At 49.8% G+C, this 251,644-nt stretch overlaps 10 protein-coding genes, 1 long non-coding RNA gene, 6 other non-coding genes and 1 pseudogene across 28 annotated transcripts; 6 read left to right on the forward strand and 12 right to left on the reverse strand.

Annotated features, from left to right (window-relative positions):
• Positions 1–2,601: 2,601 nt before the first annotated feature.
• MLLT6 (MLLT6, PHD finger containing) lies at positions 2,602–24,748 on the forward strand. Of its 2 annotated transcripts, XM_045889024.3 has the most exons (20): positions 2,602–3,047; positions 4,262–4,341; positions 4,811–4,865; positions 5,098–5,207; positions 6,115–6,218; positions 6,403–6,496; positions 8,727–8,888; positions 9,773–9,871; positions 12,206–12,425; positions 12,941–13,555; positions 14,014–14,201; positions 14,434–14,542; positions 15,729–15,795; positions 15,996–16,141; positions 16,670–16,867; positions 16,974–17,062; positions 18,168–18,517; positions 18,957–19,047; positions 19,997–20,347; positions 20,908–24,748. In XM_045889024.3, the coding sequence occupies exons 1-20, from the start codon at positions 2,939–2,941 to the stop codon at positions 20,947–20,949; spliced, it is 3,279 nt and encodes a 1,092-aa protein (XP_045744980.2). In that variant the 5' UTR covers positions 2,602–2,938; the 3' UTR covers positions 20,950–24,748. The 2 variants fall into 2 exon arrangements, with proteins under 2 accessions (XP_045744980.2, XP_064438185.1); XM_064582115.1 differs by lacking the exon at positions 18,168–18,517.
• Positions 24,749–25,302: 554 nt separating this feature from the next.
• Positions 25,303–28,371, forward strand: CISD3 (CDGSH iron sulfur domain 3). The gene is made up of 4 exons (XM_045889023.3): positions 25,303–25,437; positions 25,712–25,768; positions 26,320–26,439; positions 27,969–28,371. The coding sequence occupies exons 1-4, from the start codon at positions 25,396–25,398 to the stop codon at positions 28,146–28,148; spliced, it is 399 nt and encodes a 132-aa protein (XP_045744979.1). The 5' UTR covers positions 25,303–25,395; the 3' UTR covers positions 28,149–28,371.
• Positions 28,372–28,594: 223 nt separating this feature from the next.
• On the reverse strand, positions 28,595–40,395 carry PCGF2 (polycomb group ring finger 2). Of its 4 annotated transcripts, XM_045889021.3 has the most exons (11): positions 40,222–40,350; positions 38,405–38,527; positions 33,766–33,917; positions 33,108–33,204; positions 32,753–32,808; positions 32,620–32,670; positions 32,286–32,394; positions 32,054–32,108; positions 31,867–31,962; positions 30,777–30,857; positions 28,595–30,294 (listed from the first exon to the last, which is right to left on the reverse strand). In XM_045889021.3, exons 2-11 carry the CDS (start codon positions 38,443–38,445, stop codon positions 29,917–29,919), a joined length of 1,116 nt encoding a protein of 371 aa, XP_045744977.1. In that variant the 5' UTR covers positions 38,446–38,527; positions 40,222–40,350; the 3' UTR covers positions 28,595–29,916. The 4 variants fall into 4 exon arrangements, with proteins under 4 accessions (XP_045744977.1, XP_045744978.1, XP_064438186.1 ...); XM_045889022.3 differs by lacking the exon at positions 38,405–38,527 and having other exon boundaries at positions 40,222–40,395; XM_064582116.1 differs by lacking the exons at positions 38,405–38,527; positions 40,222–40,350 and adding an exon at positions 39,902–40,146.
• A 3,489-nt stretch (positions 40,396–43,884) lies between these two features.
• TRNAN-GUU (transfer RNA asparagine (anticodon GUU)) lies at positions 43,885–43,958 on the reverse strand. The gene has a single exon. It is a non-coding gene; the product is annotated as a tRNA-Asn (tRNA).
• A 796-nt stretch (positions 43,959–44,754) lies between these two features.
• PSMB3 (proteasome 20S subunit beta 3) lies at positions 44,755–53,617 on the forward strand. The gene is made up of 6 exons (XM_045889018.2): positions 44,755–44,913; positions 45,230–45,414; positions 48,265–48,372; positions 51,902–52,079; positions 52,497–52,591; positions 53,511–53,617. The coding sequence occupies exons 1-6, from the start codon at positions 44,911–44,913 to the stop codon at positions 53,557–53,559; spliced, it is 618 nt and encodes a 205-aa protein (XP_045744974.1). The 5' UTR covers positions 44,755–44,910; the 3' UTR covers positions 53,560–53,617.
• Positions 53,618–54,866: 1,249 nt separating this feature from the next.
• PIP4K2B (phosphatidylinositol-5-phosphate 4-kinase type 2 beta) lies at positions 54,867–79,966 on the reverse strand. Of its 4 annotated transcripts, XM_045889017.3 has the most exons (11): positions 79,652–79,788; positions 79,003–79,102; positions 70,848–70,945; positions 67,936–68,032; positions 65,430–65,582; positions 64,427–64,573; positions 63,465–63,503; positions 62,864–62,977; positions 59,953–60,211; positions 59,427–59,530; positions 54,867–58,951 (listed from the first exon to the last, which is right to left on the reverse strand). In XM_045889017.3, the coding sequence occupies exons 3-11, from the start codon at positions 70,910–70,912 to the stop codon at positions 58,871–58,873; spliced, it is 1,059 nt and encodes a 352-aa protein (XP_045744973.1). In that variant the 5' UTR covers positions 70,913–70,945; positions 79,003–79,102; positions 79,652–79,788; the 3' UTR covers positions 54,867–58,870. The 4 variants fall into 4 exon arrangements, with proteins under 4 accessions (XP_045744973.1, XP_045744970.1, XP_045744971.2 ...); XM_045889014.3 differs by lacking the exon at positions 79,003–79,102 and having other exon boundaries at positions 79,652–79,966; XM_045889015.2 differs by lacking the exons at positions 79,003–79,102; positions 79,652–79,788 and adding an exon at positions 72,657–72,763.
• A 903-nt stretch (positions 79,967–80,869) lies between these two features.
• Positions 80,870–103,938, reverse strand: CWC25 (CWC25 spliceosome associated protein homolog). The gene is made up of 10 exons (XM_045889013.3): positions 103,580–103,938; positions 101,005–101,177; positions 93,866–94,102; positions 90,441–90,510; positions 89,683–89,810; positions 88,943–89,006; positions 88,064–88,275; positions 87,629–87,727; positions 82,802–82,963; positions 80,870–82,300 (listed from the first exon to the last, which is right to left on the reverse strand). The coding sequence occupies exons 1-10, from the start codon at positions 103,595–103,597 to the stop codon at positions 82,186–82,188; spliced, it is 1,278 nt and encodes a 425-aa protein (XP_045744969.2). The 5' UTR covers positions 103,598–103,938; the 3' UTR covers positions 80,870–82,185.
• Positions 103,939–116,365: 12,427 nt separating this feature from the next.
• Positions 116,366–116,437, reverse strand: TRNAC-GCA (transfer RNA cysteine (anticodon GCA)). The gene has a single exon. It is a non-coding gene; the product is annotated as a tRNA-Cys (tRNA).
• A 712-nt stretch (positions 116,438–117,149) lies between these two features.
• SPMAP1 (sperm microtubule associated protein 1) lies at positions 117,150–120,498 on the reverse strand. The gene is made up of 3 exons (XM_045889012.3): positions 120,292–120,498; positions 118,283–118,382; positions 117,150–117,412 (listed from the first exon to the last, which is right to left on the reverse strand). The coding sequence occupies exons 1-3, from the start codon at positions 120,496–120,498 to the stop codon at positions 117,255–117,257; spliced, it is 465 nt and encodes a 154-aa protein (XP_045744968.1). The 3' UTR covers positions 117,150–117,254.
• A 2,701-nt stretch (positions 120,499–123,199) lies between these two features.
• Positions 123,200–128,596, reverse strand: RPL23 (ribosomal protein L23). Its single transcript, XM_045889011.3, has 5 exons — positions 128,466–128,596; positions 127,805–127,888; positions 127,386–127,514; positions 123,425–123,538; positions 123,200–123,322 (listed from the first exon to the last, which is right to left on the reverse strand). Exons 1-5 carry the CDS (start codon positions 128,476–128,478, stop codon positions 123,240–123,242), a joined length of 423 nt encoding a protein of 140 aa, XP_045744967.1. The 5' UTR covers positions 128,479–128,596; the 3' UTR covers positions 123,200–123,239.
• Positions 127,640–127,774, reverse strand: LOC123854815 (small nucleolar RNA SNORA21). Its single transcript, XR_006793373.1, has one exon. It is a non-coding gene; the product is annotated as a small nucleolar RNA SNORA21 (small nucleolar RNA).
• Positions 128,597–133,176: 4,580 nt separating the features above from the next.
• On the reverse strand, positions 133,177–133,248 carry TRNAC-GCA (transfer RNA cysteine (anticodon GCA)). Its single transcript has one exon. It is a non-coding gene; the product is annotated as a tRNA-Cys (tRNA).
• A 3,865-nt stretch (positions 133,249–137,113) lies between these two features.
• Positions 137,114–137,185, forward strand: TRNAC-GCA (transfer RNA cysteine (anticodon GCA)). The gene has a single exon. It is a non-coding gene; the product is annotated as a tRNA-Cys (tRNA).
• A 1,705-nt stretch (positions 137,186–138,890) lies between these two features.
• TRNAC-GCA (transfer RNA cysteine (anticodon GCA)) lies at positions 138,891–138,962 on the reverse strand. The gene has a single exon. It is a non-coding gene; the product is annotated as a tRNA-Cys (tRNA).
• Positions 138,963–139,314: 352 nt separating this feature from the next.
• On the forward strand, positions 139,315–179,736 carry LASP1 (LIM and SH3 protein 1). Its single transcript, XM_045889009.3, has 7 exons — positions 139,315–139,899; positions 147,000–147,094; positions 156,658–156,742; positions 164,262–164,369; positions 173,621–173,747; positions 174,157–174,260; positions 176,753–179,736. The coding sequence occupies exons 1-7, from the start codon at positions 139,831–139,833 to the stop codon at positions 176,924–176,926; spliced, it is 762 nt and encodes a 253-aa protein (XP_045744965.1). The 5' UTR covers positions 139,315–139,830; the 3' UTR covers positions 176,927–179,736.
• Positions 179,737–182,204: 2,468 nt separating this feature from the next.
• LOC135362912 (uncharacterized) lies at positions 182,205–234,613 on the forward strand. 5 transcript variants are annotated; one of them, XR_010408353.1, is made up of 10 exons: positions 182,205–182,524; positions 183,097–183,396; positions 186,900–187,077; positions 189,293–189,447; positions 198,451–198,577; positions 200,182–200,566; positions 204,693–204,906; positions 217,024–217,897; positions 225,555–225,742; positions 233,991–234,613. It is a non-coding gene; the product is annotated as an uncharacterized LOC135362912 (long non-coding RNA). The 5 variants fall into 5 exon arrangements; XR_010408351.1 differs by lacking the exon at positions 198,451–198,577; XR_010408354.1 differs by lacking the exons at positions 186,900–187,077; positions 189,293–189,447.
• Positions 189,442–209,781, reverse strand: FBXO47 (F-box protein 47). Its single transcript, XM_045888084.2, has 11 exons — positions 209,624–209,781; positions 206,780–206,989; positions 206,182–206,352; positions 203,424–203,500; positions 201,581–201,658; positions 200,402–200,510; positions 196,743–196,919; positions 195,478–195,624; positions 194,679–194,821; positions 191,582–191,741; positions 189,442–190,908 (listed from the first exon to the last, which is right to left on the reverse strand). The coding sequence occupies exons 2-11, from the start codon at positions 206,961–206,963 to the stop codon at positions 190,796–190,798; spliced, it is 1,359 nt and encodes a 452-aa protein (XP_045744040.1). The 5' UTR covers positions 206,964–206,989; positions 209,624–209,781; the 3' UTR covers positions 189,442–190,795.
• Positions 227,259–227,603, reverse strand: LOC123854735 (large ribosomal subunit protein eL36-like; annotated as a pseudogene).
• Positions 234,614–251,644: the final 17,031 nt, after the last annotated feature.

Consider the following 251,644-nt stretch of genomic DNA (forward strand, 5'->3'; position numbering starts at 1 on the left):
GCGTGACACCCCAAATCAGTGCTCAGTTACGCCGAGAAGAGCAAGACGAACTTGAAACCACTTGTTGGCTGAGTCCCGCTCTTGCTTTTTTTTTTTTTTTTTTTTTGTGGATAAGCACATAGTAGGTTCTCAGGAAAATATTGGAAGACCAGGAATAAGCTTTACAGCTCAGCCCTCGGAGTACCCGCCGCGAACCCAGCCCACCCAACCCGCGCAGCACCGGGTTTCCCCAAACCTCGGAAGGGAGCGTTTACTTTGGGCGGACATCCCAGTTAAACACAGGCATTTGACCAACACGTGGTGGCGGAGCCCCAGCCCTAGCGGAGGACAGACTGGGTTCAAGTCCCCGCTCTGCTGCTTTCAGGCTGTGTGACTTTGGGCAAGTCACTTCATCCTTCAGAGCCTCAGCTAATCTATTTATAAAATGGGATATTAACACCCATCCCAAAGGGTTATGGGAAGGATTAAACGAAACAGTGTTCCTAATACACTTACTAAACGCACAAGTATCATCGCGCGTTCACCTCACAATCTTGAGGCAGTACACCCGCACCGGCTGAGAACCGGAGACAAAGCCTCCGCCGCCCCAGTCCCACGTCGCCCACCCCTGGATGTAGGGACCGATGGGCCTTCGAGTGACCCTCGTCCGGCGAAACCCAAAACTTCGGCCACTTCGGCCGCGGTCGGTCCCAAAACCAAATACTCAAATATTCCGAAACTGGTGCATGGGTAGGGCTGACATTTTTGCGTTTAATTTTCTTGAAGTTTTATTCTTGTCAGGAAAAGTAATTCGTTCGAAACTCCTAAGTGAGACTTCTCGTCTGTTTCTTAACTTTTCGTATGAGCGAAGTTCACAAAGCAGACCAAGATACGGGCACTTGGCAGTCCTCGCAGGGATCCCGGTCCTCTGGCCGGCACCGACAATCCTCGGGCTCTCGGCCCCCTCCCCCAGGCACGGAAGCCGCAGAGACAGGCCTCCTCCCCGCCGCGCCCGTTTAGACAGAGCTTCTACGTCCTGGCAGCCCTCCGGGATTCTCTGGTCCCTTGCCGGAGTGAGGGGAGCTGGAGGGCTGCAGTCCAGAGCTCAGCTTCCCCGACCTCCCCAAACGCCAGTGTCGCTGGGATTAGGGAGTAAATCCCTGACGCCAAAGACCAGGTCAAGGACAAGTTCTCCCCCGTCCTACTCCCCCCCCCCATCCTGGGCGGGAATTCATCCCCCCCCCCCCTTCCCGGATGAAAGGTACTAAATAGACGCGAAGGGAGGGGTGGCGGCGGGTCCCGGCCCCTTGATGTTCCGGTTGAACAGGTGCTGGTGAAAAGGAGGCGGTCCCGGCGGAAGAGTCGGCCAGGGGGGCAGTGCGCCGAAGTGGGGGCAGCCTCCTCCCACCCTCACAGTCCCCTTGCCGGTCTTCCCCTCTCCTCTCCCTCTGCCCCTCCCCCGCAGGAAGCGTTCCCGGGCGCGAGGTCTTTGAAGTGTCGCTGAAGCCCTCAGGGCTGCCTTCTCCCCTCCGCCACCCCACCTCCCGCTGAGGGAGTGTGACCTTTGGTCCCTGAGGGCGTCCGCCCCGCTATAGGAAGGGGGGGTCAGATTGCGTCCCAGTGGCCCACTCCGGTCTTGGGATAAAGCCATCGGGCTGACGCCCCTCACTTCTTCCCAGACCCAATTTCAGGGTCTTTAGTCCTTTGGGGGTGCTGTGTGTGAGTTTATGTTCTGTGTTTGTGTGCGTGCCTAGAGGTCAAGTGTAACTGTGCTGTTTGCGGGCACTTCCGTAATCGTGGGTCTCTAACTGGCGTGGTTCTCTAAGCGTGCCTGTGGGGCCGGACCTGGGGTTTGTGTCTCTCTGGAAGAGTCAGGTGGTGTGGCCGGATGAGGCTGGGGGTGCCTCGGTGTGCCTCTAAGGGGTGCGAGTCCCTGTGCGCGCGCGTCTGAGTCTATAAGCTGGATCGGAAGCTCCCTGAGGGCAGGAATCAATACCTGTTTTGTTCACTGCTCTATCCCAGCGGCTGCACATAGTAAGCATTCAATAAATATTTGTGTAATGAACAAATGTCTGCATGTGAAAGTGTCTACCCTCCAGAGGGGCCTCCAAGGAAAGACCCCACGAGCGGCCACCCAAAGTGCACCCCCCCCCGCCCCAGACACGGAAGGGCGAGCGGCCCACGTAGCTCCCGTTCGTTCTAGCGCCCCTTCCTCTGATCTCCACCTCGGAGTTTCCTTGGAGTTGAAGAGCAGAGACGAAGCCCTGGGCGGAGGGGCTTGGAGAATTGGAGAACCGGGGCCGAGACGGAAGGGCAGGCGGAGCGAGAGCTCAGGAGCAACCACCGAGAGCCACCGAAAGAAAAAGAAAGAGGGAAAATACGCGCGGAGCGAGCGAGCGAAAAGCTCCCTACCAAGCCAGGCTTTGTTCCCTGAACCTAAGACTTTACCCGGCGGCGGGCGGCGGGCGGGCCGGGAGCGAGCGGAGGCGCGCGGCCATGGCTGCCGCGGCGGGGCAGGGGGGCCGGGGGGGCGGCGCGTGAGCGGGCGGCGCGGGGCGGGCGCGGGGCGGGCGCGGGGCGGGCGAGCGCCCGCGATGTGCCACTCGGCGCCTCCCCCGCCGGGCCCGGGCTGTGCGGCGGCCGGGCGGCCCTGGTAGCTGGGCGCGCGGCGCGGAGGGGGCGAGCCCGGCGCGCGGGTCTTATTGTTGGGGGGGGGGCCCGTCGGGGCATGAGGGCGAGAGCACGGCGGGGGGGGCGGCCAGACAGAGCGAGCGAGGAGGAGGAGGAGGAGGACGCCGAGGAGGAGGAAGGAGGAGGCAAAGAAAAGAAGCGGCGGCGGCGGAGGAGGAGGAGGAGGGAGCGAGGAGGCGCGCGGCCCCCCGCTCCCTCCCTCCCCCCCTGACCCCCGACCCCCGCCGGCCGGCCCCCCGCCCCAGCCCCGGAGGGAGCTCATGGGAGTATGAAGGAGATGGTAGGAGGCTGCTGCGTATGTTCGGACGAGAGGGGCTGGGCCGAGAACCCGCTGGTCTACTGTGATGGGCACGCGTGCAGCGTGGCTGTCCACCAAGGTACGGGGGTGGCCCGCGGGGGGCGGCGGGACCCCGGGGGCGGCGCGCGCGGGGAGCCCCGGGCCGCGCCCTCCGGAGACCTCCCGGGGCCCGGGCGCCCCTCCCCCACCCCACCTGAAGGGAAGGGAGGCGTCGGGGGGCACCCCCCGCCCGGTCCTGGAGGACCGGGTCAGGCATTGTTTTCTTGCCTATTGTTCCAGTCCCGCGCCCCCCACCCCAAGTTGAGGGAGTTTGGGGACAGACTAGGGGGCAGTGAGTGCACTCTCCGCGCCCCACACCGCCAGTGTCGGGGCTGCTGGGGGAATGTTTACCTGCGAGGTGTCCCCTCCCGCCCGGTTATTTTGGTCCCGGCTCCCGGAGGGAGAGGTCAAGGGGGGGTCATCCCCCCCTCCCGCTTCCGGATACTGGGAGGAGCGGAATTGGGAAGGGAGGAGAAGGGTCCCAGGGGAGAGGGGACTCCTAAAATCCTCCGGGAAGAGCTGCGGATAGGAGAGAGGTTGTGAAGGGGGCCGGGAATTGAGAAGAGGGAGGTTTGGAGTTTCCCCCAACAGCACATGGTTCGGGAGTTAACTCCTTGAGGAGTCTTGCCGAGGGCGCAGGCTGGCATCTCCCGCCTGTCTGGCACAGCCAGCTACCCCCCTCTCCCCCCGCCACTTCCTGGGACAACCCTTAATGCTGTCTCTGTCCGGGCTTCCCGCCGCTCTCCTATTGGTTACCTGCACTGCACCTGCCCTTGGCCTTGACTTTTGACCTGTACCTATTATAATTAGAGGCTTAAGATGAGGTCCCTGGACCCCCTACTTCCCCACCTCTTCTTCCCTTACTGGCCCTTTAAGAAATGCCCCCCCCCCCATAACAACAAAACGTGTTTGACTATCGTAAATGTAGTCCCTCTGGTTTTCTCTATTCCTGATGATGAAGACTGTTCCCAGGCAGGAGTTGAGAAACCCATCCAGTGTCTGGATCATGGGGTGGCGGTGGGGGTCTTCTAGAAGTTTAAGGTCAAGGACTCAGACTTCTCATCCCTGGAGTGCTTGGTTGTGTGGTTGAAGGCTGGCCATGTGCGGTTAGGCATTCCTTGTGATCCAGCTGTCTAGTGAGTGACTCCAGACAGGGGAGCAGCCCCACCTCCTTTAGAGTCACCCCCTTCCCCCAGTTGCTCTGAGAAAAGCCACTGCCGACAGATTTACTTGGTGATTCTTCCCAACCCCCAGCTTGCTATGGCATCGTCCAGGTGCCAACGGGACCCTGGTTCTGCCGGAAATGTGAATCTCAGGAGCGAGCAGCCAGGGTGGTGAGTTTGAGACTCCCTCCCCGCTTCTGTACACCTGAGCATCTCCTCCCAGTTAAACTAGGGGACTCAGCCTCAGGCTGAGGCTAGGGCGGGACTGTCACACAGGACTTCCTGTTTCCTGCACATCTCTCACCAACCCATCTCTCCCTCAGCTTATCCTTTACTCTGCCCCACCCCCAGCACTGGGTCTTTTATTTTTGTTAGTTGTTTGAACTTTTTATTATGGAAAGTTTCCAACATGTATAGAAGTAGAAGGAATACTATAATGAATTTCACGTCCCCATCGCTCATCTCCGACAATCACCACTCATAGCCAACCCGGTTTCTTCCATATCCCCGCCCATCCCCCATAGACCGCTCATTTCATCCTGGGGCCCTGTGAATGCGTTCAGGAAGGGCCCAGCTCAGCAGATCCCCCCACCCCCTTTTGGAAAGCCCCCCAAAATCCCTGTGCCCCTTGCATTGGCAGAGGTGTGAGCTGTGCCCACACAAAGACGGGGCATTGAAGAGGACTGATAATGGAGGTGAGGGGGGCCCTGAGCCCCAGAGCTCATCGGTCAAGGTCAGCAAGGCCCCCTGAGCGGGGTCTGGGAAGGCAGGAATGGACTATTTTGGGGTGGCCAGGGTGGGGCTGGAGACTGGGTTTGCCTTCCCTTGCTGGCAATGGAATCTGATGGGCAGGCTGTGGAGGGGGAGCCGTGTGCAGCTTGGGGCGGTGAGGGGCCAGGGTCTCAGGCCATCCCCCCACCGCCCCAGGCTGGGCCCACGTGGTGTGCGCCCTCTACATCCCGGAGGTACAGTTCGCCAACGTGCTCACCATGGAACCCATCGTGCTGCAGTACGTGCCTCACGACCGCTTCAACAAGGTCAGTGGGCCCTGTCCGGCCCCATACTCAAGCTCTCTCTCCATCCAGTGGAATCTGATTCTGTCCAGCCAAAGGGGGACTCAGGAGGTGGGTAAGCGCCTTCCCCTGCCAGACACCTGCCTGTGCTCTGGAACTCCTGGGGACGAGTAGCCTCCGTGGCAGTAGTAACGCTGGGTCGTGGACCTGAGCAAGCGCGTCACTTATTCATTCACTGAACACGTTGTACAGAATGCCTACTATGTGCCAGACCTGGGCCGAGGTACCAGGCGCAGGGGGTCACTTATCAAAACAGATGTGTTCTCTGCCCCGTGGAACGCACGCTTTTGTGTGGGAAGACTAAATATCAATAAACAGGCAACTAAAATAAATGCAGTTTGTGGTCAGTGCTGTGAAGAAACAGAAACAAGGTACAAAAATAAAGACTACCTCGTAGGGGGTCTGACGTTAGATAAAGTGGTCAAGGAAAGAGACATGTGGGCTGAGGCCAGCCTTGAGGAGGGTGGGGCTCCGGATCCAGGCATAAGGAACAGCATGAGCAAAGGCCCAGAGGTGCAATAAGCTGACTGTAAGCAAGGCAGACATAGTCCCTGGCCTTACAGGCCTCACCCTCCAAGGACTGCTGCCCAATACAGTAGCTACCAGCTACATGCGGCTACGTAAATTAGTTAAAATGAAATGCGATTTAAAGTCCCAATTCCTCAGTCGCACTAGCCACGTTTCGGGCGTTCAGTAGCCTGCGTGCTTTATGGCTATTGTACTGGACAGCGCGGTATGGAAAATTCCCATCATCGCAGAAACTTCAATTGGATAGCACTGGCCTAGGATCCCACGGAGAGGATAGAGCTGAGAAGGCCAAGGGATCCCTCGGGTAGAAGGGAGAAGGGGATGATTGTACCGTGTCCTGCAGACCTGCTACATCTGTGAGGAGCAGGGCCGGGAGAGCAAGGCGGCCTCAGGAGCCTGCATGACCTGTAACCGCCACGGATGTCGGCAAGCTTTCCATGTCACCTGGTGAGACCCCTGCCTGTGCCACTCCCCCTCCGGGGTTCTCTGGAGTCCCTGGGCAGCTGGCCCAGCCCCCTCCGAGGCTTGCCACGGCCAGCTGTCTTTTTGGTGGCGATAGCAGTGACGGTGGGAAGAAGTGGCTGGTCTGGTCTGCGGCCACACGCTTCTCAGGCTACCCTGTTTCGCTTAGTGCCCAAATGGCCGGCCTGCTGTGTGAGGAAGAAGTGCTAGAGGTGGACAACGTCAAGTACTGCGGCTACTGCAAATACCACTTCAGCAAAATGGTGAGTCTTGTCCGCCAGGTGGTGAGTGGGTCAGTCAGTCCTGCTTTCGAGGGTATGGGTTCCAGGCCAGGCTGGAGCCAGGTGCTGGGAGGATGGAGATGGAGGGAGCCCAGGCCCTGCTGTGAGGAGCTGTGCCACTGGATAAGGGAGGGGTTGAGGTACAGCCCGTGGGAGGTGAGTGAGGGCTGAGCCAGGCGGTCAGTCCCAGAAGACAGCTCAGACCCTGCCTGTCAGGGTGGGGCCAACATCTGTGGGAGTGACTGTGCTCTGGCCTCTGTGCAAAGCTCTTTACATGTGTCATTTTACGTGGTCCTCCCCGCAACCCTAAGAACTGGGTGTACAGTATTCTCCATGTTACAGATTAGTAAACTAAGACCCACCAAGGTCGTGTAACTTATCCCACAGCTGGTGTGCGGGATTCGGAGCGCACAGTTTGATCTGAAAGCTCCTTGGGGACCTGCCAAAGCAGAGACAGAAAGAAATGAGTCCTAGGTGGTGCCACTGGCATGGGCCAAGTCCTGAGGTGATAAAGAGAACTTGGGGACAGAACAGGGTGCTTGGGGAGAGTGAGGCAGGAGATGACCACAACACTCAGGCAGGGCCAGAGCAGGGCTGGCTTCTGCCCTGGGCTTCTGGGGCCCAAGAAGAGGCTGGAGGAGGGCTTCTGTTCCATGGTTGTGGAGGGGCCTGCATGCTCCAGAAACTCTGGCGGTGTCCTAGAGAGGGAGGCTGCAGCCTGAAATGGGAATTCAGCTTGGTCCTTACAGCTCCCCCCTCGCGCCGCCCCAGGGCCACAGGCTTCTAAGCGGGAGGGTAACATGATCAGATTTGTTTTTTAGGAAGATTACCCTGGCAGCCACTGTGAGGCTGGATCCCAAGGGCTGAGGCTGGAGGCTGGGAGACAGCTGCGAGAAGGGGGGGCTGGAGGGATAAGGCTGGACTCTAGAACTGTTTCTAGGTAGACAGGCCTACATGTGGGGGTGGCTGAGAAGGAGGATTTGAGGGTGGGACAGAGGACCCAGGCTCTCAGTGCTTGGGCACCTGGGCCTGCTATGAACAGGGGGATGCGGTGGGCTTCTGTAGGGTTGGCCTATGTCCTATTCCGCCCTGGATAGTTCCAGTTTGTGCCTGTCACCCTGGTGTAATTAATAGTTCCCCCTTTTGTTTTCAGAAGTGTCCTGGTTTGGATCATAAATTATATGGTCACCTTGGTTTCAGGGTTTGATGACAACTTAGGACAAGCTCTGTGGGGCTAACAGGAGGGGCCACAGGGGGATGTTCAGGTGTGGTGGCTGTCACCCCCCGCCCCCCAGCAGGGTGGTGGTGGCAGCCCCAAGGAGAGAAGTCTGGACTGGAATCCTCAGGTGCCCACCAGGATACGGTGGGGCAAGGTGTGAGGGGGACCGAGAAGGGGAGAATCTTGTGTTTGGCAAGGTAGGAGCAGTACCCACCACTGGGGAGCAACTGGGTTGGATGGGGCTTGAAATCAGTCCTTGGATTTGGCAATTGAGAGGTAGTGGGTGACCTTAGAGGGGACACCTGTAAGTCTGGGACAGGTGAAGCTGTCAGGCAGGGGCAGTCCTCAGCTGTAAAGGGAAGGAGGGGGCAGACACTGGCTGGATGGAGAGGCAGAACGAGGATCATTTGGGTTTTTGCTGTTGGGCATGTTTACTTCCCCCTTCTTAAGGGCATCAGGTCCTTTGGGACAGAAGGACCCCCTGTGGGTTTGATGGAGGGGGAGGGCCAGGACCAAGAGAGGAAAGGGCTGATGGCTGGAGCGAAGTACCAGGGGGCATGGGGCGGAGTGCAGGGGAGCAGGGACTGCCCAGGACTGCCCATGCAGCCTCTACCCCAGCGAAAGAGGTGGAACTGGGCTGTGGCTCAGGCTGCCTGAGATGGGCCAAGAGGCACCATGGAAAGATGTGGGCAGAAAATAAGAGACTCAGGCCCTTGTCCTACCTCCAGTGGTTCCTTGCTAGGGCCAAGACGCCTCTCGCTCTTCTGGGCCTCAGTTGCTGAATCTGTGCATTGCATAAGCCAACTGGGGAAGCTCTAGCATTTAAGACTAGAGAATGCCTTCTGCTGAGCAAAGTATCATTGAAGACACAAGGTCCTTTTAGTGACAAGCAGGGTGGGAGGGACTGGCCACCCGGGATCGTTGGACTTCCAGGAATCTTGTCCTAACCTAGCGAAAGGAGGGTTTGGCAATTCCTCTCTCTTCTTTCCCCAGAAGACATCCCGGCATACTAGCGGGGGAGGCGGAGGGGCCGGAGGAGGAAGTGGCACAGGGGCAGGTGGCAGTGGCTTTATCACTGGCCGGAGAAGCCGGTCAGCCTCTCCATCCACCCAGCAGGACAAGCACCCTTCCCACCATGAAAGGGGCCAGAAGAAGGTAAACGTCTTCTCCCTTTCCTTCTCCCGCCCACACCCACAAACACATAACCCTTCCTTCCTTCCTTCTGTTCCTTCTGTTCCTTCTCTTTCTTTCTTTTTCTTTCTCTTTCTCTTTCTTTCTTTCTTTTTCTTTTCTTCCTTTCTTTCTTTTCTTTTCTTTCATATTTTACTTATTTATTTGAGAGAGAGCACGAGCGGGGGGGGGGGGAGAGAAGGAGAAGCGGCTCATGACCTGAGCCAAAGGCAGACACTCAACCGACTTGAGCCCCCCAGGCGCCCCAACACATAACTCAGGAAACCACCACAAGGTGCCCCTGAGGCCTTGGGGCCTGCCCCCATCCTTCCCCTGAGGCCACTAAAAGCCAGCAGGGGACTGAGGCAGTGACACACGAGGGTCAGGGAGGGTAAGGTGAGGGCCTGGCTTCCCTGGAGCTCTCTCTGTGGTTGCTCCACATCCTCCTCATGACATGACAGTCTCCAAAGCCCTCAACACACGGCCCTGCACGTTTGCAGACACCTCCACAGTCTAGCCATGGGGCAGCCCACTTGTCTCTGTCCCCTCGTGCTGCACATCCCAGTGTCCCAGGTGGACACCCTCACAGGTGCGGGCTCCTGTGTGTGGTACTCTGTGTCCCTGATGTGCTAATGGGACAGGCTATTTTTAGCAAGCAGTCAGGAGGAGGGGGAGGGGCCTTTGGCTCCCAGGGCAACCTGCCTGAGCCATTCTTGTCCAGCCTAAGTCTCCCAGTCTCTCCGTAGGGGGAGATGATGCCCACAAAGCCCATCCCTGAGAGGGGACTATTCCCCCCATGCACATGGCATGTGTATCCTCAACCATACTGTCCCCCCACAACCCAGATCTGGTCACTTCTCCCTCCCCAGAGTCGAAAGGACAAAGAACGCCTTAAACAGAAGCACAAGAAGCGGCCTGAGTCACCCCCCAGCATCCTCACCCCGCCTGTGGTCCCCACTGCTGACAAGGTACTGCTGCCCACATGCAGGGGAGCGGCTGAGGTAGGGGAGGGAGACAAGTTGCAAGGGGTGGGGGTGAGCCAGGGACTCTGGGCAGCCCCCAGCAGCTTCAGGTTACTGTGCCTCTGTTCCCCACCCCACCCCTCTCCACTCCCCCCTTCTACCCTATGCTCCTCAGCCCCACCAGTCGCTGACCAACCAGGAGGGTCGGGGTGGGGTGGGGGGTGCTGCCCTGCCTGCTGGCTGCCAGATGTTTACATCTGCCTCTGTCCAGACAGAGAGCGTCAGCACTGGGCTCTTGTCTGCGGGTTCAGTACTCAGGTTGGTTCTTCACGTTCTGGGGCCTATTTCCCCAGAGATAGGCAGAGAGGACCCCTTTGCTCTTACCCCTCCCCCACGTCAGGACACTGCCCAGAGCCTGTCTCCCAACCAAAATCCCATGGTGGCATGGGCAGGCCCACGGACAGCACCCCGAAACTCCCATTCATCCCACCCTTCCCAGGCTTGGTATGTCGGGCCTGTCTCCAGAAATGGGCAACATCTGGAGGAACAGCCAGCAGGCCCTCCCCGGAGCTACAGAGTCGCTAATCCAAGCCAGAGCACCCCCTCCTTCCCCCCACCCCCCACACCGAAGGAGCACAGGGGCCTGGAGAAACTGCTTCTTCCTGTCCCCGTTACTACCCCACTCACCTCCACCCACCTTAGGTTGGCAGAGCTCTGGGCATCTTAGCAGGAGGCTTGGGTATCGGGTTTCCAGGGTGATGTTGTGGCAACTGTCCCAGTAACCCTCTCCCCGCCTGCTTCCCAGGGCTCACCTGGAAAAGCTTGTCATTCATGCCCTCTGACCTTTCCCTGGGGCCTGCAGGGCCAGAGATACGGGAATTCCCAGCGGCCAGGTATTCTCTGGATATGTAGGAGACTTCTGCCCATCCCCCTCCACCCACCCCAGCATTTCAGCTACCCCTCCCCCTTGCCCCTCTCCTCCCTTGCTCTCAACCACATCTGGCTCCCTTCAGAACTCCAGCTGTTGAAAAGAACAAAGAGGAAGACAGAGACCAGGACTCCGCCCAGGGAAGGGCAGCGCAGGGTGGCTATCGTCCCCTGATCCATCCTTCCTCTAGCATTTGTTGCGTTACTGAATACCTGGTCTCCACCAGGAGGAAAAGCACCATCCCTGGCAGTAATACGAAGCCCTAACTCACTCACGCATCACGTGCCAGGGTCCCTTCTCGAACAGGAGGATGGAAGGGGTCTGTGGGGATTAGCTCATTTAATCCTCAAAATAATCCAATGAATTAGGTATTTTTATTAACCCAGTCTAATAAATGAAGAAGCCGAGGCATAGAGAGGTTAAGTAATTTACCTTAAAAGCACACAGCTAGTGAGTGGGGGAGTGGAGATTTGAACACAGGCAGTCTGGCTTGAAGGCCCATACTTTTCCACGGGCCTCTGTCTGTCTCTGCGGTACATTCATCGCGGCTACCGGCGTCTGCCATTGCTGACCCCATGCTATGGATCTGGCTCTGTGCTCCTCGTGTCAGTTCCAAAGAGACCTCGCTGGCCCTGTCAGGACCCTGAAGCTCAGCAAGGTTGAGAGGCCACGCCACATACCACAGCAGGAGATGGCAGAGCCCACCAGGCCCACAGCCTGCCCTGCCTGACCCCAGAGCCCATGCTGCCCTCCGGGGCGTGCTGGAGGCCTCCGATGTGGGGACTGGATATTCCAGTGCAGTGTGGCAACTGTTGACAAGGCTGATGTGAGGACACGGTGCCCTAGAACTAAGAGGACAGAGTGACCCGGTCCACCCCAGGGATCTAGGTGGCCTCATGGATCGAGGCCTCATGGACTTCCAGGCATGAGAAGTTTCCCAGGCAGAGTAAGGAGAGGCCGTGCTGGCAGAGGCATGGCACTACAAGCTCAACTTGTCTAGGAAGGGCCCAGGGTGGCCAGGGGAGGGAGTGTCCGCCAGGTGGAAGGGCGGTGACTGGCGGGCTCAAGGATGGGGCCTGGGCAGTGCTCCCTCTGCCCTGCGCACGTCACGGCCAGCACAAGTCCAGCCTTCTGGGACCCACTAAGCATTTCTTCAGTGGATGACTGAACCGATGGGCACCTCTGGACAGGCTCAGGGACTGTTGTCACTCTCCTCTGCCTCAGGTGAAGGACAGACTCCCCTCTCCTCACACCCACCTCCCGGATCTGGGCTCCCCGCCCACAAGTCCTTCCCGAAGCCAACCTGGACTCTCCCCCTAGCGCCCGGGGCCCTGTGTCCTCCTGTCGCACTGCCAGGTCCGGGTGAGCCCGGGCAGCTGGCCTTGAGCCTTGCCCTCTCCTCCTTCCCTCAGGTCCCCTCCTCAGCTTCGTCCTCCTCCCATCATGAGGCCAGCACTCAGGAGACCTCTGAGAGCAGCAGGGACTCGAAGGGCAAAAAGCCTTCCAGCCATAGCCTGAGTCACAAGGGGAAGAAACTGAGCAGTGGGAAAGGTGTGAGCAGTTTCACCTCCGCCTCCTCCTCCTCCTCCTCCTCCTCTTCCTCCTCCTCTGGGGGGCCCTTCCAGCCTGCAGGTGAGTGTGGGCATCCTGGAGGAAGCTGGGGGCGGGACAGCCTTCGGCCCAGAGCTTCTCTAGCCAGGGCCTCTGCGCACTGCTTTGCGTCTCATTTGCTTCTTAAATTGGTTAAAGATGGGGGCTCCCCACCAAGTGACTCCTCTCCGGACCCTCCCCTCAGCCCCTCCTTCTCAGCCCCCCCCCCCCAACAGCCGGGACAATATTCATTATCCCCTGCACTTGGGCCATGAGGTGCCATTTTTAAAGTACCAACACTAATGATATCTTCTGTAATCTCTCCAGCCCAGTGAGGTCAGCTGGGCAGGAGTTCTCTCTCCCCTTTATGGCACGTGGGAAAGCTGGGGTGGGGGTGGGGGTGGGGGATACTCATGCCAAGACATAGAGACAGAGGCAGAGCTGGGACAGGAACCCAGGCTTCCCCCGCCCCCCGACCGGAGCTCTCTCCAGCTAGTGCAGTTGGGTGGGGGGTGGGATCTGGGGCGCAGCTGTAATTCTGTTTTCCCTCTGTGCAGTCTCATCCCTGCAGAGCTCCCCTGACTTCTCGGCATTCCCCAAGCTGGAGCAGCCAGAGGAGGACAAGTACTCCAAGCCTGCAGCCCCTACCCCCTCAGCCCCCCCCTCTCCCTCAGCCCCCGAGCCCCCCAAAGCTGACCTCTTTGAGCAGAAGGTGGTCTTCTCTGGCTTCGGGCCCATCATGCGCTTCTCCACCACCACCTCCAGCTCGGGCCGGGCCCGGGCCCCGTCCCCTGGAGACTACAAGTCTCCTCACGTCTCGGGGTCCGGGGCCTCAGCAGGCACCCACAAGCGAATGCCCACACTGAGTGCCGCCCCTGCGCCTACGGAGGAGACCCCTGAGACAGGCCTGAAGGAGAAGAAGCACAAAGCTAGCAAGAGGAGCCGACATGGACCAGGTCGTCCCAAGGGCAGCCGCAACAAGGACGGGGCTGGGGGCGCAGCTGCTCCCTCCCTGCCCAGTGCCCAGCTGGCCGGCTTTACCGCCACTGCCGCCTCGCCCTTCTCCGGAGGTTCCCTGGTCAGCTCTGGCCTGGGTGGTCTGGCCTCCCGCACCTTTGGGCCTTCAGGGAGCCTTCCCAGCCTGAGCCTGGAGTCCCCCCTGCTAGGGGCAGGTTAGTGACCCTTGGGCATCTCAGGGCCCAGCCAGTCTAGTGAGGGAACAGAGGCAAAGGCATACAGTCAGAGGGAAATGGGATAGATGCTCCGAAGGACAGAGATAAAGGATGGAAGAGCCAGTCAACTCTAAGACGCTCCCCAGTTCCTGTCTTCTGCTGGGTCGTGGTGGGAGAGATTGGAGTAGACTGCCAGTAGGACTTACCTATTAGAAAAGCCTGGAATCCCCCTGGCCTGGGCAGGGCAGTCTAATAAGCAGGCATGTCAAGCAGATGTCCCATAGGCAAGAAGTGACATCTTTGCAGCAAGAGGGTTAGACTGATGTGATACTCCCCAGATCCAGGGGAGTATTATCCCTGGGGAGGGGCTGCCCCAGCCACCTGACTGAGGAGGGGCCTGGGGCCTGGCGGGGAGTGGTGACCCGAAGCTTCCCTCTGTGTCCTTCTTGTGCCTGTAGGCATCTACACCAGTAATAAGGACCCCATCTCCCATGGTGGCAGTGGCGGAATGCTGCGCGCTGTCTGCAGCACCCCCCTCTCCTCCAGCCTGCTGGGGCCCCCAGGGACCTCGGCCCTGCCCCGCCTCAGCCGCTCCCCATTCACCAGCACCCTCCCCTCCTCCTCTGCTTCTATCTCCACCACTCAGGTGAGGCCTTACCCCTGGGCTCCTCCATCCCTGGGCAGGTGGGGGACAGACAGGCTGCCTGGGACACCAGCTCTCCATGGGAGAGATTGAGAGATTGGGCTTGGTCGCCACCAGAATGTCTCCCTCTCTGGTCTTCTCCCCAGCACACCTGATCCCCTCCCCCTCTACACACACAGTTGTGCCCTAGATCCAAGAATAACCACCAGGCTGGGCTCTACCTCCTTTCCCTCAGGTGTTTTCTCTGGCTGGCTCTACCTTTAGCCTCCCTTCTACCCACATCTTTGGAACCCCCATGGGTGCCGTTAACCCCCTCCTCACCCAAGCCGAGAGCAGCCACACAGGTATGTGTCTCTGACCCCATTCCCTGTTCTTCCCAAAGACCTGAGGGGCACCCATCACCTGCATGTCACCCCAGACAGATGGGAGGACTTTCCGGCTGCCCCCTCCCTCTGGCCATTGCCCGCCCTGAAAAAAAAAAAAAATTCACACACAACAAACCAGGGTACACTTAAGCACGTTAAAAAAACAAAACAAAACCGTGGAGGGACGGGACAGGACAGGACCGGCAGAATTACTACTGCTCACAGAAGAAAAAGGCTTAATGGTTTGCTCAAAGCAGTTGAAGTAGAGAAAGGCGGAGCCAGAGCTCACATTCTGGCCCTGACTCCAAGCCCAGTTCCCTGCTGGCCTTAGTCCTCGGGATGGGACCTTTCGAGTCCACCAGCTGGGCAACCTGCGCTCCGGGTATTTCGGAGTTAAGGGGGAGGATCACAAGCGCCCCTCCCCCTCCCTGGAGAGTCAACCCAGCCCCAGAGAGCTGATTGGTGCAGACACACCACCTGGCCGGTTAGGGGGCGGGGCTCACCTCCCGGCCGCCCGTTCAGGTAAACCTTCTTAAAGGGGCCGAATCCGATTCCAGAATTAATGATCTGACAGCGCAGGGTGACCACCTTTTCCAAAACCCAAATTGGAATTCTGTGGCCCAGCAAAAGGTTTTGCAGTCTAACTTACGAGTTTATGAATATGAGAAGTCGCACAAGACTAATTACAATAGCTGCAGTTTTTAAGGGCTTGCTGTAGGACAGCTGACACTTCACATTTATTACCTTGTTTTTAATCCTCCTAACAGTCATTTTAGTGAGATTAGTTTCAAGCCCAAGGTCACATAGCAAGTATCAGGTCCAAGTTCAACCGAGGACTGTCTAGACCCTGAATTTCTATAACCCTGAGTCTACCAGGAAAGAAATTGAGAGGTGGTTCTGAAAGAAGCCAGGCAGTGTCCGCTTTTCTGCCTAGAGAAGGGGAAAGAGGACCAGATCCCATGGCTGTGCCTCCCAAGGGGCCAGGTTTCCAAGCCCGGGCTCCCAGCGCCTTACGAGCTAGAACTGCCAGTCTGGGGTTGGGGGAGATCCTGGGGGAAAGGGGTCTGCGGTAAAGTCCCAGATCCCGCACCCACTTCCCAGGCGGGGACCGTGAGGCCGACGGCACCTCTTCCCCGCTGATCCCTGCTCCCCTTCTCCTTCCAAGAGCCAGACCTGGAGGACTGCAGCTTCCGGTGTCGGGGGACCTCCCCCCAGGAGAGTCTGTCTTCCATGTGAGGGAGGGGGCGGCGGCTTGGGGGAGGGGCTGGGAGCGGGGCTGGAGGGACACTAGAGGGAGGAGGGGACGGAGAGACGGGCGCCAGGAGAGGGTGGGGTCCAAGAGGGGACGACTGGAACCCCTGAGGGGGGGAGGAGGGAGACAGGAGTGGGGACGTGAGGTAAGCCTGAGTCCGGTTTTCTCTTCCGACCCCAGGTCCCCCATCAGCAGCCTCCCGGCACTCTTTGACCAGACAGCGTCTGCACCCTGCGGGGGTGGCCAGTTAGACCCAGCGGCCCCCGGAACGACTAACATGGAGCAGCTGTTGGAGAAGCAGGGCGACGGCGAGGCCGGTGTCAACAGTGAGGAGGGGTGGGGCCGGGCTGGGAGACCTGCCCTAGGACCCCCAGACTCGGTCACCTTTCTCTCCGAGGTCCCCAAACTTCTTTAAAGTTCCCCCCCTTGGCCCCGCCCCAGCCTTAACTCTTGGCTACCCCGAGCCTTACCTCTAACCTTTGCTAGGCCCGGCTGCTGGACCCGCCACCTGTGCACCAAGCCTTCGGCCTCCGCGGCCTCCTGGCCCTTACGTTACTAGGCTCCAACTTCCAATTTCCACCCGCCTCTAACGCTCCCAGTCAGGGCCTCGACCCCCAGCCTCAGGCCCCGCCCCCAGTCCTCACACCTCTGGCTCCCCCCGGGTCCCGCCTCTCCGAGCTCACCTGAGTCTCTTGCTATTGCCAGCGGGCGCCTTCTCCTTTGGGTCTGAGTCTGAATTCCTCCGCCAGGCCCCGCCCTCCAAGCCCCGCCTCCGGTTCTCTCGCCCCGCCCCCCGCCCTCGCCCCGCCTCTCCAGGCCTGCAGGGCTCAGGCGCTTTCGCCCTCTCTCTGCAGTCGTGGAGATGCTGAAGGCACTGCACGCGCTGCAGAAGGAAAACCAGCGGCTTCAGGAACAGATCCTGAGCCTGACGGCCAAGAAGGAGCGGCTGCAGATTCTCAATGTGCAGCTTTCTGTGCCCTTCCCCGCCCTGCCTGCCTCCCTGCCTGCTGCCAACGGCCCAGTCCCTGGGCCCTATGGCCTGCCTCCCCAAGGTAAGGGGATTCCCACCGAGTCCGGGAGTGGGAGCCTCTGCCGGGCAGTGGGACGATCCGGCCCCGACTCCAGCCCTTGACCTCCTTCCCTGATTCCCTCTTTCAGCTGGCAGCAGCGATTCCTTAAGCACCAGCAAGAGCCCCCCGGGGAAGAACAGTCTTGGCCTGGACAACTCTCTGTCCACGTCTTCCGAGGTGGGCGCTGCAGGGGGGAGGCGGGGGGGGGGCAGGAGGGGAAGCACCAGGGCCTTCGGGTTTCGTCTTCACCCTGCAGCTATTGGAGCCTGGGCAGTGAAGTGATTGGCTGAGCAATTGGTTGACTGATCCATTCCTTCCTTCATTAAATAATAATTATAGGTGCTTACTTAATGCCAGGCACTGGTCAAGCAATCAATGAGCAAAACGGTCAAAGCCCTGCTCCTGAAGATAGACTAGCGATCCAAGAAAATAATCATTACAAACCAGGAAAAGTGCGAAAATGGAAATATCTTAAGGGCTGTGAGGCAGAATCAGGGTGGGATTCTTCTGGAGTTAGGAGGTGGTTAGGGAAGGCCTCTTTGAGAAGTATTTGGGAAAGGTTTATTACAGCAACTGGCACCCAGTAATCCCCCTGTGATCGGCGGTGTTGGGGGGAGCAGTCTATCCTTAGGTTGTGGTTACTGTTGAAATCAAACAAACGGGGTGGTGTATACCTGAGCAACAATAATCATAGCGCTAACGAGTATTGATTGCACACTTGCCCTCTGAAATCATGTCCTGTGCTGAGACTTTCAAAGCATTGGTTTGTTTAGTCTTCCAATAACCTTATGGAACAGTACTACTATTCCCCCCATGTTATGAGTGAGTAAACTAAGACAGAGAAGCCAGTGAACTGTGGACACAGAATTTGAACCTGAGTCTTTCCCCTCCAGCTGCTGTTCTCTTGCCTGCAGAGTTACTTAGCCTGCTTAAGAATCAATGGCTTCACCCATATATTGGAATAAGGAGATAGTTCGGGGCAAGCAGTGAACCCTGGGTCTAGTTCACTAGATGGCCACCACCAACGTCCCTGTTCATGATTAACAAGGAGTGCGAGGGGTGCTGGGCCCCCAGGAAGTGATCTGTAAACGCGATTTGTGAAGACTATTTGGATTCTTAGCTTTTATCCCTGGGTCTTGCTTCTTCGTCCTGGGTGGCTCTGCCTGGGTGCGGTGGGGGTGGCTGTGCTCTGTGAGAATGCTGGTGGGTGCTGGGCCGGGGGCCAGAAAGGTCACGCTGGCCCCCCGCCCCTCTGACCCCTCCCTTCCCCCTCCCTCCCCAGGACCCACACTCAGGCTGCCCCAGCCGCAGCAGCTCGTCGCTGTCCTTCCACAGCACGCCCCCACCGCTGCCCCTGCTCCAGCAGAGCCCCGCTACTCTGCCCCTGGCCCTGCCCGGGGCCCCTGCCCCGCTCCCGCCCCAGCCACAGAACGGGCTGGGCCGGGCACAGGGTGCAGCAGGGCTGGGGGCCATGCCCATGGCTGAGGGGCTGTTGGGAGGGCTGGCGGGCAGCGGGGCCCTGCCCCTCAATGGGCTCCTGGGGGGGTTGAATGGGGCTGCCGCCCCCAACCCTGCGGGCTTGAGCCAGGCTGGCGGGGCCCCCACGCTGCAGCTGCCAGGTTGTCTTAACAGGTGAGGGAGAGCTCAGGCTGGGGAAGGGAACGGGGAGGCTGGCTCTGGGAGGGACTCCCCCCAACACCCACAGCCCCCCCAAAAGGAAGAATGTTCTCCAGTCTTACAGAGCATAGAATCTAGTCACCTCTTGGCCCCAGGTACTCCCGAGATGTTAGATGTGGGTGCCCTCTGGATGTGCTCTCCAGGGACGAAAGCATCGGTTTCTGTCTTGCACCCCCAGGCTTCCTTTCCCTTCCGGGAAAGGTCTTCCATCGAACTTGGCTCCCTCCCAGTGGTCTCTGAGCTTGCTCTGTTTCTCTGTAGTCCTCCTCAAAAACCGCACATCCCTGCCTTTCTCCACCTGGGCCTGAGGGAGTCTGGGAGCTTGGAGGGGCCGGGGTGGGGGAGGAGTGTCTCCCTGCCCCTTCCCACGGCCTGTGTTTGTCTCCTGCCTCAGCCTATCGGAGCAGCAGAGGCATGTCCTGCAGCAGCAAGAACAGCAACTGCAGCAGCTCCAGCAGCTCCTGGCCTCCCCGCAGCTGAGCCCGGTAATGCCCTCCCTTCGCAGGCAGCTGCGGCCTGCAGCTCCTTGGGGAGGGCCCGTGTCGGGGGCTGTGCAGGCACGGAACGGAGCGAGGGCCGCCCCAGGCTGGACCCCTGCGGGGTAGAGGGGATAAGGTTGCTCTCAGGCCCTGGGCATTGCGGAAGGGGTGCTCACACCCTAGAGGGTGGTGAGCCCCCAGTTACTGAGCATTTCCAAATCTCAGCCCCAGGGATCTTCAAGGGGGAGCTGCAGGGTCTGTGGCTGAGCAGGTGGGCGCCCTCTCAACCAGAGCAGCCCCTTTTGGGTTTTGCGAAGGTTTCCTTTGGAGAAAAGGGAGTTCTGCCTTTTAAAAAGGAGGGAATTGAAAAAACAGAAAACATAATCATTTTCCTAGAAAGAAACACAAGAAATCCAATTCAGCTGGTTACCTATAGTGGCCAGATGGGAACAGGGGTAGGAGCAGGATTTCTTAAGGTAAACGTTGATATTGTTTGGTGTTTGGAACACTGACAACGCCTTGCCTGTTCAGAGCAAAAATAGATGAATCTTAAAAGGAACAAAACAAAACAAAAAGAGGGGGAGTTGAATACTATTGAGCTAGCCTAGTTGTTTCTCAACTTGGGGTCATACCACCCCTGGGGGCATTTGTGGTTGTCATAGCGACTGAGGAACTGATGCAGCGAGGAGGTGGGGCCAGGGCTGCCAGACATCCTCCAGCTCTCAGCCAGGGATGCCCCGGGGAGGGGTGCCCCGGGTCGACAGTCAGGGCCCCAACCGCTTTCTTATCCAGATGGGGAGACGGAGGCCCCGAGTGGGGAGTTCGAGACAGGACCTTGACCGTCCCCCAGGTCTCCTTCCTCATGGCTCCAGTGAGGTGGGATGGGGCCCCGGGCCAAGCAGGGCAAGCTGGCTCCGGGGACCACTGGCCCCTGAGCCGTCTGGCCCCCTTGCAGGAACACCAGACTGTCGTCTACCAGATGATCCAGCAGATCCAGCAGAAGCGGGAGCTGCAGCGGCTGCAGATGGCCGGGGGCTCCCAGCTGCCCATGGCCAGCCTGCTGGCAGGAAGCTCCACCCCGCTGCTGTCCGCGGGCACCCCCGGCCTGCTGCCCGCCGCGTCCGCCCCCGCCCTGCTGCCCGCCGGGGCCCTGGTGGCTCCCTCGCTCGGCAACAACCCGAGTCTCATGGCCGCGGCGGCCGCGGCCGCAGCGGTGGCAGCAGCAGGCGGCCCTCCGGTCCTCACGGCCCAGACCAACCCCTTCCTCAGCCTGGCGGGGGCAGACGGCAGTGGCCCCAAAGGAGGGGTGAGTAGGGGGCCCCCGGGCCGGCCTGGCCGCCCTCACCTTCTCCGGGATGGGCAGAGGTGGAGCATGAGAAGGAGGACGGAAGCCACCCCTAGGTCAGCAAGGCGGCCCGCTCCAGGCCCCAGGGCCTCTGCTGGCTCCGCCGCGGGCGGACTCCGAGCGTGGGCTTATAGCAAAAGGACCAGTTAGAAAATGGCGTTCCTCCGGGGAGACCAATTAGAAAAGTCCGTTTCCTCTCTGAGTGGACCAGTTAGAAAAAGAGGATGCTCCAGGTGGGCCCTTTGGAGAAAGGCCCTCCCTCCTTCCTCTGAGGGCATATTGTCAGAGCCCAGGGTGCTGGCCTTGCTCAGCTGGGTGCCCTTGTGCAGGGCACCTTGCCCTCCCCTCCCCCCAACACCCCCACACAAACACTCGCCTTAGCCCAAGAGCCCAGGGCAGGGGCTTCAGCCGGGCTCCCTCACTGTGTCCTACAGCAGTGGCCTTACCCAGGCGCCTGTTCTCCACCGGGTGTTAGAACCAGACACCTCCTAAACCCCCAGCCTCCCTTCCTCTCTTTCCAGACCGCTGACAAAGGAACCTCAGCCAACCAGGAAAAAGGCTAAATCCACCCAGCCCCTCCTGACCCCCAGATGGAGGGGGCAGATCTTGGCCTGAGGGGTCCTACCTAGCCTGGAGCAGGCACCTGCACCCAGACACTGGAGAGCCCCAGCCCAGATGGTGTGCTGAGGCCCAGGGAGTGTGGGTGCTCCTGGTGCCGAGGACTGAGCCGGAGAGGGATGCCCCTTCCACTGGCCCCTCTCCCTCCGCACTGACCCCTTTGTGAGGGGCTCAGAGGGAGGACAGGCTTCAAGCCCACCTAGGAGCCCGACTCTCAGCAGTGTTTTGAGGTCCTCCAAGAGCTACGTGGGCCATGGCATAAGTGGGGGGTTGGTTGGACCCCCCACATAAAATGGATCAGCACTTGAGTGGGGAGAGGTGGGGGGACAGGCCCTGGGCCTGCCCGTGCGCGGAAATCTCTTACGAAAGAAGGGGTGGCCCTGCTTTACCTGCGGTTTCTTCCCAACTTGGGCAGATGGCAGAAGAGATCCCTTGGACTGTGTCTCCCCGGTCCCCTGCCCCCTAATGAGGGTTACAAGCTGAGCTTGTAAAAGCCCACAGATGAGAGAGCTGAGGAAGGGGCAGGACGGCACCAAACTAAGCCCATGCCTCCCCACCTCTCGGGAGTCCCCCCTCCCCCCCGTGACGGTGATGGGATGGGGGAGGGCAGGGGGGCGAGGCCCAACCCTCTTGGTGCCCTGCCCCTTGTTTGCACTATTGGATTTAGGAGTGCGGAGGGTGGGAAGATGGAGCTGCCTGACTCAGAGAGCGTGTGTGCCTGTGTGCGTGTGCGTCTATGTGTGTGTGTGTGTGTGTATGTCTGTCTGTCTGTCTGTCTGACTCCCCCTGGACCTGGGGCAGCCGAGGGCAGGGATAGGAGCAGTGCTCAGATGAGGCAGCAGCAGAAGAGGGCTCCCAGCTTTTGTTTGCACCCTCCCCACCTCACCAACTTTGGTCCCTTTCTGGGGCGTGAATGGTTAACAAAAACCAGAACAGTACTCCAATATTGGAGAGTAACTGGGGGCTGGGGGCTTTGAATCAGGGTAATGTCCTGCCTTCCCTCCCCCAGGCCCCCACATGGTCTCACTGCCCCCTCGGAGCCCCCCTTCCCCCACTGACAGTTGGTCCTGCTTCCCTGGCCCAGGGGGAGCCCCAGGGATCTGGGGGATGGGGCAAAGAGGGGGAGTAAAGTGCCACTTCCTTTGGTGAAAACCTCCCAGAATTAGCCAGCTTGCTTCCCCCCCCCCCCGCACCCCCCCCCCCCACCAACCAGGGGAGCCTTCAGCTCAAGCTGACCTGACAACTGTCCCTTCACCCACCAGCTATTTCCCCGGGGTGTAGGGGGCAATTCTCACCTTAAGGAGCCCCCACCTGCCCAGAGCCTTTGGTGGCAAAGGCTGCGGGGCCGGTCGGGCAGCCGGGAGCGGGGCGAGGGTGAAGCCTGTGTCTCTGTTTCAGTTGCACTGGGGTTGGAGCCGGGAGAAGGCGTTTCCAGCTTTCCCTGATGCTCGTGTCTCATCAGTCTTTGCATGTGTGGATTTTTTGTGTGTGTTTCTGTTTGGGTTTTTGTTATTGTTGGTTTTTTTTTAAATAAAGAAAAGAAGATGTGTATATTTTTGGCAACGACAGAAACGTAGTGCAGATATATTTTTGCCTGTGCTGCTCAACTGGTTTTTTTCTGATACTGAAAATAATATTAATATTCCTGTTGATAAGACTTTGTAAGATGTTAGGGAGCTGATAAAGGAGGGGGTGGGTGGGAATCCTTCAGAGGCAATTTCTTAGGCACTTGCAAGGGCTTGGGGGTGGGGGGAAGGCAGTTGTGATGACCTCAGAAATACTCACTTTTTATTAATGCTAAATATCAATTAGAAAGAAACGATAGGATTCAGCGTTTTATTCATCTTCATCTATTAAGCTCTCTAATTCCCTGCCCCCAAACCACTGAAAAGAAGAATAACCTTTAGAGGTTCTTAGAAGAGTTGCTCATTCACACTCACACCCTTGCCCAAGGCCAGCCCACTAAGAGCCTAAGTCAACTTCTGTTCTGGATGCTGAGGGAAGCCAATCCTCTCTGAAGCCGCTGTGGCAGAGAGTGAGAGGTCCCTAGGATTTAGTGCACTGGAACCAAGACCTCCCCGCTCCCTCCCAGCACCCATGAGCCTGGGCTTCTCATCTCCAAGAGCCTATGTTTTTCCAGCTTTCCCCAGGCTGGGGTGCAGCCGTAGGTAGGTTAGGTTGGAAGAAGGGACCCAGGCTGAGTATGGATTGCTGCTGTCCCTCAATTTGGGGCGGGGGGGGGGGGCATGTGAGAGGTCGTGCATTTCCTTCTTCAGAGGGAGCTTTATAATAGGAAAGTTCTGGAGATCTTCAGGATCCCAGTGCAGGGGGAGTGGCTTTAGTGACCTCACCCTCCTTTTCCAGCCTCTGTCCATTTTTCCAGGATGAATTTGGATGGGGAGTGGGAAAAGACACAGATTTGTGGATCTCTCTGCCTAGCAGAGAGAAGGGATTTGGTTTGCAGGGCGGAAATGGAGTCTGAAAATGCATGAGAGGTGCTTCGTGTGTGATCACGCTCAGCGTGGAGGTGTGAGGGGGTGTGCATGCTGAACCCCTGTCCGGCTTTGAGGTCACGACTGGTGCATGAGTGTCAGAGTTGGAAGGGACCTATCTTTAGGGGTGGTTGGAGTCAGTTCCTTGCTTCACAGGTGATAGCTCCAAGCCAAGGAGGGGCAGGGGCTTGGGGCAGAGCCAGGACCAGCCCTCAGGACCCTGGCCTCCTGGTCCTGGGCTCTCTCGCCCCCCACTGCACCACCTCCAAGTGGCTGTCTGTCTGTCCCTGTGTGTGTGAGTGCTGGGCTGGGCCCCGGGGTGGGAGGGTATCTATGTAGCACTGATTGTCTTAGCTCAGAGCTGATGGATCCTCTCCATAGACAATGACACTTTAAAGATTGCTTTTTTTTTTTTTTTAAGTTTTTCCTATTTGTGTGTGTCTTTCCCCTCAGGCTCCTGGGTCTACCGCTGCCTCCTGGTGCCCTAACCTTGAGGCTGAGTGCGCCCCACCCATTCCTGTACTGAGTTCTAGGGAAGGGCCTAGACAAGTGAGGGGAGCCAGAGCCAGGGGCCAGCTCTGAGAAAGGGGGACCTCACGTTTCCCTTTCCCGGAACTGGAAATGCAGACAACTGTTCAAAGGCACGGGCTCCCCTTGCCAACCTCCAGCATCTTCCTTGGTGTGTGGTGGGCCCAAGTTAGGAGTAGGTGGCTTGCTCCCAATTCTTATCTCAATGGGGAGAGGTGCCCAGACGGATTAAGGTCACTTCAGTGGGGAATCTGGAGGAAGTGGGGCACAACATCCTGGCTCCTTCCAGTCACATCAATCCGGATTCAAAGTGTGTCCAGCTCCCGACCACTTTGACTTGATCTACTGAAAAGTTGGGGCCTGGGGGGGTGCCTTCATTGCCCTTTGTTCCCTTCCTCCAGCCCAACTTGGGACTCAGGTGGCAGGACTGGAGACCCAAACCCTGACTCCCAGCCCCGTTTTCCCCCTATCCATCCCAGCCTGTCTCAATGTAGCAGAACCTTCCTAGGGGAGCAGGGAGGGGAAGCCAGAGTTGCAAACCCAGGGGCCCCTTTTACATTCTTTCTAGAACCTCCTTTATAGCCTCAGCCCAAAAGGCAATGCCCCCCTCCTCTCACTTCCAAGCCTGGAATTGTGCATAACCCGGATCTTGTATCTTTGTATAACGGATGTTATTTGTACGAAGGGCAGTTCATAAACAGCACTTGTTCTTTTAATAAAAGAATGTTTTACAAAAAAAAAAAAAAAAAAAAAATCCAAAGACCCCTGCTTTGTCTGGCTTTACTGAAGGGAAAGGGAGGGGAGTGCCAACGGTGGGAGCCTTGGGAGGGGGTGGGGGGAGGGGTGGTCTGTTACATTTCTTTAGGTTCACAGACCAGTACGCGCAGGACCCCCAGGTTCCTGCTGGGGACTCAGATACCTGCGCCCACCCACAAGGCGCTAATGCGTACGCCCGGGCCGGGCGGGAACCGGCGGCAAAAGCGAGCTCCCTGGGCCGAGCGGGAGCCGCGCCGCACTCCTGGAGACGCGGCCTTAGCCTCCGCCTGAGCCGCCGGCTCCCGGGAGCTCCCCGCCCACACCGGGAGGCGCGGGCCGCGAGCGCCGAGGCGATGCTCCCGGAGCGGGCGCCCCCTCCGCACCCCTCCGCCGGGGGCCCCGAGGAGGGGGCGGGGGCCGGCCGGGCTTCCGGCGGCGGCGCGGGGAGGGGGGCACCCCGGACGGCGCAGGCCCCGGGCCCCACCCGCGCGGAGCCCCGCGGCGTCTTCCGGGCCGCGGCGGGCTGGGCCGGCCGGCCGGGCGGGGGCGGGAGGTGACCCGGGCGCGGGGCGGAGCCGGCGCAGCGCGGCGGCGGGGACCGGCGTGGGCGGCGGCATGGGCGGCGGCGTGGGGGCGCCCCTGCGGCCTGCGGCCTGGGTGAGCGCCCCGACCCCGCTGCCTCCCTGCTGAGCGTCCCCAACTCCCATTTCGCCTGGTGCCTTGCAGCCCTCCCTCTCTGAGCGCCGGCCGAGTGCAGCCAGCGGCGCCCAGCACCTCCACTTCCTGTCTTGTGACCCCTTTTTCGTACCCTCTTGTTTCTCCTACGCCCCAGTCCCTGGCGTCTCGTCCCTTCTGGATGACTTCCCTCTGGAAATCCAACGCTTTCCACTGACTTTTTCTCCCCCATCCCTGCTTCCAAACCACCGTCTAGTCCTGCCTGCGTACCTTTCAGAAGCTGAACCAGAGGCGGGACATCTCCTCCTGGCTGGTGAGTACCCCATTTCCCCTTCCCTCCGCCCAAGTCCCCCAGGCCCAGAGACGCCAAAGGTAGAAACCAGAGAACCAACCAGAAGGGGTCAGCCCTACTTCCCAGCCTCCAATGTCAGAAGACCCCTGCCTGTCCCCTTCATGATGGCTCGGGGGAGGTGGGGTGACCAGAGGGCCCAGGGCAGGAAGCCAGGCTTCTCCGCTGGGAAGAGCAGCGCCCTCCGGCCTGATAAACACAGCGCCAGGGACAGGTGACCCCACTTAGGCTGGCAGGATCCTGGCCCTCCCCTTCCTGGCCCCCAGGTGGGAGTTTGAAAGGGAGGCCGCTGGGCGCAGAAACTGGAGTGCCTGCGTGGGCTTGAAATCTCTTCCCTGTCTGAAGCTCAGGGTCCTTATGGTGTCCTGGGGAATGCCCTTGTGGGGTGGCATCCTGCCTCCTGCAGAGGAAGATTGCCCTAGGCCGGGGCCACTGGGAACCTGGACAAGGCCATAGGCAGGAAAGTGCTTCCAGGGCATGGGCTGACCCAAGCCCTTCGTCTCCCCATGCCACAGATCCGATGGTTCCCTAAAACCCCAGCCAAGTCCGTGGTGGCCCTGAAAACGCCCATCAAGGTGGAGTTGGTAGCCGGGAAAACCTACAGATGGTGTGTGTGTGGCCGCAGCAAGAAGCAGGTGAGAGCCCCCTACCCACGTCTCATTAACACAGGACACCCTGGTTGGGACAGTAGGTCTCTCCTGGGAGCTCCTGCCCGAGACCCTCCTCTTTTCCCACACATACCTGAAGGACAACAAAGGGAGGTTGGGGGTGAAGGAACGCTCTCAGGCCAGTGCCACCCACAGCCCTGAGCTCCCTGTTCCCTGTATCCACCCTTTGAGATGAGGCCAGGGAGACAGAAGGTCAGTCTCATGGCCAGGCCGCTGGAGCCCAGGGTCATGTCCCCCGCTTCCGGTGCGCCCTCCTTGGAGCCTCGGCCTGGACTCCCTGCTCTAAGCACCCAGGCGCCGGGTTGGCTCTCTCCCCTCCTCTCCCTCCTTCCAGGAAGCACCTGAGCCAGAGGTTCCCAGGCCTTGGACCCCAACACTGGGACGACCGCGGGCGCTCCTGCTCCCAAGAGCCCCTCTCCACTGTCTCCTGCAGCGCGTCTCTCTCTCTCTCTCTCTCTCTCTCTCTCTCTCTCTCTCTTTCTCTCGGCTGCGGGTGGTTCCCTGGTTCCCTGCTGCTACCTGCTCTCACCTCCCTCTCCCTTCCGCCCCAGGAGCCTTCCTTCCAGCCCGAACCTGACCCATATGCCCAGCCTCCTGGGCCCCTTTCCTTCCTGAGCTGGGCTCTGAACTGTGTGCCTCGAAGCCGTGTGAAGCCCAGGTCCCAAGTCCTGCTTTGCCCCGGACTTGGCTGTGGACTTGGCTGGGCGCAGTCCGGCCCCAGGGCGTGGCAGCACGAGAGGAGTGCCCTCGGCCCTGTGGCCTAGTGCAGGCTGGCCCTCTGCCTTCCTGCCTTCTGCCCTCTGGGGCAGGTTACTGGGTTTTATTTGCGGCCTTCTCTCATCTCTCCTCCCACCCTACCCTGACCTCAAGGGTCAGCAAGTCAAAGCCAGTTTCCATGACCCAGTCTCTGCTGGAACAGCTTCCAGGGAGGATGGGGAATGTTCTCCTGCACCAGACAGCCGGTTTACCCTTCCTCCCTGCCACATCCAGTCCCCGTAACATGCCCCCTTGTTTCCCCGGAGCCAAACAAAATGGATACCCCAGTCGCAAAGCATTGTGAGGCATGTAGGTTCTCTCCCACGCAGAGAAGTTTTTACCCTGAGAAAATGTGGAAGGAAATGAATTTATGAGCTAGTGGAGACTCAGAGACATTGAGAAAGAACAAAACAAAACTATCAGTGTAAACATTGCTGATACCAAAAGTCCCGCTTCACCTTGAAAATTCTGTCCCCGTATCCCAGTCTTCTGGGGCCCCCAGAGACAAATATTGTAAAGCCTCCTACTTAAGTGGGCAAAGTGCCTAAGAACCACCATTTATTCCATTTCCTTGGCACGGCTCTCCTCTCACCCCTCAAATGAGAGAGGTCAATGAGGACACCCCGGCGGTCGCACTCGGGAGTCCGAGCCCTAGACACAGCGTGCCCGTGCCCTTCCTTCCAGACCTGCGCCACCCCAGCAGGTGGGGTTGGGTCTCTAACGTCTCTTTCCCTCACCAGCCCTTCTGTGACGGCTCCCACTTCTTCCAACGCACTGGCCTGTCCCCACTCAAGTTCAAGGCCCAGGAGACCCGCACAGTGGCCCTCTGCACCTGCAAGGCCACCCAGAAGGCCCCATACTGTGATGGCACCCACCGGAGTGAGCGGGTGCAGAAGGCAGAAGTGGGCTCCCCACCCTGAGGGCCTGGCTGCTGCCTAGCCCCAGGCCTCTGGCAGGCACCCCATTTGTGGGGAAGGAAACGGAGTGCTGAGCCCAAGAAGGGACCACCCAGGGACCCCAGTCCTCAGTGCTGGCTTGTGAAGGGCTTGCTCCCAATACCTGAGGTCTCTCGGGCAGTCAGGGAACACACCCCTGGCTCATCACCTGCTGGTGAAGGTGGTATTAAACACTGTGCCCACCCAGTGCGGTGCTCTTGTGGTCATTGGTGGGGGGCACACGGCCTACCCCCACTCGGGGTCCTAACCTGGGATGGGGCATCTGACTGGCCGCAGGGAGGGGGCAGTTCACATTCACTCCATATGGGGCCTCGCAAGGCAGGCCAAGCCCAGAGACGAGAGACATGAGGAGGAGGTGGCCAAAGGCCTCACCCACCCGTTCCCTGTCCCCTAAAGAACTACAGCTTCCGGAGAGTATGCAGCATTTATTACAAAGCCAGGAGATACAAATGTCCCAGGGCAGGAGGAGGGTACAGTCACGGCACCTCAGACACGGGACAAGGTGCAAACACAGACAAACCTGATGGGGGGGCTCCCGACCCCAAACACCTAGGTTGCAAGGGAATCTTGCCTCCTCACCTCCTCCCCGATCTGATCTATGTACATTGGAGGAAAAACAGGTGGGCAGGGATCTGCTGGGGTCCGCCCTTCGGGGGGCCATCCACTGACCTCTCGGGACGGAGCCAAGGTCAGAGCTTAAAGGTCTCCTCCACCTTCTTGTGCTTTTCGATGCCTCTGCGGCTCTGTCCTGACTCAGCCTCAGCTGGGGGTGGGGAGGGGACTGGAGGACTGTTGGCCTTTGGCACAATCTGGGATCTGTGCTTGTCTGAGATGAACCCCACTCCACCTTTTCACTGCACTCCGGGCCCCCAGGTGGGACTTCGCCAAAACCAGCCTTGCCTGTCGGGGCTCCCGGGTCGGGGCAGGGGCAGAACCGGGCCAAGCGTTTACCCTGCTAAAGCCACAGTGTAATTTCAAGGGCTGAGGCCTCCCGTGGCCTGAATCTTTTCTTCCGCAAGATAAATGATGCAAAGGCCACATACACGGGGGTGGGGGGTGTGGGGGGGGGCAGAACTATCTATTCTTTGCACAAAGTTTCCACTGCAAGAGGAGGAGGTGAGGGAGATGCATCTTTACCACCCACTCAATCCTCAGAACCAGGGGATAAACTGCATTTGTAAAAGGCACTGTCTTAGCGATTCTCTGGACATTCAACAATGGGGGCGGGGGGCACTGGCAGGGGCAGGACAGCAGCCGAGATGGGGGCAGAGAGGGCAGACCCCATACACAGCCGGCTGGAGTTGTGCCTAAAGCTTTGGGGGCTGGTAGGACTCCTGGAACACCCCATCTGCCTTGGGAAACGGAAGGAGGATGGAGCGGAGCTTTACTGAGCCTCAGGTGGCCCCTCCAGTCCACCTCCAGGCACCCCCAAAATGAGAGCAGGGCAAATTACACAAGACCTCCTAAAAATGAACACTCCACCCCCCACACATACACACACACATAAAGTTTGTTTCCTGTGGCATTTAAATTAATCTGGTTGGTCCATAGAAAATAAGTATGTATATTTGGTTTTTCCTATGTACATATATATATAGATTTATTTATAAAACCCGCCCCCCACCCCTAAGGCGGGAGGAGCTGGGGAAAGTAGAAGAGGTGGAAAAGGGGCCCAGAAAAAGTGGAGGGGTGGAGAGGCATGGCTGGAAAAGGAGGGAGAGGGTCCCTTTCCTCAAGTTAAGGGGGGCACAGGAGCTCCGTTGACAGTCATCTTGCGCCCCCTGCTGGTGGAAGATGGTGTCTGCAGGCAGTTCGAGGTACCCCCGTTGGCAGCTGTGGTGGTCCCACCGGCTGTCGCAGGGGGAGTGGGGGAGGTAGGGTGGGTGGCTGGGGGCCCGTGGGAGCTGGGAGAGCCATGGCAGGGGGTGGCTGGGCTGGGCAGGGAGGAGGAGGTGGCCGGCAGGGTGGCAGGGCTGGGAGCCTTGTCGCTGACTGACTCACACTCAGACGCCCCGCTGGTGTTGGTGCCCTCCGAGGGGGTGGGCGCTGTAGGCAAGGTGAGCCGCTTGCAGGCCGGCTGGACCCGATACTTGAGGGGGAGAGGGCCATTCTGCCGGGAGACGGGGCAGAGAGAGGCAGGGAAGGGGAGGATGTCAGGAGAAAGAGGCTAACCAGGCAGCTACCCAACCCTCACCCCACGTGCCCAAACAGGAAGAAAGGGCTCCAGGCCTTGGAGAGAAGGGGACAGGCAAAGCACGACTGACCGAAGCAAGGCCAGAGGCTGCAGAGACAGGGAGGCTGAAAAGCAGGCAGCAACATTTACTCCCCAACAGCCACCCGGCCCTCCTCTCTGACCCAAATCAGGGCACATCATCTGCCAAAGAATCCTCTTCGAGTGTGGCAGGTCATCATCGAAAGATGGCCCAGACGCTGGCCTGGTGTGGCAGGCCACCCTGGACACGCCCAGCTCATGGGACGAGGCGCGAACGGGGACTACCGGTCACTGGTCACTGTGGCCACAGACCGACGCCAGACCCTGCCTGGCTCCCCTCCCAGCCCTGTCCTCGCCCGGCTCCGCCCTGCTCAGCTCACCCGCCGCCACGGATAGATGTAGGCGATATCCATGAGAGTGTAGTATTCCTTCAGCGGTTCATCCTCGTAGAGAACCTCCACCTGGAGGAGGAGACGGAGGACACCATGACCCCGGTCAGGTTCAAGGCTCTAGCCATTTGGCAATGAGGCTCTAAGCTAGGGGTGGGCGGTGGGACACTGGGGAGGAGGGACTAGCAGGTGTTCCCTTATTTCTCTGGGGTCTCATGGTGGGTTTGACTTCCCTCCCGGACCTGTCCCAACAGAACTCCTGACCACCAGACGGGAAAGGATCCAGAGAAAGCACCCAGATCATTAACAACCCCTGCCCGCAGCCATCCACACAGCTGTCTGGGTCCCCTTATATCTCTGGCAGGTCCTCCAGGGCGCAAAGAAAAAGCCCAGGTGGGAAAGATCTCGCAGAGCACTAACTCTCACCCAGGCTGCAGTGGAACGACCCAGGGAGCTTTAAAAGAAATACCAATGCTTGCATCTCACCAGAGATTCTGATTTAATCGGTAGGACGTAAATCGGGTTTTAAAGCTCCCTGCGTGATTCTGATCTGCAGCAAAGTTCGGGATCTACTGTCCTAGAGCCTTGTTGATACCCAAAGTGTGGTTCACAGACTAGCAGCATTGCCAGCACCTGGGAGCTTGCTAGAACAGCAGAACCTACTGATCAGAATCTGCGCTTTAACAAGAGCTTCAGAGACTCACCGACACATTCAAATTTGAGAAGCAACGTCCCGACAGCGCCGCTGGAATTTCAGACTGGCCTTCCTTCAGCCAGCTGGCCCCAGATAAGACCCAGTATTTTTGCACACATGCCTCTGCCACAGTTCTGAGCGTGTAAGCATGAGCGTGTGCACACGCGCGCACACACACCCCCTCCATCTTGGTCCCATACACCTCTGCACACTGGTTTCAATGGATGAAGACTACCCCACCCTGACCTTGGTTTCAACTCGAGCTCAATCACACAACCATGCAGGCCCTCAAGGACACCGAGCTAGCTCAGAGCAATGGCTGGGACGCACAGATTGTCAGATAGCCACACACAGACACTTAGTTTCTGAAAGGGCCCGGGGACTCGCCTTGTACTTGCTGGGCACATCCATCTTGTTGCGAAGAAACTTGGCGAGATGCATGACGGTCATGGCCGCTGGGCATTGCAGGAATCGCACCCCTGTCTGCCGGGGGAGAGGCACCCAAGGGCTGGGGTCCATCCAGGCACTCTTTCCCAGCCCACATCCCACTCCTAAGCAGGTCCCCAGCACTCACCTTCTCCTTGTCCCCATCCCCATTCTCCAGAGGACCCTTCTTTTCCTCCCGGTCCCTGGTGGAGGACAAAGAACGAAGCTAGGGAGACCCTGGAACAGGGGGGATCCCCTAATGCACACATCCAGAAGACCCTCCCGGAGGTACCTTCTCTTCCTAGGGGAAGGGGGCCAGGGTGGGAAAAAGGGGCGACCCAACCTAGGACCCCAAAAGACCAGGTGTGGGTCAGACTTGCCTGACGCCTTCGTAGAACTCGATGGAGAGGCTGACAATCTCGTTGTCGCTCAGAGCCCCCTTCTCCTGCTCCAGGACCTCGCCGCGGTCCTCATTGGAGCCGTTGGGGACTGCGGAAGGAGAGGGCTCTGAGAGGTTGGCCCAGGACGGGGGAATGAGGCCCGCCAAGGACCCCGGGATCTCGCAGCTCGGTGGGGTGAGCCCAGCCATCCTGTGGGCCGGGGCAGCGGCGAGCTGGTATGTCATGTGCAAGACGGACAGCCTGGTGCGTCCAGCCCGAGTGCCCAGGGCAGCACTGCGAGCGCTCGTGCGGACAGACAGGTAAACACACTCACCTTCAGTCAGGGGGTACGCTGCATAGAAATCCCGCCGTCGTTTCATCTCATCTGGAAGAGGGAGGCAGAGTGAGGATGGAGCGCCAGGCAGGGCAGTGGGGGGCGGGGGTCAGGATGAAGGGTGTGTGGGTACCTTTAAAAAGCCCAGGGACCAATTTATAGACGATGTCTTGGAGAGTTTTGTCAGACCTGGAAAAAAACATAAAGAGTCCTATCCACGACCACCTCACCCTGATCTCCCCGGCCAGGAACCCCCATTCCCACCTCCCTTCCTTGATCCAGGGCCCAGGCATCAGGGTCCCTAGAGGTGTGGTCTTTACCCCTCTGGTATTTCTCAGCCTGGACAAGCTGGATACAAGACAGAGGGAGAGGAAGGGCCCTGGGCTGACACCCTGTGCCTCTCCCCAACCTGCCCCCGCGGCAATGGGAAGCAAGGAGGGCTGAGGGACAGAGGACCAGCATGGCAGGACGGGCAGCGCCAGGCCCACCTGATGCTCAGCAGCGGCCTGGTTTTATGGACCTGCACGTCACACATGGGGCAGTATTTGTTGGTCTCCAGGTAGCGCACGATGCAGGTTTTGCAGACTTGTGGGGGAGGGTGAGAAAGAAAGCAGAGTCAGAGCCCCCTTCGTAATCCAGGACCAGCACGCCCCCACGGCCTCTGCTCACATCCAGGTTGCCCCTCCTCTCCACGTTGTCCCCACAGCTCAGCCCCTTCAGAGGCTCAACATGGTCCTGCTTTCCACAGATGGCAATCGCCCCTGATCTGGCCCTGAGGGCATGTGTGCGTGTCTGGGTCGGACCAGCGCCGTGCACCAGGCAGAAAGTGAGCCCCAAGTCTGAGGGAGCGCAGCCCAGCAGCCAGCCTGCTGGACGCCTCCCAGAGTCCCCGACCCCCTTGCCGCCAAGCCCGGAGTGCATGCCAGGGGCACCTGTGTCTTCCGGGGTGGCCAGGGACTCTGGGAGACACCTGAGCATTCAGGTGAAACTCTGGGCTGCCCCCTCGAGTCTCCCCCACCCCGGACAGTCTTTCTGCGACCAGGGACCGCCACCAGATACATGGACACAAGCCCTCCCCGCAGCAGTGCCCCTCCAACCTGGGCAGAGACTGCCCACCCCGAGAAGCGGCCCCTCCACCCAGCTCACAGGAATGCAGGCACTCCACGATGGTGGTAGCGTCGATGAAGTACCCTCCACAGAGGGCACACATAAGGTGAGGATTCAGCTCCGTGATTTTGATACGTGTGGTCCGATGCATGATGCCGGGGTGGGGGGTAGGGGGCCTAGGGAGCGTCACCCTGAGAACGGAAAGTGGAATCAGAAACCCAGAGATCCGACGGCCCCTCCCACAGTCCCCTCCACACCACCCGGTATCTGTCCCCGAGCCCGAGGCCCTTGCTCTCTCTGCCTCTGAGGCCGGACTGGCGACACACACGGGGCCGCCTCTACCGGGCCCCCCTGAGTGTTCACTGGGCGTGGGGGCTCTGGAGATTCATGTGACCTTGACTGACAAGGTCAGGCTCCATCTCAAGAGCAGGAGCAAAGACTGAAGTGAGACCAACTCTCCAGAGGATATAGGGAGGCGGGAAAATGCGAGAGAACAGAGTTTTTAAAAACTTCCCTGATCCCCATCCACATTCTCTCAAATGAGTGCTAGGAGGTGAGGAACGTCGATCCCCCTCTACCCAGGTGCAAGCCCCCGCCTCGGTGTTTCTACTCCATCCGACCCTCCTTCCATCCCATCACTCTTCCCCCAGGAAGGCAGCCCTGGAAACACCGTGGGCACAGGCTGCCCTAAGTTTAGAGGAAGCACCCCATCGCCTGTCCTAGCTCTGCATCCAGCCTGGCCCCGGGGCAGCTTCCCAGAAATCCACCGCACACTGGCCATGCAGGTGCTATAGGACTGGTGCTCAGGCAGGAAATACTAAGGATGGTTCTTCGATGCCCACAGCGGGGAACACGCAGCCCCAGTCAGACCCCGGCCCCGGCAGGTCATGGCCAAGAGCCTGGGCAAAAAAGACTTAGCCACCTTTCCCGGCCGGACAGCCCCCTGCACAGGTCCCCTGGACCCCACACACATTCCAGGACCCCTATCCCACGCACACACAGGGAATGCCCCACGTGGGCATCGTCTCCATGGGCTGCGACCTGTCCACAGGCTGTCCAGTGACAGACCCCCAAGCTCTCAGAGATGCCTGCCAAGGCTGGGCAGAAAGTTCTCTCCGCAGCAGCCCCGAGCACCCAGCCAGGCCTTGGCAGGGTCTGCGGAGGTCAATCAAGGCCCAGCTCTGGGTTGGCTGATGTGCTTAACTTCTTGGTATAGAAATCAAACCTGCACCTAGAAAGGAAGCCCCCCCGCCCCAACTCTTTCCCAGAAGAAAAGCCCAAGGGGTGGGGCTCGGGAGGGTGGCCAAGCCCCAAGGACTCCTTCACAACACACACCCTTCTCTCCTTTCCAGAAAGATTTCTAAAGCCACCACATCGGGTTTTCTAGGACCAGAAATTCACAGCCAGGATCAACAGTTTCTATAGAGACCCCAGGATGAGTTTGGCCAGGACCCAAACAGCCAACAGAGGCTGGCCAGAGACCGAAAGAGATGGAGAGACACAAAGGCCACATGTGGGAGAGACACCAAGTCTGCAGGGCAGACAGAGGGAAACAAGTGAGCCCAGAGAGGCAGCGAGACGCCGCGGCCGGGAAGTGCAGGCCTGGCCTAAGGAAGGAGAGGGGTGCCTGTCCCACAGAGGGCGGCCCCCAGCCCTCCCTGCAAGGGCTCCCCCTTCACAACCCCGGCTACTCCACTGTTTGCTCGTTTCCATGGTAACCCCCTCCCTGGCAAGATGCCCAAATATTATTACAACCATCCAGAGGAGAGAGCAAACTCCAAGTGGCTGTCTCGCTGAGTGTGTGTAATATCCATGGGCTGTGGACGTGACGTCTGGGACCCCGTGTTCGGGTCCAGCTGAATCTGTGTGCGCATGCACGGCCAGAAACGGCACATTCTGGGTGATGCTGGGTGTCACGCCACCGTCTCTCCCGCTCACACGCACGCACATGGGTACACACACACACACACACACACGTGCTTCCCCTGCCTAAGTCACCTCATTCACACACTGGCTGTGTTTTCGAAACAAGACACTTTCTCTTAAGAACTCTCATCCAGTTCCTGACTGTGCCCCCCCCCCACACACAGGAGTTCCCAGGCAAGTGGCCATGACCTTTACCCTTTCACTTCCCTTAGCATGCGTGAGAACTCAGACAGAGATTATCCCTTCTAGATGCAGGGGTCAAGGAAGGAGCTGTGGTGCTTAGTGAATGAAATATTCCTCCTTCTCTAGTGTAAGAACCGGCCCCACTGCAGCACTCCCTCTCCCCCCACCTCATCCCCAGGGGCCTCACACTGCTACCTCTGGGGCTGGGTGCGGGGAGAAGTACTGATTGGCTCCTCACCTGATTGCCATGGCTACCTGCAGGTCCCTACCAGCAGGTGCCAAGAACAACTGTAAACAGGAGCTCAGTTCCCCCACCTCGCACCCCCCCCCACCCCAGGCCTCAGGGCCCTACACCTGACACCCAATTCCTCCCCAGCTGCAACTGGCCGGTGTGTTGTGGGAAGGAGAGGGGAGAGGGGAGAGGGGTGCCAGTGGCTGGACCTCCAGCTGTCATCACTCTAAGGAAGAGGTTGGTAGATGGGAAACAGCCCCAGCGAGAAAGAGAGACAAAAATCCGTGAAGAGGCCATGGGCCATTTGGAAGTGGCTTCTGTGGAGTCCTGGGGCTTTACCAGGTCACTCCCAAGGATATCACCACAGGGACCTGAGCACTGTCCCCCTCCCCCCCCAACTGCAGCCAAGTCCTTTAACACCTTTTGTCCCCAAACCACTGTCTTTGCAAGAGCATGATCACTGGGCAGCCCATGTTCCTGGCCCCTGGGGATCCAGGTCTGGCCTACAGTGGCAGCAAAGGACCTTGGGTCAGCACCCAGCACCCAATCCCAGCTCCTCCTGGCCTTTCAAGCCTGGCACTTGTCTTTGCCCTTCCTCAAAGCCCCTACTAATTAGAGACCACCCCCCATCTCTCTGTTCTAGCCGGTCTTTTTGGGACGCTACCTGCAATTTAAGCCTCTCCCACTGTCAGGTTTTGTTTTGTTTGTCTTGTTTTTCATTTTCCTCTGCTGAAATAGCCTGTCTCTGATACCCCAGAGACCCCTGCTCCTTCAGATGCCCCCAGACAGCATTCTCTGCTCTGCCTTTCCTCCACATGAAATCAGCCCCACTCCCCCACTAGAAAATCACCAGGCCTTGGGAAAAGTCACTCAAGGTCACATCCGGACACCTAGAATTGCAGAAGTAGAACAGATCTTAGAAAGCCCCTTGTCCAGGGGCTCCTGGGTGGCTCAGTGGGTTGAGTGTCCAAATCCTGATTTCAGCTCAGGTCATGATCTTGGGGTGGTGAGATGGAGCCCCACATTAGGCTCCATGCTCAGCTTGGAGTCTGCTTGAGAGTCTCTCTTCCTTTCCCTCTGCTCCTCCCCCTACACCCACCCCGCTCTCTCTCTCTCTAAAATAATGAATACATAAATCTTAAAAAAGAAGAAAGGAAGGAAGGAAGAGAAAGAAAGAAAGAAAGAAAGAAAGAAAGAAAGAAAGAAAGAGAAAAAGAAAGAAAGAAGGAAAGAAAGAAAGGTAGGTAGGTACTTGGGTGGCTCAGCTGACTTCACAACTTAAGCATCTGCCTTCGGCTCAGGTCATGATCTCAGGGTCCTGGGCTCAAGCCCTGCAGGGAGCTCCCTGCTCAGCAGGGAGTCTGCTTGTCCCTCTCCCTCTGTCCCTTCCCCTGCTTGTGCTGTCTCTCACTCAAATAAATAAAATCTTAAAAAAAAAGAAAGGATCTTGTCCAACCCTTTCATTCTCCAGATGAAGAAATTCACCTAAGGTCACCCAGTAACAAAGTGGCAGTCCTAGAATAGAAACTGCCTGACTCCCATTCCAGTGCTCTTTACACACTGGCACCCAGGCCAGGCTCCCCACTCATTTAAGAAATCAATAAGCCTGGCCCAACTCCATCCAGGCAGGTAGAAGGTAGGACTCCAGGCTCCCTAAAAGACCACTCAGTGAGCCTTCTGGGAGGGGTGAGAGTCTGGCCCAAACATGACCTTCAGAACACATTCTCACCTTGAAGTAGATAGAGGGGCAGAAACTAATCCCCTCACCCCACTTCCACGGAACAGGTAGGAAAACTGAGGCTCCGTGGAATATACTAGGTCCATTCCTCTCCTAGCTGTGTGGGTCCAACTGCACGAGCTCTGTGTATTTGCATGTGGAGGGGGAGTATAGGAGTCTGCCTGCGGACAATGTCAACCTCTCTGTGTTCCCTGACCCTTGACCCTGGGACCTGCCCCTCCCTCCAGCAGCATCGGAACATCCTCTAGTCTCCTGAAACTGGGCTTAATGTGCCCTGCCTTTCCCCCTCTCAGCTTCCTAAGACCAAACAAAGACAAAAACCCAAAATATACACACAGAGCTACACACCGCCGAATACACACAGATGCACACAAAGCCAGACACACCCCCTCCATCTCTCTCACACAACACCCAAGGCCAGACAGACACTTGGCCAGACACACGCACGTATACGTACCAGGCCAGACACACCCCATCACACATACAGCCAGACCAGAGCCAGGCCCACACTTGCCAGATGCACAAGCCACCCCCACCCACCCCAGAAGTACACAGTCTGACATGCCCGCCTGAAACCAGACCTGCAAATACACACTAACCTTTTGTGCATCCCTGGTCCACCCAGCGTAAATTGTAACATAAGTCTTCCAGCAACAAAGGCAGTGCAGCTCCCAACTCCACTCTGGGGGCCAGAGGCTGGAGGAGCAGGGTGGGCATCTGACCTGCACAAAGATGTAGCCTCTTCCTGCTCAGGCTCTCTCCATTCCCATGGCAACAGCTCCATCAACCAATATCTCTCCCGCAAGGCCAGGGGCAGCAGAGAGCACCCCCCCTTCCTGCCCACCCCCAAAGACTTCAACTTGAACCCCACTCAAGCTACACAGGGTCCCGATCCTGCGTCCAAGGTCTCACCCTGGGTCTGTTTCCCGGCCTCCTTCCAGAGACAGCTCTAAGACCTCAACCCCCAACTCCAAACCAGGGAACCCCTGGGAAAACCTCCCTACCCAAAAGCTGCAACAGAGCTGGCTTTATGCTCCTTCTCCCAAGTACTAACACCTTGGAACAGAGTGGAGACGGGAGGAAGAGAAATTAGAGTTTCAGGAACAGATACAAACTGCAAGAGGCCCAGAGAAGGAGGCATCAGAACAGAGCGGGAGACAACCGGAGACCAACCCCCCCTTCCCCCTCAAGCCACAGGGAGTCCGGGAGAGACTGAGGCATATATATGTATGCGGAGAGGGGTTACTCCAAGAGACAAAGACCAGGGAGAAGCGCGGAATAACACTTCCACAATATTTACAGGCAAATTCCCCACCCCCAGGCCTCTTCCTTCCCCACCTCAAGCCATCCGGAGCAATTCTGGGCAGATGGGGGCAGTGGGGGAGGGGGAGAGGCATGCCTGGGCCCACTGTGGAGACTGGAGGGGCAGTGGTGTCTGCTGGCCGACAGGTCCCACCCCCTCAGAGCTAGAGGCAGGAAGGCCAGGGCAGGGAGGGGGCGGCCCGGCTCTCCAGGAAAAGAGGGGGCCGTTCGGTCAGACCCCTCCTGCCTCCGCTGGCGATAGGAAATATCGCGATAACCCCCCCCCCCATCTCCATTCTACTCCCTCCTCCCGGGCTTCCCCCGGAGCCTGGGTCAGAGGATCAGGGATCCCAGTTACCCGGTGGCCGCTCCTACCTTCCCTAGAGTCAAACTTTCGGCGGGGCCCAAGGAGGGGGTGTTCCAGAGAAAGAGGCTCTGCCGAGGTGGTTCGGGGAGGGGGCGGGGCGCCCGGTCCTGGGGCGGGGGGGGGGGGAAAGACCCGCTGGGGGGAGGTGCCCGGGAGGCCGGGGACCCGGGCAAGGAGGAGCGCCCTCCCCCGGCCCCGCAGCAATCAGAAAGGCATGTCGCCTGGCTCCCGGCCTCAAGTCCTTGCGCGTCCACGACGCCCCAGTGCCCACGGCAGAAGCAGAGAGCGACCCCTCCCCAAACCGAAGGGGGTAGTTGGGGAGGGCCAGGGGCTGCTCTGGCTCGTGGGGCGGGCGAAGGGGTTAGAGATCCGGCCCGGCGCGTAGCCCACAGCCCCTGGGGCTGCCTCGGACCCTCCCCCTCGCTACCTCGGGAGCAGGTCTGCGAGGGGGCTGCGGCACAAAGAGGTGGTGGTCGAGGGAGACGCCAAATCGCTAAAAGGGGGAATCCATTTCGGCCATCTTGGAAGGGAGGAAAGGGAAAAGGGGAGAGAAAAGGGAGAAAGAAAGGCGGACGGGGCGAGCTAGGATAGGGGCTGGCGGGGTGGGGCGGGGACGCAAGAAGCAGGCCCGGCTCCGAGTCTCCCCCTCCCACAGGGGTGTGTAGAGAGGGATGGACCGGCCCCCCCCATCCCCATTCTGGTTGCGTGGTAGGAGAAGGAAAGGACCGGGAGTCTGCCTCCACTTACCTGGGTTCGGGGTCCGGTGGGTCTCGGGGAGGGGGGGATGGGAGGGAGGGAGGGAAGGGAGGGGAGGGGGGCCGCAGCCGTGTCGCTCGCTCCGGCGGCGGGAGGGGAGAAACCTACGGTAAGAAAGGAGTTTGTGAAAGCGGCTTGGGGTGGGAGGGAGAGAGGGGAGGGGAGGGGACGGAGGGGGGAGGGGAGGGACCGGGGCTGGGGGGGGTACAAAATGGCTTTTTTCCTCCAGACAAGAGTAGGTCCCGCCCACTACTCACCCACGTGACCTCATTCCTTCAGGGTGTTCGCGGAGAGGGGAAGAGGAGGAGGGGGAGAGGCTAACGCGGCTGCCCCCACGCTGGGTGCCGGGCCCCCTAAACTGGGACACGACCTCACTCTTCCCAAACAGCCCCTGGCCCTGGAAGATGTATCCTCTTCTCTGTTAACCTCCTTAATTAACCCTCCCCCCAGAAAAAATGTGTGTGCGCCCCCCACCCCCTGACCCTGCGATCCCCGCCAATAAGCTGGGGCGCCTGGAAAATGGTGAAATGAGGACTGGGCTGAAATGTGTGGTTCGTTCTGCCGTCCTACCCGCCACGGCCTGGGCCGAAGGGCGATGGGCTCGGGCCGGGGATGGGCTCGGGCCGCGACGCCTCCGGCCACGCGTCCAGGGTATTTTCATTCACTCTAAGTGACACTCCCTTAAAATCAATAACTGCAATCGTGGGGGAGAGCGTGTCCTCCCCATCCCCCTGGCCCCGCTCAGCGGCCCGATCACCGGCTCTAAAAGGCAGACCCCCGGATCCAGCGGAGGCGCCTCGGAGGAGAGGCCTGGGGGTAGCCTGAGGGCGGGGGTCGGTTTGCTGGGGTGGAGGCTGGCGCCCCCCGCGTGCTCGCGCGGAGAAGAATGGAACGCAACCTGGGCCGGGGGACAGGCTGAAGACGCGGACTCAGGCTCCGGGTCTGGGACACAATAACCCGGTCGCATACGAGAGGCCCGACTGGACTAGAAAACCAGGCGCCGGGGCTCGAAAGTGGGCCCGCGCTTTTTCTCCTGCCTTGAGCTGCTTCCCGCATTTTTCTCCGGCCGCCGATCGCGCTTGGAGCTCTGCGCGGTTGGTGCGCCTCCCTCGCCCCGGCGGCGGGAGGAGCCCGGCGAGCGCAAAGGCGGCTGCTGCCAGTCCGCCTCCGACCGTCGCTCCCGGCTCCTCCCAGCGCTCGGGCTCCCGTCCCCAGTGGCTCCCGCCGGGAGGGGAAAACGAGGAGGGAGGCTTGGAAAGGCGGGGAGGAGCGGCCGAGGCTGGCGCCGGGGAAGCCAATCGATACCACGTTACGGCGACGACCCGGGCCCTGCCTCATTAGGACGGTCGATTCGCTTATTCGTTATTCAAGATTTATTAGAGATGGTCACTGGGTTTGTCCCTCCAGAGAGCTCGATTATCTGGCCAGACGGGCCATTAAGCGCACTGGCGGTGGGTGGCTCGAGTTAGGAAATTAGGAGACAAATCTCCCGCAAGGTTCGGAGTGCCTGCCTCCTCCTCTTGCCTCCGCGCTCGCAGCTCAGGCAGAGCCGAAGCTGGGCCCCCCGGACTGAATGCTTTCACCCTTTTTGGCCAGCGACCAGGAGACCTGCGGACGCTGGCCGCCAAGTGACCCCAGCTTCAGCCTTCAGCCCGCACCGGCCGAATGGGGGCGGGGAGGAAGAGGATGGGCGGGAGAGATTTCCTCCCAGAGGGGATGGTCTGAGAACCCGCGGGAGAAGGTCCGGGAGAGGACCCGGTCACCTACTCCCCTGTCCTTGCACGCGAAGACTGGGATTTCACCACCCCTCTTGGAAAGGAGGCTTTTGGGGTGGACACACCCTCTGTCCCTAGGGCAAGTGTGTCGTCAGCATCCCCAAGTCTGCCAGGGAAGACTCGTGCATCCTCCACTGTCTCCCAGTTGCCCTGCGGGGAGGGCAGCGCATCAGGGACTCCTGGTCTGTCGCTCCTGTCCAGCTAGACGATCCCGGGGCAAGGCAAACCTGTAGGGGCTTCCTATAGATCTCTGTCACACACGATTCACATGGGCACCCAGGGTGTGTGGGGGGGGGGGGCGGGTATCAGCTACCTGGAAGAGCGCTGATGAGTCCCCACTTCGGTCCTTTATCCTGGAGTGTTGCAGTGAGGAGGCCCACCGTGCTGACTGGGCATCCATTCACTTGTTCCTCAGTTATTAGCGCCAGTCACTAGCAAACTACAAGACAGAGGGATGAAGACCCCACTACCCACTAAAACTTCATTTTAATCATTTCCATCCTGGGCCACCGGTCCCCACATCCCTGGCCTTTCTGCCTTATCAGAACCTTCTGAGACCCAACCTCTCTCACATCTGAAGTTCTTTGGTTTCCCTGCAAAAAAGCACCTGTCCTGTACCAATGTCAAATACTGCACTAGGCACCAGGGACCTAACACTGATGAGCCGGATTTTTGCCTACAAGGAGCTCACAGGCCAGTGGGGCTACCTAGCCTGTCCTGTTAGTTTCCATGGCGCTGTGTATCCCTCTGGTTTGTCCCCACCAGCCCCGTGAGCGCCTGGTAAGGGGCGGGGGGGGGGGGGGGCGGTGAGCCCTGGGGAAGGTTTTCAGAAGAGGCGTCCTTTGAGCCCAATCTTTAGGAGAAGCCAGATATTGAAGGGAACTGCCTGAGAGTCCTTTGCTTAGCTCCTGGTCCTGGGATGTGCCCCTGGCTGCATTAGATACAAATGCTTCCCCTGCATTCTCTGCTAGTTGTAGTATCTCACAGGGTCCTCTAGCTGAAGAATCACTGTGTCTGTCACAGACTAGAGGCTTCCAGAGGGCAGGAACCCAGGAAATCTAATCAACTATTTCTGGCACATGCCAAGAGCTACTGCGAAGGTAAGATCCCCTTGACTTTTCACTTTGATGATGACAATGGTAGGAGCGGGCAGTTCCTATACTGTTTTTTTTTTTTTTTTACAGTCTTTACCTGTGTCCTTCACTCCTCTCTCCCCACGACAATGTCCTTTGTCAGTTTCTGTTTCTATTTCTCCATCCTCTGCCCCGCTTCTCTGTGTGTACATCTAGAATAGTTTTGTTTTTGTTTTCCTTTTTCAGAAGCTTCTCATATTAACTGCATCTTTTTTTCCCTCCATTTTCTTGGAGTCTTTCTTCCACTCACCCCGCCTATTTCTCTGTAGTGTCCCTTTTCCGTCTCTGTATATCACAGCTATGTTTTCCCTTTTTCACCTTTTGCTTCATCCCACAGTTTCTCCCCGCCTTTGTCTCTTGCGCTACTTTCTTCCCTTCCAAACGTAGCATTTCGAGACTGTAACATCGATTGAAGCAGACAATGGAAAACTGTCCAACCTCCACTGTAAATTCATTCTTAATCCTACGAAAAATGCAACCTGAAACGTATTGCACAGAGACAAAAACCTCTGTCTTCGCCGTTCCTGAAATCCAACCTGGGGGTGGGGTAGGAGGTAGGCGGTGGAGGAAAGTGCTGGAGAAATTATCCCATCATTGACTGAACAACAACGAATTTTCAATTACAATGATCCTCTGATTTGCTATAGAAAAAGTATCTCTGCCATTTCAAAACGAAATTTGGCATTTTAGGGGTTGAGAAAATAACGCTTAGGTTTTCCTTTTAACAGAAAAGGAGAAAAGGACTGCGTCCCTGGGTGGGCTCGAACCACCAACCTTTCGGTTAACAGCCGAACGCGCTAACCGATTGCGCCACAGAGACTCCGACAGCTGCCAGCGTCGCGGCGAGCCGAGTCAATGGGAGCGAGCCTACGACGGCGCAAGACTGCAACGGAAACCCTGCAGTCAGGCGAAAGAAGTCAGACTCTGGGGAGAAAGCAAAGGGTCCCGGTCGAGGGAGGGGAGGAGGAGGGACCTTCACGTCTTATGCACTGGTTCTGGGAGAGGTAGTCGCCGGCTTCCTCCGGATCTCTCTTAGAGGAAGATAAGATGGGGAAACCCGAAACGTCCTTTTTTAGGGTGACCTGAGTCTTGGGGATACATGAAGTCGACCTCCTGAGAGTCCCCAAAAGCATAACAACCTTTGGTCTCCAAACGTCCCCTTTGCAGCTGAACCCCTGCCGCTCCGCAGTACACCCGCGACGCCCTCCCCTGCTCCTCCTCCTCGAAACATTAAATATGTCTGAATGCGCACCTCCTAAATACCAGGCACCGTTCTAGGCCCGTGAATGTCCAGAGCCTAGTATAGTACCTGGCACATAAGACATGTAAGGATTTCTGGAGTGACTAAATGAAACAAGCTAGCATGAGTAATACGCCCGACGCACACGTTCATAAGCAACACCATGGCCCTTTAGCTGGGGACCGCGTCCCCTATTTCGGGCTTCCCCAGCCCACGTGCACACAGGTCCCGGCCCCGGGATCTGGCGTCTGGAGTCCGGGTCCGCCGCGATCCCAGCTTGCACCGCGGCGCCAGGCCCTTCCGCACTCACGGTGACTTTTCACTTTCCGCCGTCCCATTCTCGGTTTTGGCTTCTCAACCAAACTCCCGTGCTGATGACTGACAGAGAGGCACAGCCAATAGGAAGTCAAAGTGTCCCGGAAGGATCGGCCTTTCGGCGCGCACCGAGAAGGCAGCAAGAGTGGCTGCGCTGGGAGGGCCATAGCCGGTTGTCTGGAATTGTGGTGGTTGGAGGTCTCGCAACACCGCCGTCATGGTGAGATGGGGGGCGAGGAGGAGGGACGCGGGGTAGGGACTGAGGAACGGGGAGGGCGGCATGGGAGGTTTGGGAAGCAGAGAGGGCCTGGTGGTCGTTTGAAGTTTGAAGGGAAGCTGACCACCGTGAGGACCAAGGGCTTGAAGGCGGCTTCCCGCAGCTGCACAGCGCTCATGTCAGCGCTGGAGTTCGCGGTGTGCAGCCGCCTCCAGAGTGGAGGGCGGTGCGTACGGGAGCCTCGGGATCAGGGGCCGCGCCGGGGGCTCTGGCCGCGGTCGGCCCCTGGCGCTGAGCCCCTCCGCTCTGTCTGCCGCAGTCTATAATGTCCTATAACGGAGGGGCCGTCATGGCCATGAAGGGGAAGAACTGTGTGGCCATCGCTGCCGACAGGCGCTTCGGGATCCAGGCCCAGATGGTGACCACGGACTTCCAGAAGATCTTTCCCATGGGCGATCGGCTGTACATAGGCCTGGCCGGGCTCGCCACCGATGTCCAGACTGTGTAAGTGTCCGGGGTCCCCGCCCACACGCAGGCCTCTTCTTGGGCTAGCCTGGCCTGGCGTCTCGAGTGGCCCACGTATCAGCCATCTACCAAACAGCACCAGTGAATCAGAGACTTTGCCGGACCCAGTAAGCCGTACAGAATTGTATCCTAACCAGCTGGCACCGGCATTTACTCAGTGCTAGACTCTGCGCAGAGCACCTTAGATGCATGGCCTTACTTAATCCTCTTAACTACATGACCAAGTTGCTGTCCCATTATGCAGATGAGGAAACTGTGAGTCTTAGAGTTTCTTGCCCAGTGTGCAAGCTTACGAATGCCATCCAGGATCCCAGTGCAGGTCTCTCTCGGGCCTGTGCTCAGTCCCTAAATAAATCCAGTTTTAGTTGGGAAACGCTATACAGAAAGATAACTAACGCATGATGAGCTGGTGCATATTAGCTGCTAGATTTGTCATCTAGTGGACAGAGGCTCTGTGATTTGAGAGGAGGGGGGAGTCTGAGAGATGACATAGTTAGCTGTTGTGTTGGTCCAGGTATGAGGGTTATTGTCTGGATGGGTGGAAGCGGTGGGAAAAGGAAGGAAGGCACTTCTAAGAGTTGTTGCTGACCAGCCTTAGTGGCCACTTGGATATCGTGAGACTACATTTAGAGTCATTCATTGAGGGGAGTCTGTGTCTTTTTTATCTGTTACTAGTATCTAGATCCGTAGGTGGCATGTAGGTAATCCAGAAATGTTTTAAAGATGATTTCTGTTTTGAGCATGTCGCCTGAAATACAGAAACTGGGAGGGCTAGTTTTAGGGGAAAGGTGATGGCTGATTTTGACACTATTTTTGAAGGGACAAGGCAAGCCAAGGAGAAACATCTTTCAAGCATTCGGGATCTTGACATTATCTATCTCAGGGCTGGCGAAGCACTGGTGATGTTTTAAACCTATGGGAGAGACAAACTATGGAGAGGAGAAAAATGAGCTGCTGTTCGAGAGCTGAACTGAATATTTAGCAGTGCGGGGAAGTAGAGAGGCCAGAGGGAAAGAATCAGGATAGGGTTTATAAGAGGGAAGATGTCACAGGTAGGTCCTGCAGGAAGCTGGTGGCCCAACAAACAGCAGTTCCTGGACTTAGTTCTTAGAAGACCAAGAGAATAGTTCACTAAGGTGAGTGAAACCTTGTCAGAGAATTTTTTCTCTCATTTCCCTCGAAGCTCCCTCAGTCTCAAGAACACACGACTTGGAAATTCTTCCTAGATCTAAGCCAGCCACATCCTGGTGGAATCAAGGTGACAGCTTTGATTTCCCATCCCTGTAAAGGCCCCCATCAGCCTTCCTCTCCCCAGTCATGGCCCGTCTCCTCACACCATTTCCTTTTCTTCAGGAGGCTTTCTCACCAAGTTTGTGTGCTTGGGGGCAGTAATAGCTAATTTTGCTAGGCCTCAGTTTCCTCACCTGTCAGAGGAAACTCAGGTTGTATCTGAGGCTTTGTTCTGTGTCCTTTGATGACTGCTTTGCCTCTGGCAGCGCTGGCATTGGTCTGCCCCCTGCAGGGGCCTGTCCTGGGCTCTGGGCTGTGGCACTGGAGGAGGTGTGTGGCCTTTTTGCTTCGGCACCTTCCAGACCGTTAGTACAGCAGCTGCTGCTTTTTTTTTTTAAGATTTTATTTATTTAACAGAGAGAGACACAGCAAGAGGGGAAACACAAGCAGGGGGAGTGGAAGAGAGAGAAGCAGGCTTCCTGCCAAGCGGGGAGCCCGATGTGGGGCTCGATCCCAGGACCCTGGGATCATGACTGGAGCTGAAGGCAGACGCCCAACGACTGAGCCACCCAGGCGCCCCCAGCTGCTGCTTCTTAACACACAGAAGACTTTGTAGTTTTCCAAGCACCTGGTCGTCCCCCCATACATTGTCTCACCGCTCTGTGATTTGTTGTGTCCTCATCGTACGGATGGAAAAATTAAGTGGGAGGATGAAGGCTTAGGTCAGCTCTTGCAGTCCATTGCTCTTTCTTTTCTTTCCTTCTTTTCCTTTTTTTTTTTTTTCCACTGCTCTTTCTGCTGTTCGCTCCTGTCACTGTGTGTGCAGGTGGACTCCTGTGAGGAGTGTAGAGGAGCTGTGCGTTTTATATAAATTGTTCCTCAAGAAAGAGAGGCAAAATCCACTTCTTTTTTTTTTTTTAAGATTTTATTTATTTATTTGATAGAGAGACGCACAGGCGAGAGCAGGAACACAAGCAGGGGGAGGTGGAGAGGGAGAAGCAGGCTTCCCGCAGAGCGGGGAGCCTGATGCGGGGCTCGATCCCAGGACCCTGGGATCATGACCTGAGCTGAAGGCAGACGCTTAACGACTGAGCCACCCAGGTGCCCCGCAGAATCTACTTCTTTTTTTTTTTTTTAAAGATTTTATTTATTTATTTGAGAGAGAGAGAATGAGAGAGAGCACATGAGAGGGGGGAAGGTCAGAGGGAGAAGCAGACTCCCTGCCAAGTAGGGAGCCCGATGCGGGACTCGATCCAGGGACTCCAGGATCATGACCTGAGCTGAAGGCAGTCGCTTAACCAACTGAGCCACCAAGGCACCCCAGAATCTACTTCTTAGTTCCCCTTTCCTCACCTCAAAAAAAAACTGGGAAAAGCAGTGTTAGCAGAGTGGCATGTTTACAGGTGGTAAGTGTCAGACAGTCTGAAACATGGACGTGAGGCTGGACTTCCAGTGAGAAAATCACTGGGAGGGGAAGAGAGGGGCCTTGTCAGGGGTGGGGATTGTGTGTCTCCCTCCGTACCTCCTGACCTCTGCAGGGTGGACACCAGGGAACATTCAGTAGTGACTTACTACCTCACTTTTCTTTTCCTATCACAGTGCCCAGCGCCTCAAGTTCCGGCTGAACCTGTATGAGCTGAAGGAAGGTCGGCAGATCAAGCCCTACACCCTCATGAGCATGGTGGCCAACCTCTTGTATGAGAAACGGTGAGTGGAAGTGTAGCCTGGGACTTGGGGCATGCAGAGACCTTTGGCCAAGTAGGTATGTAGTATGGAGGGATGCCCAGGAAGATTCCTCCTCCTTCTCCCATTGCTTATTTGCAGGGTGATAGTCTTACTTTTTGGGTCTGTTTTCTGTGGGTCTGACAACCAAATAGGAAAGAAAAGGGTTACTTGAGAAGAAGGCAGGGAATGCAAATAGCAGACAAATGTGCTTCCAGGCAACAGAATTAACCCCTCCAAAGAGTGCCTGGTTAGTCTCCCAGCCAGGAGCCACCTGTACTCCAGAGCTACTTCTTTTTTTTTTTAAAGATTTTATTTATTTATATGAGAGAGAGAGAGAGCATAAGAGGGGGAGGGTCAGAGGGAGAAGCAGACTCCTAGCTGAGCAAGGAGCCCGATGCGGGACTCAATCCCGGGACTCCAGGATCATGACCTGAGCCGAAGGCAGTCGCTTAACCAACTGAACCACCCAGGCACCCCCAGAGCTACTTCTTAGGCACTAGATTCTCAGACCTAGGAATTGGGTATCTGAATTTTTGTCCATTTTCTTTGAAGACTTCATGACGAGGAAAGCAGAGGCCTAGCTGCAGAATCCAGTGCAGAAGCTGGGATCGAAGGAGAGCCCCACAGGGACTTTTCCACTCAGCTCTGGGCTAAACTGGGTGGCAGACAAGGGAGTTCTTTTTTTCCTTTTTTTCTTTTTAAACTTTTTCTTTTTTTTTTTTTTTTAAAGATTTTATTTATTTATTTGAGAGAGAGAGAATGAGAGAGAGCACATGAGAGGGAGGAGGGTCAGAGGGAGAAGCAGACTCCCTGCCGAGCAGGGAGCCCAATGCGGGACTCGATCCTGGGACTCCAGGATCATGACCTGAGCCGAAGGCAGTCGCTTAACCAACTGAGCCACCCAGGCGCCCTAAACTTTTTATTTTGAAATAATTTCAAACTTTGTGGAAAAGTTACAGACGTACTCTTTAGCTTTCAAAACTAAGTCTTTGCCATTTCCATACCTGGAGCAATACTGTTGCCTTTTTAGTCTCACAATCTAAAAACCATAAAAGGGTTGCCTTTTTCTAGGTGTATGTTGATATCCTCAGATACAAACTGTCTGCATGTGTGGTAACCATGTTTATCAAAATCCCGAATTGAGAAAGGCTTAAATAATTTTTTAAACTGATCTATAGAGGGGGGAAAATGTCTTATACATTTGTGAAAATTAACTCACATTACACATTTATTTGTGTAATGGCTCATGTTTTTGTTTTAAGTAAACTCTACACCCAGCATGGGGCGTGAGCTCACAAGTTGGGTGCAGAGATTACTTTAAATAAATAAATAAACTTAAAAAAAAAAAAAAAAAACAGTCGCATGCTCTACTGACTGAGCCAGCACCCCACCGTGTTTATAGAAAATAAGAAAAATACACAATGGGGCGCCTCGGTGGCTCAGTCAGTTAAATGTCTGCCTTTGGTTCAGGTCATGATCCCAGGGTCCTGGGATCAATCCCCGCGTCGGGCTCCCTGCTCAGCTGGGAGTCTGCTTCTCCCCCTCCTTCCCATTCGTGCTTTATCTCTGTCTCTCTGAAATAAACAAATAAAATATTTTAAGAAAAGAAAAGAAAAATATAGAACATTGAGGCTGACCTGGAAAATTCTAGGTTCTTAGTTAGTCAGCAGCTTTCTCTACAAGCCCAATTGAAGTCAGTGATTTTCCAGCAGAATAGGCTAATGCTGTGATTTGCAAACTTGAGCAATGTACGGACTTTTTTTTTTTAAGATTTTATTTATTTATTATTTGAGAGAGAGAGACTGAGCAGGGAGAGGGACAGAGGAAGAGGCAGAAGCAGGTTCCCCCTGAGCAGGGAGTCCGACATGGGGCTCGATCCCAGGACCCCGGGATCATGACCTGAGCCGAAGGCAGATGCTTAACCGACTGAGCCACTCAGGCGCCCTTATTTTTTATTTTTTTTAAAGATTTTATTTATTTGACAGAGAGAGACACAGCGAGAGAGGGAACACAAGCAGGGGGAGTTGGGGAGGGAGAAGCAGGCTTCCCGCTGAGCAGGGAGCCCGATGCGGGGCTCGATCCCAGGACCCTGGGATCATGACCTGAGCCGAAGGCAGATGCTTAAGACTGAGCCACCCAGGTGCCCCAAATTTTAAATTTTTTTATAAAAGTTGATACAGGGATCTGTTCAAGAAACACGGGATCAAAGCACACTATCTCAACCCCTTCCTTTACTTTAGAATTAAGTAGGTTTTTTTTTAGAATTATTTTTTACAGAGCTATAATTTAAGGTCATACTCTTAGACATTACTGAGAGCTGATAGAAGACGTGGGTAAGTAAAGACCAGACATCTTATATATATATATTTCTTAAAGATTTTATTTTTTTATTTGTTTGAGAGAGAGCGAGCACAGTGGGGGGGGGGTGACAAAGGGAGAGGGAGAAGCAGACTCCCCACTGAGCAGGGAGCCTGATAGAGGGCTCGTTCCCAGGACCCCAGGATCATGACCTGAGGCGAAGGCAGGTACTTAACCAACTGAGCCACCCAGGCGCCCCACATCTTAACTTACTGTTTCTATTGAGAATAGTGGTCATTAGTTTTTATATAGAGTGTTTTATGTAGAGAGATTCCTGAGATTAATTCTTCTCAGAGCTCAGGGTCTAGAACAGGTTGGAAAGTCTCCCATTTCCTGTAGGCAGGCAATGAAAATAACCCAGCTCACTGAATGTCCTTTGCCTTGCCTGCCGGGAGACTCACAACAAAACTTTGTGTTCGGTCTGAGTGTCTTGTATTGTTTTAATGGTTTCGTTTTATTTTTCAGTATTTTTCTTTTTTTTTTTTTAAGATTTTATTTTTATTTATTTGACAGAGAGAGACACAGCAAGAGAGGGAACACAAGCAGGGGTAGTGTGAGAGCAAGAAGCAGGCTTCCCGCTGAGCAGGGAGCCCGATGTAGGGCTCGATCCCAGGACCCTGGGATCATGACCTGAGCCGAAGGCAGACGCTTAACGACTGAGCCACCCAGGTGCCCCTTTTCAGTATTTTTCTTAGAAATTGCTTCAAAGCTGTTTTCAAAAGGAGTGGAGGTATAGATAGATGTATGAATAGAGAATTGAATGGTGGTAGGACTTTGGTTAGGATAGGGAAGATTAGAAGAAATCAGAATTCCCAAAAAGAAGTGGAAGAGAAGGTCAGGGTGAGGAGGATAGGAAGGCAAGTGTCAGGGAAGAGAAGAAGTCTTTGAGCATTGTCAGATGCCAGGAGGTGGGGAAGGGTGAACCAAAGCTGGCTCATTTGTAGAGCATGTGACTCTTAATCCTGCGGTCGTTGAGGTTGAGCCGTCTGTTGGGCGTAGGGTTTAAAGAAAAGCTGGCCTTGGGGAAGTGGGTCTTCCCAAAGAGGCCCTCTGTGCTCCTTCCCGGTCTGAGCCAGGGCCTCGTCTGAGTAGGCCTGAGCAGGAAAGTGGATGTGCTTGAGCTGTGGTTTCTTTCTGCTCCTGGCCTGCACAGGTTTGGCCCCTACTACACAGAGCCCGTCATCGCTGGGTTGGACCCGAAGACCTTTAAGCCCTTCATTTGCTCTCTAGACCTCATCGGCTGCCCCATGGTGACTGACGACTTTGTGGTCAGCGGCACCTGCTCAGAACAGATGTACGGGATGTGCGAGTCCCTCTGGGAGCCCAACATGGTGAGTCGGCGGCACGGAGTGGGACTGGGCTCTGAGGTGTCCACCCCTTGGCCATCATGTGTTTACGTGGTGTGTGATGTCCTCACATCAGGAGGAGGTGCAGGTAGGAGAGAAAGCCCAGCTGCTGGGCCTTGGGAGGGTGTCCAGAAACTCCATCTGCCAGGCCTTGGTGCCCGCGTTGGTGTCGCTGCTGGTTAGTGGAGGAAGTTCAGAGCTTGAATTCCCCTTCACTTGCCCTTCCATACCCTGCTTCCTTTTGAGGAGCTGAGGGGGCTTCCCACAGCCAGGGAACCATCCCTCCCTTCAGGCACGGGGATAGCCAGAGTTGGGGGCCTTGAGCCTAGGAAAAAGAGAGTTAAGGGGTCAACCCAGGTAGGGTCCAAGGCTCTGGGTCTGAGGCTTCGGCTCCGTTGGCAGGAGCCAGAACACCTATTTGAAACCATCTCGCAAGCCATGCTGAATGCTGTGGATCGGGATGCAGTGTCAGGCATGGGAGTCATCGTCCATATCATGTGAGTATGAGTGGGCAAAGCCCAGCAGCTTTGCAGACACCTGCCTTTCCCCTCCCGGACAAACACCTCCTTTCCCATCCCCCCGAGCCGGTGTGAGGGAGGAAAGGCACTTGGGGCAGGCTTGGGGTAGCAGAAACCCAGCCTGGTGTCCCTGGCCTCGGTCAGGTGAGGCGCCGTGACCCTGAGTCCGCCCCCGACCCCCGCTTGCTCACAGTGGACATTGCTTTCTCAAGTATGCCCAAGTCTCAGGGGTCTGTGTGGGGATGCGCCACAGCAGAACGACTGCAGATTGATCAGAACTCCAGGCGACTCCCTCCTCTCCCAGCTCCTGCTTCTGGGTGACGTTCTGAGCCCCCACAGGGTGATAGTCTGAGCTCTGGGAACAGATTTTCCAACCCCAGCCAGTTCCCTACCTGCCACCCCGTTTCCCCTTACGTGTCTGGAGCTATCACCAGGAACCTGATTGGATGAAGTAGGTGTCCTCCCAACAGCTTTCCTTGGGTACATCCCAAAATAAGCATTTGGACCCTTTTTTTAATGGGAGAGCTTGCTTAATTATGAAAACAGACTGGGGCTGATATAGAGAATTGACCGTTCGGGTCTTTTATGTTCCTTGGGATGAAACACAATACTTCCCCTTCCTGACTTGGTTCTCTGGGCCGGGGGGTGGGGGGAGGCGCTCTGCCCTTCTCTGGAGGGCTGCCCAGCCAAGCCCTGAATCACCTGGACTCTTGGTGGGTCCAGCTTTGGAGATTCTTCACTAGTCTCCCTGTTCCGCCTTTCTCCCCTTCCTCCTCCCAGACTGAGCAGACAAACTGTTGATGTAAAACAAGCAAAACAGTTAAACCTCAGAGCTGGCAGCATAGCTGTTCTGCATTCTAGAATGGTGTAGATGTTTTGTGACTTTCTTCCCCTGCAGCGAGAAGGACAAAATCACCACCAGGACACTGAAGGCCCGCATGGACTAACCCTCTCTTCCCAGAGCCTTTTTTTTTTTTTTTTTTTTAATAAATAGTTTTTCTTTCACTTCTGCTTCTTTGTCTTTGGGTCTTTTACCAGAGATCTTTGTCCCCAGCTTGGTAGTTACAAAGAGCTCCTCTGGGTATAGCGCAGCCCTTGGGTTTCTTCTTGCCTTAGAGCATCTTCTACTGGTGCACCGGTGGGGTAACAGCTACAGATGACTTGCTGGGCGCCTGCTGGGTGCTGGGCCTGGCACAAAGTGCTTCACACGTTCTAAAATGTAGTCATCATGGCGACTTAAGGCAGTTAATTTGCTCAAGGCCACTTTAATAAGTGGTGGAGCAACAAGGGAAACCCATATTCCATTTGACCCCAAAGTCTAGAATCCTTTTCACTCAGTTCTGCTGGAAAACTCTTAAATCTTTCATTGTTTCAGGTAGAAATTGGGCCACGTAGCCACAGGTAATACCCTTGTGGTTCAGCGTTTCTTAACCTTGGCTGCACATTAGTCACACAGATACTTTGGTCCCATCCCTCAAGATTCCGACTTAACTGGCTTTTAAAGGCCTGGCACCTGTCTTTCCTAAAAGCTTCCCAAATGATTCCAGCTTGCAACCTGTGGCGGTGGTTCCCTCACTTGAGCCTCCATCAGAATCACCTGGAGGGCCTGTTAAAACCGTTCCTGCTTCGGATCTGCAGAGGGACCTGGGAATTTCTGGGTTTTTTTTTTTAAGATTTTATTTATTTGCGAGAGAGACAACGAGAGACAGAGAGCATGAGAGGGGGGGGTCAGAGGGAGAAGCAGGCTCCCTGCCGAGCAGGGAGCCCGACGCGGGACTCGATCCCGGGACTCCAGGATCATGACCTGAGCCGAAGGCAGTCGCTCAACCAACTGAGCCACCCAGGCGCCCCGGAATTTCTGTTTCTGACTTGCAGCTGCTGCTGACACAGCTGGTCGAGGACCACACGGGGAGAACCCCTAGATTTTAAGCTGAGAGTCTACATGGAGAACATGAGATACACGAGGTGACCACGTAGCTAGTTACGGGAGCGCAGGGACAGGTGTGGTAGGTGTCTGCCCCGCCCCCCGCCGGTGTTGGTCTTACACAGCTGGAGAAGTGAGGGCCGGTGGTTTGTCCATTTCTCGGTGTGCGCAGAAGGAAAGTCGGCGGCCAAAGTCCTAGCCTGTATTCTTTCTCCAAACTCAAGTCACACTGGGATTTTGTCCAAGCAACCTTTGAAACTGGGACCCAAACCTTTTAATTCTGGAAAAAATAAAGGCTCATTTCCAAAGGACTCATACATGACAGATGTGTACACAAAGCTTTTTGAGTTTTATTTGTTCCTTGGGTTGGAGATTCATCTTAACATGCATGCATTTTAAAACAGTAACAGGGTCTCGAACTGTTCTGAGCAGACATTAGACAAGCACAAGGGGTTGAAAATTCCTATTTAAAAAAACGGAGGTCGCAGCGAGAAACCGAGAAGTCACGTCCGTATGGCGGGTGCCAGTGTGTCCCACTACCCCCCGAGGTGAATCTAAGCTTCATTCACATTTTTTGATGACCATGATCTGACCTGATGTCCGGGTGTGCCAAGCAGCTCGGGCCCCCCCCAAGGCTGCTGGTTCACAACTCACAAAACAGCTCTGAGCAGGGGAGGGGGCCCCTGCAAGTTTCCTCCCCGGCCTCCCAAGGATCTCAGCACAACACGCTGGGGACAGCTGAGTCTCCTCTTTCCGTTAGAGGTGCTCGTCGTACGTGGCACGTGTCCGAGGGAAGGTGGGCCATGTCCCTGCCCCTTGCAGATGGCTGGTAGATTTGGGGGCAGTTGTTCAACTGGGTTTTCCCTGGGATTCCTGTGCTCAGGCTGGACCCTCCCACCGCCATTTCTGCCAGAAAGAAGTGAGGTCCCTAGACTTGGGGGAGCCACAGTTCTAAGGCCGGAGCTGTAAGTTCTAAAGTCAGAGCTGTTAAACACACAGTCCCTTCTGGCCCCCGACACTTGAGTAGCTCAAATGCCAGGGAGTGCCAAAATTTCTTCCCTCCCCACTTGAACTGGTAAGACAACTGGGGGGGGCGGGGACTGGCTGCTGAGAAAAGTCCCGGGTCTTCGGTCCACCTCCCCAGGGCAGGTCCTGGCGGACGTTAGGGCAGGAGTCTGTAGTCCCCAGCCCTGAGCACGACCAGGGGACCTGTTTGAGGCCTAAAGCACAGGCAAGAGAAACGAGGAAGAGGGAGGGAGAGGAGAAGAGCTGCCTGTGGTGGGAACTTAGGGGGTGCCACTGAGACCAGCCACAGGGGCGACTCGCGGCACCTGCCCCAGACCAGTAACCCCTGAGCTAGGTAAGGAGAGGGGGAGCACCGGCTCAGTCCGCTCCCGGAACTGCTGGCTTCTGCGGGGGGGCCCCCACACCGCAGGGCACGGGGAAGGAGCCCGCACTGGGGGGCACACTCCGTAGTTTGTTCAAAGGAACAAGGGCCAGAGGCCTTCCTCTAGTGGTCTCAGTGGCGTTCTCGGAGAACCCTCGCTTGGGCTGCGGGGCCCGGGAGACTGGATTCTCAGCCACAGGCTTCAGGGCGGGAGAAGCTGCGACTGGCGAGGCGGCTGAGGCGGGCAAGGGCGAGGAATCTTGCACAGGCTTCCCCCTCCAGGCTTCACCCCGTCAGTCATGTCCTATTCTTACTTACACCCTCGTTCTTGGGAGACCCCAAATTATTCTGGGATGCTGTGAGATTGTTGGAGGTTTTCTCCCTGGCTCCAGAGAGGGAGGCTGAGGCTAGTCCCTTGCCCTTGGACGCCTTCTACAACCCAGAGAGGGAACGGTGGGGCTCGGAGAAAGGAATGGGGGCAGACATGAGCTGGGGGGTCAGTTCACTTTCTCCACATTCAGACCACAAACCAAATATACCTGCATCATTACAAAAAGAGAAAGAAAACTGGTATAAACCAAGATAAACAGCTTTTGAACATTCGAATGCCAAAGGAATTAGAGGGCTAAACCCAAGGTTTTGAAGATAGCACAGAGAAGGACCTTTTAAAAAAAAAATCTAAAATCCATCCAACCACAGTTCAAATGTTTTGACCCAAACAATACTGTCAGAAAAACAAAAAGAGCATTTGAAACAGAATGCTACTCTCAAAATGTAAACAATATACCAAAAAAAAAAAAAAAAAGAAAAACCCATAAAAACACAAAAACTCAATGTTAAAGAAGTTAGATACCTGGTAGCTCCTCTTTAACTGATGGGTTATGTGACACTTTTCATACACACGATGGCAACATGATCAGCGGACCAAATGCAGGAAGCCGGCGGGAGCCCAAGGCTCGGGCGGCGGCGGGAGCACAGCCCGCCAAGCTCGGAAGATGCTGGGCCTCTCGAGGGGCAGATCTAAATTTTCATTCTTGATTAGGAGGTGGGGAAATCAAGTCCAAACATTATTCCTACGTAATCCCTTCCTAAGTCAGATCGATTTCCTCCATGAGCCGCTTGGTTCCAAGTTCTTCCCCAAGTCACTTGGTGGTCTTGCCGCTGCGGTTCGGAGCTACCTGCGACCCCTTTCCGGAGCCAGGGCGGTCGTTTGACCTGTTTGCCTCTTCCAGAACGGTTCCAGCAGCCCCCGCGGGGTCCAAGAATGCTGCCTCCATTCCTCTCTGACCTAAAAGCTGCGGGTAGGGCCCGGAGATGGTGCTGGTTCCTGCTTCAGGAGCTGAGCTCGGCCAGGCTTGGAGGGAGCCACAGGAAACCAATCCATTCGTTCCAATGTTTCTACAAACTTCCTTCGCATCTGTGGGGTTATCTACAAGTTTTACCATATCTCATCCTAAATCCCCAGTTCCTGGTGAGGGGGTGAGAAGATGCAGGAATGAACCTCCCCCGACACAGGGCTGTCTCCTTCCTAGCCAGACCAGACTGCTCTGATGGTGTCACAGGAGGGCACGGGGCTCAGTTCCGAGAACTGGGTCGCTCAGCAGCTGGGCGGAGGCCCTGAAGAAAGCTGCAGGATGCCACTCCTGGGGAAGCCCGGGGCTGGCAGGTCTGCTAAAGGTCGAGACGGGGGCATCAAGGAAAACAGTCCCAAAGGCGGGGCCAGGTCGATCCCCCACACCAAGCCTCCAAGTTGCATTTCCTGGGTCCCCTCCTCAAGTGTCTCTGAAGCAACCTCAGGCTTGGGTGCCACCCTCCAAGGTGGGGGGGGGGGCGCACACCCTGCTGGCCACGACCGTCCAGGGGACAGACCGCAGGCACAGGGCATCAGATCATCTACACGGTGGCCCTGGCGCTTGAAGACCTATCTCTGCAAGGAGCGCCCCAGGCGTGTGGAGATGGGCCCCAGCAAAAAGCTCCAGTACAAGGGCGGCCACCTGGGCCAAGGTCAGAGGAAGTAAATGGATGGAGGGCACAAGGCCTCATTTGACACCCCGCAGCGTCTGGGGGTCCTGCTATCCGTAAAGATGCTTCCTAGTTCCTCTTCACCCAGCGGGAGGCAGGCTTTATAGACAGGACGTGACAAGGCCAGGGGCCAGGGGCATGGGTGATGTCCAGGGGGTTCTGTGAGGACCAGCTGTCCGAGTGCCCAGCCACGACCCCCACCCCCAACCATCCCATGAGGATCAACTCACGCCCCTGGGAGATCTCTCCTCATCCAAGATGCCTGATGTTGATCTGGAGCGTTCCTTCGGGAGGACAGCATTTACATGGAGGAATCCGGTAACGTTTCACTTGGATCCGAGGCGAAAAGGTGGAGGAAGTTGTACACAGTACTCCATAAAATTAAAAAGTTAATCCAGACAAGACCCAGTGCAGCAGGGCTGAGGTGTCTGACTTCCTCTCCTCTGGTGTCAGAGTGCTTGGACCCTCGGCCGGGTCCATGGGGGGCCTCTTTAAAGGGAGCTCAGAGCAGGGCAGGGATGGGGAGGGTGATGGGGTGATGACATACTTCATTATAAATAGCAAACCTGGAGCGATGAGATTGCAGAAACGAAACCCACATAAACCTACAAAGTCCTCTCTAGCCCCAAGGTATTGTAAAAAGTTACAAGGAAACCCCTTTTCAACCTGGGTCAAATGGGGGGCAAATCCAGGGTGAGCGGAAGGTGAGGTGCACCCTGTGAGTACGTGAGCACGCAGCACCTCCCCTCCCCCCCAGCTAGTCTCTCCATCCTGGGCTGCCGGCTCCTCACCAGAGCCCTCCCCTCTGCGCCCCACCCTCCCCACTCTGCTCCCCACCCTCCCATCCAGCCCAAATACACCCTCTCCCTTTTCCGACCCCGACCCCACATCCGGCTCTCTGGCTCTGGCTGAAGGTAGCAGGTAACTACGTCAGGATGTTGGACATGAACTCGTTGAAGCGTTTGGAGTACTGCTCAGGGTTCACAGTCGAGATCTCGGCCCCTGCCTGGAACACACACAGGCCACGGCTCAGGTCAAGCTCCTGGCCCTAACGGGGTGGCTCCTGGGAGGCTCCAGCTGGGAGGAGCCTGGGGATTGAGGAGCCTCCGGCTCGGCGCGGGAGAGCAAGGCTACACCTCAGGCTGGCCAGGCCGCCTGGAGGAGCGGTTCCGTCTCAGAGTGGCCCTGGCCTCACTCCTGGGATTCCCAACCCCGAGCCTGCGCCCCCTGAAGGAGCAGCAAGGTGGTGGGGAGGCGGGAGAGAGACGCAGGATCTCTGGGCGGGGTCCCTGTGTGGAGACAGGAGCTTCAAGTCCAAGGGGAAGAGGGCTCTCTGGGGAGGAGCATGGGCAGGTAAACCAAGCTGTCACCTGTAGTCACACCCAGGGGCCCTGGGGAAAGGAGCCAGCAAAGCAGGGGGAAATTGCCCGGCAGGGAGAGCGGGGGGGCGGGGGCGTCTGGGAGCGGCAGGGAGGACTCACCCCGTGCTTCACCGTCTTGGCAGCATGGGCAGCTTTCTTCTTCGTGTCGTACGGTGTGAGGATATCGATGATGGCCATGAAATAGACCTCCTTCTTGGGGGCACCTGGGGGGGGCAGGGGAGGAGGAGGGCAGGAGCCCTGCAGACCTGAGGCCCGGACCCACCCCTGGCGTCGTGGCCCTGAGGAAAGGAATGCTAATGGGCCCTTCTCAGAAGCCTCCAGAGCTCTTCTCTTGTTTGTGGACAGTCTTTCTCAGGGTTTAGAACCATGAACCGGGGCCGAGCCAAGCCTCCGGCTTCCAGGACAAGCAGAGAGGGGAAGGACAGCCTGACAGAGAAGGACCGCAGGGCCCCAGAAGCCAGAGTTCCTGCCGGCAGATCGGGAGGAGAGCCCGCAGGCAGGAGAAGGCCAAAGTCAGCAGTGAATGAGGTGGGGGTCCAGACACCCAGAGGGGCACCTAAACATGGGCCTGAGAAGGTCGCACGGGGGCCAGGGGTGGGCAGGGCAGACGCGGGCTCCTACTTACTTTCATGGCTTTTCATGGCATAGACATCAACAGAGGGGTCGAACTCCCCGGGGCCAAAGAAGCGGGGGAAGCTGAGGAGGTTGCCCGGGCTGTCGGGAGGCGTGCCGTAGGAGCAGAGCAGGTTGCCCCCCAGCCCGTCGTTCTCGCACTCCTCGTCCTCCGCCCGCTCCTCCACCTCCATCTCCTCCTGCTCCGCCCGGTCCACGTCGTGGATGCCCACCAGCAGACTGTAGTCCATGATCTTCAGCTGGGCCAGGAACTAGGGCAGGTGGGGAAGGAGAGATGGAGGAAGAGGTTACACGGGGCATCCCCGGGGGCATCTGGAAAGGGGAGAAAAGGCACTCCCTTCAAGGCCATTCTCCAATTCTCAAACGCTGGCGAGAACAAGCCATCGAGGCTCTGCCTTCAGTGAGCTCAGTGTCCCGCGGGGAGGACAGCCATTCCCGAGGGCAGGGAGCCGTGGGAGCCCAGGGCGGCGGGGCGGGGGCCTCCCTGGGGACAGCGGTTGAGGCAGCCTGTGGATGAGGGGCGGTCAGGCAGGCAGAAGCTGTGGGAGGAAAGGCAGAAGGAGCCCCGAGGGAAGAGGCCCTTCGGTCTGGGATCAAGAGAGGCTGCAGCGAGTCGGGGGGAGGAGCGGGACTCCGCCGGGCGCTGAGGCGCGTCCTTCCGGCCACAGATCTCACCCATCAGGGGCCCGAGGCCTTGTCAGTAGGCTGGGGCCAGGATTTTTTTAATTACGAAATACTATGAAATAGAACAGAAAACGTGAGAGGTGTTAGAGGAAGTAGGCGGTGGGTCCGTCGTGTGTGTGTGTGCGCGCTCACGTGCTGGGCTGCGAGCTAAAACGTGCTTCTCACCGACGGCCGCAGGCGCGCCCGGAACACCACGTGACTCGGCTTCTGCACCGGGCAGGATAAGAACGGGGAGACGAAGGGAAAGAAAAGGGAAGAGCCCCTAAGACAGAGGCAAGCGCCACTCGAGCATCCTCCCGGAGGTCCGACGCGGCTGCGGCGCGGGCCTGGCACCTGCACGAGCGTCGCGCGCGGGACGGTGGCTCAGGTCTCCTGGGCTCGGACTCCGTGACTTGAAGGATGACAGGAAGGGGCTGGCACAGATGGAGCCGGCCAGCCAGAACGCCAGCGCCGCGACCGCCGAGGCCGCCGTCGCCGGCGCAAACCCTGAGTGAAGCGGCCGCGTGGCACGTGCCGGGCTCTGCCGTGGTCACCGGGAAACCGCCCGACGGAGCGCCGTGACCACAGCGGCCCACGCACAGGCTCCTGGGCTTCTAAAAGCACAAGCAGCCCTGATGACAGACGATCAGCAGCCTCTCCTCTAGAGAGAAAGGTGGGGGGCACCACACCAAGCCCCTCTGGACGAGCCCTTCCCAAGGTCCAAGGGGAGGGGGCCGAGGTCCCAGAAGAGAGAGTCCACGACCCACACCCACTGCTATCCACCCGAGAACACTGAGAGAGCAACAGGCAAATGAAAACAAACGAAATGTGCAAACTGCCTTAACTTCCTCTCAGGAGAGTAGGGAGAAAGGGAGGACAGGAAGGAGAAGGGCTCTGGGCAAACTGAGGCAGAATGAAGGCACAGACGGAGCAGGTGGTGATGAAGGAAAAGCTTCCTAGGAAAGAAAGCCGTTCGTAAAACCCACGCACATAGCCACATTATTCACAGTGAATTGATCCAAGTGCGATGGTTAATTTTTGGTGCCCGGACATTTGGTCAGATATTATTCTGGGTGCATCTGTGAAGGTGTTTGTAGATAAGATTAACATGCGAATTAGCAAAATGAGTAAAGCAGACTGCCCTCCCTAATGTGGGTGGGCCTCATCCAAACAGTTGAAGGCTTGCACAGAACAAAAAGGGTGACCCTCCTGTGAGTAGAAGGGACTCCTCCTGCCCAGTCCCTCTGAGCTGGAACATCAGTTTCTTTCTTTTTTTTTTTAAAGATTTTATTTATTTATTTGACAGAGAGAGAGACAGCGAGAGAGGGAACACAAGCAGGGGGAGTGGGAGAGGGAGAAGCAGGCTTCCCGCCAAGCAGGGAGCCCGATGCGGGGCCCGATCCCAGGACCCTGGGATCATGACCTGAGCTGAAGGCAGACGCTCAATGACTGGGCCACCCAGGCGCCCCGGAACATCAGTTTCTTCCTGCCTTCAGACATGGACTAAACACTGGCCCTTCCTAGGTCTTGAGCCCACTGGCCTCCAGACTGAAACTATATCATCTGCTCTCCTGGGTCTCTCTAGCACGCCGACTGCAGCTCTTGGGAACATCAGCCTCCATAACTGTGGAGGCCAATTCCTTATACTAAACACCTGACTGTCTGTCTAACTACTGACCCATCCATCCATCCGTCCATCCATCCATTGGCACCATCTATTGGTTCTGTTTCTTTCTTTTTTTTTTTTCTAAAGATTTTATTTATCTATTTGACAGAGAGAGACAGCAAGAAAGGGAACATAAGCACTGGGAGCTGGAGAGGGAGAAGCAGACTCCCCATTGAGCAGGGAGCCCGATGCGGGGCTCGATCCCAGGACCCCGGGACCATGACCTGAGCCGAAGGCAGACACCCAATGACTGAGCCAGCCAGGAGCCCAGTGAATTCAATTTTTCCTAAGGTTAAAGAGGCTCCTGGGGCGCCTGGGTGGCTCAGTCGTTAAGCATCTGCCTTCGGCTCAGGTCATGATCCCAGGGTTCTGGGATCGAGCCCCGCATCGGGCTCCCTGCTCGGTGGGAAGCCTACTTCTCCCTCTCCCACTCCCCCTGCTTGTGTTCCCTCTCTCACTGTGTCTCTCACTGTCAAATAAATAAATAAAATCTTAAAAAAAAAAAAGAGGCTCCTGCTCTGAGGACAAGAGGGGGCCCTCCTCAACCAAGGTGAAAATGAGGGTCAGTAAGTACCTCTACGTCCCGCTTCAGTTTTTCCAGGAAGTTCTTTTTACTCTCCTCTCCCACATGCAGCTTCTGCCCTTCATTGAGGAAGTCGTTGTCTTTGAATGTTGGCAAGTCCTTGGCCTGGGAGAGCAACAGCAGCGTTAGGCTGGGTGGCCCAATACATTCACCCCAAGAGGTGACGGCACAAAAAGGGGAAGGGTCCCTAGAGCACAGAGGGTCGACCTGTCAAATCACCAGGCTCAGCGCAGGAGGCTGCAGTCCCAGCCTCGGGAGGCAGGGATGGTGACTGTGTGGCTTACGTCAGCCAGGGAGGACAGACCAAAGCGTGTCTTCCTGCCGAGCCTGGACTACCTCGGGGCTCAGGAAGCCACGGCCCAACAGAGGCTGGCCCATGGACAGAAGTCGCCAGCCCTGCAGGACTGTGGGCAGCCGGCAAGGCGGAGAGCGCGGCCGAGGCCGAGGCCAGGCGGGTGCTCAGTGACACAGCCCGACAGAGGCGTAAGTGGGAACCAGGTAGGGGCTGTGGCGGAGGAAGGGCCAGGCCGACCGACAGAAGTTGATTCCAAGCGGCCGAGGCCACACTCCATCAGTCCGGGTCCCCGCATACCTTCTCCTTATCACTGGCTTCTCTGGCGACAGTAGAGCCCTGCAAGGATAGGAGCCGTCAGGGGAGGTCCAGCTGAGGCAAAGTCCGCTGAGCGAGAAAACATGCACCCGTCTCTGGGGAGAGGCAGCAGGTGAACTGAGGGAGGCTGTTTAGAACCCTCGAGGGGCCGGGAGGCAGCAACCTGCTCACGCCCTCTGTCACGGACACTGACAGAGCTCTGGGTAGACACGAGGCTCGCGCTCAGCCAACAGGGCTGTACCAAGACTCAGTCCCTGCCCTGAGGGGACTTGCCTCCCAAGATGGGAGACAGGCTCTAACAAGCGGTTACGTGATTAGCTAATCCGTTAATTACACCAGTGCCAGGTGGGACATGGGAGGAGGACACGCCGAGAGCAGGTGGCACAGGGGCAGCAGTCCAGGCCGGCTTCCTGCAGGAAGTGACATCCGAGCCGGGCAGGAAGTAACGGGGTGACGGAAGGCGAAGATGGACAAAAGAGCAGGGAGGGGAGAGGCCGGGCGGCCAAGAGAGGTGCTGGGGACCGGGCGGGAATGGAAAGGGCAGCACTGCGGCTGCAGCGGGGACAGACAGGGCTGTGAGGTGTCAGGAAGCCGGCTTCGAGAACAGCGGAGCACTGTGGCTCCCAGGCACAAGCGTGCTCCTTTCTGGGTCTAGAAATGTGTGTGTCCTGGACAGATGGCAGGGTGCGTGCGTCAGACAGCCGCCCCTGGAGCGCACATGCCCCCAGCAGGAGCTGAAGAACACCTGACGGTGACACAAATACGGCACATTAAGTAACCTCTCGTCCCTGTCACCTGGACTTCCAACAGCCTCTGACCCAGAGGAATTAGGCACGTCAACTCCAGAGTCCTGACTGTGCCGAAACCTACGGCCCGGGGGCTTCCCGTCGTGTGGGAGCCTGAGGGAGGGCAGCCCCCGAACTGCGGGCCGCAGAGCCCTTTACCTTGAGGTCGTACTTGCGGTGGACAGTGAGCCGGTGGCTGAACACATTCCTGGTGACCACCATGTAGGTCTCGACGCCGTCCACGGTCAAGCGGTACATGCCCAGGAACTGCGGCAAAAGGGTGCTGCCGTGACACTCCACTATGAACTAGAGCCAAGGGAGGAAGGACGGGCGGCTGAGGAACGAATGAAGACGCCGGGACGGCCGGGGGAGCCCCCCCACCCCAGGCTCAAACGCTCCCGGGGAGTCGAGCCTCCAGGTCAGATGGGTCCTGTGAAGTCATGGGGCTTCCTTGGACTTAGAGAGGCCATGGCCCCCCCCAACCCCCAGCCGGCCGGGCAGAGGGAGAGGCCGGGCGGGCCGGGCAGGGCCCCGTTGGTCTCGTGTTACTGGGCCGCCCCTGAAACTGCCGTCTGAAGCAGAATCACTGAGGCAGGCCTGCGAGCGGGTTGTAGGGAAAGAGAGCGGCTCCCTCCTTGCCAGGAGTTCTTAGCCATGCGGCACCCGGGGGGATTCCGCTGTAGCCCCAGAGACAGGAAGTCCCTTTCACCACCTCCCGGTGCCCCAGAGAGAAGGCAGCGTTCCCTGAAGGCCCAGGCACTAGGCCCGGCGCTCGGACGCCGCCACCGCACTCCCTGCTTCCCTCCAGGACGGCGTCCCGGGGCGCGGAGAGCCCGGACAGGAAAGGAAGCGACCCTGCCCAGACCACGGGACCTCTTCTGGAAGAAATGCGGCAGGTGCCAGAGGGGGCAACTTCCCGACTCTGACAAGAAACAGCTGTTCCACGGGGACTGAGTGGGCAACAGGCCTTCATTTCTCCTTTTTCCCTTTTTGCAACAGGCATTTGAGCTCTGCACCCGGCCCCGGGGAAGGCCAAGTGCTCGGCTCTCGGGAGGCGGGGGCTGCTGCGACAGGACCCATCCCTCCCCAGGAAGCCGCCCAGGGGCTCTCTCCTCCCTCCGGCCACTCGTCCTCTACCGCCCAGGCTCGGGACTCACCATACCTGGTGGTATTTCTTTAAGATGTTGTGCATCTCAGCCACATCCTCACTTGACACGGTCTTGATGACAAAGCGCCGGTCGTAGGTGGTGAGGAAGCGCGTGCCACAGCGGCCCTGGCTGTCACTGTTGATGGGGGCGCTGCGCGTCACTGAGTTCTGAGGGACCAACACAAAAGCAGGCTGGTCTTGGGAGAGGAACAAGGGCTCTGACCTTTACTTGGGCCAACCACGCTGGGACAGGCGGGACCTGACCCACCCCTGGTGTCACGGGAAGTTCACTTCTCTCCCGCAGGTCTTCCTGGAGAGTGACGAGAGTTGCTACTGACCACCTGCTCCTAATCCCTGACCGGACGGGCAGCGGGCCAGCTGCACAACGTTTCCTCTCCTTCTGACCCCTGAGAACTACCCTGTCCACGAAATCCCTGCCTCGGACGTTAGGGCTGGGCCCTGACCTGACGCCCACAGGTAACCTGACCTTGGGTGAGCCATTTCACTTCTCCACTCCTGAATTTCCTGACCTGGAACACAGGGAGGCAGTCCAAGATGCTTTTCCCAGTTTCCTGGGGTGACAAAGACAAAGCCTAGGGAATATTCAAGAAGTCCAGCATAAAGCAGCAATGGACAATCATCTCTTTTCCCTGGACATACCCCGGTGCTGGAAAACCCTTCCCACAGCAGGCAGGGGTTCCTCGCCTCTCTGCCCAGCCCCTCTCCCCTCACCTCAAACTCCTGCTTGTCTGTGCAGAGCTATGAGGCAGTTCTGGGGAGCTTTTCTGGCTCTGCCACTGCTCCTCCTCGAGGCCCCATTCCCATTAGGATCAGAGAGCAGTAGAAGCCTCTAGAGGGGGTGGAGGGGGAGGTGTGAGTCAACCAAAGGGATGTGTTCACCAAGCAGACACCGGGAGAAGACCTTTGAAAGGCAAGGCAGAGAGGAGGCCCCAGCTGTCCCTGTCCCCAAGCAGACACATGTGGGGGTCTGCTCGCAGAAATGCCTCCTCTCCAAGCCCCTTCCTCGGCTGCTATCTAGGATTCGATGCTCTGCCCTCACCCAGTGCCTCCTCACGAGACCCTGGGGGAAGGAGAGAGCGCCACCTTCACGGGGAAGACTCAAGTCTGAAGTGGTGAGTGCTCTCTAAATTAAAAGGGCACCCCCAAAACAAGGTGCCCCCGATCCAGAAATGTTGAGTAGGCTCCACAGCGGAGGGCCTCACTCCCCCAGCCTGGTTCTCCTTCCGGGAAGACGAGCAGGCCCCACGCTCCCATCCCTGCCTCGTTTCCAGGCAGTGTGCTCTGACCCTCTACACGGTTAGTCCCCTCCCTGAACACCACGCATCGTGAGCACAATCACTTGCCCACAAGGTTATGAGAGAAAAAATGCAGACACGGAGAGGATGTGGTTAGAGCGCCGAGGGGAAGGGAAGGAGCCACAGCGGAAGGAAGGTGTCCGAGCAATCTGGGGCTGCAACAGCGGCAAGTTCTTAGAAAACCTCCAGCTCCAATCAGATCCTGATTTAGCTCAGGGTTTGGTCCTAACAGAGGGGGCTGGAGGCACCTCCCAGTACCTCTCAGGCACAGCCGTTCTGGAGCCTTCCGTCCCTGGCATCTCCTCCTCCGGCATCCCTGCGCCCTCCTCTTGGGGATGGCATCTTTGCAGGCCGCCCTCCAGAGTGGACAGGAGAGGAGAGGGGCCTCACCCAGGTGCATCCTGCTCCTCAGGAACTACTCCATGAAAGGCTTACTAGGACCCGGCCTGGAGGGGTTACGGTATTTTAAAAGATTTGGACATCCATTTTAGATTTCACCAGGCTGTACGCTCCTTTTTCCCCCCCAGACAAACGCAAATCAGCTGTATTTCTTCCTGCTAGCAAACTGAAGTGGAAAATTCTCCCACCGTCACCAGCAGGCTGTCTGTCAGGGGCAGAAGGTCCACGGAAGGGGCTAGGTGGAGCAGTAACAGAAACCACAGACTAGGAGTCAGACTGTGATGTCCCTGAGACTGGGCCACAGGCGGCATTACCAGCCCTGGGAGGGGGCAGTCGCCGGCCATGCCGGCCCCCTTCCCGCAGCAGGCTGGACCATGGAGGCGGCGGCACGCATACCTGCCAAGGTTACACTATCCTCCAAGTCTTCCTTTTCTACTCTGTCTTACCTGCTTTAAGAGGCCTCATCACCCGCTGGCAACAACTCGCTCTTTTAAGTCAAACTACGGAGGAGACGAGTTCTTGGGCCTAGACTGGGAATGTCAGACTGAGATGAAGCAGCTTCGGCAGCCCCTCTCCCTCCCAGGGAGAGGAGCCTGAGTCTGCCTGTGGCTTCAGAAGCACTTAGCACTTCTAGGGCCCCGAGCTCCAGGAGCCTGCTGGCACCCTGGGAGAGACCACCCGGCTGGAGCGGGACAGGACAGGAAGACAGAGCTCGAGAACGGGAGACCTCCCTCTCCATGTCTCCTGTGGCCTCCTAACCCCACTCCACTCCCTGACCCCTCCTACTCTGCAAAGACACCCCGTACCTGGTAATCCTGATCATCAATCCCAAACCTCTCCCGGAGATTCCGGAACACCATGGGGCAGTACTCCTTAAACTTGAAGCGGCTGGGGAGGTTCTCCCTAGGGCAAAGCAGAGAAATGTCTTCGTGAGCCCTTCCTTGCCCATCTGTCTAATTCTTCATCAGAACTTCCCTGGGTTTGTGCCACAGGTCACCGGGACCTGAACAATCTGTGGCGCTCAGAATGTAGGTTTCTAGGCCCCAGGAATTCTGGAGAGGAGTCTGGAGTATTTAACAAACAGTCCTGGTGATGCTGAGCGTGTAAGAGTTTTAAAACTTTACATCGCCGTGTTCACCTTGTAAAAATGAGTCGAGCTGTATCCTTATGATTTGTGTACTTTTTCTGAGTGTATGTTCTCTTTTGACAAAATTTACACGAAAGGGGAGAGCCTCACGTGCCGAGAAGCGAGCCGGAGCGTCGGCCACACTGCTCAAGGGCTGTGCTTGCACACGGGAGTGACTGCGTGTGCATGGCTGGTGTGAGGCGGCCGGCAGGCTGACGTTTGCTAAAAGGAGCGGCCTTTCTCAACCAAGGCACCCTCTCCTCTGAGGACGCTTCTACCAACACGTCCTGAAGATGGCCACATGCGGGAAGCCCTGGGCTTCCCCGGGGATGGAGGATGAGGGCGCTTTGGATTGAAGAGGTCCTCCGTCAGCTGACCGGATCCCATCTTTTCGGGAAGCCTTGTCTGGGGGCTGCTAGTACCAATCTCCACCCTCCCCACTCCCTGGTCAATAAGCCACAGACTCCCAGGAGGGGACAGAGTCGCCGTGAAGGGAGGCCATCTCCACATCCTCCATCTTTACAATGGTCCCCTTGCTTGGGAACTCCCTTTGAGAAATCCGTGCCCCTGCCTACACTCCAGGATGACACACTTTGAGGAAATAAACAGCAGTGGCTTCTCCTGCAGGCAGGGGCCTCCTCTGCCTCCTGTCCCCTTCTTCTAGTAAAAGGCACCACAGCACATCAACAGTTACTGAAAGGACAAAAGGAATAAAGAGAGATAAAAGAAGAGATTGGATGCTCTGCTTTAGGCCAAGATGTCAAGGTGGTGGAACTTCACCAGAGGCCATGGACCCTGAAATAGGCGGTGGTGCGATGCCCCCTTCCAGAGCCCTGAGCCCTGGGACAGAGCCACCTCCTTGCCTGCCACAGGGCCAAGGGCTGCTTCTCCCTCCTTAGGGGGTGTGATACTGTGACATATTTGGTCTTTGTTCCTGTTTCAGGCACAGAGCAACTAAAACCCTTGGAATTTCTGAAATCATAAGAGCAATAAATAGGTCTTTTTTTAAAATTCATAACAAGCCCCTTTCAACCACATCTGAGTTTATGTTAATAAGGTGACTTTTGGAAGGGTGGGGGGGCGCCTGGGTGGCTCAGTCGGTTAAGCATCCACCTCTTGATCTCAGCTCAGGTCTTGATCTCAGAGGTCGTAAGTCCAAGCCCCACGCTGGACTTCACACTGGGCATGGAGCCTACTTTAAAAAAAAAAAAAAAAGTGACTTTTGGAAAGCCTCAAAGGATGGGTTGCTGGTTGCCAGGGGAACCAACCAGGATAAGAGGGTTGGAACGTTCAGTCCCACTCCCCTGACCTGCAGGGAGGGGAGAGGGGCTGGAGATTGAACCCATCACCAATTGCCAATGATTCATCAATCATGCCTTTGCAATGAAGGTGGGACTCAGGAGCTTCCAGGCTGTTGAACAGGTGCAGGTGTGGGGAGGGTGGTGCACCCGTACAGGTCGTTCCTGAGTTGTATCCTTTATAATAAACCAGTAAGCAAGTAAATAAACTGTTTTCCCAAGTTCTGTGAGCCGCTCTAGCAAATTAACCAAACCCAAGGGGGAGGGTCGTGGGAATGTGGGACCCACAGCAGGCTGGTCATGAACACAGGTGACGACCTAGACTTGCGACTGGCACCTGAAGGCAGGGGGGCAGCTTCGTGGGACGGAACCTGCGGGGCCCGATGCTACGTCCAGGCAGACAGTGTCAGCTGCGTTGGCAGGACACCCCGCTGTCCCACGGAACTGCCCCACGTGTGGAAAACCCAGGGAAGTGCAATGTGGTAGTGGTGTGAGAGCAGAGCAGAAACACAGGAGTTTTTCTTCTACACGGTGGCTGCTTAGCTCTGAAGACAGATGGCTTCTCGAATAAAGTGTTGTTATTACATACTGTGGCTGAGAGAGGCCACTAAGGGGTATTTTCAAACCAAGCTTCCCCTCCAGCTAACAGTCTGGTAATGGTGGGGCGACAGAGGCCAGCTGGAGGAGGGGTGCCAGGGACCGTGGGGCCCCGGGATGCGAGCGCAGAAAGGAGGATGTGGGCAGCAAGCGCTTCCCGGGGCGGCCCACAGTTGGCTGAAAAAGCAAGGCCCCCCAAGGGCTTAGGGCAGGCCCCACCCTGCACCTGGCAAAACGGCTGCTTCTTCGCTGCTCCAACCCTTCAGACGCCAGCGTTCGTCCCAGAAGCCACAATGAACAAAAGGGGGAGCAATTACTTCGGATGGCGCCCTTGGGCACCATGCTCAGCCTGTGGCTCACACGCCCGTCGGGAGACAGAAGAGCTGCATCCCGGGCCAGGAACATGTCTGGCAGCTTCTCTGCTACCTAACCTGGCCCCAGATGAATCACCCTGGGCCGGGCCACACGCCCCGAGGGACCCTGGAGGTAGGCAGATAAAGGAGATGACAGAATGACACAAAGGGGAGAGGCACCTAATGAATGCATTTTCCCCGGCCAGTCTGTCAGCTGGGAGATCCAGGTGTCACTGTCACACCCTGCCAGGTGCGACCACTGCCATGCGCGAGTTTTCTGAAGCTCTCCACCTTGAGGGAAAGGACTGCCCACAAAACCTGAGCCCACTCAGGAGGCCACTTACTTATTGAAGAGATGATTGTCCACCTTGATCTTGCTGTATGCTTTGAAGTCATCTGGCATTAGCATGACAGGCACAGGGACATTGCTCAGCTCATTGATCTGCAAAGCAAGGGGAAAGTAAGGTTCTCGGCCGGTAGGCCACCAGCCTCAGAGACACAAGACGCTACAACATGAATGCCACCATCTCACCAAAAAAAGCATGTCCGCGGATTCCCTCCTTGTCTTTCTGCTCTTCTCTTCCAAGAAGTTCCCAACCTCATCTCCACCTATTGAAATTCTCCCAACCTGATAAATTCCAGCTCAAAAAGCACCTACTCCATGAAGCTTTCCATGATTCTCTAGGCCATAAATGTTCTCTCTCACTCTGGAATTTCTGAAGTAGTGTTTGTATCCATCCTTTGGCCATCACACAACCTCCCTCACATTGTAGTTAATGCTTATCAACCTCACAAGCTTGCTAGACTATAAGTGAGGCAAGATCGTATTACTGATCCTTGTAAGCAAAGGTCATCTAACTGATCTCTGGAGGCTCCACAGTGCTTGGCCCCATGATTTGCATATGGCAGGTACTATATAAATATTTGTCAAATGTAGCAATAGGTGGATCAATGAATAAACATCACACAACCTATGTGGGTCCTGAGGCCTTTAACGTTTTCATACAAATTGATGGGTCACTCAAGATGTTGGGTTGGGGTAGGAAAAAAAGCTGGATGAGTTTGTGTGGGTGTATAACTCATCTCCAAAGTAAATAATTAAATTTAAAGCAAGAAGAAGAGGTAGGCATCTGGCCACTGGCTCACTCTTCCCCTCCTGATTAAAACAGGGTCAGCTTCTCAAGCCATGTCCTGCCTTAGGCTGAACTGGACGAGATGGGGTAGGGTGCCTTGCCCCCACTGCAAACAAACCTTCCCATTGGCTTTCATCTCCCTTCAGGGAGCTGGAGGCTGACGGGCTGGCTTCCCATTGGCACCAAGCTGAGAGCGAGCATCCTGCCCTTCCCTGTCCCCAGCTTAGCCAATTAGTGGTCTAATTAGCCACAGATGTCCTCTCCCTTCACAGTGGAGTATTTGACATTTGACCCTCAACCCAGTGGCCACTAATGCATTCAGGATTTACAGAGGAAACCCTAGGTTCTGCCTTAATGGATAGGGGGGAGGGGATGCACAGCCTTCTGTCTCCCAGAGACTTTCTTTGCAAATCCTATTATCTCAATGAGGCCCATGTGGTAGTGAGGGAATAACCGAGACTCATTAGGAGCATAAATGGGGGGAAACAGCATTCAATTTGCCGCCCCTTTCATGCTCCAAACCTTTTTTATGTAGAAATGTCAGAGGGTGGAATAAGTTCGAGTTAATGCAGTATCTGGGCTGGGGAACCACACTTTTCCTAGAATTGGTGAAAAAACTAATTTGCTCCCATGGAGATGAAGGCAGATACAGGCGCGTATATGTCTGGGGAGGGGGGCAGCAGGGTATCAGCAAAGTTGGCAGTGTGGCAGGGACTCAACAAACTGCTGGCAGAAACTGACGGGCATAGACACCAGAGTATATCCTGCATGAGTCCATTTATATGAAATCCTAGAACAGGAATCTACGGTGAGAGCAATCCAGTAAGAAGCTGCCTGGGTTGGCTGAGGGAAGTTGATTGTAAAGGGACACGAGAGGCATGAGTCTGGGGTGACAGAAGTGTTCTATGTATTGTCTGGGGTGATAATTACGTGACCAAATATACATTTGTTGAAACTCATCAAACTGGACACTGAAAATCCCCAGCACCCAGGTCTGGGATACCCCCCACACTGGCTTACCAGCCACATGACAAAAGCCACACCAACTCCCATCCAGGGGGTGCTCACAGGGAACCTGATTGTGAAGTGCGTGCCTATGGAGGAAACCATTCCACTTCCTGGTCTTCCTGCCAACAGAAACAATTCATGGGAGCTGTCCCACTTCCTTTTTCCTGGCATGTATTGCTTGGCTCGGACAGTTGAAGAAGTTAAGACGTTCACGGTTCTTGTGTCATCCCACCTTGCCTAGTTCACACCTCCACACCAGAAAGAACACACTGCACTGGCTCAGAGAGCATGGTTTTATACCAGAATGTTCTAGGACGTACTACTCATTGATTCTGCGTTAGTCTCAAATCCAGATTTGGTGCCAAGACCAAGGCACCAAATGCTGGGATGACTAGGAAAGACTGAAACCCTTGCCTGACAGGGTCAGCTATGCTGGGCCAGGGTGAATTTTTCTAACGGCAGCTATTCAAGAATGCGCTATTTGTTAATTCTCTGTAACTTCTGGTTCAGCCTACTTCGAATGGTTATAAGTTGGCAGGTTTTTAGTTCTCCCTTCATCTCTCTTCTTGACTACACAACCCAATAGCAGGAAATTTCTGAGAGAATCCATATATATGAACTCTGTAGGCTCACCCCTTATTTCCACTGGGCCCCATGCAGATGATTCACTCTAGGGATTAGCTGTACTAATTTTTTAGTTGTGCTAAATTTTATAGCCCCAGAGAGTTCTATTCAATTTCAATTGAACAAGCACTTACTAAGATATCTACTACACGCCGTACTTCATGTTAGGGAGGAGGGGGTGCACGAGGGGGGGGGGGATGTGCACACTGTGCACACAAGAGGAGGAGGCTTATTCTCTTATCAGGGAGATGAGACAAACCCATGACACAGAGAAACTCAAAGTCAAGTGGTATACACGTAGTGCGAACACAGGGACAGAGACATCAAGAACAGCAGAGGCTCGAAGGGTGCGGTTAATACGGTCACAAAGACTCCTGGCCCTCACACATCAGGCCAGAAACAGGGCACCTCATGCCTCTCCTGGTATTGCCAAGAGCACTTGACACTGGAAGAATCTACAACAAGATCATGTTACACCTCCACTTAAGATGAACCTCAGGGTAAAGTTTTACCTCCTTAGCCTGGAATTGAAGGCCTTTCCTGACCTGGCTCAGGCGCTGCCAAACTCCTAATCAGTTTACTTCTACCCAGTGTATTGAGGGCCTTACTGTTAAGCCAGGACGGTGCCAGAGCTGGGGATGCAAAAATGAGAAGACATGGGCTCTGTCCAGCTGGGAAAACAGCAAAGAATACAATTTGATGAGTGCTATGGAGTTATAAATAAAAGGGAGGGGGGACAGATGAAGAAACTGGTGCTGCCTGGGGGTGGGAGTCAGAGAGCTGCTTGCCAGAGGAAGCTGAAGAGAAATAAATACATGTCAGAAAGGCCTAGGATCGGGGTGCGGTGGCTCAGTCATTAAGCGTCTGCCTTCGGCTCAGGTCATGATCCCAGGTCCTGGGATCGAGTCCCGCATCGGGCTCCCTGCTCAGTGGGGAGCCTGCTTCTCCCCCTGCCTGCTGCTCCCCCTGCTTGTGCTCTCTCTCGCTCTGACAAACAAGTAAGATCTTTAAAAAAAAAAAAAGTTTTGAAGCATGAAAGGTCATGACTAAAGCAATGTTCTAGGAAGATGTGCCTGTACTCGACTATCTAGCACAATCCTGGGCCGACCCCTCTTCCCTTCAGCACAAGTGCACTTGTGGAATGCATATTCAGTCAAGTATCACACTAAATACAACATATTCGTATGGGAAATCTGTTGTATCTCACGTCACGTAAATGGTTTTTGGATTAACCACACGATTAACTCCAGGAGCCATCAGCATAAATAATAAGGAGGCTATACAAGCTGAGTGAGAAATTTAGGAGCAGAGAATTCACTCTGTGCTGATCCTACTGGAGATGAAAATTCAGCCACTAGTTCTAGTCTGCTGAACTCTGATTCCAGAAGCCTCTACTTCCCTGTGTGACCTTCCTAGGAACCCAGGAGGCGTGGGCAGGGCATGCAGGTTTCCTGACTTGTCCTGCGGTTCTGTGGGTGGCACAGCAGTCGATGGCCAGCACTGACAACCAGGTGGTACCTGCCGCCATCAGAAAACATGGTGTTGAAAAACCCCAAGACCGAGGAAGTCCAAGTAAGACCTCACCTCAGACTAGGGAGGAAAAGGGCAAGAACAGAGCCACAGGTGCCAACAAATTCACTCCTACGTTTATCCCTCCTTTTTCATACCATCGTTTTTCTTCTCTTCCTGTTCTCCGTGAGGTGGAAAGGCCTGGCCAAGGGCAAATTTATCCAAAGGCCCCACTAGACCAAGAATACTTACTAAAGAGTTGTAAAGTCACAGAGCAAGAGAAAAAGGCAGGTAAAAGAGGTTCTGGGTCTGCATTAAGCAAAGAAAATGCATGGACAGCATGGGGGTGGAGTGTGGGAGAGAACTGAGCAGACTTAAGAATGAATCTGTTCTTTATACCATACACAAAAATTAATTCAAAATGGATTACAGACCTAAATGTAAGAGCTAAAACTATAAGAGTTTGGGGACACCTGGGTGGCTCAGTCAGTTAAGCATCTGCCTTTGGCTCAGGTCATGATCTCAGGGTCCTGGGATCGAGCCCCAGGTCAGGCTCCCTGCCTTGCAGGGAGTGTGCTTCTCCCTTTCCCTCTGCCCCTCCCCCCCTCGTTCTCTCGCTCTCTCTCCATAAATAAATAAAATCTTAAAAAAAAAAAAAACAACTATGACAGTTTTTCTTAGGATAAAAAATAGGAGTAAATTTTCATGACCTTGTGTGAGGCAAAGCCTTCTTAGAAATGACACCAAAAGTGCAAGCAAACAAAGAAAATACATAAATTGTACTTTATCAAAATTAAAAACCTGAGCTTCAAAAGATACCATGAAGAAAGTGTAAATGATAATCCAAAGAATGGAGAAAATACTTGCAAATCATATATCTGATAAGGGACTTGTACCTAAAATATATAAAGAACTCTTGGGTGGCTGGGTGGCTCAGATGGTTAAGCGTCTGCCTTGGGCTCAGGTCATGATCCCAGGGTCCTGGAATCGAGTCCTGCATCAGGCTCCCCACTCAGTGGGGAGCCTGCTTCTCCCTCTGCCTCTCTATCTCTGTCTCTTATGAATAAATAAATAAAATCTTAAAAAAAAAAAAAAGAACTCTCATAATTCAAGGGGTACCTGGGTGGCTCAGTCTGTTAAGTGTCTGCCTTCAGCTCAGGTCATGTCTCAGGGTCCCGGGATCAAGCTCCCTGTCTCCCTGCTCAGCAAGGAGTCTGCTTCTCCCTCTCCTTCTCCCTCTCTTTCTCCCTGTGCCCTCCACCCCCCCATCTCATGCTCACACGCTCTCTCTCTCTCTCTCTCGAAAAAAAAGAACTCTTATAACTCAATAATGAACAGACAACCCAATTAAAAATGGACAAAAATGTTTTTTAAAAATGGACGAAGATCTTAACAGACATTTCTCTGATGAAAATATATAAATGGCCCAGGCGCCTGGGTGGCTCAGTCAGTTGAGCATCTGCCTTCAGCTCAGGTTATGATCCCAGAGTGCTGGGATTGAGCCCCATGTCCGGCTCCCTATTCAGCAGGAAGCCTGCTTCTCCTTCTCCCTCTGCCCTTCCTTCTGCTTATGCTCTTGCTCTCTCTGTCAAATAAATAAACAAATAAAATCTTAAAAAAAAGAAAATATATAAATAGCCAATAAGCACATGAAAAGATACTTATCACCATTAGCTATCAAGGAAGCACAAATCATAATCACAATGACATAACACTTCGTACCCACCACAGTGGCAATGATAAAAAAGATGGATAATTGCAAGTGTTGACAAGGATGTGGAAAAATTGGAACCCCCCACACCCTGCTGGTGAAATGTACAATGGTGTAGTCACTTTGAAGAGCAGTCTAGCAGGTTCCTATGTGGTTAAATATAGTTACCGCCAACTGCTCCTAATCTTTGTGATCACCTGAGTGAGGCTTCACGCATACCTGGTTCCTAAAATGGCCAACAGGTCATCAAGCCAGGTCTGCCTCCTCTGGTCTCCACGCCCCTCTCCAAGGCAATCTTCTCTACCTCCAAACTGTATTTCATCCACGAAAATACTGGTGTTCTCTCTTTACTAGTTTTCCCCTGACAGATCTGAAGTCTTCTTCTTTTTTTTTTTTTAAAGTTTTATTTGTTTAAGTACGCTCTACACCCAACGTGGGACTCAAACTCACGACCCCGAGATCAAGAGTCACATGCTCCACCGACTGAGCCAGCCGGGTGCCCCAGATCCAAAGTCTTCTGTCTTTTTTCCCTGCAGTCTCTCTCCAAAGTCCATGGGCTGCATCTCCTGTCCCCAAGAGGAGCTCCTGTGACAACACCAAGCTCAAAAACCTCTCTTTTTCCAACTGGAAGTAAATCAACCACCTCAGGAGAGAGTCACTGACTTCTGCTCTCCATAAAGGCATATCCACCCACCATCAGCCATAGACTATCATGCCCTAAATGCCTAAATGGGTGAGAAACTAAAGATTCAAAGAAATGTGATCTCTGAAGCCTCACATCGCCAAAGCTGGCACAAGTGGGCTTCTGAAGGAAGGCAACCTCCCAGAAAGGCTAGCAATCCACCAAGAACTATGTGGTCCTGACCCCCTAGAGAACTGCAAGATTTTATACCACTCTTCTTCTGGGGAGATGCCTCCATTTCCCAGATGGGGGATCCTAAAGGACCAGACCTTACCGCAGGCCCCGATGAAGCACGAACCCTTGGGGCCAACTGAGCTGCGCCGCTTGCCCTGTCCAGGGACCAGTGCCAGTGCCTGTCCCCTGAGGCACCTGCTCATTACGCCCAGAACTGTGGGTCTTGCTTAACGTCAACGCCTTTCCAGCTAGCCCTCAAACTTTTCTTCAAGTTAGCAAAGAAAGAGGGTGACTGCCTAGTCCAAGAAAGTAAGACTCACAGATGCCTATCCATCTACCATGCATAGGCCCACATCTGGGCAGACTCACTGCCCGCCTACCAGAACACCCAACATCACACACACTCCCGGGAGCTGGCACGCACGGGCACACACCTGAGCGTGCATTCAGGTTCTCTAACAAGACCATCATCCCCACCTATCCTGGCCCTTGGCTGAGAAACGGACTAAGGAAGAGGAGGCACAGAAAGCAAGACCTGCCATTCGAGACCACCAATGAATAACACAGCCCGTGTTGCCTGACAATGAGCTGCATCTTCTGCTGTGGCCATGGGTGAGCTAATCCTCCAGCTGGGCCTCCATGTCTTTGTGTATAAAATAAGGGACCCAAGGTAGTTAGCAGCAATATTCCAAGTAGGAGCTCTAAGAACCTCCACCAATGCTCTATATAGACAGGATGCTTTCTAGTGAGAAGCAGGCTGTAGGACAAAATCAAGGACTGACTTCCAGGCAGGGACACAAGGTCCACATTTTGATGACCCAGTTTCCCTTGCAATGTTGTCAGATGACCCCTGAGACAGCGGAACAGGAGAAGCAAAGTCTGCTGGACTACAGGCCCCAAGCAGCTTCCAGGGGTCTGGGCATTAAACCAGAGCTACTCCCTACCCTGGCCAGGACCGTCACCTGAGGGAGGTTACTGAAAACAGTAACCTGCCCAAGACCAAAACACCAACAAAGACCTCACCATACTCATGCACTTTTCTGTATCAGATGTAAAGATCCAGAACCCTGGCTCAGACTATGGTTCATCAATCTCCAGCCAAAGGTTCCTCTACCAAAGCAAAGCAAAAAGTCTTGCTGGCCCCAGGCCCCGTTGTCATCATTTGATTTTGTGGGCAATTTCAAATGCTCTGAAAAGTAAGGGTGCCTAAAGAACTGAAATTCACAGGAAACCCAAGCCAATAGTTTCATCTTCCTCATTCCAAACTTGTAGTTGGTGAGGTTGGGTGTTTCAGGTCCTTTTACTTCCTCTGCTCCTTCCTGGTGTAGGGACTCACAGTGCAAATGGTCAGAAGGCAAGGAGCAAGTGGTTGGAAAAGAAAAAAGAAAGACCCTAAACAAACAGGGCGCAACCAAAGTCCTCCAGCTCAAGCACGAATCCTGGGCTCCAACTTCCTGATAGGACAATCTCAAAGCACCCCAAGTGTCCAGGGGACTGCCCGCTCATCCTAACCACCCACCACTATCACACCCTTCATGACGGTACAACAGAAAGCCCAATAAAAGAGAAGTCAATGTCTTTGACATGAACACCATAGGAGAATGCAGGAAGACACATTACTTCTACTACGAACAGTCTTCCTTATAACCAGGCCTCACCTTCTCTCAAATGGTTACATTCTCTCTTCTCCCTAACCCAGGAAGACCCTGGTAAAGTGTCTGTGGTTCAAGGAAGCCTGTGCTTCTCCAGTTGATACATCTTGTTCAAGGAGAAAAAAAGGAAACCCAGGGAGAATTTCCATAGTCAGGGGTGAGGAGGTCTGGAGGATGGGAAACTTTAAGCAGTCGCACCAACCAAATAAACAGAAATAGAGGAATATTCAGGCAGGCCAATGCCACTTGCCCTGTCAACTGGACAGGGAGCTGGCAGCCGGCTGAAGGAACAAGGGGGTAAACACATGCAACAAACAGGGTGAGGGGATGAAAGCGATTCCGCGGCACCCGGGCCTTCCCCCTGCCCTCCAGGGACTGCCCTAAGCGAGCAAGCCAGACACTGGAAGCTAGAGGGGCTGGAGGGGAGGGAGGGGGCGACGGCATACCACCGTCGGAGACACCAGGCCTCGCGTGGCGCGCGGGGAGTGCACACCCGGCCGGGACTGCGTGCAAGGGTGGGGTGGGCGTGCAAGTGGCTTGGCGAGGGGCTGCGGGCGTCCCCGGCAGGGCCCGCGGGGCGAGGGCCGGGCCTGCGGGGGGGCGTGGGAGCGCACGGGGCGGCGCTCGGAGGGCCGCGCGCGGGGGAGCTGGTTACCGTGTGGTTCACCCCCCACATCAGGACGCTGAGGATCGGCTCGCTGGCCCGGAATAGCTTCACTTTCTGGCACACGAAATGCTTCTTCTTGGTCTTGGTCTTGCTGGCGCTGAGCGGCGCCACCGCCACCGCCGTGGTGCTGGTGCAGTTGGACGACATGCCCGGGGCGGCGGCGGCGGCGGCGGCGGCGGCGAAAGCGGGGGCGGCCGAGACGGCGCACAAGCCAGCGGCCCCAGGCCTCCCCGGGACCGATCCCCACCCCCGCTCCCTCACCGCGCCATGGTCGCGCCCGTCCCGTTACCTCCCCACCCCGCCCCGGTGGTTCCGTCCGCCCCACGCCCCGCCCCCCCACGCCACGCCCCGCCCCGCCCCGCCCCGCCCCGCTCCAGGGAGCCGGCCGGCTCGCTCCGCACCCCTCCGGCACCAGGCGCTCTTCTCCCCGCCCGGGTGGTAGCGCCCGTCCCGGGGAGGCAGCGGCTGCCCCGCACGCCCCTCCTCCCCGGGCCTGACAGGAACCGGGTTGGCCTTGGGGCGCCTCAGAGCCCCGCACCGGAACGGAGAGGGGAGGAGGGCTGGGGGTAGGGCTCGCCGTCTACCGCGGGAGGGTCCCCCTGTCTGGGCCCCCCGCCCCCCGCCAACCCAGGGTTTGGCTCTTTCCCTCAACCTGATGTGCCAAGATGGCGGCGGCGCCCAGTCTCCGGAGGGGAGGAGGGGCGGGAATGCGAGGAGGGTGGGACGTACCATCCCACCCCGGGGGAGAGAGGAGGAACCCAGCAAAGGGAAAAGGAAGTCCTGCCGGGAAAACCAAGGAACGCCCCCTCGCTCCACCCAAGCGTGGATCTTCCCGCTCCCCTGGGCCTGGAGAGCGCTCCACCCGCGGGTCACGCCCCTTTTCCCCGGGGCCAATGAGAGCAGCGGGCCGGGAGCCCTGGGTTTTATGAATGGGTCCCGCACCCACCCACCAGCCGCTTGGCCTCCTCCCTCCAAAGGGTCGAGTTAAGAGACCGGCGGCACCTTTAGACATCTATCCTACAGCAGAGAATCCTAATCGTCTTATTCTCTGGCTCACTTCATGACATCTTTGAGTAAACTGCCCACGCTTTGTTATATAATTCCTCTCGAAGGATCTCCAAACATTTGACACAAATTACGGGTCAGTATTGTTCTGTATGGGAATTCGTAAATTCGGTACTCAGCGCATGGTTGCTCTTTAAGCAGTTACAAAAATAAATGTAGCCTTTATTACCAAGTAATAAAATAAAAGACATAATTAGCATAGAGAAGCAGGATGTCGTGATTAAATGAATAACAAGGGTGTGTTATTTTCTTTATGGGGAAAGACTGGGTTTTAAGTATTATAGTGCCTGGCATCATAAATGCACAAAAATATAAATCCAAATTCGTTTTAAGCAGAATTAGGGATTAGCAGAACAAGGAACTAGCCCGGCTAATGTGTGGGTCAAGAGGGCCTAAGGAGTTCATGGGTCAAATGAGGGCTTCTGGTAAAAGAAAAGGGAAAAGAGTAAAGGAAAGAGACTGGTCCCAAGTCTTTGGGGTTTTTAATACCTGACTAAAAAATAGTAGCAAACTCCTGAAAATCTACAATTGTAATAAGATTACTACATGATTAAAAGGAAGCCATGAAATAAAACAGCTTCCATTTTATTTTCTTTTAAGAGCCAGGGTGGGAGCACACTAGTAATTTGGTCCTGACTCCTAAAATCATTTGACTTCACCGCTGCACTGCCCACAGGGGAGCCTGTAAGCAGTGTAAAAGGACAGATACCCTGGATCCTATCTACAAACCCAGGCTCCTCCTAAACTAGCCGGATTCAGAGGGGGAAAAAAAGCTGACCTGCCTTACTGTATTACTCAGTAACATATAGTACAGTCACTTACCAAACAAGATGTTCTCACAAAGCTAACTTTTTAAAAAGCATGTAAAAATTATACATTTATACACATACGCACTATACTTTTACAGTTCAAAAGATAGTCAACAGCTCATCTAGTGCTTTTCTGGATTGTTTCCCCTTCCAGATTCTTTGTCACCCCCTTGGCTCTGCCCTAAGCTGACATCATTCTGTCATATTATCTACTAAATCAAGTAGATGTTCATTTACCCTACTAAGCACAATCTATCTGGGTGACTCGAGAGAGAGGTTTCTGCAAGGTCCGGTCTACACTGAGGCACACTGTTCTCACAGCCGGGAAGAAAGTGGCATAGTGTAAGTATCATGACCGCAGGAAACAGCCTTCCAGAGCAGGATGAGTGCTCACACCTAGAGTGTCCAGGGCCCACTCACTAAAACCTACAAGGCACTCAGCAAAAGTTACTGAGGGTCCCACAAAGTGCGCCACACTGGTTCCCCAAGGAAGTAAGCTGTCTCAGGAATCGCTGGAGGAGAGTCATCTGAACAGCAGTGCTCTGACAACTGTACAAGAAGTCACTTGAACTCTTATAAAGAGAATGTTTAAGGGATCAGCAGCCTCCCTGGAAAATTCAGGAAAACCAGCAAGAGAGGGGATGGCTTTCATCTTTTCATAAAGTTCTTCTCCAGAGCTACTGAGGTTCTCTGTAGAGAGTAGATGTTCCGTTTCACCCTATCCTCCAGGGAGGAGGTAGATGCGCTCTCTAGCTTCATGCGGCTAAGAAGAGAAGACAAGAGAATAACGTGAGTAACAAGTATTTGTCAACTGGTCAACTATCTGGCAGAAATAGAAGAAACAGGTTGCCAGCCATAAAGCAGATGGAGAAACCCAAGCTCTTTTAAGCCCATGCAGGTAACCTTGGAGTGGACTCCATCTGGAACTCAATTTGTTAAAACAACTTCCATCAAGGAAAAGTTATCTGTTTTGGAAACCAAGTAAAGCCTCATTGGAAAAAGGCCTCCTGAGCCATGAATTCTTATTTAAATGGAAGGCAAGGAGATTCAGTGAAAATACCAATTCACTCCTCCTTCCTTCAAATAAAAAATATCCCACTGTCTAGCTAGATGCTGGGAGTAGTAACAAAGGTGGCTTGGAGGCTGACCTCCCTGTTCTTGCTGCAGACACAGAAACACCAGGAACACAATGAATGAATCAGCTACCCAGCTGCCTCCTTGGGACCACAGCCATGAAAGCCCTTAGGCAGCAAGATGCACTCACTGGATAAACTTCCCATCCCGGGCACCCAGCTTCTCCAGCCTCTGTTCCCGTTCGTCATCCTTAGCGTGCCTCTTGAGGACATTCAGCCTCTCTTCCTCCCGCCACTTGGCATTTTCCATCATCTCTTGACGTTTTCGCTCTAGTTCCTCTGATGAGAGCTTTCTGTTGAACACAAAACCCATCCTATCAGGTCTACTTCTCTCCCAGCAAAAAAAAAAAACAAACACTACAGGGAGAACAGAAATCAGGTAGGATCCCCCACCCTGCTCTCTCTATGGAAATGCTCAACCCAGGGCCACCCTCAGCATGAGTTTCCTTCCTTCCTAATATCTTGGGCAGGTGGCTTCATCCAAATTTCAAAGACTTGTAGTGACAGATTCCATACTCTCTCTCAGTAATCTCTGGAGTGATTCATTATTCTAAACATTAAATACAAAATATTCTAATTGTTTGCTCAATGACTTATTGAAGAACACAGGACTAAGTTAGCCATGTGACTGCTGACATCTACCATCTACCCACTGGAAATGCTTAGAAATTCATGGACATAGCCCAGGAGTACACCGCTTTAGGAATAAGCTAGAAGCCAGATGCCTGAAGAATTCAAGTCAATTCAACTTAATCTCAGAGAGTAATAGGTAGGTCTTCTTCCCTGGCACTCACTGCAAATGAAGTCAGACCAAGAAGAGGTAATAAACCAGGTCAATCACTATTTAACAATGTCAGAAATCCAAATCCATTGCTTCTCAAATGGGTGTGATAAGCCCATTTAAAAGATCCCCCTTTAAGGGGAAAAATAATTCGTGGAGTCCCATTAGGGAGTGGAATTCAATTTTGAGACAGAAACTTAAAACACTAAAACTTGACATTTAGTTGTCTATAGTGAAATGACAATGCTCCGTTTCAAAAAACCCACTAAATAAAATATATAAAACCACAAAGAGAATAGGAGAGGAGATGACATTGGATAAGAGATGTCTAAAAATTATTGGAAGATGGAAGTGGATGAAGGGGTGGTAACTACTTTTTACAGATTAGAGAAAACTCAATCCCTTTAAGTGCCCAATAGTAATCAGAAGCAAAATCCAGGAAAGGCTCAGAGACTGCAGGCACCAAGTAGAGGATGGTGGTAAAGCTCAGTCTTTAAGTCTGTATGAGGAGGGGCGCCTGAGTGGTTCAGTCGTTGGGCGTCTGCCTACGGCTCAGGTCATGATCCCAGAGTCCTGGGATCGAGCCCCGCATCAGGCTCCCTGCTCTGCAGAAAGCCTGTTTCTCCCTCTCCCACTCCTCCTGCTTGTCTTCCCTCTCTCGCTATGTCTCTGTCAAATAAATAAATAAAATCTTTAAAAAAAAAAATGAAGTCTGTATGAGGAGCAATTAAGACACCCTGGGTCCTCATGCCTAACTTGGGGAAGCCAGTGATTGTTCTCCCAAGCATCAACAGGAGACCCTCCAGAAGGGAGACCCTTCTAGGAGTTTCTGAAGAACTAAGCTAGACAGGAAATCAGAAGTTGCAGGCTAATCAGGCACAGCAAAAGGAAGCTGGCAGGGCCACCAGGGGTGGAAATAATTTCTCCCAAAATGCCAGCAGCCAGAGTTAGAGCCATTGGTCACACAGCCAGAGGGCTTTTTCCTTCTATAGAAAAAAAAAATTTTAAGATTTATTTATTTATTTGAGAGAGAATGCAAGCAGGGGGAGGGAAGAGGGAGAGGGAGAGAATCTCCAGCAGGCCCTCCACTGAGTGTGAAGCCCAACACAGGGCTCAATCCCATGACCCCATGATCATGACCTGAGTGGAAACCAAAAGTCAGGCGCTCAACCGACTGAGCCACTCAGGCACCCTCTTCTACAGAAATTTAATGGTTCCTGGGGGCCTGGGTGGCTCAGTCGGTTAAGCGTCTGCCTTCGGCTCGGGTCATGATCTCAGGGTCCCGGGATCGAGTCCCGCAGCGGGCTCCCTGCATGGCGGGGAGCCTGCTTCTCCCTCTCCCTCTGCTGCTCTCCCTGCTTGTGCTCTCTCTCTGTGTCAAATAAATAAATAAATTTTTTTTTGAAAAGAAGAAATATAATGGTTCCTGACAAGAAAACCAAAGATACTGACATAAAAGTGTCCCCAGCTAAAAACTAGTTCAAACCCAATCTCCCACTAGTAGATAAGTCCTGCCCATACACAATACAGTGATCTCAGCTTTAATTCCTTACTCTTACATATGAATAGACAGTAAAATATCAAACATTTCAGGAAAGCCTCTCACATGAAAGAGACCAAAGGAAAAGGGAACAGACGAAGATGAGGCACAAAACTTATTAAAAGTTTACAATTAAAAATTTCACTCAGAGGGCGCCTGGGTGGCTCAGTTGGTTAAGCGACTGCCTTCGGCTCAGGTCATGATCCTGGAGTCCCGGGATCGAGTCCCGCATCGGGCTCCCTGCTCAGCAGGGGGTCTGCTTCTCCCTCTGACCCTCCTCCCTCTCATGTGCTCTCTCTCTCTCATTCTCTCTGTCTCAAATAACTAAATAAAATCTTAAAAAAAAAAAAAATTTCAAAAAAAAAAAAAATTTCACTCAGATAATGAAAGATATTACATCGATAAAATGAAAAAGGTTTTTTGGTTTTTTTTTAATTTTTTTTTTTTAAGATTTTATTTATTTATTTGAGAGAGAGAGAATGAGAGAGAGCAAGAGAGGAAAGAGGGTCAGAGGGAGAAGCAGACCCCCCGCCGAGCAGGGAGCCCGATGCGGGACTCGATCCCGGGACTCCAGGATCATGACCTGAGCCGAAGGCAGTCGCTCAACCAACTGAGCCACCCAGGCGCCCTGGAAAAGGTTTTTAAAATGAAACATTAGGGAGGGGGCACCTGGGTGGCTTTGTCCATTGAGTGCCTGACTCTTGGTTTCGAGGGATGGAGCCCTGTTGCTCTGTGCTCAGCAGGGAGTCTGCTTGAGATTCTCTCCCTCTGACCCGCCCCCACTCTCTCTCTCTCTCTAAAATAAATAAATCTCTCTAAAATAAGTAAATAAAATCTTTTAAAAAAATTATAAAAGTGCTGTGTTGCCTGTAAGAAATTTTGTAATTTCAAAAGCAATGGAAAATATTAATTAAATGGGAGTCCCACAAGACCCCAAAAAATTTTTACAAGAAAAAAATAGCCTTATTCCATAAAAGTTGTTTTTAAGAAGATTTTATTTATTTATTTTGACAGAGAGAGCTCACAAGCGGGGAGTAGGGCAGAGGGAGAGAGAGAGAAAATCTCAAGCAGACTGCCCACTGAGCATGAAGCCCTACATGGGGCTCGATCGCAGGACCGTGAGACTATGACCTGAGATGAAATCAAGAGTCGGATGCTTAACCAACTGAGCCACCCCCCAAATTTTGGTGCCCCCAAAATTGCTTTAAATTGAGCATCTTACTACAAAAGAGAAGCTTCATCTTTTCAGCTGTTAAAATCATTTTAGATCACCAATTAAAACATACAGACAAAAGAAAATGCACACATTTAAAAATTCTCAATTATAGCCATAATTTTTCTTTTTATCTTGATTCACTGTCATCTTAATTACATAAAACCACCTCCACCACCTGGAACACCAAACCAAAACACATAATGAGATCACAAAATCTATGCATGGAAGTTTCTGTGCTTTTACTCCTGGGAGAGAGAGGTCTTAAGGGCTCTAACCCATTTAAATCACAAAATTCAACACAAATATTCTAAGGGTTAGGATAAGAAAGGCTGATAAAGTAAGACAAACTAAAGTGATGGCAGATGGCAAGAGAGACAGAAAAACAAAGTAGGATCTGAAAAAGCATAGTCACACACTGACCAAGAGCCTTAAAACACAAAAACAAATACATACGCTCATGAGCATTGACCCAAAGAGCAGTGTAACTTCCAGCCCAGCTGAAAAACTGTCACCAATAAAAGATTAAATTCTACATAACATACTCTGTCTGGCAGGCAGGGAAACATATAACATATTTTAGAAAGTTGTCAGTCAAGATTAAAACTTTTTAAAAAGTTTCTGTTCCTTAGAAACTTAGGGAATCAGGCAATCAAGAGTTAAAAGGGACCTGTAGGGTCTGCCTCTTTTTTAACATAGTGAATACAAGAGGTGGTGTAGACTCCCAGTGGTTCTCAATGTTGACTGCCTGTTGAAATCACTGGGAAGCTTTAAAAATACTGATGTCTGGGCCCACCCATAGAATTTATGATGTAATAGGGCTGGGGTGCAGCCGGGTAATGGAATTTTTTTTAAGCTTCCCAGATGATTCTACTGTGCAACCCATTTGTTTAGGCAGTAAAAGGAAGTTCACAAAAGTTGCCCGGCTCCTCTCAACTTCTACAAAGAGTAAGCGAGACCCCCCAGAAACAGCCTTTTGTGGGCACAGCCAACTCCCCTCAGGTCCCAGGGCTGAATGCCCCTGTTCCGTCTAACTCACTCCATACCCAACTCCAACACAGAGTCCATCTTAGGGCGTCTGCCTTCAAGGAGAGCACCCTGCTTCCCCTTCAGCTGATGCCTCAAGAAAGGAACACTCTCTCGAGAAAAGCTTCTCTATGGAAATCTCTATGAGAATTAGTATGTTTACAGATGTCCAGAGACAGTCACTTAAGCAATTGTTCATTAAGTTAAAACTATTACTTTGTCCTTTCAATGTGCCTCGCAGGGAAGGGAGGCGGGCCAGACTGTTAAAAGCTGACAGGAAGAATAAAAGCTGGTTTGGTAAAAAAAGGTGATGTAGATTATCCACTTGCCCTGGTTTGAGCCACTCCTAGACTCAGGCCTGCAGAGTCTGCAGTTCACATCCGGGGCTCCTGACTCACCTGGTGTATCCAGGAGCATGCCGCCTTTGGTAGATCTCCTTTTTAGGTGATGGGCTTTTAGTTCGGCCTCTATCTCTCCTGTTGACCTTTGAGTTGTGCCTGTGACAGACACAGAGTGGGCAAAGAGGAGAAAAGCCTTTTCAATACAGGGGCTTTTATCATGTCCCTCAAATAATGGGAGAAAAGCTAACAGTCTTAGAATTATAATCCAAACTGAAGAGAACAGAGGGCAGAAGTGGAATAAAAGCAAACACATAAAGATATATAAGATTTGATATTCAACTCATTCCAAAGATTCCACATATATAAATATGTAGTTCTAGGGGCCTGAGCTTTACATTGAGGTGGCCGGGGGTGGGTAACGACAGGGAAATATACCTGCTGTGACCAGCCCCCACATTTACAAGCCATTTCCCAGTGAATTCCTACACTCACGATTTGCTTGGCCTCGGGGACCGTGACCTTCTGCCTGGGGATCGAGAATTCCTGTCCCGGGACCCCGCTTCTCGGGTGCTCTTCTTGTTGGCATGTCTGGGAGGTGAGTGGGAGGAGCTTCTGGACCTGGAATAATTCTTCAACCCGTGCATTCCCTTTTGCTTGGCCATCAGAGAACTCTGCACTCCATGGCTATGGTAGGAGTCCCTGATCTGTAACATCAAGGAAAGGAAGAGAAGATATTCATAGAAGAATCTGCAGCTCAGGAGAGAACTCACCAACCAGCACCCGCTGGATGTTTCACTGTTTCACAAAGCAGTGAAACAAGGAAATGAATGAGCACTGAGGTTCTGTAGGAAGCCAACCGGGCGTACCCAGCCCATCACACAGTTACCACAGAGAAGCACTCAAACTTAGCAAAGTTCTCTGCAGAATCCCCTCAGAGAATGGACCCTGCCAGCCACCTGCACTGCCTTCACTTCACCACAGCCTGAGTAGGAGCAAGAGGCAGGACATGGAGACCAGGACCTAAGGTTAAACCTACTAAGGAAAAAAGGAATCTAGAGGGATGGTGGTCAAAAGCCATCAACCTGGAAGCTAAAAATGCCTGCATTTCATGGAAATTATGTGCAGAGGGAGAGGCAGAATGCCTGCAGGCCCCACTAGTGGTTTAGGCTCTCCGCTCAGAGGGCCCTCAGCCCCGGTTGGAGGCTCAGGGGTAAGGAATGGGCCAGCTCCCCAGCAGCCCTGACCCTGGTGGCCCAAACTCCTTCCTTCCCTCATGATGTCCAATTGGCTGCAAGAAATGTTCTCTGTCCAAACAGGCTCTCAAGTCAACACATTCCAAAGTCACTCCCTCTGAGATGCTCACATCCTTACCTGTAAGCCATATCCCGGGGCTCTGGACAGCACAGGGGAAGAATCTGCCATCTTCTTTTGAGATCTAAGCGATTAAAACACACATTCATTGAAAAAGAAAATGCATAAAGGTCCAGTTTAAATCCTTTGTGCTGAAGCAAGCTTCCTGCTTCAAATGTGACCTTTCCCACTTGTGCTACACTCGGCAGTGGGGCTGCCTATTTGGACTCTCTCTGCTGGAGAATGCATCAGCAGAGTCATGTTTTCCCTGTGAAAACCCGCGGGCCTAGCTTTTCAGCCCCAACGCCTGAACACATTCTCCTCTCACCTCGTGCTGCTATTCTAGGGACTAAGAGTGAGTCAGCAATGCCAATGCTCACTGCTCCCACAGACAAGACACACAGAATGGGCCCAGATGGGCCCATTAATGCATTAAAAAAAAAAAAAGAAAGAAAAAAAAAGAAGGCTACATAAAATCCACTTCCGTCTTGGAGGAGTCACGAGCAGAGACGGAAGTCACATCTAGGATGTCTGCGCTGAGACCTACAAGGCTACGGTCAGCTCCGTGAGGGGCCGCGCCGAGACCGCCAACGAACGCGGGTGCTGGATGGTGAGTTCTGTGGGCATGGGGCCCACGTGCGAGGGCTCACCCCTGAAACCCCGGTGCCTGGCAGGTCCTAACACAAAGCAGGCGTCCGTGACTATCTGGAGAATGAACGAGTCAATGAGTCAACGAGGGAGGCCCGCCTCCACATGCTCACCTCCCCCGGCCGCGCTCCTCCTCGCTACTGCAACCATCACTACTTGAGCTTCTGTGCTTATGTTTCTTGTGCTTCTTTTTCTTCTCCTTCTTCTTCTTCTTCTCCTTTTTTTCCAGACTCATTTGCAACTAGGAAACAGCCAGAACATAGCCACGTAAGATCAGGGAGAGCCCTGAGGGGCCTGGTTCATGCACAAACTACCTGACTCTGTGCCTCTGGGTCGACAGGGGTCCAGGATGCTCACAGAGCTTCCCTGTCAACAGGAGGAGGCAAGTGTTAACCCTGGCAATGCGCACACACCTCCCTGGACTACTGAACGGACACTCTGGTGGGTGGAGCTAGGACTCGGTATTTGTAAACCATCCCCAGAACCAATGCCTTGGAATTCCCAATCTGTCCAAAGAACTCCAACTCCATTGAAAGTAATCGGGGACTGCAAGATCAATTTTTACATTTTCCTTACCAACTAATCCAAAACACAATCACATGGTATGTCAAGTGAATGATAAATGGGCCCTAGAGGCTCGACACGTGATCTCCTGAATACACTGTATGATCAGGACTTCCACAGGCATGTCCCATACTCCTAATTTCTAAAAAAAACTGACATCACATAGTGCTTTTCCAACCAAACAACATGAAAGAGGAAATCATTCTGCTTTCCCGCTCATAAGGTAAGAGTGAAATGAGAGTTCTCATGTTAAGTAGCTACAAGATCCTCTTAGTGTTTATTTGATAAACTACAATAAACTACTTACCAATTCTTTGATTTTCTTCATTTTCACAGGATTATTCAACACCTCTCTTTTTTTCTCCTCCTCCTTCTTCCTAAAAAAAAAAAAAAAAAAAAAAGAGGAAATAATAAAAATCATGACTATCTCTTTTGGCCAGGGGATTAAGTCATTCATTCTACTCTCCACAAGTCTACACAGCAATCTTTTTTCCAAATGCACGCAGACAGCGTTTGTGTGAAAAGCTGTATGGTGGTGTGGAAGCCTTCGGGCTTCTTCCTCAAACCTACAGAAGGGACTGAATTGGAGGGCAAGGTTACACTGCTTTCCTGTGGTACAGAAGAGTGCGTGTGGGGGCGCCTGGGTGGCTCAGCCATTAAGCGTCTGCCTTCGGCTCAGGTCATGATCCCGGCGTCCTGGGATCGAGCCCCGCATCGGGCTCCCTGCTCCGCGGGAAGCCTGCTTCTCCCTCTCCCACTCCCCCTGCTTGTGTTCCCTCTCTCACTGTGTCTCTCTCTGTCAAATAAATAAATAAAATTAAAAAAAAAAAAGAAGAAGAGTGCGTGTGGGCTGTTCCTCATTAGGCTTTATGCTCAGGGCTTCCCGGCTGGTCAAGTAAATGGGTGTCATCCTGTGTATCAACCGGTTGCTGCTTAGCACGAAAACCAGCTGGGAAATAAAGAGAATGAATTCCTCTTTCAAGAAGTCTTCCTCTCGGGGCGACTGGGTGGCTCCGTCGGTTGAGCGTCTGACTCTTGATTTCGGCTCAGGTTGTGATCTCAGGGTCATGAGATACAGCCTTGTATCAGGCTCTGCGCTCAGTGGGGAATCTGCTTAGATTCTCTCTCTCCCTCTTCCTCTGCCCCTTCCCCATCTCTCTAAAATAAATAAAATAAATCTTTAAAAAAGAAAAAAAAAAGTCAGGGCGCCTGGGTGGCTCAGTTGGTTAAGGGTCTGCCTTCGGCTCAGGTCATGATCCCAAGTCCTGGGATCGAGCCCCACATCGGGCTCCCAGCTCAGTGAGGGGCCTGCTTCTCCCTCTGCCTGCCACTCCCCCTGCTTGTGCTTTCTCTCTCTCTCTGTCAAATAAGTAAATAAAATCCTAAAAAAAAAGTCTTACTCTCATTTATTGCTCATGACAGTAAACCGGTCGGCCTTCATGGAAGACAATTTGGCAGCACTTATCACAGCCCGCATAATCTTTAATCTTATAAATTCTTCCTTAAGAATTTGTTACTGTAAGGATATAATCCAGGAAGGTCCCTACAAAGCTGTCCATATTATAACAATGAAAATTTGGAAACAAGTTAGGGCCCAATAAGAGAATATTAATAAATAAATTATGGTATATCCACACAATGTAGACATAAAAAACAGTATTATAGGAGCACAGTTAGTGACATAGAAAGATGTTTGCTATATATAACTAGGTGAAAAAAAGGAGTTTATAAAATAATACGCATAATATTTGTACATCAATGTTCAGAGCAACATTATTCACAATAGCCAAAAGGTGGAATTAACCCAAATGTCCACTGATAGATGAAGAGACAAATAGAATGTATACAGTGGAGTATTATTCAGGCTTAAAAAGGAAGGAGGGGACGCCTCGGTGGCTCAGTGGGCTGAGTGACTGACTCTTGATTTCGACTCGGGTCGCAGGATAGAGCTCCTCGTTGGGCTCCCCACTCAACAGGGAGTCTGCTTGAGGTTCTCTCTCTCCCTCTGTCCCTGACCCTGCTTGCACACGCTCCCTAAAATAAAGTAAGTCTCAAAAAAAAAAAAAAGGGAAGGAAATTCTGACACATGCTACAACACAGATGAACCTGTGAAGACCTTATGCTGAGTAGAATAAGCCAGCCCCACAAAAACATAATTACTGTGTAATTTCACTTATGTGAGGCTCCTAGAGTAGTCAAACTCACAGACACAGAAAGTAGAATGGTGGTTCCCAGGGGCTGGGGGAGGGGGAAACGTGGACTTCTTGTTTCACGGGTAAAGAGTTTCAGTTTTGCAAGGTGAAAAACTCCTAAAGATGGGTGGTGCTGATGCCTGCCCAACAGGGTGAATGTACTTAATGCCACTGGGCTGTACACTTACAAAGGGTTACGACTGTAAATTTTATGTTATGTTTTACTTACCACAATTTAACTAATTAAGAAGCTAACAAAATGGAAGAAAATATTTGCACATACATACACAGTATCTTTACATACACCTAGGCAATACCTTTACTATGTAAATAACTTCAGAATTTTTTCAAGGGGCGCCTGGGTGGCTCAGGTGGTTAAGCGTCTGCCTTTGGCTCAGGTCATGATCCCAGGGTCCTGGGATCGAGCCCCACATCGGGCTCCTGGCTCAGCGAGGAGCCTGCTTCTTCCTCTCCCTCTGCCTCTCTCCCTGCTCATGCTCCCTCTCTCTCTCTCTCTGTATCTGTGTGTCTCAAATGAATAAATAAAATCTTTAAAAAAAAAAAAATTTTTTTTCCAAAATTAGAAATATAAATGACAAATGTTTTTCGATGTTCAACCTTATACACTTGAAATAAAATGCTGCAAATTAAACCAAAAAAATTAATATGCACAGCATGAGTTGGCACCCAAAATGCAACTCGACTTTGATATGTTACATATTAGGATTTCACGGAAGATTCTAACGTTTCTTTTTAAAGGCTTCTGCTGTACAAAAAAAAAAGAGGAGGGCGCCTGGGCAGCTCAGTTGGTCAAGCAACTGCCTTCAGCTCAAGTCATGATCCTGGAGTCCCGGGATCGAGTCCCACATCAGGCTCCCTGCTTAGCGGGGAGTCTGCTTCTCCCTCGACCCTCCCCCATCTCATGCTCTCTCTCTCTATCTCATTCTCTCTCTCAAATAAATAAAATCTTAAAAAATAAACAAACAAACAAAAAGAGGGGTTGGGCGGGGTAGAAGGCCTGCTCTCCCACCTATCCCGCTCTATACATAGTCCCAAATTTCCAAGAAGCTGCCAGCCTTTCTCACCTTGCTTCTAACTCCTATTTTTGTTCAAGAGCCAAAGGTAAATGAATAATCTGGTCCGGTCTGGTCCACTGGCCATCACTTATCACATGGCCTAGATAAGACACCCACAATAGATCCTCCTTCCCAACATCAGGGAAACCAAATAGAGACAGATCCTTTTACAGGGCAGACAGAAGCCAAGAGGAAACCAACTGTGAAGCTAAGCAACTCCGAAAAAACAAAACAAAACGGGCGCCTGGGTGGCTCAGTTGGTTAAGCGACTGCCTTCGGTTCAGGTCATGATCCTGGAGTCCCGGGATCGAGTCCCACATCGGGCTCCTTGCTCAGCAGGGGGTCTGCTTCTCCCTCTGACCCTCCCCCCTCTCATGTGCTCTCTCTCTCATTCTCTCTCTCAAATAAATAAATAAAACAAAACAAAACAAAACAAAACTCTTCCCAGCTGGCCACCAGTATACCTGATGATGAAGAGTGGGTCCTCCCGGATTTTGCTGGCCATATCAAGAAGGGAATTGGCACCGGAAGGGGCAAAAATAGAGCCTGGGAGCAGTCCTGTCTCGGAAGAACAGCCTGCCTCCTTCTCCTCCATCTTCTCGAAAACGTACTTGTCAATGGGGCGCCCCAGCAAGTACTCATCGCGGTTCACCATCCCACCAGGACCCTGATACATCCAGTCCAATTTTTCTTCTTTTTTCCTAGTTCAAGACAAAAAAAACACAATCAAAGGAAACGTAGACTCTTGCAGACCTACACATGCAACCCGAACACGAGGGCTAGAGGACTCCAGCTGGTCGGAGCAGGACTCATTCTCCAGGCACCTGGCAGAGCTAAACCCTGTGCTCCATGTGGCACATGAGAACACATGGTGCTTGTCAGCATGGAGCTCACCATTCAGGGGAGAGATCGTTTCCCCACTCTTAACGCCATTTATGTGGAGAAAGTATCCCTCAACCTGAGGCGTGGACATTTGCTCAGGGCTTCTCAAGCCTCCTTTACCAAGCCTTTACATTCTGCTTTCATTTTGAGGAGAATCGGAAACAAGCAGCAGATTCTGGATCATCTCACCACCAAGAACAATCTCAGGGACCGCATATGCAGTTCCGTGAAGTGTGTTTGGGTGTGGCTTGTCACATGGGCACCAGCAGCAATTCTCCACTTGGGAAGATAATGAGAAAAGACCAGGGATAACTGAATAAGCAAATTATGCTTTCAAGCCAAAAGAGAGGGGCCAAGTCATGTCCAATATTTGCCAAACAATACTGCCGTGTGGTTCGGAGAGAAAAAAGTGGTGGGAAAATCGCACCTCACACAACAGACAGAAACGGCATGCTGAACTCACAAAGGCCTGTGTGGAAGAGCCAACACCACGCTCACGCTGCAAGCGGCAAAGCAGTTTCATCAGAACAGTATGATCCGTAATGTTAAATTCAACGTTTATTGAATATGGCTTCTTAACATTTGTGTATTTATTTTTGCTTAAGATTATGTAACAACTATGAGCATAAAGGATGTCTTCCTAAGTTATATGTCTTTGGACAATTTTTTAAAAGATTTTATTTATTTAGGGGCGCCTGGGTGGCTCAGTCGGTTAAGCATCTGCCTTCGGTTCAGGTCATGATCCTGGAGTCCCGGGATCGAGCCCCGCATCGGGCTCCCTGCTCGGTGGGAAGCCTGCTTCTCCCTCTCCCACTCCCCCTGCTTGTGTTCCCTCTCTCACTGTGTCTCTCTCTGTCAAATAAATAAATAAAATCTTTAAAAATATATATATATTTTATTTATTTATTTGAAAGAAAAAGAGTGTGTGCAAGAGCGGGGAGATGGGGGAGGAACAGAGGGAGGAGAAGCAGACTCCCCACTGAGCAGGGAGCACAACACAGGGTTTGATCCCGGGACTCTGAGATCATGACCTGAGCCAAAGGCAGACACTTAACCGACTAAGTCACCCAGGTGCCCTGGTTTAAAATATTCTGATTAAAACCGTCCAGAGGTGCCTCAGTGGCTCAGTCGGTTAAGTGTCTGACTCGATTTTGGCTCAGGTCATGATCTCAGGGTTGTGGGATCAAGCCCTACATCAGCCTCTGCACTCAGCGCAGAGTCTGCTGGAGATTCTCTCTCTCCCTCCATGCTCACGCTCTCTAAGTAAGTAAATAAATAAACAAACAAACAAATAAAATCTTTAAAAAATAATATTTTAAACCAATGATGGAGGGGCATAACCCTTAGTTTTAGTTTAGTTTGGGTTTTTTTCCTATTAAAAGGATGGGTTTAAAAAAAAAAAAAAAGGATGGATTTGAGAAACATTATAGTCTAGAATTAAGAACTGATTGTGGACCACTGGGGTCGGGCCCCACCCAGCTTGCCTGGCCTCACTCACACCACTGGAGTCAAGATGGAGGAGTATAGTGAGGACCATGCCCTGTGGGGGGTCTTTATGATGAGTACCATAGGTACTGATATCTTTCAAGCAATTAAAGGGTCTCACCATTCTCCAGCTGGAATAAACCAAAAACTTCAAGGGAGTTTGACAGCTATTAAAATCAGGCCTCGGGTGCCTGGGTGGCTCAGTTGGTTAAGCCACTGCCTTTGGCTCAGGTCATGATCCTGGAGTCCCGGGATCGAGTCCCGCATCAGGCTCCCTGCTCAGCAGGGAGTCTGCTTCTCCCTCTGACCCTCCCCCTTCTCATGCTCTCTCTCTCTCTCTCTCTCTCTCTCATTCTCTCTCTCAAATAAATAAATAAAATCTTTAAAAAAAAAAATCTTTAAAAAAAAAAAAATCAGGCCTCCACAGTTGGGAGGTAGCTTTATAGTTTAGGGAGGCCTGTTTTCCAGATTGACTGTTGAATGGTTCAAGCTAGAGGGAAAGAAGATCTCTGGAACTCCACAAGTGCTGCCTTACTAGGAGCCACAATGGCAGCAAGAAATGGACCAGTGGCCATGGTTGTTGGGTCAGCTAGGATGGGTGATCCAAGGTTTAACTGGAGGAGCTGGTACCCGGTGGACAAAACTTGCCTTTGTGCAGTTTCTCAATTGTCCTTAGTTTGCTGAAGACCCCTCCCAGTTGCCTTCAACCCAGTTACCACCCTCACCATTGGAGACTATGGACAATGCCAATAGGACTTCTCTCCCTGGATTTCTTTTTTTTTTTAATCTATTTTTTTTTTAAGATTTTATTTATTTATTTGACAGAGAGAGAGAGACAGCGAGAGAGGGAACAAAAGCAGGGGGTGTGGGAGAGGGAGAAGCAGGCTTCCCGCGGAGCAGGGAGCCCGATGTGGGGATCGATCCCAGAACCCCAGGATCATAACCTGAGCCGAAGGCAGATGACTAACGACTGAGCCACCCAGGCTCCCCATCTCCCAGGATTTCTTTAACAGAATAAGTTGTAGTTCAAGAAGGATTTGGGAAGACCAAGGCATTCAGAAGAGTGCACGGCACAAAGTAAGTACTAAATAAACACTAGCTGGCCCTTTTATTAGCTATGTATACGCTTCTCTCTCCCACCAGGTTTACTCACCTGTGAATCCCAGACAACTGCCTAATGATCACGTGTTCAGTGTTTGCCATTTTATGGTCAATGGATCTTGAGCAAGACAGTACTTTTTGAAAGAAAAGCATGTCTTGGTGATTGGGTCAGGGGAACTTTCAAAGGACATATCAAAGACGACTGGAGGGATCATGCCTATGCATGCCTGCCACTAACAGGGATGGGGAAGCTGAGAAAAAAGATTCATTTATCCATTTGTAAACATTTACTCTGCTACTTCCTAGAGCCAGACAGATGAGGAAGGCCAGAGGATGAAAAAGATTCAGGCAGCCAGGTCGCTCATAAGCTACTGGATGAGGCACAGAGGTCCACACATTACCAAGCAGTGCTGAGGGGACTAAGGGAGTCATCAGCATGAAGGTGACAAGCGGCCCTGCAGGAATGAAGTAAATCTGACAGAGAGAGAATAAAGGGAGAAGAACAGCTAGGAGATGAGGGAGAAGCTAAGTAAGTGAAGGAAAGAGAAGACAGGATATAGGAAGAGGTAGGAGGACAAGCAACCTGTAGGCCAAGAAGCAAAAACGTCTCTGGGCAAGGGCAACTGGGTCAAATATAGAAGAATGGATATAAAAAATGAAGGCAGGGGCGCCTGGGTGGCTCAGTAGGTTGAACATCTGACTCTTGATTTTGGCTCAGATCCTGATCTCCGGCCAGGGGATCGAGCCCCATGTCAGGCTTCGCACTGGAGTCGGCTTGAGATTCTCTCCTTCTGCCCCTCCCTTCACTTGTGCGCGTGCTCTCTCTCCCTCAAATAAATAAATAAATAAATAAAATCTTACAAACAACCAACCAAAACCAAAAAACAACAGCAGATACTCCTATAAAGTAGTATTTTCACGGCTCTGTTGAGTCTTGACGGGACTCAACAAGTATCAGTCCTATTCAGTCAGGCCCTCTAGTAAGAGAACACACTGAATTGCCAAGATCCAGGGCTTGGCCTGGTTCCACCACTACCCAGTTGCATAGTTACTTCTGTGCATGCAAGTTACTTCCATATCCCTGTGTCTAAAACAGAGCTAGTAACCACCATCTCTCACTGTTAACTCTGAGTTTTTAGATGAGAAGATACTTGGGAGAAAAGCCATGTAAAATCAAAATGATCTTGGGGTGTCTGGGTGGCACAGATAGTTGAGTGACTGACTCTTGGTTTCGGCTCAGGTCATGATCTCCGGATCCTGGGACCAAGCCCCACATTGGCTCCACGCTCAGCGTGGAAATTGCTTGAGAGTCTCTCTCTCTCCCTCTGCCCCTCCCACTCATGCTGTCTCTCTCTCTAAAATAAAGAAATCAAATCTTTAAAAAAATTAAAAAGGCAAGATGATCTACAGATTTTTTGTTGTTGCTATCATTAAATATATAGACCACGTTCTCAATCAAGCTGCCCGTTAGGATCACCAAGAGCTCTTAAAAGATACAGATGCCCTTGCTCTACACACCCCCTGCTATTCTTAGGGAACCACTCCCATCTTTAATCTTCTAAGAATACTCTAAAGTGCAAAGGCTGAGAAACACTGGTATGGACCACCATCTAGAACACGTAATTTTCTAGCATTATCAGTAAATACTAAAGCAACACTATTGCAAAGAGGGATGTGGACATCCAGGATAATACGTGTATTAAGTTTTCTATTTGTTCTGAGAGATGCATTATAAATTTAGAAAAGATTATCTGACCCATGGAAGTGAATCATTACATGGTAAAAGGATTCTACGGGCATTTTATAGGATAAATTAAAAGCATGTCACTGTGCAAAGAGCTATACAAAGCAGTGAGATGGACAAGCAGATGATTAAATACAGCTGCAAGTAAAGACCAAAAAAAGGACATACATGCTGACCTTTGTGTTTTATAATGTTCGAGGATACGTGAGGGGGCAAAAAAAAAAAAAAAAAAAAAATCAAAAGAATATAAAATCAACTTCCTCCTACTCACAACAGGTAAGCAGGCATGAGAGTCAGCAAAGGATAAACGTTTAACTCCTAGCTCTGAAGCTGTTCATCTACACTCCCATCTCATTAACTAGACTCTGCAAAGCCCAGATTTCTGATACAACAGGCGTATGATGTGTAATGCTTTGCTGAATAAGAATTTCAAGGGGTGCCTGGCTGGTTCAGTCAGAAGAGCATGTGACTCTTGATCTCAGGATTGTGAGTCTGAGCCCCACGTTGGGTGTAGAGATTACTTTAAAATAAAATCTTAAAAAAATTTTTTTTTCGGGCGCCTGGGTGGCTCAGTCATTAAGTGTCTGCCTCCGGCTCAGGTCATGATCCTGGGGTCCTGGGATCGAGCCCTGCATCAGGCTCCCTGCTTAGCAAGAAGCCTGCTTTTCCCTCTCCCACTCCCCCTACTTGTGTTCTATCTGTCAAATAAATAAAATTTTTTAAAAATCTTAAAAAAAAAATTTTTTTTCAAAAATAATTTTTTTACTTTTGGTTAGTGGAAAAGCAAAATCTTATGACTAATAAGTACTGAATCTAAAATTGGTATCTGTTTTAAAATCAAGGGTTCATAAAATCTAGTTTCACATAGAACAATGTGTGTTCACCTTATAAACTGCCCAGGAATTAATCTGAATGTGTGAAATTTACTGACATTAAATTATAATGTAGGCACCTGGCTAGAGCATGCAATTCCTGATCTCGGAGTTGTGAGTTTGAGCCCCACATTGGGGACAGAGTTTACTTAAAAAAAAATAACAACACATTTTTAAAAATGTAAAGTATATAATTTACATAAAGCATATAAAGTAAAATAATTTAACGTACGTCTATGGTACTAAAAAACATAAAATTTCATTCCCTTATCTCATTTGATGTATTAATGTCATAACTATATTTTGTTCTATTTAAAAATTCTAGGGCGCCTGGGTGGCTCAGTTGGTTAAGCGACTGCTTTCGGCTCAGGTCATGATCCTGGAATCCCTGGATCGAGTTCCGCATCGGGCTCCCTGCTCGGCAGGGAGCCTGCTTCTCCCTCTGACCCTCCCCCCTCTCATGTGCTCTCTCTCTTTCATTCTCTCTGTCTCAAATAAATAAATAAAATCTTAAAAAAAAAAAAAATTATCTTTAAAAAAAATAAAAATAAAAAAAATAAAAATTCTAAAAAACTCTATTTTAAAACATTCCAAGTTTCACACTTGAGTCAGAATGGCCTTCCCCCCAATCCAGTATCCTGAAAGAATGTGACTGTCACCATGCCTAAGTTCCATAATGCCATTTCCATGTGTATGTTTCACATACACACACCACCCTGAATGTCACAGATCCTCTTGTCATGAAGTATGAAGGAAAAGCCCTAGATACCCAATGGGGAGAGTATGCCACCCTCCACCCCAGAGACATGAACGAGGAGAATGACAGTACAGATTACTCCGATTTTAGTCTATATGTTGTTTTCACTAAACTTAAGAATGCGCCGTACGTTTTATGCTTCTTATTTTTCTCAGAATACATTTGCTCCCACCTCATTTTATGAGATGAACAGGTTAATGATCATCTGCTGCTCCTATCCTGTATCACACATGAGGAAACTGAAGTAGGGTGAAATGGAGTGGGACTGTCCACAGTCACACAATTTTTACTGACAGACACCACCCACCTGCTTCCATGAGACCTCACTGCCCCCCTAACATGAGTCTGCAGTACATAAACAAACAAAAGCAGGACTGAGGCCCGGACACACTCTGAGAGGTGGGGAGGAGGCAATCATCCTCAGGCATGCTTATTAATCACCAACCATGAGCGAGGCCTACACTAAGCCCTTTACACGCTATCTCATCTGATCCTCCACAAACCTTGGGAATTGGGTACTCTCATTCCCCTGGTTCTACTGAGGTAACTGAGGCCCCCACACTTGCTCCCAGTGACACAGTTAGGCTGTTACACGCAAAGTCAGCCTGAGAGCCCAGGCCGGATTGACTCCAAAACCCATGCTCGCAGCCAGCAGTTCTATGACAAGTTGATGATGCAGCTGCAGGCCAGCCCCGCAGTGCCCCAGGCCACCGGGACAGCCCTAGCCCCACTGCCCCACTGCGGCCTCAGCCTCTCACTCACTTGACAGCCCCAACATCCTCAGCGTAGCGCTGCATCTCTTCCCGGGCCCTCTCCTCCCGCAGCTCCCGCTGCAGCTCCTCGATCTTCTTCCGCTCAGCCTCATGCTTCTGCTCAGCCTTCCACACCTTCTCCACATTGCGGAGGGTCTGTGGGTGCCAGCTCTTCTTCAGATTCTGTGGTGAATGAAAGAAGGGAGAAAACAATGCAGGGGGTGGGTATTGGCCCCTCCATTCCCTGTTCATGCCCAAGCAAACATCTAAGGGCAAGACGTTCTTCACAATGGTGAGGTTGGCACCCAATAATCTCTCACACATCTGGGGGTTTTGTTCAAGTATGTAAAGCTTCAGCATAGAACAGGCCTTTTCTGGATTCCCTTTGAACACTGTTAGCTTGAAATGTTTATGGATCAGACTTCCACTGACCATGCCTGAACTAAGGTACGGTGGTGACAGGACAGGGGGGATGGGCAGAGAGGTGGGAAGGTAAACTCTGAAAGGCAACAGAACTCTAGTGCGTTTGGCAGGGGACATTCATTTTTATGAACACAATCTTCTTCTCCTTGAGTCCAGTTAACCTGCCTTAACCTTATGTGGTTTATAACCCCACCAAGTACCTCTTTCAACCTTCCTTCTTGGGAATCTCCCCTCGGTTCTGATCTCCCCTTCATGCTGCACCCTGAAGTACCTCAAGAATGCTTCTCATCTCCCTCCTCCCCATCAGCCACTGCTTTGGTTCAGCTGCCAACCAGGGAAGGTTTCCTGGAAGAAGTGACATCTAATGACAATTACAATTTAGCCCAGTGATGTAGGAAGCAGGGAGGAACAGGGGTAGATTTCCAGAGGGAACAGCACACACAACTGCAGGCCCAGTGGTGAGAAAGAACATAGCACAAGAGATTCTGTGGGGCTAAAGAAGGCATGCAAGCTGATGAGGAGGGGGGTCTAAGATGAAGCCAAACAAGCCAACTAAGAAAGGAATAGAGTAAGGGCCTTATAAACCATGTTAAGGGGGTGGGCTTTATCCTGTGGACAGTAGGAAACACTAAACAGTCATATGCAGGTGACAGGCATGACTAGCTATCATGTTTAGAATGCACTGGAGATGGCAGAGATTGAGGACCAGGAGACCAGTGAAGAAGCCTAAATGAGAAAACCTACAAGAGGTACCTGGCATATAGAAGGTATTCAGTCAATGAGGGCTCTCTTTTCTTTCTTTTCTCTTTTCTGCCTTGTCCTTTTCCCTTCATCAGGCTGCTCAGTCCCCTACCCCACCCGTTCCCAGCCTTGTCCTACTGGTCCTTCTCCCCTTCCTTCAACATGGGTGATTCTGCCCCCTAGGGAACATTTGGCAATGCCCAGAGACATTTCTGGTTGTCCCAACTGGAGGAGAAAAGTGGTACTGGCATCCAGTGGCTAGAGGCCAAGGATGCTGCTAAACATCCTACAATGCATAGGACCACCCCCCCACACACACACACAAAAAGCAAAACAAAGAATTATCCAACCCAAAATGTCAATAGCACTAAGAAACCCTGAATTAGAGCTTTCCTGTCCCTAAATGCAGTTACCTGAAGAACATGCTAAATTGGGGCGCCTGGGTGGCTCAGGCGGTTAATCGTCTGCCTTCGGCTCACCTCATGATCTCAGGGTCCTGGGATGGCGTCGTCAGGCTCCCTGCTCAGCGGGAAGTCTGCTTCTCCCTCTCCCTTTGCCCCCCACCCCCACCGGGCTCGCTCACTCACTCTCTCATAAATAAATATTCTTTAAAAAGAATACACTAAATTGTATGAATCTTAGAGTCTTGGAAAGCATTCTAATCAACAACACCTGACAAACTCTAATACAGATACTGGACAGGTGGCAAAAACGATCTATTTGCTGATTCAATCAGCTACACTTTAAAGAGGTTAGCATCTTTCTGATCTTGTACCATGTTCTTGTGGGTCCTCTGCCCTATCAGGAGCTCAGCACACTACAAATGAACTATACAGTTTAAGAGAAATTGCCACATAACTTATATTAAGTGCTATAAACTCAGAAGAAAGCTGTCACTACAGATCAGAATGCAGCATTGAAGGAGGAGGGGAAGTCAGAAAGGTGGACGTGAAGAAGATAATTTCGGGTTTAAAATAGATATGGCTCAGGGGTGAAGAGAATGGGGCACGACCACCCCTACTACAGCCCCAAACATGACTGAACTCCCAGCTGAGGAAGAGAGAAGTGTCCCACGACAAGATATACAAAATCAAGCCTGCGTGACTTGGTATCTGCCTCCTTTCGTAGGCATGATTCCACCACCACCACCCCCTCCCGGACCTTCCCAGAATTTCCAGCCGGGAGGGCCCCCAGTAACAAACACACAAACACCAGCCGCCACAGCTTCGCACACCTTCCCAGATCTCTGCCTGGTCCCTCCGTAGCCCCAGAGATCGGTCCCCTCTCCAAGACTACGCTCCCTTCTTGCGAAAGCACGGCTGTGTAGCCGTGCTCACCCACTCCCACACCCTCCAATTTCCGTCCCCAGCCGGGGTCGGTCTCCCGCTCCGTCCTCCCCCGCCCAGGCCTCCCTCACTTACCAGATCTCCGCCCCCCATGACAGCTGAGAAGTTTCCTTTCTGCGCGGACCTGGAGGACGCGGGAGGGATCGAGAGGAAACGCAGAAAAATAGTTCAGCGGCGACCTGCCTGCCACTTTTACTGCCCGATCTAGAGCCCACTTCCGGGAGGGCGCCCTATTACTGACGTCGGCGTCGCGGCACGATGACGTTTAGTACTCTGTCGCGCAGTGCGGTGTTAGCGTCACGGGCGGTCTCACGGCTTGCGGCCCAGATCTCGCGGCGCCTGCGGTCCGGTTTTGGACACCTCTGTTGGCACCTCACCCGGTTTCGGGAACGCTGTGTTGAGACGGCGCGGCTCGGTCCTCTTACGGTCGGCCGGAAGCCCCGCCCCGACCCCGCCCCCGACCCCGCCCCGCCGGCCTGTCACCATGGCAGCGCGCCACGACGTTCCCCCCGCCGCGCACAGGCTCCACCCGGCTTCTCCGAGCCCGGCTCCAGTGCCAGTTCGCCCAGTTCGCCTCCACCGCGCACACCCCCCTCACGGCCTTTCAGAAAGGTTTTTCAAAGCCGCACTCCTCTCCAACCTCCACGCAGGGTCCACTCTTACTCCAGGCCTAGTTTATCGAGGGAAGCAGAAAGCATCCCACCGAAATCCCATCGGCTTCCCTAAACCAAACCTTTATTATTTTTTTATTGGATGAGGCCCACCCACATAAGGCTCTCTACCCAAAAGGTGGGGCTCGAACTCACGACCCTGAGATCCCAAGAGCCTGCTCTACCCACTGAGACCGCCAGGCGCTCCCTCCTGCACCAAACCTTTAGAATCTGCCTGCTTCTGCATTTCCTTTCCCTTCATTTATGTCGGAAGAGGCGTCCTTCCCGTCTTAAGTCCTCACGGTTCATCAACTCTGCATCCGACCCCTCACATCTGGTATTACAGATACCTTCCTCCATCCTGTAGCGCCCTCAGTACTGGCCCTTTGTCATCAGCATTTTTTTTTTAAGATTTTATTTATTTGGGGGCGCCTGGGTGGCTCAGATGGTTGAGCGTCTGCCTTCGGCTCAGGTCATTGATCTCCAGGTCATGGGATCGAGCCCCACGTCAGGGTCTCAGCTCAGAGGGGGGGAGGGCTCTGCTTCTCCCTCTTCCTCTGCTTCTTCCTCTCCCTCTCCCTCTGCCTCTTCCCCCGCTTGTGCTCTCTCTCTCTCTCAAATGAATAAAATCTTTTAAAAAGATAAGATTTTATTTATTTTTTAGAGCTACAGAGTGAACTCGAGCAGTGGGAGGAGCAGAGGGAGAGAGGGACACGCAGACCCTGCACTGCCCACCGTGGGGCTCGATCTGAGGACTCTGAGACCTGAGCTGAAACCAAGAGTGAGATGCTCAACCCGCTGAGCCACCCAGGAGTCCCTGTTTTCAGCATTTTAGATGCGCTCAACTGACCCTTTAAAAAACAAAAAAACAAAACGGGAAAATAACCATGTCTTTCCCCTAGCTGCTCCACTTTACTTCTTAACCAGACTGTAAATGGGCTGTCTCCACTCAGGAGACAAGATGACTCCACTTCATCTTCTGCTTAACCTCAATCCTCCACTTAGCTATTCTTCACCCATAATCTTCAGCAATCCCCCCATACTTAAATCAAAAGTCACATCCCATCCTCATTTGACCTCCCCTAGCCTTTAAAGGTATTTCCCCTCTCGAAACACTACATATGACTTCTCTGCACCACTCTCCAGATTATTGTTTTATTCTCTAGTCTCTTCTCAGGGAACATTTTGTTTCTACTTCATTTTGCCTCTTCATCTTGCTCTAGGTTCTGTCTTGGGTCTTTTCACACTAAATGCTCTCCCTGGGTGATCTCATTTACTCAAGGGCTTCAGTTCCATCTATATACTGATGGATCCCAAATTCATTATCTCCAGTCGTATTTCTCTCTCAAGCTCCAGGGTTTTAAGCCTGGCTCTTAGACGTTTCCAGTTGGACATCTGGGAGGCACGGAAACTGAACTCATTATCTAACCTATCCTTATTCCCACTATCCGCTCTTTTCTCCGTTACCAGTGCTTCTCCATCTTGACATCATCCAGGACCTCTCCCTCACCTCCAACATCCAATCAGTCAACAAGATCCTTGCTGCTAAACATCTCTCACACCTATCCACCTCTCTGTCACCATTCACCACCAGCCTGGTTCAGACCCCATCATCTGTCCTCTGGGAAGTCTCATTTCCTCACTTTCAGTTGTATCCCCTACCCATCTATGCACTCCTTTAGCACTAAGAGTGATCTCTCTAAAATGCACATCTGAGGGCGCCTGGGTGGCTCAGTTGGTTAAGCGACTGCCTTCGGCTCAGGTCATGATCCTCGAGTCCCGTATCGGGCTCCCTGCTCAGCAGGGAGTCTGCTTCTCCCTCTGACCCTCCCCTCTCTCATGTACTCCCTCTCTCTCATTCTCTCTCTCAAATAAAAATAAATAAAATTTAAATAAATAAATAAATAAATAAAATGCACATCTGATGTATCAATCCCCATGTTCTAAAACCCTTAATAATTCTCCATTATTCATACTATAAAGACCACATTTTTAACATATCTAGGCCCTTCATGACCTGATCCTTCTTACCTCTCCAGCCTCATAAGACTCCCTACATGTCCCTACCTGTCCAGGCAAACTTTTATTTCCCTGGCCAAACCCTCTTAACATTTTTTAAATAGGTTAAACATTGTAAATATGTTTTAAAAGATGCAAAAGGCAATGCAGTAAAAAAGTCACCCACCATCCTTATACCCTCGTCAGAGTTCGTTTATCTCATGTGTCCTTTATAATTTTATATTAAATATTTATATTTGAAATTTTGATCCATGTGGAATTTATTTTTGCATATTATCTTTCCAGTTGGCTACACATTTGCCTCAATGCTTTACAGAATAATCTTATTCTGGTGTGAAATATCCCTCTGTTATGTAGTGTATTCCCATTTGTATCTGAGTTTGTTTCTGGATCCTCCCTTCCATTTCATTAGTCCATCTATTCATATGCTCTTACCAAACTGTCCTCATTATTGTAACTTTCTTTTAATGACTGGTAAGCCTACCTCTCCCTCACTACTACTCTTTTTCTAGAATTTCCTGGCTCTCCTTACACTTTTATTTTTCCAAGTGAACTTTAAAGTCAGTGTGTCCATTCCAGAAATAGTCCTGTTTGTGGTTTTATTGAAGGACATATCAAATTTTTAGATTAATTTGGAGAATTATATTATAGCACCTATCACTGTTTTATAAATTGCTTGTGTACTTGTCTGTATCCATATGAGTTCCATAATGCTAGAGACTGTAGTTCACCTTTGCGTCCTTTATGCTGGGCACAGATTCTGGTGCACAATAGTTGCTCAATTAAATGTGGTTAAATGAATGAGTGACTGGATTACTGATTCCTTAAAGGCCCTATGTCCCGGAGTCAAAGTTGACCAAGATATTTCTTTAGGGTATGGCCTCATAGAAATAATAGTTATATTAATATATTAATATCTTGGTTATTAATAATTACACAATAATAAAGGGGGTTATATATTTGAAAAACCAATGGCTTTGATTTGAGTTTGACTCTCAAGTCGGCTATATATGTTACTGTGACTTTGGACAAGTTTTATAACCTCTCTGAGGGTCTTTCCCCATCTGTAAAATAAATATCCTACCACCTACTGTGAAAAGTTGTCATATGACATGAAATAGCATTTGTAAAGCATTTCACGTAGTGCCTGGCAGATAGCAGCTGTTCAATAAATGATAATTCTACCTACCATGTGACTAGTACCCATACTAACCGCTTTTCTAGGACTCCATCTGATTGACACCAAAGGTTAGGAGGACAAGGGGATGGTCCTAAAAGTCAATGGTGCCATAGTTTTGTGGTGGAAAATGTTTGAAAACAGAACAGGGCTATATTTGAGGGAAAGAGAACTGGAAATCATCAATTTCTTTTCACCAGTGTTTTTCACATTGTGATCTGGGGACTACCCATAATGGATTTCCCTGAGGATCTTATTAAACCCTACAGAATCCTGGGCCCTACCCCTGACCACTCAATCAGACTTCCCAGAGGGTGAAATCCCCAGATTCTATCAAGATCCTAACTAACTTTAGAATAAAGTTAGTTTTTCCAAAGTAGAAAAACTAAAAAATAAAATAATAAATAAAAAGCACCAAGTTCCAAAGTAAAAAAATAAAAATAAAAAGCACCAAGTTCCAAAGTAAAAAGAAAATAAATAAATAAATAAATAAATAAAAGGCACCAAGTAAAAATAAATAAATAAATAAATAAAATAAATGAAAAGCACCAAGTTCCAAAGTAAAAAATAAATAAATAAAAGCACCAAGTTGCAAAGTAAAAAAAAAAAAAAATAGAATAAAGTTAGTTTTCAGGAAAAATAAATAAAGTAGCCTTGTCTGAAGCCTAGAAGCATGAAGGTTGTCTACAAACACTGTAACCCAGAGCGGTCTCCCCAATGAGGAGAGGTGAGACATCACTGTTGATCAAAGAATTAATCACCATGGCTGACTTGTGTTGCCTTTTCATCCAGCTCTACTTCATTCATTCATCCATTCAATAGATGTCAGACACTGGACAAATTGTACTGTAGCCATAATCTGCAAACGGATCAATGCTCTTCCCCAGGTAAAGTCAGGTCTTTGCTAGTCCTCAGCTATTCCAAAGACAGATGCTCCAACTTCTGTTTCTTTGGGGCTCGTAGCAACCAGCCCTGTCAAGTAACCATAAATAAACAGCCCCACAGTCGTTGAGCCAGGTGAACAAGGACAGGCTCTGATCAAATGGTCTGCTGAGGCGTGGATCTTTGCAGAAAGTGGTGGGAGAGGAAGCTTTGGAGGTGGGTTAAGCCACAACATTATGAAAGTTAGGAAGTCTTCCTCCCTCCTTTCCTTCCTTCCTTCTTTCCTTCCTTCCTTTTCTTCATCCATCAGCACCTTAAGGGAAAGATGATTATAGGCTAGTTAGCACTATATTAAGCATGGAAGCGACAAAGATGGAAACTGTTTCTGCCCTCAAGGCGCTCATGGTATGAAGGAGGTGACAAACACCTAAGGACCTGACGTCACTATAGTATAACAAAGGCTATAATTGAGAAATGTACAAAGTAATGTATTAATACAGAGAAATACTTTTTTGCACAAGCAGCAAAGCATAATGAGCTCTGGAGTCAAAACATCCTTGGGCTGGGATCCTGGCATGCCACATTGCAAGATGGGAAATCCTTCTGAGCCTCAGTTTCCCCATTATTAAAACAAAGATTTTATTAGTACCTAACCTACCTCATAAGGTTGCTGTGTGGATTAAATGAAGTAACGCCCTGCTAACCCACTTCAGTCATTCAAATACCACTGTCACGAGTTTGTCATGTTCATATAGCAATGATATTTAATGCTCTTGCTTATATTGATTCAACTTTTTTAAAAAGTCTCCAACATTATGAAAAATTTCAAACATTCAACATAGGTGAAAGAATTTTATGTGGAACACCTATAAACCCACCACGTAGATTCTACAGTTTTACTATATTTACTATACTCACTTTATCATATTTCTCTCTCTCTCTCTCTCTCTATATATATATATATATATATTCCTTTCTCCATCCATTAGCCATCTGATTTTCAGTGCATTTCAAAATAAGTTGCAGACAACAATGCACTTCCTCCTAAGTACTTCAGCATGCTATCATTTTTAGAGAGAAAAGCTTACACGTGCACGTGCGCCTGCACGGTGGGAAAGGGGAAGAGGGCGAGGGAGAGAGAGAATCTTTTTTTTTAAGATTTTATTTTATTTATTTATTTATCAGAGACAGAGAGCACAAGCAGGGGGGGTGGCAGCTGCAGGCAGAGGGAGAAACAGGCTCCCCGCTGATGCGGGGCTCCATCCCAGGACCCTGGGATCATGACCTGGGCACAAGGCAGATGCTTAACTGACTGAGCCACCCAGGCATCCCAAGAGAGAGAATCTTAAGCAGGTTCCATGCTCAGCACAGAGGCCAAGGCAGGGCTTGGTCTCATGACCCTGGGATCACGACCTGAGCCAAAATCAAAAGGTGGATGCTTAACCAACTGAGCCACCCAACCATCCCTCACCATGCATATCATTAACTGGAGTTCATATTTGTTTATAGTGTTTTTCATTTTATGTTAAAGTTACATAAAATGAAATGTATAAATCTTAAGTGTCCATTCACTAATTCTGACACATGCATACACCAATGTAATCCAAGCCCCCATCAAGAAATGGAACATTAGCATCATCCCCATAAAATTCCCTCATTCCCCTTCCTGGCTAATCTTTGTCCCATCCCCACCCCAGGGGTAACCACTCTTGTGATTTTTTTTTTTTACCATAGATTAGTTTTGCCTTGTTCTAGAATTTCATGTAACTGGAATAGTATGATATACACTCTTTTCTTTCTTTTTTTTTTAGATTTTATTTATTTATTTGATAAAGAGAGAGAAACCACAAGCAGGGGAAGCAGCAGACAAAGGGAGAGGGAGAAGCAAGCTCCCTGCGGGCTCGATCCTAGGACCCTGAGATCATGACCTGAGCTGAAGGCAGACATTCAACTGACTGAACCACCCAGCCACCCCTACACTCTTTTCTATAAGGTTTTTATCAGCTTAATGTTTGTGAGATTCATCTATCTTGTATCAGTAATTCATTCCTTGTTATGGGTGAGTAGTATTTCATTGTATGAATAAACCACAGATTTAAAAAATCATTTTCCTATTGGTGGGCCCTAGTCTGTTTCTGGTTTTGCCTATTATGAATAAAGTCTCTATGAACATTTCTATATACGTCTTTTTATAAGCATGTGTTTTCATTTATTCTGAGTAAAATCCTAAGAATGGAATTGCTGGGCCAGAAGGTCAGTCTACTCTAGTTTTGTACAAACTGCCAGATCTTTTCCCAAAATGGTATACTATTTTACATTCACACCAATTAAGAGTTGGTGTCTGGTGTTGTCAGTCTTTATAATTTTAGGCATTCTGATGTGTGTATGGTGTAACAATGTGATTTCAGTTTGCATTCCTCTGATGACTAACGATGTCAAATACTTTTTCATGGGTTTACCCACCATTTGTATCTCTTCCTTTATAAAATGCCTCCTCAAATCTTTACTCCATTACCCTTGTCTTTCTTTCTTTTCTTTTCTTTCTTTCTTTCTCTTTCTTTTCTTTCTTTCTTTCTTTCTTTTCTTTCTTTCTTTCTTTCTTTCTTTCTTTCTTTCTTTCTTTCTCCCTCTCTCTTTCTTTCTTTCTTGTTGGTTGCTTGGAGTTTATTTTCCACTTGGTGCAAGTCTCCCAGTTACAGGGTGTCAGGAAGGCTCGCATGTGGAGCTTGGATAGTAAAGGGGGGGTTCTGCAGGGGAGACCAGGAAAGGCCGCTCCACCACCTCGGTGCACCTGGCCTTCACCCCATTTCTTAATTGGGTTGTTTACAAGTCTTTTTACTTTTGAGTTGCAAGAGTTCTTTATATATTCTGAACACCAGTTCTCTATCAGATCTGTATTTTGCAAATCATTTCTCCTAGTCTGTGGCTGCCTGTTCTCAGCAGGGTCTTTTGACAAGCAGACATGGTGAAGTCTCATCCGTTAATATTTTCTTTTATGCTCTTTGTATCCTCTTGTTAAAGAAAAAACTACATATAACACTGGTTAAAGAACAAGGGTAAGGAAGACTTTATTTAAGGGGGACCTTGCAGTGGGGGAGAGAGAGGGACCTCAACTCTGAGAACAGCATGGCAATTTCTAGCCAAGCAGCAGGGCGGGGGCCGGGGCGGGGTGCTGCGGGGGTGGATGGAAAATTACTCAGAGGAAACATCAGGGGCAAGGGGGGATTTCTGGCTAAACTGACTTTACAGGATAGTGACCGACGGCAGGCCAGGATGATCAGACTTCGCCTACAGGGCGGTGGGGGATGAGGAAGCTGATCAGATATTGAGGGTGATCAGATCAGATTCTGATCCTGGCTAAACTGGCTTAACAGGATTCTTGCGAAAATTGAACAAGGCAGCTCTCGGCCTTAGCACCATCTTTTTGGAAACCTCTGCGCAAAGACAGCCAAGTGGAGGAAGAAGTGAATGCCCTGAAGTATAAGAGAAGATGAGGCAGAGGCCCAGTAAACTGCTAGCTTACGCACTCATGGAGTCATAGGAGCAGAAATAAGGAAAGCCAGAGGCCAGGGACGATGGTATCAATGGTTGGACTGCATGCCTACCTTCTAGAGCTTGATTCAATGGATATAGGACATCCATCACCATCTGATCTCAACGCCCACCTTTGAGAGACCCGCATTGCTCATACCAAAACAGTCCCTTTTGTGCTGGCTTCCACAGCACATATACTAAAATTGGAACCAGAACAGTCCCTTTTGGTCCTTTGCCTTGGAACTATGACTTTCGGGACTAACTGTTTCCATTTGTGGCTGAATGTAACACATGTACAATAAATCATCTCTTCTGCTGTCTTCGCTGAAGGAAAAAAAAAAATGGACAAGGCAGACAAGAACTCAGAAATCCCAAAGTCAGGGCCTAGTTGAAAAAGAGCTCAGAAGAGTCCATCCAAAGTTTTGATTGTGGCGAGAATCTCCTGGTCACTCACTAAGAAACCTTTGCCAACCCTCAAGACAGAAAGCCATTTTCCCATGTTTTCCTTTAACAGTTTGTCCATGATCCTTCTTGAATTTTTTTGAGACAATCATTTAAGTATTGGACAGGGCAAGGTCATTTAAAAAGGGGAAACCTGGGGCGCCTGGGTGGTTCAGTCATTAAGCGTCTGTCTTCGGCTCAGGTCATGATTCCAGGTCCTGGGATCGAGCCCCGCATCGGGCTCCCTGCTCGGCGGGAAGCCTGCTTCTCCTTCCTCACTCCCCCTGCTTGTGTTCCCTCTCTCGCTGTGTCTCTCTCTGTCAAATAAAAAAAAAGGGGGGAAACCTATCTGTAGAAATGTGTGTAGCTTGGTGTCACAGGCATCAATACTCACAACTCTAGTCCAGGTCATGTACAACCAGGAAGAGGTGGTCATGCACAACCAGGAAGAGGTGGTCATGCCAATCAAAATACTTAAGAAACAATGAGGGAGTTACAGAGCAATGATAGTCTCTGATTCACTGATCTGCATGTTCTGCAGTTGGGCCATTAGCCCAGAGCATCTGGCTGGTTCCCTGGTTACTAAGAAATGAGTCTCCCGGTATTCTAAAGAGCCTTAAATAGTGCACACTTCAGGATGTCACTGAAATCATAGTCTCCTGCAGGCTTAACCGTAGTTATCTGCTGTGTAACGAAAGCTTCTGTAATGAGACCACCTTGTGTTCACTGTCACAATACGTACTTTAAATGGTGGCCTTTTAATTACTAGGGTGAGAAGGTGGAGGGGGCTAGGCGTGATGAAAGCAACTTCAAATATTGTCCGGCATGTGTCTGTCAAAACAGAGACACCATAAAAAGGGCAAGAAACTGAAGACATTTGACCAAATATGTGTATTGGTAGAATTATGTTTACTGGGTCGCTGACAACTGCCATCCTTTTTTTTTAATTAATTAATTTATTATTTGAGAGAGAGAAAGTGCTAGGGAGGGACAGAGGGAGAGAATCTCCAGCAGATTCCCCACTGAGCATGGAGCTCAATGCCGGGCTTGATCTCAAGACCCTGAGATCATGACCTGAGCCGAAATCAAGAGTGAGATGCTTGGGGCGCCTGGGTGGCTCAGTTGGTTAAAGCGACTGCCTTCGGCTCAGGTCATGATCCTGGAGTCCCGGGATCGAGTCCTACATCGGGCTCCCTGCTCGGCGGGGAGTCTGCTTCTCCCTCTGACCCTCCTCCCTCTCATGCTCTCTGTCTCTCATTCTCTCTCTCTCAAATAAATAAATAAAAATCTTAAAAAAAAAAAAAAGAGTGAGATGCTTAATTTAACTCACTGAGCCACCCGGGTGTCCCAGACAACTGCCATCCTATATGGAGCACCCGGTGTCTGTCTAGCACATAGTAGTCATCCTGTATTTTGGCTACTATGGACAAATGAGTGAATGAATACAAGAATGCCAGAAAACTCTTTCCCGGCCACTGTAAAGAGAGAGCAAACATGCCAAAGTGCTCGCTCCTCAGAAATTTCAACCCAAGAGGTAGGCCACATGTATATACATTTGAAAATTCATATATAGGGCGCCTGGGTGGCTCAGTTGGTTAAGCGACTGCCTTCGGCTCAGGTCATGATCCCAGGGTCCTGGGATCGAGTCCCGCTTCGGGCTCCCTGCTCTGCGGGGAGCCTGCTTCTCCCTCTCCCACTCCCCCGCTTGTGTTCCCTCTCTCGCTGTGTCTCTCTCTGTCAAATAAATAAATAAAAAATCTTTAAAAACAAATGAAAATTCATATATAGATACTTCTCATAGAGCAACAAGTTTCTATGGATCATTATGTACTTATCCCCACTCCCTCTCCAAACTCTTAAAGTGTATAACTCTTAAAGGACAAAGAGAAGACTGGACAGGGAACAGAAGAACCATGCCAAACAGTTTTCAAAGATGGAAAGGAGGGGTGGGGGTGACTTTAGCACAGCAGAGGAAGCTGAAACCCAAGTGCTAGCTGAGCCCAGTGGTCCCCAATCTTGGGCTCACATTAATGCCACCTGGGAGAGAAACAAATCGGAAGGCCTAGGTTCCACTGGGCATCAGTAGTTTAAAAATCTCTCTAGGTGTTTCAGCTCAGGTCATGATCTCCAGGGTCCTGGAATCAAGCCCCGTGTCGGGCTCACTGCTCAGCACGTGCTTGAGGATTTCTCTCCCTCTCCCCCTCCCCCCCCTAAATAAATAAATAAATAAATCTTTTAAAAAAAATCTCTCTGGGTATATGGCAGTCGTCAAAAACTTAAACATGGAGTTACCATATGATTCAACAATTCTACTTCTGGGTATATACCCCAAAGAATTTAAAGTAGACACAAACAGTTATGTGTGTATCTGTCTTCCTAGCAGCATTATTCAGAATAGCCAAAAGGTGGAAGCAACCCAAGAGTCCATCAGTGAATGGATAAACAAAATGGGATATATCCATACAACGGAACATTATTCAGCCTTAACAAGGAAGGAAATTCTGACATGCTTCCCCACTGGGGAACTTGGAAAACTTTATGCTAAGTAAAATAAGCCAGACATAAAAACCAGATATCGTAGGATTCCACTTACATGAGGTACCTAGAGTAGTCAAATTCATAGAAAGTGGAATGGTGGTTTTCAACAATGAGAGCTGTGGAGAGGGACACAGAAGAGAACTGATTAATGTGTGAGGAAACCTGGGAAAGTGGACTTCCTGAGAAGAAAATTTGGAATCACCAGGAAGGGCTGAGGAGTGGAGCAAATAGGGAATTTGGGTGAAAGTCTGTATATGGAACGGCTAAGATCCTTAATCTCTATCTCCAGTCCCACAGGTGAAAGATTTGTTGGAGAAACTGGATCTGTGAGGCCCCTCCAATTCCAACTGGGTGGCCAAGGGCTTTCAGAATAGCAGTGGGGATTAAACAAAAGTCTGCATGTTGAAAAGTGGGGTCACCAATACCCTTCCTCCTTCTTCTCCTGCTCCCGATGCCAGCATCGAGGAGATATCCCAGGCACTTCAGAAACAACAATTATTTTAAAGAAACAAGAGAAAAAATGGTATCCATAAAACTAGAACAGGCTGTAATGACAAAAAAAGCAATTGGGGCACATGAGAAAACTGAAATCCAAAAGCCAACAAAAAAGTGGAAAGACGGGGCACCTGGGTGGCTCAGTTGGTTGGGTGTCTGCCTTTGGCTTGGCTCATGGTCCCAGGGTCCTGAGATCGAGCCCTGCATCGGGCTCCTTGCTCAGTGGGGAGTCTGCTTCTCCCCGCCCCCCAAATAAATAAAATCTTTAAAAATAATAATTTAAAAAAACGAAGAAAAAAAAAAAAACTACTAAGAGGAAAGTGCCCCTAACCTTTCAGAGAGGGAATTGCACAGTGTCAGAAATAATAAACTCTTCAGATCAGGCAGACATGTCCCTTCAAATTGTAGGAAAGCCTCCGTTAGAAGTTAGTCTAGAAAAGGTGGGTAGGTATTTTTAAAAGATGTCTCTTCCTTGAGCCACAAACAAGTGTCTCCCCGTGATCGCTGTGTGTGAACATGTTGACTTCCAGCAGACACAAAACTCCCTGAGGACAGGGGCCCTATTTCATGTTTTCGTTCACAGCTGTCTTGCATGTACTATACTAAGCTCTCTCAAAAGAACCTCTTTGTTGTATGAACCTCTTTGTCTGTACTCTCATACATCAGATTGCTAAACTTGTGTTCATAGCTCTCACACCTAATTATTTTATTTTATTTCTTTATTAAAGAGATTTATTTGAGAGAGCACAAGCAGGGACGAGGGGCAGAGGGAGAGGGAGAAGCAGACTCCTGGCTGAGTAGGGAGCCCGAGGTGGAACTCGATCCCAGGACTCCAGGATCATGACCTGAGCCGAAGGCACAGGCTTAATGGACTGAGCCACCTGGGCACCCCTCTCATACCTAATTTTAGATTTAGAATTTCCTTAGGGACTTTGATTTAATTGAAGCCCAACGGGGTCCTCCAGGGGTCTCAGCTAAGTGTCATTGGAATGTAGGGGAAACTAGTGGTGTTTCAGTACAAGAATGAGTTGAGTTCCTTGTCTACTCTATTAACTCTGGCTGGGAGTTGAGAGGTACAGTGCATTTCCTTGCTTCCATGTAATGGAAGTAAAAAAGGGAGGAGGAAGGGGGCACCCGGATTTGAACCAGGGACCTCTTGATCTGCAGTCAAATGCTCTACCCCTGAGCTATACCCCCATGCCCTAGTATCCTTCTCTTCCTTGTCCACTGAAGGTGACTCAGTACCATCAGGTTCCACCCACACTGGAGCTCTGGCGAGCTTTGTGTTCTAAAGCTCCACCTTCTTTTGTATCCATCATCTGCTTTGCCTTTTCTCTTGGCCACCAATAAACCGGGTGGGGACACGTGAAAAATGACATCCTGGAAACTAGCTGAAAAGGAAACTGACAGAGCACCAGCGGAGAAAATGTCCACAAGCACTGTGTCAGAATTACCATGGTAGAATCCAGAGGCTAAAAAGCAACCCTAGATATCCCCTTGTTCACTGCCCTGACTCTTGATGGACTGAGGGTGGAAAGGAGAAGGAAGATGTCAGTTAGTCTGGCTGGGATGACTCTCAGGAAAATCAGGAAATCCTTCTCAGGGCAACCAAGGACAATCTCTTTGGACAAACCGCCTGCTCCTTTCTTGATGGGCAAACAGCCAGCTTCCAGCCTGGGGCACTGCTGCTCCCTGAGCTTTGTGGAGGCTGAGGTGCGCAGCGTCGTTCCTTCTTCTGACATGGGCCCGGGAGAACGGAGGCCTCCTTTCAAGCCTGGCACTCGTGGGCATGGAGTGTAGGGGAGCAGGTCTGAGGACGCCCTCTCTCCTCCCACCTCCTCTCCAAAGGCTAGAGAAGCTGAGGGTGGAGACACTAGCCCCCCCCCCCCCCAGGAAAGAAACAGCACACTTGGAAACACAAATAACATCACTGTTTATATAAAAATAGCATTAAGAATTCATCTAAACATCTGTCTTCTATTCAGGTCAAGGGGTGGGAAGGGAAGAGATGCTGTTAGAAGAGAGGGAATTGGGTGACCTCTCCAAAGACAGACGGGCGCTGGCGGAGGGCTGGGGTGTTCCGGCGATAGCCAAACCGACCATTGAACCCCTTGATTGTTTTCAGTTCAGCATTGTAGTGATCATGCCCGGTCACCTGCTGGAGGGAATGCCCTTGGGGGCAGAGAGAGAGGCCTGAGCCCCCATTCAGCCCCCTCTTGCTTTGCCCCTGCTCCCACGGGGCTGGTATAGAATGTGCTCCCCATGTCCCAGCTGAACCCTCCATCCTCAAACGTCTCAAGCCTCTTGATTAAAAGCCAAGGGTTGATGAAGTCCAGGAGACAGACAGCTTTCTAGAAACCAACCCGCACACCAGGAGTAGTACACAGGAAGAGCGTGAATGCTGTGTGCTAAGATAGGAGGGGACAGAAACTTTTGGGCTTGGCTGAACTCGCCTTGCTGCCAGGAAGACTGCAAATATTTCACCCTTGCTTCTGACCCATGTGGAGAAAATGGATGAGCTCAATTTGGCCAAATGGTGCAAAGGGTCATGTGACTAGGGTGTGACCAAAGGGCGCTGGGGTTGGGGTGGGAGGAGGGTTCACACTGTCGGAAAAACCTCTCAACCCTTCCTTTCCTGTTGCTCAGTTGGGCCTGGAAAAGGAGCAGGACACAGCCTGTTCAGGGAGCAGGGAGGGGAACATGGGGTTTCGAGTTGGAAGGAGTGGAATTCCGATCCCAGCTACCCTCCTCAGCCAGTCACCTCACCTCCCTACACTTGTTTGCCCCGCTGGAGCGCGGGGAGAGCATGAGCGTAAAACCCACCTGACCTACGGCAGGTGCTTAGTCCCTAAACAGAAGGAGCATGGTGACACCATCAGCTCACGTCTGAGAAGAAAAGGTGGGGACACAGTCCCAAGGCCTCTCCCCCACCCCCCCCAAACCAGGGCTCTCTGTGGCCTGATTTCTCTCTCTGAACTGGGGACCTCACACCACTCTTCCAGGGGGATCCATGTCGAGGCTGAAAAGCCAGGTGGCACTTGCCTGCCCCTGCCCAGTTTCTCCTGTTCAGGTATCTCTGTCCTTCCCCAAAAATGTGGAAATAATCCACTATCCAGCCGTCTCTTCCTGTGCCACCGTGATCCTGAGGGTGAGGGAGAAAACACAAGACTGTCAGCCACCATGCTGAGAGGGGCACACGCAAAACTCCCTTTGGGCTTGTTGCAGGGGGAGAGCGCCGAGGTCCCAGCCAGGGGTCGCCAGGCCAGACAGATTAAATATGAATACACGTAGTGACCTATTGCCTCTCAGGGAGAGGCAGCCTAGGTGCGCAGTTAAAGGCTCAGGGTCTGCTGCCAGACAGACTGGTTACTATCCCAGCTCTGCCACTAACAAGCTGTGTGACCCTGGGCCAATGACACGGCTTCTCTGGACCTCAATTTCCTCCTCAGTAAAAGGAGGGTTGCTGTCAGATTGAAGTGAGATAATTCAAATAAAGGGCCTGGCATAGTAAAGGTTCCTTTTTTTTTTTTTTTTAAGATTTTATTTATTTGAGAGAGGGAGAAAATGAGCAGGGGGAGGGGGAGCAGGGGGAGAAGCAGACTCCCTGCTGAGCAGGGCGCCCCAGGTGGGGCTGGATCCCAGGACCCCAGGATCGTGACCTGAAGGCAGACGCTTAACCGACTGAGCAATCCAGGTGCCCCTAATTTACTTTAAAAATAAGCAATATCATGGGGCTCCTGGCTGGCTCAGTCCGCAGAGCATGCCACTCTTGATCTTGGGGTTCTGAGCTCAAGCACCACGTTGGCAGCAGAGTTTACTTAAAAACAAAACAAAAACCCCATTATCTTTATGTAAATAATAAATGTAAAAATGACAGTTGTGATGATTAAACCCTTATAAAATGGAACATAGGGGCACCTGGGTGGCTCAGTCATTAAGCGTCTGTCTTCGGCTCAGGTCATGATTCCAGGTCCTGGGATCGAGTCCCACCCACATTGGGCTTCCTCCTGGGCGGGAGGCCTGCTTCTCCCTCTCCCACTCCCCCTGCTTGTGTTCCTGCTCTTGCTATCTCTGTCTCTGTCAAATAAATAAATAAAATCTTAAAAAATAAAATAAAATAAAATGGAACATAGAAAGTTTCCAAATTGTGCACACCATATTATTTTCAAGCTTTTAAATACTCAAGTTTTTCTCTTTTCTCCTCCCAGACTCTGGTTCCTCTGGTCATAAAAATTAGGCAAGTAGAGAGCCCGTACACCCTCCAGCATGGGACATACAGACAGGTCCATACACATACAACGCACACACCCAAACACCAAGACCACACACACACATCCCCCAAGATTTGTTCACAGAATAACCCCCATTAACCCGCCTGTCCCCTCCCCATACCACTGTGACATATGTACACAAATACTGAAGGCCAAAGTGTTGGGGAAAGTAGCAGCCATCAGCAAATCTTTGATCCGGGTAGGACTCTGCTGAGCAGAGGCAACACCCACGAGGGAAAAGGCCGGGGGAGAAGCAAGGTCCGCAGAGGTTTGGGAAGTTTCCTTCCCACCTGCTCACAGAAAGTCCCATCGAGCGAGCCCCCCCACCCCCCCACCCCCCGGCCCCGGTCATTGTGACATCACTAAAGGAGGGCGCCCCGCCTGGAGGGTCTAGGCGTTGCTTTGTCTCGTTCGCTGAAGTCACAAGGATTTTCGCGCTTTTAGAGAATCTGCGGGTCCGCAACGTCAAAAAGGACAATGAAACCGATTGGTTTGGCCGAGGCGGGCTTCAAGCCCCGTCCCCCAAGGTTTGCAGAAACCCCAAATGAGATCGCTCTCAAAGTCGGGGGTGGGAAGGGATTCCGCGAGCTCAGTGAGCTCAATCCGGCTCCGCGGCCTGCGCTGGTTCCCTTTCATGGCGAAAGCCGAGGGGGCGGGGGCGGGAACGGGGGAGCCCTCCCGAGCGGTGAGATGCCCGGATTTGGGAAGTCGCGCCCCTCCACCAGGGTCAATCTCCGCGGGGACAGCCGGTGGGATCGTCCGGGGCGCTCTTCTAATAACCTGTTGGGTTTTCCGCAGAATGGGCGGAACCACGCGGCTCTGGAAGTACCGGCGGGCGTGGTGGTCCTGCTGGGCGTTGTAGGGCGGAATCGCCGACCAGAGCTTGGGCCTCAGGAGCTCAGAGGCGCGGGCCTTGGTGCTCACCGCCACGCCGTCCAAGACGAAGCTCTTCTCCAGCCGCAGAGGACACTCGCACAAGTGCGACATCCCAACCACTGCAGCCTCCCAGGGCCCTTCTGGTGGGAGTGGAGGGCCCTAGCTAGGCAGGGGCTCCCCTGCGCGTTGGTCGCATTGTTACGTGGTGCGGTGTCAGACTCCCGTGACACACAGACCGTCCCGTCCCACCCGACAGGGTAGGCTCTCAGGGCTGCGCGGCCGAGTTACTCGCAAGGCCCTGAGGCGAAGGGGGACTAAGAGCAGACCATGCAGGAGGCACTGGATTTTGGAGAGGGTATTACTGAACTCTGGTGGTGCGAACGCAGGCCCACTCCTCCTCCTCCCCCCTCCCCACCTTACTGCATACATTTACCAAACTCAGTTCCGGGGAAGAGCTCGTACCCAGAATGGGTCAGAAAGAGTTCAGATACCACCTACTTCCAACTCTCATTTTTCGTAATTCTAAATTGAAGCTCAGAAACATTGCGATATTCCCTAAATCCATTTAGTGGCAGATCCAGAACCAGGATTCGGGTCTCGGGACTTCCACTAAGTCCACTTAAAGCACTTCTCCCCATCTAATTATTTTCATCAGCCGGTACTCCTCTTCCTCCTGTTTAAAACTTTTTTAAAAACCAGGAGAGCCCAAATGGGGCTCCCTGCCCAGGGAAAGTCTGCTTCTCCCTCTGCCCCTCCTACAGCCTGTGCTCTAATAAATAAAATCTTTTAAATCTTTTAAAAAACCCAGCAGGTTAACACATTACCCTATTTTTTCCTCTAATTTTGTGGATGTGACAGGATACAGCAAATCATGAACGAGTTCCTCTAGTTGCCGTGATTGCAGGCAACTTTTTATTTCCAAAATTTCCCCCTTGAATAATAAACCCTTACATAGATGCTTTACACAGCAAGGTGCCTTACTCAGTGCCCCTCACACCACCTCTACAAGGTGCTATTATCCTAACACGAGACAGAACATGAGACAAAAGGATCAGGGAAATCTTTTATATTCACTATTCTATGAAGGCACATTATTTTTTTAAGATTTGAGAGACTGTGAGAGAAGTGCGGCATCAGAGGGGAGAGGGAGCAGACTCTGGGCGAACAGAGCGGGGCTCGATCCCAGGACCCTGAGATCATAACCTGGACAACTGAGCCACCCGGATGCCCCAAAGACACATGTACTCCCATCTATACACAAACCCCACTAATCCTAGCAACTTAATGCTCAGCATACTTCATGTTTCTATACTATGACCGGTAAATTCCCAGAAATCTGAAATTACAGGAAGTCTATAGTTTGAGTCCATTCTATTAGAATTTGGAAAGAACCTGGAAGACAGAAAAGGCAGGGAAGGAGGCCCAGCCCTCACACCTCTTATTTGAAGCAGGAAGGTGAGACATTTCATACAGAGCTCACACAAGGGGATAAAAAGCATTAATTTTATTAATTTTTTAGATTATTGAGAGCAAGCAAGCACAAGCGTTGGGGGGGCGGGGGGAGCCTGATGCTGGGCTCGACCCAGGGCCCTGGGATCATGATCTGAGCTTAAGGCAGACACTTAACCCACTGAACCACCCACGTACCCCAGAAGAATTTTAAATGGAGGACCTGGGGACTTCACATCACATCAAAGACTTCAAATTCACCAGGGTGGAGGATAGGGTAGGAAGACCGGTCTGTTTTAAGACTTCTGGATTTAATATTCCTAAAACCAAGATAGGCTCAGTCTAGACAGCCCTGGTTCTCAATCTTGGCTGCAACTTGGAATCTCCTGGGGATCTTCAAAAAGTACTGACGCCTGGGTCCTACCTCCACAATGACTTAATTAGGTCTGGGACATTGCCTGGACACGTTTCTTAACTCCTCTGGTTGAGAACCACTGATTAGGTCTAATACATTCCATTCTGGATCTTGGTAGGACAAAAGGGTAGTCATCTTACCAAGTGAGTATGTGCTAGGGTCTAGGCATACTCTAATCTTCGGCCTTACAAAGAACACCTAAGGCTGAGTATTTTCAGATACTAGATGTGTGAACACAAATTTTGGTCTAAAAAGCCTATTCCAACATCCAACATCTTTAGGCCAGACTATTGACCCAAACCTGCTGAATGCTCATTTTTCCCCCTCAGGCCCCAAATGTCACATAAAGGGCTTAGGAAGAAAAGCACAATGTCCGATGCTTTCAAGCAGAATTTGCCAAGGTTTACGCCCACTGTTGGTTAATTACATCACCTTTTATTCATGAATTAGGGTTTGGCAGGTACATTATACAGCTATCCTGTCAAAACGTTTTGATAGCAAAAACAATGCAGGTACTTTTAGTAACTTATCTTCCACAAGAGCAAATTTACATGGCAACTGTGTGTTAGGTTTTACAAATACAGTCCTTTAGGTGCTGGTTTACCCAAAGAAAACCTGTAACTGCAAGTGTGCACATATACACACACCTGGTCCTCCCTCACATCACTCTGTGAACTCCGTGTGTGTCCACCATCTGACCACTCACTCCACCTTATCTCAAATTAAGCACACTGCAGATACTTGGGGTAACCTCTCATCAAACAAACACTATCTACTATCTGCAATTTACTTTTGTAAGGACTCCAAACACAAGTAAGTTTTTACAGCAGAAATCGGGAAGTCTGAAAGTTTCGTAGAGTCACCAAGCACAAGTACTGCATTGAGCAATTTCATTTTACAAAAGGTTAGGGGGCATCAAGAAGAGTGACAGAACAAGAAGGCAAACACTGAGAGCAAATAATTTTTAATTAACAAATACACCAAAGAATCATGCAATGCTGCCAGCATTGGATGCAATCCTAGGCCACAAGTCTGCACACTCCTTTGCGACTGGTCCTGTGATAGCAGAACCTACATAAAAAAAAGAATGAGATGACAGATAAGATCGGACAGGTCCAGAGATTAAATCATCCCATCTCAAAGACCTAGGCATCACTGTGCTTTCTTTCTTACCTTTCATTTCACCTTTGTTGTTTACTATGACCCCCGCATTATCTTCAAAATAGAGAAACACACCATCTTTTCTCCGGTATGACTTTCGTTGTCGAATTACCACTGCTGGATGCACTAAGAGGGAAAACAGGACAGCAGTCACTTACCTGTCAAGTAAGTGACACCACAAGAAAGCAGTTTACATCTCATCCAGTTCCCCAACATTTCCCACTTGAACAGAATGTAGACTCACCGTTTGCTTTTTATTTCCTAAAAGCAAGTGTGAAAGAGCAAATACCAATTGCCCCTTAAGGAAAGACCTTCCTCCAAGTGTAAATCTATACTCTTTTTAGAACAATTAGCAACACACTAGTAGCAGGAAACTTGCCAAGCACCTTCTATACTTGTTCCCATTTCACCCAACAGGTGGATACTGTTAAGATCCTAGTACCACAGGGGGCGCCTGGGTGGCTCAGTTGTTACGCGTCTGCCTTCGGCTCAGGTCATGATCCCAGGGTCCTGGAATCAAGCCCCGTATCAGGCTCCCTGCTCAGCTGGAAGCCTGTTTCTCCCTCTCCCACTCCCCCTGCTTGTGTTCCATCTCTCGCTGTCTCTATGTCAAATAAATAAATAAAATCTTAAAAAAAAAAAAAAAAAAGATCCTAGTACCACAAAATGGGAACCCCTTTGGGCCTGCGTAAGTAGAGGCCAAGCTATTAACTCATTAGGCAATATTCCATCCCAGTATATATCAAAACCTCCAAGAAAGTACATACCTCGATCTAAAAATTACTGTTTTTGAAAGTTTGTTGGGATTAAATATGTACCATCTTAGATTTTAAGAAGAGAAGCTCATTTACACACAAAATTTTTTTTTAAGATTTTATTTATTTATTTGACGGAGAGATAGAAGAGCACAAGCAGAGGGAATGGCAGAGGGAGAGGGAGAAGCAAGCTCTGCACTGAGCAGGGAACCCCATGTGGGACTCGATCCCAGGAACCTGAGATCATGACCTGAGCCGAAGGCAGACGCTTAACCATCTGAGCCACCCAGGCGCCCATTTACACACAAATTTAACCAAAGAAAACTACAACTAAAGATGCACATATACGTATACACACTCCTTGAGCCCCAGGAGTACATCCCAGGATCTTGACCACGCACTCTACACCTTATCTCAAATGCCCAACTGCAGGCACATGCGTTATTAGAGCAAAAACTTGGAATTAACCTATCTCATGGCAAATACACAAAAACAGAATTATTTAAAAATGATTATGTCCATCTCTAACTTTTCACATGTAGGACAACAATCATTTACGAAGCAAAAAGAATGAGTTATGGGAAGGCCATGGTCCCATTTAAAAAGTAAAGTTTAGGGACGCCTGGGTGGCTCAGTTGGTTGAGCGACTGCCTTCGGCTCAGGTCATGATCCTGGAGTCCCGGGATCGAGTCCCACATCGGGCTCCCTGCTTGGCGGAGAGTCTGCTTCTCCCTCTGACCTCCCCCCTCTCATGCTCTCTATCTCATTCTCTCTCAAAAAAAAAAAAAAAAAAAAAAAAAAGTAAAGTTTACAAGCTAATTTTTTGCACATTAAGGCAAAAAGAAAAGACAGGGCACCTGGGTGACTCAGTTGCTTAAGTATCTGCCTTTGACTCAGGTCATGATCTTCGGGTCCCGGGATCAAGCCCTGCATCGGGCTCCCTGCTCAGCTGGGAGTCTGCATCTCCCTCTACCCCTTCCCTCCCACTTGTGTGCTCGCCCTCTCTCAAATAAATAAGATAAAATCTTTAAAAAAAAAAGGCAACAAAATATTAACTGCGATCATCTCTTGGAAATCTGAAAGTAGGGTAATTGAAATTTAATTTCTGAAGCACCTGGGTGGCTCAGTTGTTAAGCATCTGCCTTCGGCTCAGGTCATGGTCCCGGGGTCCTGGGATCCCTGCTCAGCGGGAAGCCTGCTTCTCCCTCTCCCACTCCCCCTGCTTGTGCTCCCTATTGCTGTCTCTCTCCGTCAAAAAAAATCTTAAAACAAAAACAAAGACCCGGAGATCAAGAGTCACATGCTCTACTGACTGAGCCAGCCAGGCGCCCCTACTCATAACCATTTAATTCTCACAAATGACCACTCTAGTAGATGAGTGAGACCACACACCAATCCAGGACTCTGGACTTCCAGAACTGCCCCTTTCCACATTTCTGTCTGTTATATGTAAGTCTAAGGTGAGAGGATGTATTCATTCAGCAGAAACAAGGACAAGTAAGATTAACAGAGTTAATAGAGTTGGCAATTCGCTATTTTTCAAACCATCAAACGTCCTCTCGTCTGTACCACGACAATCTGATAGAGACCAACAACACACCCGGCTGCCATCTCACCAATGGTGCTAGTGGATTGCTCTGTCCTTCTCTGACGGCTTCCCAGGCCATAGATCAGACCCAACAAGTGTTCTAAGAGGAAAGCTTGTCCAGTGTATGCAGATCCCAATCTACATGTTGATTAATCAATGCTTAACCACAATGCTTGGTACTCCCAAGCCCTCAAGTGGGTATTAAAGGTAAACAAAGACTTTGGACCCGCCTCCCAAAAAACACCAGGGGGTGGAAGGGGTGCTTGTACAGGCCTACACAGAGTAACTTGTACTGACCAAGGCCATATTTGTACTGTACATCAAGAGATGGCTAGGACTTTTCAGGAAGAGCAAGATATCCCAGGGCAGAGACAGACTAAGCAGGAACACGACGAAAACTCAGGTGCTGAAGTTAAGTGCATGGAGTATCAGGAGCTCCAAAGCCAGACAAGGCATTTCAAGCCAGAAGTGCTCTGAAACCCTCCCCCCTCAACTCACACACCTAGGGGGATTAAGCAATGAGCAGCTCCTTATTTTAGTTTCTACCAGAAGAGATTTAGAAGCAACCATGCGTAACTTTTGACAAGTCACAATTTTGAGTTAATCTCTATAAAAAAAAAAAACAAAAAAAATTCTTAAATCAGGAGGCATGTCATTCTATACTTACGAAGTGTTAGGTCACAGGCCAAATGCTCTATGTGCTTAACTTATTACCTGAATCTCACAATCATTTGAGAAAGTATGCAAGTTATCATTCTTCCCCTTCAAATCAGTGGTTCCAGAAAAAGAAACTTGCCTGACACCTGGTCAAATTCTAAATGCCTCCCCCACTGCCCCCAAAAATACATTTACTGGGGCGCCTGACTGGCTCAGTCAGTAGAGTGTGCGACTCTTGATCTTGGGATTATGAGTTCGAGCCCCACGTTGGGTGCAGAGATTTCTTAAACATTTACTAAACACTGCCATATCCTTTTGTAGCCAAGGAATCAGCAATGAACGATGCTCCACCAACTGAGCCAGCCAGGTGCCCAAGATTTACATCTTTAAAAGATGAGCTCTGACTTCAGTGTGGCAAATACATTTAAGGAGTAAAGGGGCAAGAATAAATAGAACAATGGGGTGCTTGGGGGCCCAGTCAGTAGAGCATGCGACTCTTGATCTCAGGGTAATGAGTTCAAGTCCCTCACTAGGCACAGGGATCACTTAAAAAAAAAAAAAAAAAAAGGAGGGGCGCCTGGGTGGCTCAGTCATTAAGCGTCTGCCTTCCGCTCAGGTCATGATCCCAGGATCCTGGGATCGAGCCCCACATCGGGCTCCCTGCTTGGCGGGAAGCCTGCTTCTCCCTCTCCCACTCCCCCTGCTTGTGTTCCTGCTCTCGCTGTCTCTCTGTCAAATAAATAAAATCTTAAAAAAAAGGAAACAAATACAGCAAGACCAGGTAGGAGAGAGAATAGCCTCTAGGACAGCAAAAGCAGAACTTCAATTGCAGATATTTCTCTCACACTGCCTCTCCAAGGAAATCAAGCTTTAAGCCTTCAGAATGATAAAATTTTTATTCCATTTTCCAATAAAGGGAAAAACCCTTCAACTGTTCACCCAGCAAGGAGGAGGATTCAGTGTCCCTACTCACCCTTCTTTCTGAGCTCTGGTTTGCCTTTCTTCACTGTGGCCATCACCATGTCACCCACACCAGCAGCAGGAAGTCTGTTCAATCGTCCCTTGATCCCCTTCACAGAGATGATATACAAATTTTTGGCTCCTATGGAGAATGTAAACAAAAGTGATTTTTTTTTTTGGCCGGTGTAACATTTTCTCGGCACTTCCAACGCCTCTCCCTCAGCTCATACTCCCAAGCAGTGAGTTCCCCCCAACCAAGGCGGAACAGCTTGTCACACCACCGATTGAAGCAAAACAACACAACATGCTGCTGCTTCACCCAAAAGCAGTGTTTTTACTCTGCCCTTTCTTGACGGCTCAGTGGGTCAGCAGTCAAGGCCCACCGAGTGCTTTCAAAAGGGCAGTTTGGCAGAGCGCAGCTGAAGATCTCACCTGTGTTGTCAGCACAGTTGATCACGGCACCTACCGGAAGACCCAGGGAAATCCGGAATTTCGCACCGGAGGACCCACCACGTCCTATGGGTGGGAAGGAAAACAAGACAGGGGTCACGGACTAGTCCTGGTTCCGAGTTTCCCTCACACTCTCAAGGCATAAATTCACTCGCACATGCTTTGGGCAACGGTATACTCAATTCCCTCTCTGGGACTCCGGCTACCCCTCCTCACGAGCCAGCCGGTTCCCAAAGCCAACAGCCAATTCCTCACTATCAGTGCGCTCACGTTACGATTAAGGGGCCTGAGCCACTCAATCCTCGCTCCAACTTCTGGACCACGTAGTCCTCCCTGCAAGGCACAAGGCGTCCACTCTGGGGCCTAAGCCCCTCCCACTTCAAGACCATTACTGGAGCGCCAGGTGCAGAGGGACCCCGCGGGGTTTGGTCTAAACTCCTGTCCGGATCCTGCCAACTCAACTCTCCGGGCACCCCCCGCCGCCGCTTTCGGGGGCCCTTCCAGTGCTCTCACGGCGCCCTCCTCTCCCTCTCCGCCCCGGAGGAGAGCGAAGCGTCCCAGCTGCCCATGGCCGCCGCTCCGGGCGAAGCCAGCAGTCACCCCGCGACAGATGGCGAAGGATACGCAAGAGCCCAAACCTCACCTCGCTTCGACATCTTGAACGCCGGAAAAGGACAGAAAGGAAGCAGGTACAAAGGACTCTGGGATATGAACTTTGATGCCCCGCCCAGTCTCGTCACGTGGCCCGGAGCTTGCTCAATCGGCCTCTTCCCCTCTCCCCCCGCCCTCCGCCAGGGCGCTGTCTTATTACGTAATAAGTACTGGACGTCGGTTTGAGTTCACGTTGTGGAGTGGGAGGTGTGGGTGTTGAAGGCTGCGGGAGGGAGCGACGCCCCGAGTCTCCTCTTTACGAGCCCTAAAGTAGTTGGGGATACGGAAACATTGGTTGGCTCTACTTCCAAAATACATTTACAGTGCTGCACTGCGTTTAAAAAAAAAATGAGATTGCAGTTCAAACCCATGTTGTTCTAGGGTCAACCATGTTTAAAACCATGACAGTAGATGAGCTCATAAAGAAGTGAGGGTAGGGGTGCCTGGCTGGCTCAGTATGTGGAGGGTGGGACTCTTAATCTCAGGGTTGTGGGTTTGCGCCCAACGTTGGGTGTAGAGATTAATTAAAATTAAAAATCTAAAAAAAAAAAAAGTAAGGGCAAATAAAGACCATGAGCTAAGCTCTGGGGCACTTGAACATTAAGAAGTCTATAAATCTGTACATTTATAAATCTCTCATCACCCTTAATGTGCCTTCACTTGATCTTGCCAGCTTCTCTGGCGACCAATTTTTTGCTCTCCTTCACTTCTCAACCAAATTTCATGTGTTTCTCAATCTATGACTTCTTTACCAAATTAGTCTCTCTTGTTACATGGAACCGCCATCCATCCAGGTGTCCCATCTGACTCTTGTCCAAGCTCTTTTCAGTTTGTCTTCTCAATGTCTGTTACAGGGGTGCCCGGCTGGCTCAGTGGGTAGAGATTTGACTCTCCATCTCAGGGTTGTGAGTTTGAGTCCCACATTGGGCATGGAGATTGCTTAAAAAATAAAAAATCTCAAAGTCTGTCACATCTATCTACTTTTCTTCTTCTCCTCTAGTTAGTACTGCTCTGATCCATGTCTTACCTAAACTACTTCTGAAGCCTCCTAGCATACTTCCTGACCTCTGTTTCTCCCTCCATCCACTCACTTTTCATACAATGACCAGGAATAATTTTTCAGAAATACAAATATTACAATGTTGCCCTCCTGAAAACCTCCAGTGGTTTCTAGTGCTCTTAGAATCAAAGTTAAGGGGCACCGGGGTGGCTCAGTCATTAAGCGTCTGCCTTCAGCTCAGGTCATGATCCCAGGGTCCTGGGATCAAGCCAGATCGAGCCCCGCATCGGGCTCCCTGTTCCGCGGGAAGCCTGCTTCTCCCTCCCTCACTACCCCTGCCTGTGTTCCTTCTGTCGCTGTGTCTTTCTCTGTCAAATAAATAAATAAAATCTTAAAAAAAAAAAAAAAGAATCAAAGTTAAAATCCATTATCATGGCCTACTAGGCCCTGGTCTGGCATTACTCTACCTTGTGAACCTTACCTTGCACCACGCTTGCTCTTGTTCTGACGAGTTGACTTTTTAGTCCCAGATACTGCCCATGCTCCTGAATACCCATAGGCCTCACACATGCTTGGAGTACTCTACCCTGCCTACCCTCTTCATGTACACCATGTCTACTGATCTTTTAGATTTCAGCTTAACTGTCTCTTAGGGAAATCTGCCCTGACCCTCTTTCTAGGTCATAAGTCTTAACATGCTGCATTTTTCTTTCATATCTTTCATACTACTTATTACAATTCATAACTATATATTTGAAGATTGTTTGTTGGATCACCCCCACCAAAGTCTATAGCTAGTCTATAAGCTCCATAAAGGCTGGGTCTATGTCCTTTTTGTTCAACAGTATATCCCTAGCTCTTAGCATGGGGCCTCACTCAGTAAATACATGGTGAATGGCTGCTGAACAAATGAAGTCAATCTCCATCATCTCCATCTGTCAGCATCCTTGCATGAAGAAGCTTTCATTCACTTATGGCAAAATTAGAAATATTTGGAAAATATAATGTTTCTTATAAAGCTACATTTGCTCAATTTATTTTTTTTAAAGATTTTATTTACTTATTTGACAGAGAGAGACAAAGCGAGAGAAGGAACACAAGCAGGGCGAGTGGGAGAGGGAGAAACAGGCTTCCTGTGGAGCAGGGAGCCCCATGCAGGGCTCGATCCCAGGACCCTGGGACCCTGACCTGAGCCAAAGGCAGATACCTAACGACTGAGGCACCCAGGTGTCCCTACATTTGCTCAATTTAAAATACTGCCTATTATTCTGGAATTATCTTCTTTCATCTTTTTTGGTGTTAAAAATGTTTCTTACAGCTCTCTATCAGCTTCCCATTCTCCCAATGCCATTGTTTTTTTGGTCATTTTCATGGGAAATGATTGGTCTCTACTTCCTTATTTCCTGCATGTACACATTCCTTGAACCCTGTAGCCTATGTCCTCACTACATGACTGAAGTTATACTAGAAATGATGTATGTTGAAAAATTATACTAGAAAAGTCACCGTGACCTACGCATTTTCAAATTCCAAGGACACTCTTCAGTGTCTTACTTGACCTCCACAGCATTTCACACTGGGATCATTCCCACCTTCTTAACACTCTTCACCCATGTTTTCCATGATGCTGCTAATAATAGAATTTACTATTTATGGAATGTTACTGAGTCCTAGTCATTGAGGTAAGCATTTTACCAGAATGTGACTTCTTGGATCCTCCCAACAACCCTGGGATGTAGGTATTATTATTATTCTCATTTTACCAATGAGAAAACAGAGAAATGAAAAGGGGAAGTCATGTGTCCAAGATCACACAGCTTGTGAAAGGCAGAGCTGGAATGCCACCCCAAACCCAGCTAATTCCAAAGCACAGGCTCTAAGCCACTAAGCTCTTTCCTCCTTTATTTCCCTAGGTGATCACGTCCACCCAGATAGCTTCAATTGTTGTCTATATGCTAATCTCCCCCCCATCTATATCTCCAGTGCAGACATTTCTGCTTAGCTCTCGCCAATATATGGAAATGGTGATTGGGATACTTCCACCCCACAGGCACTTCAAAACTGGCATGTCCAAAACAGAAATCATCATTTTCCTCAGAGATCTACTCTTCTGCCTGTATTTTTCTCTTCTTTTTCACTTTTTAAAGTAAACTCTAGGGGCGCCTGGGTGGCTCAGCCGTTAAGCATCTGCCTTCAGCTTGGGTCATGATCCCAGGGTCCTGGAATCGAGCCCCACATTGGGCTCCATGCTCAGTGGGAAGCCTGCTTCTCCCACTCCCCCTACTTGTGTTCCCTCTCTCACTCTCTCTCTGTCAAATAAATAAATAAAATCTTAAAAAAAACCAACAACAACTCTATGTCCAACATGGGGCTCAAACTCACAACCCCAAGGACAATGATTGTGTTCCCTACCGACTGAGCCGCCAGGTTCCCCTTTATTAGTCTTCTTAGTTGGGGCTACCACCAGTGTCTCACCATAACATTCCATCGCTAAAACCCCGTGCTGGCCTTCTAGTGCTTATAGAATAAAGTCCAAGCTCCTTAGCATAACACTGGAGTCTCCTCCTGAAAGGGCTTACCTTCTCTCTGGCCTCATCTCCAATCACCTTTCCTCTTACACTTCATTCTCCAGCAACACCAAACTGCTTAGGAGTTCAGGACTCATATTTATCCTCATCTTCTTCAGAATTGTGCTCAAATGTCATCTCTTCCCTGTGCCGTTTCGCAACCCCAGGATGCTCTCCCCTGAGCCACCTCTTTACTTTGGAGTAGTGGTTCTCAAATTTTCATCTGAAGACCACTTAACATTCTTAAATTATTGGGGACCTCAAAGAGTTTTTGTTTATGTAGGTTATATCTATTGACATTGACTAGACTAGACATTAAAACTCTGAAATGTTTAAGTATTTGTTAATTCACTTAAGATAATAAGTCCACTGCCTATTAAAAAATACATAACATCTTAGGGGCGCCTGGGTGGCTCAGTCGTTGGGCGTCTGCCTTCGGCTCAGGTCATGATCCCAGGGTCCTGGGATCGAGCCCCACATCAGGCTCTCTGCTCCGCAGGAAGCTTGCTTCTCCCTCTCCCACTCCCCCTGCTTGTGTTCCCTCTCTTGCTGGGTCTCTCTCTGTCAAATAAACAAAATCTTAAAAAAAATAAAATAAAATAAATAAAAAATAAAAAATACATAACATCTTAAAATGAAAAATACATGTTTCTAAAGAAGAATAATTTAACGAGGAGTGTCTTTGCTTTACATTCTCTTGGCGATCCCTTTAATGTCTGGCTTAAAGGAAGACAGCTGGATTTTCATGTTCCCACACTTTATCTGTTGTGATAGCACAAATCATGGTATAGCCTCTGGAAAACTCTACTGTATACTCATGAAAGAACAAGAAACAGATAAATAATGTAGTCTTATAAAATTAGCTTTTCTCTTTCTAGGAAGGGTCTCAGGAATCCCCCAGACCATTGTTTCAGAACCACTGACCTGGATGGAGGACCCCAGAATGGTTGCGGACATTCTTGCCTTACACGGTAATTACTTTGTTTTCATGTTGACTCAGCCATTAGCACCTGAAATCCTTGGTGCTGTAGTTTCTTTCCCTATTCCCAGGACACTCTGCAGGGACGCCTGCTTGGTTAGTATTGTATCTCTTTCCTATCATCTTGAGGATGGTAGGGCTTAAAAGTGAATGCAGTAGGGGGCACCCGGATTTGAACCGGGGACCTCTTGATCTGCAGTCAAATGCTCTACCCCTGAGCTATACCCCCTCTGCTGGAGAGAGAGGGATTATACCTTAATTGTGGCATTCGCTGACCAGACCTCTCTGGTGGTTAGTAATACTTTAGTACCTGTGATTGATTGACTGTTTCAGGTTTCTGGGGGTGATAGAAAGAATCAAGAGAAGATTGCAGAGACAATCTCGACCCAAGTGGTGGGAGAGGAATGTGAGGTCTGCTCTGACCCAGGCTTGAAGGTCCTGTGGGGGTGTGTGAATGGGATTCCTTCTCTCCATCAACGACAGGCTTTTCTACCTCTGGTGTCTGGGAATTCTTCCGTGCATTGCCAGCCTCCCTGCCTGCAACCCGAGCTGCACTGAATCCCCAGCCCAGTGCTTTGTGCAAGAGAGGAAATGCTTCCCCTGTCCTTCTTCAGACCCTCTCTCCTCCTGTACCAGACAAGCTTCCATTGTCTCCATTCTCAGCATCTTCAGTCACTTCCTCTCCCCTGGCCTCTTCAAACATCAACAGGTTTCCCCTAGATCGGGAAGCCCTTCCTTTGCTTTGTGCAACTGCAATCACTTGCACATTTCTTCTTTCTTGAGACCCATTTTTAAGAAAGCCAGTGACTTCATTTCTTTATTATCAACGACCTGTCTCTGCAGTTCTGCTACTCTGCATTTACCTTCCTGATTGTCAGTAATTTTTTCCCCTGGAGTATGTATCTTGGTTCTCCAACTGGATTGTAAGTTCCTTGAGGGCAGGGATCACTTTGCATTCCTCCTTGTTTTCCCCACAGTAGTTGGCACAGCGCCTGCCTGGTTCACTATGCACCCTAGTTTGTACTTGCCAGCCAAACCACAATCCTGATAAAACTCAACTACCACATTACACCAGGCTAGCACCCAGTCCACTGATTTTTGCTGGAGAAGAGCTCACAAGTCCTATGTCACCTCATCAATCTCAAACAGGCTAGTGTTCCCTGGCTAGAATTCTTACACCACTGGCTGGCTAGGTTCACGTTCTCACTCTCCAAAATGTCTATTTCACACACTTTCTCCTGTCTCAAACCTTCCATATCTTATCTTTCCTCACTCTCTTAGCTGAAGAGCTGGCCTATTTCTTCCATTTTGGAGAAAATCAGAATCAGAAGCAGTGGTGTGCTGGTAAATGGCTAACAGTGGGTTCAAAGGACCTGGTTTATAGCATTTGCTAATTCCCACGGTGCAAATACTCCCACCTGCCAATTTCAAGCTACCACAAGGAAGCCAACTGGCTTTTAAAATTCCTGAAAATTCAATCATCAGTTCTCACAAGCAGTATGAGCCAAGTCTAGCGCACTTCTGGGATTTACTACCTCCTTCGTCAACTCCCCACTATACACTGACAACTCCCAGAATTACATTTCCAGCCCAGACCTCTCCCTGGTCCCCAGAATTCACTGGATCTTCAACTGCATACTTAACATCCCCTCTTCAATATCTACGGAGCACCTCACTCTTAACATGTTGACCCATATTAGCATGTGACCCAGGCAGGCGCTGTGCCAACTACTGTGGGGAAAACAAGGAGGAATGCAAAGTGATCCCTGCCCTGAAGGAACTTACAGTCCAGTTGGAGACAGGTCGTTGATAATGAAAGAAATGAAGATGTGAACTGTTTTACTTTCTGTGTAAGAGTTTTAAAAAGAAACTTAATTTTTTCCCTTCTAAACTTACTCCTTTCCCGGTATTCTTCATCTCAGGAAACCACACCACCATCCACCCAGATGGTGAAGACAAAAAACAAGAGTCACTCGTGATTCTTCTCTTTCGCTCCTCTTCCTCAAGCCATCCAAATTACAGGAAGCACGTAGCTTCTCTTCCATGGCCCATCTGGAGGCCTACACTCCTCTCCGGCTCTGCTGTTCCCATGGTAGTAGGCTAAATAAGGGCCCTCCAGATATGTCCATGTCCCAATCCCCTTGTGAATCTGTTAGCTTATAAGATAAAAGGCAGATGTGGTTGCAGTTAAGAATCTTGAGTTGGGGAGATTATCCTGGATTATGTGGATAAACTCAAATGAATCACAAGGGTCCTTATGAGAGAGAAGCAGGAGGATCAGAGTCAGAGACAGAGAGAAGATGTAAGGATGGATGCAGAGATCAGAGGGTGAGAAGATACTACGTTGGCTTTGAAAATGGAGGAAGGGGCCATGAGCCAAGAAATGCCGGTGGTCTCTGGAAGCTACAAAAGCCAGGGAAACTGATGCTCTCCTAAAGCCTCCGAAGGAACACAGGCATGTCAACATCTTGAGTTTAGCCCAGTGAATTTGATTTTGGAATTCTGACCTCCAGAAGTGTAAGATAATATTTTTGTGTTGTTTTAAGGAAATAAGTTGGTGGTGGTTTGTTATAGCAGCAACAGGAAAGAAGTACACTATTGTAGTCTAAGACACCACCATCATCTCTTGCCTGCACTACTGCAATAGAATCCTAGCCTGTCTCTCTGTGTCCATCTTTTTCTTCTCCTTTATTGTGGCAAGAACACTTAACATGAGATCTACCCCCTTCACAGATTTTTAAAGATTTTATTTATTTATTTATTTATTTATTTATTTATTTATTTATTTGAGAGAGAGAAAGAGAGTGTGTGCATGAGCAGGGGGAGGCGGAGGGGGAGAGGCAGAGAATCTCAAGCAAACTCTGTGCTGAGCATAGAGCCTGATGTGGGGCTCAATCTCACGACCCTGAGATCATGACCTGAGCAGAAACAAAACCAAGAGTTGGACGCTCGACCGACTGAGCCACCCGGACGTCCCTTCACAGATTTTTAAGTGTACAATACAGTATTGTTAACTATAGGCACAATGTTGTATAGCAGATCTCTAGAATTTATTCATCTTGTATACCTGAAATTTTATGCCCATTGGTTAACAACTCCCCATATCTCTTTCCTCATCCCTGGCCACCACCATTCTACTCCCTGCTTCTGTGAGTTCAATTGTTTTAGATGTCTCATGTAAGTGGAATTATTCCGTGTTTGTCCTTCCGTGATTGGCTTATTTCACTTAGCATAATGTCCCATGTTGTCAAATATTGCAAAATTTCCTGCTTTTTAAAGGCCGAGTAATATTCCATTGTGTGTATTCTCTACGTCCATTCTTGAGTCCCCATACCTCTTCCCCACAGCAGTGTGGGTGATGATCTCAAATCCCCGCTCCAAACCGTCCAATGGCTGGCTTTTCATCCATATGCAATAAAATCCATACTCCTTGCCTTGGATTACAAGGCCCTTGACGGCCCTGGCTACCTGTCCAGCTCTTTTGATTTGCCCTCCCTTTGTCCACCTCTCCAGCCACTCTGGCTCTAGGGACTTGGTGGTAGTCATTCCCACTACCTAGAATGCCTGCCCTCCCCGATAGCCAACTGTCCCTTTCATGTCTTTCAGATCCTAACTTTCTGGTGTCTGGTTTGTCTTCACTAGACTTTAGACTTGGTGTGAGTGAGAACAGAAAGTATGTTCTGCACCTAACGTGGAGTAGTTGCTCCATAAAAAGAGAGAGCGACCTCAAGAGAGTATAGGCAGGGAGTGTCTCCCAGTGGTGTCCTGTTAGCTGGTGTTTGTATTCTTTTTAGAGAGACCAGGGAAAAGGATTTCCTATCCAGTTTTGCAAAAGATTGTTTTCTGACTTCTTTGGGTAAAGAGATGGGTGGGGTTATGGATAGGGAATTGAGTCTATTTTGAAAAGGCAGATTGGTACCTGACTTCACATGTTTTCAAAATGCCATGTCTTCTCTTGGTATTTTAGTTCTGTTCCTCCTTACTAGAAAATTCAGTATCACCTAGCAAGAAGAAACGAACTTCCAACAAATAATTTTCAGGATGAAAAATTTAGGATTGTGGTAAAGAGAATTTACCACAGCTTTGCCAGCAGAGGGGGTATAGCTCAGTGGTAGAGCATTTGACTGCAGATCAAGAGGTCCCCGGTTCAAATCCGGGTGCCCCCTTGGCTACCTTTACTGTTTTTCACAGTTGTTCAAGTATAACCCAGACATTTGTAGGTCATGAATCCGAAACTCTTTGGAATCCTGGTCTCTTTCACTTGGCTGATTTCCCCCAGCAGGTACTTGTTCCTTGTACCTGAGAAGCAAAGAGCAACACCCCAGAGGTTGAACAGTGGAATATTACTCTGTCCAGTCTTACGGTATACCCCAATTCAGTGGCAAGAAGCCCACTTGTGGGTAAAAAGGGAGCACCAAACTATTTTCATCTCTGAGACAGTTTGAGATCTATTGGTTTAATGTTAAATTATAGTTTTCTTTTTAGGTTAACAATGGAGTGTCTGGCGGGAAGGGGGGGAGAGGGAACATTATTTAGCCTAGTTCCTACTCTGAGAAGACTAGAACAGAATCCAAGTTCAGAAGGTTTATCTACGTGGTTGAGAAGTTTAAGACCCAGCACAGATAGAAGATAGGTCAAAAGGAGATGGCTTTCTCCTTCTTTATGTTAGCTCAAAGGGAGGGCTTTGGCCTGATAAAAGTGCAGGTGGTAAATCTGAGGCCTACTGTCCAGAAAAGGGGTGAAAAGCTGGCTATTCCCTGGGATTGGGCTTTGCGCCCCGACAGCGGTTCTGCTCAGTCTCCATGCCCAGGCTTTTGACGCCTCTCCCAGTTATGAGAGCCATGGGGAAAAATGCACTCAAGTATTCCCCAAGGGCTCCGAAGGATGACACAACCAGATTCCGGGTTTAAAATATCACAGCTGCCCCCTGACCCGGGCAGCATGTCTCTCCCTTTCTCCTTTATTTTTCCTTTTTTTGGGCAAAATCTAGTCGAGGGGGACGCCCTTGCTGCTTTCAGACATTGTTTCCCTGTGGCCCAACAATGTTAACTGTCAGTCAGGAAGCCAACAGATATCTGTCCCACCTTTAGGTTGTGAAGCACAATCAATCGCCTCCTATTACTAATTCAGTGGTTCTCGAAGCGTGGCCCCCCTGACCAGCTGCAGCAGCGCCCAGGAACTGGTTACAAATGCAAATTCTTGAAGTTCCACTCCAGGCCTGCAGAGTCAGAAACTGGGGGTGTCTCAACAAGCTCCTCTGGTCATTCTGCTGCACGCTCAAATTTGAGAGTCATTGCCTTAGTATATATCAGTTTGCGTCCGGATGTAACTTTATTTTTGTAAATTAAAATGAGCCTATGGGTGTGAATTCGCCATTTTAACATTCTTGAAGTGCTTTCACTCTGCCTGTGTCATGAGCAAGAGGGAAGGGTGAACACGGCAGGTCCATGACACCTTACTTAAGAAAGAAAGTTGAAGTTGGGGAAAGGTTGTGTTTGTGGGTTTCCCTCTCTTGACCATCCACCGCCCCCATCGGAAACGGAAAGCCAAGTTGGGGGAGTAATCTTGTCCTCTGACCCGGGCGCCTCGAACTGCCTGACACCCTTGAGGTTGCTGGCGGTGGCCGCAGAAATCCCAATTCTGGCGCGGATGATAGGGAGCTGCAGCTTTTGAACATGGTTTGTGGGCGCACCCACGCCTCCTCCTTCTGCTGGGTACAAAGCAAAATCGAAAACTTTCTGCTAAGGTTGGAAAATGAGGATGGCATCTGTAAAAATTCGACTTTCGGTTTTCTTTTGACCTAGGATCCAACGGTCAATAGTAAATCCAATTTATTAAATGGCTCGTGTCAGAGTGAAGGAAAAACCACGAAGGGGGCACCCGGATTTGAACCAGGGACCTCTTGATCTGCAGTCAAATGCTCTACCACTGAGCTATACCCCCACGCCGCTGCTGCGCCTGGACATGGCTCTTTGGAGGCTAAAACACTGCTACACTGAGGGTAGGCAGTAAGAGTAAGGGGAAAGGAATGAAGAAAGGGGGCCAAGCGGAGGGCAGAAGGTGTCCGGACCCGGAGAAACCCGGGAAAGCCGCAAGGCAGAGCGCGGGGAAGGAAGAACTAGCCGGGGCTGCGAGGCGCAGCGCCCAGGCTGTAGGGACGGGTTCCGCCCTACAAACGTGGGAAAGGATGTGGGGGAAGGGAGGCTAACTGAGGGGCGGGGCAGGGGCTTCCCGTTCCGGCCGCAGGTTCACGCCAGGTATCGACCGGCACAAAGGAAAGTCCCCGAATCTGGTGAATCCAATCCGGCGTTCGGGAGGGTTCCAGCCCCACCCTCGATGGGTGCGAGGGGTTGGCCCGCCTCCCGCAGCCCGGGCGCCCCAGATGTGCAGCCAGACGGGCTCCGCGCCGCCTCCAGCGCCAAGGGGGTCCCTGGCCTCCGGGCGCGCTGAGGGCACCTTCCGCCGGAGAGCGCCGGGGTACGGGGGACCCTCGGGACGCACCTAGGCGCGCGCCCCCGGCCCCGCCGCCCTCCCCGGAATCCGCCCCCGCGCAGCCCCACGTCGCCCGGGAAGCGCGCCGCCCGCGCGCGCCCCTGCCCGCGCCCGCGGCGCGTCCCCGCCCCGGTGCAGCCCCTCCTCCCCGCTGTGTTTATTAGGGGAAGGAGGGCGGAGGCGGAGGCCAGTTCCCTAGCTCCAGCCGCCGTCGCCGCTGCCTGTGTAGTTGCAGCCGCGGCCGCCTCCCGCCAGCTCGCTCCGGGGAAAGAGAACGCGCGCGAGCTCGGGCGTCCCCGCCCCAGCCCTTCCCGGAGCCATGAATCCCAACTGCGCCCGGTGCGGCAAGATCGTGTACCCCACGGAGAAGGTGAACTGTCTGGATAAGGTGAGCCCCGGGATCCGGAGGCGCGTCGTTGCAATCCCCGAGCTATGCTCCGGATTAGGGGAGGAGAGAAGGGCCGGGTCGGTGCCGCCTCGTCCCCGCGATCCGGGGAGGAGGAACGGAGGGCGGTGTCATGGGGTGTGGGGACAGACCCCAGTCTGGAAACCGGGAGATCTGCGGCGCGGCAGGGAGTCCACGCGTGGCGGCAGCCACTGCTGGAGAATAGTGGGCTCTGTGCCCTGGGGCTGGGAGGACGGAAGAGGAGTAGGGAGGCCAGGCCCAGGGGTGGGGGGTGGGGGAAGGTTAGGGGTGCAGTCCCGCCCCCAGGGCCGGGAGAGTGAGAGGAGACGGCCGCTCCCTCTCCCCGCCGCGCTGAGCGCCAAGTAGGCGGAAGCGCGGGGCGCTGGGGGGAGGGGGCGGCGGGGGGGGGGGCGGGGCAGAGGCTGGGGGGCCCAGCGAAACCCGCAGCTTTGGCCGCAAATGGCCGGACTTCATGGCCTGGAGACCCGGGGCGGGGGCTATCAGCCGGCCAGTGTTACATCTGGTGAACTGGGCTTCGGATAAGGACCCAAGCCCCACTGCGAGACCCCTTTTTTTGGACGACCTGTACCCACCTCGGTGGTTTCGCGCTTAATAGACTAGCAGACCTCCTTCATAGCTTCCCAGCCCCCACCTCAAATTAGAAGCCAACTCCCGGGGCTGGGCCGCCCAGCCAGAGCGGGGCGGGGTCGGGTGCTGGAGTAGGGTGGGTGGGGGGTGCTTTGCAGAGATCTCCTGAAATTGTGCTCAGAGCCTGAGACCGGCTTGTAGAACAAAGAGCTAACTTTTCAAAGCAGGTTTCCCCAATGAAGGGTGGGGTTGGCTGAGTTCAGGGGAAGCCCAGAAGAGGGGGAGGTGTTAGGAAGAGGGGAAGGTGGCCTTCTGGAAATTCATGGTCCCTTGGGGGCCCTTACGCATCGTTCCTCCCCGCCCCCCCAATCCGTGCTGGACTTATTCATCTGGTTGCTATTATACTTTTGGAGGGAGGTGAAGAGTAGAACTGGGTGTTTCCATCAGTTTCGGGTAGGATCCGGTTTTTTAAGCTCCCTAAGATCCTAATGCGATTCCTCCCCCTCCTCATCTTCTCCCCACTCTGGAGGAGAAGCCTCTGTGGTTTTTCTCCTTCCTTGTCATGCCTTTCACCCACCTCCCAAAACTGACTCCAAATCCAAATATCCCCTCCTACCTGTCTGAACTGGTAGGGGTTGGGGGGCATGGGATGGAAGAGGGGTGCAGAGCCCTGGGGCCTACTTCATCGCACACCTGGAGCCAGGTTTTGTTTGGGAAAGGATAGTTCATTGGATACTTTTTGTCTCTTCCCTCTCCCTTGGGACTGGAGCTTCCTGTGATCTTTAGCCTCTGAGTCAGGGCAATGGGGTAGGGTTCCCAGGTCCTGAAATACATTTGAACTTGCTCTTGGAGGAAGGAGATATATGGGGCTGCTGCTGTTTCGTTATCTCTCCTGGGCTGGGCAGGAGGAAAGGAGAGCCATAATGTGGGCACAAGCAGTGGGGGTGCTGATCTTCCCAAAGACCACACCAGCTTCTGGAAGGCAGGACTTGAGCTTGGAGGCACTAGCTGAAGAACTAACTGTTCGGGGTTCTTGCCTTTCCTCGATGGGAGGGATTTTGGCCTCTGCATCTTGCATTTGGCCTTTGCATTCCATGTGCCCCCCACCCCCCATTCTCCATAGTCATGAACTGGGAAGAGGCTGTGGGCTCTTTCACCTATATAAGGCAGAAGCAATATTTGGTGGAGGGTTTGCTTGGCCAGGAGCCAAGGGGAGACTTGGTCCTAGTTCCAGGTCTGTTCCCACCAACTTTATGAATGGCTTTAGGCCTCAGTATTCACCATCTGTCACATGGGTATGAATGATGTCATTTCCTTAGAAGTGGGGCAGTGTACTACAGCTCCTGCCAAAGTGCCTGGAAGGGGATGCGGTGTAGGCTGTGTCCTCCCTGTCTTTCTGGGATACTCGGTCCAGCCCCACACCCAGCTCCCTTATAAAATCTTTTGGTGCTGTGTGCCAGAGGTGGGGGTGGGGCAGGTAGGGATCCCGCAGGATGCCTTCTCCTGGGGTTCTACTTGCCCTAGCTGGAAGAGGACATTCAGGTGGGGTTGCCCTGGGAAGTGGGAGATGGTGATTCCTCCCTCTTTTTAGAGCTCTCCTTAGAGGCGGTGGCCCTGGGGAGACCTCCCCCCCTCCACTGAGCAGGAGGCCTAGAATATTCAGGTGTCAGACCTGTTCCTCCCAACCCTCTCCAGACGGTAAGCACAGGCACTTGGACTGGGGACCTGGTGCCCAGAGGACCGAGACCTGGGAGCGGGGAGCATTCAGTCTCATAGATGCGGTTGCTAACCAACTTCTCAAGGCCTCCCATTTACTAGAGGAGAGTCAAATTAGACTCATTTCACTACGATTTCCCTATGGTACCTAGCTCACGATGTGACCCAGAGCACAAGCTACGTCCTTGCTGTTAGCTTTTTCTCCTCCCTGAGCCTTATCTCCCAAAGGCTTAGGTGGGTAAAGGCCGAGTCACCGCTGATGGCCACCCTGCCCCCAACCAGCAGCACCCAGCGTGCTGTGCATGCTGAATAAATATATATCGCTGATGATGGCGTTTGAGGAGGGAGGTCGAAACGTGCTTCCTCAGAGGACTTCTGGGCTTAGAGTTGGGGGAGAAATGGGGTGACCTCATTTGCTCATTCATTCAACAAATATTTATTGAGCACTTGCTTTGTGCCAGGCTCTCTGAATGGCTGCTGCAGGGCCTTTGGGGAGGAGGGGAGTCTGTGTCCCAGAACGTCCTCTACATTTGGAGAAGGGCGGAGTTTTGTCCCAGACCCTATTGGGGATGCATTTGTATCCGGGGATCTGTACTGTCGAGTACTCTCCGCTGGCTTCCTTTCCCAGGCCCCTGAAAACAGGTGGAGACCTTCGGGAAGGGTAGAGGATTGGTAGGTTGCTAGCTCCTCTTGGAACGCCTCACTGGGAGGGGAGGGCGCTCTGCCTCTGGTGGTCTGAGCCACCCCCCCACAGGGGGCAGCAAGGTAGAAGGCGGCTGGGCTAGACTAGAGAGAGAGAGAGAGAGAGAGAAGGCAAGTCCACGTAGCTGTGGTGCCCTACTTTTCCAGCTGAAGCTGAGCGTACCCCACGATCACTTCGTGATCATCTGTTCACCGTAGCTACTACTCACTGCAACGTACCAGGTTCAGTCTTCACAAAACAGATGTGATTGCTCCCGTGAATTATGAACCTCATACATGGAGGCTCAGACAGATCATGTGGCTCATTCCCTGCTCAGCCAGAGCTGGAATTCAAATCTAAAAGTGCTTTGTGCTCAGCTTTTCTGCCTGTTCTGTTTGCAAAAGGTACTTTTATTTATACCGTCTCCTAGTGTCCGTACTGGTCCACCCCTTTCTGACCCTGGCCTGAGGAATGTTCTGGGCCTGAGCTCCTGTATGGAGCTGGGGCACTAGGAATAATAATCTCCCCCTGGAAAATTGGGGAGTTGCAGCCAAGGTCTTTGCCTTTAAGCCGGCAGCCCAGGTGGCCGACTGAGCTAGGATGGTGACCCCGGCCCCGGCCAGGGGACAGCTGGTGTTGCTCCCGGAGGAGGGAGGCACTGTAACCCTTGGCAACAGGAAGGGAGGGGAGGGCTTCATCCTCCAACCCTGAGTCATGGCCACCTCGGGCAGCCTGGGTGCAGAGGGCAAGGTGCCAGGCTGCAGGCACAGTGACCTGAGGTTCGCCGCATCCCCCTCCCCCAGAGCTGTGAGAGCCGCTTCCCCCAGCTGCACAGTGATTCCAGAGAAAGAGAGAGGCTGGCCCAAGCCTTGACCACGTGTGGGGGATCTTGCTTCTGCCCCCACCAGCCTCCATTTGCCTTTCTGTGGAGTGGGGGGGCTTCCGTGGAGCGGATGGAGCTCTGGAGGTGCAGGTGGAGGGGCCTTATGGGCACCACTGGAGCCCAGAGACAGGCTGAGAGCCTTCTGACTGGCGGCCCCCCCCGCCCCGGGTTTTTGTGATGAGGGGAGGGAAACAGTGGACTTCCTGCAGGCAGCAGGAAGGATTAGAGCTGCACACCCAGAGGTGCACTTTGCTCTCCTGAGGCTAGAGTCTCAGGAATGCATCTCTGAAATCTTACCTGGGACCTCTAAGAAAGGGAGGGGACTCTTGCTTGCCACAGGGCCTATGGGGCAGGGGAGGGAGGCAGACAGGTCATTGTGGGCTGTACTGACTTAGTTCCCTGTGTCCTTCACCAGACCGATGGAAATGGGGATGGGGTGTCCTTCATCTTGGGATCCCCTTGGGGTCCCCAGCCCCGGCTTGGCCCACAGGGGCTGTTGGGTGACTTGCCATCTTCTGCTCCCCCTTGCACTCCTCCCCCGCCCTTGCCCAAAGGGGACACAGTAGCCAGAGCTACTGGATTTTCTTTAACCTTGGAGCCCTCGCCTAGAGGGGAAGCAGCTCTCGGCGCTGGGCTTGGAGCCTGCATCTGGGTCATCTCGTCCCTCCCACGCCCCCACCCCGCACCTCTGTGAGACCACTCTGCAGACGGGGAGCGTGAGTTCAGTGGCGTCGCTGGAGGCCGTCAGTCCACTCTCGTGTTCGTTACCCAGCTCCTGAGCCCCCTGTAAGGGAGCAGGGCACTACTGGCCGGCCTCTCATGCGCCCAGCCGAGAGCATGGTGTCTCTGGAGCTGGGGGGGGAAGAACTGCTGATGGAAATGGGCCCCATCCCCTCCAGGGGGCTCCCTTTCCTCCAGAAGGCAGCTGGGAGGTCTCTTGGGGCACTCCTGTACCCCCAGCCTGGCCAGTATACTCTGCCCCCCTTCCTCAGGGGTTCGGCTCCTGGGCGGGGACCTGGCCATCTCCCTCTTTCCCTGTGTCTCCCCCAAGTCTGTCAGGAGGCAGCTTTGGAGGTCCCCAGTCCTAGGACAGTGCATATTCCTGCATATGTGTGTGTGTGAAAGTGGGTCATGGTCCGGATTCCAGAGAATGTTTTTCCTGGCAGGCCCCTGAGGGGGTGGGGGGAGGTGGAGGCCCAGGCAGGGGCCTGTGCGGCTAGGCAGGCAGAGGCCAGCAGACTGGGTGGTGACAGGGCTGGGGCACTCTGCCAGCACCTTCTAGGCATTGGCGGGGGGGAGAGGGGCTGTCACTTCGGGGGGGGGGCTGATGGGGGGCAGGGACTACCCTGTTCTAGTTTTCCAGCCAGGTTGTGTGTGTGCGGGGGTTTTGTACTGGGAGCAGTCTGGGCTGGGCTCTGGGATAAGCCCAGGTGGGGGTGAGGGCCAAGCTTAACACCAGCCGTTCCTTTGCTTCCAGACTTCCAGCTGGCCTTCTTCCCAAAAGAGTGGTTCTCCTATCTTCATTTACTATTCCACCTTGGGCGAGTCTCCTTGATAGGGAAAGTACTCTACTAGAAGGCGCTTACCCCCAAATTATCCCCTGGTCTCTGGTTGAGGTGGGCCAGGGTCGAGGAGGTGATATCTCAGCTTCTCAGCTTCCTTTTTTCTGCCCCCTCCTCCCAAGTGTCCCAGAGGCGCCCGTTGGCTGGGCAGCACGTTTAGAAGAGCACTGACTTGGGCGAATTCCTTAACAGGTGGCTGAGAGCCAGCTCTGTGCTGGGCACCTTCGGAAATCTCCCCCTGGGCCCTTCCCTGGCTCTTGGCCTCCTCCTTTGAGGGGTCAGGAGTGTCTTCCTCTGACCACTAGGAAATGGGGCAGAGGCAGGCCCGCCAGGTCACCAGACAGCCCAGATTCTGGGGTCCTGGAAGCTGGACTCCGGGTCACTGTTGATCCTGGGGCCTCATCCTGGGCTGCCAGGGGTGCAATCTCTCGATCTCTGTCTCACTGCCGTGGGTTTGCCTGGGCATCACCATTTCTCAGGATGCGGGCACTTCTGTTGCATCGGTCCTCCTTCCCTCCTGGTCCTCGACTCTCTTCCCCTCAATTGCCCCGCCCCATGGTTTGCTCCCTGGGTTTTGCTGGAGTCTTACCTGCCACTCATTCGCACATGCACTGTAGCTGTGGTTGCGCACGGTGGAGCCCCCCCCTGCTCCCCAGCACGCACCAACCTCCACTGGAAGCTGCTGGAAGCTGCTGAGCCCCCTCGGCTGGGTTTGTACCTGTCGCAGTGCCCAGCACCTAACACTCGGGTCCTTAGAGGGGCCAAGCACTGTGCTGAGTGCTTTACAGGTGATTTCTCATTTAGTGCTCGGTATTCGGTATTATTTTTACATCCATTCTGCACACGTGGAAATGGCTCAGAGGCATGGGCCCTGACCGAGGTCACACGGCTCATCAGGGTGGAGCTTTGATGTCCCCTGTAGGGCATACCCTCCAGGGAGAGCTCTGTAGTGCCTCGGAGGGAGAGCTGCGGGGGGTGGGGGGGGTAGGGGGGTGGCCTCTCGTACCAGTTACCTGGCTGGGGCTGGAAGAAGGGTGAGGGAAGGTAGAAAGGGTATGGGTGTGGTGACCAGAGCCTGGGGCACCCCCCCCACTCTGGTCACGGCGGGGGGGGCCCCAGGAGGCGGGAGGTGAGAGATGAACAGCCCTGGGGTGGGTGGGGGGGCCCTGGAGTGGGAGTAAGACGTGCCGGGCTTCCGGCCCCGGGCATGGCGGCCGGGCCCCCCTCCACTTCTCTAGACCTTGTCAAGGCTGAGGAGCTGCCCCTCCGAGTTCAGCAGCAGTGGCTTCTTAGCAATCCTCGTGCAGCTTTGCATCAGCGATGAGGCTTCTGCGGCTGGGGGTGTGTGTTGGGGGGGCAGCAGGAGTGGTCTGGGGGCGATAGAACCAGCCTTCTGGGGGCCTTTTCGGCACTCACCCAGTCTGTCTGCCCGCCTTCCGCTCCTGACAGCTCCAACAGCTGACCGGTGGGGAGTCGGGAAGGGGAGGCGGGTGTCGTCAGCTTTCGGAGCCTGTGACTCGAGATGGCCCCGGTTCACCCAGGGTGATGCTGTGATCCATCCCTGGGACGGCGTGCTCCTTCCTGGGGCTCGAGTCCCCCTTCCCGAAGTCCCCGTGTCTCATGGCTCTCCTCCCTCTGCCTCCGTCCCTAGTTCTGGCACAAAGCATGCTTCCACTGCGAGACCTGCAAGATGACACTCAACATGAAGAACTACAAGGGCTACGAGAAGACCCCCTACTGCAACGCGTGAGTCCTGCCTCCCTCCCTCCTCCTTCCTCCTGTTCCAGGATGTTGCCCAGCACTGCCACACAATACCTGATAAGCACTCATCACCTTTAGTCCTCACCTCAGCCGGATGAACTAAGGGCTACTAATAGGCCCGTTTTACAGGCAGGGAAACTGAGGCTGGGGAAGGGACTGGACTCACCCCAGATGACATGGCTAGTGAGAGGCTGGTTCAAACCCAGTAAGCATGTTGCTCTCTGCCAAGCATGCCTATTCCCTCCACTGCGCCCCACTACAAGGGAGGGGCCCGGTGTGGCCCTTCCGGAGACGGTGCTCTGCCCTGTCGTGTTTGCCTTTTCTCATTTCTCTCTCTTCCTTGCCCTCTGCCAGAGGGTCTGGGCCCTAGGCTTTGGGGGCTTCTGGCTCCAGCCCTTCCTGGTGTTCATCCCTTGAGAACCAGGGGCAACATGCAGGGGGCGCCTGGCCTGGGGGCAGATCTCTTTCCTCCCTTTCTGGTGAGGGAGGCTGTGGAAGGCTGTGGAATCCTTCGTGTCTTTCCCAGTGGAGTTGGCTGGGGGTCTGTCCCTTCCACACGGGGACTTGCAGCCTGTCCTGCTGCGGGGAGGTAGGGAGAGGTGGGGTAGGACACCATCCAGAAGGACACCCCCTTCCCATCCTGTGCACTTCCAGAGAGTATACCACCTGCAAGCTGACCTCCTGTGCAGCAACTGTAAACTCAGCGTGGGGGCCACTGCGTGTGCGGGACCTCACGCCCCACCTGCCAGGTGAGGGCTTCAGAAGGTCAAGTCACTCGCTAAGTAGTGGCAAAATCAAAATTCAGAAACATCCAGGATCTGACTTGAGTCCAGGCTTTTTCTCCGTCAGGAGGCTCTTTGCTGCTGAGGTTCCCCAAGGAGGGGAACACTGGGCCCGGGAACTCGGCTAAAAGGACTGGGGGGCTTAAACCCCTTTGGAAGGCTGTCTCTCCCTTACAGCACCCCCAGTGCCCTCTGAACCCCACTGTGTCATCTCCCTGGGGTTTGGACATCCATCAGGCATTTACTGCCTGCTACCTGCTCTCTGCCATCCTGAGCCAGGTGCTGGCAAAAAGAGATTTCTGGAAGCAGCTTGGACATTGTCCCTTCTGGGAGGGACTGGGGCACTGGGAAGGTTGCCCCTGGGGAAGAAGGAGGGTCACAGCTCTGTCCCAGCTCCTCCTTCAGCTCCTCTGCTCTTCTATTAGCTTCCACTGATCCTCTTCCCCCTACCAACCCCTCCCACCCCCCCCAAGGGAAATGGGACATTCTTAGAATTCTTAAGGGCTCACACAAGCCCTGATTCTCTGCCACTTCCTCCCTCTGTTGGGGAGTGGGGTGGGGTTCAGTAAAGCCAGAGGCCAGGGGCAGTGTAACCCCTTCGTGGCTGGACCACGTGAATCTGGATTCTGGGCACCGAGGCTCCTTTGGGGGCAGCTGCTGAGCAGAAGTGGGGCTGAGCCCGGAGCCTGGTGTGGGTGGCAGGGACTGATGCTTACTCACGTCTCTTCCTAAGACTCTAGTAGCCTAGAATTCAGTGAGCATTGGGAGTTGGCGAAAGAAGTCAGAGGCTTGTCCTTGTTTTCTCTGCATTTTCTCAGCCTAGTGCCAGAGTCGCAGCTTAGCTGTTCTACCCTCTTCTGGGGAGGGTGCAGCAAGTCGGGGTGGGGACTCCTGCAGGTGTTGGGGTCTCCAGGGAAGGCAGAAGATGAAGCAGCTCTTCCCGGATGCTGCTTCCCAACTGCCCAGGCAGAGAGGTTCCTATCTCTCTCCTGGCCCTTGGCCAGAGAAGCAGGTTGGCCCCTCGTTCCCCCAGCCTTTACAGCCCTAGCCTCTGCCCGGCCCCATTGACCTTTGGCCCAGCTGGGATGTTATCTAGGGAGGACTCTGAATGAGAGCGGAAGCCTTGGTGGATGTGTGGCCCCGCTGTGTCTCACTTCAGCCGGGAGTGGGGAGAGTCGCACCTTGCCCGAGGCACTCACACTCCCTTAACCCGGGCTTCTGCTGAGCAGTCGGTCTGGGCTCAGACCCGCAAACCTGACCTGGTGAGTCCAGAAGGAGCCGGATATAGTAGGCCTGGCCTGCAGGGAGTACCCTCTGGACCTGTCCGAGCTTCAGGTTCTCCCCGGTTACGAATTCCTCCCCAGGGATGCGGGCCCCTAGACCAAAGAGGATGAGCCCCTGCCACGTGCCAGGCCCTGTGCTGACGTCCCCTCTCATTCCCTCCTGTTCCCTTTCTGCCTCTGGCCCCATCTTCCAGTGGCATTCAGATTCCTGAATCTTGGGGTTTCCCAGGGTGTAGCTGTGCCCCCACTCCCCTCCTGGCCTTGCTTTGTAGACCTCAGGCCTGGCTTCCTTCCTTCTCAGCAGTACCTCCTGCTCAAGACTCAGAGGGACTGGTGATCTCTCCCAGCACGTTGCCAGGGAGTTGGACCCCCTCGGTGGGGAAGGGTGTGAGTTTGGTGTGCAGGGAGGCTTCTGTGGTGTGCCTATTTCTGGCCAGTCCCTGAGCCAGCATCTGGCAGAGGGGTGGTCAAGAGAGAAGAAGGCTGTCTGTCATTCCCCAGTGGCTTCTCAAGACTGAGATTTTAAAATGTTCTAGAAAGTGACTGTTAAGTAGCAAAAAGGCCTCTTCTATTTCTCTTCTTGCACCAGACTTGTTTTGGGGTTAGGCAGCAGAGAGAACAGGCTAGAGCTCCCAGCCAGCCTGCTGGGCGGTCATGGACCCCCACAAACATGCCCTTAAACACACGCCTGGTGCGTATCCAGACACACACGCTTGGATGTGGGGCTGGGGAGAAATGCCAAGGAGTCAGACTGAATGGGCGGCGTGTGTGTGTTCCCAGTTCCCAGGCACAGCCACCCAGGCATTGCTGTGACATGGTTAGAGGTGTGTCTTTCTGCTTGTGTACAATGGCTGGTGGTGTAAGAACCACCGTCAGCGTGAAACTTCCAGGTAGGTGGGGTGAGCCTGCTTGCTCCCTTGGTTAGAGGAATATTTTATGCCCTCGATTATTTGTTTTGTAAACTACGTTTTGTGAAAGTGGAGCTGATGTGTCCACATGCACAAACCTGCCCCTTTGTCTCCATGCAAATAGTCTAGGAGTGTGGAGGTCAGGGGTGGGGTGGGGGTGGGGAGAAATGGGCCCATTCCCTCCTCCTTGGGGGCCAGGAGTTAATGGAGGCTGCGCACCCCAGGCAGAGATTCAGGCCAGGGGAACCAGCTTTTGGGGGTATCAAGTGTGGGGGTGGACGTAGACCGGGGAAAGAAGAGGGGACATTCATTCAGATGCACCTTCCCCCTCTTCACTGAATACAGATTTCCAGATCCATTCTTCAGTTTCCTTGAGCTGTGTGGTGGGGGGCTGAGGACGGTGGAGATGGCCCAGGCTCCGGAGAACGAGGGACTATCATCCTGCTCCTTCCCTCAGGTCTCAGAGTGTGGGGTGGGGTCTGTGCTGGTGGGATTGGGGGCTCAAAGTGTCTCTGGATTCTAGCAAACTGTCTCGAATCCCAGCTACTCTTAGGGATGGGGCGTTGGTGGGTAAATCCAGGACTGGGGCCTGGAACTTTTCCACTTCCCTCTTTCCTGCCTCTGATTGGGAACAGTGGGATCAGATGTCCCAGGGAGCGGATATCGTGCCAGGAGTGGGAGTGAGAGGGGCGTGTGTGATGTGTGTTTGGGATGGAGGAGGCAGGCTCAACAGGGCATCCACAGTGGCCAGATGCACGGCCCCCAATACCACCACTCTCATCCCTAAAGCCTTACACGCAGAGATGTCGGGGCCTCAAGGAATCTCAGAGATCACTTTGTTTCCTAATGCCCCATTTTAGAGATGAGGAAACCAAGGCCCAGTGTTTGCATGCCTTACCCAACTTGGCAGAATCACTTCTTTTTATGTACTGCCATCAGGGACGGGTACCAGCTTTGATTTTTCATCTTGTCTCCAACGCCTGAGGGCTGGTAAGTTCTTCTTCATGTCTGGCCTTGATCTTTCTGGCTGCTCATTTTTTTCCTCTGGTCAAACAATGCTTCCTTGTTGCTTCCTATCCCCACCATTTCAGCTCCTCAGGCCTGGGGGACGGGTGAGAAACTGGGTTAGAAAGGAGCCCCCCCACCCACCCACATGGGCAGTGTTCCCAGCAGGGGAATCAGCAGCTCCTTCCAGAGGCAGGATGTAGGGGCTATTTTTTTTTCTTTTGGTAAAACCAAAGGCTCCTTGTTGCTTTTGTTGATGTATTTTTGTTCCTCTCTGAACAAAAAGCTGTGGTTTTTGAAGGGGTCCAAGGCTGGAAGGGGCAAGGTTGCTTGTAGAAAGGGGGAGCTGGGCTTTCAGGATCTCTGGTCTATTCTGGTTCTGGCTCTGCCTCTGGAATGCGGCGGAGGGCAGGAGCGGAGTGGGGCTGTGCCCTGCAAGCTGTCCCTGTCACCAGTGTGTCTGTAGCAGGGGCCTCGCAGCTTCTCAGCATCCTCCCTGTCCTTCTAGTCCTTCTGAGCAAGAAGGTGACTCAGAGGTCCTTAGGGCAAACCTCAGAGAGGCAGAGGACCCTTCTGCATCCATGTGGGTCATTATCTACACTCTTGAGACACTTGGCTTTAGAAAAGTTTTAGGGAGTAGGTGGCTTCTGATTGCCTGCCTTCTGACCCCCAGAGGGTCTCTCATAATGACCAAGCAGTGGGAACTGGTTGGGGTTGAAAGATAAAGTTCTTTGTTCTGAACGCACCCCGCCAAGCGCCTCTTTCCCCAGAGCTCTGAGAGCTAGCCGTGTGGACTGGGGTCCATCTGGGAGAGATGTCAGCCTGCCTTTAGATGGCCGGGCACTTGGGGGGAGGGGGAGTGCACTGGGCGAGGTCTTTGTACTTGACACTGAGCTTCAGTTTCTTTATCTGTAAAATGGGCACAATGAGAATGCCTGCCTTTCCTAACCCAACGCCTTGTGGCAGATTTCAAGGGAGAGTGGGCACAGGATACCACAGGGCACACACCAAATCAAGGCACTTGATGTGCCCGTAAATTCTCCCAGAGGCCTCAGCTGCTGCAGCCGCGCTGCCTGATTGCCCTGCGGGTCCCTGTTCTTTCCCTCATGGCTGCTAGATCCCTTCCCCTGCGCCCCCCACCCCCAGGCTTCCCGTCCTAGTGGACTTGGACCGTCTCCATGCCTCTCTCTTCCCCAGAGCAGCTGATGCTGCAGGCAGAGGTGGGGAGGGGCGTCAGTGGAGGGCCCACTGCCTGGGGTAATGAACAAGGGGCTGGGTGCAGCCGGGCCCACGGAAGGGACAAAGAACAGCTCTGCTCTGCACCCAGCTTCAGGTAGGGTTGGGACACCCAGTTCTTCCCACCGTGCCCCCCGCGCCCGTTACCTCACCGTGGCCCAGGCTGTTGGTGGGTTGGGGTCCCAGCTGGGGTGGAAACCCCTGGGCGGCCTCTGCGCCCTGCACTGGCTTTCGCACACATCCATTCCTCCCGACTGGGATCTGAGGGTAATGGGTGGGGAGAGCTTCAGCCTGAGGACAGAGAGGGAGGGAAAAGGTAGAATGCCCAGCAGTGGTCTCTGGAAGGTCAGATCAGTTGCAGCCCTTCTTGGAAGGCAGTCGTGTGGGTGAGGGAAGGGCACAGCACCCACGTTTGTGCGTCCTCCCCCCTGAAACACACCCGAGGCACCCGTCTTCCTCACTGACACTGTCCGCAAGGATCCTGCATTCACAGCCTCCCGGTTTTGCCCTCGGGGGCTCCTCGGCAGCTGAGGACAGCCTGGCTGCCTGCGCCTCTCCCCCCACCCCCACAGACTCTGTGTCTGCCCTGCTCTGCTGCTCTCCAGCCTGGAGCTGAGGATGGGGTTGCTATGGGAACCTGCAGCGCAGTGAGCAGGGGAAGGGAAGAGGCGCGGCTGGCTCGCCAGGGCCTGGGGCTGTGGGGAGGGGACAGGTTGGACCCAGCAAGAGGAAGAGATAACTGCCTGCCTTCCTCCGGTCCAGGGTTGGGGTCCGGAGGCGGGCTAAGAGATCGGAGGTTCTGGAGCGCCTCTTGAATCTAGTTAATCTGATGCAGGATTAAAATCTCCCCTCCCCCGCTTCCCCCTAGATTAAGCTGCGTGAACATCTAGGCTGGTCTCCCCTTCCGTTCTGCTGGATTGGTGTTCTGGCCATGGGGGGGGGCTGAGATCTGGGGGTCATGGTGGTTCCAAGGAGAAGGTGAAACACCTCACAGTCCCCTCCAGAAGCACTCGCTGCATATTGGGGGGGGGTCTCCCGATACCGTTCTGGTGCAGTGGTGGAGACGGGGACCGGCTGGCCCCCGTGTCTCGGAGCCGTGCATCGCTGTGAAGGGCCCGTGTCTGCATCCCGCGGGTGTGGACACTGTAGGAGCCTCGGAACTGCACGTCAGCCGCCCGCGTCGGGCTGTCCTTGGGCCACCGGAACTGGCACTCCATTTTAACCTCGTACATTCAGGCAAATGGGAAAAGCCCAGGTTTGCAGACTGGCTGCGGAGCGCGTGTGTTTGCCGAGCCTGCCCGCCACCCTTCCCCGCCAAATGCTAAGCAGCACCATCTCGGAACGGGCCAGAGCTGCCCGGAAGGTCTTCCCCTCGGTCCGCCTGCTTCAGGACCTCACCTCCCTCCTCTGCCACCGATGCTCTCCTCACCACCCCCCCACCCCCCACCCCGTGACACCTTGGGAAGGGCTCTGATTTGGTGGGAGGGCCATCTCTGAAGCCTTCCCTCCCAGGACCTCGGGGCCAGCCAGTTCTGCTAGAGATCCTAACTTGGATCCCTCCTGCCGTTCTCTTTCTAATCTCCAGAAGCAGACTCCCAGTGGACCCTCCCTTTTTCTGGAGCTGCTGAGGAATTTTGAACGGAGCACCTCAGCTGTGGGTGGCCCTGGCCCCCTGCAGCTGGCCCAAGCCTGGGGCCTGGACCCGTAGCCTTAGCCCTGCCTTCATCCCCAGGCCATTTCTGTTGCCAGCTGTAGGCACCTGTGTTTACTTTTCCTCTCCCTCTGCTGGGGGAGCTGAGGGCCCCAGCCGAGCCCACCTGGGAGGCAGGACCCAGGTGGGGCAGTGGAGGCTGGGGGAGGGGCACAGCTGGAATCGCCTAGGTCCAGGACAGTGGAACCAGCCCAGGAGGAAAAAGGATTTGCTAAAGTCACCCAGTGAGTCAGCGGCAGGGCCAGAGCCCAGCACTGTGTCCATTGTAGTCACCCCTCCCCCCACCCTGGTTTAGTTCTGCAAACCCCAGTCCTACCCTTCACAAGTGGTGGCTGCGGGGGAAGTCAACGTGTTCACAGGTAGCTCTGGCTCAGGGTGGTGCCCGCAAGAACCCCCCAGCTTTGTCACCAAAGCGCACAGTAGGAGGGCAGCTCATTTGGGGCTCTAGGGCACGTCGGCCAGGCCAGCCGGGGTGGAACATGCCTGGAAGGCGGCGCCCCATCTCTTACTTGAGGACGGCCTGTGACTCGGGGATCTGCAGGTGGTCACGGTTGTGGTGAGGTGTGGTCACCCAGGGCTGCAAATGGCCAGACCTCAGCTCCTGCTCAGAGAGGCCACTCGCCAGCCCCTGAAATATACGGAGCCCCTGTGGACCCGCAACCATTTCACATTCTCGCACATTCCCACAAACCAGTGACTCAGGGCTTCCGCTCCTTTAGCTGGTTTGCTGGGGGCCTTTGGGATGACCCAGTGGGACATAGGAGACTGGAGTTCTTGTCTTGGCCCAGCTTCAGTGCCTGGTGGGACATTCGTTTATCCATCGCACGTTTGTTGAACACCAGGTTCTGTTCTGAGGAGTTTGGGATAAAGCAATGGACAAAAGAGACCAGAAATACCTCACCTCATGGAGAAGTAGAAAGGATAAGAAACCAATGTGATAAATGAGTTAATTATGAAATCAGCTAAGTGCTAAGTGTCTGGCACCACAACACCGTTTCCTCCTCTGAGAAATGAGGGGACACAACCACATGATCGTGGCGGTCCCTGCGGGCCTCGCTCTGAGGGCTGCCCTGGCTCCTGCTACCTCCAGTCCGGCCCCCTTTCTGGGGAGCAGCCTCCTGGTCTGTCCTGTGTCTGGAGATGGGAGGGTTTGGTTCAGGATGCTGGGCCCTGGGGAGATTGGGTACAAATTTATATGCCACCATTTACTGGCCCTGTGACTTGGCCACAGTGTTTAACCTGTCTGAGCCTCAGTTCTCCCTTCTGTCAAAGCAGGAAAATAGGGTGTTTGTGGGGATTTGATGAACTAAGACGCTGGGCAAACATCAACCTTTTGTTAAAGTGTTATCTGTCACTTGAGGGCCTCAAGCTGATTTTCTGACGTCAAGCTGATCTCTCACCTACATCCAGTTAAGTTAGACCTTGTTAGCCCTTGGAAACACTACTCTGGATGTGTGCATTTTCTCTCTCACCACCTCCTCCAGGAAGCCCCCCCAGATATGCATGTCCCGTTCCCCTTCACTACTTTTTTTTTTAAGTTGTTATTTTAGTATCATGCTCATCACGACAAATGCACTTCTTAGTCCCCATCACCTTTCCCCCCAGCCCCATAACCCTCAGTTTGTTCTCTAGAGTTAAGAGTCTGTTTCTTGGTTTCTCTCTCTCTCTCTTTTTTTCCCTTTGCTTGTCTGTTTTGTTTCCATTCCCCTTTACTTTTATCTCCACATCCCTCCTGCCCTTCCTCTGCTTGGTTGGTCTCTGTTTCTGCCTTTAGCTGAACACTTTGTTCTGGCCCTTGCCCATTTTCTTTTTTTTTAAATTTTTTTGTTTTTAAAGATTTTATTTATTTATTTGAGAGAGAGAGAGAAACAGCATGAGAGGGGAGAGGGTCAAGCAGGCTCCCCGCTGAGCCGAGAGCCCGATGTGGGACTCAATCCCAGGACTCCGGGATCATGACCTGAGCCGAAGGCAGTCGCTTAACCGACTGAGCCACCCAGGCGCCCTTATTTTTTATTTTTTTTAAAGATTTTATTTATTTGACAGAGAGAGACACAGCGAAAGGGAACACAAGCAGGGGGAGTGGGAGAGGGAGAAGCAGGTTCCCCGCTGAGCAAGGAGCCTGATACGGGGCTCGATCCCAGGACCCTGGGGTCATGACCTGAGCCGAAGGCAGTCGCTTGACCGACTGAGCCACCCAGGCGCCTGGTCCTTGCCCGTTTTCTTTCTCCCCAGTCTGGTAGGGCTATCCCGGGTGGCCCAGGCCTCTCCACACCCCCCATCCCCCACCCCGCACGCTAGATTCTAAGGCATGGATTATTTCCAAACAAGGGTCATCTGAAACCCTCAAGACACTGTCCCCAGGGCCTCCTGTCGGCTCAGGACGGTTCTCCGTGGCAGGCCAGCCCCTCAGGCCTCATGCGTCTTCCTAGCTTGGCCCTGGCCAAGTCTGAGACACGGTTGCCTCCTCTCAGCCAAGGCTGGTGCACATCGTGGCCCTGTTGCTGGGCAGGGCAGGGGCTGCCCACGGGTAAGAGGGAGTTTCCAGGAGAGTCCGGCCTGTGAGAAGCCCAAAGATTCCCGCCCCTTCCCCAGAATGACCTCCGCCCTTCTTTCTGTCCTGCAGACACTACCCCAAGCAGTCCTTCACCATGGTGGCTGACACCCCGGAAAACCTCCGCCTCAAGCAACAGAGCGAGCTCCAGAGTCAGGTGAGGGGGCGGGGTGGGCCCTGTGGCCTGGCAGGGAGGGAGGGCTGTTGTAACCCCTGGATTTGGCAAGGGCTCCTTCCCCCTTCCCCCTGTGGTTACTCAGCGAGGCCACGGTCCTGAAATCCTGGCACTTCCCTGTCTCCCTGCCCCCACCCCTGCGCCTGGTTACTTCATATTTCCTGACTTTGTCAAAGGAATGGAGGAAGTGGGTTTGAGAGGTATCTCTGCTCCAGGAATCTCTTGTGGGGCCTCTAAAGCCTGCCTCCTCCAGGAAGCCGTTCCTTTCTCCCTCCTCTCCACTCCCACCCCACCCTCAAAGGAGGGGACTCACCTCCCCCAGGCTCAGGCCAGTCTGAGGTCAATCCACCCTTTATGGCCATGTCTCCGAAGCTCCTCCGCTCCGCAGAGGGCAGGCTGCGAAGGGGGCCTCGCCCTGGGGGCCTGTCCGACTTGTCTCCTTGGGCCTAATTTTTCTGGAGCACTTGCTTTGTGGGGAGTGGTGCATGCCACTGTAGTGGGGAGGAGATGGGTTCCTGCCCCAGGCACGACTCAGTCTTTAGGGGACAGTGAGGAATAAGCAAAGAATCCAGAGCCCTGAGCCCCAAACAGGTCACTGTGCCTGGAGATCTGGGAGGGCTTCTGGGACCAACCTGGCCTAGACTGGGGGCGCTGGGGTAGGGTGGGGTGGAGCTTCTGCAAAGATCCCTTGAGGGACTTAGCCGAGTGGGCAGGGTGCCCAGGGCTGGGGAAAATGTTGCAGAGGACCCCCCTCGGGCCACAGAGGGGGATCTCTCCTGATCCCTCTGGAGTGGGGTTCCTGCTGTCTGACGTTAACATGACCTCTCTGGGTCCCTGTCTCCCAGGAGGTCCTGTGAAGGAGAACCAGCCCTGTGCTCTCTAGTGTCCTCTCATTGACTTCTGGCAGCCGTGAGGGTGTTGTTTCTCCCATGGTACAGATGAGGAAACAGGCCCAGACACATGAGGGGACTTGCTAAGATCATATGGGGCAGTAGTAGGGGCAGGAACACTATTAACTGCTCTCACCTTGAGCGCCTAATGCCCTGGGCATCTAAGTGCCCTCAGTTCACAAGCCTGTGTAGTTGGCAGGATCACCCCCTCTCTAGGGAAGAGGGAAGGGATGCCCCCGACTTGGAAGGCTGGTTTGTCTAATTCTGAGACTTGTGTTCTTTCCAGAGTTCCACCCAGCTCCCTCAGGAGAACTTATCTCTGCCTTGATAATAAACACGGTAGTTCCTGGTGCTGGTGAGAACTTTTATAGCTTAGCGAGCGCTCTTAGTTACTTTCACCTCATTCATCCTTGACCCCGCTCTGGGGGCCATCAGATGAGGGAACTGAGGCTTTGCCTGTTGACACGCACAGTGAATGAAGTTTCAGGATCTGGACTCTGGTTTTTCCACTCCCAAGTACAGTGACCTTGACCATGTACAGTCCCGGTGAGGTGTGAGGTGCAGGCCTCCTGCGTGCCCCACAGCAGCCAGGAGCAAGTAGGGGAAGCTGGTTTTTCCCTCGGCGGCAGCTTACAGCTGCTAGGCCGGATGCTGACCCTGCTGGGCGTGAAACCCACAGTTTGCGGGGAGCCGGTATGGATACCGGACCTCTGCCCCCTGAGGGAGGCAGTGGTCCAGCTGGCAGGGAGAGGGGCTGAGGCAGCCCTGGGGCCTGGGCCTGGTCTGCACGGGGAAGATATTGGCCAGACCCTAGCCAGCTGATGACTTTCCCGGGACCCCCCCATCCTGGAGAGGGCCCCCTGGGGCCAGAGGTGGAGGGGGCTTCGAGGGGCATGCAGGCCACAGCATCCAGGGTGACCTGTACTCACCCCACAGCTTGAGAGGGGCAGTCAGAACCCCAAGTGGTGGGGGCCCCATCAGGGGGACCCAGAAGAAGAGGTGTAGGGAGGAGACGTCAGGTGCAGCTCCCCGAGGTGCGAGAGTGCATGCACTCAGGCAGAGGCAGGGGCAGACACACACACACACACACACACACACACAGAGCCCTACTCTCAGGAGGAGAAATTCAAACCCTGTTAATTCCCTTAGCTTTTGTCAGTCCCACAAAAGCGGGGTTGTAGCCCTTTTTGCCCCTGGAACCAGATCCCTGAGGGGCGGGGTCTGGAGGAGGAAGCCGCTGGGCTCAGGCTCCCGAGGTCCCGAGGTCCCTCTGCCCCACCTCGGCTCGGCTCGCTACTCCCCTCCCCGGAGCCTGGCCTGCTGCTCGCCTCCCGGCCGCCGGGCCCCTGTCTCTCAGACAGGCTGAGGAAGTGCTGAGGATGGCAGTCATCCTCCGTGAGGTCCTCACCGAGGTCCTCACCGAGGGCCAGGCCCTGACCTCACAGAATCTTTACAACCACGTGATGAAAGAGAGATTTTTTTTTTTTAATTTTATTATGTTAGTCACCATACAAGACATCATTGGTTTTTGATGTGGTGATCCACGATCCATTGTTTTCGTATAACACCCAGTGCTCCATGCAGTACGTGCCCTCCTTAATACCCATCACTGGGCTAACCGCTCCCCCCTCCCCTCTAAAACCCTGTTTGTTTCTCAGAGTGAAGGAGAGATTTTTTTAATCCCCATTGTACAGAGGGGGACACAGGTTTAGAGAGGCCATGCCACTTGCCCAGAGCCCAGTGACAGAGGCAGATTTCAAGCCCTTTGCTCTTGCCAGTTGCGTAGCCTGATGTGGCCGGCAGCCAGCCGTAAGCTCTCACCCACGGGATGCACGGTTACCAGTGCAGGGTGGGGGGGAGAGTGTGAGTGTGTGTGTGTGTTGGAACGCAGATTCCTAGGCCCCCCCCAGGGGCTTTCTGGTTGGCAATTCTGGGCAGTGCCCAGGAATCTGCATTTTTTTTTTTTTTTAAAGAATTTTCTTTATTTAATAGAGAGAGAGACAGCGAGAGAGGGACCACAAGTGGGAGAGGGAGAAGCAGGCTTCCCGCTGAGCAGGGAGCCCGATGCGGGGCTCGATCCCAGCACCCTGGGATCATGACCTGAGCTGAAGGCAGTCACTTAAGCGACTGAGCCACCCAGGCGCCCCAGGATCTGCATTTTGACTCCCCTGGTGATTCTCATGAGCCTTTTGGACTTACTTTGCAAGACTTAGAGCCAGGCTTGGGGGGCAGGCAAGAAGCTGGGTGGAACTGACCTGAGCTCACCTTGCTTCTGCTCTGGGGGTGGGGGGGCGCGTCATGGAGTCAGGGCTCTGCTACACTGAGGATACCGCTCTAACCTGAGTCTGGCTCCTGGGGCCTGGCAGCTGGGGTAGGCAGAGGGTGGAGGCCAGGGCCCTGCCTTCTTTGCAAGCCTGGGTCTGTCTTCCTTCTCCCTCGCCCCCAGCTCTGTGGTCTGAGCCTGGCCGCTTTCCTCTCATAGCTTTTTTCCTCCCCGGTAAAATGGGGACAGCACAGCCCTGTTGCCTGGAGGTTGGGGGCTGGGCTGATGCGCTGAGGTTTGGAAGGGCTGAGTGGGCCTGGCCGGGGGTGGGGACAGGTTCTGGTTCCTGTGGCTGCTGTGGGGGCAGGGCCGGCTAGAGCAGCCCGTGGCTGGCGAAAGGGAAGTGGGAGCCCCTGCCTCCGGTGCCCCACCCCCCACCAGGGTGTCGCTTGGTCTCTTGCCAGGGCCCCTTCCTGGCCTGCATGTGTGTGTCTCAGCCCTCCTCAGTCTCTGGAAGCTGCCAGTGCTAGTTCAACTTTATGTGCTTTCCTGTGTCTAGATTGGTTCCCAAAGTGGTACTTTGGGTGTCTGGGTCACCTGGAGCCTGCAGGGGAGGTAACCACAGAACTGACCAGAAATGACCCTCTGGGTGGTCCTGCCCAGGCCTGGCTGAGGCAGGGAACGGAGGCTGGGGCCCAGCTGCACCCCCTCCCCAAGGCAGCTCTCCCTCCCCCAGCCCCAGGCTGAGTAGAGGCAATATCTTTGGGGGGGGGCGGCGCTGAGCGCTGGGGGGTGTCTGTGTGGCCCCCGGAACCGAGGCAGAAGTACAAGGAGAATGCCTCTCTCGTTCTTTCCCCCATTGTCAGACCCCGTGGCTCTGTACAGTCCCAGGCACAGGACAGGGTGGTCTGTCCCCAGCACTGCAGGGAGCACATGGTGTCACTCTGACCTAAGCTGGCTGCAGGTCAGATCCTGGGTCTGCCACACTAGCTGTGTGACCTGGGGTAAGATATTTCACCTTCCTGAGCCTCAGTGCCTTCATCTGTAAAATGGGGATTACCTTTCTCCAAAGGTGGTTGTAAGGATATAGCGTCTATTACGTGGTATATATAACATCATATATTACAGCGGATATAGAGAATATTAGTATATATTAGGCATTTAGAACGGTTCCTGGCGTAGAGTCAGCACTCAGTAAATGTTCACTATTAACTATTCTCTTGGAAAGGAGAGGAAATGGAGCTTGGGCACAGTGAAGCTGGGGAATAGACACAGTGACCTTTTGATGATTGCTTCCAGCGCTGACCTTTCTAATTTTCAAGCTGATTTCTTTTTTGTTAGAAGGGGGCAAGTTACATAGTATGTGGGCAAGCACATAGTAGACACATAGTAAGTGGAAATGGTTGGGACTATGTTTTTTTTTCAAAAAACTGTTTTTGTTTTGTTTCATACTGGTTTATTTAGGAGAAAAAAATTTTTTTTCAAGTCATGATCTTTCCTCTTTATGTTAGGTCAGCAAAGCAGTGACTTTCTAAATTGTGCTGTCTGTTTGATATTTTGTGTCTATTCAGTTCATTCATCATTCATGCAACAAACACTTGTACCTATTTTGTTGGGATAAGTAATGAACAAGATAGACCCAGGGAGCTGGGTCGCGTTTGTTGGGTGGGAGGAGCCTCAGGCATCAGACCTGGCCCTGCCTCAGCAATTGTCAGGATGGGCGGCCCAGGCAGCTCCCAGGCATGGAGTCATCTGCCCCCAGTGCAGAGTTGCATCCTGCCCCTACCAACAACCTTGAATGACCTTGGGTGGGTCCCTTCCCTCAGAGACCCCCCCCCCCCCAACCACATCCTGCTGAGCCGTCCTAGATGTGGGCAAACACTCCTGCTTGGGTGACCAGAGAACCCTGAGGGAGGGGCTCTAGGCAGGGCCCTCCTCACCCTCCTGGCTCTCTACCTTTCACCTCTGCCACCCACTCCAGCACCAAAAGGCCTCTCAGAGAATCTCCCTCACCTTGATTCTTCAGTTAAGGCCTGCAGGTACTTAAAAGTGGTCACAAACTCCAGAGCTGGGTGGGTTTTTAGAGATCAGCTGGCCAGCGCCCCCCCCTCCCCCCGCCCCTGCTCAGGGGATCCAGAGAGGGGGACTGACTTGCCTAGTGACATACAGCAGTGAAGTGCTGAGCCCAGACCTCCCTCCATCCCTCCTCAGTCCCCAGTCCACCCCAGCACCGCCCTATCTGGCTGCCTGTGCCGGGAGTGAAATGCATTCTCCTTCCCCAGCAGGGAGAGGCAGTTCCTGAGCCTGGGAACTAGCTGACGTCATTGTAGTGTCGCCATGGCAATTACTCCCCTGGATTAGGGGCCTGACCCTAGCAAGGCCAGGAAGTGGAGGAAGGAGTGGGGGTCTGGCACTGGTTCAGCACTTTAATGTTGACAAAGCACTTCCACACTTGCCCTTAGCAGCAGGTGCGAAGCCCTGCCCTGCTTCAGGATGCTCAGGGATACATTTTGCTGTGTTCGAGCCACTGTCTAGTTTGCGCCACTGACTGGAATGGGTGGTACTCTCCCCATTTTACAGATTGGAAATGGAGGCTTGAGAGGGGAAGTCATTTGCCCAAGATCGCTTGGGAAGTGGAAGACTGAGCACGTGTTAGGACCAGCTCCCTTGGGCTCTTTGCCCATGCTTGGCGATGGGAAGCCCCCTCCCCGTATTTTAACTTATTCCCATGACAACCCTTTTACAGATGGGGAAATTGAGGCCAGAGGCCTTGGATTTGGGGCTTCCGCATCCTCTCCCTGATGCCCCTTTCCCGAAGGGTCTCCCTGCCCCCGGCATTAAAGGTCACCATGCTGTTCCAAGGCTTTCTGGAAGAGCTGATGCTGGGGGCAGTTCTGGGCCCTTGGGGGTGGGTCAGTCCTTGTATTTCCTGCATTAACTTCCAGTCTTTTGGGAAATAGCACATCCAGGCCTTTGTTTTCAGTCTGGATCAGAATGAAGGAGCCTCTTTTAGAAAATAAATAAATAAACAGAGGAGCTTCTGAAACCTTTTAGGATCTAGAGCCCCATGGGTGGGTAAGCTGGGCTCCAGAGGGTGAACAAGGACCTCTGACCCCTGGGCGATGTGCAGAGGAACTGACAGGCGTGGCCACGGATGCATATGTGGGTGTTGTTGGTCAGGTCAGGGTGCAGCTCAGCCCCGTGGCCAGGTGACTCCTGACAGCCGCCTGGGCATCCCGTCCTGGAAACTCCCAAGGCCCAGGGCCTCGTGTCCTGGGCTGACCTGCTTCTCGGGGAGTGCAGCCCCCCTGGAGGAACTCCAGGCAGCTGGTGGGGCTGGAACAGCTGGCTGGCTGCTGGGCGGCTGGGGGGGAGGTGAAGTCTCTGGAAACCAGGGAACAGTTCTCTATCCCATGGGCGTTTCTAGCCTCCATCCTGTTCTTTAAAACCCCCAAGGGAGAATAAGATATTTTTCATATTTCAGTTCCATTAGCGTTCGGGAAGTCCTTTCTTAGGTCTGACTTGAGTCCCTCTGGTGCTTGAGTGTCGGCGAATTTCTCAGGAGAGGAGGGCAGTGGTGGAGTATAGGGTTCTTCCCTGGATCTTGTAGCCCTGTTCCGAAGTCCTGTCTGTGCCCCCACCGACGTCATCCCCTCCCAAGGCACTGACCTTAGAAGCGGGCCTGGCAGGCTCCGGGAAGCCACTGGGCCCATCAAAGGCTCATTGATGGAGCCCTTCCAAGTGGCTGTCTCACCGACGTCCTTTCTGGAAGCTAGCTTTGTGCCTCGGCACAGCCTTCACTCAGCTGGGCGCTTAGAGACCCCTCCGGGTTCTCGGTGGGTCAGGCCACAGCCTGGCAAGGGTGAGGGCTGGGGCGGCCTTTGGAGCTCTGGAAAGAACCTTCTTCCTATAGCTTTCACGCAGGATAGGCCAGCGGTGAAGGGTCAGGGGTCAGGCAGATGAGAGTTTGCACCCTGGTGGCTCTGGACATTTATTGCCGAGCTGTGCGACCTTGGCAGGGGGCTCTGCCTCTCTCTGGCTCAGTTTCTTTATCTGCAGAATGGAGCTAATAATAGAATACAGTAAGACTTAAGTGAGATAATTCATGTAAAGCACTCGGCACTCAGAATGCACTGAATACGTCTTTGTGGGTTCTTGTTAGTAGGCAAACACTTTTTGGCTAAGGCTCCTGCTTTGAGTTCGGGGGTGGGTGGCGGATGTCACTGCAGGGGGATTTCCGGTCAGGGTCTCCCTCCTGGCTGGTGGTTGTACCGGAGGTGGCCGCAGTCTGGGGCCCTCTGCCCTCCCTGTCTTGATGCTAACCCCTCTTTCCCGCTCCATCCTCCAGGTGCGCTACAAGGAGGAGTTTGAGAAGAACAAGGGCAAGGGCTTCAGCGTGGTGGCAGACACACCCGAACTCCAGAGAATCAAGAAGACCCAGGACCAGATCAGTAACGTAAGCTCCCCTGCCCACACCCCCCCCCCGCCCCCGTCCTGCCCCCACTTGCCGGTCTGGACAGGCACGAATGAGGCCAGCTCTCTGCTGCCCCAGCTCTTCTGGGCCTGCCTGGGTAGCAGCTGTTTGAGCAGAGGGAAGGAAGGGTCTGGGGTTCCCAGATGACTTTTTTCTGTGCACCCCCATATTCCCCTGTTCCACCCTGTGCCTACATGGCATTTCTACCATAAAAGTAGTCAACTTTTGTACAGGGAGGGCCTGTGTGCCAAACCACTCCCCACCCTCTCTAACGTGCCTCCCCCCCCGCCCCCCTGGCTATGGTGGGTGTCAGGGTCCAGATGGACTGTTTTGTCTAAGCATAAAGGTCATAACTGGGTGGCAGGGGTGGGGAAGGGCCAGCCCCCCTCTTGTCTGTCTCTGGGTGCTGATATTGCAGTATTTCCGCCCTCCTTCGGCCTCCACCCCCACCTCGGCTTGCTCTTCCTTCCTGTGTGAAAACCCCGGCTGGCTTCGCAGGCCGGCCCCGTACCCCCCGGCCCGGCTCTCCCGGGCTGGGGATGGTCGGCAGCATCTGGCTAGGCAGCACGGGGTGTAGAGAGTGGGTGGTAGAGCGAGGGGCCCGGGGCACCTGTGGCCAGGGAATAGGCATTGGTTTCCTGCTTGGCAGAGCTACAGACCAGCAGCGTGTGTATCTGGGTTTGTGGGGAAACTGCCTGGGGAGTTTGGGGCACGTGGGGGTTGGAACACTGCTGTGTGCGGGACCCCGTGGCACAGGGGCCTGGGGCACAGAGTTGTGGTGTGTGCCCAGCCACCCTCGTCTGTTTGGGGGGGGGTCCTATAAATGGAGGCCTGGGCAAACAGTTGTCCTTATGTCTAGAACAGAAAGGAGTCGGCAGGTTGCCCAAAGTCATTCTGGGCGGAGGGTCTGGGATTCTGGTGGGCCACCTGGCACCTGGCACCTGTCCCCGGCCTCCATAGCCCTCCGCCTGCCTCCCCCCACCCACCCCCCAGCCTCCTTGGTGGCGCTGTGCTTAGATTGGGCTTCCACAGTGGCTCAGGTGGATTTCAGAGCCAGGGCCTAGGCCAGGAGAACCAGTCAGGCCCAAGACTGTGGCTTTTAGACTTTGGAACTTACGATATAACGTACATTTCACATAGTGACCCACCAAATAGGCCTCCACCCCCTTATTTAGAGAGAAAACCAAATCAAAGCTTTCATCAAAGAGTCCTTACTACTTGGAGAGCATTCAGATATTTTCTGTTCTATTTTATTTTGTGAACTTGCTTGCTGTAGACTTAACTAAATGGGTAACTAAGTGGGGTTTTTTTTAAGATTTTATTTATTTGCGAGAGAGAATGAGAGACAGCATGAGAGGGAGGAGGGTCAGAGGGAGAAGCAGACACCCTGCTGAGCAGGGAGCCCCATGTGGGACTCGATCCCGGGACTCCAGGATCATGACCTGAGCCGAAGGCAGTCGCCCAACCAACTGAGCCACCCAGGCGCCCCTAAGTGGGTTTTTTTTTTAAAGATTTATTTATTCATTTGACAGAGACACAGTGAGAGAGGGAACACAAGCAGAGGGAGGGGGAGAGGGAGAAGCAGGCTTCCCGCCGAGCAGGGAGCCCGATGCGGGGCTCGATCCCAGGACCCTGGGATCATGACCTGAGCTGAAGGCAGACGCTTAACGACTGAGCCACCCAGGCGCCCAACTAAGTGAGTTTTGCAACAAGGCCGTTGACCTACAGTTTGGAAATCTGTGGCTGGAGGAAATGGAGAGCTTCCCTTGGGCTAGGAGGGCTCTAATCCACCCCCTCACACACACACACACACACAAATAAAGCCTGTTTCAGTTGCTTTATAAGCCAGGGCCTGGCCTCACACCCTAGAGCTTCCCCACCCACGCTGCCCAGACCCTCTGCAGGGGAAAGAGGGTTAAAGAAGGCCTGTGTCTTCTAGCTCTCCACAGGGCAAGTGGGAGGGAGGGGAAGCCTTGGGCAATGGGGAAAACCTGGAATGGCTCACAAAGCTGGAGTCTTGACTCTCCAGGCCTCTGTGGCCTTTTCATTGCGAGGACACGTGCTCTCATCTACAACCCCAACTCCCCAACACATTCACTCATTGCTTCCAGCCTGTGGGTTTTAGAGGCAGAAGACAAGCAAGCACAGTCATCCCTGCCTCCCTTTCTGGAAGGCTTCCAGAATATTCCATACCCAGTTATCTGAGGTGCTAATATCTGAGGAGCTCTGGTAACAGAACTCACTGTGGCCAACACATCTACACCTAAGGAGATAACCATCTTATCATTAACCACAGGGCTGCAATTAGCTGATTGTCCTCTGCTCCGAGGTGCGGGAGGTGGCTTGAACCTGACCGGGTTCTGCTTTTGCAGCTTTAGCTAGGACATCTGAGGTGTGACCGACCACAAAGCTGGAAGACTCTTGGTTTTAGTGAACACAATTAGAGTCTGTCAAATGTGGGCCTCTATAAACAGCTGTACTAGAATCACATGGGAAAGGGTTTTTTTGGTCTTGTTTAATTTTAAAGATTTTATTTATTTATTTGAGAGACTGTGTGTGTAAACGAGGAGAGGCAGAGAGAAAATCTGAAGCAGAGTCCGCACTTAGCGCAGAGCCCGATGCGGGGCTCGATCTCACAACCTTAAGATCATGCCCTGAGCCAAAACCAAGAGTTGGGTGCTTCACCAACTAAGCCACCCAGATGCCCCAATGTGGGAAGGTTTATTGAAAATGCAGGCTCACAGGTAGGCTCTTCATAGGCTGCCTGACTCAGCATTTCTGGGAGTAAGGCTCAGGAACCGGCATTTTATTTTGTTTATTATTATTTTTTTTAATTTATTTGAGAAAGAGAGAGAGAGAGTAGGGGGAGGGACAGAGGGAGAAGGAGAGAATCCCAAGCAGATTCCTCGCTGAGTGGGGAGCCCGACACAGAGCTCCATCCCATGACTCAGATCACGACCTGAGCCAAAATCAAGGAACCACCATTTTATTTTATTTTATTTTTTTTTTAAAGATTTTATTTATTTATTTGACAGAGAAAGACACAGCGAGAGAGGGAACACAAACGGGGAGTGGGAGAGGGAGAAGCGGACTCCCTGCCGAGCAGGGAGCCCGATGCGGGACTCGATCCAGGGACTCCAGGATCATGACCTGAGCTGAAGGCAGTCGCTTAACCAACTGAGCCACCCAGGCGCCCAAGGAACCAGCATTTTAAACACATTCGCTGGGTTCCAGTGGTGCTCAGTGAAGTTTGAGAACCATTACCTAAAAGCCTGGAAGAGCTTCACCAAGCCCTAAGTCAGAGAGTGCCAGGCCCGGCCACATCTCTGAACTCGAAGGGACCTTGAAATCACGCTTAGAGCCGTCGTGAAGTTCTCCCAACCTCCAGAAGAGTTTCGGCAAAGATAGTGTTTAGAGAGCCACACCTTTGTTTAGTATCCAGTCTGTGTAGTTTGTCACTCACTTCCCAGCTTAGCGCCCAACGGCCCCTAGCTGTTTCCAGAGAGGTCAGACCATCTTGGGAAGAGATGAGATTTACCTCCCCGGAGGAATATGCTCCAGAGTAGAGGATTTACAAGCGAGACTATTTTGAAAAAGTGTCTGGTCTCCCCAGGTGATGTTTATTTATTTATTTATTTTTAAAGATTTTATTTATTTATTTGAGAGAGAGAGTGAGAGAGAGAAAGAGCACAAGAGGGGGAGCGGGAGAGGGAGAAGCAGACTCCCCGCCGAGCAGGGAGCCCGATGCGGGACTCGATCCCGGGACTCCAGGATCATGACCTGAGCTGAAGGCAGTCACCCAACCAACTGAGCCACCCAGGCGCCCCCCCCCCCTTTTTTTTTTTAAGATTTTATTCATTTATTTGAGACCGAGAGAATGAGAGACAGAGAGCATGAGAGGGAGGAGGGTCAGAGGAAGAAGCAGACTCCCTGCCGAGCAGGGAGCCCGATGCGGGACTCGATCCCGGGACTCCAGGATCATGACCTGAGCCGAAGGCAGTCGCTTAACCAACTGAGCCACCCAGGCGCCCCCCAGGTGATGTTTAAAGGCTTTGGATGTGTGCGGTCTGTCATCCATCAGATCAGTGTGGTCAGTATAATTATCGTTTCTGTAAAGGCAGAACTGTCTGCTTTCTGCACTGTGACTAAAGGAGAGGCAGGGAGTAAAGCTTGGTTGAGAAGTTGGGCCATTGTCTGGTACTGAGAATGTGTGAAATTTTCTGGGGGAACTGTGTCTTCGTTAAGGGTATGGAAAGGGTTGAGAGGCTAGGGCTGCATGCTCTGGAATGCAGTGTATCCTTCTGGAATGGCCTTTGGTCCTGAGTTCCAATGGCTGGGAAATTTTCACGGCTGAGGCCCTTTTATGGGAGCCCCTGCCTCCCGGTAGAGTAGTTCTGCTTTTGTTTACCTTACATATCTACTTATATATTGATTTTCTGTATACAGTCCTGTGTCTTTTTCTGTGAAATGTAACACCCAGTAACAACCCATTAAGTAAACACCTGTGTTCACTGTGCAAGTGGAGAAACGTTCCCGGAACTCCCCTCCCCCCAACCCGAACTCCTCTTAAAATAGAGCTTTTAGGGCGCCTGGGGGGCTCAGTTGGTTAAGCGACTGCCTTCATCTCGGGTCATGATCCTGGAGTCCTGGGATCGAGTCCCTCCTGGGGCTCCCTGCTCAGCGGGGAGTCTGCTTCTCCCTCTGACCCTCCCCCCTCTCATGTGCTCTTTCTCTCTCTCTCTCTCTCGCAAATAAATAAATAAAATCTTTAAAAAAAAAATAGAGCTTTTAAAGTGCTAAAAACCTAACTCTACTACAGTGAGCACCTATCATATATTTCACTTAATTATGCTGGAGGTTAGGACAGGCAGACCTGCTGCCTAGTCAAAGAGCTGGATACAACGAGACCCAGAACTGGTTACTGCCCTGCCATTATCTGCAGAACTGGATAATGTTCTACAGGACCATAAAACCATAAACTTTGGGAATATCTTTGCCACAGGCAGAAATGCTTTGCATTTCTATCGGTGAAAAATAATTAGCAACACGTATTCTGTAAGTTAGCTTCAGTCTTTAGAGGCTGGGCCTAATCAGTAGTAAATAGTAATGTCAAACAAAAATTCCATGCCCAGGGTCAAATGACCGGGAGGCAGGCTCGTGGAATTTTTGAGAGCATGTGCTGTGCTTTCTCTTTTCTAATTTTATTTTATTTTTTAAATATTTTATTTATTTATTTGAGAGAGGGAGAGGGCACAAGCAGGGTGAGGGGCAGAAGGAGAAGCAGACTCCCCACTGAGCAGGGAGCCCGATGTGAGGCTTAATCCCTGGACTCTGGGATCATGACCTGAGTGGAAGGCAGACACTTAACCAATGGAGCCTGGGGCACCCCTCTTTTTTCTAATTTTAATATATAACTATGTATTACTAAATGCCATAGTTTTGCTTTTCCTGACTTTGAACATATACTAGGTATTCTTTTTGTGTCTTTTTTTTTTTTTTTTAAGATTTTATTTATTTATTTGACAGAGAGCGAGAGAGGGAACACAAGCAGGGGGAGTGGGAGAGGGAGAAGCAAGCTCCCCGCAGAGCAGGGAGCCCGATGCGGGCTCAAACCCAGGACCCTGGGATCATGACCTGAGCCGAAGGCAGACGCTTAACGACTGAGCCACCCAGACACCCTTTTTGTGTCTGTCTGCCTTTGGTCAACACTGGGTTTAAAGATTCATCTACATATTTGCACGTAGCTATAGGTCATTCTTTTTCATTGCCGAATAGTATTCCATTTAATGCTTATACCATGTTTATCGATTCTGGTGTAGGACTTGAGATTACTTCCACACGCTCTGGATGTCCCCATATTTCCTGGTGTTCACGTGGAGTGGACTTGCCGGGTCTTAGAGTTTACGATCCTTCTATCTTACCAGATAATGCTGATCTATTTTTCAAGTGGCTGTACTGATTTATTCTGCCAGCAGTGATGAGTTTCCATTGCTCTACATCCTTAGACTTACTCCCACTTTAGCCATTTTGATTGTGTGTAATGGTATCTTCTGTGGTTTTAACTTGCATTTCTCTGACGACTAATGAAGGTGAACACAGATTCACATTTGTTTAAAAAAGACATATTGTTAGTCTGTGATAGGGAGCAGTATTACATGGTAGCTGAGATGTAAGGATGCAATGTGAGAACTGGATTCTGCTAACCTACCAGTTACCCTCCTCTGAGTGTCGATTTCCCCATCTATAAAACGGGGGGGGGGGTGATAGTGATACATTGTCGTAGGGCTGGCTGAGAAAAGGAAATGAATAATCCATGCAAGGGCACAAAATCAGCCCTCAGAAAGTGGGAGACATTGTTATAAAAAAAGTAGACTCTGGCTGGTGAGTTGATGATTCCATTCGGAGCCTATGTTCCCTTTTGGACCATGATGTAGAATCATGTGGGAACGTCGTGCATCGTCAGACCTTTGTTTTCCACCACAATCAGGAGAACAGGGGTTCAGAAAACAGAATGATGGCTAGCCGAGAAAATGGGTTTCTTTATTTAGCTGTGGAATGGACCTTCCACTTAGTCATTCCGGAGCCCTGGCCAGCAGGGGCTTGGGCCTCTCAACCCATGTGCACTTGGACCTTCTGGGCATAGAACAGGGTGCTCGGGGGCCCACGACAGTTATTTTTTTTTAAGACTTACTTATTTATTTGAGAGAGACGGAGAGAGAGGAAGAGAGAGAGTGGGAGGAGGGGCAGAGGGGAGAGAAGCTTTCAAGCAGACTCCACGCTGAGTGCAGAGCTACACAGGGGCTCGATCCCATGACCCATGAAATCATGACCTGAGCCGAAACCAAGAGTCGGACGCTTAACTGACTGAGCCACCAGGTGCCCTTGACAGTTCTTAAGCTGAGGCCCTGGTGACACCTCTGGGCTTATGGTGACCCCTATTTAGGGCTCTTGGAAGATCGAACTCTGCTGACTGTGGAGCAGGAACCAGCCAGACCCCTGGAGTCTGGAAAATGTTTCTTTCCCTTTCGGATATGCAGACTCCCTTTAGCGTGCCTGTTTGTTTCTCACGCCATTCGGTGGGTCGGCAAAGAAATAACACAATTTTCTCACTTGCTGGGGAAGGGAGGGAGAGGAAGTGGGGAGTGGTGGGGCCATCCCAGTTGGCCCAGGCGGAGGGGCTGCACCCCACTTATCCCTGCTGTGCTGCCTCTTCTTCCCTCAAAGTTAGGGTGACCTTGTGGTCATTGTCCCTGTTGGAGTGAGAGGCGCGCTACTCACGTTTATTCCAGAACAACAGACGTGAAGTAGGATGGGGGGGGGGGCCTTGGGCATGTGGTCACCCTGCTCCGCACCTGCCCCCAGGAGAGGGCCTATCTACCAGTGACTGTGTCTATGTTACCAGCCTCAGCCCTTCCTGAGCAATGAAAGCTCTGTCTTGGGAAGTCTTTGAACTTCTGAGCACGTTTTCCTCTTCTGTAAAATGGGAATTAAAGTGTACCTGTCCAGCTTCTTTTTCTAGGGTGATTATCACCGGGGCCAGAGGAGATAATGCTCAGAGAGCCTTCATGCACTCAGTGTGAGTCACTGAGCAAATGGGAAGGTTATTAATATTAACAGTAAGAGGTGGTATGTACGTCGGTGGTGGTGGTGGGGAGGGTTCTTTTGTGTTCTGGCCGCCACGACTCCATCCACCTGGGGCAGCTGGCCCTAATTTTATAAATATTTACTCCTGTGTAGTGGCTTTGTAAGAACCAAGAGTGATTCTACCAGCCACTTGTGGAAACGCTGAGGGACTGAGTCTGTAGGACACTGAGTGGGGATAGCTGTAAGCATTGGCTCCTTGATAGGGAAAAGGAGCTGGGACCGATGTACCCTCTTCCCCAGGGCTCCCTGTCACCCCTTCACACCCAGAGAAGCTGGGCCCCCAGCATTAGGGACACCTGTCCCCCCAGTGCAGGCCTCTGTCCGCTTCTACACATGCACTCCCCTTCCCCTGGTCACTAGCTCCCAGGGTCAGGTCCCTTTTCTTCCACAGAAAGTAAACACAGGAAGCTGACCCTTCTAACCCCTAGGACAAAAGTCGGAAGGGCAGTTACCTTGTGAGCCTCAAGACCTCAGGAGGGGTGGCCCCTCTCCGTGTCGTGCCCTACCCCCCCAGTGGACAGGGGTCACTGAGGGAGTGGGGCTCAGGGACACTCGCCTTTTGCTCTTGTCTTCAGAATCTCAGAGCAGGGCACTGGCCCTGTGTCTGAAAACTTCACTCCTTCACCCTTGGGAGTAGGAGGTGAGGGATCCTGTAGGTTTTCAGTCTGGCCAAGGCTGGCTGCCTCCCCCTGAGGGAAGGACACTCAGCCCATCTCACCATTTGGGGGTGGGTCCCTGCTGGGGCCCGAAGGGAAGGGGCAGGGAAGGGAGGGGCTGGTGGTGACCCAGACCCCGAGGTGGGGCATTGCGGCCGCCCTGCCTGTCCTGCCAGCCCAGGCCACCCCCGCAGACCTTTAGCCCAGCTGCTAGGTGTTAGCCCTGCCTGGCCAAGTGTTAACTCTTGCCCTCCTTGCAGAGCGAATGCCAACGAGTGGGAGAGAAGGCAGCAGAGGAAGTGGGAGCGGATGCCAAAAGGGACTGCCCTGGTTCGGAACAGCTCCCATCAGGCCTTGGGGCACAGACTCACTGGTTCCTTCTGCTCCAGAGAACAGGGCAGGCTTTGCTCTCCTCCCTTCCTTGATGAGGAGGGAGGACCCCGCGTTGCTTGTCCTCCAGCCTGGGGTCCTCAGCGGAGCTCTGTGAGGTCACACCCACAGAGGCCGAATTGCCTCGTGATTAAGCGCATGGGCCCTGGCATCTGCATGATCCGGGGCGACTCACTCAGCTTGTCAGTGCCTTTGTTTCCTTCTTGTTAGACAGGGACTGTCATATACCCCCTCCTGGGCGTCGACAGGCTAAAATGAGCCTGTGAGGTAGAACGCCTAGCGCGGTGCCTGGCGCCCAGCAGGTACTCGGCAGGCGTCCCTGTCATCCTCCCGCAACACCTGAGGTAGACCGGACAGCCCATATTACAGAGGTGGAGACTGAGGCCCAGCAAGGTTAAGTAGCTTGTCCAAGGGCACACAGGAATCTGGTTCCCTCTGCCTGCAGCCCTCAGGGAGTCTCTCCTGGGAGATCTTAAGTGGCCACAGGAAGGGAGCTTTGCTTGGTTTGCCGAGTCCTTCACCCAGCCCTTTCTGCCACCACAGATAAAATACCACGAGGAGTTTGAGAAGAGCCGCATGGGCCCCAGCGGGGGCGAGGGCCTGGAGCCTGAACGCCGAGATGCCCAGGAACGGCAGCAGCCGCCCCACCACATCCCAGCCAGCGCCCCGGGTGAGCGTGAGGCCTGTGGAGGGGACGGGCCTGAGAGCAGGCCCGCTGTGGGATGGGGAGGAGGTTGCAGAGAATCCTTGTGCATGGGCACACCCGTGTGCGCTTGCACAAGCCCTCAGGCCCCATCCCAGCGCGGGAGGGGGGCTGTGGGGGGGGGGGGGCCGTGAGCACCGGGGTCAGGGTCCATGCCAGGTCCCAGCGTGTTGGTGGAGATACAGCCCCTGTGGTAGAGTATGCAACACCAGCAGATGTGCACGCCCAGGCAGATGAGCCTTTGAGAAGTGAGGGCTGAGCAAGGTTGGGCGGGGTGGAAGCACGTGATAGGGGCCTCGTGGGGGAAGGACGGAGGTCTGGGAGGGATTGGGTTTGGCATGACAGTTTCTGAGCCCCGTCCCCCCCCCTCTTGCAGTTTACCAGCAGCCCCAGCCGCAGCAGGTGGCTCAGTCCTATGGTGGCTACAAGGAGCCTGCGGCCCCGGTGTCCATACCACGCAGTGCCCCAGGCGGGGGCGGGGTGAGTCACTCTGCCTGGAGCTGGGAGGTGGGACAGGGGTCGGAAGCCTGAGGAGGCCAGAGGTGGATGGGCTCAGGGAAGGCCTCGTGGTCACAGCTTCTAGATTCTCCTTAGAAACCCAGCCAGGAGGCTTGGCTTCCCCTGACCTTTGACCCCAGCTCCTAGTGTCCTCGGCAGGTGATAAGGACCTCAGCCTCTGAGCAGACGCATTGTGATCAGTGCACCGAGCCCTGGGCTGGGGTTGGGGCCCAGCGTTCCAGCTCCAGGTGTAGCTTGCACAAGTCACCTCCCCCTGCTTAGTTTCCTGCCTCTAGCTTCCCAGGAGCATATGAGGCACCTTTCTGTCTGGGGCCTTCCAGACGTTGGTCCTGCTCCCCACTCTTCATGAGCATGACCCCCCCAACATCCTTCAGATCTCAGCTTGCCCCTGCCTCCGAGGGGTACTCCCAAACCCCCAGATGTCAAATGGGTCTCTCCTGACCTCTCTACCACTCCCCCCCACCCCACCAGTTCCCTTCAGAGCACTTTTCCCAACTCAGAACCGTTCTGTTTATTAACTTCTGTGTGCATCCCCTGCTGGATTTGCAGCTCTGTGCGGGCAGGGCCATGTCCTCTTGGTTCAGCGGCTCTGAATCGGGCAGAGCGGGCACTCAGCGATGTTGCCAAGTCAGTGATGAGCAAAGTAGGAAATGGGGCAGGATCAAGCTCACCGTCCTTAGAGTTGAAGTCCCTGGTCTGTAAACCCTGCTGCCTATCCCATGACCCAGCCTGAGCTCCTGGCTGCACTCAGCTCCTCTGTGCTCGGTTCCTGGGAATCGGAAGTAGCTCATGGAGGAGCAGGAGAGATGATACTTAAAGAAGTAAAATAGCCTGAGATAGGTGTCCTCCTGGAGCCTCATGCCCTGGGCACAAGGGAGTAAACAAGGGATTGTCCATGCCCTGTGGGGTGCTGGGCGCAGGACCTGAGAAGTCATCTGTAGGATAAGATTCCAGATAGACTAGCCAGTCCTTCACATACTCGCTAAACCTGTTTTGGATAACTAGGGGTTTGGCTCTGAATAAAAGACCGCCTTCCTGCCATCTTGGAGCTTATATTTCAGTCAGGGAGACAAATAAGGCAATGAATAAGTAGGTGTATAATATTTAAGGTCCGATAGTGGCACATGCTGGGAAGAAAAAGACAGCAGAGTGATGGGAGGAAGAGCAGCAGAGTCCTCAATAAGATGAAAGAGTGAGTGGTTCAGGGAGAAAGCAACTGCAAAGGCCTTGGGGCCAGCAGGAAGGCCAAGGCGATTAGACGGGGAAGAGGGTAGGAGATAAGGTCAGATCATGCAGGGACTCGTAGGCCACAGGAAGGCCTTTGTGATTGGTGAGCTGTGCAGCGTGACAGGTTTTGATTTATGTTTTTAAAGGATCACTCTGGGGGCTCAGGGAGCAGAGGCCGCAGAAGGTTGAGGGTGGAAGCAGGGAGACCAGGGAGATGAGGGAGGAGGCTGTTGCAGGATGCAGGCGTCCTGGTGGCTCTTCAGCCCAGGAGGTAGAGGCAGAGCGTGGGGCGGGGTGTGACCTCTTATCCCACACATAGCCTTTGGGGCTGATGGAGCTGGTTTCTCAAAAGAAAGTTTGCAATTTGGTGCTGGCTGCCTCGGTCGATAGAGCATGTGACTCCTGATCTCAGGGTCTACGTTAGGTGTAGAGATTACTTAAAAATAAAATCTTAAAAAAAAAAAAAAAGAAAGAAATTTGGTGCTAAAGAAGGTGGGACACTGCTGAAGGATTTTAAAGCCAGGGAGTAACAGGACCCGGTTTGCAGTTTGGAAAGCTCCCCCTGAGATCACAGTGGATGAACAGATCAGAGGCCAGAAACAGAAGGGCTGAGCAGGGGTCCCAGTGGAGTGGAGCCATGCGGGCCGATCTGGGAGGTCCCTGAGGGGCCCCTCCAGTCCTGGACTCATGGGCACACAGATCCCAGGGCCCAGGCTGGGGGACCATGAAGGCTGAGCTGACCCCCGCAGTCAAGTCCATGTAAAGGGCAGTGAGGACGTTAGAATCTTGCCCACCTCCAAGACCATAGGTGGACGGCAGGTGCTTTCACTTGGCATTTCCCAGGCCAGGGGCTTAAACTTAGGATTTTGGCTGAGGTTGGAGAGTGGAACCTCTTGTGGCCCCTGGAGATTTTTCTCCCCAGACGAGGTCTTTCAAACACGACCAAGCCTCGTATTCACTGGACCTGCTGCATTCCTGTTGCAAGGGGTGGGGCAGAGCTGTGGCAAATCTCAGTCCCTGTCCCAGAGCCTGGCTCTTCGGAGATGCCAGATAGGGCTGGAGAGGGTGACAGGTCTCAGACATGAGACCCAGAGGTGAGAAAATTCATGGCAGAGCCTTCCCGGCCCCCCAGCCCCGGGTTCTTGCCCGTCCGGGCTCTTCCCGGGGTCCCATGGGGTTAGAAAGAAGGGCCGGGCCCTGGGCCGACTGCGTCCCCACCCTTGCAGAAGCGGTACCGCGCCGTGTATGACTACAGTGCCGCGGACGAGGACGAAGTCTCCTTCCAGGACGGGGACACCATCGTCAACGTGCAGCAGATCGACGACGGCTGGATGTACGGGACGGTGGAGCGCACGGGCGACACGGGGATGCTGCCGGCCAACTACGTGGAGGCCATCTGAGCCCCCGGCCCCGCCCCGCCCCCGGCCGTCTTCAGTGCATTCCACGCCATCGCATCTGTCCTGGGCGGACCTGTCCACCCTTGAGTGTCTCTGTTTTTTTAAATCTGCGACAGCTTGTTTATTCCCACCCTCCTCCAGCTTCTCTTGCCAACTGAAGCCTTGTTCTGCCACTTTCGCGGGCTCTTCCTCTGGCAGGTTTTCCCCTTGACCAACTTCTCGGTTTTCTCTCTGGACGGAACAGGTGTGGAGCTCTGGGGCGGGTAGCGGGGGCTGAGGCCCGGGGAGCTGGTCTGGGATTGGAGACCCGTTGGCTCCCAGGCCTCTGCCTTCTCTCTTTCCTGCCCCCTCAGACCTTCCTGCCCTCCTCACACACCCCAACTTTCCAGGACTCCCAGGGGAGGGGCTCCGTGCATTCCCAGATGGGACCCCACCACCCTTGCCCCTGGGAGGGGCTTTGCCTCTGCTTCTCAAAGACAGGGCTGCCGGCCCTCCGAGGGGGCCCCTCACCACCCTCTCCCACTCTCAAGGACCACAGAGGAGGGTAGAGTTCCCGCGTTGGGGTTCATTCGTCCCTCCCCACATGTGTTCCTTCTCACACTGTGATTTCGCTCTCCTGCCCACGCAGAGCCGTGTGGGCGAGGAGCTCCCCAGGAAGCACGGCTTGAGTCAAGTGCTCTCGCCTTTTTTACTTTTAGGGACAGCTGCAGGAAGGAGGGGAACGGGGTGTTCTCTCCCACAGCCCCTTTCCTTCCCCCTCTCCCCAGTCCCCAGGCGCCCCGGCTGTCTCCTGCACCGTGAGCCAGCCCCCCTGAGCTCTGGGTTAGGTGGGCCACCCCCCCTCCTCCCCATGGGAAGATGTCTCAGGCCTCTCTTGGCCACCCCTCCTCGGCCCAAAGCCAAGTGGACCGGAACTGTGCAAAGCCACAGGACCTCTCCGTCTCCAGGACTCCGCATGCGGGGGAAGGAGCACGTCTGTATCTGCCAGGCTAGTGACAACGAGGCAGTCAGGGTCCAGGCCCGTGGGAGTCTCTGGGAGGGCCCCAGGGGAGAGAAGTCCCTCGTGGTTTCTTTGGTGTGAAAATTACTCCTTTCCTTCGATTGCCAAACAGCGGAAGCCCACCCACCCCGCTGCCGGTGTGCCGGGCAGACGTAAAGGGGGGGTGGTTGTAGAGTTGGTGGGGCTGATGTTGGGGCCCGCAGCTTGCTGGGGTGAGGGTGGGGGCAGGCTTCGTGGCTCTAGGCCTATTCTTTCCCCCCAAATCTGTGCCCTGGGCTGCAGAGGAGGGCACCAGACCACCTTGTGTGGCCCACACTGGGGGTGCCTCGCCGGCGCCCGGCCTCCCCCTCGCTAACCTCAGGCCCCCTTGAAGCAGAAGGAGAAGGTCCCAGGGCTTCAAACTGGAAGCACAGACCCCGGGATGAGGAAGGGAAAGATGGTGCTATCTCCAAGTCCCTTCTCTCGCTCGTTGGCAGCTGTGATGACCCTTGCTTGGCTTTATTCATCTCTGGGCTCTCTCAGTACCCCTCTGGGCCTCCTCCTCCTCCTCCTGTCTTCACCTCAGGCTCCCCGGTTGACATCTTTGCCTCCTTGTCCCTTCAGGGGACGGGGGGGACCCTGCAGGCAAATCTCAGCAATCAGGTCCTCACTGCTTGGGGGTTGACGGAATATTTTCCCCAAATCGGAAGGATGAAGAAATAACTGTTGGCGGGGGGTTGGGGGGGAAGCCCCTGGGAAGCCCCCTGCCTGACCCATCTCTCTCCTCTGGCCCTGGCCGAAGTGAAGGCAGGTGGAGGGTCTTTATTGTTGGACGATTTGGGGGATGAGGGAGGCAGAGAGGAAACAGTTTGGGGAGCCTTGGGGGAGGCACCAGTCCACACCTTTCAAACTCTTGATCTCAAAGCACAACTTGGATTTGGGGACCAAAGGTGAGAGACGCCTCCTGTTGGAGGATTTGCTGGGAGCGTGGAGAGAGGCGGGAGGAAAGCCTAGAGGAGCAAGAAGCGGCCTGTTTTCCCTTCGCTTCGTTTTCCTTCCAAAACAAGGCAGGCCAGCCACCGGAATCTTGCTGCCGGCCCCTCTGCTCCTCCCATCCTAAAAATAGGGGACTTTTTCTTATACACCCCCAGAGAGAAGGACTGTCACACTGGTGCTGAGGGACCCGGGGGCTGCTAGGCATTCTTGCTTCTTTGCAGAACCATCCATCCCTACGAGAGCACAGAACCGAGGGTTGGGCCGAGTCCCTGGCCTTTTCATACAGTTCACAAAGGTCTTTGGCCAATCTAATCCCAGGAAAGACGATGCATCAAAGCTAGAATGTGAATATAACTTTAGTGGACCAATAAGAAAATATAAGAAGCCCAGTGGTGAGAAAAGTGAATTCTGTCACACTGCTTCCTATTTTCTTCCTCATGTCCCTCCAGGGAAAATGACCTTACTGCTTCATTTCTGCCTTTTTCCTCTCACATACGCACTTTTGGGCCTTTTTTTTTTTAATAGCTGGAAAAAAAAAAATACCACCCCACAAACCTGTATTTAAAAAGAAACAAATGACCATGTGAAATTTGCCTCTGTCCAAACATTTCATCCGTGTGTGTGCGTGTGTGTGTGTGTTTGTGTGTGTGTGAAACCGTCCGTTCATCTTTTTATATGGGGTGGTTGTCTTTTCTTGGTCTGTTCTGGTCCCCTCCCCCGTGGGCTTGTGCTTGGGATCAACTCTTTCTGGCCTGTTATGATTCTCAACATTTGACTTGGACCACAAGTGAATCTTTCTCCTGGTGACTCAAATAATAAAAGTATAATTTTTACCTGTGGACTTGGTTTTCTCTCTGGCTCTGAAGTGCTGTGTGTGCAGACGTCTGCGTGTATGTGTGTGTGTGTGCATGAGCTCGCACCAGGTGTTCGGGCCCTTAGCCCGGCGCCCTCCCGACAGCCCTGCTGCCCTTCGGGGAGAGAGTGACCAGTTTGCAAGCTGTCAGCCTGGAGCAGAAGTGGGCTCTGCGATGGGGACTTGGTCCCTCCTCCTCACGGAGAATTCTTCCTGCCACTCTGCACCTGCCCAGCGTGGTGGCCCTCCCGGACACGTCCCCGAGCTCCTGGATTTCCCTCTCCCTGTCTGACTTCCCTGGTTAACACCTGCCTCCCCGCTAGCCGGGGCCCTCACGGGGCAGGTAATGGGTTGAAGTCCTCGAAATCCCCAGGGCCCGCCCTGGCCAGGCCCATCGCTGCTCTTCAAGGATGTGTCGCATTGATGCCATTTGAGCCCCGCCCCCGCCGCTGCCTGGCGCCCGGGAAGAGCGTGGCGCAGTATGAGGAATGAAACGACGGGGGATCAGTCTGGGTGGGCTAAGACGGGGTGAAGCCATCCCACCAGCCCAAAGCAGTATGCGTCAGCCGAGGACCTACAGCCATGTCTGTCTCACGGATGGGGTTCTGAAACCCGGGGAGGCCGTGATTTGGTGGCAGGGCCCGAGGTCTTAGGACCCGCAGTGCGACGGTCACAGCTTCATGCCACGCTGCCTCGCCATGGTGGGCCCTGCGCCCCTGCCCTTTGCAGCTCACGTCTTTGTATCCCCCTCCCCCCGCCCCCGTCCTTTTGCTCCAGGTGCTCTGGGTCCGACTTCCCACCAGAAGGCCAGGTGGCCTCCCCTCTTCTGCAGGGTTGGGAAGGGGACAGTGGTAGAGAAGGAGTCTGGAGCCTTCCCTCCCAGGCCCGTGTCTCCCATCCAGCTGCTTTGTGCAGAGGGGCACTTCCCGCTGGGGGCTCAGCAGGAAGGCCGCGGCGGAGTTGGAAGGGGGAGCCTTGGTCGTGGGGAGAAGGAAAGAGGTGGGTCTGCAGGGCTGGAGCGGTGTAAGGAGGTGTCAGAGGTGGGGGGGGATCACCGAAGACAGTACCCACACCCGCTCCCTCTCCGAAGGAACAGGCCGCCTGGTATTTTCCCAGCAGAAGGGACTGAGTTGGCAGATCTTGCCTCCTGTTGGCCTGCCCCCTTTTGTCGGCTGAGGGGCAGCTCTCCCTCCCAGGAGGCTTCATTCACTGGAGCGACTGGAGGGGACAGTCTGCCTGGGAGGGAAGCCGCCCACAGAAAGCTCTGGGCTCTACCTCCTGGGCACGGGCCAATGGGAGCAGTTTCTAGACCCCCTTCTAGAAGGGGCCGCAGTTCCCGCGGCCTAGCATGTGGAAGGGGGTCACTCGTGCCCTCCCCCTCCCCCCCCCACGCCCCCCAGGGCCTTCAAAGGAGCTCTTTAGGGTGGAGCCGAGGACACCAGCCCTCAGAGATGTCAGAGGGAGTATTTTTAATTTAATAGGGAATAATTAAGACATAAAAAGGCATAAAACAACACAAGACATAACTGAGTACCCACCACCCAGTTAAAAAAAATAAAACATTAATTCTCCTTTGCCCTCAGAAGGCATCTTGAATTTGCATATCTAGGCACTCTCCCCGCACAGCGACAGGCCTGGGAGTTGACAGTGTGCTCTTCGGATAGGACTCTGTCCCCAGCTCTCCGAAGAGGACACAGAAGAGAACAAGAATGCGGGTCCTGACCGCAAAGAGACGGAGTAGCTGGAGGAGAGACCCCTGGCCCTCCCACCGTACACAGAGGGATTTGAGCCGTGCAGGGAGGGTGAAGGGCGTTTCAGGCGAAAAGGGTGGGCCAGTCGGGGGGCGAGAGAAGAATATGGACTCCCGAGTGTGTAAGCCTAGTTTTCCATCTTGGTCTCCCCCACTTCCAATGAAACATCAGGCAAGTTCCTGAGCAGCTCTGAGCCTCATCTATAAAAGACTTGGAGGGAGGTTGAAATTACAGCCCATGAGCAGTATCTGGCACAGTATAGGGATCCCACAAGAGTTCGCTCCAACCCCAGAGAGACCAACTGGGGCTCACATGAGACCTCTATGTCCCTCCATAACTTGACCTTTACAACCCGCCCATGGCCCACCCAACTCCCAACCATTATTTTTCTGAGAGAATTTGCCACCGATGTGTTAGAGGACAAAGGCAGAAGGAAGGCAGTGAGGAGGATTCATTCCTAGGGGATCCGGATAGAGATCAGATCTCCTCCTACGTCCCTATCGTGCAGGCTCCATTTAGATACAAAGGGGTGGGATTGGGTTCCTGGGGAGAAATTGAGCCTCTTCACTTCTGCCGGGTCTAAATCCAGCAGTGCCTTGGTTACCCGCTCCCGGGCTTTGTGATTGGTTGGCTGGGGTTGGGGGGGTGGGGGTGGAGAAGGCTGCTGATGGAGCTGCAGCATCCCTTAGTCTCGGGCCCTGGGAGGGGGAAGGGAAAAGACCGAGCGGTGGAGGGAAGAGGGAGCCATTTCTCTCCACTGGCTGCAACCTCCGTGCTCACAGCTCACGTTTGCCCGGAATCCAGGGGCTTCCTCAGCCAAGGACTCCATAATGCTGGATATTTTCATCCTGATGTTCTTTGCCATCATAGGCCTGGTCATTCTGTCCTACATTATCTATCTGCTCTAGTTCCAGAAGGAACAGCTGCGGCGGGGAGCCCTCAGAACAGCTCAGGATGAAGCTGGCCGAGCATCCTGCTTTGCTGACGCACCGGTGGATTTTTGCTTCTGGTCATTATTTCGGGTATTGATTGAAAAACAAAATTGAAAGAGATCTTTTTTTTCCCTCAGATGCATTCATATAGCCTTTCTCAGACCACTCTGCAAAGAATAAGAAATGCCAATTCTTTCTTTGAGACCTAATTTAAAATAACGATTTTTTTTTACAGTGAAAAATAAAGCCCACAATGCGAAGGTTTTTTAGATAGAATGGACTGGGGGAGTGGTGTGCTTGGGGGGAGGGACTGTTATTTCCTAGTATTTTTCCTTCAAGTTAGGTGCTCAGGCTCCAAGTTGTCTTCCCCCCCCCTCTTGGTAATTAAAGGTAAAACACATCTGTATATGTCAGCAGAGTGGTTTGCAATTATGCTTCCATAGTTGCATTAATTAATTAGTGACTCATTTCCACTTGAAGATGAAGTAGCTAATGAAATGTACTGGGGAGTGGGGTCTGGGGGAGACGTCCATCCTTTCCCAGCCGTGGGGTTTGGTGGTGAGGAGAGAGGGACGAACTCATTTGTTGGTCCATAGCCAATACGGGTTGCTGAGAGCATCACCGCTATTCCCATCTGAGCCTTGTTTCTGGGTTTCCCACAGCTCCTGGTCTCCAGTCCAACCAGAGGCCTCTTATCAGCAGCAACCGTCCTGCTGCCCAGCAGACCTCTTCCAGAGCCTTCCGGATATGGTTAACCACTGGCGAGCAAGGGGCTTTTTGAGCTCCGAGGCAGAGGCCCTCAGCTGGGACCTCAGGAATTCGTGGGCATGCCTGGCAGATGCCGTGTGCGTTCGAGCCGTATGTAGATAGAGGGTGTTGAGGACACGGAGCTGAAATGCAGACTCATTAAAGTTACCATGGAGAACTGCTCAAATACTCATCCTGACAGCCTTTCTTTAGGTGTAAGTGCAACATATGATGCTAAAATATGTTCTTTCCTTTCCCTCTCACACGCAGGGGGTCCCTTGTAAGTTCAAGAGCACATCTGTCTTCGTCTATGAAGTAGTCACCTTGTCACTGTCTTACAGACTGTAGTGTGACCTTGTGTGGTGGCCCTTGTCTTGCTCTCCAGCCAGAAGGAACTTGTTGTTTGAATTTTTAAGATTTATCATATTTTTTTCCACTCCATACCCCACCTTCTCATTTCAAGAGAGAAATGGTTATATGGTCCTCATTCTTTGTGACTGGCTGAATTATAAATTATTGAAATAGGATAGTTATACCTCATCTTACTTGTTATTTGGGGGGGAAAAAGTCTCTCTCTTACTCCCAAATAAATGTTTTTTATATTGTCAAATGTTCCTTGTCTGTAAAAAAAAAAAAAAAACGTTCAACATTTTTTGGGGGGTGTCCAATTAGGGTTGAGGAAACCATATATTGTGGAATTCAGGGTAGACGTGGGCCCCAAATCTGTGGTAACTGTTCCATTGAAAAGTCCATCATATTTGTTCTACATTTGATTTTCCTTTCTAGCTTAAAAATAAACAAGGAGAAAGATTAACTTAATAGTTTTTATTTATAATATTGTATTCAATTTCCATGTCTTAAAAAGAAGTAAAATTGAGGCACTACAATATATGATCCAGTAAAAATGGAAAACTTGCCTATGATAAAATTCTGGCCAGGAAAAAACACTGCTCTAGAAGCATTATCTTGGTAACAAATGAATAACCTTCATAAGTCATTTAACCTTCAGGGCTTCTGTTTATTCTGACAAATGAAAGGGTTGGACTACAAAATTGTTACTTGTTTACTATTTATTAAATTTTAACCTAATTTTAATTTTAGAATTCCCCTTTCCATTTTAAAATTCCACAATTCTAGGGGCGCCTGGGTGGCTCAGTCGTTAAGCGTCTGCCTTCGGCTCAGGTCATGGTCCCAGGGTCCTGGGATCAAGCCTCGCGTTGGGCTCCCTGCTCTGCGGGAAGCCTGCTTCTCCCTCTCCCCCTGCCCCCTGCTTGAGTTCCCTCTCTCGCTGTGTCTCTCTCTGTCAAACAAATAAAATAAAATAATCATTTTTTAAAAATTCTACAATTCTAGGATGCATTATCTTCGGAAACCACACCTTTGAGAGCAGAATTCCTATGGAACAAACTTTGAATAGTTTACCTTTTCTGCTCTCTCCACATGACATTTTATAATGAAAACTCAACTGCAAAACTTTTTTTTTTTGGGGGGGGCACCACCAACCACACTGTGAGGAGAAAATGACAATATTTACTCCAAATATGTGGCAGTGACAATTTGCCTAAGCTGTTTAGGGGATATTAACACGAGCAGTACTACGCCTATGTGGTGGTATGTAAGAGCAGGAGGTGATCTGACAGCTATGCTAATGTAGGAGGCGTGGGTCAGAACATTAATACATTCAGGGATGATCTTCCGTTATCTGGGGAGTCCTCGACATGACATTTCCCACTAAAACATTCCTCTGAGTCTTTGGCATGACTTCGTGTTTCAGACTAAAGTTTTTTCTACTGTAAGGCGAGTGTCAGTGTTTTGGAGGGGTCCAAGGTACACCGTTAATTACAGTAGTATGGATCTTCAAGTTTTAGTCTCTAACCAAGTTCTCTCTGAAGTTCTTTTATGAGCTCAAGGCTCTTTAGGCTGTATACGTGCATAGCTGGAACCACTAAACAATTCAGTGAAAACAAGCAGCCAGGTTCAGTTATAAGTATTCAGTCAGTAAATAAATATGTCATACCCCATTGATACATATCACTGGTATTGCGTGCAATGGAAGGACATAGAAAGAGTGCCCATATTACTTATGAAATATTATGGTTCTAAAAAATAAGTGATTATGTTTTGGAAGAAATTTTAGGACTTTGCGGCTATATCCATTGCTATAATATGCCAGCTTATAATAGAGTTTTATGGTGTTCATCATTTCAATATTTTTTTAATTTCACATTTAAACTCTTTGTATACTGGCATATATTGGCATTTCCATACAGAATAAAACACCGGAAAAAGTTACTTCTGTAATATGAAGTTTTGTATAAATTTTACAAATCTGCCATAAGGCAATCCTGTCCTATAGAGTGGGTATTGTACTTGGCCCACATTAACGCAATAAAAACATCTCTAAATAATTGTAGGTTACTTAGAAAAAAATTAATGTGGCAATACACTAATTCCTGCTTTCTTGACAAAAAAATAGAGATTTGTATGGGAAAGTGATGTATTTTATTTCAGGAGAAAGAGGGTATATTTTCGGAAATGGTTAAATAATGGAAAGAGAAATGTTACTAAGTTTTGAGCCACCTAAGACTCATTGTTCTGGGTATACGGAATCAAATCCAAACTTGTTGAGTTTCCAACTTGGCATGACATGATTTATTAAATTTCAGAAAATGCCTTTGCTTTTAAAGGGCTTAAATTAGCATTATTCAGACTTCAAATCTCCTAAAAGTATCGTTTTAATTTTAAATTACTCAAAAAAAAGGGAATTTCCCTTAATAAAAGACTTAAGCATAGTTGAAGTAGAAAATTGTCTTTGTGGGCACCTAGGTGGCTCAATTGTTAAGTGTCTGCCTTCGGCTCAGGTCATGATCCCAGGGTCCTGGGATCGAGTTCCGCATCGGGCTCCCTGCTTGGCGGGAAGCCTGCTTCTCCCTCTCCCTCTCCCCCTGCCTCTCTCTGTCAAATAAATAAATAAAATCTTAAAAAAAAAAAAAAAGAAAATTGTCTTTGTAAATTACATGCTTTGGCTTTAACACACTCCAAATACTTGCTAAACCTAGAATGACCTCTTCTAAATTAGTTTTGCTCCCATCAATTTTAAACAACCAAAGTCATATATAAAAGAGGAAACAGAAAAAGCCATTGACACAACTTCCATTATGAACTCAAACATGCTAAGGCAGATACCTTTAGACATATTTAAGAACTTCTTTGTTCTTAGAAAAACAAATCTTGGGGCGCCTGGGTGGCTCAGTCGTTAAGCGTCTGCCTTCGGCTCAGGTCATGGTACCAGGGTTCCTGTGATCGAGCTCAAGATCTGCTCTGTGGGAAGCCTGCTTCTCCCTCTCCCACTCCCCCTGCTTGTGTTCCCTCTCTCGCTCTCTCTCTCTGTCAAATAAATAAAATCTTAAAGAAAAAAAGAAAAACAGATCTTGTGGTCATGGGAAACTGCAGGTAATCCACAATATTTAATTACATATTTTGTTTTTTGAAACTGATGTTAAACTATGATAATTGTAGTATTTGGAACATTAATTGCTTGGGAATTTGGTCTCTGAATTAAATAGCAGAATAGTATAGAATACTGTTCTACTTACAGATTATTGTTCAATTTATGAGCTGTTGCTCGTAAATGAAATTATTTAATTAACTTATATACTGTAATACTAAGCACAAATATACATAGATATGTAGCTAATTGCAACATTTTTTTTTTAAGATTTTATTTATCCATTCGACAGAGAGAGGCACGGTGAGAGAGGGAACACAAGCAGGGGGAGCGGGAGAGGGAGAAGCAGGCTTCCCGCTGAGCAGGGAGCCCGACGTGGGGCTCGATCCCAGGACCCTGGGATCACGACCCGAGCCGAAGGCAGATGCTCAACAACTGAGCCACCCAGGTACCCTAATTGCAACATTATATTAAGATGTTTTGTGTTTTGATCATGGTAGAGCTGTAACTAACAGCTTAAATAAAAATAAGTTCTTCCATAAGAAATAAAGGAATTATACTCAATGACTTGCATAATAACAAACTCTATACAAGTTAGAATGTTTCTAATTTAAATTTTATTAATATTAATAAATAACAAATTAAATAAAATTTAGCAAATATTAATATTTAGATATCAAAGACATTTTGCCATAAATACAATACTTTAAAAATAACGGTGCATATTTTTCACTTTTGTACATATCTATAAGAAAGCCTTTCGAGGGCTAAACTATTTTTTTTTTAAGTCTCTGGTTACTTGAAGAATTTTCTGGAATTATATTTGCTCTCTTGATGAAAAAAAATTGTGTTCTTGGTACTTCAGCACTTTTTATTTTAACCTAGAGAAGACTATCCAATACAGCTGTCTTTCAGGTCATCTTTCCTATCTTAGTGATGTTTCAATAAAGCAAGGAGGATATGTCCATAACCTGATTTCTTACAGGTTTCACCGCTACCTGCTAGTGGAATTGAAAAGAAATCTGTAATCATGTAATTGAGTACTATTCACTTAAAGACATTGACTCTCAGGTAATAATCACACAAAGAGGTAAAGGTTTGTTTTTTATTAACATAAGATGGTTCTCCCAGTTGCATCTTTCCCTGCACACCTCATGCTTGCTCTAATCTCCACTTAAGGTGGATGACTATCCTGGCAATAAAACCTTTGTTCTTATCGGAAGAACAGGAAGAATGAACTAAAACATCAAAGCACTGGAAAAAGTGTGAAATAGGTGTCTACTGTTCATGCTATAGAGAGCCACCTGATAAGCAACCACTTGAACTTCTGGAATGATTAAACCAGTTCCCGAATACAGTAATTTACTGCCTGCATTGTGAATACGATAAAGAAGTTGAGGGATCAGGGCATGAGAAGGAATTATCAAAAAAAGTGTTAAGGATAGATGTTCCATGGTTTCTTAAGGTATAGAGTATTTATCACAAGATATAAACATTAAATTAGTTTCTAAGAAAAGAAGTGTCCTTAGTTTATTAGTATGGTGTGTGTTTAGAAACAACGGTAAGATAAATATAATGATGTGTCATGCGGCTTGCTTCCTAGTAGAAGTAAAATTCAGCCTCAAATGAAAGTCAAAGGAGACTGAGGGAATCACTATCAAAAGGAAAAAAAGAGCTAGAAGACCAGGTCAATCTTTAATCTAGGAGAAGAGATAGGATAAATTATCTGACCTGTTAGCAGCTCACGTTGTTATGTTATGACTGCTCTGAAGTTGGTTAGAAGTGGACAATCTCCTAGTAATTTTAGGCTATGCATTTTGCCAATACTCCTTCTTTGGTGGTACTATGAGTGTCTGTCACTTAAACATTGATACCAGTGATAACAATATGTGCTTTTGCAAGTTAATCTCCCTCTTAAACATTTGATATCACACTTTATTCCTAATGACAAATGCATTTGGCAAAAAACAAAACAAAACAAACAAACAAAAACCGGGCTGCTGAATTGAGGAAATTGCAAGTTTGGTTTTAGTGATTTTATCTATTGATAACTGAATTAAGAACTTGTCAGTTTACTTTTTATTGGTAGCAAGACGATATCCTTTATCTACTGCACCCAAAGAATGAATTTGATTTTTTTATGTTCCAAATTTTGGGAGAGGGTGAGATAATAATCTCACAATTATCCAGGATAATATAATAATATGTTTTAAAAATTTTATAGCAGCAGTCATGTCCGTTTAAGTGTATAAGGAGATTCAAAATCTGGGTCAAAAACATGTTAAGTTAAACCATGCTTCTTTTGTAAACCACTGTGGGGACTTAGATAATTCAAGGAAACTTCACAAAGCCAAATTTCTTTCTCTAAGAGAATGAAACAGTGTCTATTGAGTGAAATACTGAAAATATTCAGTTTACATTAAAATTTTTACTTTTTCCTCTACTTTTCTTCACCCTCCCCCAAATAATCTAATGGGTACACTGTTAACTTGGAATCACCAGTGTTTTGATAAATAAATGGATTAGGCTTTCCAGAGCATGTACAGGAAAAAGAGTGAAAGAGGTAGAAAGAAAGGCTAAAATCAAGGTATTATTTTGTATTCTGGTATCTGCCAATTTTTAATCTTTATCATTTAATTGTGGGTGAATTCTTAAAATGAGAGGAAGAAAATGAAACCAGGAGAAAAGCAAGAACTTTGTTTCTGCATGAATATGCAAATACTAAACTCCAGAGAAAAAAATTCCTGCCACGGATGAAATTATGGTTGGACGATTCATCAGGGAAAGGTAGTTAATTTCTGATATTTTAAAAACTAAGGTAAGTGCTTTTGCTACTGAAATATAGTAACATTTTGTTATCACAATTTATATTTTTCTCAAAATTTTCACTCTTCCTGAATCCTATTAAACTCTTGGCAAACACTTGAGAATTTCCCACAAATTACACAATTTACATCCCACTTATGTGGGTAATTTCTATATTTTCTAGTGCTCCTTTCCTTCCTCAGCTGCAGAGGTGAGTTAAGTCAAGGGCTTAGGAAAAGAAAGCCAGCCTCTGAGAAGTCCAGTGGGAATGGGTATGCCTTCAGCAGAAATATAATGATCAAACCCAAAGAGAAGAAAATGGGAGATCCAGGAGGGCCCCAGCATGATTTCAGCCCCATGAGACACTATTGGTTTCTATTTTAATAGTAAAAGCGGTGGGTAAATGTTAATCAGACTGAAATAGTCCTGGAGCTTCTTTGGAATCCATTTACTGGAGTGAAACCCCACTCTCTCAGGGCGGCCCTCACCATGCATGCTGCTACCGGGTTCCTTCGAGCCCCGCTCTTTAAGATAGGGAGGAAAGTTTTAGGAAGAAGTGCAAATTATCTGTGAAGATTGTTCTGGCGGCAGAATGGGTACTTTCTTTCATTTTATATTCTCCCTTATTTGCGACATTTTACTCTAATCTCCAGGAAGGAATAAAAGATGACTTAATTGTATTAAGACAACATATACTTTCCTCTATTTATAGACTTTTGTCTTAAAGACGGAAATGTGTATGTGTGTGTGTGTTTGTATGTATACAGATATACAGACATACTTATATATGTATGAATATGTATATACACACATACTTCCTTTGGTTTTTGATCTGTTAGTTCATGTAAAACATCAACAAAATATAATGTTCTATAAGGTGGTGAAAAAATGTGATTTATATCTACACATTCCAAAGCATCATATTGCAGATCTTTATCAAGCATTCTAGGTTATGTCTATACAACCTAAGCAAAGCGAACAGATACAAGCCATTTAGTGAATTTGAGTCACCTCTACTTACAAAACAGAATTTTCTCTTGCTTCAAACATCCACACATACAGGTTGGCCCCCGATTCTTGGACACTAGTGCTCTATTTAGTTGGGTGTTAGGTTTACCAAAATCTGGAGAGACACAGCTTGTTTTCTGGAGAAATCTCAAAACACTCTTGGGTTTGCCTGTAATTTTTATATTAATAATGGTGCAAGCAGTTGCTTCTAAAATTCTGTGCAGCTTTGGAGTTGTTAGGTTATTTAGGTGATAAAAAGTCCCATGGATGCTATTCTTTGAGTGTGGAAAAGTAGAACTCTTCCAATTGTTTGTTCGGTGAGGTATTCTCTAAATGCAAGGCTTTCTGAGTATTTAGGTAGAGAGAGTATTCATGGTCAAATACAAGACCTCCTTATGGAAGTTTGCCTGAGCGTGCACAAGATGGAACAAATTCAGAAAGCTTCTGTCGTCTTCATCACGGTCTCCTGTATGCCACACACAGGAGTGGACAGTAGGGAAAAGAAAATGATGGTTAAATTTTCAAATATATGATTTATTTGGAATAAAATGTTCCAATTTTCCCTAAAAATAGGTAACAGAAGACTAGTTAGTGATCTTTATTTACTAAGTCAGACATTAACCACCAAAATCAGGGAACTATATAAGAGCACTGAATAAGAAGTCAGAGGAAAAGGATGCTGGTCCATGCTTTACTGCCTCTAACTCTATGATCTTGGGCAAGTCAAGTAGTGTCTCTAAGCCTTAGTTTTCTCATCTGTAAAATAGGGTTGATTATCATGTTGGCTAACTAATAAAACTCTACAATAGTATGTGTTGAAACTAAACAATATAGGGCATTATTATGATGATTAGGATAGTTGGTAAGTGAGCAAGTGAACATTTTGCTGTGCAAAACTGGAACTGGTTCCTTTCAGAGCAGACTCTTCAACTTTAGGTTTTCCATTGAAATCCATACAAGACTTAAAAAGTAGCAAAACCAAGAGCTAAATATATCTCATGGAAAAATAAACAAAAATGTCTGCTTCTTCTATTCTTGGTTTAGAAATAAAAGTCTACATGGAATTAGCGCTGTTTTAAGTGGGGACTAGAATGCATTTTAGTCACACTTGTGCACCGTCTACACACACACTCACTCACCGGACATAACTGCCTGCAGCATTTCCATTATAACACATGCAAATGCATTCGCCACACTCTGCAGGAAGTTATTTCTCTCCATGGGAGTGCTAAAGACTTTACAGACTTTTTGCATCATTTTAACTGCCCAATCCATGCAGTATAGTTCTTTCTCACACACCTGATTTAGATATAAGAAGAGTAATGGTAAAGCTTCATGTGAAGAAAACTGTAGAATTTGAAAATGGTATTGACAATGATGGTTTATGACTTTACATAATTTATTACACATGACATCATATTGAGTTTATAAGTGGGAAATGCTCTTACATCTAATTCTCCTTTCCTTTCAAATGGTACAATTTTAGTGGAAAAAAAGTGTCATGTAAATAAAAGCTTTGTCCAAGATTATCATGGCATATTATTCATTAATGTAAGAACTAATATTTCAAATAATTGTTAAACATATCAAAAATAAGACTTCTGCTCATTCATTCATTCAGTTATTATTTATTGAGAAGATGCTAAGAGCTGGAGAAACAATGGTTAAGCCATAAAGACAGGGCCTCTATTTTCCAGAAATCCAATAAGGGTGACAAACAGGCAATTTTAATAGGCAAGAGAACTATGGTCTTATCAACTCTCCACCTTCAGAGTTGTAGGGAATATTTATCTATTATTTAAAAGATAAAATATTTAGGGACGCCTAGGTGGCTCAGATGGTTGGGCGTCTGCCTTTAGCTTAGGTCATGATCCCAGGATCCTGGGATCAAGCCCTGTGTCTGGGCTCTCTGCTCAGCAGGGAATCTGCTCCTCCCTCTCCATCTACCCCCTCCCCCTCCCCCCGCTTGTGCTCTCTCTCTCCTCTCTCTCGCTCACGCTCTCAAATAAATAAAATCTTTAAAAAATAAAATAAAGGACAAAATATTTAAAGATTACATGTTAATAGTTAAAGCTGGCCAAAAGGAAAAAGGTTTATTTACTAACATTCTAAACGGCCAATTTAATTCACATAGCCAAATAATATACAGCATGAAAATAAACCCTATAGTAGTGTAACATTTAGTTATAATGTAAACCTGACAGGAAAGATTTGTTGACTATGTACTATGTGTAAGGCACTGTTCCAGGCACTATGAAAGAAATAAGTCACCTAGTCTGGATGTCAGAGAGCTCTCAGTCTCTTCTGGGAGACGACTTACCCTACACATAAAATGGCTTCAGAACACTAGTAGTACACTAGTAGTAAACGAAGATGAAGAGAAGACAAATCTGAGGCCACTTAGAGAAAATTAATGATCAGCACTGAGATGTTTATCAGAGGTTTTCTAGGGAAGTCACCCTCAGTGACTTCCTCTTCATTCTACTTGCTATAGCGCTGCCAAAGTACCTTCCAAAAACTTCAAACTTACGTCTCTCACCTTCCTAAAACTTTTCAGCAGCTCCCTATTAGAGCATGTGTTCAAGACCCACAGAATGGCTGACAAAGTCCTTCCTTACCTAGCCTCTCCCTTCCTCACCTCCTTCTCCTTTGCACATTTTACTCCAGAAATAATACTGAGCTGCTTACAGTCCTACAAATATAGCCATGCAGTTCCATCTCTCTCTCTCTGAGGCAATCTGCTTAATTACTAAAATAAATATTTACATTGAGAATGTAGTTAATTTGGTAGCTTTCTTCACGGTTTCACATTTTAAGAAGAGCCACAGAGGTTTCATTCATGTTTTAAGCAGTTGGTTTGGTAGATTCTTGTCTCTATTCCATTGATTCCATAGTCCATCAATCATTCCTCACACTAGTCACCTGGAAGACTATTCTAGTGCTTTTGAAGCACTGGTTGGGGTGGCATCTGTGATGGTAGCCAAATCAATGAGATTTCTATGTAACACGTGCAGGTACACGCTTGAATAATTTGCGCGCGCGCACACACACACACACACACACCCATCTCCCGGCAAACTAAACTCCTATTCATTTTTAAAAACCTATTTCTACTGGGGCTGGGAAGCCCTGTCTGTGCTATATTCGCCCAATATTGGCCCACCTCTGCTACCTCTGTTTGTATCTTTTTGTATATATATTTTTGTACTTATCACACTGAATTTATTTATATATACCTTGATAGATCTTAAAAGACCTTAAGCAGCTTTTGGTCAGAAATTTTTTCCATTAACTTCCATAGTCTTAGAATTTCACAGAGTGTATGGCCCATAGTAAAACACTCAATTTGTGTTAAATGAATGAATATTAAATATATTTTAATGTTTTATTTATTTATTTTTTTGACAGAGAGAGAGAAACGGGGGTTGGGGGGCAGGGCAGAGGGAGAGAGAAAATCTTAAGCAGGCTCCACATCCAGAGCAGACCCTGATGCTGGGCTCAATCTCATGTCCCTGAGATCCTGACCTGAGCCAAAATCAAGAGTTGGACACTCATCCAACTGAGCCACCCAGAGGCACCTTTAATGTTTTCTTTTTTTCTTTTTTTTTAAGATTTTATTTATTTGACAGAGAGAGTGAGAACACAAGCTGGGAGACAAAGGGAGAGGGAGAAGCAGTCTCCCCGCTGAGCAGGGAGCCCGATGCAGGGCTTGATCCCAAGACCCCGGGATCATGACCTAAGCTGAAGGCAGCCGCTTAACTAACTGAGCCACTCAGGCGCCCCTAATGTTTTATTTTGAAAAACATTTTAACTATACAAAAGTGGAGATAATAGTATAGTGAACCTCTAATATCCATTCCCCAGCTTCAGCAATTACCAATCTTGTCTCCTCTCTACTACCATTTACTTTCACATCCTCTCCCTGCTGCCCAATGATTATTTTGAAGCAAATCATAAAAGCTGTTTTTAATGGAATTTTAAAAAAAGAATATAACTCAGCAGAGCTGTATAATGAAAATATGGACATTAAGTGGGGAGAGGTTAATATAAGGAATGATTCCAAGTATGATCTTATATTATATATATTTAAAAAATTTTAAATATACATAAAATATATGCTTAAATACTTATTCTTTCAAAATGTTTTGAACATATTTCAGTTCCTTCAAGACAGCTCCCTGGTAGGTCAACTATAATGTTAAACAACTTGCTAGAGAAAAACTTGGTTTTACTTACCAAAGCCAAAAAGACTATCAGCTTTGCCAGTTCAATGGCCCGTCCATTCACAGCTTTACTAGCCATGAAAGTGAAACAGATGTTGTTCCCACTTAGGATTAGGAGACGTGCATTATTCTCTAGAAGCCACTCACGGGGAACCACTTATATTAGAGGAAGAACAGTTATTTAGTGAGAAATTACATAATAGCTCTAGTAAACATCATTAAGTACATGCAATATTATATTACCTTATTGGAAATACAACTAGAGCCAAGGGAAAAGCACAAAGTGCTTTGGTTTTGTAATTACTGCATTCAGCCAGAGATAGAGATTACTGCCAAGTTATAGTGGCTTTTACAAATGTCCTAGCAATATAGTCAAAGCATTTCTCCTACACATATATCAAAAGGCAAGGTAGTCTAATTCTGTGTAAGGAAAGAAACCTTATAAACTTTAGAATCTAAAGGATTCTGCAGGAATGGAAAAATTTTTTTTCCATCTGTGCCAGCAGGAGAGGGCTTTCTTCTTACACAACCTAGGAGGTTGTTTGTGAGAATTTGCAAAATGGAAATAACTGAGCTATTTAAATGTGAAACTTTCAAATAATAATAAATACATATTTATTGGCAATTGGAGGAAAGGAAGTTGATTATATGCATTCTCTTCAAACATATACCAAACTCTTTAAATATTTTAGAACATTTAGTGATTTCGAATAGGCAATTCCTTTGTTACCTATAGAATTGTCCTTACAATTTTATAACTGTATTCGAAGAATATATTTCTACTACTCTGTGTGGTCAATATGTGCTTTTACCTGATAGTTCATCTACAAGACTGATAACATCATCTGCCGTCCACTCTTTGGTGTTTGTGTCATACAGTAATTTAATAGCATCAGCCAAACCTTTCAGACTGGATTCATCTGTAGGTCCTTCTATCATTTTCTGCCAAACCACCTGTCCTGGATAATTGAAACAAAAACCAGGCTATGACAGAACAGTTGGCTTTGTAATAAAGACTTCATGGATTGTTTAAAAAGCAAACTGGATTGCATTACAGAATCCCATTTGCTTATATATGCTACTTTCATGATGAAAAGTCAATTCTGATAACAGTATAAGTGTGACTGTCTCTGACTGATGTGACGAAGTTTAGCAACAATTGCTACATGAAGTAAAGAAAAGGTAGTTTCACCAAGTAGAATAGTGCTTCTAGTTCAAAGATAATGCTATGCCTGTAACAAAAATTATAATAGGGGCGCCTGGGTGGCTCAGTCGGTTAAGTGTATGCCTTCGGGTCAGGTCAAGATTGGGCCCTCTGCTCAGCTGGGAGCCTGCTTCTCCCTCCCCCGCCACCCCGCTTGTGCTTTTCTCTCTTTGTCAAATAAATAAATAAATAAAATCTTTTAAAAAATTATAATAGGCAACTGATGTAATCGTACTAAAATCAAATGAAATCTATTGATATCCTTCCAAAATGAGAACATGTTGTATTTGAGTACCTTCCAAATATTAAATATATCAAAACACAGTAATCCAGCCAATTTTTGAATATTTACCTATGACCAATTCTCTATGTGAATTACACAAAACAAAATCTGATCCCAGATCGGCTTCCTGCTGCTACTTTAAACTGGTTACCTCCTGACATAGGTAATGTGAACCAAAGAACTGTACGCTAATTTTAACATTAATCTAAGCAAAACTTAATCAGAAAGGCAAAAAAATGCACATAATCATATTATGCACCCAAAATTAAGTAAAACATCAATTTAACTACTACTGTGCTTTACAGACACTATTATTACCTTCCAGCAGCAAACATAATCTTGAGGTAAGGTAATGTTTAGAAATGTAGTGACTTTTAGGTATACCAGAGATGATAGGAATATATTTGGTAATGGCCTGCAGTCTTGAAGTTTAAGTTATGCATAAGCTAATGTAGTGTACATCTATGAAATCATGAAACACAGTTTAATCATTAGGAATGAGGAAACTGAGCAGGTACAAAAAGATACGTTCCCTAAAGTAGAGGTAATTAACGTTTTGTAACATACATCCCTAAAAAATGTATGCTCACCATCTTGAGGAGATATTGGTCCAAAGATGATATACAATAATCTTGCCTGATTCACCATTGGCCATGGTTTTAATATACGTGTCAACCAAAAAGCAGAATCACTTCGATGTGTCCAGTGATCAAGCAGGACGTTCCTACAGAACAGTCTGATCCTTAACTCCAGTTTTCGGGCACTTCCTATGAAGACAAAAGAATTGTAAACCATTCTTCCTAGAAAGGCTGATGTGCTCATTGGATATGCACACAGTGGATATGGTCAGTGATAGACATCTGTAATATACTTTGTACTGAAAGTATTATTTCATTTTCCTCTGTAAAAATTTTAGATTATCAAGGGACTATTTTTTAAACAATTTTATTGAGATATACTTTACACATCATACAATCCAGTGGTTTTAGTATATTCACAGATATGTACAGCCAGCACCAAGTCAATTTAGAACATTTTCATCACCTCAAAAAGAAATCCTGTTCTTTTAGCTATCACCCCCCATCCCTCCATTCTTTACCATCCCTAGACTTAAGCAACCAATAATCTACCCTCTGTCTCTAAAGATTTCCTTTTTCTGGACTTCATACGAATGAAATCATATAGTATGTGGTCTTTTGTGACTGATTTCTTTCACTTAGCACGTTTTCAAGTTTCATCCATGTTATGGCATCTATCAGTACTTCCTTCATTTTTATGGCCAAATAATATTCCATGGCATAGATATTCCTCATTTTGTTTATCCATTCACCCGCTGATAGACATTTGGGTTGTATCCACCTTTTGGCTATTACAAATAATGCTGTTATTAAGATTTGTGTACCAGTTTCTGTGTGGACATATGTTTTCATTTCTCTTTCGGATATACCTAGGAGTGGAATTTCTGGGTCATACAGTAACTCTAAGTTTAGTCATTTGAGGAACTGCTAGACTGCTTTCCAAAGTGGCTGCACCATCTTACATCCCGACCAGCAATGTATGAAGGTTCCAATTTCTCCATATTTTCACCAACACTTGTTGTTATCTGACTTTTTGATTTTAGCTGTCCTAGTGGGTATGAAGTAGTATCCTGAGTTTGTTTGTCTTTTTTAACAGACTTATTGAAATATATATAATTTACATACCAAAAAATTCACTCATTTAAAGTGTATAATTCAATAGTTTACAATCTATAATATTATTGGGGCTGGCTCAGTCGGAAGAGCATGTGACTCTTGAAGTTGAAGTCGTGGGTTCATGCCCCATGTCAGGTGTAGAGATTACTTAAATAAACTTAAAAAAATCTATTATATTATTAATTTTTTAAAATTGTGGTAAATATATTTATTTATACATATATAGATATATATAACACAAAGTGTGCCATCTTAATCATTTTTAAAGTGTATGATACAGTGGCATCACTTAATTCATAATGCTGTTCAACCATCACAACTGTTTATTTCCAAAACTCTTTATCACCTCAAACAGAAACTCTATAACCATTAAGCAATAACTCCCCACTTCCCTCTGCCCCCAGTTCCTGATAACCTCAAATCTGCTTTCTGTTTTAATGAATTTGCCTGTTTGAGATACCTCAGTTAAGTGGAATCACAATATTTGTCCTTTGTTGTCTGACTTATTTCACTTAGCATGTTTTCCAAGTTCATCCATTTTAGCATGCATCAAAGCTTCTTTCCTTTTTTTTTTTTTTAAAGATTTTATTTATTTATTCATTAGAGACAGAAAGAGGCAGAGGGAGAAGCAGGCTCCCAAGGAGCAGGGAGCCCGATGCGGGACTCGATCCCAGGACCCTGAGATCACGACCTGAGCCGAAGGCAGATGCTTAACCATCTGAGCCACCCAGGTGCCCCTTCTTTCCTTTTTATAGCTGAAAAATATTCCATTGTATGAAGAGACCACATGTTGTTTATCCATTCATCTATTCATTGATGAACACCTGGGTTGTTCCCACTTTTTGGGTATTGCGAATAATGCTACTGTGAACATTGGCATACAAGTATCTTTCCAAGTCCCAGCTCTCAACTCTCTTAGGAATAGCTAGGAGTGGGGCACCTGGGTGGCTTTGTCGTTAAGCGTCTGCCTTCGGCTCAGGTCATGATCCCAGGGTCCTGGGACCGAGCCCCACATCGGGCTCCCTGCTAGGCGGGGGGCCTGCTTCTCCCTCTCCCTCTCCCCCTGCTTGTGTTCCCTCTCTCACTGTGTCTCTCTCTGTCAAATAAATAAATAAAATCTTTAAAAAAAAAAAAAAGAATAGCTAGGAGTGGAATTGCTTGGTCATATGACAATTCTATGTTTAGCTTTTTGAGAAATGGTCAAGTTGTTTTCCATAGTGGTGGCACCATTTTACATTTTTATACCATTTATGTTCTACTTACTTGTAGATAAGACAAGAGTAAATAGAAAGTCCACCAATGATCTAAGGCCATATGAAGTAAGTACCCCTTGATGTATTAAGCCAAGTAACAAAGCATCAGGAAAGGCTTTATAGAGAAAGTCTGGCAAATTGGGTCTTAAAAGATGAAGAGAGATGGTATTTTAGAAAAAAAAAATGAATAAAAGACATGAAGTAGAAATGCGTAAGAGATATGTGACACAGTGAGGAAAGTGATAAAGACTACTCTATGTCAAACTGATACAGAGAATAATGGGGAATAAATTTGAAAAAGTAGATTAGGATGAGAATGTGAAGGCCTGTATAAACAGTTTGGACTTTATTTTGATGACATCGGGCAGCCAATAAAAGGTTTGGGACATGATAAATCAATTTTGTTATTGTTTCATTGGGCTTCTAATCTGCTTTTTTGATCCATAATTTGTTTCATAATGAAATATCTCAAGCTGTCAGAAAAGCAGAGATACTATAACAAATATTGTGTACCAGTCACTTAGCTTTGTCAAAGCTTTACTTTTTGCTATATTTGCTTCAGATTTTTTTTTAAAGATTTTATTTATTTATTTGACAGAGAGAGACATGGGGAGAAAGGGAACACAAGCAGGGGGAGTGGGAGAGGGAGAAGCAGGCTTCCCGCAGAGGAGGGAGCCCGATGCTGGGCTCGATCCCAGGACCCTGGGATCATGACCTGAGCCAAGGCAGACGCTTAACGACTGAGCCACCCAGGTGCCCCTATTTGCTTCAGATTTTTAAAAAAATAAATAAAACATGGGGCACCTGAGTGGCTCAGTCGTAAACTTTAAGTAAAGCCACCCAGGCGCCCCATCCAGTCTTAATTAATAAAATATTATTAATACAGCTGAGCCCTCTGAATACTTCTTTCTCTAATCACATGCCATGTTTGCCTCACAATCTAATTCAGTGTTTATCATCCCCTTATATTTCTTTGTCCTTTTACTACATATGGATGTCATGATTTTCTTTTAAATATACTTTTGAACTCTGCTTTTTTTCTATTTTTTTTTTTTTTAAGATTTTATTTATTTATTTGACAGAGAGAGACACAGCGAGAGAGGGAACACAAGCAGGGGAAGTGGGAGAGGAAGAAGCAGGCTTCCCGCCGAGCAGGGAGCCCGACGCGGGGCTCGATCCCAGGACCCCAGGATCATGACCTGAGACGAAGGCAGACGCTTAACGACTGAGCCACCCAGGCGCCCCGCTTTTTTTCTATTTTAATATCTGTATAATATTATCTGTGAATTGTAGTTTTTTTACCTGGTTTGCTGCAGACAACAGTCTGCATCTTGCGGGAGAGATTAGTCAGCTCACATAAGAAGATATATACACGATGGCACTCGAGTTCATCCCAACCTGCTGTTAAGGTCTGAGAATAATAAAATAAAGGAAACATTACGGATGTTCAGACCATCAAATCAAAATGTAAGTCACTGCTAGCTTATGAGCATAACTGCTGTAGCACATGATTGAGGTGATGTGCAACTTTTATCCATTATGGAATGTTCAGATTAATAAGAAAATTTACATAAACAAATCCTAGAAATGCTCCAAAACCCAGTTTCTTTTTGGTTGTAAAGGGAGTATCCTTTCAAATGGTACCAAATCCTGAACTCTGACAGTGTGGGTAAAGTAACAAAGGCCAAAATCCTAGAACACAACATTAGATATCTGACTCACAACCATACTGTGGTTTAGTTTTCAACAGAATCCCTTTGAGGTCCTCTAGTTACCATTTATGATATTGCTTACAAATGATAATGATCTCTTTTTTTTTTTTTTTAAGATTTTATTTATTTGACAGAGAGACATAGCGAGAGCAGGAACACAAGCAGGGGGAGTGGGAGAGGGAGAAGCAGGCTTCCCGCGGAGCAGGGAGCCCGATGCAGGGCTTGATCCCAGGACCCTGGGATCATGACCTGAGCCGAAGGCAGACGCTTAACGACTGGACCACCCAGGCGCCCGATAATGATCTCATCTTAATGCGACAATTATGAGCATTTACTAATAACATTTTGATGTGAACGAGCAAAAATTTTTTATTAGGACAAAGTTTAATAATTATCTTTGAGCCAACCAGAATGTACAGTTAAACATACATGAAAAGGAAATTCAAATGGTACGCCACTCTAGTTAGACTTTGAAAAGGTTGATTAATCATAAATTTTTCTTAAAACAGTTGAATTGGATTTTAGTAGTTTAAGAATTAATCTCATTCTCTGTGGAAGGACATAGAAGAAACTGCTAACAACAGTTACTTCTGTTGAAGTCAACTCAGTAGACCAGAGACAGGCCTTGATGGTAGAGTTACTTTTCATTTTATACAAGTTTGTACCTTTTGAATTTTATATAAATATATGTGTTTATATTACCTGTCCTTCTTCCCCCAAAAGCAAAAATCTATCTTAGAAGAGGGATGGTAGGAAGGCAAAAATGTACCTGTAAAAACATGCCATAACATGGTAATCCTAAACATTGGATAGGAGCTGCACAGCCATTGAATTTAAAACAGGAAACCTGTAAAGAGAACAACTATTAATTCCTCTTTTTCAGTGGAACTGTACAACGACTGGACATTGAAATTTAATGGAAATATGCAAGAATTTTTCAGTATTAATTGAAAATAACTAAAATGCTAACTAATTAGCATTGTGTTACATAGGTAAGATCACAAAAGAAATATAAAACAGTCTATCTTAAAGGAGTTCATAAATACATGCATGTGAAATTATTTTGATAATTCAGGTTAGAATATACATAAATGTTAAAATGACTAAATATACACTGTATCAGATACTGTGAAAGCAGAAACAAGATAAATTTGGGAATGATCAAAACAGCTTCTGAAGCATGTGAAAAAAGCATTGTCTTAAAGTAGGATTCAAATGTAAGAAATGAGAGGTGACCTGGGTGGCTCAGTCATTAAGCATCTGCCTTTGGCTCAGGTCATGATCTCAGGGTCCTGGGATCAAGCCCCGCATCGGGCTCCCTGCTCCACGGGAAGCCTGCTTCTCCCTCTCTCACTCCCCTTGCTTGTGTTCCCTCTCTCGCTGTGTCTCTGTCAAATAAATCAAATCTTTTTAAAAAAAATATAAGGAATGAAAAAGATAGGAAAGATAGGTGAGGGGAACAATAAGGACAAAACTGTATAGTGGTAGGAATAAGAAGCTTTTTGTGGGAAGAAAGATACGACATGCTTAACTGGGCTCAATGTAGTAGGGAGTAAGGTTGTATTGTTAGGAAGAGCCCTAAATACCAGCCACAGACTTTAGACCTTATCTTGCTGAAATTGAGTAGCTACTGAAAGATTTTTTAAGTAAGAAAATTAACTCAATGAAAGGGATGAATAACCTTGATTCAGCATACAGAATGTCTTGGGAAGTAAAGAAATAGATGCAGAAAGATCATCTGAGAAGCTGCTGTAATAATATAGACCTGAACTCAGTGCAAATACTGACATGAAAAAAAGCTAATGCATCAGAAACAGTTTGCATACTACTGAGTGTAGAACTGAACCATCAGTGTTGGATGTATGTTTGAGTTTGTATAGTGAAACTCAAAACTTATACAGAGATTATGCCTAAACACATGGATACACATTCAAGTCATAAATCATCATAAACATTTTATTTTATTTTTAAAATGTTTTAAAGATTTATTTATTTATTTTAGAGAGAGTTAGAGAGAGTGTGCATGTGTGCGTGGGAGGGTAGAGGCAGAGGGAGAGGGAGAGAGAATCTCAAGCAGACTCCCCATTGAGCGCCAAGCCTGATACAGAGCTCAGTCCCACGACCCTGAGATCATGACCAGAGCTGAAACCAACAGTCAGACGCTTAACCAACTGAGCCACCCAGACGCTCTCAAAAGTTTTGTTATTTTAATATTAAAAATACTTTCCTATGTTTTCATACATTTATAAACAGTAAGATTAACATTCAGAAATTATTTCATTTTAATAAAATATCTAAAACACTTTAAAACAGCCTCAGGACTCTCATGTAGGATAAAAAATACTTTTATACTCTGATAAATCTAATAAACTTGAATGATATTCTTAGGTATACATAAAAATTGTTTTATGATAAGTAAAAGACTACTATATTTTGGTGTTTTATAATCTCTGGGTACTTGGTATAGTATTAGATTATCATCAATCAATTATTAGTACTAATTCATGAAATCCTAATAATTGAAGATGGATCTAAAATGAGTGTAAGATATTAATAAAAAATATCTTTACTAGAAATCAAGACTATGAACCAACTGAGAAGTGTGATCTTACTTCTGCCAGTATCTTGTGAATGTACTTTAGTCTTTCCCTTGTGGGTAGCAGCAACGTACATCTTTTAAATAGCAGACCTGAGGATGTAAAGAGACACATGAAAAAAATGACAATACAATTAATGTAAGAGTACCTGTAAAGTACAGCATAACATTTCCTTGAAAGTCAAGTATGGTAAATCACAGTGGACTGTGAGCTGATATGGTTCTGAAGAGGAAGTTTGGGAGCAAGGGTACGAAACACTTACAATATATGGTGTTTACCAAGTAACTGTGATGTCCACTAAGTGGTATAAAATCTTACAAAAATGATGAAATTGATGTTATAAGACAGATATTGAAAGTATTTAGATTTAAAAAGATATAACAACAGACACAAAGATACACTAGTGGAACTGTCTCTTTATTCTATAGAAAACAGATTCAAATATTTCTTGAAATTAACATGTTCACAAAGGAAAATGCTTTAAGAGCTTTTAATGTAAAACATGGAAAGAATGAGAAAAGCGATTTTGTATTCCTTTCTCCATATAAAATTTTTTTTAAATCGTAAGTACTTAACATTTCAGAGGTTAGAAGTTATTTTCACTCACAGAAAGTATCCAGTTTGGATGAAATATTCATTTCTTCCTTCAAAGATATCCTTTTATGGGGCATACATGTTAAGAATGTATAGAATTTTGTGTTCAGATATTTTAAAAAAGAAAAAAAACCAGTGTGACATATAACTTGAACTACAGTGACAGAAGTGTATGATTTGTTTCCTCTAACTTCATGTGTTCTGTTTTCCTAAAATGGCAATACATTGTTAACATTCCTATAAGGGCAATGTTTTCCTTACACTAAAAATAAGATATATGGTAGGAAAATAAATACCTGAATATCATGAATTTCTCCATTTTTATCTTCTCTGCATTTACTTTTTTTTTTTTAACATATATGATAGCTGCTTTATATAATTCTGTAGAATCTATGGGAATCCAATTTATTTTTAGAAGTTGCTATGTTTGGACAACACATGACCAGAATTGAGTTTGAATATAAACCCTCCTTATTTTTGTACATAAAAAGACATTTTCAGTGTTTGGTTTTTAAGCTGAGTTCTTTTCCTTTCATGTTTGGCATCCAGTCCCATGGCAGATCATAGCTGGGGAAGTGTAAGCTATAATTGTATGCTGGTTGCTTTTTCTAATGTAAAACTCCTATTTTTAAGGACTGCAATTTACCATAAAAACCAACACTGGCTGACTTATTTATTTTTTTAACACAGGTGCTCTGCTATACCCTTTAGAGACCAACTTTTAAAATTTCTTCCTACTAAAATAGAGTCAGATGTAATGTTCTTTTCACACTGGCCATCTGCGCTGTCTTGTATGAAGAAGCAAATTAAAATTTTTAATCTTCAGAGCACAGAATTCTGGAAATGTTATTTTAATGTCTGAAAACAAGAACGGATCAGATAGGAATGGCAACATGAGAAAATGGTAAGTACATCAAACATTTACCTAAAGAATCAGTCATAAGCCAGGTGTCTGCACCAAAACTAAATGGAAGGTTGAAATCATTACATGAATAAAACTGTTTTTAAAAGCTGGCTATTAAGATCAATACATATTTGTATTTTTCACTGAATTATCCAAATAATTATCTTAATGCTTTTTTGCTTCTTTGAGCGACTGAGTCTTGGTCAGGGAGAAAAAAAAAATTCTTTCAGGTCAAAACCAAAAAATAAGCTCTTTTACTGTACCACTTATTCTGCAACTAAGGATGTTTGAAAAAAGATATTTACAATGACATGTAGCAAAAAGTCTTGCTATATTCTATTACAGGCTTTACTAAGTCTAATCACAAATACTGAAACCAATAACACTGTAATCAGATTACATACCTTTCATTTAATCTTATTAATCTAAATATAATAGTAATTTTATTAATATCAAATATACTTTTATATATTTACACATGGATATAGTCTTATTTTATTATCTTAAAGCTAGACATCGTTGGGCTACTAAAAGGTAATAATTATTTAACTTCACTATTATGCCTTTATTTAAAAATTGAAAACATCACCTTAATTTTTGGTTTTATTGCTATGCTTCAGTTAATTATAAGGTAGTTTCATAATTAAACTGGTGCCACTAGTCAAGTCAAAATTAGAATTTTATTTCAGCACAAAATTAGAATCTTATTTCAGCACATCAGTGAATGGGGTGAAAGACATAGATGATTATAAATCAAGGTAAGAGATTATATGGAATTTCCTTTGATAATTTATTATAGCATAATGATTTATTAGTAAATGTGTGGAGTACTTAAGAAAAACACATTGTTTCTGATAAGAGAATAAGTGATCTTCCACCATAATGTGTTTACATTTCTTTTCAATTTTAAGGACTAGATTATGGTTGAAAGAGAAAAGAAGTTTAGAAATAAAACTCATTAGATCCACAGGAAGTAAAGCATTGAAAATACATCAATTTCACTGGTAAGCCACCCAGACAATAAGCAAAGGTGACACTGTATGCACATGAATCACAAGGACTGATACTTTACATTAAAGTGCATTCTCTCATCTTTAAAGATACGTATAAGGGACTATTATGGGAAAGCCTTCACACTAAAGAATAAAAGCATCATAGAAATAGGCACACTTTAAGAAATATCCCATTTCCCACAGGCCTTACAGAATTGTTTAATAAAATCCCCTTAATTAAGTGTAGTTTTTTACTAGTTACAATTCTCATTACATAAATTACCTAGAGATCTGTAATGTTCCAGTATGGCAGAGTCTTGTCTCTTGCTAGGCAGCTCAAGGTTATGAAAATCCTGTAGTAAAAGTCTTTTGCTTCCTGACGAGGTTGAAATATAATTAATAATGTGCTGGCTGACTGTTTTGGACACCATGCTTAGCATGCTGATATCCTTCACTACCAAAAGAAATATATATACATATATATATAAATAGCTTAATTACAAGAACATCATTATTATTACAATCTATTAACTTATAAGTTAGCTCATTAATAATATACTAAATAATAAAATATATAAAAAAGTGGGGAAAAGGGGGAAAATCTTAAAATTGTTTTAAATCTCCTGTTCAATGAATTGGAAATATTCAGGGATGTAACAGTCAAGTTACATGTTGTTATAATTAGAGGCATGCTTTAAAGAGTTTGAGTGTCATACTTTCTTCATTGTACCTCTTACCTAACAATGATGAAACTTTAGAAAATAAACATAATGTAAATACCATTAATATTCTAGCAGAGCCTAAGATGACAAACTAGTTCTTGAGGGGGGAAAAAAATATTCAAGTGTTTATATAGCCTACTCATAGTTCCCAGACCTCACCTGACAAATATCTTAAGATTATTTGGAATATTTCCAATGGCAAGGCTTTAAAATTTCCAAGCGTTGATAAGGGCTGAGAATCTGAGCCAAGGGTGTTGGAAAAATAGCTGCTGGATCGACGATTACTACGTCTATATTTCTGGTTGGGAATCAAAGTGAAACTGGTATTTACTCTAGATGCCATCCTTTTTCTTATCTCATGAATTTATCCTGGTTAGAAAAATAAAATACAAGGGACAAAGGAGAAAGGAAATTATAGCAACAAAGAGCTGTTTTTTAAAATGAAGAAGTTGATACTTTGATGGGCAATAGCTGTCTATCTATTTACAAAACTTTTTTTTAAGTGATCTCTACCCCTATCGTGGGGCTCAAACTTATGACCCCAAGATCAAGAGTCACATGCTCTACTGACTCAGTCAACCAGGCACCCCTCTATTTACAAAACTTTTAATATAATGTCCAATTTACGGAGTTCCCACCAATAAGAGTGTATTTATTCATCTCACATGATATTAAATGTTTAAGTCTTTTCCCTCTTAGCCAAATATTCTAGATAAAGAATTTTAGTAGAGTAAGAGACATGTATTTGGATGAGATATAGTCTAAGAAAATATACAAAATCTTTAAAAAGTAAAAGATTTGACACAAAAAACCAATATAACAAATTCAAAACATTCAAGATCTGTCGATTAGTATGTTGCTTTTATAATCTTTACCTTCCAAAAAAATATCAAAATATCAATGTACCTTTAAAATTTTGTAGTAAAGTTTTTCTGTTTCTTTAAAACTGAGTACTGACATTTTCTTTGTTGGAAACAGTAAAAATAGAGATAAGAAATAGAAATTCCAAGTTTAGACCTTTTAAAATTTACGAGTTCTAAAAGATTAAGATTACAATACTATTACCAATTATGTGCTGTGCTGTATAACACAAATAAACAGTGAAATTAAAGTCTTGTAAAATTAAAGACTAGAATAAATAAATGAACAATGATTTTCATCCTAATTCCACTTTTGGTTACTTATAAGTCTTAGGAAGGGCCTACACAACTTGATTTTGAAGTGAACATTTCTTAGACAGAACTTATTAAAATCACTGATAATTTACTTACACCAAAAAATAATTCTTAAAAAAAATTCATAATAGGCAGTGACTTTGTGTCACTATTGCTCCAATCAGAAAACATTGTCTTTTGTATATGTACATGTGCACGTACATGTACATATACATAACTACAACTCCAATCTAAGGCTCCCTGTTTCTGAAGTAACAACTAAGACATTTCATCAAAGAGTTACAAATATATTTGACCCAAATGCATTTTCTCCTTTTGTCACAAACTTGCTAAAATCACATTGTTACTTATTCATTTAAAAGGTTACATATCAACTTAAAATTAGTTATACATTCAAAAACATGGCCAAGAAATTTAGTTCTTAGTGAAAAACATACTGTGAACCTCCTTTAAAACAATACCATAGCACTTTGTTTTAGCATTCCATGAGCACTTAAATTAGAAGCTATTTTAAAATAATCAATAAGCCCGGGTGGCTCAGTCAGTTAAGCGTCTGCCTTCGGCTCAGGTCATGATCCCACGGTCCTAGGATCAAGTCCCGCATCGGGCTCCCTGCTCAGCAGGAAGCCTGCTTCTCCCTCTCCCACTCCCCCTGCTTTTGTTCCCTCTCTCGCTAGGTCTCTCTCTGTCAAAAAAATAATAAATAAAATCTTTAAAAAAAAAATAAAATAAAATAACCAATAGAATTACACAAGTAACATATCCCATGTCAAAAAGTTTATAAAATACAGCAAAACAAAAAGAAGACAATTAAATTCACTTATAAACACTTTGGTTTATATCATTCCAGAATCATATATATATATATATATACACAACTATATAGAGAATATATATATATATTCTAACAAAAAAAATCACTGTTCATACTATTTTGTAATCTGCTTTTTTCAACTGTAATTTTAAGTAAAACTAATTTCTTTCCATGTCAATAGATACTTCTACAAGTATATATATTTTAAAGGCTGCATGTAAATCCACCAAATGGAAGAATGTTGATTTATTTAATCCATGAGGTTGTTTTTAACTTTTCACAGTAGGCACTTTAAAGCATTTTCATTGTAATAAAATTATAAAACTGGCCTAGGATTTGTCCTGTCTCTGAGGAACGTGTAAAGTGAGACTTGGGTGGGGCCTGTGGGCTCTTCACAGACTCACTGACACCTGGGACCCAGGGGACTTGAGCGTGTCAACCACTGAGTGTGTATATTTAAACCTCCGAGAATTAAAACGCATTGGGCCCATTCTTTTAACACCGAAGTCTCCTCTTATAATTCCTTATTTTCCTCACTCAGACCTGGACGCTTTGGGGGGAATGCAGGCTTTTCTGAAAATCCTGAAGGTGTAATCCCAAACTATTTCGGGTTTTCTCCCCCCCGCCCCCCAAGAGAACGAGAATCACTGACCAAAATAATAGTAATAAAATGTTTCCATGCCTCCGTTCCACCCTACTCGTTATGGACTGTGAAAGGCTTTGAGGGCCTTCTTGGCTGAACTTCCCCCCCCTTTCAGAGAAAACCGTCCAACAGCAATTCACCGCGATTTGTATTTTGTTCCAACCTAAGAAAACCCTTAAAAGAGACCCACACATCTGCTCGGGTATTGGCCCCAAACACCTCCAGAGACGTAAACCAGGGACACCATAAAGCATAAACTGGCCAATATAAGAATCCAACCACATGGTGATGCATTTTTTACCCCCTTCAGTCCATGAAAAGATGAAACTATCTCAAGAAAGTACTGGGGAAAAAAAAAAATCTCTTTTTACCACAGATTTTGACAGTTTTCCGGCTAAGGAATCACAGGCAAATGGGATTTAGTTGTTCTGCCCCACCATCCTCAAATTTCTTAATGTTTAAAAAAGAAAATATCTCCTCAAGGTTTTCCCGCCGGCTTGAGGGCGGGTCCAGCTCCAGTCGGCTCCGGAGCTGCGTTCCCGCCTCGCAGGCGCCCCCGTGGCCTCAAGAATATTTTAGAACCCTCCCAGGAGCCCCAGCGGGAAAGAAGCCCCGCCTCCTCACGACTAGCAAGACACGCCCCCCGCTCCCATAGTGCCCTCCTCCCTCATGAATATTTCAGAACGCGCTCAGGAGCCCCTGTAGGAAAGAGACCCCGCCTCCTCATGAATAGCAAGACACGCCCCCCGCTCCCATAGTGCCCTCCTCCCTCATGAATATTTCAGAACGCTCTCAGGAGCCCCCGTAGGAAAGAGACCCCGCCTCCTCATGAATAGTAAAAGCCCGGCACCCACTAGTGCCCCCTCCCACTCCATGAATAATGAACGAGGATGAGGTCCTCGGAGCCCAAACCGAGCCCAAGCTGAAGACCGGAAGGGGTGGAGCCGTTAGAGTCTGGGGGAGGGGAGGGTGCAAAGGAAGAGCCCCAACCTGGCGCTCCAGGCGTCTGTTCCAAACCACTTCGTGTCCTTTCAACCTAGTTTTGAGCCCGTTTTTTGTTCCCCCTGCCCCCACCCAGAAGGGTAAGTTACAAGAGCTTTCATCAAAACTAATGTTGGAAGAAACCTGCAGACATTCCTTTTTAAACCTATCTGGGTTCCTAGAATCAGACGAGGATTTGTGCCTCCAGCCTTCCAAGATGGAGTCCAAGACAGAACTTACTAGCTGGGCCCTCTTCCCTCGAAGATGGAAGTTCTCATTCATTTATTCATTCATTCAGTAGCTATTTATTAAAGCCTGCTCTGGGCCAGTTACTGGAGCAGGCCCTAAGGATACAACAGAGAACAAGACACATGTATTTTCCGGCCTTAATGGAGCTTATTAGTCTAATGGGAAAGATAGCATAAACAGTGTTATGGAGGAAATAAGGCAACAGAAAATAAGATGGTATGGGGGCTGCCTACTTTAAAAGGACTGGTCGGGAAGGGCCCTTTAAGGAGGTTACACTCAATTTGAGAACTAGCGGAGGAGAAGGAACCAGTCAGGAAAAGGGCTTGGGGCAAAGGGAACAGCAGGAAAGATTTTGGTACATTGTAGGGATTTGTAAGTAAGTAGGAGAGTAGCATCATGGAGAGGTAGGCACAGATGGGGTACAAAGGACCCTATATAAAGGCCTTAAAAGAGGCTCATTGTAGAAACCCTGTAGGCTCTATATCCTCGAGCTTTCGGGGACCCACTCCACTTTATACACACATCCTTTATTAAAATAAAATACATAGGGCCCCTGGGTGGCTCAGTCGTTAAGCGTCTGCCTTCGCCTCAGGTCATGATCCCAGGGTCCTGGGATCCAGCCCCGCGTGGGGCTCCCTGCTCGGCGGGAAGCCTGCTTCTCCCTCTCCCACTCCCCCTGCTTGTGTTCCTGCTCTCGCTGTCTCTCTCTCTGTCAAATAAATAAATAAAATCTTAAAAAAAAAAATACATAAATGACTACATAACGACTGATTTTACATTTAGGATTAGTTAACATATTGTTATATTATGTAGTCACAAACATTGATTAATTTTGACTGTAGTTTTTTGGAGCTAGTTCTTTTTTTCCCTATCTCAAACATTTTTTATAGCTTAATGAAGATCTCAGCCCCTAGGCAGTGGGCCAGGAGTACCTAATGGATACAAAGATTCTGAGTGGTGAGCAGTTCACATTTTATTCAAAGTGTCATGGAAAGTCATGGAGGAGTTTTAAGCAGAGAGTGATATAACCTGATTTATATCATTGAAAGATTTCTCTGGCTTTTATGTGGAGAATAAATGAGGCTGATAGAAATAGAAGAGGGGAGATCTGTTAGGATGTTGTTGCCTGACTAGAGTAGTGGCCCTGGAGAGCTAGGTTTGAGGTATATTTTGGGCATAGAAGTAACTGAATTTGCTGATGTATTAGACATTGGTGGGAGAGAAAGGAAGAAGATACGAATGATTCCCAGGCTTCTGATTTTAATGAGTGGGTGGATGTTAATCCCATTTACTAAGATATGCAAGTGGGGAGGAGTGTTTCTAGCAGAAAATGAAGAGTTTAATTTTGCAGATAGTAAATTTGATGTGTCTAGGAAACATCCAAGTAGAGCTATCAAGAAAGTAGTTATCTGGAGGTTGGAAGAAAAACTCTGGGCTGGAGAGATACATTTTTGGACATTCAAAGATTGGGAAAAGTAAGACAAGTTCTTAGAGCAATTCAAAAAGGAGCCTCTGGTAGAGTAAACTGCAGAAAGCCAGGAGAGAATGGAGTCGTGGAAGCTGGAAATGGAGTGCTACAAGAATGAGGCATGGTCAGTAGTGCTGAGTGCTGCTGAGTACCACAAGGTGTCTGTTAGATGAATACTGCCAGTGCCCACTGGATTGGCAATCCAGATGAGGGAGAAGTACTTTGGGTCCACGTTGTCATTTCCCATCTCAAGAGTGTACAGTTACTTTGTCTTGCCAGCCACATCACACTCAAATCTCTACCATTTCTTCAGTGTTCTCTATTATCTCTTTCCCTCTACTTGTTCATTCATTTGTTATATTTGATCCAAGCCTACTTTCTGCCAAGCCCAATGGTAACTGCAGGGTAAGTACAGTTTCTGCCGTCCAGCAGCTAAGGGTCACAAGCACCTGACCTGGACTAACATGTATTCTGTTCCTTCCCAAGGAGACAGACCTGCTACTCCTGTGGGGATGAGGGGTCGGGAGAATGGATGAAGGAGGTGTCTCCTTAGCAGATTTACGCCTACCTCCTTGTGTTGAAACTTCCATCAAAAATGATTTACTGGGGTGCCTGGGTGGCTCAGTCGTTAAAGCGTCTGCCTTTGGCTCAGGTCATGATCCCAGCGTCCTGGGATCGAGCCCCGCATTGGGCTCCCTGCTTGGCGGGAAGCCTGCTTCTCCCTCTCCCACTCCCCCTGCTTGTGTTCCCTCTCTCGCTGTGTCTCTGTCAAATAAAGAAAGAAAATCTTTAAAAAAAAAAAAAAAGATTTACCAGGGTGCCTGGCTGGCTCAGTCAGTAGAGCATGCGACCCTTGATCTCAAGGTTGTGAGTTCCAGCCCCACGTTGGGTATAGAGATTACTAAAAGAAAAAATAAATAAACTTAAAAAAAAAATTATTTCCCTCCTTCTAAATCTCCCCCCAGGTCCTACTTTAAGAGTCACACCTTGCATGTAGCTTGTTTCTTCAATAAGTATGCTTTCCCTCCTAAACGACATTGTGAACTCTTTAAGATGCCTTATATCTCTTTTGTATCCTTCATATATGGAAGAACAACAGATACAGGGGTGGATCTACCATGAGCCAACTGAAATTTAAGCTTCAGGGCCTCCTACTGGGACAGACCCCTTCCAAGGCCCTGCACTTAATTTTGTAGTCATAAAGAGCAGGGAAACATTGAGTACATGTTTGCTGATGGACTCCAAATTAAGTAACTTCAAATATTTATTGATTTATTAAGCTTGTTTTATTCATTGGGATTTATATGAAGATTTTAGTTACTGATTATATCATTCCCTTTCCCAAAAGCCTTCAATGGCTCCTTATTGCGTCTAATTAAGTAGAAGCTTCTCAACCTGGCCTTCAAGGCCTGCCTCAGTGTGGCTGAATTTTATGTCTCCAGGTAACTCCTCAAACTCTCCTTACTTCCCCAACACTGACTCCCTTACTGTCACCCTGGTGGTGTGGTTCATGCGGATTTCTCTGCTCAGAAATCTCCCTCTTCAAACTCTACCTTTTGACACCCTAACTTTAGACTATTGCTTCTGGAAGAGGAGTCCCAGGACCAACAGCCTGACCTGAGAGCTTGTTAGAAATGCAGAATCTCAGACCCTGCTCCAGGCCTCCCAAATCAGAACCTGCATTTTAACAAAATCCACAGTCAAGTTTGAGATATATGGACTTAGGCCATTTCCCAGGCTACTTCCTCTAAGCATCTTAAACCTTTAAACATGCCTATAATGAGAAATGTTTTTCCTCTTTTGAACCTTCTTCATTCTGGTACTGCTCTGTAGGCACTTCATTCTGCCTTGACTCATGGTTAATTATGGACAGGTCTTGGTTATCCTGTTATTCCGTGAGCTCTTTGAAAGCACTAGCAATGGAGTCTCAACTTAGAGATGAGTTAGTTCACTTGGTATTTCCTCTCTGCTTCTGCTACAATCCCATACACACATGTACACCCACCCAAACTTAGATGGTGCTGTAGCTGTTTTACTTGATACTCAGAATCTTGCAAGGATCCAAATATAAACTGACTCCCAGATGTGCCACGTGTGGGCAGGGAGATGGGTCGCAATTATTTTTATTTAAGAAAATGAGCATCTCACTAGTATGTCACGAAAATCTTGAATATCATTCCCTTTACCTTTGGTTGATACTGTGTGATAAAATTATATCTTCACCCCTGAATTTCAGAGTAGGGGGAAAGCTGGCCTAAATTATTCAAAAATAGCTGGTTACCTGTAACATTCTATAAAAACTTTGGGGGAGGAAATTCCACAGATTTTTTTTTTTAAAAGATTTTATTTATTTGACAGAGAGAGGGAACACAAGCAGGGGGAGTGGGAGAGGGAGAGGCAGGCTTCCTGCCGAGCAGGGAGCCCCGTGCAGGGCTTGATCCCAGGATCCTGGGATCATGACCTGAGCCGAAGGCAGACGCTCAACGACTGAGCCACCCAGGAGCCCCTCCACAGATTTTTATAGGTTAAAACAATATGCTGGGTTTCTTCTTAAAAATATTAATTGAAAATTCCTACAAGAAATCAATGTTCACTGCAGAAAAAAAAAAAGTAAAAATGTACACAAGTCCCACCTCTCCCCCCACCCCACCCCCCCACCACCAAAATCAACCTAATCTTTCTACGGGGTGATAACTACTAATGCCACTTTGGTACATTTCCTTCCTGATGGGATCTTTCCTGGTCAAAAATATAAATCGGTCTCATTCTTTTTACTAGTTACATAGTATTTCACTATAAGCTATATCATACAAATTTGTTTAACTGGTTCTGCATCATTAGATTGTTTTCAATATTTTGCTACTTAAGGCTGCAAGGAGCACTTTGTATATTCATCTTAGGATAAAGTTTTTAAAGTTAATTTCTGGTTGTCAGAGTGATACCACTTAAAATTAGGTTAGGCTGCAAGTGATAGAGAACTCCCAACTACTGTAGCTTAAGCAAGATAAAATGTGTTTTTCTCACATAAACAAGGTCTAGAGATAAGCAATCAGGGCTGGTGTGGCAGCTTAGCAATCATCTGGAATCCAGGCTCTTTCTATCTTCTTGCTTTTCATCCTCCCCCTGTGGCTTCCAGCTCATGGCTCAAGATGGCGGCTTGAACTCAAAGCATCATATTCACATTTCAGCCTGCAGGAAGAAAGAAAGGGGAAGAAGAGACTTCTCTCTGACCCTTTATTTTATTATTATTATTATTTTTTAATTTATTTATTTGAGAGAGAGAGAGCACACGCGAGTGTGGGGAGGAGCAGAGGGAGAAGGAGAGAAACAGACTCCCCACTGAGCACAGAGCCTGATGCGGGGCTCAATCCCATGAACCTAAGATCATGACCTGAGCAGAAACCAAGAGTCAGACGCTCTATCTGAGCCATCCAGGTGCCCCCTCTTTGACCCTTTAAAGACTCTTTCCTTGACATGGATTTGGTCAGAACTTAGTAACATGGTCACTCTTAACTAGAAAATATTTCATAGGGCCCTGTGCCCAACTGAAAAATAGGGAATTCTGTTACTATGTAAGAAGGGAGGAACAGGGGGCATCTGGGTGGCTCAGTTGGTTGCATGTTGGACTCTTGGTTTCCACTCGGGTCATGATCTCAGGGTCCTGGGCATGGCATCTCCTGGAAATTTTCTCTCTCCTCTCCCTCTGCCTCTGCCCCCCAAAAATCTCTTAAAGGAAAAAAAAAAGAGGGAAAGAGCAGATATCAGGGTATAACAGCCGTCCCTGTACAAAAGGTGAGCACATTTTCCATTTTCGGTACATTTTGCCTTCTTTTCCATCCCTTTATCAACAGTTTTTAATATAGAAATTAATCTAACTACAGCCTAAACCAATTTCCTGTTGGTTCTTGATAGAGAAGACACACAATTGGCTTATGTCTTTTATATAATTGAGTGCAATTAAAGCCACCTCTAACTTCCCTTCTTTAGACAAAGTAATTTCCTTTCTAGTTGGATTTCCTTAGAGTTTCCAAATCCTATTCCGTCCATCTGAGGACTGTTATCCAAAATATACGTCCATCCTATTCCGTCCAAATCCTATTCCGTCCACAACTCTTGTTGTGTTCTATTGATGTTGCCTTATTTCCGTCCCTAAGTTTCTTACCTTTTTTTCTTACTAAATCATAATTGTCTGAATTGAATTGAAATATAGTGATTTTCCTCCTCTACTTTTGTGCATTTCTTTCTTTTTTAAATATTTTATTTATTTATTTGACAGAGAGAGACACAGCGAGAGAGGGAACACAAACAGGAGGAGTGGGAGGGGAAGAAGCAGGCTTCCCGCTGAGCAGGGAGTCCGATGCGGGGCTCGATCCCAGGACTCTGGGATCATGACCTGAGCTGAAGGCAGATGCTTAATGACTGAGCCACCCAGGTGCCCCTTGAGCATTGATTTCTTTACACATCAAGAGTAAAGCCCAATGATGGATATTTTAGCTTCTCTTTTGTCATCCTTTTTTACTAAAAAGATATTTTATTTTTAAAGACTAGTCAGCTGAATCACAAAAATTGCTAGCAAAAATAATAAGACAGATTCCAATGATTTGCATAGGGCAGTTGGAAATACATACTAACAAAAAATAAAACTCCGTATAAACTGAGGGTATGTGGAGCTAGGGGCTGTTACATAGAGTCCTCAGGATGTGACATAGTGATGAAATATCATCCCAAAATAGGCTTTGGCAGAGAATGGCAAGAAATTCTTCACTTTTCAGACAAGGACACCAAGGTCCAAGGAATTAAACGTCTTTCCCAAGGTTTTCAACTCCAGCATCCTGGCAGGAAGCCAGTTTGAGGAATCACACTTGAGTCACGTCAGAATTTGCCTAGAAAAGTATATGTTAACAAATATAAAGTCATATGTATAGTGTAATACTATTTTTGAAGGAAAAATGTGTCTCTAAGTGTATAAAATATTGGAAGGAATGACACCATTAATATGTTGGCATAGTTATTTTTGCATGGCAATATGAAGGGAGCTGTAACTAAGTGGTTTTTTCTTTTCTGCATTTCCAGGTTTTCCAAGCTCTGTGTATGGAGCCAGTGTTATTTGTTTTATCAGAAAAAATATTAATAATATGCACTGTTGCATATTACGGTACCATAAATGGAAGGGTTGGAAAGTAGTTTTGGAAGTTTTAATGAGTATCATTATAAACTGAAAGATGGTAATAAATAAATGTATTCAACTACCTAAGCCTGTTGATAGTTCTGTCTGGGAAGTCACGAGGCAGAAGGAACAGAAAGCACAGCCATTAGTGGGTATTACCTCTTTTTCCCCAAATCTTTTCCTGATCTCCTTTCAAAAGAAGCCCTACCCCAAGGTTAATTTTTAGAAGGAAGTAGGATTCTAATTTTATTGCCCTTCAGATTACATCAAGCTCCTGGCAAGTATACAACAAAACCCTGAGATAATGTGGATTCAGATATGAAGGGACTAGCTGTTGGCTCCCACCCTCTCAAGCTGACTCAACCCCAACCGGCTATATATTTAGTCCTATATTTTATATTTTATGATTGAATTATTCAGACTGCTCTTTTAGCGTTATGATGGGAATTCTGGAAAGTGGTTTTGCTTTAAAATTAAGGCCGATGAACCACAGAGTGGGAGCAAATACTTGCAAAAGACATAGTTTATAAAGGACTGTTATCCAAAATATACAAGAACTTCTAAAACTCAACTGTAAGAAAATGAACAACCTAACTGAACAATGAGCAAAAGACCTGAAGAGATACCTCACAGAAAAAGATACACAAATAGCAAATAAGCAGATGATAACATGCTCCACATCATCATGTTGTCATCAAGGAATTGCAAATTTAAACAACCATCCCAGGACACACTTATTAGAATGGCCTGAATCCCAAACTCTGACAATACCAGATGCTGGTGAGTATGTGGAACAATAGGAACTGTGATTTATTGCTGGTGGGAATGCAAAATGATACAGCCATTCTGGAAAGCAGTTTGGTGATCTCTTACGAAACTGAACATAATCTTACCAGATGATCCAGGAATCATGCTCCTTGGTATTTACTCAAAGGAGTTGAAAGCTTATGTCACACAAAAACCTGCACATGGATGTTTATAGCAGCTTTATTCATAACTGCCAAAACTTGAAAGCAACCGAGATGTCTTTCAGTAGATGAACAGATAAACAAACTGTGGTACATCCAGTCAATGGAATATTATTCAGTGCTAAAAAGAAATGAGCTATCAAACCATGAAAAGACACAGAGAAAACTTAAATGCATATTACCAAGTGAAAGAAGCCAGTCTGAAAGGTAGCATATTGTATGATTCCAATTACGTAACATGTGGAAAAGGCAAAACTGTAGAGATAGTAAAAGGACCAGGGATTGCCAAGGATTGGGGAGGAGGGAGGATCGAAGAGGCAGAATGCAGAGGATTTTTAGGGTACTGAAAATATTTTGTGTGATGCTATAATGGTGGATACATGTCATGATACATTTGTCAAAACCCATAGAATGTACAACACCAAGAGTGAACCCTCATGTGAACTGTGGACTTTGGGTGACAATGATGTATCTATGTAAGTTCATCAGTTTTAACAATTGTACCACTCTGGGCGCCTGGGTGGCTCAGTTGGTTAAGCGACTGCCTTTGGCTCAGGTCATGATCCTGGAGTCCCGGGATTGAGTCCCGCATCGGGCTCCGTGCTTGGCGGGGAGCCTGCTTCTCCCTCTGACCCTCCTCCCTCTCATGCTCTCTGTCTCTCATTCTCTCTCTCTCAAATAAATAAATAAAATCTTTAAAAATAAATAAATAAATAAATAATAAAAAAACAATTGTACCACTCTTGGGGGGGGGATGCTGATGCAGGGGGAGGCTGTGTGTGTGTGAGGGTGGGGCATGGGTATATGGAAAACTTCTCTAACTTCTACTCAATTTTGTTGGGAGCCTAAAACTGCTCTAAAAAATAGTTTATTTGTAAAAAAAAATTTTAAGGCCATTACTGAGCCTTAATTTTTTTAAGTTTTTTTTTAATTTTAATTCCAGTACAGTGAACATACAACTCAGCCTTTAATTTAGGAATTTTTTTTCCAGTTAAAAAAACTAGACTCCAGGGGTGCCTGGGTGGCTCAGTCGGTTAGGCATCGGCCTTCGACTTGGGTCATGATCCCAGGGTCCTGGGATCAGGTCCCTGCTCAGCGGGGAGCCTGCTTCTCCCTCTGCCTCTCTCTCTCTTTGTCTCTCATAAATAAATAAATAAAACCTTAAAAAAAGAAAGAAATCTTTAAAAAATACTTTAAGCAAAATATCTTTTCTCTGTTCTACTACCTTTTATAAGACCTCATTGCAAAACACTGGACAAGTATAAAAAATACATCCCTGTGGGAAAACCTGCTAAAAATTTAATTTCCAGATGGTCAAAATTCAGGCTTGACTCATTTGGACTGTCTTACAAATGGAAAACACTGAAACTGAGAAAACTCAGAGAACTATAATTCTCGTTAATTGACTGAAATTATTAAGTAAACAAGCTTCAGGATCAAGGGTACTGGCTGGTTACCGAACAGAGAGCATTTCAAGCAGAAATGGGCGCTGTAATTTTTCCGGCAGGTGGCAGCAGAGAGCCGTAAAAGATCTTAACACGTCGTTTCCCCCCTCCGCCTGAGGCGTGGAAATCCCAAAGGTAGAGGACTGGAAAGCACGTTGTTCACAGATGAGGAAACCGAGCTCCAGAGAGATTATCTGACCTTCCTAAGGCAAAACTCATTAAAATTCCTTGAAACATGTCAGGCTATGCAGATTTCATTTATAATTACATTCCATGCCATGCAAACACAATTAGATATAATAAAATATTTCACATGAAATATTAAGTTTTGATGAAAAAGCCTTTGGAGTATTTCCAGAATGCTCTCTTTTTTAAAAGTTTTTATTTTAATTCCAGTTACTTAACATACAGTGTTATATTAGTTTCAGGTGCGCAATATAGTGAGTCAACACTTCCACACATCACCCTGTGCTCATCCCAAGCACACGCCTTAATTTCTGTCGCCCATTTAACCCACCCCCCCACCCACCTCCCCTCTGGTAACCATCAGATTGTTGTCTATGATATGTCTTGCTTTGACTCTCATTTTTTTCCTTTGCTTTTTTGTTTCTTAAAATCCACATATGAGTGAAATAATATGGTATTCGTCTTTCTCTGACTTATTTTGCTTAGCATTATACTCTCTAGCTCCATCAATGTCGTTGCAAATGGCAAGAGAACTCTATCTCTTTTTGATTAAAATCTTTTAAAAAGCCATGTGAAAGCTTTCTAGTAGAAAGTGCACAGAGAGGGAGAAAGTACAGATTGGGGAAGCAAATTTGAATTTGATTCTTCATCCATCCCATGTCTGCTGTCTCAGCTTGAGTAAATTACTCCAGCTTTGTGTTTACTTATAAAATGGAGTAATAAGATAGGACTGTTTCATAGGACTGTGGAGTGATAATATAGGGTTGTGCCATAGGACTGTGGCAAGATTTAAATGAGATCTCACTTGTAATGTACTTGGCTGATCCATAGCAGACACTCAATGAATGTTACTTACTTTTTCTGCCCACGCCAGGGTACACAGAAATGGAAAGACTGAGTACATCATTACTAGGGCTGCCAGAAAAAATACAGGACACCCAGTTAAATTTTAATTTCAGATAAACAATAAACACTTTGTTAAGTGTAAATATGTCCCTAATTTTGTATGCTACATATTCATCCTAAAAAATTACTTTATTTATCTGAAATTAAAATTTAACTGGGTGTTCTGTATTTTTCTTTTTTCTTTTTTTTTTTTTTTTTAAGATTTTATTTATTTGACAGTGAGAGATACAGCGAGAGAGGGAACACAAGCAGGGGGAGTGGGAGAGGGAGAAGCAGGCTTCCCGCTGAGCAGGGAGCCCAATGCGGGGCTCGATCCCAGGATCCCGGGATCATGACCCGAGCCGAAGGCAGACGCTTAACGACTGAGCCACCCAGGCGCCCCGTTCTGTATTTTTCGTTGCTACTTCTGGCAACCCTAAGTTTTAAAGTCTCCTGATTTATTACAAAATGAAGAAATGCCAAAGCAGTGTTATAAAATTTGCACTAAATTTTTAAATACTTACATTTAATAAATTAGAATTCCAAAACAAAAACCACTTTGCCATATAACTGCTGGTCCCAAGATAACGAAAGGACTCATAACAACTATTAATTCTCAGGACACCTGCAGGAAGTGTGGCCTGGTATGGAGACATACACTTAACTGCGTAACAAATGTTTTCATCTTTTTTGTGTGTCTTTGTGACTGTATCGTAATCTCATTTGGAGATGAAGTCAAAGATCTAAGTCTGAGGTCTTTTGTGACTGTGAGGGCTCAGCCAAATGGCTCTCCGGCCCCCCATGATAAGCCCTACTCACTTTCTGATAGAATAGAGATACTTGGTACTTCATCCTAGAAAAAATGTTTCCTTTGTCAAATATGACAGGATCTTTTATGTGGTTGTATTTTCCGTATTGTTTCTTTCTTGATGTTGGGAAAAAGACAGAGAAAGCTAATGGGCTGAATGCAGCCTGGGGACATAGTGGCCCAATTTCTACCCTGTAAGGAACTGATAGAGCTGCAGCAGAACTTTAATATAGCCCAAAGGAGGGCACGTTCTCCTTTTAACCACCTGCATAAAGGAGAGTGATCATTTATTAGGCTCTGAAGTTGTCCGTGCATCACATCACAAGACCATGGTGGTCATCCGATGGCTTCACAAAGGTCATTAGGGAAGAAGTAGCCTAGATAAGTACCCCGATGAAGCAGCTGGCCTCAGTGTTTGACACATGCCGGATTTACAGATTAAGCCAAACTTTATTTTATTTTCTTTTAAGATTTTATTCATTTATTTGACAGAAAGAGAGTGAGGGAGCACAAGCAGGGGGAGCAGCAGAGGGAGAAGGGGAAGCCCACTCTCGGCTGAACAAGGAGCCTGACTTGGGACTTGATTCCAGAACCCTGGGATCATGACCTGAGCAGAAGGCAGACGCTTAACCAACTGAGCCACCCAAGCGCCCCATAAAGCCGAACTTTAAAAATATACACATATATTAAGGATTTCTTTTAAAATTACATTTATTAACTATTGAATAAATAAAATGAGTAAAATACATGTAAGGAGTAAAGAATCACGATGGAAGGGACTCCGGTGTCTACCCCACCACTCAGTTTTAGAAAAAAAATCAGCGTGACCTCTGAAGTTCCCTAGGGTCCCCTTCCTTCCCTCTCCCCTCGGAGGTAACCATTATCCTGAATTTGTGCTTCTATATCTCCTTGCTTTTCATTATTGTTTTAGCACGGGTTTATATGTGCTTAAAATTTAAGAGGAATATGGCATGCATACAAAATCATGCATGCATACATACAAATCATGCATGGAAATATATGTTTACTTTAACAAACAACAATAGGGGCGCCTGGGTGGCTCCATCGTTAAGCGTCTGCCTTCGGCTCAGGTCGTGATCCCCGGGTCCTGGGATTGAGCCCCGCATCGGGCTCCCTGCTCGGCGGGAAGCCTGCTTCTCCCTCTCCCACTCCCCCTGCTTGTGTTCCTGCTCTCGCTGTCTCTCTCTCTGTCAAATAAATAAATAAAATCTTAAAAAAAAATAACAACAACAACAATAAAATGAACACTTGGGAATCTATTTCCAGGCCAAGAAAGAACATTATCATGTCCCAGAAGACTCATGTGTGTACCTCTCCAACTGCATCTCCTATTTTTACCCCAGAGATGAATATTATCTGGAATTTTGTATTAACTGTTCTTTATTGTGGTAAAATATACATAACACTTACCATTTTAACAATTTGTAAGTGTATGTTGCGTAAGTACACTCACATTGTTGTACAACCATCACCATTACCCATCTCCAGAACTTTTTCGCCTTCTCACCTGAAACTCTGTCCCCCTTAAACACTAATTCTCCATAGTCTTCAAGGTTCGTCCATGTTGTAGTATGTGTCAGAATTTCTTTCTTTTTAAAGACTTAATAATTAATCTGTCAAATGGGGATTGCATTGAATTTATAGGTCAATTTGAGGAGATGGTATTTTTGCTAATGAGAGTCTTACAGTCTATGAGCATAGCATAGCCCTTTATTTATTTTAGTATTCTTTAATATCTCTCAATAAAATTGTATAGTTTTCCATACATAGATTTTATATACATAAGATCTTTTTTTTTTTTAAGATTTTATTTATTTGACAGAGAGACACAGCAAGAGAGGGAACACAAGCAGGGGGAGTGGGAGAGGGAGAAGCAGGCTTCCCGCGGAGCAGGGAGCCCGGTATGGGGCTCGATCCCAGGACCCTGGGATCATGACCTGAGCCGAAGGCAGACGCTTAACAACTGAGCCACCCAGGCACCCTATACATACGATTTTATTCATTTATTTGACAGAGACAGTGAGGGAACACAAGCAGGGGGAGCAACAGAGGGAGAGGGAGAAGCAGAATCCCCGTTGAGCAGGGAGCCTAGGACCCTGAGATCATGACCTGAGCCAAAGGCAGACACCCAACTGACTGAGCCACCCAGGCGCCCCAAATGATATCTCTTTTAAAAGTATAATTTTCGGGTGCCTGGGTGGCTCAGTTGGTTAAGCGTCCGACTCTTGGTTTCGGCTCAGGTCATGACCTCAGAGTCATGAGCTACAGCCCTGCATAGGGCTCTGTGCTCAGCACGGAGTCTACTTGAGATTCTCTTCCTCTACCCCTTCTCCCCACCCCTGCGCTCACGCTCTCTCTCTCAAATAAATAAATCTTAAAAAAAAAAAAAAAGAAAGTACAGGGGCGCCTGGGTGGCTCAGTCATTAAGCTTCTGCCTTCAGCTCAGGTCATGGTCCCAGGGTCCTGGGATCGAGCCCCACATCGGGCTCCCTGCTCGGCGGAAAGCCTGCTTCTCCCTCTCCCTCTCCTCCTGCTGTGTTCCCTCTCTCACTGTGTCTCTCTCTGTCAAATAAATAAAATCTTTAAAAAAAAAAATGAAAGTACAATTTCTACCAGTAGATGGTATATAGAAATGCACTTGATTTTCGTTTATCGATTTTTGTATCTAACGCTTGCTAAATTCTCTTATTAATTCTTGTAACTATATCTGGAGATTCTTTGAGATTTTCAAGTAAATAATCCTATTATCTATGAATAATGACAGTTTTGTTTCTTTCATTCCAATTTTTATACTTGCTTTTACTCTGCTGGTCTCCAGTACAATATCCATTTTTATCTTGTTTCCAGCCTTGAAGGAAATTATACTTATTTATTTATTAAATTTTATTTATTCATTTGAGATACAGAGACACAGAAAGAAAGAGAGAGCATGAGCAGAGGCAGACAGAGAGGGAGAAGCAGGCTCCCCGCTGAGCCAGGAGCCTGATGTGGGCCTCGATGTGGGGCTCGATCCCAGGACCCTGGGATCATGACCTGAGCTGAAGGCAGATGCTTAACCATCTGAGCCACCCAGGCGCCCCAGAAATGATCTTTATATACCACCATTATGTTTGCTAATAGTTTTTTTTTTAAATCATTAATGGATGTTCAATTTTGTCAGACTTTTTCCCTTACTCAGTTAATGCGATAAATTTCATTACTTGGTTTTCTTTTTTATAATTTTTCATTATGAATAATTTCCACTGTACATAAAAGTTGAAAGAATAGTACAATGAACACACATATATCTATGACTTACGTACAAAAATCGTTAACATTTTATTATTTTTGCCTTATCTATGTATCATATCTATCATCTATACATACATGTGTATAAATTTAATATATATATATATTTTTTTCTTAACCATTTGAAGGTAACCTGCAGATATCATTACACGCCACCCATGAAATACTTCAGCATGTAGCTCCTAAGTGTAAGGACATTTTCCTACAAAAACACAATATATTATCACACCTAAAAGACTGAATAATTAGTTGATTTCTTAATATTAAATCTATAAGGCATTCCTGGGATAAATCCAACTTGGTAATAACCTACTATCTTTTTAAATATTGCTGGCAAGTTTGTTAATATTTTACTTATCATATTTGCATCTATATTTGTGAATGAACTTGGTGTATAATATTTTTTCCACATTCTGTCCTTGTATAGTTTTGGAATATTGCTTTGACATTGTTATACGTACTTCCATTAAATTAAGCTTGGTGATGGTGCTATTCAAATTTCATAAATACTTACCGATTTTTTTTTTGCCTGCTTGGTTTATTGGTCACTGAAGGGTGGTATTGCTTACTATCTCCCATTATCATGATAGATTTTCAGCCTCCACTTTTGGTCTGTCAGTTTTTGCAATATATTTTTTATCATTATATGTATAGTGATCTAATAATATTTTTACTTAATAACATTTTTTTTTTGCTTTCAAGTACATTTTGTCTGATACTTACATAGTTATATCAGCTTTCTTTTACTTAGTGTTTACTTAGTGTGTCTTTCCCATTCTTTTGATTTCAATCTTTCTGTATCCTTATGTTCTATGTGGGTTTGTTTTTTTTTTAAGATTTTATTTATTTATTTGAGAGAGAGAATGAGACAGAGAGAGAGAGCATGAGATGGGAGAGGATCAGAGGGAGAAGCAGACTCCCTGCTGAGCAGGGAGCCTGATGCAGGACTCAATCCCGGGACTCCAGAATCATGACCTGAGCCGAAGGCAGTCGCTTAACCAACTGAGCCACCCAGGCGCCCTAGGTGGGTTTTTTAATAAACTGTATAGAGCTGGGTTTTTCTCTACTCTGACAATCTTTTAACTGCAGCATCTATTGCATTGCACATTGCTAATAAATTATTTTTTTCTTTATTTTTTTTAAAGTTTATTTATTTAAGTAATCGCTACACCCAAAGTGGGCCTCGAACTCATGACCCTGAGATCAAGAGTCACATGCTTTACTGACTGAGCCAGCCAGGTGCCCCTATTTTTCGTTTTTAAATTGTTGTTTATAGTTGACCCTCAAACAACATGGGTTTGAAGTATGTGATTCCACTTACACATGTTCTTTTTTTTAAATAGTACAGTCCTGTAAATATATTTTCTCTTCCTTATTTTCTTTTTTTTTTTTTAAGATTTTATTTATTTATTTGAGACAGAGAGAATGAGAGACAGAGAGCATGAGAGGGAGGAGGGTCAGAGGGAGAAGCAGACTCCCTGCCGAGCAGGGAGCCCGATGCGGGACTCGATCCCGGGACTCCAGGATCATGACCTGAGCCGAAGGCAGTCGCTTAACCAACTGAGCCACCCAGGCGCCCTCTCTTCCTTATTTTCTTAATAATATATTCTTTTCTCTAGTTTACTTTATTGTAAGAATACAGTATATAATACATATAAAAAATAAGTGGGTTTTTTTTTTTTTTGAACAACAAAGATTTATTTCTTGGTCACATTATATGTCCAATGCTAGTTGCTCATTTAGTGACTCGGGGACCCAGGCAGATGGAGGTTCCATTTCAACATGATTCCATGACCATCACAGCAGAAGTGAGGAGTGGATGGTCTCACATTGGAAATTAAATATTCTAGCGTAGAAGTGACACAAGTCAAAAAATAAGTATTAATAGACTGTTTATGTTATCATTCAGGTTTCCGGTCAACAGTAGATTATTAGTAGTTGAGTTTTGGGGGAGTCAAAAATTACATGTGGATTTTTTTTTTAAGATTTTATTTTATTCATTTGAGACACAGAGATACAGAGAGAGAGAGAGCATGAGCAGGGGGAGAGGGAGAAGCAGACTCCCCGCTGAGCCAGGAGCCCAATGTGGGGCTCGATCCCAGGACCTGGGATCATGACCTGAGCCGAAGGCAGACTCCCTTAACCATCTGAGCCGCCCAGGAGCCCCTATATGTGGATTTTTGACTGCATGGGGAGTCAGCGCCCCTAAGTCCCGCATCGTTCAAGGGTCAACTATATTTGGTTCTCCCTTTTGATGCTTATCCCTCTTCTAACTTTTTTAAAATTACTTTTTATCACTTCATGTGTCTTCCTCTATTAGTGCGGAAGCTAAGTATTCTATTCTCAGACTTTAAGCACTTGATCTAAAAATGTATCTTTGCCTACTTAACTCATCCAAAGCGGATCTTCATTCTTTTGCCTTCTTCCAAACACTGTAAGAACGTTAAAACACTGTAATTCCCATCACCCATCTTCTGACTTACGTGTTACTGGGCTGTGTGTTACTGGGCTACTAGTTTGTTTTTTCTGTGAAGCTTTTATTACGCACAGTGGGGAGGGGGCTTGGTCCCCTCGGCAGGTGCTTTCTTCACGGTGGCCAGGACACTGCTCAGTTCTCTTGTTTCCTCTTGGCACAGATAGGTGTCTCTACTGTTTTCTTGATGAACTTGAAGGCCTGCCTGTCCTTGGAGACCTTGAGCAGCTCCCTGGTGTGCAGTTCATGTACCATTTAGAGCAACATTGCACACCTCTTGGATGATGTCCCACAGGAACGTGGTGTGCCTGATGAGCCACCCGAGGCCACAGCTGTGTGTTGGCTTGCTCACGTTCTTGGTCACCTCGTGCCCCTGGTTGAGATCTATGGCCATGGGATAGCACAGAACCATGGCTGGACCTATACAGCAACCCCGGGGGCCAGAGGACAGCAGATAGCCTTCTGTTAGTTTTTCAATGCCATGGGACTTTATTGTAGTTTTAAACAGTGTATAGTCAATCAGTAAAATAGATGGTCTATATCTGATTCATTATTTTACTACTTTTGTCTCTTTTCACTCCTTCCTTTATCTCATTCCTTCCATCTGAGATTACTTTTCTTCCACTTGAAATACATACTTTGAGGGGCACCTGGGTGGCTCATTTGGTTGGGCGTCTGACTCTTGATTTTGGCTCAGGTCATGATCTCAGGGTGGTGAGATTGAACCCCGCCTTGAAGTCCATGCTGAGCGTGGAGTCTGCTTAAGATTCTCTCTCCTTCGGGGCGCCTGGGTGGCTCAGTCGTTAAGCGTCTGCCTTCGGCTCAGGTCATGATCCCGGGGTCCTGGGATCGAGCCCCACATCGGGCTCCCTGCTCAGCAGGAAGCCTGCTTCTCCCTCTCCCACTCCCCCTGCTTGTGTTCCCTCTCTCACAGTCTTTCTCTCTGTGTCCAATAAATAAATAAAATCTTTAAAAAAAAAAAAAAAGATTCTCTCTCCTCCTGGGGCGCCTGGGTGGCTCAGTCGTTAAGCGTCTGCCTTCGGCTCAGGTCATGGTTCCAGGGTCCTGGGATCGAGCCCCACATCAGGCTCCCTGCTCGGCGGGAAGCCTGCTTCTCCCTCTCCCACTCCCCCTGCTTGTATTCCCTCTCTCACTGTGTCTCTCTGTCAAATAAATAAAATCTTTAAAAAAAAAAAAAAGATTCTCTCTCCTTCTCCCTCTGCCCCCCGTACCAGATTGCATGCACCTGCTCACACACTTTGTCTCTCTCAAAAAACTCCCAAAAAACAAAAAAAGACAAAAAACATACTTTGAAATTTCCTTAGGTGATGCTCTTTAGTAGCAAATGTTTTTAGTTTTTGTTTGAAATTCCTTCTTTTCACCTTTGTGTTTTTTTTTTTTTTAACTAGGGTCCACATCCAACATGGGGCTTGAACTCACAACCCCAGAGATTAAGAGCTCTGTGCTTTATTGACTGAGCCAGCCCAGCACCCTTCACCTTTGTTCTTTATAGATTTTCAGTGGGTATAGAATTCTAGGTTGATTGCAATTTCTTCTCAGCCCAGTGAATTCCATTATCTTTTTACTTCTATTGTTGCTCTTAAGATATCAGCTATCAGTCTAATTGCTGCAGCTTTGAAGTTATCTGACTTTTCTCTCTGCATTTACAATCTAGAGTCTGTCTTTGGTGTTCTGCAATTTTATTATGATGTGTTGGAATGCAATTTCCTTTTATTTCTAGTAGGGATTCACTGGGATTCTTGAATCTGAGTATCCTTCCATTTCCCATTTTTTTGGTCTCACTGTGCTCAGCCCGAAACATTTCTTCAGATGTCTTCTAGCTCATGAATTCCCTTTTCACTGTGTCTGTCTGCTATTAAATCTGTCCACTGAGTTTTATGTTTTAATTATTACATTTCTCATTTCCAGAATATTTTTTAAAGATTTTATTTATTTGAGAGAGACTGAGCCACCCAAGCACCCTTCATTTCCAGAATTTTACTTTTTGCAAACTGCTTGATCATTTTTGCAGTCTCATTTACTCCTTTGAATCCTTTTTTTATTTCTTAAAAGCTCTAAAATAGTTATTTTATATCAAGTTTCTAATAATTCCTATATCTGAAGTCTGGTACATCTGAATCTGCAGTCTGTGTTTCAGCTTCTCTTGCTCGTGGTGCCTTGTTTCCTTGGGTTTTATGATTTTTACTGTGAGCTTACATTTCTTAAAACTTTACCTGTGGAATTTTTGGGGGGACCCTGAGATAAAGGTGGGTTCATCTATTTTTTTAAAAGATTTTATTTATTTATTTGAGAGAGAGCATGAGAGAGAGAGCACATGAGAGGGGGGAGGGTCAGAGGGAGAAGCAGACCCCCTGCTGAGCAAGGAGCCCGATATGGGACTCGATCCCAGGACTCCAGGATCATGACCTGAGCCGAAGGCAGTCATTTAACCAACTGAGCCACCCAGGCGCCCTAAAGGTGGGTTCATCTAAAGAGGATTTGCATTTGCTTCTTCCAGCACTTCAGGCACTTAGGACTCCTTTCTGTTAAATTTTCTGCTGAAGGCTTTTCAGATCAAACAACTAATACACATATGGGCTACAAACTTGTGCGGGGCCCAGCTTTGGGTACATATTCTCAAGAGTTAGTTTTACTTTCATGTGGTACCAATAACCAAGATAGCCCATTTTGGTTGCAAACCCTCCAGGTGGAAGCATTAGATTTCCAGATCTTCCTTCATTTACAATAGGGTAAACTTCACGATAAACCCATGGTAAGTTGAAAATACTGTTAAGTCGAAAATGCATGTAATACACCTAACCTACAGAGCATCATAGCTTAGCCTAGCCTACCTTAAGTGTACACAGAATACTTACATTAGCCTGCAACTGGGCAAAACACAGAGCCTATTATTTTATAATAAAGTGTTGAATATCTCATGTGATTTACTGAATACTGTACTGAAAGTGTAAAATGGTGGTGTGGGTACAGAATGGTTGTAAGTGTATCGATTGTTTACGTTTCTGATTGCCCTGCCCAGCTTCATGAGGAAGCATCATACCGCATATTGCTGGCCCAGGAAAAGACCAAAATGCAAAATGTGAAGTATGGTTTCTATGGAATGTGTATCAATAATATTCTTAAAGTTCCTCTAGAAAATCCTCAGGCCTTTATGTGTCAACCCTTTTCCCATCTCTTTATATCATGTTTCCCTCTCAGTATCCTGTCCTTTGAGTATGACACCTACTCACTGAATTTTAGCATGTGAACCTAATAGCTTGGGCTGATGAAGAATTATATAATGTTAGAGAAAAAGATTTCAAGGGCAACTGAAGTCTGCAATGTTCATGCAGTTTTGGATTTGATTTGTTCTGTTTTTTGCCTCTTGTTTTCTTTTATGGTTTAAAATTCAATTTTGAAATACTCCTAAATAGCCCTGCTGTTTATTTTCCTTGTTAACATTTCTGGTAAAGAGAACAGTTTAATGTTTATCAAAGGAATATTTTTAAGGACAGCATGATCACATTGGATGGTCTCCATTTTTAGCATGTCTGGTTTCGAAGCACGTCACTGAAACATTTTGAACATCTGATTCTCCACATGTCATCAAATAACATGCTTTATTTTCTATGAATGCACTGATTATTGCAGCCAGAATCAAGAAAACACGGCAAAGAGGAGACGAGGTGGCTTAACCCTCTCTTTCTACTTCTCAGCTCGAAAGGGCTTTTCTTTTTCTCACTTTCCTTCTGTTTCCTAAAAGCTTCTCAGACCGACCCAGAGGGAGTCATCTCCTCTCCCCCTGAAAAGGAATGAAGATGGTATTCTAGTCCTCCGTAGCATCTTCCCAGGTGACCCATTGTATCTCAGCATCTTCTGGAGCATCCTTTTCTCCTTTTTTTCTCCCCTACCTCTATGGCCTCTCCTTCTGACCTCCTTCTCAGGGGCCCCTTCTCATCCACCTACTTCTTAAGTGCCAATGCTCCTGAAGGCTGTGTGAGAGACCATTTTCTCTCCCCCAGCCAAATACTCACCCCCATCTGTGGTTCCAACCACTGCCTTATGCTGTGATGCACAAAGATAGATCTTCAGGTCAGCCTCCCCAGGAGCCCCAAATCCCATATCCAACTACCTACCGAGCACCTCCACCTGGATATCTGTGGGTTTCTCAACCCAATATGTCCTGAACTCAACACCCCACCTCCAACCAATATCTGCTTCTCTTCCTGCTTCTGTTCAAACCAGAAGCTGGGAGTCATCCTAGACCCTTCCATTTCCATATTTCCTCCTCTCCTTCCTCCTCTAAGGCTGGCCAGTTTTTTCATCACATACATAGGAATATTCGTCCTCTAGTCCATTAAAAAAGGCCACAGCCCCATCCAGGCTGGCTTCATCCTTTCTTGCCTAGGCCACTACATTTGCATCTTAACTGGTGTCCCTGCTTCCCATAATATCTTGCTCTAACCCATCCTGGGGTGGCTCCAGGGGTCCTCCAGAGTGATTGTGCTAGAACGCAAATCTGATATCATTCCCTTGCTTAAAACCCTTTGCTGGTGCTCTCACCTTAAGGATATGACTAGAGATCCTCAGGGTAGCATGCCATGCTCCCCCACCCTGGACTTGGCACATGCCTCTGCTGTACCTTGCCACACCTACCCTGTGTCCCTGCACAGTGAATTGCTCTTAGCTTCCAAAGGCTCCGGGCTCTTGCACGCCAATCTCCTTTGCTGGGAATACCTTTCCCCTTGTCAGCCTACTTGTCCACCAGCTCATTCCTGTTTATCCTTCCACACTCAGCTCAACATCACCAATTCGGAAAAGCCTCCCTTGGGTCGTACCCCTCTCCCTTCCTCGGTCTGAGCACAGTTCTGTCTTGGAGCATATTGGTCAGTAGCATGGAGGCCAGTCTCCTGGGTTGTGAGCTCCTCGGAGGGCAGGATCCATTTCTGTTCTCTTTGGGAATCTTTGGCACCGAGCACAGTGCTGCTACAGCCCATATTTGATCAATAAATGTCTCATGATGGACTTTCTGATCCTGGGTTCTTCTGTTTATTAGATGTGTGATCTTGGGTGAGTCATTTAACCTCCTTATATTTTAGCAGAGATAATAATATGCCCCTCACAAGGATTAAAGGAGAGAAAGCACATTAAAAGGCTCTGTAGATTGCATTTCACTGCTTTTCAATGTAAGGACTTATTGTTATCACTTATGTGCTGCTTTGATTGGTAGGCTTTTCCAAAATATATACTCCCTTGATTTCTCCCCTCCTCTGGGGTTTTGCTTTGCCCCCCCCCCCCAATGCCCTCGGTCACCCTCCTGTACACCTCACCGCTTCTCTCTCTCCCGCCTACAAGTCTGTTCTCTTCGTACCCATTCCCAAAGCCCGTCTTCCTCCAGCCCTCCTCCCTTCCCGCAGTGGTCCTGCCTTTCTTCTCCGCGTGGCTGCCAGGGCCCTTCCAAGAGCGCTTTCGCGGCCGCCTCCGGGCCCTCGCCGCCCACTCCCTTCTCACCAGGCGCCATCTGGACCCCGCCGGAGCGTCGCCGTCGCTGCGCCCTCGGAGGGCTCTGGTGACCTCCTGCTGCCAAATCCCGCGCGCTCGTTTTCAGACCTCGTCCCACCGGACCTCTGAAGCATCTGGTCCTGCTGGTCACCTCCCCCTTGAAACCGGCCCCTCGGCGGCGCCAGGCGGCACCTTCCCGGTTTCCCTCTTGCGTCTCCAACAGCCGCTGTCCCCTTCCCGTGGTGCTGGCGTTCCTCGAGCCTCTGCGCCCGGGGCCTCTGCTCTTCTCCCTTCCCTGCCCCGCGATCTCCCCCACTCCCAGGGTTACCGCTAGATCCTCTCTGCGGATGCCTCGGCAGCCCCTACTTTTCGCACCCAGCTCCTTCCCGAGCTTCCTCTACATGCAGACCGGACGGCTTTTGGGGGCACCTGAAACTCCAAGTGTCCAAATGAAAATCATCCTTTTACTGCCTTTTCTCGCCGACCTGCTTCTCCTCCTGGTTGTCTTATTTCTGTTAATGGCCCCATTATTCTCCAGGTCATCCTAGGTTCCTCGGTTTTTGCTTTCCTCCCACTCGCCAGGCCCCGGATGCTCTTACTGACTGATCTGTGGCTACCCCCCACCCCCCCCGACACTTTCCCACTTCTAACTCCTCCACCGCTGCAGAAAGGCCTCCATTGTCTCTCCCCAAGCCCTCTTCATAGCATATCACAGGTTTGGCTTTAGTTCTTACTTCCTTCCCCCTCTCCCTCCCTCTCTATTTCTTTCTTTCAACAGATATTTATTGAGCACCTACTATGTGCCAGGCATTAATATTTAATGAGCACCTACTATATGCCAGGCCCTGGGAAAACAAAGAATGCGGTGCAGGCCCACTCCCCAAAATAATGAGAGCCAATTGAAGGCTTACATTCCAGCCAGGGGCCATGGTAAGTGCGCAGAAGAGCGTACACCCTGGGCCTTCTAGCTAATCTGGCCTCTGTTTTTACCCTCCATTCCAGTCCATGATACTTGCTGTGCCAGAGGAACATTCCTAAGGTCTGGTGATAATTCTTCCAGGTCCCTTCATTTGCTCTCCATTATCTCTGTTCCTCCTCGGTATGTATTTATGGATTTTCATCAAGTGCCCAGCCTGTTCCTCCAGATGCGCCCCCAAGGTCTGTCTTCCCCCACAGCCCACCCTCTAAGTGGGGCTCTCTGAAAGCACTCTGTTCCTGCCTCTGTGCCTTTCTGCTTATAGTTCCATTCCCCCAACACCTCTGCCTGTAACATTCCTAACCATGGGTCTATTTTCAGCCCTGACTCCAGGAGGCATAACTCTTTCCTCCGATGGTCTTCAGACCCCTTTGACATCCACACAGTGTACAGAAAACCAGTGATTCGGTGAGCGAACCTTGTGCTGGAGACGCAGAGAGCGACAGCATCACCCAGCCTTCTGGGGTCAGCAACTGGAGATGGAGAGCCGTCACCAGCAGCAACCAGGCTTCCACAGTAAGGGGGGACAGCCCAGAGAGGTTAGGGGGCAGCTCCAGCTCAAGAAGGAAGAATGCAGATGGACCCAGAGCCAGGGACCCTTGGCTAGGACTAGCACCACTCTCGTGCTGAGGAGAAGCTGAGAGTAGACCCAGTGTGGCCTCTTTAGTCTGTTGTACATGGCGTGTAGAGCAAACCTCACAGAGTCCTGGGGAACATTCCAAATCTCACGTGCCACCAATGCTTTCCTGAGTTCTCCAGGTCACCCATTACTGCTGTCACCTTTCAACTCCCACGACGTGTTATTTTTACATCTGCTGTGGCAGTTGGTGTGTTCTGCCTTGGAGATCTGCTTATCTGTGTACTTTGTCTTATCCACCCTACTAGACTTCTCAGGACGGGGACCGCAAGCCCTGTGGCATGAGAAAAGGAGGTTAATAAAGTATCTGCAGACTTCAATACCGAGCCATTTCTTCCTCTTGGTACTTCCGGGGTGACTCACGGGGTGATCTACACATGCACGTGCACACACACTTTCTCAAGAAATACTGCTGATTGTTGAATCCAACCCTTGAAGGGATTATATATAGTCCCTTTCATAATATTTCAGTTTAAGATGAGATTCCAAACCACATGGAAATTGGAACCACAAAAATCAAATCAAAATTTAAAAAAAAATCAAGGATTAGGTTCCTGACACATAAGAACTCCTAGGTCAGCGTCTGACACATAGTAGATGTGTTGAATAGATGTTAATGGCATTCTACGTGCATTGGACAGCCAACACAGTAATGTGTTCTGGAAGAGACTGGTTAGGTGCCGTTTTCTTTAGCTAGAGGTTACTAGGGTTAACCGGCAGGAAAGGTCTGGCCATGTGGCCAGGTGAGCAGGTCATCCTGGTGTTGGGCTACCAGGTGCGCATTCTTAGACTTAGCAGATAGTGACTGTAGTCTCCCCAAATTATGATGGAATGCCACAGGCAGCCAGGGAATGCTTCACTTCCCCCTGGGGGTGGTGGAAATCTTGCAGTTTTTCTGGGCATTTCTGTGATAATCTCTCACTCAGGGTCAATATTTTGAGGGAGTCAAGAGCACAGATTTGGAGGATCTTTCTCTTTTAGAGATACAAACTGAACTATTAATGGATAAAATGACATGAGGTCTAATGTTTGCTTCAAAATAACCCAGTAGGGGCGCCTGGGTGGCTCAGTCATTAAGCATCTGCCTTCGGCTCAGGTCATGGTCCCAAGGTCCTGGGATCGAGTCCCCTCATCGGGCTCCCTGCTCGGCGGGGAGCCTGCTTCTCCCTCTCTCACTCCCCCTGCTTGTGTTCCCTCTCTCGCTGTGTCTCTCTCTGTCAAATAAAATCTTTAAAAAATAATAACCCAGTAAAGGAGGATGGGTGAGCACAGAGCAGGAACAGGAGCCCTGTGCTGATAATCGTTATGACCTGGTGTATGGGTATGTGGCTGTTCATGGCACTGGTTCGTGATGCCTTTTTTGTATGTTGGAAATGTTCCATAATAAAAACTGGGTTTTGTTGTTTAAAGCACAGATCTTATAGCATGGCAGACCTGGGAGAGCTGGGTTCAAATCCACCCTCTGCTATTTTTTGGCTAGGTAATCTGGTCATTTAATTCTTCTCAGCCCACTTTCCACGTTTCTAAAGGGTGATTAAGGATAAATCCTGGTTCACAAATGTGCTGGAAGTGTACAAAGCCCTGGGGGCGGAGCCCGGGACGCGGTTGGCGATCAGTAATGCCACTAGGGGTTTGCTTGAGCCTCCCTGTGCCGGTGATGCCTACTTTCAGGGCCAGTCGTGGCTGCTGGTGGATGGCAGGCCTGCCGTCTTGACCGCACGGGGCCTGCCACAGCTTCACTACCCGACCTGGGGGCCTGGGGGTCAAACGATAGGCTTCAGACCCTTTACTCAAACTCCTAAAGGGTATTTCTTTTCTTTTCTTTTCTTTTCTTTTTTAAAGATTTTATTTATTTATTTGACAGAGAGATAGAGAGAGAACACAAGTAGGCAGAGGGAGAAGCAGGCTCCCTGCAGAATGGGGAGCCCGATGAGGGACTCGATCCCAGGACCCTGGGATCATGACCTGAGCCGAAGGCAGCCCCTTAACCGACTGAGCCACCCAGGCGCCCCAAGGGCATTTCTTTTATTATGCTTTGATAGTGAAAGTGGCAAGGAGAGGAGGGAAGAGGCCGTGGTAAGGTCCCGCGATGCCAATTCCCTTGGCTGTAGATGTTCTGAGTTCATGGTTCTGTTGTCACTGGGAGGGGGGCAGGCCGGGAAAGCAGGCCCCTGAAGTACAATGTCAAGGGAGTGGGGGGTCCCTTTAGCAGATCGCTCCTCTTGTTTTCTGTTCTCGGCTTTCAGCCATGAGCAGGCAGCCAGCGTATCACGGGCTGTCCTCGGGCTCGGGGTCCTGTGTCCCTGGGCACATTTCAGGCTCAGGCTGGCGAAGTGGCCCCGTTGGTTTTTGCAAAGGAGCACGTAGTGGAATAAGGAGAGTGAGATCACAAGGAATTCATTAGCATCCCAGATTCTTCCTCTTCTTCTCTCTCTGCCTCTCCCCTTCCCCGACCCCCAGTCCCTACCCCCAGCAATGTCTTTTTTTCCCCTTAGATTCGCTGAGCGAATCTGTCAAAGCCGGGCCAGAAGCTTGCCTTTTCTAATGACACAGCGTTCAGCCCTCACCAGATGGGAACCTGTCAGCACAGCAAGGAGATGATTATCCTTTCAGCGATGGGAGGCCTTCCCATGAATGGAAATTCAAACATTTTTGCAGCTGTGACCCCACAGGCAATCAGGGAGGTCATCCGTGCACATCAAGCAAGTGAGATTTACCTGGGTCAGTCTGAGGGATGGGTTGGGCAGTGGAGGTGGAGGGAGTGGGGTGGAGGGCAGATTAGGGCTCCCTTCCCCACGAAGCAGTGACGACCCTGCTGGACCCACATCTGAGATCTCTCCTTAGAGGCCAGTGCAAGCCAGCCCATCCTTTTGGCCTAAACTCAACTTGGCCGCCTCCTCTCGGAGTATCTGGAACTCAAGGACAGAACTTAGGAGGGACTGATTTCTCCTCATTTAGTGGAGGAAAATCCTAATAAGCAGGTGGCCAACGATGGGGCAAGCTGCCAAGAAAGGTAATGAGCTCCCCATTACCAGAAGTATTCAAGCAGATGCTAGCTGTCTGCCTTCCAGGAATACTGCAGAGAGAGATGGCCTGACACGGATGGGAGTTCAGCTCCTATGCCCTCTGTCAAAGGTTCAAAATAGCCGAAGTAAAACCAATGAAGCACTGAAGCAGTAAATAGGAAAAAATTTATTGTGCACACACCAAAAAGGCAGTTTGCAAACTGGGAGCACTTGAACCAAAACATGGAATGAGGCTCAGGAGTATATTGCTATAAAGCAGGTTATTATAGTGACAAAGCAGTGATTGTTTATTCTTCACACCAATTGGTTACAATACTATAATTTTCAGTGGTTCCCTCATATCAATCTGGGAAACAGTTCAAGTTTTGCTTATCATTTCCAGAGGCACAAGCAAGAGATAATCCAGGTCAAGTTAGTCTTGCATAATAAGCTAAATTAAGCTTTGTCTGCATGACTAAGCTGGTTCTGTCTGCTCAGGGAACTTTCCAGACTGGTCTCTGTCTACCCTTGATTTTAACATGTCCCAAAGCCTTCTTACCTCTGTAGGTTCTCGTGGGGACAAGAGCATGAATTTGGAGTTGTCATAGGTCCAGGGTTCAAGTTCTGGCTCCACAGTTAGTTGAATGGATATGGGCAAGTCACTCAATGCCTTTATTTAAAATAAATTATATAGGCATATTTTATTTTTCTGATAATGGATGATCATTGTTAAAAAAAACAATTTATGGGGCACCTGGGTGGCTCAGTTATGGGCGTCTGCCTTCGGCTCAGGTCATGATCCCAGGGTCCTGGGATCGAGCCCCGCATCGGACTCCCTGCTCTGCGGGAAGCCTGCTTCTCCCTCTCCCTCTCCCCCTGCTTGTGTTCCCTCTCTCACTATGTCTCTCTCTGTCAAATAAATAAATAAAATCTTAAAAAAAACCCCACAATTTATTATGGACACTTTCCATCACAATACACATGGGTTTTTTTTTGTTATTTATTTATTTATTTATTTGAGAGACAGAGAGCTCGAGCAGGGGGAGGAGCAGAGGGAGAGGGAGAAGCAGACTCTCGGCTGAGGAGGGAGCCCGATGCCGGGCTCAATCCCAGGACCACGAGATCATGACCAGAGCTGAATTCAGAAGCTTAACCAACTGAGCCACCTGGGCGCCCCCACAATATATGTAGTTTTTGGGGTTTTTTAAGATTTTATTTATTTGAGAGAGAGAGCATGAGAACAGGGTGAGGGGCAGAGGGAGAAGCAGACTCCCTGCTGAGCAGGGAACCTGATGTGGGGCTTGATCCCAGGACCTGGGATCATGACCTGAGCCAAAGGCAGTCGCTTAACCGACTGAGCCACACAGGCGCCCAATATATGTAGTTCTAACTTACCCTTTTTAATAGCTATATGATTAACTCCTTTAAATCACAGCCTCCTAATCTGTAAAATGGAATAATAATGAAATCACGGAAATGATTCAAAGATCAAATAAGGGAATGGACATAAAGTGCTTAGCACTAGTTTGGCATCTAAAGCACGTTGATGACAGATTTGAAAACAGCGCTGTCCAATAGAAATATAATATTAGTCTCATAGGTAATGTAAAATTTTCTAGTAGCCACATTAAGGGAGTGAAATTAATTTTAATAACTTATCTAACCCAACACATCCAAAATACTATAATTTCAACATGTCATCAATATCAAAATTATTAATGAGATATGTTTACAATCTTTTTTCTGGTATTAAATTTTTAAAATCCAGAGTGTATGTTACACTTACAAGCACCTCCCAATTGGGACCAGCTATGTTTTAAGTGCTCAGACCGAAAAGTGCAGCTCGGAATCTTCCACCTCAGCTTTCCCTTGAGCTACCGTAACTCTGAGAGTTTAGTCTGCTTACCAGTTTAGGCCGTAAATGTTGATTAGACTATCGTCCTCTGTTTCATGCGATCTTGTCTTTCTCACAGACTTGGCCTTAAGTACCATAAATGCAACTAGCTCTGATTTTCTGTATTTCCACAGCTCTTGCTTAGTGGGGCTCAGGGAAAGGTGCCCAAGAAGCATGTTTGGATTGACAGCCTTGAGAATCCAACCATAAGTAAAAGTCATGGGCTTCCTTCTTATCTTCTGGTTGAAATGCCTGTGAGATGCTTAGTCCCGCAGGACCACAAAAGACGCTCCATCAGCTCAGCTGTCCTTGCCATATTATGGGTAATGGGTGAAGTGGGAGTGCTAATGCAGTGTTCTGGTCAGAGGCAGTGGGGCCTGGGAAAACCATTCAGCGCTTGGAGTTTATCCTTTGTCCCTACAGTGAGATGCTAGTTTCCGATGAGAGAGCAGAAGGCAAGCTGAGGACAAAGCACAAGCTGACATCCCACAACCTCCCCCAACCCCCCATTCCTGGGTGGGATATGTGTGATATTCTTCCAGGAAACCTCCAACTCTCTTAATGCTAATGTGTGGCTAGAGGAAAAAACAAACTTAGTCTGATAATAGCCAGGCCTCCAGTATCCTGAGGGTCTTCTTTAGCAGATAAAAGTCCTTTTGACGGGTGGCTCAGTCAGTGTCTGCTTTTGGTCGCTCAGGTCATGATCCTAGGAGTCCCGGGATGCTCAGTGGGGAGTCTGCTTCTCCCTCTGCCCTTCACCCCACTCTTGTGCTCTCTCTCACTCTCTCTCTCAAATAAATATATAAAATCTTAAAAAAAAAAAAAAAAAGCTGGGAATGCAAGCTGGGGCAGCCACTCTGGATAACAGTATGGAGGTTCCTCAAAAAGTTGAAAATAGAGCTACCCTATGATCCAGCAATTGCACTACTGGGTATTTACCCCAAAGATACAAATGTAGTGATCTGAAGGGGTACCTGCACCCCAATGTTTATAGCAGCAATGTCCACAATAGCCAAACTATGGAAAGAGCCCAGATGTCCATTAACAGATGAATGGGTAAAGAAGATGTGGTATACACACACACACGCACGTACACACACACACGCACGTGCACGCACACGGACACTCAGGAATATTACGCAGCCATCAAAAAAGAATCTTGCCATTTGCAACAATGTGGATGGAACTAGAGGGTATTATGCTAAGCGAAATAAGTCAATCAGAGAAAGACAATTATCATATGATCTCACTGATATGTGGAATTTGAGAAACAAGGCAGAGGATCATAGGCAAAGGGAGGAAAAAATGAAACAAGACGAAACCAGAGAGGGAGACAAACCATAAGAGATTCTTTTTTTTTTTTTCAAGATTTTATTTATTTGACAGAGAGAGACACAGCGAGAGAAGAACACAAGCAGGGGGAGTGGGAGAGGGAGAAGCAGGCTTCCCGCCGAGCAGGGAGCTCAGTGTGTGGCTCGATCCCAGGACCCTGGGGTCATGACCTGAGCCGAAGGCAGACGCTTAACGACTGAGCCACCCAGGCGCCCCAACCATAAGAGATTCTTAATTTCAGGAAACAAACTGAGGGTTCCTGGAGCGGAAGGGGTGGGAGGATGGGGTGGCTGGGTGATGGACATTGGGGAGGGTATGTGCTATGGTGAGTGCTCTGTATTGTGTAAGACTGATGAATCACAGACCTGTACCCCTGAAACAAATAATACATTATATGTTAATAATAAAAAAAGAAAAAAACAAAAACCAAACAACAACAACAAAATCTAGCACATTGAAAGTTAAAACAAAAGAAAAGTCCTTTTGGACACCTCTCTTTTTCCTTACCTCTCCCAACCCCAGAGTATATACATAACCAGCCATTCCTCACAGCCCTGGTGCAGCTTCTCTTCCTGCCCAACGGGTTTTGTCCCCGTGCTTTCATAAAATCTCCTTTTCGCACCAAAGATGTCTCAAGGATTCTTTCTTGGCCATGGGCCCCGGACCTCACCTACCTTCGGAACCTACATCAGGTTCCAGCCTGGCAACTTGGAAGTGCTATAAAACTCAAATGATCACTGAGATACTGAGACAATGGTTTTGCAAAACTAAGATCAATCAGTAAAGAAGCACAGTTACACTTGTACTGAACTCAGCATCCTGCTGGGGCTGGGGCTGGGGCTGGTGGGAGGACGGCCAGCAGCATGTCCTGTGTCCCGAGGGTCCCCAACGTTGTGGGCCCCACTGGCCCTGCCTTTGGGGCCTGAACGTGTGGAAGTGTTCTGGAAGCTGTAAAGCCCTCCACGAGGGATCTTTTTATTCTGAGTGAGTGCGGAGGCGGGAGAGGGGCCCCATGCGAGCTGAAGGGATGGGGCGCTTTGTTTCACGGGGGGGGGGGGGGGGGGGGGGCGGGGAGGGGAGGAAGTACCCGTGCCCATTCAGGTGCCTGTGATTGCTACTTGTCAAATCTGTACAGTTGCCTGAATAGAAGGAACTCAGACGGAAGGAACAGAAACCACCTCTGTGGTGGATATTTCTTTAACCATCAGACCCCAGTAGCAGAAGGTGGGGGGTGGGGAGCCTGGAGAAGGGCCCGTGGGCTGGGCGCTGCTCCTCTGAGATCTCAAAGGCAGTTCCTTCCTCAAAGGGCCTTTTTGGTAAATCATCCCTAATAAAGGAAGGGAGAAATTTCTTTGTAGCCTTTCGGTGCTTGATTCTCATCCGCCCTGGGCCGTGATCCCACCCCACCCACTCCCCTAGAGTGTTTATATTGCAGAAAGTGATTTTCCCCAGAAACTGAGAATCTGAATTACGAAGACCAGGCCAGGAAGGAATTCGTTCCAGAAGTGCTCCCAGAGCCTCTGGCGCTTTGCTCTGCATTTCTTCATTTTGTGTCCTTTCCTTGTGCCAGGGGCTGACTATGAGTCATCTATTTGGGTGCCGAGCACTGCAAGTTAATTTGTGCTTTTTTGCCAAATAACCAGAAACCGGCAGACCCAGCCCTGGGGCCTGCAATGAGTGAGAAATGCGTCAGTGTCTAAAGATCCATTGTCCTGCTTCTGGAAGCTGCCGGAACATCAACCTTCTCCCCTGAAGGAGAGGAAGCAGGCCAAGGGAGAAATGAGGATTCTAAATTTGGGTCTTCTGGTTATTCTGTGGGCCTAGGGATTAGAGGCCCCCTCTTTAGCCAGGCTTGGAGGTTATCCCACCCTCCCTGGGGCCTGTTAGCTTGTAGCCCACCTGAACGCAAGGCCTGCAAGGGAGCCACAACTGGACTTTTCTTGGCTTTATGTGCCTTTGAAAAAAAAAATGAAGGCTTTTCACCTTTTTTCTTTCCATCAAAATATCTGTGAGGGTTTCTCAGGTGAGGAAAAGAGTTTCTGTTTGGGTTAAGAAGCATGTCTCTCGGGATTCCTGGGTGGCTCAGTCAGTTGGGCATCTGCCTTCGGCCGGGATCGTGGTCCCGGGGTCCTGGGATCAAGCCCCGCGTCGGGCTCCCTGCTCAGCGGGGATCCTGCTTCTCCCTCTGCCTTCAGTGCCCCCCTGCTTGTGCTCTCTCTCTCTGATGAATAAATAAATAAAATCTTAAAAAAAAAGAAAAAAGAAAAAGAAGCCTGTCTCTCCTACATTCACCCTTTCTACAAATAGGCAGAATGCCTATTGAGTGTCAGACCTCAATGTAGGTGCTTTATTAGTTTAATCTGTTTTTTTTTAATTCCAATATCGTTAAATACAGTGTTATTTTCAGGTGTACAATATAGTGATTCAACAATTCTATACATTACGATGAGAGTACTCTTTTTTATTTATTTATTTGACAGAGAGTGACACAGCGAGAGAGGGAACACAAGCAGGGGGAGTGGGAGAGGGAGAAGCAGGCTTCCCGCCGAGCAGGGAGCCCAACGAGGGGCTTGATCCCAGGACCCTGGGATCATGACCTGAGCCGCAGGCAGACGCCTAATGACTGAGCCACCCAGGCGCCCCATACGATAAGTGTACTCTTAATCCCCATCACCTATTTCACCCATCCCCCTCCGATAACCATCAGTTTGTTCTCTATTGTTGAGTCAGTTTTTTGGTTTGTCTCTTTTTTTCTTTGTTTGTTTTGTTCCTTAAATTCCACATGTGAGTGAAATTACATGTTATTTGTCTTTCTCTGGCTTATTTTACTTAGCATTATACCCTCTAGATCATCCATATTGTTGCAAATGGCAAGATTTCATTCTTTTTATGGCTGAGTAATATTCCATTTTATATATACACCACATCTTCTTTATCCACTCATCTATCGATGAATACTTGGGCTGCTTCCATAGTTTGGCTATTGTAAATAAAGTTGCAATAAACATAGGGGGTACATATCTTTTGGAATTAGTGTTTTCATATTTTTGGGGTAAATACCCGGTAGTGGAATTGCTGAATCCTAGGGTAGTTCTATTTTTAATTTTTTGAGGAACCTCCATACTGTTTTCCATACTGACTGCACCAGTTTGCATTCTCACCAACAGTGCACCAGGGTTCTTTTTTCTCTACATCCTTGCCTACATTTGTTGTTTCTTGTGTTTTTGATTTTAGCTATTTTGACAGGTGTGAGGTATGCTGCATTGTGATTTTGATTTACGTTTCCCTGATGACAAGTGATGTTGAGCACTTTTTCACGTATCTGTTGGCCATCAGAATGTCTTCTTTAGAGAAATGTCTCTTCATGTCTGCCACCCATTTTTTAATTGGATTATTTGTGGGGGTTTTTTGGTGTTGAGTTGTATAAGTTCTTTATATATTTTGGATACTAACCCTTTGTCAGATATGTAATTTGCAGATATCTTCTCCCATTCAGTGTCTTTTTGTTTTGTTGATTGTTTCCTTTGCTGTGCAGAAGCTTTTTATTTTGATGTAGTCCTGATAGTTTACTTTTTTTTTTTAAGTTTTTTTTTTTTTATTATTCATTTGAGACACAGAGATACAGAGAGAGAGAGAGAGAGAGGGAGAGAGCATGAGCAGGGAGAGAGGCAGAGGGAGAGGGAGAAGCAGGCTCCCCGCCGAGCAGGAAGCCCGATGCGGGGCCCGATCCCAGGACGCTGGGATCATGACCTGAGCCGAAGGCAGACGCCCAACCATTTGAGCCACCCAGGCGCCCCCTGATAGTTTACTTTTGCTTTTGTTTCCCTTTCCTTAGGAGACATACCTAGAAAAATATTGCTATGGCCAATGTCAGAGACATTATTGCCTATGCCCTCTTCAAGGATTTTTATGGCTTCAGGCCTCACAATTAGGTCTTTAATCCATTTTGAGTTTAATTTTTGTGTGTGTGTATGGTGTAAGAAAGGGGTCCAGTTTCATTCTTCTGCCTGTAGCCATCCGGTTTTCCCAATACCATTTGTTGAAGAGACTCTCTTTTTCCATTGCATAGTCTTGCCTCCTTTGTTGAAGATTAATTGACCATATAATTGTGGGTTTATTTCTGGGCTCTCTGTTCTGTTCCACTGATCTATGTGTCTATTTTTGTGCCAGTACCATGCTGTTTTGATTACTGCAACTTGGTAGTAGATCTTGATATCTGAGATTGTGATACCTCCAGTTTTATTTAGTGTAATCTGTTTTTAATTTAGGTTTGAAGGGAACAAAAAAATAAACTCAGTGCCTCAGCTGATCTCTTACAAAACAGTCAGCCTTGGGTATTGAAACCTTCAAAATTAATCACCAAGGGAAGTTTTCAGGGGTTGATTTCTGTAGGGTGAATTCTGCAATATCCCTTTCTCATAGTCATTTTTGGCTCCCTAAAGAACATGAAAATAAGTTAGTGTTTTGAAGATAAATATAGAAAGCTAAGAATGAAGAGCGATGAGAAGTTTCAGTGCCTGTTTTGGCCAGAGTCACAAGAGCCAGCCCGTTGCAAGGATGTCTGTCAATGTCTATCCCCCGACTGCGTAAGTGGGAGGCTTTCTGAGAGGAAGATGAGGCCTGCTGGAAGAGCTCACCCAGCAGAGCGCCCCCTTCTGGTGGAAACCATACCAAAACATAAAGGCAACAGAAAGTGCCAGAAAATCCCCCCCACCCCCTCCCCGGCCACCACCCTCCACCGGGGATAGTAAGTCCTGCTGCCGTTAGTAATTAACAAATAAAATTCAACAAGTAAAAAAGGAGCCAAGGTCTTCAGTGCTACTATGTTTGTCTCCAAATACTGGAATGCTTAACCCTCCCAAAGCCTGATGAGCCAGATTTATTTATTTGAGGGAGAGAGAGCACCCATGTGCAAGTGGGGAAGGGACAGAGGGAGAGCAGACTTCTGTTGAGCAGGGAGCCCGACGTGGGGCTGAATTCACAGATAGGCAGCTCTCCACAAACTCAGATGTGGTCCATCAAGTGCCTAATGGGGAGCCCTTTGCCTGGACTCCCCTCTCCCAAGGAACAGTAAGTCATTTCAAGAGCCTCTCCTCAAGGCCTAAAGGGCAGCCTGCCCCAGAGCCCACCCTGTCCCCTCTCTAGAGGGGACGTGGGGCTGGATCCCAGGACCCTGAGATCATGACCTGAGCCGAAATCAGGAGTCGGACGCTTAACCGTCTGAGCCCCCCAGGCGCTGCCAGGTGCTACTGTTTTCACCACTTGCATTTAACTAATGCTGTAAGTGAGCAAGGACATGGAGTCATTGTGTAAGGTCACAGAGGTGGCATGTGGCGTCACCAGCATTCAGCTCGGGCTCGGTGGCATGAGAGCCCTTGTGCTCACCCACCACAGGTCCTAGCTCTGAGAACCAGCAGCCTGGGCTCTCTGGCTTTCTGTGTGGTTGTGGGCAAGTCGGTCCCGGCCTTCACGGCCTTTGGGGGTCTCGGTGTTTCCCTCTGTAAAACGAAGGGATTGGGGAAGTGAACAAAGCCATTCATGTAGCCTGGGCTCTTAATAGAGAAGAAAACATCAGGTACCAGTCTCTAAGATGTGTGGCGCAGAGGATGGGAGGAGCACCCCCAGAGGGTTCATTTCTAGAGGGCTAACACCTAGGGAACTGGGGGTTGGTCACTCCATCTGTGGGGCCTCAGAGATTTAAAGCTTCCACTTGAAACTGAGGCAGATGTTGCCTCTTCCAAGCCAATTCCACTCCCTCGCTGGGCAGTGAAGCTTCCATGGAGGACAGGATCCACAGGGCCTCTGATAGAGGGCGGGTCCAGATGTGGAGGGTAGGAGGGCAGGCAAGCCCTGGCTGCAGGATCCAAAGCTGAGGAACCCCGCCAGAGGCCAACTGACTTCTAGTTACCTTTGCCAAGTTTTAGTCACCTTGCCTGAGTGACCTAGCTGGTGACCTTGAGCAGATCCCCTCATGGGCTTTGCAGCTCAGTGGCTGCCTTGTAAGGTAGAGCTAAGAACAGACCTGCCTCATAAGTGATGATCCAAATAAATCTCGTAACACCCCGCCTGGAACATAGTCAGCACTTAGTAAACGTGACCTGCTAGCTGCCCCTCTCGTCACCTCAGAGGACAAAGGTAAATAGATCAGGGCTTCTGTAAGAAAGTTCTGCCAATGTCCAGTTTTGTTAGTTTTGGTTCCTCCTTTACCATGAAGAGGGCTGAGTGCTTATCTCGGGAGGCAGAAGGAAGAGCTAAGTCAGCTGGGGAGATTTTGCTCAGTCCATAGAGGCCCTGGGGGGAGAAGAGAGGGGTATGGGCAGCTCTAGAGAGGGGACAGGGTGGGCTCTGGGGCAGGCCGCCCTTTAGGCCTTGAGGAGAGGCTCTTGAAATGACTTACTGTTCCTTGGGAGAGGGGAGTCCAGGCAAAGGGCTCCCCATTAGGCACTTGATGGACCACATCTGAGTTTGTGGAGAGCTGCCTATCTGTGAATTCAAAATGGGATCTAAACCAAGGGGACTGTGGGTGGGTCAGTGGAAAAGAGATGGGACTTGTTACTTCAGGAGGATTTTCAGCCTTTCCTCAGCTGGACACGGGGAGCCTTATACTATACCTTTTGGACCCTGGATCCGATCCCATGGTGGTGAGCCAATTTCTGAATAAAAAACTTTGAAGAGGACAGACTGAAGCTGGAAGGGAAGGTTGGATTGTATGACTGTGAGTGTATGCTGAAATATTATTGGCCTGCCTTCAGATATTTCCATTTCGGTGCTTTTAACTTTGTGGAGAACTGTGGGCACGATTTAGCTATCTCCAGGGACCAAATGTAAAAATATCTTGTGAACATCAGAAACCTCACCCCCAAAGACTTTCTCTTTGGTTTCAGCAGTTCAAGTGAGGATTCCCCCTTCCCACTTCCTTTCTCTCCAGCCCCATCGTGGAAAATGAAGTCATCAGTTGTCCTCCATTCAAGAAGAAAACCAGCACAGAGGCATGGCCTTGGGTTCTGTAAAGCCTTGTGGAGAGCGCTTCCAAATCTTCGTGTGAGGGGGTCTCCAAGTGGGAGAGCGGGGAGCCGGATGAGGGGAGGCAGGAACAACGAGGACATTTTCAAACTCTTGGGATTGTGGAAATAAATACCTGATACGCTCACAGATTCAGGATCCAAGAACGAGGATCTGAAGTCATCGTTATGCCTGTTTTTGAGGCTCTCTCCAGGCCTGGGGGGACTCTGTATACTCCACAGCCAGCTTCCATACTTAACCGTAGCTGTGAGGTTCTGGTGCTGCCCGGTGGTCCCCAGGGAACAACCTCAGCTGGGAATCCAGAGCCCTAGTTTTGGGGATTGTCTTGGTGACTTACTAGCCATGCGACCTTGGGCAAGTCACTTAACGGTGCCTGGCACGTGGTAGGTGCTGAATGAGTATGGATCAAATTAACAAATAAACAAGTAAACCACCTGTTTGAACCTCAGTTTCCTTATCTGGGAAATGGGGGAATAATGCCTCCCCAATAGGCTGCGATCATGTAGGTAAAATTGCTTCCTAGAAGTGCTTCCCAAACTTTCTTGGGCTTCACATGAGTCACCTGGGGAGCTACTCAAGCGCAGATGCTGACTCAGCAGGTCTGGGTTGTGTGGGCCTGACTTCTGCATTTCCAGCTAATCCTTTGGGGTTGCCTATCCAGACCACACTTTGAGTAGCTAGGTCCAAGACCCTAAAGTCCTTGAAATTATTAACCTTATCTTTTCAGCCCATGGAGTCTGGACAGTTGATCTAACTAACCAGTTGATCCAAGGTGCCCATCCTGGAGGGGTTTCCTGGGACATATTACTCTCAGTGTTGGAACCAAGAAAGTTCCAGGCAGACTAGAACAAGTTGGTAACCCTATCAGGATAATGGAAAGGAAAGGGTTGCTTAGGTCTGAGCTGCTGTGTGAGCTAGGGCAAGAAAAAAACACAGATGAGGCTGTTTGCTAAGGAGAGGAGCATCTTCCTACCCAGAGAAGTTGGGTGACTTGGTCCACATCACACAGCTTCTCAGGAACAAGGCTGGGGCTACAGCTCCCACCTTCTGACCAGCTACGTAGCTCGGCACTTTCTCCACCAATCCTTGCTGCCTTCTCTAACACATTCCTCCTTATTCGGTGAACACAGCATGTTTATTTATAAATCAGCTTGTTTGGAGCCTGAAATTTGGCACAGCTGATTTTGGCTGTGAAGAGTTCAAATGTTTCCTCTCTTTGTTTTGGTTTGCTTCACCGTGTTTTGTGAACGAAAAACTCAAAGTAATAAAAGCACAATAAGGCCGCTAAAGTGGTTTGACTGGGAATCCTCCAGAAATGTGGCAGACTCATCATATGCAGATGGATTTTGTGTCTCTAGATGGTTGATTGGAAACCCACGAGGTTTACTTCCAGGGATTTACAAACCCCAAATAAATAAAGAGCTGGGATCTCTTTCCAGGCTCTTTCTCCTGGAGGTAGGATGGAAGGTTGGGGGAAGCAGCCCTGCTGGGCAGGTTGCTGGAGGCTTCTCCTAGGCTCCTTAGTCCAGGTCCTTAGAGGAGATGCTAGTCATTGGGCCAAGGTAGGAGCTGCAATTTGCAGAATGCACTCAAAATTCTTGGCACTTTATTCTGCACAATGCAGAAGTCCTAGAAGAAGGTTGCTTTTTATTATTAATACCGAATGTAAGTTCAGGTTTTTTGGGGAGGTGGAGTGGGGGAAAAAGGGGGTGGAGACAGAGAGAGAGAGAGAGGTTGGCTTCATTTTCTCTGTGACTCTACCTGGTGTGGGTTCCCAAGGCCAGGAAGTCTGCGGGCAGCCCCTGATCAGTGCTCTGTGCAAATCTGTTATCATTTCCAGGACTGGGAGAAGAGAGTCTTAGCCTTGCCCACAACCAGACGAGTGATCAGCTCAAGTGCTGAACACTCTGCTTTTCAAACAATGAGGATGGCAGCTTTTAAAACAGCTTTTGCCAATGTCTTAAGCCTGAACATAGCAACAACTTCATCCGATGTTTTTAGCAATAAAATGCACACGTGTGTGCACATACTTGTATGCACACCTACATATATATACACACAAACAGGGATACTGTGCACAGGAGAGCCCTGATAAAACACACAAATTGAAAAACTTGCTTCCAGGGGCACCTGGGTGGCTCAGTCGTTAAGCGTCTGCCTTCGGCTCAGGTCATGATCTCAGGCTCCTGGGATCGAGCCCCGCATCGGGCTCCCTGCTCTGCGGGAAGCCTGCTTCTCCCTCTCCCGCTTCCCCTGCTTGTGTTCCTGCTCTCGCTATCTCTGTCTCTGTCACGTAAATAAATAAAATCTTTAAAAAGAAAAGAAAAAGAAAAACTTGCTTCCCGTGGTCCATAGAGAAACTTGAATAGTGACCAAAGGACATTTTCTTTTTTTTTCTTTTTTTTTTTTAAAAGATTTTATTTATTTATTTGACAGAGAGAGACACAGCGAGAGAGGGAACACAAGCAGGCGGAGTGGGAGAGGGAGAAGCAGGCTTCCCGCCGAGTAGGGAGCCTGATGTGGGGCTCGATCCCAGGACCCTGGGATCATGACCTGAGCCGAAGGCAGACGCTTAACGACTGAGCCACCCAGGCGCCCCCCAAAGGACATTTTCAACCTCAGGCTCCAGGCTGAGACCTGAAGAAGTGGCCTCCAGCATCACAGGCCTGCTGGGGGTGAGTGGGTGATACCTGATTCTGGCGGGAGGGAGATGGCTAATCATTTGAGCTCGGAAACCCCGTCTACACTCCTGGTGCTGGGGTTGATGGGTGGGCTCATATGCACTCATGTTCTAGGATCAGAAACCCCAGCACCTCACAGGACACGTCCACGCATCTGGGGGCAGCAGATTAAAGGAGTACAAGGGGTGCTCTCAGCCTGACCCCAGGCACTCCTCATACCCGACCTCTGCATTCCTCTTCTTTCCCTCACACTTGCTCTCTTAAGAGTTCTGGTATAAAACAGAGCTTCCCTGAGAACTTCTCATTTCTGGGTACAACACAGCTCTGCAGAGCCCTATTTCATAAGGTTGAAGTTTCCTGTCACAGTGATGAACTTCCATGAATCCTACCCTCTCACCCGGCAGTGAGATCACACTGAGGACATGCAAAGGCACCATGTGGGAAAGGTACTGCCAACCACCTGCTTTCCCTGGAGACTGGATATTCTGGTGGGGTGGAAGGTCCTGGAAGTCTGCAAGCATATGTGGGGTGTTACTTGGCCTTGCTGGACTGTAGGCAAATGTGGAAGGTTAACCATAGGGCCCCGGGTCTCCTCCTGGTCACTCATTCTCCAAGTGAGCCTTTCTCTCTCGCTTCCCAGCTAACCTGCTCTAAACGTTGGAGTAGACGCTTACCTTGTCACCGATCCTAAGGGCAGCTGGGAACCAGCGTTAACTCCGTGAGACGCCTGGCTCTGTATCTTGGGAGCCCTGGGCTATGTGTTTTGGCTCGAGAAGTCCAAAGACTCTGAATATCCAGTGACACATCTTTAGCTCTTTTTGCTGTGAATAAACCAGGCCACCTGATGGCCTCACCACTGTCCTCCCTGGGGTCAGCCAGCCTCGCTCTGACCTGACAGAGGCATCTCGAGCTTTCTCTGCCCTACAGAGGTTATGGCATAGGCCTCACCGAATCCTCACACCTTTCTTTCTTTCTTTTTAAGATTTTATTATTTATTTATTTATTTATTTATTTATTTAGGAGGGGCCAAGGGAGAGGGAGGATGCGGGGCTCGATCCCGGGACTCTGAGATCATGACCTGAGCCGAAGGCAGACACTTAACTCAGCTGAGCCACCCAGGTGCCTCCCCCCTCTCCCCCCACACACATACTCACACACCTTTCTTCACTCTCAGTGTTCTTTCCCTTCAGGGATCACGAACAGTGAGCAGAGCTCCCACTGGGAAGAAGCTTGCTGGAGTTTGGGAGTGGGGCAAATGGTGCTGTGCCCTGCGTTTGGCCACAGTAGGAACTGCCCCACTGGCCACTTTAGACACATAAAGGTCATAGATGCTTTGCTAGTCAGGCAAGGGCAGAAATCACCCTCCTGCCGGCCGGGAGTGCTGGGAGCCCAGATCATTTTAG

Source organism: Mirounga angustirostris, unplaced genomic scaffold, assembly GCF_029215605.1.
Source record: "Mirounga angustirostris isolate CCGP_5_RB_7025 unplaced genomic scaffold, mMirAng1.0.hap1 SCAF_17, whole genome shotgun sequence".
Lineage (NCBI taxonomy): Eukaryota > Metazoa > Chordata > Mammalia > Carnivora > Phocidae > Mirounga > Mirounga angustirostris.

Coding starts and splice junctions, on each gene's coding strand:
- MLLT6 (XM_045889024.3), top strand. CDS start 2,939: ATGAAGGAGATGGTAGGAGGCTGCTGCGTATGTTCGGACGAGAGGGGC. Junction 4,342..4,810: donor AGGAGCGAGCAGCCAGGGTG/GTGAGTTTGAGA, acceptor TTGCATTGGCAG/AGGTGTGAGCTGTGCCCACA. Junction 13,556..14,013: donor GTCCCCCCTGCTAGGGGCAG/GTTAGTGACCCT, acceptor TTGTGCCTGTAG/GCATCTACACCAGTAATAAG.
- CISD3 (XM_045889023.3), top strand. CDS start 25,396: ATGGGCGGCGGCGTGGGGGCGCCCCTGCGGCCTGCGGCCTGG. Junction 25,438..25,711: donor CCCTGCGGCCTGCGGCCTGG/GTGAGCGCCCCG, acceptor ACCACCGTCTAG/TCCTGCCTGCGTACCTTTCA. Junction 26,440..27,968: donor GTGGCCGCAGCAAGAAGCAG/GTGAGAGCCCCC, acceptor TTCCCTCACCAG/CCCTTCTGTGACGGCTCCCA.
- PCGF2 (XM_045889020.3), bottom strand. CDS start 38,589: ATGGAGCTGTTGCCATGGGAATGGAGAGAGCCTGAGCAGGAAGAGGCT. Junction 32,809..33,107: donor AGGCCGCTGCTGAGCATCAG/GTGGGCCTGGCG, acceptor GTTTTTTTCCAG/GTCTGACAAAACTCTCCAAG. Junction 32,109..32,285: donor GAGTTCTACGAAGGCGTCAG/GCAAGTCTGACC, acceptor GTCCTCCACCAG/GGACCGGGAGGAAAAGAAGG.
- PSMB3 (XM_045889018.2), top strand. Junction 48,373..51,901: donor AACCTCTTGTATGAGAAACG/GTGAGTGGAAGT, acceptor TGGCCTGCACAG/GTTTGGCCCCTACTACACAG. Junction 52,592..53,510: donor GGAGTCATCGTCCATATCAT/GTGAGTATGAGT, acceptor CTTCCCCTGCAG/CGAGAAGGACAAAATCACCA.
- PIP4K2B (XM_045889014.3), bottom strand. CDS start 79,810: ATGTCGTCCAACTGCACCAGCACCACGGCGGTGGCGGTGGCGCCGCTC. Junction 64,574..65,429: donor TCTTAAAGAAATACCACCAG/GTATGGTGAGTC, acceptor CCTTGGCTCTAG/TTCATAGTGGAGTGTCACGG. Junction 62,978..63,464: donor AAGCCAGTGATAAGGAGAAG/GTATGCGGGGAC, acceptor TTGCTCTCCCAG/GCCAAGGACTTGCCAACATT.
- CWC25 (XM_045889013.3), bottom strand. Junction 94,103..101,004: donor GAGGATGTTGGGGCTGTCAA/GTGAGTGAGAGG, acceptor GTCTTGAACTAG/GAAAAAAGAAGAAAAATTGG. Junction 82,301..82,801: donor CGGGATGGGAAGTTTATCCA/GTGAGTGCATCT, acceptor TTCTCTTCTTAG/CCGCATGAAGCTAGAGAGCG.
- SPMAP1 (XM_045889012.3), bottom strand. CDS start 120,498: ATGTCGCACTTGTGCGAGTGTCCTCTGCGGCTGGAGAAGAGCTTCGTC. Junction 118,383..120,291: donor TTCTGCGGAAAACCCAACAG/GTTATTAGAAGA, acceptor CCTCACCCTCAG/GATCACGGTGGCACAGGAAG. Junction 117,413..118,282: donor GAGAAACTGGGCAGGGGCAG/GCAAGTGCCACC, acceptor TCTGCCCCCAAG/GGCATTCCCTCCAGCAGGTG.
- RPL23 (XM_045889011.3), bottom strand. Junction 127,515..127,804: donor CAACTGTGCTGACAACACAG/GTGAGATCTTCA, acceptor CATTCTCCATAG/GAGCCAAAAATTTGTATATC. Junction 123,323..123,424: donor CAACAAAGGTGAAATGAAAG/GTAAGAAAGAAA, acceptor TTTTTTATGTAG/GTTCTGCTATCACAGGACCA.
- LASP1 (XM_045889009.3), top strand. CDS start 139,831: ATGAATCCCAACTGCGCCCGGTGCGGCAAGATCGTGTACCCCACGGAG. Junction 147,095..156,657: donor AAGACCCCCTACTGCAACGC/GTGAGTCCTGCC, acceptor TCTGTCCTGCAG/ACACTACCCCAAGCAGTCCT. Junction 164,370..173,620: donor CCCAGGACCAGATCAGTAAC/GTAAGCTCCCCT, acceptor CTGCCACCACAG/ATAAAATACCACGAGGAGTT.
- FBXO47 (XM_045888084.2), bottom strand. CDS start 206,963: ATGGCATCTAGAGTAAATACCAGTTTCACTTTGATTCCCAACCAGAAA. Junction 203,501..206,181: donor GGAACATTACAGATCTCTAG/GTAATTTATGTA, acceptor TTACATCCTCAG/GTCTGCTATTTAAAAGATGT. Junction 196,920..200,401: donor TGTTGTCTGCAGCAAACCAG/GTAAAAAAACTA, acceptor TTGTCTTCATAG/GAAGTGCCCGAAAACTGGAG.